This window comes from Rhinopithecus roxellana, chromosome 6, assembly GCF_007565055.1.
Source record: "Rhinopithecus roxellana isolate Shanxi Qingling chromosome 6, ASM756505v1, whole genome shotgun sequence".
In the NCBI taxonomy this organism is placed as follows: Eukaryota; Metazoa; Chordata; class Mammalia; order Primates; family Cercopithecidae; genus Rhinopithecus; species Rhinopithecus roxellana.
The window spans coordinates 54,102,233-54,325,521 of record NC_044554.1 but is presented as its reverse complement, the minus strand read 5'-3'; the positions used below and the strand labels follow the sequence as shown (position 1 = coordinate 54,325,521).

The following is a 223,289-nucleotide window of genomic DNA, read 5'->3' as shown; positions in this document are numbered from 1 at the left end:
CAAACTCCTGACCTCAGGGGGTCCAACCACCGCAGCCTCTAGAAGTGCTGGGATTAACGTCCTGCACTAATGTTTTCTTTGAAACAATCTTGGAATTTTAAAATGCTTAATGAAAGAAACCACTGATCTGGGGTATATTCTAATACTATATCCCAGAATGAAAATCCAATACAGACATGCCTCGTTTGATTGTGCTTCACTTCATTGTGATTTACAGATAATGTGTTTTTTACAAATCAAAGATTTGTGGCAACTCTAAGCAAGTTTATTGGTGCTATTTTTCTTTCTCTCTTTTTTTTTTTTTTTTTGAGATAGAGTCTCACTCTGTCACCCAGGCTGGAGTGCAGTGGTGCAATCTTAACTCACTGCAGCCTTGATCTCCTGGGCTCAAGTAATCCCTCCTGCCTCAGCCGCCCCGAGTAGCTGGGACTACAGGCATGTGTCGCCACAACTGGCTAATTTTTTAATATTTTTAGAGACAGGTCCCACTATGTTGCCCAGGCTGGTCTCAAACTTCTGGGCTCAAGTGATCCTCCTGCCTCAGCCTCCCAAAGTGTTGGGATTATAGGCGTAAGCCACCATGACCAGCTCGGTGCTATGTTTCCAACAACATGTGCTCACTTCAGGTCTCTGAGTCACATTTTGGTTCTTCTTGCAATATTTCAAACTCTTTAATCATCTGTTATGGTGACCCGTGATCTTTGATCTTTGATGTTACTACTGTTTGGGGGCACCATGAACCATGCCCATAGAACACCACGAACTTAAAAACAATGTTGTGTGTGTTCTGACTGCTCCACTAACCACCTGTTCCCTCATTGCTCTGCCTCTCCCCAGGCCTCCCTATTCCCTGAGACACAACGGTATTGAAATTAGGCCAATTACTAACCCTGCAATGTCCTCTAAAGTGTTCAAGTGAAAGAAAGAGGTGTACATCACTCACTTTAAATAAACTAGACATGATGAAGCCTGGTGAGGAAGCCGTGTTGAAAGCTGACATGGACTAAACCTCTTGTGCCAAACAGCCAAGTTGTGAAAGCAAAGGAAAAGTTCTTTAAAAAAATGAAAAGTGCTACCGTAGTGAACACACAAAGGATAAGAAAGTGAAACAGCATTATTGCTCATGTGGAGAAAGTTTGAGTGGTCTGGATAGAAGATCGATCTGGCCACAACATTCCCTTCAGCCAAAGTCTAAGACAGAGCAAGGTGCTCTCTAATTTTATGAAGGCTGAGAGAGGTGAGGAAGCTGAAGAAGAAACGTTTGAAGCTAGCAGAGGATTGGTTCATGCATTTTAAAATTCCAAGATTGTTTCAAAGAAAATGCTAGTGCAAGAAGTTAGGAGAAAAACAGGGCTGGTTAATCCCAGCACTTTGAGAGGCTGCGGCGGTTGGATCCCCTGAAGTCAGGAGTTTGAGAGCAGCCTGGCCAACATGGTGAAACCCCGTCTCTACTAAAAATACAAAAATTAGCTGGGCATGGTGGCAGGTGCCTGTAATCCCAGTTTTGTGGGAGGCTGAGGCAGGAGAATTGCTTGAACCCAGGAGGCAGAGGTTACAGTGAACTGAGATTGTGCCACTGCACTCCAGCCTGGGCAACAAGAGTGAAACTCTGTCTCAAAAAAAAAAAAAAAAAAGAGGCTGGTCCACGAGGTTTCAGGAAAGAAGCTGTCTCTGTAACATAGAAAAGTAAAGCAGCAAGTGCTGATTTAGAAGCTGCAGCAAGTTAACCATAAGATCTAACTAAGATCACTGATGAAGGTGGCTACAGTAGAGAACAGATTTTCAGACTGGGCATGGTGCCTCACGCCTCTAATCTCTGCACTTTGGGAGGCTGAGGCGGGTGGATCAGGAGTTCGAGACCAGCCTGGCCAACATGATGAAACCCCGTAAAAAAAAAAAAAAAAAAAAAAGACTAGCCAGGCATGGTGGCACATGCCTGTAATCCCAGCTACTCAGGAGGCTGAGGCAGGAGAGTCACTTGAACCTGGGAGGCAGAGGTTGCAGTGAGCCAAGACTGCCGTTGCATTCCAGCCTGAGTGACACAGCGAGACTCCATCTCAAAACAAACAAACAAACAAACAAAAAAAAAAACCACACACACAGATTTTCAGTGTAGATAAATAGCCTTCTGTTGAAGAAGATGCCATCTAGGACTTTCATAGCAAGAGAGGAAAAGGAGAAGTCAATGCCTGGCTTCAAAGCTTCAAAGGACAGGCTCACTCTTGTTAGGGGCGAATGCAGCTGGTGAGTTAAAGTTGAAGCCAGTGATCATTGAGCATTCTGAAAAACCTATGGCTCGTAAGAATTATGCTAAATCTACTCTGCCTGTGCTCTATAAATGGAACAACAAAACCTGGATGACAGCACATCTGTGATTGCATGGTTTAAAGAATATTTTAAGCACACTGTTGAGACCTGCTGCTCAAGAAAAAAAGATACCTTTCAAACTATTTACTGCTCATTGACACTGCAACTAGTCACCCAAGAACTCTGATGGAGATGTACAAAGAGATTAATGTTGTTTTCCTATGTAACACATATCCATTCTGCAGCCCATCAATCAAGGAGTAATTTCGACTTTCAAGTCTTACTAAGAAATTCATTTCAGGCCAGGCACAGTGGCTCACACCTGTAATCCAAACACTTTGGGAAGCTGAGGCAGTCAGATTGCTTGAGCTCAGGAGTTCCAGACCAGCCTGGGCAACATGGCAAAACCCTGTCTCTACAAAAATACAAAACAAATTAGCTGGGTGTGGTTGCATGCTCCTGTAGTCCCAGCTACTGGGAAGGCTGAGGTGGGAGGATCACTTGAGCCTGGGAGGTGGAGATTGCAGTAAGCAGCAATCATACCACTGCACTCCAGCCTGGGTGACAGAATGAGACCCTGTCTTAAAAAAAAAAAAATTCATAAGGCTATAGGCTATAGCTGCCATAGATAGTGATTCCACTGATGCATCTGGGCAAAGTCAATTGAAACCCTTCTGGAAATGATTCCTCACTCTAGATACCATTAAGAACATTCATCATTAGCCAGGTGCCATGGCTCATGCCTGTAATCCCAGCACGTTGGGAGGACGAGGCATGCGAATCACCTGAGGCCAGGAGTTCGAGACCAGCCTGGCCAACACGGAGAAACCCCGTCTCTACTAAAAATACAAAATTAGCCAGGCAGGCATGGTGGCTTATGCCTGTAATCCCAGTTACTCAGGAGGCTGAGGCAGGAGAATCGCTTGAACCCGGGAGGTGGAGGTTGTAGTGAGCCAAGATCACACCATCGCACTCCAGCCTGGGCAACAAGAGCGAAACTCTGTCTCAAAAAAAAAAAAAAGAACATTCATAATTCATGGCAGGAGGTTAAAATATCAACATTTATAGGGGTTTGGAAGAATTGCTTCCAATCTTCATGGATGAGGAGTTCAATACTTCGGTGGAGGAAGTCACAGCAGATGGGGAGGAAATAGCAAGGGCACTAGCAGTGGAGCCTACAGATGTGACTGAACTGCTGCGATCTCATGGTCAAACCTCAACAGTTGAGGAGTTGTTTCTTCTGGATGAATAAAGACAGTGGTTTTCTGAGATGGAATCTAGTCCTGATGAAGATGCTGTGAACATCATTGAAATGACAACAAAGGATGTAGACTATCCCACAAGCCTAGCTGACAAAGCAGTGGCAGAATTTGGGAGGACGGACTCCAATTTTGGAGGAAGTTCTACTGTGGGTCAAATGCTATCAAGCAGCATTACATGCTACAGAGACATCTACCATGAAAGAAAGAGTCCACTGAAGTGGCAAACTTCATTGTTATTCTATTTTTTTTTTTTTGTTTTGAGACGAGTCTGGCTTATCTCCAGGCTGGAGTGCAGTGGGCCGACATCTCAGCTCACTGCAAAGTCCGCCTCCCGGGTTTACACCATTCTCCTGCCTCAGCCTCTGGAGTTAGCTTGGACTACAGGCGCCGCCACCTCGCCCGGCCTAGTTTTTTTTTGTATTTTTAGTAGAGACGGGTTCACGTGTTAGCCAGGATGGTCCTCGATCTCTGACCTCGTGATCCACCAGTCTCGGCATCCCAAGTGCTGGGATTACAGCTTAGCCACCGCGGCCCGGCCTGTTTTTCTATTTTAAGAAATTGTCACAGCCACCCTGATCAGTCAACAGCCATCAACATGAGACAAGACCCTCCACCAGCAAAAGGATTAGGACTCACTGAAGGCTCAAATAATTGCTAGCATTTTTAACAACAAAGTATTTTTAAATTAGGGCATGTATGCTTTTTTAAAAAGAAAAACCAGAATGCTGTTGCATACCTAATAGGCTACAGTATAGCGTACACACAGCTTCTGTACACAGTGGGAAATCACAAAGTTCATGACTTGCTTTACTGCAGTGTTCTGGAACCGAATTTCCATGATCTCCGGGGTATACCTGTCCTTACACTAATGCATAGTTTCAAGATAATGATGGAACCAGCTACACCCAGGCACTCAGAAACAGCTTTACGAGTTTTCCAGATAGGTTCTGTGTCTTGCACTTCTGTAATGCTATACTTTGGCACAAGTACAATAATAGTTCAGCAACACAAATGTGGTTTACCTAGATTTGTGGCCATCATTTTCAAGTCTTCAAAAGTAGAGAAATCAAACTCACCCGCCCCTGTTTATTCCAGGATGGGCAGAAGGGTGTGGCGAGGAAAGTGCCGAGTTCTGTAGAGGGAGAAAGTTACTTAATAGGGAACCATCCAACAAGAACTTTTCATTAATAATCTAACTCAGAAACTGAACAAAAGGATCTCTGTTCTTGTTATTCTTTTCTTTTTACCTTAAGCTCTGTTTGGCAGGTGCAAAGAGGAAGAGGAGAGAGGGCCAAGAAATGCCAATTATGGCCCAAATCCATATTCATTTATTTATTTATTTATTTTTGAGACGGAGTTTCATTCTTGTTGCCCAGGCTGAAGTGCAATGGCATGATCTCAACTCACTGAAACCTCTTGCCTCCTGGGTTCAAGCGATTCTCCTGCCTCAGCCTCCCGACTGGGATGACAGGCGCACACCACCAAACCCAGCTAATCTTGTATTTTTAGTAGAGACAGGTTTCTCCATGTTGGTCAGGCTGGTCTCGAACACCTGTCCTCATGTGATCCGCCCACCTTGTCCTCCCAAAGTGCTGAGATTACAGGTGTGAGCCACCGCACCTGGCTATATTCATTTAAACTGGGGGTTCAGGCTCTGAGCATGGGACCAGCCTGCCCTTTCTTGTAAGTCTTAGCTGTTTCTAGTAACTCCCTGCTCTTCTGTCATTTCAAACCTATTTACATTCCGAGCATATAACATCTTGTAGGGTAATGAATTCTACCAGTTAGTTTCCACTATTTTTGTTTTCCATCTAAAGTTAGATTAAAACATAACATAAAATTATTAAAACTGCTATAGTTATTTCTTCAGCTATGTGTAAAATGTTAAACTATCTGACCATTGTGTGTATATTGTCTTTTTATCTCAATCTCCTGACCTTGTGATCCACCCGTCTCGGCCTCCCAAAGTGCTGGGATTACAGGCTTGAGCCACCGCGCCCAGCCTGGTCTTTTTAAAAGATTTCTTTTCTGGCCGGGTGTAGTGTGGATCGCACCTGCAATCCCAACACTTTGGGAGGCCAACGCCGGTGGATCATTTGAGGCCAGGAGTTCGAGACCAGCCCGCCAACATGGTGAAACACCATCTCTACTAAACATACAAAAATTAGCCAGGCGTGGTGGCGTGTGCCTACAGTCCCATCTACTTGGGAGGCTGAGGCAGAAGAATCGCTTGAACCTGGGAGGCAAAGGTTACAGTGAGCTGAGATCATGTCACTGCACTCCAACCTGGGGACAGAGCAAGACTCTGTCTCAACAACAACAACAACAACAACAACAAAATCCCTTTTGATAACTTATTTTTGGTTTTGGCAAATTTGCTTAGACTTTTATATAATATCCTGTTCTTAGTTCTTTTTAACCTCTTTTAACATCTAACGTATTATTTATCTCTTTCATACTGGCCTATTTTCTTGGATTTTTAGGTTTAAATTCTCCTTTTGGTTGATCCCACCAGCCCTCCTTCCTGAAGGTTTATTTTCTGCCAAGACTTGCAATTGTTAACTGTATTTCAAAGTTAGCAGCTTGCCCTGAGAAGTACTGGGGCCCCTGGGTTGTGGATGCACAGGACAGGATTACATGAGCCTCTGCAAAATGTCTGTGGGCTTTACCTGTGCCAGATTCGTGTTTATATTTTTAAATACTTTTAGATTTAGAAAAAAGATGCAAAAATGATTTAGAGGGTTTCAGGATACCTTTTACATAGCTTCCTCTAATATTAAAATCTCAATCACCATAATACAGTTAGCAAAACCAATAAATTAATCTTTCTACAATACTGTTAACTATAGACTTTGTTTGGATTTCACATTTTCCCACTATATTCTCTTTTGTTGTTGCTGTCATTCCAAGATCCTATCCAGGATTTTGTGTCATTTAGTTGTCATATTCCACTGTGTTTTGAGTTCTTTCTCCAAGTTTTGTTTTTTGTTTTTTTGAGACAGAGTTGTACTTTGTTGCCCAGGCTGGAGTGCAGTGGCACGGTCTCAGCTCACTGCAACCTCTGCCTCCCGGGTTCAAGCAATTCTCCTGCCTCAGCCTCCCAAGTAGCTGGGATTACAGGCGCCTGCCACCATGCCCGGCTGATTTTTTTGTATTTTTATATAAATGGGATGGGGTTTTGCCATGTTGGCCAGGCTGGTCTCGAACTCCTGGCCTCAAGTGATCCACCACCTGCTCCCAAGTGCTGGAATAAACGTGAACCACAGCGCGCCATCTCCTTTCTAAGTTCAGGGTTTTGTTTTTTGGGTTTGTAACAACTCCAGGGTTCTCCTATACTTCAAGACTGGTGGACTTGGCCTCTCTCATCTTCTAATTGCTGGAATTTATATACAATGGAATGGGTTTGCATTTGGCCAAACTCTGGCGTGATCCACCCCCTTGCTCACCAGCTGGAATTAAAGCCCAAGCGCCCTCTCCTTTTCTAAGTTTCAAGGGGTTCTTGTTTTCTTGGGTTTTGTAAACAACTCCAGGGTTATCCTATTACCTTTCAAGACTGTGTGGACTTTGGTCTTCTCATCTTTCTAAATTGTAAGGTACTAATCTTTTAATTCCAAACTGAATTTGCTCTTAGTGGATTCATCCATTTGCTAAGTGGGTAGCAGTCAAACTACACTGAGTAGAAAGGATTAGCACAGGCAAAAAGGAGTGAAAACAAGTCTGCAAATTCCACACACTGAATAGAATACCTTCAGCTTAATTACTTGGACAATGAAAGTGAGGCAGGGAAAATGGGGTGTGGAGTAGGGGACATAAGGCCGAGTCACAGTTCAGCTATGACAGGAAACATCCTCTCCATAGGGTGTACGCCGAGTAAATGACTGTGTGACTTTACTTAATCCTCTTCATTTACATAGGGTGTACACCAAGTAACCAACGGAAACCCCTAGAGGGTATTTAAACCCCCACAAATTCTGTAACTGGGCACTTGAGTCCGTATGCTCACGCTCGCTCCCACACTGTGGAGTGTATTTTCATTTTCAGTAAATTTCTTCATTTTTTCCTTGCTTTGCAGTGTTTTGTCCAACTCTTTGTTCAAGACGCCAAGAACCTGGACACCCTCCACCAGTAACAAAAGTACTAGGTGTTCTCACCAGAGGCATGAAATTAGAGAACAGAAAGATCATCTCATCCAACATTTCATGTTTTACAAACGAGAAAACTATCGTGTTGCAAAGGAAATCAACAGAAAATACCACTTTGACACCAATTCATAGCATTTATTGACATTTCCATTTAAAACGCTAGGAAAGCTGTATAAATTGTAAACATGGAAATCAAATACTTGCATAAATTATTTCAAAAACTACAGCACATTAGAAAACAGTGCAGCTACTGAAGGAAACACAAAACCGACAAAGAGAAGGGAGGGGCCGATTATTAAATCATATACCCATACTGAGATTTCAGGGCCTGTTTGAGACCAGCAAACCATGATTGTCAAGTTTAAGTTGCAGTATTGATGCCACAGGTGGCCTCAATTTGCTCTGCACATTTCGTACATTAACGCTCATAATATAGGGGTGAGTGTGCAGGAAGAGCCAGAAAAACATGGACCTTGACAAAGGACGGGGATACAAGTCAGCACCCCAGGGCAGCTCTGCCGAGCAACCTTTCCTGTTAACGCTAGCTCGGGCTCCCTGCGTCCCACAGATGCTCCGGAGGAGGGCAAAGTCGAGGGCGTTCCTACTCCCCTTTTCTGAAACAAGTCCTCTGGTGCTTAGGGCAACTGAATGAATGAGTGGAGCCTCAATTCCTCTAGTATCTCCCTCTTCTTTCCCCACATTTGCAGGAGGAACAGTACAGGGTATGTGACTTGAACTAGGCCCTGTGCTATTCCCAACCTGTACACTTAGGGACTCAAGTTATGAATACTTGAAATCTGGTAAGTACAACAAAGACTATTCGTGATGCTCCAAGTAGCTCAGAAAGGTTCTGTGTAATCACAGGCTGCAAGAGACTCAAGTCACTCAAAATTTCACCTGTCCTTTTTACCTATTCACTTTTTTTTTTTTTTTTTTTTTTTTTTTTTTTTTCAGAGACGGGACCTCACCCTGTAGCCCGGGCTGAGTGCAGTGGTGTGATCACAGCTCACTGCAGCCTCCAACTCATTGGCTCAAGTGATCCTCCAGTCTTAGCCTTTCGAGTAGCTGGGACTACTGGCACATGCCACCACGCCCAGCTAATTTTTAAACTTTTTTTTGTAGAGACGGGGTCTCGTTATGTTGCCCAAGCTAGTCTCAAACTTCTGGCCTCAAGCAATCCTCCTACCACAGCCTCTCAAAGCGTTGAGATTAGAGGCTTGAGCCACCATGCCCAGCCTATTCACTCTTTCTTTATAAATGTGAAGTGACCCCTGAAAAACCTGGAGGAAGAAGGAAAAGTAAGGATCCTGGATAATGATCTACCCTGTGGGAAGCCATTTTAACTATACTGCATTAAGACATTCATTGCTTCTGTCACTTTCTTACTGGCTCCTAACTTCGTTTCATGTTTCCAAAGGCATTTAATATTCTTTTCCTAAATTTCAATGCTGCTGTGTTTTAAGATAAATTATCAAGTCTACTGTCACACACACAAGCCATGGACTTAGCAATGTACCATGATGTTGCAATTTTCAAGTCATCTTCAGAGTGGAGAAAGTAGTCCTATTTAAACACTGACAATCACCTCCAAGAATATCAAAAGAAACCTGAAATGCACACACTCCTTGTTCATTAGGTAACAAGTCTATCATATTTTATGTTACAGCAGCTGCTCATAGAAACCCTGTTAGAACGTGTTAACATGTTAGATTAAATGTAAAAATGAAGTTCAGTTGACTATGCCATAGAAATGTGTTTTGTGTTCACATGCTCTGTCTGCTGGTACAGAAGTGGACTTCCTCCTGCTCCTGTCCAGGGCAAATGTGGATAGCAGGCTCTAGTACTGGTGTTGGAACCTTGCTCCGGAGGTAGAAATGACCACGGCGAAAACTCCACTTGAGCTAAAGTTAGCGTGGGAGTCAAAACTGGAGTCCTCCTATCCTACTCCTGTGCCCAAAACCTTAACCAGCTTTCCTTCCAAACGACAAATTCATTCATGTCTGAGAATCTCGTGTGAAAGGGGTGAGAGAGACTTATATAATGACTAATTTGTGAATTACTGCCAATGCACTGCAAATCAGTGTCCGAATAACTGGTTTGGTCACTGGAGCACTTACAAAGAGGTTGTGCAAATGAAGGAACGCTGACCCTGTCCACGGGAAGTGAGAGACTCCTATAGCACAGAACTGCTTGCTGGTTTTAGCCCAAAGCCTTTAGCACCTACCTTCACCTGTGCTTTGCCTCACAGTCCGCATGCCAGGAAAGATCTGGCCGGCAAACACCCACTGCTTAAAAGTCATCTGCCACCCAAATCAAAATACTATGAAATTAATAAAATTTGGAGAAAAATGTGTAGGTAGCAGTAAAGAAGCTGAATATATATATATAGATAACCCACTATGCTCCACAAAGGATTTGGCATGGCCAAATGGCTGCTGAGATCTGCTCTAAACAATGACCTCAGTGTCATTCTCATCATTTCCGTCCTCTTCCCTTGCCTCCCCCACACTGGAGCAGCACTTCCTCTGTAGATCTTCAGAGCCCTGGTCATTTCCTTGCTGTATGACTGCAGAAGCATCCTCCCAGCACCTCTTCCTTCTCTTCTAAAACTCCCTCAATAGTGCAGACGGGGATTCTGTCCCCATACTAAAGTCGATCAAGTTCATTTCCAGTGACAGCTTCACTCCATGCCTGCAGCCTTTCCCAGGCCCACTCTCAGCTCTTCCTTCCACGCCATTTGCCTGGGTAGCTGCCCTGCCTTCAAAGTCACTTCAGAAGTTGACGTCTCCCCAAGATACTGCATTTCCAAACATGCAACCTCCACAGCTTCTTCTGGGTGCCTAATGCATTTATGTCTTTTGAATGAATTTTTTTCTTTTTGAGACACAGTCTTGGCTCTGTCGCCCAGGTTGGAGTACAGTGGTGCAATCTCAGCTCACTGCAACCTCTGTCCCCCGGGTTCAGGCAATTCTCATGCCTCAGCTGGGACTACAGGCATGCGCCACCACACCCGGCTAATTTTTGTATTTTTTTGTAGAGACGGGGTTTTGCCATGTTGTCCAGGCTGGTTTTAAACTCCTGATCTCAACTGATCCACCTGCCTCGGCCTCCCAAAGTGCTGGGATTACAGGCACAAGCCACCACACCTGACCTCTTTGAATGAATTTTATTGATGCTTAAACCATGTTATTTATCTGTATCTTCCATCTTCTATACCCATTCGTACTATCTTAGATTCTAAAATCTCAGAAGGCAAGGCTCATGTCGGCTGGCTTATTTGGTGCCAGAGACACCAGAAAGTCGGGAGCAGAAAGATGCTTAATAAATGCAATTTGAAAATTGGTGAAGGAAGTGAATTTAAAGCCAAATGGGAGTGAGGAAAATGAGTGACACCGAGCTTTCAGTTTTGCTCGTTACCCATGTGTGAACCCATGCACTGCAGGAGCACAGCGCTTCACATCGCTCATCCCAGGGCGTCCATACAGACTGCATGTTACATTTTCACAGTGCTTTATGCGCTCTCCTCACGGGACATCTGTACACATGATTACATTTGATTCTCACAACTAGGGAGCCTGGGACGAGGCGGGGGAGGTCTGTTCTTGTTTGGCTGATGGGAAGAATGAAGTTCACAGAAGGAACCAGACACAGTCAGTGAGTGACAAAGTAGACTCTGGAAAAAAAGAAAATCATTTCTCCAAACATTCTGACTCAAATTTACAGTTTGTGTTACCACTAGAACTTTTAAAATAGGAAAAAATAGACATAAAATTCAACTGTTCATTGTAGAGTGCTTCCATAAGGGGACTCCAAAGCCACACACTGTCAACACGAGGACCCTTCTTTTCAGTGGATGACATGAACTGAATGTCTGAAGACCGCTAGGGTATTGTGCTGCCCACACAGCTAGTTTGTTCTGAGTTTGGTGACTGGTAAAACTGTTGTGGCAGGCGTCCAGAGGAAGCAAATACAAACTGCGTGTGCTTTATGACCACCAACAGAGTGCTGGTGATCGGGGGTCTGCTCACACCACACCACAACCACCGGCTGTTTATTATACATCATCTTTGGTCTTGACATCTGTTTAAAAGTGTATTGTTTCTAAGAATAAAAATACAGTTAAAATCCCTTTATGGTAGTTTGAAAGACATCAAAATTGCTTTTATAGTCAGCCCAACTTGAAACAGAGCCCTCTTTCTGCAACGCTTAAAGGAGGTCACCATTTTTAGTACACTCTATGTGCAAGCCCATATGGCTCCGAGCAGAACTGGGAAAGAAGGGGCCATCTATCCCATTTGCTGTCATACGATTTGAATTCATTACAAGGTGTCCATAATAAAATTCTGCTTGGATCTCTGAAATTCTTAATAAGATATTCAGGAAACCTGGTATTTTTGAGTGACATACAAAGAAAATCGTTCAGTTTGGGGAGAGTTGGGTATTAAATCAAGACCAAGAGAAATTTCATATTAAACCAAAACCAAGTCATCAAGCCCAGAAGGGGGCATTCTCTCCAATCCTCCTTGGAACCTCCGAGGATCGCCTGATAAGATGCTGCTGGTCCTTTATTTAACGTCCTTGAGAGATTTACTCTCCTGCACTCCTTCGCTTTCCGAGGTGTCCAGATGAAAACTGGCTACATCTTAACTTCCCAGAACCCACTTTCCTCATACTATAAGACTCTCAATCTGTACAACAGGCTTCATTAATGAAGGGCTGAAACATGGTTTTGAAATCCAGTGATTACACTCTGGAAACCTGTTTTAGCTGTTTCAGGGGTCTTAAAACTTGACACAGATACACAGGTTTTGATAAGTCAGAGCCCCAAATTCTAGCCCCTTATCTGTTATTTAATGAAAAGTACAGTCATGCACACATCAGGATGTTTTGGTCAATGACGGTCTACATATTGATGGCAGTCCCATAAGATTATAAAATTGTATTTTTACCATACCTTTTCTATGTTTAGATATGTTGAGATACACAAATACTTACCATTGTGCTCAGTACAGTAACAGGCTGTACAGGCTTATAGCCTAAGAGCAATGGGCCATGCCACACAGCCTAGGTGTGCAGTAGGCTATACCATGTAGGTTGTGAAGTACATTCTAGGATGTTGGCACGGCAACAAAACAGCCTAATGACACATTTCTCAGAACGCATCCCCATCATTAAGCAATGCATGACCGTCTTCATTGATCTAACAAAAACAGGTTCATAGTGAAAATCTCTTAGCTAAGCCTGCTTTTCTTCTGAGTTTCACCCAGGTACCAGAAAACAGAATGGGGCTTGCCACTGTTTTCTTTGCCATTATTTGGAAAGTGGGGGAAATGTTTACATCAGGAGTAAATCTTAAGCGAGATGACCCCTCTTAGGCCCAAAGAGCATAAGACAATTTTAAGAGCCACTCGACAGAATAAGAGCACAATAAAATCAGAAATGAGAAGCAACTGTCTCCTTTCCCTTGTGGTCTCAAAGCTCTTTTACATTTCTTGATTCATTACACAGAGGCTGAACTGAACTCAATTTCATTTCCAGGCTCTGAACACAGGGAATGTGACTGGTAGGGATGTATGTGTAACAATGTGGTGGTGCTGGGAATTCTTAAATAACTTTTGCTTACGGAAGATTTCTCATTCAAACATAATTTGTGAACAAATCAACAGCAAAGTGAAGAAAGGATCAGTGAGGATCTCTTGAAAGCCTCATTCTACAGGATTGGCCTGAGCGATCGGTGCTGACCTGGGACATGATCAGGAGTTGTATATGCCCAATTAAGAAACAGCAAATACAATGAAGAATGTAGATCTCAACTTTGATCTGTATTTTGGATAACCAAATAAATATAAAGCTTTTTGCCCTGCTTTGGGAGGGATTTTTTTTTTTTTTTTTTTCTAGAACAAAATGAAACCTTCAACATATTCTTCCACTGAAAAAGCCAAAGTTGCATTTCAGACATGAAGGTGAAGGGCCCTTGGAGCTTAGCACCAGAAGAAGGAGGAAGAATGCGGGTGATGGCTTCGTTTGGAGTCATCAGGCTCTACAACCTATCATTTGGTTTCTCACTAGTAGCTTTTTAAAATTCCCAAACAGTCTTAGTATTCTCGTTGTTAATGTTACTATTAAAATAAGTTCCTATGGAGTAAAAGAGAAAAATCAAGCTGTTAATAAAATGTCTTCAAACCTCTTTTCAGAAAACAAAGCAGCAGGTCCATTGTACACATACCAGTCTCAATGCCACAGGAATGCTTGGTTCCTTTCATCCCTATGCTGTCTATACGTTCAATCTCTGCCTTTAAAAAAGAGACGAATGCAGTCGTTTTGTTAGCTTAGGTTTGTGTTTTGTTTTTGTGAAGTGCTGCTGGCTTTTGGCCAAAATACGTACATTTCAACCTGAACCCAAGTGGTCAACTGCCAGCCCAGTGAAAGGCTTGTGAGCTGTCACGTGACATATGGCGTCTTCTAAATTGCAACTTGCTCCCTCCCTTAGGCAGGAGTTGCTCCTTCCTCTTCCAAACACCCACTCAGTTGATTTCCTTTTGGTCTTGCTTCCACGGGAAGCGGATACTTGGCAAATCTGCGAGGCGAGGCCGATCAGCTATGGAAGTTCTGCACGGTGCTCTGTTTCTGGGAGAGCCGGAGGAGCTCCTCGCGGATCGCTTTGATGAGAGAGGCTGAGGAGTGGCCGGGCTGGAGGTCTTCCGTGGAGCTGGTGGGGTAACCCAGCCCAGGGCCCTGCAGCCCCCGGTGGGGGAGGTTCCCGGGAGGAGCTGAGGGCTCCCTGCTTGAAGTCCTTGGCACCTGAAATAGTGGTGAAGAAGAATACTCTTGATGTCCGAGCATGTGTGTCTGAAAAACATGGCAAACGTCACTGTACTTCCTACGGAAGAATAAGCCGAGACGTCAAGTGCAAACTGGCTTTAGGAAGGTCCCCAGGACCACCCACGTCCATCCACCAACTCAGCCCTCCAACAGGGCCCCGCTGCCTATGCCGCAGGTGAGGGGTGAAGACACCAGGGGCTGGGGAGAACAGGAAGGGAGGGAGGCTGCAGTGTCCCATGAGGTGAAAGGTCAGGTGATATGTGAGAGCTGAAGGAGGTAAGCGGATCCACGCAAGGCTGACAAGGGGAGCAGCTGCCTCTGCCCTGGACTGGAGCCCACACAACCATCTTCCCCTTTATCTAGCTGCTGTCTCCTGTCTCTGTGTGTGTGTGCCTACTGAGGGCTCTGTAGAGCCTTGTCTTTAAAAACTTATCTGCACTAAAGCATAAAATAGTTTTGCTAATATTTGCAGCATAAAGATTTGGTATTAGTTTCACAAGAATTATTACACTTCTCAGATTTTTTTCATGTTTTTTTCCCCCTCAGTGGAAAAAAACGTCTCTTTGCATTTATATGTAAGAGTATTTAAATCTGCATACTAAAAAACACGTAGGGCCAAGTTATTTGTGAGCTAAACGTGGCATTCCAGCTCTAGGTTCTTTCTGCGTTTCACTTCTCCAAATAGTGACCGAGCAGTGCTCCAAAGTGGATGTGACGGGAAAACCTTAACACCCCATGCCAGGCACGGTGGCTCATACCTGTAACCTCAATCCTTTGAGAGACCAAGGAGAGAGGATTGCTTGAGGCCAGCAGTTCAAGATCAGCCTGGCCAACATAGTGAGACCTTGTCTCCATTTTTTTAAAAAAACAAAACACCAAAACCAACCCCAAACACCTCATGAAGCTAAGCTGGGCAAAACGAAGGCAAAAAGAGAAATGGCAGCAAACTTAAAGCAGAGAGCTGAGACTCTAAGTCTAACAATGGCTCCTTTCGGGAAACGCCCCATTCTAAAGTTAATGTCCTTTCGCTGAGTAAGGGCGTCCAGCCATGAAAGGAATTGAGTGTGTGTGTGGGAAGGCACAGAAATGCAGCAGACGCTGTAGCATAACGATCAAGAGAAAACAAAAAGTAATATTCTGGGTGGTATTTTCAAACTTCATTAATTTATCCCCCCAGGATATACAGTTCTTGAGAAAAGCAAATGAAAGCACTTGTAGGAATTACTGATGCTCATATTGAGTGAGTGAGTGAACAGAAGTCTCAGAAAGAAAACCTGTGCCTTAAAATATCCCCAATTGTGTGCTTATTACAAAATTACCTACGCATGGTCATAATACAAATGACGTTAATAAACCCACAGTGAAACACAAATGCTGCGGAAGAGCATGAATATTTATACAGCAATCTCAGCAAACATCAACTCCAGAGTTGTCACCCATAGATTCAAATTTACTACTAAGCTTGAACTCTGCGTCGAGAAAAATTATATACTTCCTAAAAGCTAGATGCTAAAAACTATAAGCCAAAACACAAGCAAGGCGGGAAAACGTGAGAGAGGTTAAAACTTTTTTAAATGTAGGTTTTAAAAAGGGACCCCAAAGCAGAAGCTGCTAAATTGAGGGATTATGTCTTTTTTTTTTTTGAGACAGAGTCTCACTCTGTCATCCAGGCTAGAGTGCAGTGGCGCGATCCCGGCTCACTGCAACCTCCACCTCCCGGGTTCAAGTGATTCTCTTGCCTCAGCCTCCCAAGTAGCTGGGACTACAGAGCCCACACCACCACACCCGGCTAATTTTTTTGTGTGTATTTTTAGTAGCAACGGGGTTTCACTATGTTGGCCAGGCTGGTCTCAAACTCCTGATCTGCCTTGGCCTCCCAAAGTGCTGGGATTACAGGCATGAGACACCGCGCCTGGCCTATGTGTAAATTTTAAATGATGACCTGAACAGGAGATACTCACGGCCTCTCTTCGCCCTGCTTCGTCCTCCCCGTACGAAGGCCAGCCTGGCCCCCCGTACTGGCTGCCTCTGCTTGGGGGGATTTCCACTGGCTGAGCTCCGATTCTGCTGGCAAGCCCCACCTGTGTCAGGTGCTGGATCTGGGAGCCTGGAAGGAACACGGTGGAGTGGCCTGGTCAACATTTATAGGAGAGTATGGCTGCCGAGGAAGACACTGTCAGCTCTGACCACTACACTCCTTAAGGACAAGGGATCAGGACTTCGTACCAGTTCTATCTCCAGAAATCTCACCTCAACTGCCATACTGTCAGCATTTCCTGAGGGTCCCATAGGTAGGAAAATGTACCACGAAGCACCATGGACCAAGCAATAAAAATAAACAAATAAAAGAAGAAAATCCCATTGCAAAAAAGTCTGAAACAGAATTCTTGACTCCCTGACATTCATCCCTAAGCCTAAGCCTGTCCCCCATTTCGCCCTCCCCATTTCCACCCAGGGCCGTGCAGCCCTACTTGTTCAGATCTAAAAACCTATACTCTATGCCCAACTCCTCTTTCCTGCGCACTTCCTACCAGCCCATCAGAAAGCCCGCGGGCTCCTCTCCTGAAGCACTGCATGAGGATGACCCTTCCTCCCTGTGATGGAACCACCATCCTGCCCCTGATGCAACTGTTTCCCCACGGGTTCCCCACGTCTAGTCATGGTGTATTCCCTCCAAAACACCGTGTCAGAAGACACTGTCAGCTCTGACCACTGCACTCCTTAAGGACAAGGGATCATGACTTGGTATCAGTTCTAGCTCCAGAAATGGCATTTCCTAAGAGCAACAGACCATGAGCTTCTTGGTTCCTGGACTCTGATTTTCTTTTCATTCAGAGGCTGACAGAAATGCCCTTATTTTCGTGACTAGACATTAGCACTGGGGATAAACGGTACCAAGAAGGTACTTCCATCCATCTCTGCGGCAGTTACCAACGAGGAACAGCTCACTTACTAAGAAAGGCGTGAAAGGTTTGGGAGCCACCATGAAGCTGAAGCCTGGCTCTTTCTTGCTTGTGGCTTCGAGATTCACAAGGAGCTGGATATACAATACGCTTATTTTTTTTCCTTAAAAGGCAGGATATGTATCTATTTAAATCCAGCATATTAAAGTATATATTCATTATAACCCATATTGTGTCTGTAATGTAGCCGCAGTACAATTAAAACCACTCCCCCAGCCTCACTGGTGAGGTGAGCTGATGGCAGAGCCAGAGAACTCTCTAGAGCTAATTACCCTCCTACACCCAGACATCTGCAGCCTCCTGTGGCTATGGAAGCCAGGTAATACACAATATTTTTCTCCCGCATCAACTTCTGTCATATGGAAATACACCTATACTGCAAATTAAGGGAGAAAAGTGATCCTTAAGCACTGTGAAATAGAATACTTATTTCCAAATTTGGAAATTTCTTCAAATTCACCAGTGATGCTCAGACTGGAACCACAAAGGCTCCAAGCGTCCACAGCTAAAGGAGGCACCTCCTCCATCTTTAAGTCTATTCCTACTCTAGTTCTTTAATTAACAACCTCAATTCTCTCAATTCTTTCTTTTAAGAGATGGGGTCTCACTATGTTGGCCAGGCTGGTCTTGAACTCTTCCTAGCCTCAAGTGATCCTCCCACTTTGGCCTCCCAACATGATGGGATTATAGCTCTGAGCTATAATTGTTGGTACCTGACCAACAACCTCAATTAATTAACCACATTGAAAAAAAAAAAAGAACTCCTCAATGGTTTTATTTGGATATTTAATGATAACTAAAAGTCAGCAAAAGCTGTCCTGGCTCTGGGTAGAGCAATGCACTCTACTGGAGCACCGGGTCAGTTACTGAAAAATTCTAACGGTATTAAAATGATCAGGACTGCCAGCACTCCTTGCCCAACAGACGTTGTTTGAGCAAATCTTGCAAAATGCTGTAAGAGCAGTGCAAGTGTTCCCCATTTCCAAAGGCTCAACCAACTGCACAGGGAGAAAAGCACACCTTCTGTGTAAAGCCACTCCAGTAGCTGAAACCATCATTCGGTAGGATTTTGTATCCTGTGTTGTTCACTTAACAATACAGCACAGGCTTCCTCCATGAGTCAGCATTGAGCCCAGCAAGCCGGGGTTTGCATTCCAGCTCAGCCACCGACAAGCCATGTGACCCTGAGCAATGGGCTATGGCTACTGCTGAGCCTTGATTCCTCAATTCTCCAGCAGGGATAAAAAATCTACCTCAGCCGGGTGCAGTGGCTCACACCTGTAATCCCAGCACTTTGGGAGGCTGAGGCAGGCGGATCACCTGAGGTCAGGAGTTCACGACCAGCCTAGCCAACATGGTGAAACCCCATCTCTACCAAAAATACAAAAATTAGCCAGGCACAGTGGTGCATGCCTGTAATCCTAATCCCAGCTACTCGGGAGGCTGAGGCAGGAGAATTGCTTGAATGCAGGAGGCAGAGGTCACAGTGAGCCGAGATCGTGCCACTGCACTCCAGCCTGGGCGACAGAGTAAAAACTCCGTCTCAAAAAGAAAAGAAAAAAAAATCTACCTCAGAGGGTTATTTCAAGGATTAAAGACATAAAACAAATCAAGCATCAAACACATAGGAGGCAACTGGTAAATCTCAAATTCCCCTTTTCTGGCTTTTCATGACTTCTTCATCTTAAGTAGCTACAGGACTTACTCAGGGATGCCCTCACTCCTGAGTATCTGAGGAAACTAACAAGTCTTTGCTATTATGCAAACAATGCTGTGACAAATATCTTGGCACACGTCGTTTTTCAATATTTTGGATTTTAGGAGAGTGAGCCTGGATTTCCAGAACTGGAATTAACAAATCAAAGGCTCTGTAAGTCCTACTGCCAAACTGCCTTCCAAAAATTTATAATTTATGCCACCACTGAAAATAATAGTGACAACAGTCATGGCAGCTAATATTTACTGAAAGTTTACTGCCATGCTAGGCACTATTTTGGGCACTTCTGTCCTCTTCTTTTATCAGCTCAACAACCAAGGAGGTAAGCACAGATATTCCTAGTACACACAGATGGAGAAACTGGATGCATTATTATAAAAAGAATTTCATGACTGAAATGGTGCATTATGGTGTTAATCTGCAATTTTAAAATAATTTAAAAACTGGACCTTTTTCCTCTTACTGACCTTTTCAGCTTGGCCCACTTAATTTATCTGAGGTATCTTCTACAATAAAAATCCTTCTTGATCGTGAGGTGCTGTACATTTCTCCTAGGTACTCTGTTTTCTTTTTTTGAAAATAACTGGCAATTTTCAGACAAATACATGTTTCATAATTTTCTATAGTTAAAAACGTAATCCTTCTAATAGATCTTAACATTTTCTATTATACGTTTTTACATAATTTCATCTAATAGAAATTTTAAAATAATTTCCTTTTGAATGTTTGATATGTATAATTTCTATATTCGTTCAGATTTTAAACTAAAAATGAATACATCTGAATTTTGCTTAGTATACACGCCAGGTAGGGAAGTTCAAATACCTAACAATTAGCAGGAGAATCAAGACTCACTGTAAAGCAATGCACCTGTAAAGTTCAGGAAAACCTATAGGATTCCAGGATATATTATTTGTTTTGCTGAGTAACAGACAATGCAAAATAAAAGAATTTCCTAGAAAAGTCATAATGAAAAAATATCCACCAATTATTGCAAATTTGGAATTGGCTTAAACTACTTGCTTTTGTTTTGTTTTGAGATAGTTTTGCTCTGTCACCCAGACTTTGAGAGTTGTTCATTTCAAGCTGAAAAAAGCACCTTTTTGAAAACGAAATCTTGTTTTCATGCCATCCGAAGTGCTCAGACCTAGATCTTTCCATTTACAGTAAGGATTTGGAAACGTTTTTCCTGGAGGAAGTGTGCCGTGAATTTCACATGAAGGGCCTGGTGCCAGAGCCAATCAGCAGACAGCAGCTTTAGGAGCTCGGCCTCTCTGTCTCCTCTCTCTCCACCTCCATCTCGGTCAGGATCTGAGGGGAAACAGCCCTGAAGAGCGACAGAGACCACTGCAAACTGATACTCTGAGACACCTAAAATAAAGTTTCTTTCAATTTAGCCAAAAAGTAAATGTCCCATAGCTCAGAAATGGAAGCTAAACAGCCACATATACCTGTGGTACCCCCGACAGGCCGAGGCCGGGCCACCGACGGCATCTCCTCTGAGTAGATCCCTCTGGCAGCAAATGGGGCTTCAGCGGAGGCCTGTGGCTGCTGGGGGTCAGGGGGCACCAGCTCTGAAGACTGCAGCAAACCGGGGCCAAAACCTGGTCTGAAGGCAAAGCAAACCAGCACATCAGGACTCCACTGCACCTTGGCCTTGGTATTTCATGAGGTCCACCTCCAACCTTACAGAAGGTAACAGTTACTCGTCTACCTGCTTAGCCATTTCCTCTCCTAGAAAGGGAAGAGATGTTTCTCCTTCTCCCCGAGGGAAGGGACTTTTCTATTTCTTCACTGCCCTACCTCCGGCGCTAAGAACAGTGCCTGCAATACAGTTGATGCTGACAAGGCCAGGGCCTGCTCATCTCCAGCATCTGCCTAGTGCTGTGCTTCCTACCCCCGGCTACCCGTTGGCATCACCTGGGGGGCCTGAAAAAATCACCACGCTCACACTGCACCCCAGGCGAATTCAAACAGAAGCACTAGGGGTGAGACCAACACCACGGTAACTTTTAAAGCTACAGATGATCCTGCTGTCCGTCAGGGCTGAAAAGCAGTGTTCTAAAGCAGCGGATCACAAACTTTTTTTTATCTCCAGACCTCTTTTGACTCATAAAAATTACTGCGGACTCCCAAGAGCTTTAGTTTATGTGGATGGTATCGATATTTACCAGATTAGAAATTAAAATGGAAAAAAATGTAAATACTTATTTAAAAAACGTATTTACAAATAACAATTAAACATATATTAACAATATTTTTTGTGAAATTAACTATTCATCAATCCTCCCTCAAAAAAAAGTAGTGAGTAGTGCTATATTGTTCAAATTTCCTTAATAGAAGGATTCTCATAGAGTTTGCGTCCTGTCAGTTGCTCAATGTTAGGAAGAAAATCTGGCTTCACAGAATACATAGTTGGAAAAGGAAGAAGTATTTTAAGAGCCTTTTCAGATAATATTTTTAAAATATTGCAGGCATTCTTCTTGATACCACACAAAAATTCAACAAGTGTTAGTTCCTCAGGGGTCAGTTGCAATATGGAATCTGAAATGATATTGGTGAACTTTTCATACTCTGTTACGCTAAAACCCACAGCTCCAACTTGCACTTTGAAAGGATCTCTAACCCATGCTTGATTTTATGACATCTGTCATTTGGAACATAGTTCACTGAGTTATGCAAACCTTCTCTATATTGTTACCTCTCATTTTGCAGTATCAAAAAATCTCTTCCATTAATCTCATTACCAAACTCATCCAGAAAAGTCTTTAGGTGCTAGGAAGTTGTCAAGTTCACAGTGGCAGGCAGACAAGTTCCCAAAATTCAAATTTTCACTTGAAAGCTCATTTTATCATTAGCAACAAATACTGGCAGTTGTTTTTCTTGAAGTGACAGGCTCACTTCATTCATTTTCAAGACAATGTCTGCTAAACACCCGAGTCTGAATAACCACGTCTGCCAGCTGTTTGTTCAAGTAAAAAGCACAAAAGCAGTTGGTTCAGTTCAGTCTCCACTCAAACAATGGGAACAAGGGCTTTCCTTCAAAATTCCAAATTCCACAGAAATGCTTTCTATGTATTTCCCCTTTTGTCACACAGACTACTAAAGACTTAAGGGTCTAGGTTTAATAAGGGTCTAAGTTTATGATTTTGACTACCTCACCAAGGATATGCTAACATAAATTTTTCACTAATAAATCACATTGTTAAAACTGTGATTACAGAGCAGTGAAGAATATGATGACTACTCATAGAATTTGGTGGTACTGCATGGATCCATGCTAAAAACTAGCAGTATTGGCCAGGCGTTGGGGCTCATGCCTGTAATCCCAGCACTTTGGGAGGCCAAGGTGGACAGATCACGTGAGGTCAGGAGGTCAAGACCAGCCTGGCCAACATGGTGAAACTGTATCTCTACTAAAAATACAAAAATTAGCCTGGCATGGTGGTGTGCACAAGTAATCCAGATACTAAGGAGGCTGAGGCATGAGAATCACTTGAACCTAGGAGGTGGAGGTTGTGGTGAGCCGAGATTGTGCCAATGCATTACAGCCTGGGCGACGGAGCAAGACTCCATCTCAAAAAAAAAAAAAGAAGAAGAAAGAAGAAGAAGAAAAGAAGAAGAAGAAGAAGAAGGAGGAGGAGGAGGAGGAGGAGGAGGAGGAGGAGGAGAAGAAGAAGAAGAAGAAGAAGAAGAAGAAGAAGAAGAAGAAGAAGAAGAGAAGAAGAAGAAGAAGAAGAAGAAGAAGAAGAGCAGTTTCACCCACCATTGCTTTTGCACTTCTGTACAAATATCAATGCAATGGAAAAAAGGAAAATAACATCTTAGTAATACTATGAAAGCTGTTTTGATCTCACAGAGCCCCCTGCCACGAAAGGGTCTCAAGCACTCTCCAGGAGTCTGAGAACCTCACCTTGAGAAACACTCTTCTGAAGAAATTCAAGAAAAAAAGATAATAGTCTGCTATAGTTCTTTGCAAACGACACTGAACCTGTAATTCACAGATGTAACCAGTTTGGTGAGAATATAGGTTGACTTGCACTTATTCTCCAGTGTTGTTTCCAGAGTATATCTCATAAACTGAAACCCAGGCTACCTAGGTTACTCTCTTTAAATAACTGCTGTTGTTTTAGATTGGCCTCAGAGAGGGACGTGTGACACCCCTGACTTTATAGATCTAAGAGCTTTCCATGAGGCATGCTTCTCCTTCAAGACCTGTAAACTGGAGCCCACACCTCACCGAACCACAATCTCTGGACCATCCACCCACGAACTAGCTCTTGTCATTCACTTAATTCTCCCTACTTTCCCCCAACTCTCCCCAACATTTCCATCCCTTTATTCTTAACATGGTTTGCAATCCAACACTCTAAAATCCTTTAAAGTGGGTGATTATACAATTTATCATCCACACCACAACACTTTTGAGGGTGAAAGCTATTAAAAATGGGACTAACCTGGGTAACTGGACCGGTCATGGTCCCCCATCTCTAACTTCTGCCCTGCATCACCTGAGCTTACCTCGCCATTTCTACCTTTGCTGCTTTTGGACCACAGAACTGTGTGGTAGGGGAGGAAGGCTGGAGAAAAGCAAAGCAAACCCCTCTGAAAATGATGATGGTTTTAAAAAAAAAAAAACAGAAAAAAAATAAGTAGGAAGCAGATAACATTCTTACTTCGGTGTGACTTCTGGTCACTGAAGGGATGGTTGGCTTTGGTTTCTGAGAGTCGGTCTGTTTTACTGCAATGACAGCTTTGTAATAAACCAATGTCCACACACACAGCTGGTCGACTGGTCTGTTTCTCTAGACTCACAGCAATGCTGCACCATCTCAATCACTTGACAGCAATGTACAATATTTAGAATGGTTCTAACACCTCCTTCTTCTCTCTCAAAGTGTCTGGGCTATTCTTGGCCCTTTGCATTTCCAGATAAATTTTAGAATCCATCTGTCAGTTTCCACATATTAAAAAGAAATTACTGGGACTGGGAATGGGATTGCACTGAATCTACAAATCACATGGGGAGAAATGACATTTTTAAAATATTGAGTTGTCAAATCTGTGAACATCTTTCTTTTTTTTTTTTTTTTTGAGACAGAGTCTCGCTCTGTCACCCAGGCTGGAGTGCAGTGGCCGGATCTCAGCTCACTGCAAGCTCCGCCTCCCGGGTTTACACCATTCTCCTGCCTCAGCCTCCTGAGTAGCTGAGACTACAGGAGCCCACCACCTCGCCCGGCTAGTTTTTTGTATTTTTAGTAGAGACGGGGTTTCACCTGTGTTAGCCAGGATGGTCTCGAACTCCTGACCTCGTGATCCACCCGTCTCGGCCTCCCAAAGTGCTGGGATTACAGGCTTAAGCCACCGCGCCCGGACCAATCTGTGAACATCTTTCTTTAGAGGTCTTAAAAGTCTTTGGTTAGATTTATTCTGAGGTGTTTTATATTTCTAAGTGTTATTTTAAATGACATCTTTGAAAATTTTTTCTTTCCTGTTTGTTGCTTATATGCAGAAATAAAACAGATTTTCGTATACTGATTTTATATCCAGTTATTTTGAAATTTAGTTGGCTTGCTATTTAGCAATTTTGCTAAATTACCTAAATTCTGACAGTTTGTGTGTTGACATTTTAGGATTTGCTACTACAGAATTACATCATCTGTGAATAATACAGTATTACTCCTTTCTTTGAATTCTTTACTCTTTTTGTGTTTTTCTTACCTTGTTACAGGGCAATTTTGAATAGAAGTCATGTAAGCAGATATCTCTGTCTTGTTCCCGCTCCGAGAGGGAAGACTTTTTTTAACATTTCACCATTGAGTAATATTTGCCAAGATACCTTTTATCAGAATCGAGAAGTTCACTTCCACTCTTTGTTTGCTAAGATTTTTACCATGACGGGATGTTGAATCTTACCACCTGCTGTGTCTACTAAAATGACAAGATTTTCCTCCTTTATTCTCCTTAAAGTGGTAACTTACACTGCTTGGTTTTTAAATGCTAAATCATCCTTACACTGCTGGAAAGAAATCCAATGTGGTTGTAATATGAGATGCTTTTGTGTCTACTGCTGGTTATGCTCACTGATATTTAGTTTCAATTTTTTAATATCTATGTTCATGAGAAACTGGCCCTCAATTTCTTTTCCTGCAGTGTCCCTGTCCTTCTTGCCCTTGTCCCTGGTGTCAAGGTGATGCTGGCTTCATAAAATGAACTGAGAAGTGTTCTTTTTCTATTTTTTAGAAGAGTTTGTATAATACTGATTACCTTTCCCTCCTTCAGTGTTTGGCAGAATTCACTGCTGAAGCCCCTGGGCCTGGAGCTTTGTTTGTGGGAAGTACTGTAATTATGATTTCCACTTTAAACATAGTTATATGACTATTCAAGTTTTCTCTTTCTAGGAATTTTTCCATTCCAGAAAAAAAAATTTTTTTTGAGACAGGGTCTCACTATGTTGCCTGAGGTAGTTTCAAATGCCTGACCTTAAGCAATCCTTCCATCTCAGCCTCCAGAGTAGCTGGGATTACAACCACGCACCACTGCATCCAGACCCAAATTTAGTAACAAAAATGGGTTCATAAAATCTCCTTGTTAATGTAAGATCTGGATTAATGCACCCTTTCCATTCTTCTTATTGATAATTTGTTGCACAAATTATTTGATCAAGCTTGTGAGAGTCTATTAATTTTATTAGTTTTCAAAGAACTAACTTTTGGTTTTACTGATCCTCTCTTAATGTGGTATTTATTTTCTATTTCATTAATTTATATTATTATATTTAGTATTTCCTTCTGTCTACTTCCTTTACGTTTAATTGGATCATCTTTTTTTACATCTTGAGGTCGATGGTTAGATCCACTGATTTTTCAGCCACTTTTCTTTCCAATATATGCATTTAAGGCAACACATTCCGCCCCCCCCCCCGAACGCTGCTATAGCTGCACCTCACAACATCTGACCTGTTATATTTTCATTATTATTCATTTTAGGATGTTTTGATTTCCATTTTGATTTCTTCAGTGTACTGCAGTTTACTTACAAGAGTACTACTTAATTTGCAAACAAAGATTTTCTTTTTTTTTTAACTTTTATTTTAGGTTCAGGGGCACATGTACAGGTTTGTTATATAGGGAAACTCAAGTCACAGGGGTTTGTTGTACAGATTATCTCATCACCTAGGTACTAAGCCTAGTACCCAATAGTTATTTTTTCTCATCCTCTCCCTCTACCCTCAAGTGGGCCCCAATGTCTGTTGTTCCTCTCTTTGTGTCCATGAGTTCTCATGATTTAGCTCCCACTTGTAAGTGAGAACATGCAGTATTCAGTTTTCTGTTCCTGCATTAGTTTGCTAAGGATAATGGCCTCTGGCTGCATCCATGTTCCTGCAAAAGACATGATTTTGCTCTTTTTATGACTGCATAGTATTCCATTGTGTATGCATACCACTTTTTTTTTATCTGATCTGTCACTGATGGGCATTTAGGTTGATTCCATGATTCTCTGCTTTAGAGAATAGTGCTTCAACGAGCATTTGCATGCATGTTTCTTCACAGCTGAACAATTTATATTCCTTTGTACATATACCCATTAATGGAATTGCTGAGTCAAATGGTAGTTCTGTTTTTTTAACATCAATTAAATTATATTTATTTAAATATACTAAGCAAAACACATTTTACGAAGCATTTTTTCTGTGACAATTTGGTCTGTGCTGGATCCACTCTGTGCTGCTGTTTTCTGATGCCAGTTGGTAGTTCTGTTTTTATGCCTTTGAGGAATCACCACACTGCCTTCCACAATGGTTGAACTAATTCACACTCTCACCAACAGTATATAAGCATTCCCTTTGCTCCACAACCTCACCCGCATCTGTCATTTTTTTGACTTTCTAATAATAGCCATTCTGACTGGTATGAGATGGTATATCTCATTGTAATTTTGATTTGCACTTCTCTAATAATCAGTGATACTGAGCTTTTTTTCATACGCTCGTTGACCACATGTATGTCTCCTTTTGAAAAGCATCTGTTTGTGTCCTTTGCCCACTTTTTAATGGGGTTGTTTGTTCTTTTTCTTGTTAAGTTCCTTATAGATGCTGGATATTAGACCTTGGTCAGATGCATAATTTGCAAATATTTTCTCCCATTCTATAGGACAGACAGCCTACAGAATGGGAGAAAATATTTGCAAACTACAGCTTCTGCTGTGCAGAAGCTCTTAAGTTTAATTAGATCCCATATGTCAACTTTTGCTTCTGTTGTGATTGCTTTTGGCGTCTTCATCATGAAATCTTTGCTCATTCCTATGTCCAGAATGCTATTGCCTAGGATGTCTTCCAAGGTTTTTATAGTTTTGGGTTTTATCTTTTATTATTGGTTTCTAACTTAGTTCTACTAGGATTAGCAAATATACCCTGAGCAATTTCACTTCTTGAAATTTGTTAAGATTTGTTATGGTCCAGCATATGGTAAATTTTTTAAATGTGTTTTAAAGGAAGATATATTTTACAGTTGAGTCCGGGGTTCTATTTATGTCAATTAGGTCAAACTGATTAATCATGTTGTTCCAATCTTCTATATCCTTTCTATATCTTTATATTTTTTGATGTGTCGCTCACAAGCCAAATATATTTTTAAATCAAATCTAATAACCTTTGTCTTTTAATTGAAATATCTAGTTAACAGTGTAATTAATTCTAGATCTGAATTTAGATATCTACCATCTTAAGTTATCTTTCTGCATGTCCTGCAAATTCTAAGTTCTTTTCTCTCCTATTTCCTACCTTCTTTTGTATTATTTTATTCTTCCTTACTATTTTATATTTAAGCATTCTCCTAGTGAGCCTAGAACTACACTAAAATCCTTCACTTATAACAGTTTAACATAAAGTAGCCCTTTTACATCTTCCTGGACAATGGACCTTAGTTCCATATTAGCCAAAAGTGTAATTATTTTAGAATCTGTGTCTGATAACTCCAATATCTGTAGTCCTGCTTCTATTGTCTATTTCTTTCTTTTTTTAAAAAAATGTATTTGTTTTCCTTATATGCCTGGGGGTGGGTGTGGGGGTATGTGGAAGGGGGGCTACTGTAGCAATAATGTAAGGCCTAGAGTGATGTAATCTTCTTCTAAAAGGGATGTTCATTTGTTTCTGCCAGAGAGCAACCCCAATCAACTTTCAAAGCTGAGCTTCACTTCCTGCAGGGACTGATCTGCTTATGATTCACCCTTACTCCTACAGCTAACCCCTAAGGGTCCAAACTCAAAAGCTTCGGATGTTTACCAGGGTCTCCCCTTGTGCTTCCAACCCCATGAGTCTGACAAAGGCTCTGCCTGGCTTCCCAGGTGCTTCTTCTGGAATCCACAGATGTCCCTGGGGAAAAATTGGCCCAAGAAGCAGGGCTCATGCCTCTGAATTTCCTGGATCTTGGTCCCACACCACTTCACTGTTAGCTCTCTGGGGTTTTTAATGTTAATATCTTGTTCAGCTTTTCCAGTCATCCTCAGCAGGAGAGTTGGTCCAAATTACCTAGCCTGTCATTACTGGAACAGAACTTAAATTCCAACTTTTTTCCCCTCCTCTTCTAGTTAGATCAAGAGAATATACAACTCAGAGTTTTACATCTGCTTATACTAGCTAAAATTAGTGAGCTTATAAAGTTTTTAAAAACAGCCTACGTGAGAAAGTGATAATACATTTTGTTTTGAAAACCTTACCTTGGCACTGGACCTGTTGGGGGAGTCATTCCATAATCTTCATATCTCTGGAAGACATACAAAAGAAATTGAAGATTAATACTCAATACTTATTATAAAGTGACAACAGCAAACTTATAAATTCAGCTTTACAGGATCAACTTTCAAGAGAATTATTTTCTCATTAAAACTTAGCATGTTACAGGCACTCAAGTTTCGGTTCGAGGACCTGTACTACCAGACTTTAGAAAACACATAACTCATTTCTAGATCTTTCCTTCTTTTGTATATTACAACTACAAACATGAATAGCTGACAGGCTTTCTGTGCCTGCTCTTCCCTACAGATCCATCTGTATCTTCTGCTGCAAACCTGTATCTTCTGCTAAAGGGCCTCATATCTTTTGCTAAAAGGCAGGCCTGAGTGCCCACAATTAGCACAGTGACTCCAACCACATGAGCCACAAAGGTCAGTGAGACTCAGTGGTGCCCAGTACCTAGTCAAATACCTCATGCAACTCAAGTATCAAATCTTGTCTCATGTTGTAGAATGCTGCAAAAAAAACTAGAAATGAGAGAGACTCTGCAAGACGAAGGCAGCACCTTCTGTTTCTGACCATTTACTGGTCCCCAGGAGACCCAGCTATACTTTCTGCCCTTAAGTTCCATAACGTGCCCCGTATCCTTCAATCAACTCTTTTTACTTGACCTAATCTGAACTAGCCAAGTGTTCTTTTGACTAAAACAATATGCCACATGATTTAAAGAAATATACATCTAAGAAATCTGTTGTATTCCTGGTGAAACCAATATATCCTAACCCTAATATACGTGGGACTCTTATTTCAACATTTCTTTTCAATAACTGTGAATTGTTCTTTTTGGAATTAGATATTTCAGAACAGTAACTATGGGCAGAGTCTGTCCACCTGCAGTCAGTTGGAACCAATGGTTTGTCTAAGTTAGGTCTAAGTCAGCCTTGCTTCTGAAGTTGCTCTAACATGACATCTTTCTTTTCACAAGCTGTCATTTACCAAATTAGTATTTTGAGTTAAGCATTGTATGAGCATTAACCCAGCCCCACAACATCACTAAAAAGTACTCGCTGCCTCTGTTTTATGAATGAAACCAACTCACAAAGAAATTAGGTGACTTCCTCCTAATGTCTTTTGAACTCCAAAGGCCATGCTTCTCACCAATCACCCCTGCACTGCCCATGGTTTCCAAAACCAGACACTCTCCTGCGAACAAATATCTATTTTGTGAGGGAAAAAGTAGAGGCTTTGGAGTCAGACAGACTGGCTTAACATCCCTGGGCCTATTCCTTTATGCCAAGAGAATATAATGATCTCCACATTCATAGAGTTCTAAGGGGATTGTTAAATATGAAACTGTGGTCAGATTACTTCACCTTCTGACTCTCTCTGCTTCCATCCCCTTGGCTGTCATGTGGAACCTTGTGGAGTTCCCCAACTGAGGCAAAACAAGGGAAAAGGGGTTATGGACGAAGGGAGGAAGAGAAGGAAAAGAAGCTTCCATTCCTTTTCCAAAAAATTAAAGGGAAATCTGAGACTACATAGAGATTATTCACAGTGCTGGTGCTTTCAGCAGAGTGTGGGCTTTTAAAGCATATTCATAGGCAAAATCTTAAAAAAAGTCAATGCTTACCAGTTTACCTACCAAAGTCTCAGGAGGTTTTAGTGGCATATTAAGAGAAAAACAATGAAAAATAGCTGTCCACTTACTATCTGTTGTATTTCTGTAGTGTGAGGATTTCAACTCTATCCTCATCAGAAAAAGAATGTCATATTTCTAAGGACTGCATGCCCTGATGAAAAGGTTTTTAAAAAAAAATCACAGAATTTCTCTGATTCTGTTGCAGGATGGATCACACCTATATAAAAGTTTGGGGGACAAAATTGCATTTGAAGGTTTCAATCAGCTATGTATATAAAAATCCCACTTTAATGCATCCCTTTTTTCTATTCAGTATAAAACACAGGCCAACAGAGTGAGAAACGTAAGTGAGATGGTTGGTAGAGTTTGGGATAGGCCTGAGGTAAAGCAACCAGACAGTGAGGCCTGCTTGTGAAGTGTCTCAGCCAAGAGGCAACACTAACTTTATGATCCATTTATAAACACGTTGAAATTCTATTAGATATGCACGGATAAAGCCAATGATTCTGGTTTTCTACTAGATTAAACTGCTAGCATTCTCATCCAACTACATCAGGGTAACATCGAAAATCCACAATAAGAAAACCACTGAATAATGGTGTTTATTTAAAAATCTTACTGTGGGCTTGAATTTATAAGGCATTATCAGGGAATCTTGAATCTGCAACACCTATAAACAATGAACAAATAAGAGAAATAACAACACAAATCTGCCAAACTACACCACTGGCTTCTGTGGGTTTCCAGTTTGCAGAATGCAGATCATGGGATTCTCAGCCTCCATAATTACATGAGCCGACACCTCATAATAAGTAAATTTCTCTCTCCCCCTCACTCTCTCCATACAAACACATATGCATACACACACCACACACACACAAACACTACTAGTTCTGTTTCTCTGGAGAACACTATTTTAAATAATAGACCATGTGAATGGATCAAGAAATGTGGTATATTTGTAAATGGAGTACTATTATGTGCTGCTGTTTTCTTTGGGTCTATTATAAATAAATCTGCCATGATGTACAAGTCTTTGTATGAAAATATGTTTTTGTTTCTCCTGGATAAATACTTAGGAAGAGAATGCTGGTTCATATGGTAGGATATATGTTTAACTTTTTAAAGAGACTGTCAAACTGTTTTTCAAAGTGGTTGTGCTATTTTACACTCCCACCAGCAGTTCATGAGACTTCTAGTTGTTTACATTCTCAGCAACATAATTGTAGATTTATTTCTACCTGCAGTTTCATCAGTTTTTGCTTAATGTGTTTTGCAGCTCTAATACTAAGCATATAAACATGTAAGACTTTGTGTCTTCCAGATAAACTGACCGCTTTATTATGAAATGATCCTCTTAATCTTTAATAATATTCTTTACTATGAGCTCTATTTTGGCTAATATTAACATAGCCATTCCAGCTTTCTAGGATTAGTGTTAGTATGGCATATCTTTCTCCAAACTTTTCTCCATACTTTTCCTTTTTACCTATTGGTATTTTTCTATTTAATGAAGGTTTCTCGTAGGCAGCATACACTTGGATCTTGCTTTTAATCCAAACTGACAAGCTCTGCCCTTTAATAGGGGTGTTTAGGCCATTCACATTTAATGTGATTATTGATGGGCTGGATTTAAATCAACCATCTTGATATCTGTTTTTAATTTTCCCCATCTGTGCTTTATCACTTTTCACTTCCTTTTCTGTTTTTTTTTTTTTTTTTTTTTTTTTTTGAGACAGAGTCTCGCTTTTTCCCCCAGGCTGGAGTGCAGTGGCATGATCTCGGCTCACTGAAACTCTGCTTCCTGGGTTCAAGTGATTCTTGTGCCTCAGCCTCCTGAGTAGCTGGGATTACAGGCACATGCCACCACACCCAGCTAATTTTTGTATTTTTAGTAGAGACAGGGTTTCACCATGTTGGGCCAGGATGGTCTCGATCTCCTGACCTCAGGTGATCCGCCCACCTCAGTCTCCCAAAGTGCTAGGATTACAGGTGTGAGCCACCATGCCTGGACCCTTTTCTGCCTTCTTTTGTGCTGTTTTTTATGATTTCATTTTTATTCCTTTGTTGGCTTATTAGCTAATAATAGGTTGCTTTATGGTTTATATTATGCATTTTTCATTTATTACAGTCTACCATTAAGCGCTATCATTCTACTTCATGTATGGTATAAGAACATTAAAATAGAAAACTTCAATTTCTCCTTTCTTGGCATTTTGTGCTGCTGTTCTCATATATTTTACTTCTATATATGTTATAACTCCCCACCATATACACTTATTACTTTCATTTTAAATAGTCAATTGTCTTTTTTAAAGTTTTAAATAATGAAGAGAGGGTTTTAAAAAATAATTCCCCACATACATACTTACATTTCCAGTGTTTTTCATATATGTATGTAGATCCAGGTCTTCATATGGTATCATTGTACTTCTGCCTTAAAGACTTCCTGTAACATTTCTTATAATGCAGGTCAGCTGGTGATGAATTATTTCACCTTTTATATGTCTGAAAATGTTTTTATTTCACCTTAGTTTTTGAAAGATGTTTTTGCTAGATATAGATTCTAGGTTGATCATTTGGTCCTTTCAGTTCTTCGAAGATTTGCTCCACTACCTTCTGGGCAATGAGATTTCTTCTGCCATCCTTATCTTTGTTCCACTGTATATAATGTGTTCTTGTTCTCTGGCTACTTTTAAGATCTTTTTCACTTGTTTTAAGCAATTTAGACTATGGCATTTTTGAAATAGTTTTCTTCATATTTCTTGCACATAGAGTTCACCAACCAATGGATCTGTGGATCTGTAGTTTCCACCAAACTTGGAAAAATGTTGGTCCATTCTATCTTTTTAAAAACAATTCTATTGGGTATGTTTGAGGTTTACAACATGTTACTGGCTACATACAGGTAGTAAAATGGTTACTTACAGTGAAGTAAATTAACATATTTATCATCTCACATACTTTTTTGTGACAAAAGTAGCTAAAATTACTTATATAACAAAATCCCCAATATAATAAAATTTTATTAACTATTGTCCTCATTTGGTACTTTAGATCCCTAGACTTGTTCATCCTATACATCCCCTACTTTGTATCCTTTGATCTCCATCTCCCAATTTCCTTTCCCCTCCCATCTGTGGTATTTTTTTTTTTTTTTTAATTCCACATGTAAGTGAGATCATGCAAAATTTTTCTTTCTGTTTCTGGCTTATTTCACTTAGCATAATGTCTTCCAGGTCCACCCATGTTGTAGCAAATAGGAGGATCTCCTTTTAAAGGATAAATAATATTCCATTTTGTATATACACCACAACACTTTCTTTATCCATTCATCCACTGATGGACGCTTAGGCTATTTTCATATCTTGGTTATTGTGAATAGTGCTGCAATGAACATGGGAATGCAGATACCTTTACAAAGTGGTAATTTTACCTTCTTTGGGTATATACTCAGCAGAGGGATTGCTGGGTCATACGGCAGTTCTATTTTTTTTTTTTTTTTCGAAACGGAGTCTCGCTCTGTCACCTAGGCTGGAGTGCAGTGGTGCGATCTCAGCTCACTGCAACCTCTGCCTCCCGGGTTCACACCATCCTCCTGCCTCAGCCTCCCAAGTAGCTGGGACTACAGGCACCCGCCACCACACCCAACTAATTTTTTTGTATTTTTAGTAGAGACGGGGTTTCACTGTGTTAGCCAGGATGGTCTTGATCTCCTGACCTCGTGATCCACCCGCCTCAGTCTCCCAAAGTGCTGGGATTACAGGCGTGAGCCACCGCACCCAGCCTGGTAGTTCTATTTTTAATTTCTTTAGGAACCACTACACTATTTTCCGTAATGGCTGTACCAATCTACACTGCCATTAACAGTGTACAAGAGTTTCCTTTTGTCTACATCCTTGTCAACATTTGTTATTTATCTTTTTGATAACAGCCATTCTAACAAGTGTGAGGCAGTATCTCATAGAGGGTTTTGTATTGTTTGTTTTGTTTTGAGACAGAGTCCTTGCTCTGTCACCCAGGCTGGAGTGCAATGACATGATCTCGGCTCACTACAACCTCTGCCTCCCGGGTTCAAGTGATTCTTGTGCCTCAACCCCCTGAGTAGCTGGTTACGAGCATGTGCCACCATGTCCAGCTAATTTTTGTATTTTTAGTAGACATAGGTGTCACCATGTTAGCCAGACTGGTCTTGAACCCCTGAGCTCAAGCAATCTGCCTATCTCTGCCTCCCAAAGTGCTGGGACTATAGGCATGAGCCACTGCACCCAACCTCATTGAGGTTTTAATTTGTATTTCCCTGATGATTAGTGATGTTGAACATTGTTTCATATACCTGTTGGCCATTTTTATGTCTTCTTTTTTTTGAGACGGAGTCTCGCTCTGTTGCCCGGGCTGGAGTGCAGTGGCCAGATCGCAGCTCACTGCAAGCTCCGCCTCCTGGGTTCACGCCATTCTCCTGCCTCAGCAGGTGCCCGCCACCTTGCCCGGCTAGTTTTTTTGTATTTTTTAGTAGAGACGGGGTTTCACCGTGTTAGCCAGGATGGTCTCGATCTCCTGACCTCGTGATCCACCCGTCTCGGCCTCTCAAAGTGCTGGGATTACAGGCTTGAGCCACCTGCGCCCGGCCCCTTTATATCTTCTTTGGAAAAATATCTGTTTAAATCCTTTGCCCATTTTTAAATTGGATTATTTATTTTTCTTCTATTGAGTTGTAAGAGTTTTTAAAAATAAATTTTTGATACTAAGTCCTTATGAGATATGTGGTATATGAATACTTTTTCTAGTCTGTAGGTGGCCTTTTTCCCTGAAACATTTTCAATGTTTTCCTTTGCTGTACAGAGCTTTTTAGGTTGATGCAGTACCATTTACTTATTTTTGCTTGTATAGCCTGAGCTTTTGGTGTGATAGGTGTGATATCCAAAAATCATTGCCAAGGTCAATATCAAGGAGTTTCCCCTATGTTCTCTTCTAGGAGTTTTATCATCTCAGGTCTTAGACTTAGGTCCTTTATTCATTTTGAGTTGATTTTTGTGTCTAAGAGCCCAATTTCATTCTTCTGCATGTGGAAATCTAGTTTTCCCCTCACCATTTACTGAAAAGACTATCCTCTCCCCATTATGTCCTCTTGGTGCCCTTGTCAAAAATTAGTTGACCATATACGTGTGGATTTATTTCTGGGCTCTCTATTCTTCCATTGGTCTAGGATTCTGTTTTTATGCCAGTACATACTGTTTTTATTACCACAGCCCACTAATTTTTCTTCCCCAATATGTAATCTGACTTCAATCCCATCCAGTATATTTTTCATCTCAGAGACTGTAGTTTTCATCTCTAAGTTTGACTTTTATCGTTTAACATCTTCAATGCTTCTAGTTAATGTGTACAATCTTTCCTCTAGCTTCTTGAATCTATGGAGCTCCATTATAAGAATTCTTTTGATATCCTGTCTACTAGTTCTTTCTTTCTCTCTGTCTTTTTTTTTTTTTTGAGACAGAGTCTTGCTCTGTCACCCAGGCTGCAGTGCAGTGGTACAATCATGCAATCATGGCTCACTGTAGCCTCAGCCTCCCAGGGTCACGTGATCCTCCCACCTTAGCCTCCTAAGTAGTGCCCAGCTAATTTTTATATTTTTTGTAGAAAGAGTCTCACTGTGTTGCTGAGGTTTGTCTCAAACTCTTGGACTCAAGCAATCCTCCTGCCTCAGCCTCCCAAGGTATTGAGATTACAGGTGTGAACACCACATACAGCTTGTCTACTAATTTTATCATCTGTATCATTTTCCTGCTTCTTTGCTTGTCTGTTTAGTTTGATTTGATGCAGACATTAATTTTACCTTATTGAATGCTGCTTATTTTTGTGTTTCTATATTCTTGAGCTTTGCTTGGGTTTAGATGTTATGATTTTGTGGTTTTTTAGGTGGAACCAGAGCAGCTTTAAGTTGGGACTAATTCTGCCTCATTACTGAAGCAAAACTCTTCCAAGTACTTTAACTGATATTGCATGAATTATGCAGTTTCCACCAACTGTTGGAAAACGAACCGTATTCATCTGCTCAGGCTGCCATGACAAAATACCTTAGAAATGGTGGCCTAAAACAACAGAAACTCCAGCACTTTGGGAGGCCGAGGCGGGCAGATCACGAGGTCAGGAGATTGAGACCATTCTGGCTAACACGGTGAAACCCCATCTCTACTAAAAATACAAAAAATTGGGAGGCCGAGAACGGTGGATCACAAGGTCAGGAGATCGAGACCATCCTGGCTAACACGGTGAAACCCCGTCTCTACTAAAAAATACAAAAAACTAGCCGGGCATAGTGGCGGGCACCTGTAGTCCCGACTACTCGGGAAGCCGAGGCAGGAGAATGGTGTGAACCCGGGAGGCGGAGCTTGCAGTGAGCCCAGATCGAGCCACTGCACTCCAGCCTGGGCGACAGAGCGAGACTCTATCTCAAAAGCGACAACAACAACAACAGAAACTGATTTTCTCGTAGTTGTGGAGGCTGGAAAGTCTTACATCGACGTCTGTCAGTGTTCAGTTTCAGGTGGGGCTTTCTTCCTGGCTTGCAGACAGTTGCCTGCTCTCTGTGTCCTAACCTGGCTGGAGAGAGAGCTCTGGAGTTTCTTCCTCATCTTCTACAGGCAGCAGTTCTATTGAATCAGGACTCTACCCTTCCAGCCTCATTTACTCTTAATTACCTCCCTAAAGGCCCTTATCTCTAACGCAGTCATGTCGGGGGTTACGGCTTCAACATGTGATTTTGGGGGAAACACAGTTCAATCCATAGCAAGAGCTTATTCCCAGGCCTGTGTGAATTTTGAGGGTTGTTACCACTCATCATTTTGGGGGGCTCTTTTGGGTAGTTTCTGTGTACCCATAAACTGATCAGTACTCAAACAAAGATTCTCTGCAGATGCCTAGCACCCTGCTCAGGGCATCTCTCTGCTCTCCTGCACTCTCCCTTGTGAACTCCAGCTGCCTTTTCCTCCCCAGACTTCCAAACTCCATTTCTTCAACTCAGAGAGACCATGGAGCTCTGCCTGGGGTCCTACCTGCTGTGCCATGACTAGAAACTCCAGACGTAAGCTGGGGCAACTGGAGGGCTCAGTTCACTTCTCATTGATGCCGGTCCTTTCTTGCCTAAAGTTTAATGTCAAGTCACCCAGATACTCCTTTCAGTGTTTTCAGTTGTTTCAGGAAGGAAGGTAAACCCAGGCTCTGTTCCTCCATCTTGTCCAAAAGAAGCCTGTCCCATACACTTCAATTTCTATGCCTCTGCTGTACTTCCCGCCACCTGGAACATCTTTCTTCAACTGACAACCACTAATTATCCTTTAGACTTCCACAGAGATGCTATTTTGTCCACAAAAATCCTTCCTGAAAGACTTCAAGGCTCTGCTAGATGCCCCTCCCACATCACCTCCTCCCGCCATAGCACCTTCCATGCTGTACTGGAATTAGTTTTGATTGTCCAGAGAGCCTCCACTGGAATGTAAGAACTGGGGGGCAGGGACCTACACTGTGCACTACTCTATCTCCAGCACCTAAGCAGAGTACCTGTGACACAGCAGGTGCTTTGTAAATATATTTGAATGAATAAGCAAATGAGAAAACTTTAAAGTGACCCGATGGCAGCTGTATCCACATTTATTTTACCACCGAGGTTTGTCCTGTACCATGCATTTCCTGAAATATTATAAACCATCAGTTGTAATTTTGAAGATATTTGTTGGAACAAGCTATATTTTAAAATTAAAAACAGTAATGATTAGATCAAACGGTATTCCCACCCCACCCCACATGATAGCAGTTCCCCATACTATAGGCTCTCAGCCTCCCATACCCTGAAGGAGACAATCTCTTGCTGAAGGCTTTTACTTTTAAAATTCAAACCCATTTCAGAGATAAAAAAGTATTTTATCATATGTTTATTGCCACCCAATTCCATGTAACAAGGTGGACCCAGTATAAACACTCCCTAAGAAATTCATATTGTGACCAACTAGCTTCTCTCCAGAGTCAAATTTTTGTCCAATCATTTCATCTGAAATTAGCAGAAAATAACGTTAGCTTTACTTCCTTGAGTTTTACTTCTTCTCCATCTCTCAGGAAGGTAAATTTGAAAGGACTCAGAAAAACATAAGTGATAACAAAGGCAGATGAAATGCTGAAATGTCAACCTCCAAGATGGAAAGCGACATTTGAAAGTGGTTGTCACTGCCTAGATGGGGACTGGCTGACTACAATCTCAGAACCTCAGGGGTCTCTCCAGTACCAGGTGGCCATACAGGAAACTGAACAATCTGGATACATTCTAAACTGCAACTTTTCTGGAGACATCAACAAGAATACATTTGACAGTTACCCCACCTCCATTCCGTGACACTGTTTTGAACCCAGGAAGATGCTTCCATAAAATCCCCCTCCATTCCTCCACAAAGCAAAAGCCCTCCTGCCTTGGCCTCCTAAATTGCTGAGATTACAGGCATGAGCCTGTAAACCTGCATAAATGGAGACTTCCAACATTAAGAATTAATTTAGTAGAAGATAAAAACTAAGACCCATCATCCGAGTTTTAATTCTTATCAAATGCAACCGCAGTTTTGTGTGGAGCCTGAAAGTGAGGCAGTCAGACAACAAAGCTTCAACATCTTGCCCACCAGAGAATTCTAGAAGGCCAGTACTTACACTGCAGGGGTTGTTGGCTGTCTGGGCTGGGCTGTAGAAGGACCCCCACTGCGTGGTTCGCCTCTCTTCCCGGGAAGGGGTGCTGTTTGCGGGCAGGCCAGGTGGAACTCCGGGGCCCACGCCTGCGGCACTGGCAGGCTGGCTGCTGGGGGCCACGAGGGCAAAAGCGTCATCCAGGAGGGAGTGCATGGTCTGGCGTGCCTCCTCGATGGACGGCTGGGGTGGGATATACTGGGAGGCCGGGAAAGGAAGGGCTGGATACCTCCCCAGTTCCACTGAGGATGGTGTCTGCACGTCGGCTGGGAGGTCAGGATCCGACTACAGTGGGAAATGGCAAAGGAAAAATCACACATGAGTTTTTGTGGCAACCCTAAATGGTTTTCCTGACACTAGGGAAAAGTTCTACCGTAAGAATTAAAAAATGACAGTTGAGGCTGTGCACAGTGGCTCACACCTTTAATCCCAGGACTTTGGGAGGCCGAGGTGGAGGAGCACTTGAGGCCAGGAGTTCAAGACCAGCCTGGGCAACACAGTGAGACCCCATCTCTAAAATAAAATTAAAAAAAAAGAAATTAGCCAGGTGTGGTGGTGTTTACCTGTAGTCCCAGTTACTTGGGAGGTTGAGGTGGAAGCATAACTTGAGACTAAGAATTTGAGGTTGCAGTAAGCTATAATCACATCATTATACTCCAGCCTGGATGACAGAGTGACAGAGTGAGACCTTGTCTCACAAAAATTAAAAAATGACAGCTGAGGAATGTGAGTTACATTTCATGGGAAGGAGAGGGGAGGCTTGAATCAGAAAAAAAATTGCCAAAATTCAACAATCATTTTTTCAACAACACTCAACTATTTACAAGGCATTTCAGTACCTTTTACTGAACACTTTTACTGTAAAAGTGAACACTTTTACTGAAAGCCCCTAAACAGCCAAAAAACTTATTTCAAAGTTTATGTATTAAAAAAAACTAGTAAAATTTCCATAGCTAGCAGTCAAAAAGTAGTCTATTGACTATCAGAAAATAGCCTTAAAAGATCAAAACTTTTAAAACTATGCATCTTAAAACTATGTATGCGGGCTGGGTGCAGCGGCTCACGCCTGTAATCCCAGCAACCTGGGAGACCAAGGCATGAAGATAATTTCCAGGGAGGCCAGGAATTTGAGACTAACCTAGGCAACATAGCAAGAGCCCCATCATTACAAAAAATTGCTGAAAAGTTAGCTGAGGGTGGTGGTGAGTACCTGCAGTCCCAGCTACTCACGAGGCTGAAGCAGGAGGATCTCCTAAGCCCAGGAGGTCGAGGTTGCAGTGAGCTATGATTGCCCCACTGCACCCTAGCCTGGGTGACAGAGATCTAGACTCTTAAAAAAAAAAAAAAAAAAAAAAAAAAAAAAAAAAAAAAGCCTATGTATGTGTGTGTAAGCAATTATAGTATCTATTTTGTGAAAACTATTCAGAACCATTTGTCTTTAAAATGAAGGTATCTCTGGATCACAAGAGTCATTAAGAAAGGTTTAAATTGGCCAGGCACAGTGACTCATGCCTGTAATCCCAGCACTTTGGAAGACCAAGACGGGTGGATTATCTGAGGTCAGGAGTTTGGGACCAGCCCAGCCAACATGGTGAAACCTTGTCTCTACTAAAAATACAAAAATTAGCTGGGTGTGGTGGTTCATGCCTGTAATCCCAGCCACTCGGGAGGCTGAGGCAGGAGAATTGCTTGAACCCAAGAGGTGGATGTTGCAGTGAACCGAGATGGCTCTCTTGCACTCCAGCCTGGGTGACAAGAGCGAAACTCTATCTTGGAAAAAAAAAAAAAAAAAACAAAGAAAGGTTTAAATTGTGCTCTATACCTATTGTTTAAGAGGTAGAAACATAAGTAACAATAAAGATTTTTTAAATCTCATTTCCCAATACTGTTATAAGCAAAACACAGTCATAATATATGCAGGGTAAACTGTGAGAGACAAAACCAGGAACCAACAAAGAAGAGTCATCCTTTCTAGTCTTATAGGCTCCATGAGCCCAGACAGCATGGTGACTGCAGCACACACAGTGAAGAGAGAAAAGGTTCTGCCCGAGGGGCTGGGGACCCCATCCCTCTGTGAGGAAGGTGGGCAGCTTCTATCTAGAATGCTTCACTTGCCACGTGCCTGCAGTTTAGCCCAGCTAGTTGGATCACCGGACTTAAGGGGCCAAGGAAGACATTCCCTTGCCCGTCTGGATCCGTGAGTCTATTACAAAGATAAACTACTCTATAGACACATCCTTAACCTTAGCCCCCTATCTGGAAAATGCTTCTATGGGTGATCAGTTATTATTCCTGCCAGCGTGAAGGGCAGTAGGTTCTTAACTCCAAACAGAGAGAACCATACAAAACTAGTAAACCCAGTCAGCCCACAGACAGGTTTTGCTTGGCCTGCACACTCTTTTAATTGACAGCCATTATTTTAAACATCTGAAAATTTTACAGTAACACTCAGATTTCTGGGTTCTCTTGACTAAGTCTGAAGCTCTGGCATGACAGGGCCCTGACTCCACACAGAAACCACCAACTGCTGGAAGCAGCGACTGCCCTCGTGAGATGGGGTAGGCGCTCTTCTCTCCACGGCAATCCCCACTGGTGACCTCCCTCTCTTGCATGTGACACGCTTGGGCTTATGAGTCCATTTCTCCCAAACTGCAACATCCCAGTGGAGGTTCCACTAAATGAGATTTGTCATTGAGAAATTCTAAATGAGAATCCGGGGCTCCAAGGTGACCTCTAGTTGACGATGTCACCTTGGAGGGAACCTGTGCTCCTTTCCTTGTGAGGTGGAAAAAGGTCCACAGTCACACCCTTCTCCAATTCTTGATTTTTTTGAGGAGCAGATGAGGAAGACTGGTCAGCAGTATACCACCAACCTACGGCTCATGTGTGGAAGGAAGGGAGGGTGTGTCTGGAAGAACTGCCTACTAGTAAGTAAGAGGGTTTCTACAGAAACAGAAGTGATGTTCCTGGCGGTGATTCCGGTGGCTGCCTATGAGGCTCTACTGCAAGGAAGCAAGCAGTGTGGTGACACAAAAAACTGCAGGCACAAACTGAGATTCCACTGTGGGAAAGGATCTCAGACACTTGAGTAGAGTCTCCAGCGGCTATAACCACTGCCAATCTCATTCTCCGTGGCCAGAATTTCAGAGAAGACTAAACTTCTATACCCAGAGAGATGATCTGCCTATGGGAAGGACAGTCCCCTTAGATTCCCACTGGCCCCCATGAATTCTGCCAGAAGGCCAGGAGCTCCTGGGCCAGGACGCTTCCATTTCCTGTCCTTCACCTTCTTGTTTTCTCCTCATTTTGCAGGCAAGACTACAGAACTTGCAGGCCAAGAAGGGGATTTACTCAACTTCCTATATTCTAACATCTATATTTAGACTATAGATGTTTCACATGTAGATGTGTTCAGATACAGTTTATCTATCAGTCTTCGGAAATAAATGTACATCTTTTTACTGTTAGTCATCAAAGTTACGGATTTTGGTGCCTATTTTGCAGTCTGTTGGGGGTGTTGTAAGAGGGTGTCCAGACAGCCTGGTTGTCCAGGACAACCTCAGTTTATGCCTGTTGTCCCACGGTAATGATTAATAGTATACCCCCTTACACTTTCAAGTGTCTGCATTGGATGACAAATTACATCAAACTTTTTCCAGACAGTAAATACTTTAGGTTTTATGAGTCATATAATCTGTCACAACTACTCACTCTGCCTTGCAGCAAAAACAGTCATTGGTAAAGCCAACAAACGGGTGCGGTTGTGTTGCAATAAAACTTTATTTAGGTCAGGTTTGGTGGCTCATGTCTACAATCCCAGAAATTTGGGAGGCCAAGGCAGGAGGATAACTGAGCCCAGGAGTTTTGAGACCAGCCTGGGCACCAAGGAGAAACCCATCTCTACTAAAAATACAAACATTAGCCAGGCAAGGTGGCATGCGCCTGTAATCCCAGCTACTTGGGAGGCTTAGGATCACCAGAGCTTAGGGAGGTCAAGGCTGCAGTGAGCCGTGATTGCACCACTGCACTCCAGCCTGGGCAACAGAGCTGGAGCGTCTTAAAAAAAAAAAAAAAAAAATTACTTACAAAAACATGCAGCTGGCTGGATTTCTACCGAGGCCTGAATTATAATGGTAACCCCCATTACAAGGAACCAAGGAATATTTCTCTTGGCCTTAGGAGAACACACCCCTCAAGGAAAAGATATTTTTGAGGGGAAAGTGGAAAATTGAAGGTAATTCAAAAACGCATAGTACTTGCCCAGTACAGGCTTGAAGATGAAAAAACAAAAACAAAAACAAAAAACCCTGTACATGTACCACTGACGCTAAAATAAAAGTTGAGGGGAAAAAAGATAAACTACCGAAGAAAAAATGAGCTCTGAGACAGGCATGATCTTTTAAAGTATGTGTTTCAGAATTCAAAATCTGAGGAAGATTTTTATTTTGGGGAAATCTTTGAAACAAGGAGCCACTGAAGGCAAGCACCCTCTGGGGCGGTGTCTTCCAAGAAGAGGCTGCTCTGCACCCGCAGAAGGAGGAATCTCTGCACTCCCTGCTAAGGAAAAAAGAAAACGATGCAGCAAGCCACCGCGAAAGAAGGCTAACCTAGGGCCACTGAGGCAGGCGAATGAAGACAGCCAGGAGAAGACAGGTTCCTCCCCATACAAAACTCAATCATTTAAAAAAATCAAAGGGAGGGGACTGAGAGGACTCACCACAGATTCCTTTGAGAGAGGAGCCCAGGTTGGCCTGGAGAAGTGAAGGGGAAAAAGGGATGCTGCCCCTTCTATCTGTTAGTTCTACACCATGGCAAGTCTCCATTTGGCACAGACAAAAGCTCCGGGTGACAACCCTGGGGAGCCCTCCCCAGATCAAGCCAAACCCCACAGATGCCCAAACACCCCCAGAACCCAACACAGCACAAGAGCGCCACCTACTGTAAGAGCAGCCATGCACCGCATTTAGAAAGTAACAGGAACTACTCAATTCCTCGTACTGAGGAAGAGTAGTTTCATTTACAGACAGCCCAACTCTCTGAAATCGCACCGATCCTCATGAGGAGATCAAGAAGGTCGGTCTTTAGGACCCTAGAAATACCATACATTCCTAAGGAAAAGTCTGGTTCTTTCAGATGATAATTCAGTTGTATTTAGGCCCCATCCCAGAATAATGTTTGGCACATTTGTGTAATTATATTTAGCGTCTTTAAGTGCTTGTTATTTATATAATTTAGGAGAAAAATACAAAACTCAACTAAGAAATGACTGCTCACCATTTCTATGAGCTCAATCTAAAGCGATCACGTTCATTATAAATCCCTTCTCGAAGGGTGTGCTTTTTGCTAACGTGTCTCTTAAACAAGGCTGGCTCTGTGAGTGCCTCCAGGAGGAGAAAGGGGCCTGCTGCAGCAAGGCAGGGCTCTCCTGGCACGGAGTTTAGGACGCCCTGTGTTTCCCAGTGCTGCCGGAGTTAGCTGCACCTGGCTCGCCCTCTCTGTCTTGGGGTGTCTTTGTGTCTGTATTTCTCATGGGTGGTTAAGTGAGGCTGGTTCTCTCTCCCCCACTCAGTGCAGTCTGTGTGTATGCACCTTACCCTATCAATATCTGCCTTTAACACTTCAAGCAAATCTGTCTGGACCTCTTTTACTTTGGAAAAATATAATCCCCTATTTATTTATTTAGAGACAGGGTTTTGCTCTGTCACCCAGGCTGGAGTGCAGTGGTGCAATCAAAGCTCACTGCAGCCTCAACCTCCTGGGCTGAAGCGATTCTCCCACCTCAGCCTCCCAAGTAGCTAGGATTACAGGCATGCACCACCACACCTGGCTAATTTCTGTATTTTTTGGAGAGACGGGGTTTTGCTATATTGCCCAGGCTGGTCTCCAACTCCTGGGCTCAAGCGATCTGCCCACCTCAGCCTCCCAAAGTGCTGGCATTACAGGCCTGAGCTACCATTCATTATTTCTTAATTTCTATTAACCCCTTTCTCCCATAAAAGCAAAATATATATAAGCAAATACGCTATCTTCTTAGCATTCCAAGGACAGTACAGGGAAATAAAACCCTAAATATCCCTTCTCTCACTAGGAAATCCAGCCGGGCTAGCTCTCAGTAGAGCATAAGACTCCTGATCTCAGGGTCATGCCCTCACACCTGTAATCCTAGCACTGTGGGAGGCCAAGGCGGGTGGATCACTTGAGGCCAGGAGTTTGAGACCAGCCTGGGCAACATGCTGAGACCCCATTTCTACAAAAATTTTTAAAATTAGCTGGGCATGGTGGCACATGGCTGTGGTCCTAGCTACTCAGGAGACTGAGGTGGGAGAATTACTTGAGCCCAGGAGGCTGAGGCTGCAGTGAGCCTGGATCACATCACTGCACTCCAGCCTGGGCAACAGAGTAAGACCCTGTCCCAAAAAAATAAAAATAAACAACAAAACCAAATAACCCTCTGACTAGGGAGAAGGAAAAAAACCTTGAGGATATTTCTCTCTCTCTGTTTTCCAGTTAACCTCAAAAAAGTCCCACTGTGAAGTCTGAGAGAACGGGGCTTACATATAGAGAGGAAAAACACGGAGTGTGTTTCCAGAGGTGGCACTCGGCAGCACCCTGGTTGACAGGACTCAACACTCCCCTCAGAAGGGATGGCACCCCGCCCCACCCACTTCATGACCTAGAGGGCCCGGGCGCATCAGCCATCAGGCATCAGGCACCGACACCACACAGGGCGGCAGCCAGTGCTGCTGCTTCTCCTCCCCCTTCCGCACATCTTTCTAGGAGCCTCCCTGCCCTGGTTCCAGAAGCCGGAGTCGGCAGCACGCACTGGGCATCCGATGTAGGCCGAGTTGTGGACGCCGGGGGGCCTCCTGTAGGTGCCATCGCTGTCTGTGGTGATGAGCCGGTCCTTCTCAGCGTCGGCAGGACAGCCGTTGACCTGGTGTTTCCGGCGAGGCTTGGGAGAACGTTTTATCCGTGAGCTGCCAGGAAAAAGAGAAATTAGCTTCGTAGGAAATCACTCTTTTTGCCACTGGCTTATCAACTAAACACTAAGTACCCCGAGTACCTAGGATGTGCTGGCCCCTGGAAACACCCCGTAGGATATAAATGCCACGTAGGACACAGTCTCTGCCCTAAGGAAGCTCAGAGCCTACCTAAACAGACCTATTAACCCACGTGGAGCAACACAGAATGATACAAAGCCATTCGTAATCATGATATTATTTAACTGTATAGATGTTCAGAAAAGGAGAAGTCAGTGGGAGCTATTAGTCCCATGGGGCTAGAACTAGGACTTTTTTATTTTATTATTCTTTTTCTGAGATATAGTCTCATACTGTCGCCCAGGCTGGAGTGCAATGGCACAATCTCAGCTCACTGCAACCTCCACCTCCCAGGTTCAAATAATTCTCCTGCCACAGCCTCCTGAGCAGCTGGGACTACAGGTGCCCGCCACCATGCCCAGCTAATTTTCATATTTTTTGTAGAGACGGGGTTTCACCATGTTGGCCAGGCTGGTGTTGAACTCCTGACCTCGTGATCCGCCTGCCTTGGCCTCCCAAAGTGCTGGAATTATAGGTGTGAGCCACCACACCTGGCCCACAACTAGGTCTTGAAGAGTGAATGAGACCTGAAGCCAGGCAGGATGTGGGAAGCGGGTGCCGGGGCAGAAATGGCAGGCAGACAAATGTTCAGGGGCTACCAGGCCGTCTCCTGGGTGGCAGTTCTGTCCGTGTGGCTGACCTGTGGAAAAGAGCTGGAGGGAGGGGCTGGGCTGGCCTGCGACGGAAGCACAGGTCCCACCTGGCAGGCAACAAGAGCCGCCTCTCTTGCTTTGAGCCTCCTCTCTGCTTTGAGCAGAGAAAGACATACATGAGAGCCATGATTAAGGAAAACGCATCTATGTCGGGGACGGGAGTCTGGAAGACCAGGGGAAGGTAAGACCCCAGACCCTGCAGGCAGCTGTGAGAAAACCAATGAAGATCTGCTGGGCCCCGGCCTGGGTGGCTCTGGGAGATGAAACTATTGGAGGTGACAGAGTGCGAGGTGAGGAAGAACCAAGGACACCACAGAAGGAGCCGGTGTGGGAAGGAAAGGGTGAGTGCAGTTTTAGACAGGCTGAATTGGAAGAGACGGATTAAATCCCCAGGAAATGCCTCGACGCAGGCAGAGGGGCAGAGGTGAGAGAACAAAGCCTCCGCCTCCCACACCAAGGTGACCCTCAGCCAGGGGAAGCCTTCCCAGTGGCCTCCACATCCTTCTGGGCATGAACCCCTTCAACTGTTTTCAGAGACCTCCACGTGAACACGGATGGGGTCCTTCTGTCACAGGTCCTGCAGTAGCAGAGGGGCTCCTGTCCTGCTCCTGTGCCCCACAGCACCTCTGCGCACCCGCCCCAGCCGCCTAGCCGCAAGACCCCAGCCCACCTCTTCCTGGGCTCTATGAACACGGAGGGCACGCTGGCCGTGGGGTCCAGGATCTTGTCGATCTGCATCTGCGCCCTGCGGTACACCCGGTGTCGCTCCTTGGTGTCACCCGAGGACAGTTCGTCCACCACCGGGAACTCGTAGTGCCCGCGGCGCTTGGCGCGCAGGCGGATCTTGTTGCGATGGTGCTCGATCTCAGACTTGTGCCGCAGCGCGGTCTGAATCTGAAGAAGGGTGAGGGAGAGAAAGACAGCCATGGAGGTACCGGGAGGCTTCTGGGACACACACTTTGCAAAGTCTTTATTTATTTTTATTTGTATTTATTTATTTGAGACAGAGTCTCACTCCTGCCCAGGCTGGAGTGCAATGGCATGATCTCAGCTCACTGCAACCTCCACTTCAAGAGTTCAAGTGATTCTCCTGCCTCAGCCTCCCGAGTAGCTGGCACACACCATCATGCCCAGTTCATTTTTTGTACTTTTAGTAGAGATGGGGTTTCTCTATGGTGGCCAGGCTGGTCTCGAACTCCTGACCTGAAATGATACAATGATACACCTGCCTCAACCTCCCAAAGTGCTGGGATTACAGGTGTGAGCCACCATGCCTGACCAGCAAAACCTTTTAGGAGCGCCTTCCTGCTGTGCTCCTCTCACCCACCCTTCCTGCTGTCTGTAAGCTCCAAAGTCACCGAGAGGGCAACAGGCACAGCCCAGGGAGGAGCAGACACCCTGCCATCCCACAAGCTTTACCCTCAAGCACTGCGTGGTGCACTGGAGTCTTGTCACCATCCCCCAGAGCAGGGAAAAAAAGTCACTCGAACCTTGGAAATCGGCCAGTGACAACTTTGAAGAGACATTTGATAACTAGAAAAGAATAAATAAATATCTTCCTCCTTTAGAGATCTTTAAATAGGACAGATACAAAGAAGGTAATTACCTAGTGTCACCGAAACAAGTTCCCTGGCATGAGACCCCCTGCCCCCAGAGTGGCATCCCCAAAGACGGAGATCTGAACTGGGTCATAGTGTGAGGAGGATCAGAAGCTGAAGTGGCTCTTTCTGAAGAGGACAGCTCCTGGTCGGCCACGCTAACACTTTTCTGCATGTCTGCCAATGCGCCCCACAGTGTCCATGCACAGTATCTGATCTCCAACAAGCGTGATGTTTTACATTAAGAATCCTTGTCAGCAGCTTACGCCTTTAGTAACCAGTTGACACTGTACCTTGCACTCATTTTCAAACACTGACCAAATCAGAGTGTGAGGCTTTTTGTTCTTTTTTTTCTTTTGAGACAGAGTCTCACTCTGTCACCCAGGCTGGAGTGGCAGTGGCGAGATCCCAGCTCACTGCAACCTCCCCTTCCCGGGTTCAAGTGATTCTCCTGCCTCAGCCTCCTGAGTAGCTGGGATTACAGGCACCCCCCACCAAACCCAGCTAATTTTGTATTTTTAGTAGAGATGGAGTTTCACCATGTTGGCCAGGCTGGTCTCAAACTCCCAACCTCAGGTGATCTGCCTGCCTTGGCCTCCCCAAGTGCTGGGATTACAGGCGTGAGCCACTACGCCTAGCTTGAGTTTTTAAATTAACAGACTTTTAAATAAAAGCAAATACCTCTTTGTTGATTTTATTGGTTTCTGCCACTCGGTCAGCTGGAGAGGGGCGCTGGATGGGAGGGGCCGGGATCGGCTGCATGGCAATGAGCTGGATCTTACTGGGGACCCGCCGGCTAGCCTCCGGGGGGCGGGAGATCCTGTCCACGTGCTCGAAGATGGAGGCTGATGAGTGCTGCTCATTTCCCGAACTGGGCAGTGGTGGCCCTGGAACAGAAGGAAAAGCAAAACATATACACAGAGTCATCTAAAGAAACAGCAAATAATCAAAATTGTGAATTATTCTTTAAATAATCAAAATTGTGAATTATTCACAATCCTTGGATGGGCCTCTGACCAAAAATTCATCCCCACTGCAGTAGCAGAGTGCTTGCAATTTCGCTCTCTGAGCTTAAATAGTCTGGGCTGTATACTGTATCCTCTCCCTTCATTAAAAATTATGAGTACCCTGAGAAGAGATGGGAGGAAATCATTATGATACTGTGTCAAAAACTGCAGTGTTTTGTCTAACTGTGGTTCAAAATCTTCAGTCAGAAAGAATGTAGGACAGAAGGAGCCTGAAGTTGCTCAGCAGTCAATAAGCCATTCACAGAACTCTTAGAAAACACATTTATAGCAGCTCTAAACTATTGCTACCATCTGGGAGGGAGCTTGCCGGAGTGATACAAATTCAGTTGCCAAGGCAATGTCGTACTACAGAGAAAACAGAAGACCGGTACATGCAGGCAGGTATCAGTTAACAACGGCCAATTCTGGTTTTTCAGTTCTGATGTGAAAAGAAAACGAAGTTGAAGACACATGAGAAGAAAAACCCTGTTGCTTGCAGGGAATTAGTTCCTACTTTATTTTTTTAATTTATTTTTTATTTTTTTGAGACAGAGTCTCACTCTGTCAGCTAGGCTGGAGAGCAACGGCGTGATCTCGGCTCACTGCAACCTGCACCTCCCAGGTTCGAGTGATTCTCCTGCCTCAGCCTCCCAAGTAGCTGGAATTACAGGTGCGTGCCACCACGCCTAGCTAACTTTTGTATTAATACTTTTAGTAGAGACAGGGTTTCACCATATTGGCCAGGCTGGTCTTGAACTCCTGACCTCAAGTGATCCACCTGCCTCGGCCTCCCGAAGTGCTGGGATTACAGGTGTGAGCCACCGTGCCTGGTGCTAGTTCCTACTTTAAAAACAGGTGAAGAGTACATGTATAAATGGTTACATGGCAAATTTTAGGCCATGTATATTTAACCACAATAATTTTCTTAAAAACTAATCAGAACTGTGAAAAAAAAAAAAGAAATTCAAATGCACCAAAAAAGACAGAAAAGAAACACTTAAAAATGTTAACAAAGACTGAATCTTCACATGATGGGTGATTTTTCCCAATGTCTTTTATTTTTGATAATGAGGATTTTCTGTAATAAGTATTATTTTTATAGTAGAGATAATCCTAACACACTTTAATTTTGAAAAGAGAAAGAGAAAAATGAAGACAGGTTGAGTAGAAAGAGCTAGTTACTCACACTTAAGAAAGTCAACTGGCCAGGCACAGTGGCTCAGGACTGTAATCCCAGCACTTTAAGAGGCTGAGGCAAGAGGATTGCTTAAGCCCAGAAGTTTGAGACCAGCCTGGGCAACACAGTAAGACCTTGTCTCTACAAATTTTTTTTAAATTAGTTGGGCGTGATGGCACACAACTGTAATCCTAGTCACTCAGAAGGCTGAGGTGGGAGGATCCCTTAAGCCCAGGAGGTAGAGGTTGCAGTGAGTCGAGATCACGTCTCTGCACTCCAACCTGGGTGACAGGGTGAGACCCTGTCCTCCCCCTGCCCTCTAAAAGAAAAAGATCAATTGATGCCTTTCTTCTAATTAGCCGCAGTCACTTCTGGATGCTGCTTTCAAACAAATGGCCAGCAGGCTGACAGAGGGAATAAGTGCATGCAGAAACTGCTTCTAAACAAAAGCCTAACATTTGAAACTTCAAAGCATAAGTGAAAAACACAAAGGTCTCTCCTCAGTGTAAAAAACATAGATGAGCAAAGCAGGAAGAAGCAGTAGCTGATGTTTCATATAAGGAAAGCACAGCATCGCTATGTAAGTCTGTACTTTCTCTCAATTTGAATTACCTTCATTATCCCAAGCAATGAAAAGTTATTTGTCTGATTCTGAATGAATGATGTCTGTCTTAGCCAGGGGGCACCATTGTCTGGATTCCAGCTATGCTCAAGCTTTCTTTCCTGGCCCCAGACCCAGAAGGAACCTGACTATTTGTGCATTTGTGCAATGGAAGCACAGCCAGGCACCACCATTCATCGGTGGCAGCTACTCAAGTTGCAGGCATAATGCCTAAAAGGAGATCATGAGCTTCACCAGATAGGCTAGCCCTGCTAACCCAGACTTATAGAGTAACAGCAAATGTCACAGAGGGTAGCCCATTAAGCTACTGATATCTAGAAGTGGGATCACTTTCCTCCAGGGTGGCAGAGACCCCTGGGTTGCTGGGAGACAAAGGTGACAGGCATTTAAAAAAAAAAAAAAAAAAAGGCCCCTCCTCACTAGGCTGTCAGCCCTGCCTGGGTACCACTGGAGTGGCAGCCTGCGACTGGGCTCCTGTCCAGAGCCTGACTCACTCCCTCCCACTGTAGTCACGGCCCTTGCTTCATCCTCACTGAACTGTTCATAGACTGCAACCAGAGAAGGAGGGGATGCATAGACCCTGGGCCACTCTACACAGCTGAGGGACCAAGCAGAGGAGAAGAAATAAGAGGTGCAGAAAGTCTTCCAGCTTCCATACTGCCCAGAACCCAGTCCTTCGACATGGCTGAAAAGAGGGGCTTTTAATTTTTTTTACATATACATATAATATATATCACACATATATATTATATAATTATATCACACATATTATAATTATATATTTTTATTTATAGACCTGTATATTATATGTAATATATTATATAATTAGTAATATATTACTATTATATTAATAATTAGATATTACATATTATATACTTATATATCATATATTAATATATATGTTATATATTATTGCTTGCTATGCATTGCACAGTTTTTCTCAAAAAAGCTCCCTGGACACTAATGATTAGTACAAAGTACAATGGACACACAGAGATTAATGCTGTGTGAATCCTGCCTTAAGGCAAGTAGGAACTTGGATTAAAACCCCTTTCTCTTCAATTATTTTTTAGAAGTAATGATATAAATTTTACTATATAGTCAAGATACCCATTCTACCTCATGGTAACTATAATTAATAACAATATATTGTATACTTGAAAACAGCTAAGAGAGTAGATTTTAAGTGTTATCACAAAAAATAAGTACATGAGGTAATGTATATGTTAAATAGCTTGATTTAGCCAGTCCACAATGCATACACATATCAAAACATCACAATTTAGCCATAAGAAAGAATGAAATCCTGTCATCTGCAGCAATACGGACGAGCCTGGATGACATTAAGTAAATAGGCCAGGCACAGAAGGATAAACACTGCACTGTTCTCGCTCATATGTGGAAGCTGGAAAGTTGATCTAGAAGTGGAGAGTAGACTAGTAAGGTAACTTGAGGCTGGGAAGGGAAGAGGAGGGACAGAGACAAAGGTTGGTTAACAGATACAAAAGCACAACCAGAGGCTGGACATGGTGACTCTCGCCTGGAATCCCAGCACTTTGATAGGCTGAGGCGGGAGGGTAACTTGAGCCCAGGAGTTCTAGACCAGCCTGGGCAACATGGCGTGGGGGTGTGCATCTGCAGGCCCAGCTATCAAGAGGCTGAGAAGGGATGATCACCTGAGCCTGGGAGGTCAAGGCTGCAGTGAGCCCTGACTGCACCACTGCACCCCAGCCTGGGCAACAGAATGAGACTGCATCTCAAAAAAATAAAAATAACAGTGCACAGCTAGAGAGGAGGAATGGGTTGAGCACCTATAGGCACTGTAGGGTGACTCTAATAATTTATTGTATATTTTCAATTAGCTTGAAGAGCAGATTTTGAATGTTCCCAAGGCAAAGTAATGATAACTTTGCCTGTGGTGACAGATACGCTAATTACCCTGATTTGATCATCACATAGTATATTCATACATGGAAATAACACAATGTCCTCCATAAATATTGGCAAGTATTATGTGTCAACTAAAAATAATAAAAGCAAAAAACACATCATGTTGTACACCATAAATGTATGTTTTCTTACCATCAGTTAAAATATAAATAAAAATCTTAAACAGAAAGAAAAAGGCTGGGCATGGTGGCTCATGCCTATAATCCCAGCACTTTGAGAGGCTAACGCAGGAGGATTGCTTGAGCCCAGGAGTTCAAAACCAGCCTGGGCAACATGGCAAGACCTCGTCTCTACAAAAAGTAAATAAAAAATTAGCTGGGGGTGGTATGCTCCTGTAGTCCCAGCTACTCAGGAGGCTGAGGTGAGAGAACTGCTTGAGCCCAAGGCTGCAGTGAGCTGTGATTGTGCCACTGCACTCCAGACTGGGTAAGCAAAATAAATAAATAATTACAGTATATAGGATTGTACGGAATAGGATAATGTCAACAAAGCAAAATGAAAGAGAAAAGTTCAGTCTGAATTACTAAAATGTCAAAGCAAGAGAGCATTTTTAAAGAGATTATTTCATTATCTACAAGTAAATATAATCAAACCATTTTTTTGTTTTCCCCCCTCGAGACAGGGTCTCACTCTGTCACCCAGATTGGAGTGTGGTGATGCAATCACAGAGCACTGCAGCCTCGACCTCCCAGGCTCAAGTGATCCTCCCACCTCAGCCTCTTCAGTAGGTGGGACCACAGGCACACACCACCAGGCCTGGCTAATTTTTTCTATTTTTTGTAGAGGCAGAGTCTCGCTATGTTGCCCAGGCTAGAAAACTGCATCTTTACTAATGTGTCCAACCCATGTTAATATCCTGTGAGACAGCAATCACGTTTATCTCATCGTCACTGCATCACCAGCACCTGACACACCACAGGCACTTAGCAAGCATTTGCTAAATGGATGACTCAATGACTGTAGTCATCTCCACTATGTTTATAAAATTTTACCTTGAAAAGATCTCTGAGAATCTGCCTTCATGAAAAGATAAGAATTATACTTTATGATCTCAATCATTTTATAAATGGTATGGTATTCCAAAATTACTTGAAAAACTTCATTGTTATATGTACTCAATCTCATTTAAACTATTTTGAAAACTCTTTTAATTTTTTTAAAATATGGAATGCTTCCCAAATATGCATGTCATCCTTGCACAGGGGCCACGCTCATCTTTGTTGCATTTCAATTTTAGTCTATATGCTGCTGAAGCGAGCACTGCAAGCTCCTTAGCACATGCAAAAGTCAGTGCCAGCTTGGTCTGCATGTGCAATTCTAGAATTTGGAATTTGTGGGATTCAAATGAACAAAGTTTTAACTACTTAAAAATCACACACTTGCACACATGCAATCTAAGGAGAGCATAAAAGAATGCTGAGTATTTTGCAATGCTTACCTACTTGGTATATTCCTGATGATAAAAGGGAGAGAGAGAAAAACTACAATTATGCACAGACGCAGCAATGGCAGCCCATCTCCTACCTCATCTCTCCCTTCACATCTTCACTAAGGGGAACCAGTGGTTATGATGTAAGTTATTTTATTTTATTTTATGTTTTTGAGACGGAGTCTGGCTCTGTCTCCCAGGCTGGAGTGCAGTGGCTGGATCTCAGCTCACTGCAAGCTCCGCCTCCCGGGTTTACACCATTCTCCTGCCTCAGCCTCCCGAGTAGCTGGGACTACAGGCGTCCACCACCTTGCCTGGCTAGTTTTTTGTATTTTTAGTAGAGACGGGGTTTCACCGTGTTAGCCAGGATGGTCTCGATCTCCTGACCTCGTGATCCGCCCGTCTTGGCCTCCCAAAGTGCTGGGATTACAGGCTTGAGCCACCGCGCCCGGCTGATGTAAGTTATTTTAAAGCTGCAATGGGCCGGGCGCGGTGGCTCAAGCCTGTAATCCCAGCACTTTGGGAGGCCGAGACAGGCGGATCACGAGGTCAAGAGATCGAGACCATCCTGGCTAACACAGTGAAACCCCGTCTCTACTAAAAAATACAAAAAACTAGCCAGGCGAGGTGGCGGGCGCCTGTAGTCCCAGCTACTTGGGAGGCTGAGGCAGGAGAATGGCGTAAACCCAGGAGGCGGAGCTTGCAGTGAGCTGAGATCCAGCCACTGCACTCCAGCCTGGGTGACAGAGCGAAACTCCGTCTCAAAAAAAAAAAAAAAAAAAAGCTGCAATGGCTGTGAACAGTGACATTTGAGTAAATAATCTTTTAAGGGTTCATGGATGGCCATGAGGGTATGTGTCAGGGCCTAGTCACCTTCCAAAAACAGTCAGCTGGAAAAGGAATAAAGCACAACCTCCAATTTACCAAAACTGAAACAACAGTCTTCTCTCAGCTTCCATTGCAAGGTGGGTCCTTAATATGCCACATGACCTGGGACAGTCCATCAACAGCCTTGCCAAGAAGCCTAAAGAGAGCCGGTGGCTGTGCCACCCACAGAAGTGAAAGGGAATGCTGGTCCCACGGCAACATGGAAGAGGGCTCCAGAATGGATCTCAAGTAGTCTCCCTCCCCACTCCCATCTCCATTAATTTGTACTTCATTGTGACTTTCAACAAAAGCAAGATTTTTTATGTGAATTATAAAATAGGCCGGAGAGGTGGCTCATGCCTGTAATCCCAGCACTTTGGGAGGCCAAGGCAGGCAGACCACATGAGGCTGGGAGTTCAAAACCAGCCTGGCCAACATGGGGACACCCTGTCTCTACTAAAAATACAAAAATTGGCCAGATGTGGTGGTGTACGTCTATAATCCCAGCTACTCAGGAGGCTGAGTCACGAGAATCATTTGAGCCTGGGAGGCAGAGGTTGCAGTGAGCCAAGATCACGCCACTGCCCTACAGCCTAGGCAACAGGAAGAGACTCTGTCTCAAAAAGCAAAAAGTTTTAAAAAATAAAATAACAGAAAGCTAGGAGAAAAACTCAGAATATTTTAAAATAGGATATTTAAGTTTCTATGCAAGCAATAAAATACCTACATGGCAGCATTAAAGCTATCTTATAGCACCTTTCAAGAAGTAAACAAAGTTCTAAAAGTAAACTGATATTTATAGTGAGAAAACTATCTTTCTACAACATGAAAATAATGTACAGATTCTGGTATCTCTTCAAATTATAACAGCAGCATCTGAGCTTCTAATATTCACAAAATCATCTAATTCGCTTCTCTCCTTCACATTCAACTCTCGGTCTCAGAGCTGTGATGCTTACTACCTGGCTTCTGAGCCTATGTTGATAGTGGTGTTTGATTTTTGCTATTCTTATATAATATACTGGTTGTAATGCCATCAGACAGCATAAAACGCAGGCACTGAAAGTAAGGTTTTCTCAGATAAGCAATGAACAGAACTTGATAAAATCCAGAGCTCTTTCCACTCCCCACCAAATATTTCTTTCCAAGGATCAAAACGAGATTCTAATCCTGTCTATCAGAAACAGCATCTGTTACCATGGTGCTAAATAATTTTTAAGATTTTGAAAAACTACATCCAAAGAAAAAACTCTTCCCTTTTTCTAAGGGGATGTCCTTAACATTACAAAAGAACTAAGTGGAAGGAGCTGGAAGGAACTGCAAGGACCGGCTAGTGCAGCCCCACAGGAGCCTTGAACACCTGTGAGGCCACAAGTGTGTCAGTGAGAGGAGAGGCCCCCGGGCTTCTGTCTAGAGTCTGTTCATTTCTACAATACAGTTCACTCTGCACTGCATTTCCATACAGAGAAATGTATGACTAAACACTGTAAATATAAAAATTACTATTAAAAATAATATCCTGGCCAGGCGTGGTGGCTCATGCCTATAATCCCAGCACTTTGGGAAGGCGAGGCGGATGGATCGCTTGAGTCCAGGAGTTCAAGACCAGTCTGAGCAACATGGTGAAACCCCATCTCTACAAAAAGATACAAAAATTAGCCAGGTGTGATGGCATAGGCCTGTAATCCCAGCTACTAGGAAGACTGAGGTGGGAGGATAGCCAGAGCCTGGGAGGTTGAGGCTGCAGTGAGCCGGGACTGTGCCACTGCACGCCAGCCTCTGTGACAGAGCAAGACCCTGTCTCAAAAAAAAATAGTAATAATAATATCCTGAGGCCTCCCAATTATCTCTGCATTACTGAAATGCAATCCTTAAATAAAAATAAACCTCCATCAAATACAATAGCTGTAGCAGCACATCTATTTAATACAACCTATTACACTAAAAACAAGCTACCTTGCTATCACTCCAAAAAAATGCTCCCAAGTCTAAAGACTTGTGGGTCTCACTTTATAACAGGGCATCAGTCTCAACAGTCATACCCTTTAGAACAGGAGTGAAGTTCATCTTATACCTGGCCTATGAAGCTGTATGTGACTCCCAAAGCAAACATGCTAAACCGTCTGATCACACTAAACCACCTGCTGGAAGAAAGCTCTAGGAACAGAACTAAACAGAATGGACTTGGGCCTATGATAAACAAACAACTTTCTGACAGTGACAGCTGTGAATCCTTGAATTGCTTCCTAAGAAAGCTACGAATCCTGGGGGCAGTTTTTGAGACTCCGGTTTCAGTGTGCTTCCTCCTTGACCTCTAGGGTGAGGACTCTAGAGTGAAATGAGGCTATTAACCTTAAGACATATCCCAGTGAATCCCTGGCCCCAAAGCAGACACCAATACCACGTTAGATGGTGACAACTGGTGCTAAGAAACCACAGGAACGATGAATTTTCCATTGCCCAGATTTTTTTTTAAGGGTTTAGCATTTGAAGGAATGTCAGGCCCTAGCCTTCAGACTCTCATAGGGACTACTTTTAATGGGAAGAACCAGAAGAGTCACAGACCGCTCTGCGGGGCTCTGTGGGACCTGCCATCGTTGACGGCTCCCGGTGTCTTATCTCCTGCGTCCCTCTCGCTGGACTCTTCGCTGACCGTAGAGTCAGCATCTGAGGGAGAAACTCTGCAGACACAAAATGAATTGCAAACGTTAGAATCAAGAAAGAATGAAAAGGAAAAAGTCACATTAATTTATGTGTGGAAGTCAGGCTTCCAGGCAAAACCAGCAGAAATGAAACAGTCCAAAAAATTACTCCATAGCACAGCGTCTTCAAGGATCACATTAACACCACAGTCACCTCCTGAAGACAGATTAATGCGGCTTACTAAATGGCTCAGCAGGCTGCATTTCAACAAATGCTAGACAAGTAAGTGCCAGATAGGAGGAAGGTCCCACAGCTACCAGGGCTCAAGGTTCAGCCCCTGGCCCCCAGTCATTTCTGGACCAGCAGTCTGGGTTCAGCATGAGTTGGATCAAAGAGGACTGGGGTTCAGGATTAACTAGGTCTGCAGAATCCTCAGGATGCCAGGGTAGCTCTGCAGTCACCCCAAATAACTCCAGATCTTTGGAAGGTGCTTACACTGAGATTTGATTCTATATATAAAAAGCAAAGGTATCATGGCACCCAGCTTGCACCAGGGAAAATTCCTTCATCAGTTGGCTCCGATTCCTTAGGCTCCCTGGCTTCAATGACAATGTGGAACGCCAAGACATTCTGGTGCCCAGAAAGATGCTAAAACATTGTATTAACCATGCAGACCACTGAGCTGTCATGACTAAATGTCAATGACAAGGCTACCAGGCAAGAAAAAAAAAAAAAAAAACACTTCGCAAAATTTTACTTGCATATGAAATAATCTTCAATGATTCCATTTATTCTTAGCCTGCAAAATTATCAAATAGCATCTCTCTATATAACTCATTTTCTTTTGTAAAGATCATGTTCTGACATCTATTACATTGTTAAAACTAGGCCAGAACCCCTGGGGTAGGTTTTCCGATAAGACAGAAATCATGACATCGTTTCAAATGTTGGTATGATCACACACTTTTTTTTTGCTCTTAGCAGGAAATCGGGATTTAGCGTTCCAAAGCTCAAAGAAAGGCTGACAACAGGAGGCTTCAGTAGCCAAAGGCTGATGGTGCTAGGATGGAAAGTCAACTTAACGAACACGACTCTGAACTCTGTCTTCTTTCGCAGAGCTAGAGCCCTTCTCATGGGGTCAGAGGGTGAGGAGCGGCTTCCAGGTAGCTTGGAAAACTAATAAACAATTCTCCGTGTGCTATACTTTGAGAGGAGTAATAGAAATAAATTGGGAAACGGGAGCGAGGCAGGGAGGAGGCAGTGAAGAGTCTTGTGTGATATCCTGACAAAGGTGACATACATGAGCAGCCAGAGAAAAACAAAGCAAACACAGGAAGACGCGATGAAGGCCACCTGTAGACAAAGCAATGAAGTCGCAGAAGCTGCTGGCATCCCAGGCATGGACACAGTGGCCGTAGGCTGAGCACCTACCATGTGCCATGCACTCTTCTATGTTATTTCTGATATTATCTCCATGGGGCCTAGCATGCTCCCCTTGGGATAGATACACACGAGCTGCTCAATCCCTGATCAAGTCTGATGGGGACCCTCAAACCATCACAGACAGTGATTCACGATCTTCAACTGTGTAGGGAAAGAAATCACACAGCCTTCTTTGACAGCCCGTGAGAGTGGCTCAGAAACACTATTGGGCTCGTGTGTGACTTTGGTCAAGTCATCAGTCTCCTGGGCTGCAGACAGATGCAGGGCTGCACTCACCATTAGCCCTTGTGGCATCAGAAACCCACAGCCTGATAACAGAAGCATGCTCTGCAACAAAGAATAATACAGAAAGCCCAATAATAACCTTCCTCTGTGACGGACGTTCTTGGAAGGGATCTTTGACTTGGGGCTTGGCACATCCCCATTTTCCGAGGGCGTGGTGTGGTCCTTCAGAGGTCCTGGCAGTGGCGCTGGCTCATGAATAATCAATATGTCGTCTTTATTGTGCTGACCCAGATGCTGCTTAGCAAAATCGAAGCCCTTCACACTCGGGATCTGCAGCTGAAACACACACAAACAAGATTGTTAAACCGGAATCCAAGGCGGACGAGAGGAGCACAACTTCTGACCGAAGACTGTGCTGGCAATTCCACCACTCCAATCCAACAAGCATTGCTAGAACATGGACTGCCTGCCAGGTTCTGTTTATACCCAGAGTTCCAGGAGAAGACAGACACTTGTGAAAGATTAAACAAGAGTACAAGGATTAAATAGCTAGACCCCAGGGCAACACCTGACCTGCTGTCACAGCAGCATACCACGTGCCATGTGGCAGGAGCAAGATATTCTTTATAGGGTAGTGGGGACCAAAGCCAGGTCTTGAGAACAGACAGGACTTGGAAACAGAAAGAGGAGGCTACAAAGAGAATGTTCTAGATGATATCAGAAAGCAGAGAACACTGAGGCCTGAGAAGAAATCACATTGGCTATGCTGGGTGGATCAGAGCGTAGGAGCATGAGAGAGAAGTCCAGTCTGTATATGGATAACTCCAAAAACGCCAGCTTCTGGAGCTGGCCCTCTAGGAAATCAGAAAACCACAGGCTGATTTCTAAAATCCAAGCACATAGGACACCAAGGAAACAGGAAGAGAGCCTGGCCATGCCATGCGCATAAAATCACAAAGACATGAGCCCCAAATCTTAGCAGTGAACATGGGAAGGAATGAACAGCTCTAGGGATCAGGCAGAAAGACCCAGAAACCAAATAGACACGAGAGGCAAAGGAAGAGAAAGAAGCCAATGAGGACGTGAATTTTGGGGCAGGGCATCGTGAAGCCTGAAAGTGACATTAAGGGAAAGAGGCAAGTCATACAGGAATGATGGCTCAAGACAAAATGACAGGTTTCATTTCAAACACACTTAATTTGAGGCCCCAAAGGATGTCAGCTTAGTGTAGCTGGAGGTGGGGAAGCATAGCCTGGGGGAATGTGCAGGCTCAGAGTGACTTTAAGAGCCACCCACATAAAGGTGACAGGTAGGGGAGTTGAGTTTTTCAACATAAATACAGATTCTGTGGAGAAGGTGTTGGAGAACATCTAATAGTTTGGGGCTAAGAAGAGAAAAAGGAAGCAAGGAAGAAAATAGAATGTGATTTCAGAGAAATAGAAGAATTTGGAAAGTTCCATGTAATAGAAGCAAAGGGAACAAAGAATTTCTAGAAAGAAGTGGTCAAAAGAAGGAATGGGGCACAAAACTGAAGGAGAAAGGGCTCTTCAAAAACATCCCCCACTCAAACCAGTGGATGCAGGATTCCTCTCCAGGGATCCGCGGCATCACCCCACACCAAACCCATGACAGACCCCTGAGGCTGCAACTAGGGATGCCAGCTCTTAGCTTCTAGTGCTGTGGTAAGATATTATGTCATCAAACATGTTATTTGTTGGCCAGGCGCAGTGGCTCACATCTGTAATCCCAGCACTTAGGGAGGCCGAGTTGGGCCGATCATCTGAGGTCAGGAGTTCGAGACCAGCCTGGCCAACATGATGAAACCCCGTCTCTACTAAAAAAAAACACAAAAATTAGCCAGGCATGGTGGTGCACACCTGTAATCCCAGCTACTCAGGAGGGTGAAGGAGGAGAATCACTTGAACCTGAGAGTCAGAAGTTGCAGTAAACTGAGATCATGCCAGTGCACTACAGCCTGGGTGAAAGAGTGAGACTCCATCTCAAAAAAAAAAACAAAAAAAAAAGCTATTTGTTATTGTTCAAATTTCTTTTTTTTTTTTTTTTTTTTTTAAGACAGAGTCTGGCTCCATCACCCAGGCTAAAGTACAGTGGTACAATCTCGGCTCACTGCAACCTCTGCCTCCCGGGTTCAAGCAATTCTCCTACCTCAGCCTCCCAAGCAGCTGGGATTATGGGTGCACGCCAGCACGCTGGGGTAATTTTTTGGTATTTTTAGTAGAGATGGGGTCTCACTATGTTGCCCAGGCTGGTCTCAAACTCCTGGTCTCCAGCGATCCACCCACCTTGGATGTCCGAAGTGCCAGGATTACAGGCATGAACCACAGTGCCCTTGGAAAGACTCTCCAAAGTATGCAGAAATGTGGACAATAACAGTATTTCTGATGACATGAAAAGTGCCACACAGTTTCCTTAATTCAAGCTTGCAAAGCACAGGGAAATAAACTGCATAGCAATGGTTGTCCCAAGGGGTCTCCTCCATGGAATGCCAAAAGCAAACCGAAGCCCTCCCTCCTGGCCAGGAATATTCTACATCCACACGGTGACACTCTAAACACTTATCTGGTCTTCATCCCGTTTCCTGGCGTACACCTCCTAAAATACGTGGAGTCCCCAGAGGATGTCTTTTTGCAGGCTAGTGAGTTGACTGACGGTCAGCAGCCCCAAGGTAGCTGCAGGATTGACGGCTGCTCACTACAGAGCCCCAGGCATGATGCAAGGGTCAGGGCATTCAGTCCCACCCCCCAACCTTCAGGGAGGGGAGAGGGGCTGAAGGTTAAGTTGATCACCAATAGCCAATGGTTTAACCAAACAGGCCTATGTAAAGCAGCCTCCAGAAAAACCCAAAAGGGCAGGGTCCAGGGAGCTTCTGGAAAGCTGAACGCTGTGGAGGTTCCTGGAGGGTAGCACCCCCACGGAGGGCAGAGAACCTCTGCACCCCCCAGTCCCCCCATACCTCACCCTATGCACCTCTTCATATGTGTGCTTGCGCTTTGTAATATCTGTAAACCAAGAATAAAATCCTAAGCCCCAAACCTACTGAACAGGCCCCCTCTTGGCCAAAGGGACTTCAGAGAAACCTGAAAAACTGAATTATTGGCCGTAGCAGGAAGGGAGGTGGGACATGCGTCATGACAGCCCCTCCCTTTTAGAGTTTAGGCAAAACTGAACAGCATTAATATTAAAACAGAGAGTATAAGCCTGACAGAACAGATTCTTTGGGTAATAAGATACCAAATTATAAACAAGACTTAAAGCCATGCAAAGGAGTGTTAAGTCACACCCTACAAACAATAAAATTTGGTTTTTTTTTTTTTTTTTTTTAATTAACCCGCTATAATGTGGCTTACTTTCTAACCTGACTCTGGTATAGCATCACATGGCAGACAGCAGACCCCTTATCTTAAGCATTCCTTTGAAGTGACTTTCAGTCTTTAGACAAAACTTAACTCTCTCAACCAATTGCCAACTAAAGAATCCTAAAACACACCTATGACTTGTAAGCCCCTCACTTCAAGATATTCCGCCTTTTCAGGCCGAGCTTCTATGTACTGGGTTATTTCTTTTCCTGTAACTCCTGTCTCTTTATAATGTTTATGTGGAAGGCTGGGCACGGTGGCTCACGCCTGTAATCCCAACACTTTGGGAGGCCGAAACGGGTGGATCCTCTAAGGTCAGAAGTTCGAGACCAGCCTGACCAACGTGGAGAAACCCCATCTCTACTAAAAATACAAAATTAGCCGGGCATGGTGACACATGCCTGTAATCCCAGCTACTAGGGAGGCAGAGGCAGGAGAATCACTTGAACCCAGGAGGTGGAGGTTGTGGTGAGCCGATATCGCACCATTGCACTCCAGCCTGGGGGACAAGAGCGAAACTCTGTTTCAAAAAAAAAAAAAAACAAAAATAAACGTATATATGTGGAGTCCTGATAAGTAACAATGAGAAAGGGGTCCCAGGTAGGGGAGAACAATTGTTCTGAGAAACAGCTCATCACAGACAACCTACTGGCACGACATCCTGTTTCCAAACACCTCATTCTGCTCATAGTCCCAGCAGCATGACCCGTAAAACTTCTTTCCTGCCCTGTCTCTTGCCCGACAGCCCCTTCTCTGCTGTACTGGCCACTGCACCCTTGCAACATTATCTTCATACTTTCTCTAATAAGTCTGCCTTATTAGAGAAATAATAGCCTGCGGCTGTCTTGGTAAATTCCTTTACCACCCACAATGACGGCCCCAGCCAGACGCAATGGCAACAGTATCCATCCAAATTGTAATCTGACCACCTCGGGCCATTTACTCACAACTTCTTGGGTTTGTGCTTTCTCAGGCTATGGTCACTCATTCTGGCTCAGAATAAACCTCTTTAAGGTATTTTACGGAGTTTGGTTTTTCTGTTAACATATCCTTTGTGATAAACTGGTAAACATAAGTGTTTCTCCAAGTCCTGTGAACTGCTCTAGCAAATTAATCAAACCCAAAAAGTGATGGTGGGAACCCCAACTTCATTGAAGCCAGTTGGTCAGAAGTTCCAGAGACCTACACTTGTGACTGGTGCAGGTGGAGGAGGACAGTCTTGGGGACTGAGCCCTCCACCTGTAGGATCTGAGGCTACCTCCCAGTGGACAGTGTCAGAAATGAATTCAAGGACACCCAGCTGATAACTGCTGCTTGGTGTGTGAGGGAAGCCTCCACAAATTTAGTCACAGAAGTCTCCTGTGTTGACTGTTGTTGTGTGGTATGAGCGCAGAGAAGAAACATAGTTTGAGTTTTTCCACTCACATGCACACACCCCTACAGAGTCCTGTCAGTCAAAAGACAAAGGCCAAACAGATCTAAGGGGTGATTTTAGACAATATATTTAGCATAGACACAAAAGGCTTTGTCGTCTTTATGCTAACTTTATGCACAAATGAGTAACAACATCAGTGGCTTAGGTTTGTGACGTAAGGTGTTTTTTTTTTTTCATTTCATGTGGTCTCACTCTGTCACCCAGGTTGGAGTGCAATAGCACAGTCTCAGCTCACTGCAGCCTCAATTTCCCAAGCCCAAGCGATCCTCCCACCTGAGCCTCCCAAGGAGCTGGGACCACAGATGTGTGCCACCATGTCTGGTTAATTTTTTTAAAAATTTTTTGTAGAGACAGGATCTTGCTACATTGCCCAGCTGGTCTTGAACTCCAGGGCTCAAGCAATCCTCCTGCCTTGGCCTCCCAAAGTGCTGGGATTATAGACGTGAGCCACTGAGACCAGCCTTAAGGTCTTTTTTAAGCTAAAATTATTGGATCAATAGGTAGAAGGAATGTCATCTGCAACAATGATTTATGCCAGCAGAGGGGGACAAAACTTACAGTAAATACAGTTTACAAAAATGAAACAAAAGGCAAAAGCTACTTCCTCTGTTTTCCAATTAATAAGCTCCTGTTACAGGAGTACACCACTCCCCTACTTCAGCAGTTCATGAGCCCAAGAACACTGTTTTGCAAATGACAGATCCAAACCTGCTGCTCCATTGCATGCCCCATTTATCATTTATTTAAATAAATTTATTTATTACGATTTTTTTTTGAGATGGAGTCTCACTCTGTCGCCCAGGCTGGAATGCAATGGTACGATGTCGGCTTACTGCAATCTCCATCTCCTGGGTTCAAGCGATTCTCCTGCCTCAGCCTCCCAATTAGCTGGGACTGCAGGCGTGCACCACTATGTCTGGCTTTTATGTTTGTTTTTTTTTTAATTAAGATAGGGTTTCACCATGTTGGCCAGGCTGGTCTCGAACACCTGATCTTAGGTGATCCGCCTGCTTCAGCCTCCCAAAGTGCTGGCATTACAGGCATGAGCCACCGTGCCCGGCCTATTTATTACTAAATACTTATTTAAATTAAATTTATTAAGCACTTGTGTAACTTAGTTAAATTAAATATTTATTTACATAAAATAAATTCATCATTAGATATTTCTTTAAATACATATATTAAAAACGTATTTAAATAAAATACATTTATTTTCTCATCTGTGACCCATGAACTAGCACCCTGAGTTTCAACTGCTCTACCCAACCCCCGGGGGCAGACACACAGTTTCCTAGGAGTAGGCAGCCCTTTTACAGGGATCACTGCAGATGCACACCTCTGTACAAGCCCTCCCCACACGAGTGATTTTCCTGAGAGCTGTCCAGTATGTGCCTGTGGTCCGGGCAGCATGTTGGCTCCCCCTCACACCTTCCCTTTCCCAAGTCCTCCTACTTTACAGGAGAGAGGCCTGCCTGTCATCCATGCAGCAGCTTCCTGTGGTGCTCTGCCCAGAGATGTAGAAACCTCGGGAACATCAGATAACATCACAATTCAAAATGCCAGTCTTGGTCAATCAAGGCACAATGAATTTGCAGTATGGCTTGCTTTCTCTCTTAAAGAAATGAGAGAGAAGGCCGGGCGCGGTGGCTCAAGCCTGTAATCCCAGCACTCTGGGAGGCCGAGGCGGGTGGATCACGAGGTCAGGAGATCGAGACCCTCCTGGCTAACATGGTGAAACCCCGTCTCTACTAAAAATACAAAAAAAAAAAAAAAAACTAGCCAGGCGTGGTGGCGGGCACCTGTAGTCCCAGCTACTCGGAGGCTGAGGCGGGAGAATGGCGGGAACCCGGGAGGCGGAGCTTGCAGTGAGCCGAGATCGCTCCAGCCTGGGCGACACAGCAAGACTCCGTCTCAAAAAAAAAAAAAAAAAAGAAATGAGAGAGAAATATAGCCAAGAAATAGGACAATTGGTTCCATGGTGGGAAAATGTGAACTTAGATATTCTGTAGAGGAGGTGGCAGCAGCAGCAGCAGCAGTGAGGGTTTTATTTCATAGCTTCCCCTCTGCCATCTCCCAGCCATTGAAGAACAGTTCACTCCCGCAGAAGAATCCAAGAACAGGGAAGAGGACGGCAGTGAGAAACGCCAAGGGCACTGTCTGATTTCATCTGGGGGACAAACTCATGACAGGGCTCTGTGCTTTATCTCTGTGACAACTGCAATGTTCAAGATCCGTTCAGCAGTGTGTGGGAAACCCAAGGGGCCACAAAGCACACGCTGTCCGCGAGCTCACCATCCTCAGGAACGAAAGCCTGGCAAGTACCCTTGTCCACGGGGACTCAGCTGGGGTCTTAACAACAGATTTTGGATTAAAAGGAAAAAGGGGTGAAAAGGTCCATGTTTACTTCTGAAAGATCAAAATTACAACTTCAAAAGAACAAATAAGGGAGAGCTGAGTTAATACTGTATACTGTCCTGTACACTTACTCACACTTGCAGGATATTTTCATTAACTTCTTTCAAATGATTGATTACTGGATACTGCACATCTGTGTCCAGATTGCTTGAATGCAAGTCACTTGTTCACTGGTCCATGACCCCCTTCTCTGCTGGTTTATCTGTTGTCCCTGTGTACTTAATGGATTTAGAATAACTACACAGCAACATGTTTAGATTCTACCATAATGCACTTAACAGCAATCATCTATATGTCTTTTCTAAACCCCATACTTACTAGTCGAATATTTTTTTCTTTTGTTGTAAATTTCCACAAAGATTCAACTGCTCTCTTAAAAGCAAATCACTGATGTATGTATGGGTAGATGAAAAATTAGGCAGGCTAAGAGGTAACCCTCCTGCACATTAAAAAACCCGTTTCGTGTGATTAAGATGATTCCTTTCTCAGACTTTGACATGAGGTCCTAATTTATGAAATACGTAATTATAAATATTATTTTCATCTTGAAATGAAATATTAATCCATCTATGTAATTCTCAAATGTCCATCTGTCAAGCCTTTTTCAGATGTCTAAGAAAATTGAAATTTGATGCCACTTATTCACAGCTGATGACAAAAATCCTAACAGGAGCAATTTCCAATTTTATGGGGTTGCTTTTACCCCAGCAGCACCTCATTAACATACAAGGTGCCTCTAAGTGAAAGAAAACAGATATAGTAAGAGTCATTTAATCATCACCTCCATCATTTAATAAACCTTGCTGAAATCCTTTTTGGTATACTTCCCAGTAAGAAAGTGAATGCCTCTAATGACTGGGCAACTGTTTTCTTTTGTTTTTAACAGGTTAGGTGGTTTACTTTACCAAAACTGGAAAAGGAGCTACAGATGGCCTCCCCTAAGCAGAGGTCTCCAAAGTGAATAACGTAAAAATACAAACAGTATTGCCTCTATAGGGCAGTGTACGTGGCCCAAGCCTAGGCACCTAAATGTCTTCCCTCACGTACTCTCAGGGCCCATATAGGAAACACATATGATAGTATTAATGAAAATGCTTCACAAATGCCAATGTACCCTACAAATGATGCTGACAGCATTATTATTTCTGTTGATTGATGAAACATCGAGCAGCTAATATACAGCTAAGAATTCTAAGGCATCAATAGAGTTGTAAATAAGAATTTGGATACAATATTTTGTTAAGTTAACAACAAGATGTGACACAGGGTCCCTCAAGAAATGTCTGATGGCCAAATGAATTTCAGAACGGTCAAGTGAAGTACCAAACTTACTGGTTTTTATGGGTAACCAAGAAAAAGGCACCTGTCATAAATGAAATATACAAGTCCTGTTGGCTTACTGTTGATTCTGACCAACATCTTTAAATACATCCATCCATCAGATCCTTGCACTTCTCACAAGCTGAGTGAGTCATCACCTTCTATACCAATAGAAATTTGGCAACCAATCTGTGCGTATTATGCACAAAACAAAAGCCATCTGCACACAGAAGGAAAACCTAGAGGGAACACTGCCCCTCCTCCCTTAGATAATTGCCTTCTTTTGTCTCATCCCTACTTGCCAGATCACTTTTTCTAGTTTTTCCACTTCTTTTAAAATAGAATCTACAGTTCAGTCTGGCTGGTATACAATGTCTCCAGTTCCCTCCCGCATGCAGCATAGGTTTAATCAGTATTTTATAAAAGAAGAGTCAAGATTAATTAGAGTGTTCAATATTCATATTAGGACCGAGTTATTTCTGAAGAAGGATGGCTCTTTTGTTCTTCCTCTCTTTAATATATCACAGAGGGAACAGGCCAGAGTGTCTGTGCCCCACCGGAATACGTCACCAATAAGCCAAGGAGACTGAGCAGTGGGCAGGTCAGCCAAGGAACGAGAGAGACGCCTGACGAATGTGAACGCATGGGCCATAAATACAATACAGCCCAGGTGGCACAGGACGCAGTGAAGCCCGCAGTATTGGGGTTAGCCTGAGCCCCTGGGAAGGAGCAGTTGAGATGACAATAGAAACACACAGCAAATCCCAAAAGTGCCTGAATAAAAATTTGCCATCATATAGAGAGTGCCTTTGTAAGCATTTATTACCTGATTGATGTCATTTGTGAAAAGTCACCACAACCGCCATGCTGTTTCCATTTAGGAGGTGAAGACAAGGCAAAGTTATTCCCATCTGTTTGTCTTCAGTATAGCCCCACACAGGGGCTCCCGTAACCCTGTGGTCCCGGAGTTTGAGAGAGCAGGGCTCCCAGATTCTCCCACCCACAGGCGACACCCAGCACGGTCGGCCAGCTGTGGGTGAACTGAGACCACCTACACGTTAGGTGTGACAGGGGACCTTTGCAGAGAATCAAACAGCAACCGTAGGGAATGAGCTGACCTTGGCTGAGATGGAACGAAATGCTCACAGAGCCTCTTTTCAATCCACTGTCCACACTGCCTCCCAGAGGGATCATTCCAAAAGCAAATGTGTTCAAGCTGCTCTCCCTGCTGCAAACCTTTTAATGGTTGCCCACTGCTCACAGCGCAATTTGCAATCCCTTCTATGTCCTGAAACCCTCCCCAGGGCCTGGCTCTCTGCCACCTGGGTTTCGGCTGTGCCCTTTTTTACGACCTTTGCTCCAGCTTCCTGAGCGGCCTGCCGCTCCCCTACTGGGCCCGCCTTCATCTCCTCCACCGTAAAGCTTCAGCCCTGGTGTCACCTCCTCAAGGAAGGTGGAGGTACCCCACCACTGCGAGTGGGGTGCCCCCCTCCTCTGTGTTCTCCAGACATCCTTATACTCCTGGATGACTGCTTTTGGATGGCTCGTCCTTCTCCCTTGCTAAAGCCCTGGAATGCAGAGATTGCGTGCTATTTGTATTGGTAACTGAGCTGGATCTAGTGTGGCTCAGAGCAAATGCTCAATATTTGGTGAGTGACACCCGGTGCCTGAGGCAGCTCCAGCTGGTTGCCCAAAGTGCTGCCCTTTAGAAGCAACAAAGGGTAGTCAGGAGCTCTGGTCTGACACCAATAACGAGGTGTGGACTATCCCCCATCAGAAGGAATAAGTTTCCATGAGGCCAGTGGCATCCAGCCAATGCCATTCATGATGAAGAGGATTCAGGCTGGAGTTTCTTAGGCAATAGTAACAAATGATGACTTTAGTCTATAGATAGAGAATACAGATAAAAGAAAGCTACATAGGATTTTTTTCTTTATTACTGAAAAGAAGCAAAGGCCGTGCCTCCAAACAAGACAGAATGGCCTCTCCCTCCTATCATATTTCAAAATTAATCTACTCCCAGACAATCTGAAGAGGTTTCCTTCTCATTACAAGGGGAAGGGGGGGTGTGGATTTTAGGTCAGCAGATTTATTGTTTCCAGATGTTTGCAGCGCTGGGATTTGCTGAAGGATTTCAGAGAGTAGTGTTGAGGCACATCAGGAGGTGGGGAGAGCAGAACGGAGAGAGAGGCAACAGCCACATGAGCAGGAGACAGAGCTCTTGAAGCCACAGGGGAGGGGGGCATCTCTGCAGATTACCCTGAGGACGAGGTGAGAGGCCCTTTGCTATGGCCACATGACCTTAAAAGAAACATATATGAAGTAAAGACATTTGCTTTTAAACTAAATGAAGAGCATCCTTTTCCCATTTTAAACACATGACAAAATCCATAGGGGGGGTTCTTATGCCAGCAAAACAAGACTGAACTTCTGCAACACTGGCAAGGCTTTGCCCTCCTAACAGTGTCAGAAGACAGTCATTCTTTCGGAGAATCCTCCCTGCAGGACCTTTTCTGTAAATCTGTTGTCAAAACGTATGGGCAGATCTTTGCAGCCCTGGAGGAAAAAGAGCAGCTCTAAGGGCTGGAAGTTCCATCTGAAACTCTGTCTACTTGATTTACAGCCACATCTGGGACATGAAAATATTTAGGAAGTAAAAGCGAGAGAAGGAGAAAGCTTGGGGAATATTCCGTTTTGACCCCAAGAGATGCTGTCCTCTGACAGTTTACTGAAGTAATAGGTAATAGATGGACTTCCCTGGCAGTGTATACATAGGAAATATGGCCCATAAAAGACCCTAAACACATAACCATCTACACTAGTTAACTCCCTCTGTAACAGCACTCTTCACCAGAACAAAAACATTTCCAAACCTATTGTTGATCTTATTACAATGAAATTCACACTATGAATCATTTAGTATACCCAGAACGTTTTTTCCCAGGTTTCCCCATGCTATTCACCAGTATAACAAGAACAACAAAAGAACCTTAGCAGACTATGTAAATAATAAACAAAGATAGGTAACAAACATAATATTAATGTACAAGATGCTTTTAATGTACTTGATAGCCATAAGCTTGCAATTTAATAAAGATTTTGCATTTTTTGGTTAATTCATATGAAACAAGAAATTTTCTTTACTTTTACAAAAGTAAAATAAATTTTAAAGTAATGCATTTTTTTTTTTCCATTCAACAGGTCTAGGTTTGTAATATGCAGAATTTTTCATACCAAGACAACCAAAACAAAGTTTAAAAATAGATAGGGCAATCTTTTATTCTTTGTTTTTTGACTTTTGCTTGTTTTTATCAAGCTTTTAAAGCAGAATGAGTCCTCCAAATCCGGGAGACCCACGCAGAGTGCGTGTTAACCCAGTAGACCGTTAATAACAGTGGACTGACTACCACTCCCTTGGTAAACACGCTGACTGGTACTTATGCTGTGCTAGTGAGCTCTCCTCTAGGCCTGGCATGTTTTTGCTCACACCAGGTAAGCTCAATGTTGACCAAAAGTCAATTTCTTTGGCTCTGAAACCTGACGGGACTCTTGAATACTATGGAAACTGTTGAAACATAGGTGGGAAAAGAAAATTGCTATTTCTATAAAAACTTACGCTGAATGCTTTGGAAAGACATAGGAAAGACAGGTTACTTAAAAAATCTGCTGTCAAATTAGGTGTAGGTGAATTAAGTCAAAAGTCTGCAAAGTTAGGGGATAGGGAGTGGAGGGAGGTATTAAAAAAATCGAGAGAACTTTGCATTCAAATAGCATTGCTCTTCTCTAAAGAAACCCAAACTGGAACCTGAAACTGACACATTATGGGTGTTGTTTATTTTAAGAAAGACCATATGCGATTCCTCTCAGTAGACCAACACTCAAAACAAAACAAGACTTGGGATATGTTGAAGGATTGGCAAATAAATGTCCATTCATATATTTTAAGTTAAAATGTTCAAGGTACGTATTGTTCATTTTTAATGATCAAGGTAGATAAGTGGGCTTCCAAATATGGCGAACAGAAAATAAAGCAGCTGACCAATGGAGTTATACACGAAACAGATCAACAGATCTGAGAAAGTCTGCCTTGGCTCCTATCCTCTGAAAATGTCCAGGGGTAAAATAAATCAGAATTTGGCCTGGTGCAGTGGCTCATGCCTGTAATATCAGCACTTTGGGAGGCAAAGACAGGCAAATCTCTTGAGGCCAGGAGTTCAAGACCAGCCTGGCCGATATGGCAAAATCCTGTCTCTACTAAAAATACAAAAATTAGCCAGGTATGGTGGCACGTGCCTGTAATCTCAGCTATTCGGAGACTGAGGCAGGAGAATCGCTTGAACCCAGGAGGTGGAGGCTGCAGTGAGCCGAGCTTGCACCACTGCACTCTAGCCTGGGTGACAGAGCCAGACTCTGTCTCAAGAAATACAAAATAAAATCACAGGCCGGGCACAGTGGCTCAAGCCTGTAATCCCAGCACTTTGGGAGGCCAAGACGGGTGGATCACGAGGTCAGGAGATCGAGACCATCCTGGCTAACACGGTGAAACCCCATCTCTACTAAAAAATACAAAAAAACTAGCCGGGCGAGGTGGCGGGCGCCTGTAGTCCCAGCTACTCGGGAGGCTGAGGCAGGAGAATGGCGTGAACCCGGGAGGCGGAGCTTGCAGTGAGCCGAGATCCGGCCACCGCACTCCAGCCTGGGCGAGAGAGCGAGACTCCGTCTCAAAAAATAAATAAATAAATGAAATAAAATAAAATAAAATAAAATAAAATAAAATAAAATAAAATAAAATCACAGTAGAACCCAGAGCACATGTCGTGGCTAAGCTTTCATACAGCTTCACATTCTTGGACTATATTTACTACCACAGAAGGAGGGTTTCAGGAAGTAGAAACAAAGGCAAAGGGATGCCACTATTAAAGCCAGAAGATTTCCATAAGAGCCCTCCCTCTTCCCCATCTTTCAGTATCAAGAGCCCAAACTCATTCTATCCCTGCCCCGCAAAACTGCTTATGGGAACACTGGGGGAAGAGGCTGCCCCTTACCTTCTGACGCTGCTGAATGTTGGCCACAGCGTCAGGCTGAAAGTCCAGCTTGTCCGTGCGGCAGAGTTTCCAGTAGAGGATGACAACAATCACCATCACCACCAGCACCGGGATGACCACACCAACAATGACCCACAAGTTGTTGCTCTGGGATTCCGGAGACGGCCTCTTCACCCTGTCCACAGCTGCAGACAAGGAAGAAAGGTCTTTCGATAACTCCCTCTTCACTCATTTACTAGATTGCACGTGTCTTCTACAAGAAACTCAGAAGTCTGTGACATTTCGGCTCAAGATAGCTGGCTCCAGGTTATAATCTCCAGATGACAGGAAATGTGACCAGCAGAGAAACACAACATACAATGTTACATCTAGAATACATCAGGGATCACAACGACATATGGATATATCCAAAGGTACATGGCTGAATTAATGGCAAAGCTCAGTGAATTCCAGGTCTCCTGATTTCCAGTTTATTCTACTAGCTCACCCCTAACTTTTCACTGCAGGATCTTTCCGTAGCAAAACTGGTTCTGTACAACTTCGCACAAAGGCAGTTCTCTTCAAAGGCGGAGAGAAAAAACAGCTGTGTCTCCAGAACACAGTCCTGCCCGCTGCATCAAGTACCACAGGACTCACACCCTCCCAGATCACATAAAGCACATGCATCTCAACTAGGAGTTTATGGAAGAAAACCCTTCACCTCTTTCTCCCTTCCTCACTACTCCAAGTTTCTTGTGTTCACAAATGTTTATTAAGTGTGCTGGACACAGTTTGAAAGTTGGGACTCAACAGTGAACAAGTGAAGTCCCTTGAGGTGCTTAGGTCCTAGTGGGGGAAAGGAAAAACGATCAAGTAAATGAATCACTGAATAATTTCATATCGCACTAGTGCCATACACAAAGCAAAACAGAGTAAGGAGATAGGACATGCGCACCAATGCAACTGGTCGCTTCCCCTTCAGCAATGAAAAATGACAGAGATGCTGATGTTCATAGCAGTGCTATTCACGATAGCCTAAAAGATGAAAAGAACCCAAATGCCCATCCACAGATGAATGAATGAACAAAATGTGGTATAGCCATACAATGGTGTATCATTCAGCTTTAAAAGGGAAGGAAATTCTATACATGCTGCTACACAGACGAACCTTGAAAACATAATGGAACAAGGAACAAGCCCGTCACGAAAGGACAAACAATGTATGATTCTACCTATACGAAGTATCTAGAAAAAACTCATAGAAAGTTTCTGCTTGGAATGATGAAGAGATTCCGGAAATGGATAGTGGTGACGGTTACACAGCCTTGTGGATGTACTCAATGCCACTGAAGTATACACTTAAAAGGGTTAAATTGGTACATTTCTTGATGTATATTTTACCACAATAAAAAAAGAAGGAAGATGATCCTTATATTTGCCGAAATGAAGCTTCACTGTGTTAATTTGGAAACTGAAGTCCTAATAAGTGTCCCATAGTCACTGCCTTCATTGCCCCACCTGTGTCTCTCCCTAAACCTTTGAAACATGACTCATTGAAACGGCGTTATTTAGGCTACCAGTTGTCAACTTTTACACGAAGCAAATCTTACTCATTTTGGATCCGCCACTCCCCAGCCTGCTGCCACACCCACCCCACCCGCCTCCACTCCTCTTTCACGGCCTAGGACAGTTGCACTTCAACTCCTCGGCCACTTAATGTCCATCACTAGCTCTTTGTTTTGCACATGGTGCCTTATTGCTCATTTAAAATGCTTCCTGCTACATAAATGGATCATCCGTGAAATGCTACACTTCTGCACTCATTCATCCGGTCTTGACGCCAAATCTTGTCTTTTCAAAAACGTCTTAGTTGTCATGGGCAGGGACTAAGTCTTATGCTCCTTTCATATCCTGTGATGGTTAACACCTGCTATGGGATCAAAAGGTATCTGCTCAAAGACGTAATAACAAAAAGGGTTCTTGGTGCTGGTTTAACTTTGGGTTTAGACACCTGAGGGAGTGACAAGGGAGGGAGCAAGCATTCTAAATCAAATGCACCAGGGAGAAAAGCACAGATTAGAGCAGAGGCTGCATGGGATGTGGTAAAAAGCAACAAAGTGTGAAAACCTTGTGTTTTTTAATTTGGGCTGAATATAGTGAATATATGTAGCTCATTTTGCATAAAAGCAACGGACAATATAGAAGTAGGGACAGAATCAAACTGAGAAGCTGAGACAACTGGACACTCTTCTTAGTTCTTTTGTGGGTGTGGTTGTTGGTTTGCTTTTCTTTTTGAGATAGGGTCTCACTCTATCCCTCAGGCTAGAATGTGGTGGCACAATCAAGCTCACGTGCAGCCTCCTGGGCTCAGGTGATCCTCCTGCCTCTATCTCCCAAAGTGCTGAGATTATAGGCATGAGCCACCCCACTTGCCCTCTTCTGACGCTAACCTAGGAAAACCCTGATGAGGCAGAGGTTGATCAAACTGGGCCCTGACACCAGTGTCCTGGGGCTGCCTTTGGGCTATCCCTGGTGTTGACTGAGAATTCCTTCAATCACCAGCCTGGAGATCCCAGGATCTTTACCCATGTGGTTTTCGGTACAAAACTGAGGAAAAGAGGTGCAAGATCAGATGTGAAAGGTGCCCATATCCTATTGCAATTAACTGTTTAAAATGTCAAGCGCTTGGCTGGAGTAGGGCACATCTCCTACAATCAGGAATAGCATATATGAAGAAATGTAACGAAGCGCTTTTGTTAGTTTTTGCTCATAGTTTGTACTCACTGCTTTGGAGGAGAACACATCAATACATGATCATATCTCACATTCACAAACACAAACTGCCAATGAGTATTTGCTTAAACTCTCCCATCATCTTCCACAAAACAGAGAAATTACGCCCATCAGCTTTCATCTCGGTTGGTCTCCAGGGACAAGTACAGATTTCACAAGAACCTTCTACTACCAAGGATAATTTTAAAGCTATCATTTTTTTAAAAATTGTCTTTATCTCCTACATGTTCTCTGTATAGATTTTTCTGTATTCTCTGATGCTGAATTCCCTCTAAATGTTTACCTTTCCTCTTATTGCCGGAAGCAAGTTTTACCATTGTCTTACCAAGACTGCTTGCAGGATCATAAAGGAAAAACATCGACATTAAAAGAGGAGTCTGGGCCAGGTGGGGTGGCTCATGGCTGTAATCCCAACACCTTGGGAGGTCAAGGTGGGAGGATCGCTTGAGCCAGGGGTTCAAGACCAGCCTGGGCAACATGACAAGACCCTGTCTTCACAGATAATAAGAAAAAAATAGCCGGGCGTAGTGGTGGTGACTGTGGTCCTAGCTACTCAGGTGGCTGAGGCAGGAGGATCACCTGAGTCCAGGAGTTTGAGGCTGCAGTGAGCCATGATCAAGCCACTGCACTCCAGCCTGGGTGACAGAGCAAGACCCTTTCTCCAAAAAAGAAGAATCTGATTCATATCCTAAAGGACTATTTAGAAAAACACACTCTTCCATGTGCCTCCTTTTTTTTCATTTCTAAATACTCAAAATCTGTGAAGTGGGGCTGGGTGTGGTGGCTCATGCCTGTAGTAATCCCAGAACTTTGGGAGGCCAAGGCAGGCGGATCACAAGGTCAAGAGATCGAGACCATCCTGACCAACATGCTGAAACCCCATCTCTACTACTAACACAAAAATAAGCTGGGCGTGGTGGTGCGGTCCTGTAGTCCCAGCTACTTGGGAGGCTGAGGCAGGAGAATCACTTGAATCTGGGAGGCAGAGGTTGCAGTGAGCCAAGATCACACCACTGCACTCCAGCCTGGCGACAGAGTGAGACTCCATCTCAAAAAAAAGAAAAAAAGAAAAAAAAAAAAAAGTGAGGTGGAAAGGAAATTACTGACAGCAGCCAGGGCGAGGCAGGCAGGAGTGAGATCTTCCAACAATAATAAAGAAACATCAGAATACCTCTGTCTACACTGTAGAGTGGTGTGAGGATAGGTGAGAGAGAAACAGGACTGAAAAGGGGAAGGATCAAGGACTTCTTTGTGTTAAAAGACCCTGAAGGAAGCCAATAAATTCAGGGTGCACCTCCCAGCTTCCTGAATGACTCACTGTCCCCGCCAATGTTCAAAATATGACATAGAAGATTTTGGAATAAATACAGAGCAAACACATTATTTTGCCTCAGACAAAATTTATAAAAAAAAAGCAGCAGTAAAGGAATGAGGGACAGATATTAAAGTTGATGTACTATAAATCACTATAACACCCCACCTACAAAATGCTAGGTAGAAAAAACAGCAGTGGAGGCTAAACCTACAAGCAATTGAAATCCAAATAAAGAAGGTCTTGGTGAATGAATTTTAACAACTGGCACTTCACCATCAGGGTTATACACACATCGGAATGCTTTTACATTCAGAGCTCACTGTCAGAACGAGCCTGGCTTTGGAGCCCAGCACAGCCCAGATGACACCACCTCAGGCACTTACGCTGGGCAATGGCACCCTGAATTCGGTAACCCAAGATAATGGCTGCTCTCTGGAGGTCCATCTTGTTAATCAGGTCCGAAGACTTGACTGCACTGAGTCTTTCTCCATCTTGATCCTCCACAAAGTAGATGAGCTGTACAGGATTGTCATCTCCCTCCAGCCTCGACACATTTACCACCTGAAAGAGCAGAAACCATTCACATTGCAGAAGTTTGTGTTTCTGGATGCCCTCTCTCAGGCTGCTGAATCCTGATTATATCACTCAGGATTTATTCCAATCCTCATAATAAGCTCCGTAAGCCATTCGGGGGCCCAGAATCACCATGGTGCTCTCTGTTGATGAGAAGAGGGACAATGGAGAGTTCCTTTGTGTGGAGTAACAGGTTGCTTCATCTCGCTCTACATCTTTTCTGGGGCAAAGGGGCAGGGAGGATGCGCAGAACCAGGGCTGGTGAGTCCAGGTGGTCTAGAATCATCCCCACAATCTCTTGAAGTGCTGACCACGTCATAAGAGAGCATCATCCTCTCAACATTAACTATAGGATTAGGTACATCCCTGGTTCTCTGAAACTATTAATGATTCTACCCAATCCTTTCTTCAGCCCATTGGTATTTCCTCCTCATTCTTCTAGGGCAGGGCTTCTTAACCTCAGCTCTACTGACAATCCCTTGACATGGGGTGCATTGTAGATGGTTAGCAGTATCCCTGCCCTCTACCCACTAGGTTTCCCCACCCTGCACCACCCAAGGTACAACCAAAAACATCTCCAGACACTGCCAGATCCACCCTGGAGGACAAAATCACCCCCACCCACCACTGCTCTATGGACAATAAACCTCATAAATTCATAATCTTGTGGGTCAAATAATACTTTGATTCATCCCAAAACTTCTCTCTCTGGTGTTAAAAGACAGTCTTTTTATACCCTTATTTCAAAATCTAGCACACTTGACATACCATACCTTTTCATTTCACTCTATTTCTCTTAATAATATGCAACAATTTTATTGCCTCTTTAGACTCCAGCAAAACTCTGAACTTCCATCCTGAGAAAAGGATCAGCGATGGCTCCGAGCTCCTTATTTTATACATGCCATTTAAATTGCTGGTCTCTACATCTGCCATTGGCAACATGCAGCTGCTACTTCTCTGTCCACACGTGTGGATGTGTAACACCACCCTGTGCTCTGGACACAGCTGCTGAACTCCTCCTTCACCAAGGGAAACTTCCGGCAGATCAGCAATTTCATGGTTTCACTGTGAACTCCTTCTTCCAGATCGTGTCTAAAGATCTTTAACAACACACGTCCAAACCCTCTTCCCTCAACAATCTGTTCTTTATGCTTCATCCTGAGAAGGACTCATTGTCCTGCCCTCTGACTGCTGTTTCAAAGCCAGTCTCCTGACCACTTCTGTTCCCCAGCCACCTCCTCCCTCCCTGACAACGGTGCTGCGATGATTAATTTTTCATTAGCTTATAGAATGGAATGCTATCCAAGGACTACTGAAAAGGAAGTAGATTATATCCACCTGACTTTCTACCCATGTACCTCCTTACTCCCTTTTAAAAGTTCTAATAAATTTAAAGAATATAGTTTCTTCTTCTAGAAATCACAGTCCCCAAAATCCAGTGATATCCACCTTGATTAAAGATTCTACAAGTCTATCTAGTGCTCCGGTTTGGATGTTGGAGCCCCTCCAACTCTCATGTTGAATTGTGATCCCCGATGTTGGTGATGGGGCCTAATGGGAGGTATCTGAGTCATGGAGGCAGATCCCTCATGAATGGCTTGGTGCTGTCCTCGAGGTAATGAGTTCTTGCTCTACTAGTTCCTGAGAGAGCTGGTGTTAGAAAGGGCCTGGCACCTCCCTCCCCTCTCTCTCGCTTCCTCTCTCACCATGTGATTTCGACACTGGCTTCCCTTCGCCCTCCAGCAAGAGGGGAAGCAGCCTGAGGCCCTCACCATGACACCAGTACCATGCTTTTTGTACAGCCTGAAGAACCATGAGCCAAATAAACCTCTTTTCTTTACAAACCCAGCCTCAGGTATTCCTTTATGGCAACATCTATGGACTAAGACATCCAGGTGAAAAGTAAGCCAGGAAAATCTAATCCCAGCATCCTTTCTAGACTACTGCCTATCAGATTCCTATCTGGAACCCTTATAACCATGGTATTAAGGAGTCATCATCACTTTGGTTAACATTTTCAATTTCAAAATTTATTTTCTGAGTAAAATCACCTCTCTCTAGAAATTACATAGCCAACTAATGTTGAAAAACACATGCAAAAAAATGCATAAAGAATAAAATGAAAATCAACCAAAATTCAACCAACCAAAGAAAATCACTGTAAACATTTCAGCATTTTCGTTCTCCTCTTTCTCCATGAATTCTATATTAACATTTGGATTACATGGAATACATACTTTGGGGCATCTCTTCACTTGAGTTTTGTTTTTGGTTTTGTTTTTGGAGACAGTCTCACTCTGTCACCGAGGCTGGAGTGCACTGGTGTGATCTTAGCTCACTGCAACCTCCGCCTCCCAGGTTCAAGTGATTCTCATGCCTCAGCCTCCCGAACAGCTGGGATTACAGGCACATGCCATCATGTTCAGAAAACTTTTGTATTTCAGTAGAAATGAGGTTTCACTATGTTGGCCAGGCTGGTCTCGATCTCCTGGCCTCAAGTGATCCACCCGCCTTAGCATCCCAAAGTGCTGGGATTACTGTGAGCCACTGCACCCAGCCCACTTGAGCATTTTTCTATATCACTCACTAATTTTTCTTTTAATGACTGCATAAAATTCCAACACATAAAGATTTACTATAATTTTATTCACCCATTCCCCAATTGCTGGACATCTAGGTTGTTTCAACATTTTCAATTTACGACTTAAGTTTTGATGAACAGCTGTGTAACATGGTACACAAATCCTTATCTACATCTTCATGTTTGGTCACTCTGAGGGGCAAGAGAAGCAGAGCATGGCTTATCAGCAATCTATCAGATGGCACATTGGCCTGTATGTGCCACTTTCACAAACCTGCATGCCTGCTAAGGGAGCTTGCACGTCAAATTCAGCCCCATATTATACACTTTTATGGTGTCCTGTAACTGTTTCACGGGCAGAAGTTAACTCACACTTAGACCTTGGGCTCTATGAAGCCAGGGATTGTTGAATAAGGCAAAGCTTTTATAATGTATTCTAATTTTTATTCTTTGTTGATACTTACTTAATGATTACTCTCAATTGTGATTACTTTTTAAATTTCTCTGCAACTTACTGCATCTGGCAAAGGAACTATTTTAGTAACCTAAGGACTGCATTTCTGGGAGGGGGATAAAGAGTAATGATGAGAGGGACACATTGGTAAGAGGGCTAGAGGATGATGATGCAGTTCTAGGCAACACTTCCCTGCCCCCGCCCCCCCCACCCACAGCCAATGTCATTTGCATCTTTTCCTCTAATGCCTCTAACCCACCCACCTCCCTACCCTGCCTGCCAGCCCACACCCCCTGCTTCAGAGTTCTACCCTGGTTTCCTGTTTCTGAAATGCCACAGCTCTAAATATACCATTTTCGTAGTTCAGCAAGTCAGCAGTTGTTAAGAAAAAAATCCACATAATTCATATGGAGATGGAAATTAATGACAGCCTCCACCTCCAACTTTCTGTGAGTACGGGCATTTTTAAATGGGTCACGTTTCAATTCAAACAAATCTGTCTTTTGTAACCTGTTTGCCAGTTTACCAAGTAAAGAAGATTTAGGGTAATATGAGACCACCAGGTGTCTCCGGTGGCAGGTACCTATAGTACCAGCTACTCAGGAGGCTGGGGCGAAAGAATCACTTGAACCCAGGACGCGGAGGTTGTAGTGAGTTGAGATCATGCCACTGCACTCCAGCCTGGGCGACAGAGCGAGACTCTGTCTCAAGAAAAAAAAGAAAGAAAGAAAGAAAAAAGCTCAAGTGAAGAGAGGCTACAAAGGATGTAGGCAGTGTCATCCAAATGTTACCAGAGAATTCATGGGGAAAAAAGAATGGAAGGAAATATGCTGAAATGTTTAGGGATTTTCTTTGGTTGGTTGAATTTTTGGTGATTTTCACTTTATTCTTTACACGTTTTTTTTACACGTGTTTTTCAAAACTTCTCTAATTGGCTATGTAGTTTCTGGAGAGATGTGATTTTGCTCAGAAAATAAATTTAAAACTGAAATTGAAAATGTTAACCAGAGTGATGACTCCATAATACCATGGAAGCAGAGAAGATGAAATGCTCAAGCAGAGGGCAGCACAGCTCCCTCTATCTGATCTCCTATGGCCTCTTCCAGTTGAATGATTTATCATACAATGCTATCAATAATACCGACCATGCCATCAAACAGGCTACACTTTTGTTAATTAAAAACTACTATTTGATAAACGAGGTCCTGTGATGATATGGCAACCCAGTAAGACAATTCTGCTCTGCTCCGCAAGGTCTATTGTTATACTACTACTTACTAAGGCCTTGGTAAATATTTGTCTAGACTCCAGTTGAACTGAAACGCTGCCAGATTCAGTGTCTACCCAATAGAGCAATCAGTGGAAATCAGAATTTTCTCATGGCACTTCCCATTTGCATAAAAATACAGGGTTTTAGATGGAGTGTGCACTCACACACAAGCGCTGTCTCTCTCCCTCTCTCTCCCTCCCCTCCTCCTTTGATGTGGAGTACCTGCACCACGCTGTTCCCTGCAGCTACAGTGGCCCTTCTCCACATCCGCCTTCTGGTGGAAACCTCACTGAGCAGCTGGGCCAGCTTGCGTTCCATCTCGGCTTGAAACACTTCATTCTGGAGTTGCTTCTCCACGACGCCCAAGAGAACTACATTTAAATGAAAACATACATGGCACCCAAGACAAGTCAGCAGTAAAAAAAAAACGGGGTGTGTGTGTGTATGTGTGCATATGTATTTGAAATTAACGCAAGATTGCCATAAAATGCCAATCCCTAGACAGGAGACATCAAAAGGAGAAAAAGTGATCATGAATGGGGAAAGTCCAGGAAATGCAGCCCATGAGTCTTATCTAAGCTCCAAACTCTCAGTGTTACCCAGACTGGTGGCCAGAAGTCCCAGGAACTCGGCACGGTAGGAGCTTTGGCCTGAACGGCGCCTACACAAGACCAAACATTTTGTCTGCACTTATCTCAACACTGCTGGAATTGGTGTGAGTTCATTGTCTTGCCTTGAGACTTGGACTCACAAACTAACTTGAAAAAAGGAAGCCTGCCCATCTTTAGTTATCTACTTCAGACAAGATGATCTCAACAGACAATCGCTTGCCAGCATGGTCTGGGAGGAAGGAGCATGTGCTTTTCAACCAGAACTGGTTTAAGTTTTCTTTGAGATACAACCATGGGCAAGTTACTTAATTGCTCTAGAAATTATCTGGAAAAGACCGCAGATGGCAGCATGCAAAGCGGTGGGGCCTTGACGTGGGATGCTGTGCATTCAGCAAGGAGAACTTGCAAGGTGCAGGAACCCCGTGAATGGCAGCTATCACTACTCCACATGCTCTCTCGTGCCCAGCTAGTTCCTGTGCTGCATGCATGCTGGATAGCTGGTGAGTACGTAACTACTGGTCAGACTTTTGTGCACTAGGTTAGAAAGCCTTTAACTGCAATGCCATACCTCTAAATATCTGACCCAGTCCCCTAACACACACACACACACAAAAAAAAGCTTCCTAGGTGCCAAGCCACCCTGCTTGTCCTTATTAAACTAAACAAATAACACTTTTAGAAAAAAAATAAAAAGAGAGAGAGAGATCCTTGCTTCTGAACCTCACCCTGTTCTGGGTCAGAAGATTGTCAGTTCCTGTTAGACTCTGCCCTGAACTCAATGTATGAATTTTAAAGAAAGTCAGTCCTTTTTGTTCTATAACTCAGTGGGATACATTCCCACAGCCAAATTTGAATCCCTTTCTCATTCATTCTTTGCCAAGAATGTAAGGTACATTTTGCCCTAAATTTAGGAAACAGGAAAAGCAGCATCCTTCTCAATACGCCTGCATAAACTTCTTATCCTTACAGTTCCCAAAATATAACATAAGTTAAACATACCTGTTCGGACCCAGGAGGACTTCAGCAACTGAGATAAGTTGAGCTGTGGATACTGGAAGGCTACAAAAGGGAAAGAATTAGGGAAGGAGAAAAAAACTCTGTAAAAAAAAAAATGCCATGTTTACAACAAAGTCCCAACACACTGTCTTTACTATTTAGCTGTAAATACGAAAGAACAAAATGTCAGATTCGCGTGAGGACATGGACAGTAGCAATTTCTGAACACATGAGTCTCAAGGAAAAAGAGAGAGACAAAAAGAAAGAAAAGAAGGGCTGGCTCCAGCCATGTCATAGGACACTGCTTCATAGAGAGGCCACCAGCAAGTTCTCCTTTGAATGTCACTGTTCCACAGCAATGCATGTTCACGCTGTGCACCTCAGAGCCCTGGCTTTCCCAGCAATATCTCAGGGTAAAATGACCACGTGTTGACTTGTCCAGGGCCAGCCAGTGTGCCCCACCATCCAGCATCCTCATTTTAGCCATACACACACTGAGCACAACTGAAAGCGACTCTTTGTAAATAACAGCTTTATCTCTGTCATCTTGCATATAGAATAACTTCTATAAAGTTATTCTTTTTAATTTAATTAACAATACACTAAAATAACATTACGAATCATTAGGCCATTTGGTTGTTTCATTTTGAAAAAGAATTTGAATTTTTCTGGCCTGACTTCAACTCTGGAATCTACTATTTTTTTTAAATAAATGTCTCCCCTTTCCCCCACTGCCTCCATTTGCATTATGAACCTAGTTGCTTCAGTCAGGAATAAAGGTTTTGTGTTTTCGCTTATTGTTGTTATTTTAAAATTTACACAGTAAACGTTACTCTTTTCAGCATACAGTTTTATGGGTTTTGATAAATACGTATATATTCACATAATCATCACCACAATGAAGATACAGAACAGTTTCATCACCCCCAAAACACTGCCTTCTGCAGAACAGTTTCTTCACCCCCAAAATACTGCCTTCTGCTACCCTTTTGAAGTCAAACTTTCCTGCAGCCCTTAAGCTCTAACAACCACAGATTCATGCTCCCTCCGTAAGTTATGCGTTTTCCAGAACTCATGTACTTTTTAATAGCACCCCTCTACTCTCCGAATAATAAAGCCAGGCACAGTGGGTGAGCAGGGCTCTGCAGACCCATCTGGCCTGAATCCAATTTTATCAGATTTATATTCTGGCACTCAGTCAGATATTTCATTTGAAAAAAGTGGTCCAGGTGAAATATACTCTGCGTGATACTAAAACGGAGAAGCCATGCCATTTGCATGTCATTACACATTTGTTCAAACCCACAGAACGCACGACACCCAGGGTGAACCTTAATGTAAACTATGGGCTATGGATGATGACGATGCGTCAATGCAGGTTGATCACTGTAGCAAATGGACTACTGTCCTGGGGGATGCTGACAATGGGGGAGGTTATGAATGTGCGGAAGCAGGAGGCATATGGGAAATCTCTGAACCTTCCAATCATATCTGCTGTGAATCCAAAAACTTCACTAAAAAAATCAAGTCTTTAACTATTATTCTAAGTGAAGTAACTCAGGAATGGAAAACCAAACATCATACGTTCTCACTGGTATGTGGGAGCTAAGCTATGAGAACACAAAGGCACGAGAATGATACAACGGACTTTGGAGACTTGGGAGAAAGAGTGGGGGTGGGAGGGATAAAAGACTACAAATCTGGAGGAGCGTCTACTGCTCGGGTGATGGGTGCACCAGGATCTCAAAAACCACCACTAAAGAACTTACTCATGCAACCAAATACCACCTGTACCCCAACACCTTATGGAAAAATATTTTTTTAAAAAATCAAGTCTTTTAAAAAACTAAAAAAATTTTAAGAAGAGGTCTTCCACCAAAATGCCCGCCATCACCTCCCCAGCACGTCCGAGAGGGCCGTACTCACGCTCTGCGATCTGCAGTACTGGGTATCCCAGATAGAAACTGAACTCCACCACACTCAAGTTCCTGAGCAGCTCGCTCACTTCTGATCCATTCAAAAATCCCTGTGTGCTTTTAACCGCAAAGATGATATTCACCGGGCCCCGCCGAGGAGTCACCCTGGAGGAACTGACGGTGATATTCAAGATCTGAAAGAATGAAGTCAGAATAAGCTTCGAAAATAAAACATCCTGCTGAAAGCTTAACCGTGATTTCTCTCTCACAGGTTCTCTCACCGATTTTTTTAAAGGAGGTAAAGTTTTTAAGGGAAACATAACTGGCTTTCTAACCTGGTTCCCTTTTGTAAGAGTTTAACTGCTCAGTTTATTGAAAATGTTTCTTACATTAAGTGAAGAACTGAGCACATGTATAGCTCCTCCCACCCCAAATCCCACTGAAATAACAATAAGCTGAACAAAGGGGAAGAAATCCACAACAGCACTGAGAATGGAAGAAAACCAGAGATTCCGTCAAACCTCTGGGGGATGGAGAAAGGATGGGATCAGATTGATATAAACCAGAACAGAGAAAGCCAGGATCCAAAACATACACAAGCACGAGCTGCAGCAGAGCCGAGGGCCGCGCTCCCCAAGAGGACCAGGAGGGGCTCTGTGGCAGAGATTAGCAGTAATGGGACCAAGAACAGGCTATGCAGCGGCAATCAGTATAATTAATTACATGCTGTGCCAAATTGCTGAGGCCATTGCCTTCCTCCTCTGTCCTTCCTAACTGCCACACCCAGGCCAACAGAGGTCCTAGCAGCAGCCAGGCCCTCACCCAGAACAAGCCAAAGAACTGCTCCCTGGGGAAAACAAACCCCTGCCTAAGAGGACTATGCAGGTCTGGGCCCTAACCAAGAAGGTGGGCAGAGGCTAAGATAACTCCCGTGCACACCAGAGACAAAGAAGGAAAGAAAATGAATGAAAACACAGCTAGCTCTGCCCTAAGACACACACTAAAGTGCCCCATCCCCCAGGAAGAGCCTTTTTATCTAGACGCTGGAACGAAGGGGTTCCCTGTCTGCTTGTCTCTGACCACACACGGCACCCAGAGAGAGGCCCACGCTGACATATTCCGCCCCAGACCCAGCACTCCAATGAATTTTCTCCCCAGGAGATGGAGCTGACGTAGAAAGAGATCCCCACAGCTCAAGGGGAAAGCTGTGCCAGCTACTAAAATGAACAACTTGGTTCTTCATTCCTAACAACAAACCAACAGTCTCCAGATTTCCAGAAACTAACAGCACAAAAGCAAAGCACTGAGATCAACACGCAGAGCAAGGACTGCAGAGAAAACAGGAATGACTTAGGAAACAGAAGACACATTTTAACAATTCTAATCAACATCCTCAGAGACTTTTAAGGCGACACTGCATCATTGCAGGAAAGCCTACAATGAAAATGGAGCAAAGAACAATGAACAAAAAGCTAAAAAATTCAATAGAGGGATTGCATAACATAATGGACACAGCTAAGGACTAAATTCATGACTTGGAGGACAACATTTTGTAAATCTGTAAAAACAGAGAATAAAGAGATGGAAAATACGAGGAAAAAATAAGAAACATGGAAAGTGGATCCAGGAGCACCAAAATCTATTTTAACACCCATTTTGGAAAGAGAGAGGAAAGAATGTACAGGGAAAAAAATTAAAGAAATATAAAAACATCAGCAGTTTCCATACAATATGTACAATGCCTGTTCTTAGTAGCTATATGGAAACAACAGTATGGGTAGCCATTTCCCCATTGGATATTGAGGTCGATACCATTCCTTTCTAGGTAATTCTTGAATTTCCTGAATATGGTCATGTTTCTTCAGCTCACCATATCTGAGCTCCCTGGGCATCAGCTACTCTGCAACCCTCAAAGAGGCTCAGCCCATGCACACCATGCCGACCCTACGCCACAGGAACAGATCAATCCCGACCCACATAAACTGGGTTTCCGCCACTGGAGGGAATAAGAGTTAAGCACATCTTAAACAATGTGCAACAATTCCCCCTTTAAGGGCTAAAGCCTTCTGCTCTGCATTCAGTGATATTCTCACCTGCACAGTGAGGTTATACGTTCCCTGGTGGTGTTTTCTCACTTCAAAGAGAGCTGTCATTAGGCCTTTCTCGATGCGCTGGGTGAAGTTGCAGAAGCCAGTATCCACACTCGGAGGCACAAACTGAAGTACTGCAAAGAAAAGCAATCAAAGTCCCACGAATGAGGTGTCTGGGTTTCTGAAGTATTAAGGAATCAAGAGAGAGAAACATAGTATCTAAATCAACTAATTCCTTCATAGCATGGGATTAAGTACTGTGATGTACCATTTCTACATATTATCTCATGGAAATGTAAAAAGCAACTTTGCAGTAAATGAAGACAAGCAATGTGAAGGTGACTGGTATCATTTTTAAATGAAAAATATCTAAGATAAGAATTTGAGTATCAAAAGACACGACAGATGGAAACACTTCAAATATATATAAATTCATAGCAGATGAATTCTCGAATATTTATGGGTGAAATGACATGACAGCTGGCTTTGCTTTAAAACACTCTAGTGTCCACAAAAACGTTCATGGTGGATTGATGAAACGAAATTGGTGATGTTGATAATTTTTTTTAAGTTTAACCATGGGTATATGTAGACTTAGTATGTTATTCTCTCTACTTTTGTAAATGTTTGAACATGTCCACAATGAAAAGTTAAATATGATATTTAGAAATTACTGTTAACAGCTGGGTGCAGTGGCTCACGCCTGTAATCCCAGCACTTTGGGAGGCTGAGACGGCCAGATCATTTGAGACCAGGAGTTCAAAACCAGCCTGGCCAACGTGGTGAAATCCCATCTCTACTAAAAATACAAAAATTAGCCAGGCGCGGTGGTGGGTGCCTGTAATCCCAGCCACTTGGGAGGCTCAGGCAGCAGAATTGCTTGAGCCCAGGAGGCAAAGGTTGCAGTGAGCAGACACTGCACCACTGTACTCCAGCCTAAGCAACAGAGCAAGACTCCATCTTCAAAACAAAAAGAAATCGCTGTTAACTTCATACACATGTTTAAAGTCTTTATCTTTTAGAGGCTATATAGGCTGAAATATGTGTGGGTGAGATGATACGATGCCTGAGATTTACTTTAAAATAGTGCAAGAGGAGGGAAGGTAGACGGTAGATGGGGGTGTGGCTATAACAAGACTGGCTAGGAATGGAAAAATGGTTGAAGATACAACAAGTACATGGTTGTCTGTTAAACTATTCTATATACTTTTGTATGTGCTTGAAATTTCCCATAATTATAAACACTTTTAAAAATTAAATAATAAGGTCGGGTGTGGTAGCTCATACCCACAATCCCAGTACTTTGGGAGGCCAAGGCAGGAAGATTGCTTGAGCCAGGAGTTCAAGACCAGTCTGGGCAACTTAGGAAGACCCCATCTCTACAAAACATAATTTTTCTTAAATTCTTTTTTTTTTTCTTTTTGGGATAGGGTCTCACTCTGTTGCCCAAGCTGGAGTGCAGTGGCACGATCTCGTCTCACTGCAGTCTCCACCTCCTGGGTTCAAGTGATTCTCCTGCCCCAGCCACCCAAGTTGCTGGGATTACAGACATATGCCACCATGCCTGGCTAATTTTTGTATTTTTAGTAGAGATGAGGTTTTGCCATGTTGCCCAGGCTCGTCTCAAACTCCAGAGCTCAAGTGATCCACTCGCCTCAGCCTCCCAAAGTGCTGGGGTTACAGGCGTAAGCCATCACACCTGGTCTAAATATTTTTATTTTTTATAGAGACAGGGTTTCAACATGCTGCCTTGGCTGGTCTCAAACTCATGAACTCAAGCGATCCATCTGCCTCAGCCTCCCAAAGTGGTGGGACTACAGATGTGAGCCACCACACCTGGCCTAGAAAAAATTTTTTTAAAAATTAGCCAGGCATAGTGGTGTACACTTTTAGTCCTAACTATCAGGAGGCTGAAGCAGGAGGATTGTTCGAGCTGAGGGGTTCAAGGATACAGTGAGCTATAATCACACCACTGCATTCCAGCCTGGGTGACAGAGTGAGATCCTGTCTCTAAAAACCATCATCATAACAATAAATTCTAACAATGATTTCCAATATTTTAGAAATATAAAAAAATAAAATGAAATTCTTTTTACAAATAAAAACAACTATGCTGAGTTGTCTCACCTGTTTGAACTTGGAACCTGGACTCTGGCACAAGGAAAGAAGGTTTCACAGACAGGATTAAAGGAGTCTGGTCACGCACAAGCTTACTGTTTATAAGCACATTTATGACTGATATTGCCGTGTAAACAAAAGGACCGGATGTTACCAGAAAAGTGAAGTCAGTAAAGAGTTCGTAAACCTATGGAAATAAGAAATACAAAGACAATTCAAACTTAAAGGAGGTTGTGTTAGGTAGAAAAATAAAAAATTATAAATAAACTAAAAAAACTGGTAGTTTCAAATGAAGGAGTAGTGCATCACGGATAATTAAAATTTTATTTTAGTTACTGCTTTTACTCTCTGCCAACCTTTGCACAAAAAGCACAAAATTATGAGAGTAGCAAGAAAGAACAGTCAGAAATATGAACTGAATAATGAGTTATAGGGCATTCAAGGTGTTTGTTGTATTTAAAACACATAGAAAGGGGTACTTACCCTATTGAGCAGCACTGTCCAAAATAAATATGCAATTAAAACATTTCTAGTGGCACATTAAAAAACATAAGAACAAGTGAAATTAATTTTAAATACATTTTACTTAATATATCTAAAATATGCCGGGCGTGGTGGCTCAAGCCTGTAATCCCAGCACTTTGGGAGGCCGAGACGGGCGGATCACGAGGTCAGGAGATCGAGACCATCCTGGCTAACACGGTGAAACCCCGTCTCTACGAAAAAATACAAAAAACTAGCCAGGCGAGGTGGCGGGCGCCTGTAGTCCCAGCTATTCGGGAGGCTGAGGCAGGAGAATAGCATAAACCCGGGAGGTGGAGCTTGCAGTGAGCTGAGATCCGGCCACTGCACTCCAGCCTGGGTGACAGAGCCAGACTCCATCTCAAAAATAAATAAATAAATAAATAAATATCATTTCAACATGAAGTCAACACAAAACACTATTAATGAGACATTCTACACTCCTTTTTCACTGCATTTTTGAAGTCTGGGATGTATTTTCCACCCACAGCCCATCTCGGTTTGGATGAGCCCCATTTCACTGCTGCATTGCCACATGTGGGGCGCGGTTCTGGTTCTGGATGGCTCTGCTCTAGATGGACTGTGGCTTTCTGGGATCATTGAGAAGTGGGACCAGCATGGGATCCAGTCTAAAAGATTTGGATCTCCATCTCTATCCCACCAAATGTCCAGAAAGATGCACCTGTACTCACTCTAACATCTAATTTAAACACGAATCCAAGTCCTTTTGCGTGAATCAAGGGAAGTAAAATCATGAAGGCTCTCACCCCAGACTGCTGCCTCTGGTCTGAGAGCCCTTTGTTCCAACTCTGCCAACACATCCCCTAAAGGACTAACCCTGACCTCATGTGGGATCAGGAAAGACCTCCCCAGTGCAGTGACAGTGGAGTGGAGATCCAGAGGATGAGCAGGAGTTAACCAGGAATAGATGGGGGGAAGAGAGGAAAGAGAAAGAGTCCATGGCCATAATCACCTGCCTCTAACCTGGGGCTCTCACATCAGCCCCAGGCCCACCAGACATCACATTCCTGAGCTGCCGGGACTCACCTTCAGTTCCACTGCACGGTTGAAGTGAATCCTCAGTACTTCTTTGATTGCTGTAATGATGTACTCCTGCACAGCTCTTCTGGCCAGCACTACAAATGAAAGCAAACCACCAAATGCATTTTCATATCATTAGGAGTAACAAACACATCAGACTTCTGGACCCTAGCACTGTGCCAAAACGTATTAGCTGCTCTAAAAAATTTTCTTGTAAAATAAAGGCCAGACCAAGACAGAATAGGGGTTAAGGATCTAGTTGCTGCTAACTACAGCAGTGGGGACCTAGAAGACACCAGGTCAACTCTGCATAGCATCAGCTCAACACACTAAGAAAACCCTCTCTGCCCCAGATAGGTTAGATCAGGAATCAGCAGTGATGACCCAGCCAGGGGACAAGGAGCTTCCAGTACTCATTTTCACCTGGACAAATTCCAGGCTGTCTCTCAGCTATGTCCCCGACAACAAAACATGAGGCTTTAAAAGCTCTCAGAAGTAACGTTTTTAAAGGCCTTAAGATGTTACTCAACAAAACCAGACGACATCTTCCTCTGTAAAATGAGGTCTCCTATCCCAATGATTCAAGGCAAAAGTGAAGAGTTTTTACCACTAATAATGGGGAAAAATGAGTTCCACAATTCCCACATATTAAAACTTTATGTAGGAAATAAAGTAATTCTCATAACCAAAGTCCAGTTCTGTTTAATTGTTCTTATATTTTAAAAGTTCCATTTAAAAATCTATACTAGTTAAGCCTGTCTCTCACTGTTTAGTAAGCTAGTTCTTCTTTTTCCTATTTTTTCTCTCCTCTTCCATCAACTTCCCATAATGCAGAATTAGAATACATTTGATATTATAATTGTTTTACATTTCCTGATTTTAATTTTTTAAACTGGAGATAGAGAATCACTCTGTATTCTTCATTCTTTAAAAAACAAATGTTTAAGTTATATTTGATTGTTTTTTCCTAGGAATCAGTGATCTGAATTTTTTTTAAAGGTGGGCGGAGGCTTCTTTATTAGTTCATGAGACCACTGGAACAAATCCACAGCCCCCAACCACCTTGCTGAGTCACACCAGCAGCCAACTCCGCATGGCCCACATAGGCTCCAAGTGGGTTGGACTATGCCATAGATCTGAAAGGGAAAGATAAGATGAGTAGGAAGAGAGGGGGAAGAATGGAAAGAAGGAAAGATACCTTATTTGAGAAAGGAAATGAAGAGGGAGGGAGAAATGAGGGAGAAGGGAGACAGGAAGGAAGAGGGGACAGAGAAGGAGGAGAGAGGGAGAGGATGGGGAAGGAAAGAAGGAAGGAAGGGAAGGAGGGAGAGACGGAGGGAGGGAAGCAAGAGCTAAACTTGGGGGAAATAAGAGGCAGAATGGGAAGTCAGAAACAGAAAACCCCTGAAGAGAAAAGCAGAAAGAACACGTTGTAAACAGCCCCACATCACTGGCCCAAATGCCACTCTGCAAAGTCCCCACAGCCACCACCATGACCTCCACTTTCTCTAGGGAATCTGAGAAAGCTATAAAACTGCAACATTAGGATATGAGGACACCACTCTTTGGGAAAAGGGATCATCAGCAAACAATGTCTTACAGCTTTTTTCCTAAATGAATGTTTCCCAGAGCTAAGAGAAGACAGGTGACAGAGACTTCCAAGGCAGCACATGATCAGAAAGGCCCTGGGTGGAAGCGCGGCTCACGCCTCCCAGGGCGCGTGCAGGCAAGTGCTTCCTCCACCATCACAGACCCCCAGCACCCAGAGTGGCTCATCACACAGCACATATGAAGAATCCTTTCAGGGGTACGCGGAGTCACCTCAACCCCCTCGCCGCACTCTCTCACTAACAAATAACTGAAAAGGACAGCAAGTTCCAATCTAAGCGGAAATGAGAAATGAGCCGATACCTCCTCTGGGTCAAAGGTATCACCGGGAGCAAAAGATGGCACTTACCTCTGCTAAAAGACACAATTTAACAGCATGGACACTTACACACAACTCTAGACATTTACAAAAACTGTTCAAGTGTACTTACAACGGCTGAATTTTACTCCAAAAAGCTGTTAAAAATACATGGATACCTAATACAGGCAGCAAATGTCATTAAGTGTACACCACATATGAAAGTTAAATCCAGCTATGAGGACTCCTAAAGAAGCTTTCAGTAACTCTTTCAATAAGTGGTCACACTTTGTAACAATTTTGTATCTACTTTGTAATAATTTTGTAAGAAGGAAGAAAAGTATCCTGAGCACCAGAAACTTCCCTCCTCCCTGGACTACTCTAATCTTGAGATTCAAGTTCATGATTTTGTTCCAACCACATTTCTAAGCATAATTACCTGCTCCTCCCATCACTACGCCTAATCTCCAGCCATGATGACTGTCTCCTCCCCCAGAAGACACTTCCTCTTCATCCCCAAATGATGACATTCTACTCTTCCTTTTGTGAGAATCTCCAATTTCACATTCTTCCAAACCAGCTCTGGTTATCCCAAATAGCCACTCTTGGAGAACTCCACAGAAACCGCTGTTACTCTATGGCTCAGTACCATCCTTCTAGTCCCTGAGCTGCTCATGGGAGGGCCATGTCTTACCCATCTGTATATCCCTAGAAGCTTCCAGAAGCACCTCACACATACTAGGTGCTCAATCATTACTTGTCACGCAGAATAACGAATGCTTCCCTTTGGCGTGTAGGGAGCAAAGGCTGTCCTGACCTCATTCTCCAAAGCCATTCCCACTGGTACAACGCTGCTCACTGACGCGTACCTGCCATCAGGATCCTCACTCCCACCTGCTCAGAGGGATGGGGCACTGTCACAGTGAGCAGAGGCTCCCAGCCCCACCCCACCCCCCGCCCCGACCCGACCATAGGGAGGAAAAGACCCAGCGTGTTCTCCTCCTCCTCTCCCTTCCACATTCTCTGCTCCTCTCCTTTCTGGTCCACTCCACCCCACTCCTCCTCTACCTCTTCTGCCGTTTTCATCCCCTTTGTCATTTCTGTCCTCCACTACTACCAAAATCAAAACAGAGGACAGGCTGCTCGTCAACACCAGGCTGTGGTTCAGCACACAGTCATGGCCCTTGAGACTACACACACTTGTCATCTCTCATGAGGAAAAATGCAGAGACCCTGACCAAGCGGGCCACCATCACAGGACGTTACCCTTGAAATGAGTCTACCTGTCAGGCATGCCCTCGGGTGGGCGCCAGCTTCACGTGGCCACAGCAGCCATGCAACTGCAAGGGAAGCTGCTGGCCGGTCTGCTAGCAACCCAGGCTGTGGTGGGGAGGAGACCAAAGGCTGAGACTGGATTCAGAGGATATTTAGTCACTCCACTTTTCTTTTCTCGGGACCCAAGGAGCATTTACAGGGAGCTATGAGGGTAAAGTGCAGTCTCCTTTCGAGGAAAAGCAAGAATAGTAAATGAGTAAGAAAGTGCAAGGGTTGCTCTTACATAGTTGCCCACCTCATTGCTTGAATTAAACAAAAAATATTTTGTTTAAACTATGTCATCCATGCACCTACTGGGTTATGGTAAGACAAAGATCCTTCCAAGGCTTGTTTAGTTCTTGTACTTGTTCTAATATTTGTTCTCCTTGCGGCTGCTGACTAATACACATCATCCCGTGCGTGCCTCTGACGTCCTAGGCAGGGGCTGGGTGTTCTGCAGGGACTAACGCATTTACATCGGAACAACAGCCCAATGAAACAGGTTTAACTAAGCTCCTTGTTTAGTGGGTGAGGTAGCAGACGATTAGAGAGGATAAATAACTGTCCTGAGAACGCGCAGGAGGTAAGCATAGGAGTGCTACCTGGGAGTTAACTGAGCCCAGCGCCTCTACTCTTAACCATGAAACTCCAAACCTCCCAAACAGTGCACACAAGCTCCTCAGAAAGACAGCCCACCCCAGACAGGCGGCAGGAAGCTGGGCCTTACCAGCTGTGATCAGATAGGCATCGGGGACTGTGATATCACAAACATATGGCGGCTTGGAGGTGGCCAGTGTTGGTATGTCGACTGTTGCTTCGAGAGTGAAGGCGGTCACAGGATGCAGGGACGGTAGGGGAGGAGCAGCACTACTCGCTGGGGAGCTCTGACTTGCGGTGTCGCTCATCAGGGTGGAGTCGAGGGGACCACCAGTGGCAGCACCGGAGCTGGCTGTGCTCACTTCCGTGGAGGTGTTCAGTGGCACCTCTGTGGGTGTGAGTGATGGGCCCACGACGGTCAGCTCTGTGGGCAGAGGGAAGGGGGTTGCTTCAGAAACAAATGAGGATCCTGATGGCAGGTACGTGTCAGTGATCAACACTGTACCAGTGGGAATGGCTTTGGAGAAAGAGGCCAGGACAGACACATGACCGTCGAGATCACTGATTTGGTCGTCAGGAGGTGTCAGAGTTGAGAACAAAGAAGACTCAGTTAAAATGGGCGTTGTGTGCACAGTGGTCAATGGTGATGTTGCTCGAATCCCAGCCGTCAAAATGTCAAAAGACTCGGGGCTGGGGGGCACCAGTGCGGTGACTGCGGATTCGCGGGAAATGAGTGAAGACTCAAGATAGGAGGTAGTTTCAGTGAAAGCTGAGGTAAAATGAGCTTCTGAATCCCTCAGTGAAACCACAGACGCTTCAACAAACTCGAGAGAATCAGAAGGGAAGCTTGACCATGGTGACGCCCCAGAACGGCTAGGTAGGAAAGTGACGGTGTTTAAAGGCAGCTCGGAACTTGGCTGGAGCTGCGAAAACTCAAGATTTGAGGAACTGGGAAGAGACAGCTGAGACGACTGCAGATCACTAGAGTTGAACAATGTAAATGTCTCAACCAAGGTAGAAAAAGACTGAGACGTGAAGCGAGACAAGTCACTTGGCATCGGAGACAGAGACGCAGGTGCTTCCGAAGGTGAAGGGATGGAGCCGCTGAGTTCCAGCGGGGGTGTTGAGAAAAAGCTGGATGCAAAATCCAAAGCACCTCCGGGTTTATGCTCAGAAAAACTGGAAAGTTCTTGGTCAGAGAAACGTGAAGACTCCACTGAAGGAACCAGACTGAAAGGCATAAAAACACTCGGGTCTCTGACGGCAAGCGACGGTGTGTTTTTGTTTGCTATGACAGAGAAAGATGAGTCAAGGAGAATGCTGGTGATGACGGAGAAAAATGCAGTGGTCACACGGGATGGCATCACTTGGGTTTCAGCAACAGACGAGGAGCCAGCAGTAGGATCCAGTGATGCTGGCACAGAGAGGCGGCCATGGGCAGGGGGAGCCTGTGTGGTTGTAATGCTACTCATATCCACCTCGGCAGAAATGCCAACACTCGTCTCTGAGATTTCCATGAATCTAGAAGAAAGTGGGACCATAGGTCTGGAGGGGAAAAGCGTATTAAATACTTGAGGATCTTCCTCAAATTCAGAGAAGTCTGCTACGACACTACTCATTAGAGAGATGCTGCTTTCTTCCAGCACGGTCATGGACAGAGTCTCGGCACCATCCCCTGATCCCACGTCTTTCTCCATGAGGCTCGTGGCCAGAACTTGCTGAGGTGAAGGCACAGTGCAGGCTGCGCACCAAGTGTATGGTCTGAATGAGGACACTGGGCTCAGGATATGAGTGTTGTCCACAGGACCGGGGAGGGCTGAATTGCTAAGCAATTCTGAGGTTTTGCTGGAGTCGCTAGGAAGAAAGGGGTTAGACGAAACATCAGTTGGTGGAGCAGAGAAGGATGCAAATACAACAGGAGTTGACAGCAATGCAGAATGTGTCCTGATGAATTCAAAGGCTGCGTGCGATGCAGTCACAGTAGGGTATGTTCTTGGAGAGATGGTTTCTTCTAGGCTTTGACTCAACATGGTGGTCACATCAGGGTATCTGTCTGCACTTGTGGCCCAAACCTCCTCTGGAGGTTGTGAGACCTCCCCCAAGGAGGGAAAAGGTATAGTAATGCCATCACCTAAAGGCTGCGGCATTAAAGACCAGGAGCTAAAAAAAAGGGTGGTTTGCACACCCTCTGTTAGGGAAGCCACAATCTCTGGCAGAGTCCTGCTTGATAAATGACTGTAAGCATCAGTAGGATAAAGCACCAAATTCCTGCCAGGAGTTGGAACGATGCCCTCAGAGGTGTGAAAAGCTGACCGAAAGGTGTGGAAAAGACTGGCGGACTCAGCATATGCCGCTGCTTGTTGCGTTGTGTTCTGCCAGCCCAATGTCACTTCTTCATCTTGTAAAGAAACCATGGGTAATGATGGAGTCAGCATAGGTTCTAACGCTTCCCCGGGCAACCCCGGTGGGCTGACTGTGATATACTGTATTGGAGAAACCATCCGTGGAGTGGTCCAGTGAGTATCTGGCAGAAAGTTGTCCATCTCATCGTCATCAACAGCCACCTCATTACTCGTCACTGACACGTAAGTTGCCACAAAGATGCTGTGATCTGCTGTACTTTCAGTCTGTTTTCCTTGGCTAAAAAAGACTGTATCAAAAGCAGCGGCAGATGGCAGGGCTGTGACATGGAGAGGACTGCTGTACTGGGACCCGGGAGCAGTTTCTGTTAAGGCCACTTGTGCAGCGCTGTGCCCAGTGCTTTTCTTCAGCACAAGCTCCATGGAGTATAAAGAAAGGTTGTGCTGTTCCGGAGAGAGCTCATCTATCAAGAAAATCAGAGCTGGGTTAGTGCAATGCATTGGAAGTCATACAGCTAACGTTTTGTTTCAGGCATGAGAATTTACTCATTCAACAAACATCCATTCACCATAAATATCCATGAATCACCGTCAGAAGTTAAACAGCTAGTTGGAAACCAGAAATTGACAGAATTACCATCAGGACAATATCTGCAAATATTCCCAAACTTGGGCACTGTTTTTACCTAAGCTGTGTGTGTGGGGTGGGGGGCACATTTACATAGTTTTTCCCACAGAACCATAGGATACTGGAAACAGAGGAGGCTGTTTAGTCCATTTTCTCTCACTTATGACATGAGGAAAGAGAGGTTTCCAGAAGGTAAATAATCAATTGTAAGACCACCCAGAGTGAAGCTGGAATCTGAATATAAGACTTCCTTGACTCCAAAGCCTGTGTGTTTTCTCTTCAGTGATAGGAGCAGGCTGCTATGAGAAATGAACACAACAACTCATTGCATCTCTCACTACCAAAGTAAGAGAGTTCCCCAGTTCCTCAGCTGTGCTCCCCAACACAGTTGCTGAGGCTTCCACATGAAGGCCCCAGGCTTCCTGCAGGCTCAGCTTTTGCCATTTCCTGTCCCACTCTCTGGCCTTCCCAGCTATGCTCTGGCACCTGCAGTGCCCCAAACGCAAACACTCCCTGGCCTCCACGGCTGTGTACATTCTCACCCCCGCCTGGAATGTCCTTCCCCGGCTCTCTATATGGATGGATCCTTCTGGCCCTTCAGACGCAGCACAGATATGAGTTTCATCCTCGATGCTCTGAAGCTAGACTGGCACCTCTCCCTAGGCTTCTCCCTGCCCTTATCATGCCCACTGAAATGAACTATCTGCTCACTAGATTCTGGGCTTCCTAAGGACAGGCATTGTTTACCTGTCTCCCCAGTGCCTAGCACAGTAAGTGATCTACAGCAGGAGCTCGATTGACATCAGATGGATGGATGGATGGATGGATGGATGGATGGATGGATGGATGGATGGATGGATGGATGGAATCCAAGGATACCAAGTTCTGACAAGTGCCAACATTATCCCATCATCCATTCAAACTTTTGTATTCCTTAACTTGTGACTGCTGTCATATCATTTAGTAAGTTGAGGCCTCTTCACCGGTAATTCAGGTATGACGTAGCCTAGAGAAACAGGACAAGTGACAGCCCAGCCACTAATGAAAGCCCAGGGCCCAGGGACTGTCCTCTGCAGCCCAGGCTGGGGACTGAGCAACTATCAAAATCCGTAACAACACCTCATTTCTCTAATCCCAACAGTTTATCAGAACATACCTTTGTGAAATGGCATAAGGATAGTCTTGAATTCACTCTATTTTTTTTAAGTAAGTCATTTCTATTCTATTTATAGCAACATGGCAGACTACACATCTTGAAACTCTCTACTTCAGAACATTTAAGATTGCTTAATAAATGTTTAAAAACCATCTTCTAAGTGACTGGATGGCCTGCAAGACAGTAAGGGGAATGTGCTGAATGCAGGAATAAAACAGGAGCTGCACGAGGGCAGTGACTGAGGACCCAAGGCAGGTACTGGACCAGCTGGCTGGCTGTTCAGGCCACAAGGGGACTGAGAAACAAGTGTCACCCTAGACAAGGAAAGAACCCAATGGAAGACCATTTTCCAAAACTGGTGACCCAGGAAGTATCATAATCTCGGAGAAAGAGTGAGTTAGGAAGAAAAATATCTACTTTTCAGAAGACAGCAAAAATAGTATCAGCTTCCAATAGTGTCTGACTTGAGAACACCTTGGACTGACTTTCCCTTTTCCCTGTTGAACTCTCCTCAGTCTCTCACTTCTGTTCCTCAGGATCATGTCCTAGAATAAAATATGCACACAAACCCACGTCTCAGACTTTGCTTTCTGGGGGAAAACCCAGGTTAAGACATTGCTATGACTTATGTATTATGTGCTCCCAATATTCCTATGTTGAAACCCCAGGATCTCACAATATGACTATATTGGGAAACAGGGTCAGTGGAGATGTAATTGGCTGAGATGCGGTCATACTGAAGTAGGGTGGGTCCCTCATCTAATATACTGGTGACTGTATAAAAGGCAGAAATGTGGGCCAGGCACAGTGGCTCATGCCTGTAATCCCAGCACTTTCGGAGGCCGAGGAGGACAGATCATGAGGTCAGGAGTTTGAGTCCAGCCTGACCAACATGGCAAAACTCCATCTCAACTAAAAATACAAAAATTAGCCAGGTGTGGTGGCACACATCTGTCATCCCAGCTACTCAGGAGGCTGAGGCAGGAGAATCGCTTGAACCCAAGAGGCAGAGGGTTCAGGGAGCCGAGATCACACCACTGCACTCAAGCCTGGGAGACAGAGTGAGACTCCATCTTAAAAAAAAAAAAAAGAGCAGGAACTGGACACAGACATACACAGAAGGAGAACACCATGTGACGATGAAGGCAGAGATCACGACGATGCACCTACAAGTCAAAGAACATTAAAGATTGACAGCAAATCACCAGCAGCTAGGGGAGAGCCCTGCAGCAGATTCTCCCTCACAGGCTTCAGAAGGAAGCCACACCTTGAACTTGGACTTCTAGCCTCCAGAACGGTGAGAAAATACATTTTTGCTGCTTAAGCCAAACAAGGGAAAAGTATATGTCTCAACTCTGACTTTGTATAGCTATTGTATGAAACATCGTCCCGAGTGTGGAACCTACACTACTTGTATGGTCCTAACAACTGTATGCTTAGAGTCATAACTTAAAGTGGAGCAGGTCTCTAGCACCTGTCAGAAACTAACATAAATCACACCCAGAAGAACACACTCACAGCCTGAAATCAAAGTCTTCCTGCAGCTAGAGTTGCAGAGCACAGAATTAAAAATTATAAAATACATAGGAAAGCAAAGTACCATGAACAAAAGTCAAAAGAAATCCCATGAAAAAAAGTATTTTTTAAAAAGGCCAACTAAATTGAATCAGATCTATAAAGACTTTGGATATCAGAATTATGAGACCCATTTTTTAAAGTTATATTTAATTCATTTAAAATAATAAAGACTGAAAACATGAGTAATGAGCAAGACACTATATCAGTTGGCCAGAAATACTTTCAAAACATTTATAAATAAAAATTTTATAATAAAAAAATTTTAAACTCAATATACATGTAAAACAGCAATTTAGACAGAGCTGAAGCAAAATTTAGTGAACTGGGGGATAGGTCTGAAGAAATTACTCAGAAAAGGGCACAGGGAAATAAAGAAATGTGAAATACTAATAAAAGAAGTTAAGAGACATAGAAGACAGAATAAGACAGTCCAGCATACATTTGATCAAAGTTTTTGGAAAAAAATAAAAGGGAATAGGGTAGATACAATATTCAAAAACATAGTGCTAAGAATTTGCCAAAATTGGTAAGAGAAATGAACCATTCAATTCACAAAGACCAAAAAATCCCAAGGAGGGTGAATTAAAAAAAAAAAAAAAAATCCAAACCTATACACGTGATGATACCACAGACCACAGACAAATTGTAAAAGCAGTCAGAGAAAAAGGAAACAGCAACCAAACAAGCAAAAAATAACTGCCTGACAGAATTAGAAGCCAGATGACAATGAAACAAAATCCTCGAGTGCTGAGAGAAACTCTCTGACATCTCAGAGGTGAATAACCAGGAAAACTCTCTAACAAGACATTTTCAGCTTAACAGTGGTTATACTAACAGAAGACCCTCAGTAAAGGAGCTGCTGGATAAGGATATCCTTCAAAAAGAAGGGTTATTATCTCAGCAGGAAGATCTGAGAATACAGAATAAATGATAAAACATATGCCCAGACGTGGTGGCTCACACCTGTAATCCCAGCACTTTGGAAGGCCAAGGCAGGCGGATCACCTAAGGTCAGGAGTTCGAGACCAGCCTGGCCAACATGGTGAAACCCCATCTCTACTAAAAATGAAAAATTAGCTGGGTGTGGTGACACACACCTGTAGTCCCAGCTACTCGAGAGGCTGAGGCAGGAGAATAGCATGAACTTGGGAGGTGGAGACTGCAGTGAGCTGAGATCGTGCCATTGCACTCCAGCCTGGGCAACAGAGCAAGACTCCATCTCAAAAAGAAAAAAAGATAAATATATGGTTAAATCTAAACAAATACTGATGGTATAAATGAACAGCAATACTCCTATGTAATTTGTGAGTTTAGCAAAGACATATTATATGGCATTAAAAGTTATGCATAGAAGCTATAAGAGGGACAGCCAGAGGTATTGTTGACTCACTAGCAGAGATGGAGATCAAAAGTTAAGACAAAATTCTGTGAATAGATTTTTGTTTCTATATACCAAAATTTGTTAATAATATTTAGTGCCATAGATAAAGTATTTCTAGCTGGTTCTCCTAGCATCTGAAAGTCACCAACTTAAACCATATATAAAATGCTTAAAGGTCATATTCCTTTCTACATCATATGCATTTTTTAAATGAATAAATAATACAAGAAGGATTTTTTTAATCGGTATTTTAAGTTGTTTCATAGCAATATTATACAGCATTTGTTGTCTTCCATACAACCTGGCTGTAAGATTCCTTGCCTAAGTGATTGTGTTACTTACCTGTCACATCCCAAGCACAGGTAAAAGAAAACACGATACTTATTATGACCACAGTAAAATAGCAGCTGTTCTTTTTTTTTCTTTTCTTTTTTTTTTTTTTTGATGTTATTTTCTATAATAAAGGCTTACAAGTTATAAATATAAGAAGAAATAAAATCACAGTTCTGTCAAATTGTGTATTATATAAATCTGAACATTTTCCTAAGGATAAATCATTTTATGTGTCTGTTTTAAAACTGCTATGATATAATTCGGTTTGAAATATTAGATCTGAACAAGGAGCAAGTTCCCGTTTAAAACAAATCACAAATGCATTTGGAAGTGAACCGGAAGACTGCAAGAGATAAAATAACCAGGAAGAGCAACGTTTAGTGGCTAATTTATGAACCCGGGTATCTGATGCAAGCTAGAATTAAATCAACGCTGCCTTCTAAGGACGGGAAATGGGGAGGGCAAAGTGGCCAAAGGGACAAAAAAATTCTCCTGACTAGAACATGACGGCAAGAAAAACTTCGTATTAAGAAATGGAAGGCGTGCCAAGTTGGGATGCTTTTTTTTTTTTCTTTCTTTCTCTCTGCCAAGCCCCAGGAGGGACAAAGCAGCTGCAATGCCAAAGGGAATCACTTCTGCAGTTAACTCAGGAGGAGGCTAGGAAACCCAGGCGAGTCCTCTCACAGCATAAAAGGCCTCAGGGACTCTAATTTCAAGCCCTGGAGATCAATTTTCAAGCTCTAAACAGTAGGCTCACAAAAGAGGGAAAGGTTCTCTCTTGGATGACAGAGAAAGGAAAGGGGTTGGGATGAGACGGGTGCTTCTCAGACTGTGACACCCTCCTGAATGATGCCGGACCCCGGACTCCCGCACTGCTCCCAGCTGACCCGGGTCTGCCACCCACTCCAAGTAGCCAGTACTGAGGCTTTTTCTCCATCTAGGCAGCAAACGCTTGTTCACAGGGAGCCTACCAGGCACCTGCACCTCGCCCTAGCCAGGTTCTGGCCATGCTGGACGTCACAGCAGGAAACTGTCCTGTGCTCTCACCGCCAGGCCACACCGACTCCATGATTACACAGTAGTGAGGAAGAGGCCCAGCTGTCTCCAAAACTTGTCTGTCTCAGACGCTCACAAGCAAGACGAAGTGGTACCCTGACTTTTTTTTTTAAGTCATGTTTTTCTATCTGGAAATCTTCCTGAACCATAGTAGACAATCATGGAATCATGTACTTTTCAAGCTTAATAGATCCTTTAGGACCTAGGCCAATCCCTCATGGTGCAAATAAGGTTCAAAATAGCACCCCGCAGGGTCAGCACAGAAAGAGGCAGGTTCCTGCCCTCGCAGGGGCTGAAGGCTCTTCATACCACACTGTGTTTTGTCAAATCAAGCCACTGAATTAAAGTTGTTGGTGAGGAAATTTAGTTAAAAAAACATGCTAAATGGCCAGGTACTAGTGGCTCACCCCTATAATCCAAGCACTTTGGTAGGCCAAGGCAGGAGGCGAGTGAATGGCTTGAGCCCTGAAGTTCACCAGCCTGGGCAACATAGCGAAACCCCGACTCTACAAAAAAATCAAAAATTAGCCGAGCATGGTGGCAACCACCTGTGATTCCAGCTACTTGAGAGGCTGAGGTGGGAGGATCACTTGAGCCCAGGAGGTGGAGGTTGTAGTGAGCTGAGACTGTGCCACTGTCTCCAGCCTGGGCAACAGAGCCAGACCCTGTCAAAAAAAAAAAAAAAAAGACTAAACTATCTTAAGAGTACAATTGAGTTGAAAGCACTTGATAAATTCTGTTACTAAAACTTATGGGCAGGCACATGTTGTGGACTCTGAGGCCCCACAGTCCACCTGGGGACAGCTCACAGCTACAGGCACAGACGCTGGGAAAACACCTCCTCCTCCTGAGAACTGGCCTGGGAGGCCCAAGGGACAGCAGTGTCAAGCGTCGCTAAAAAGCTTTCATCCAGACAGAAACATTATTTTTGCTTCCTTGCTAAATTGTGGAGTTTCTAAAACATGATGAGTCATCTCAACTCTCTGTGGATATGAAATCTGCTACAAAACAAGGGCTCCTGGCCCCAGGATCTCCAAGAGTTTACAAACAAAAGCAGTTGATTATTTAACCACTCCCCAACTTCACAAATCTCCAGCAACTTTTTTCTTTTTTCTTTTTTGTTGAGACAGGTTTTGTTGTGTCACCCAAGCTGGAGTGTAGTGGTGCAATCTCGGCTCACTGCAACCTATGCCTCTTGGGTTCAAGCGATTTGCGCCTCAGCCTCCAGAGTAGCTGCGATTCCAGGCACCCACCAACATGCCCAGCTACTTTTTGTATTTTTAGTAGAGATGGAGTTTCACCATGTTGGCCAGACTGGCCTGAAACTCCCGACCTCAAGTGATCCTTCTGTCTCCGTCTCCCAAAGTGCTGGGATTACAGGCATGAGCCACCGCACCTGGCCAACTTCTTATTCTTCTTCTAGTTCTCAGGTTGTCCTAGGCAGATTTTTAGTGCTGTTACAAAAACCATCCTTTCCCCTTCCCCACATTCCATTTATCTTCCTGGTTTAGAAAAAAGTGTCTTCCCCTTGTTTCTCCAACACAAAATGTATACCAATATCTTCTATCAAGTTACTTCTCTAACTGGTACTGGTTTTATCATCAAATATTAAGTAGATAATACTGTTTATAAATATATATACATATATAAGTTATGTAAATAATACAGATAACACCTGAGTACCCATCACCCAGTTTAAGAAAGTACTACCCTTACCAGCTGGAGTACAGTGGTACAATCATAGCTCACTGCATTCTTGAACTCCTGGGCTCAGGCAATCCCCCACAGCTCAGCCTCCCAAACAGCTGGGACCATAGGCTTGTGCCACTATGCCCAGCTAATTAATTTTATCTTTCTTTTGTAGAGATAAGGTCTCACTATATTGCCCAGGCTAGTCTCAAACTCCTGGCCTCAAGCAATCCTCCTGCCTCAGCCTCCCAAAGTGAGCCACCGCACCCAGCTATGAAATGTATTTCTTACATAGTAAGACTTGAAAGTCAAAATTACTCTTGATCCATGGGTTGCAGAATGGAGGTGTGTTAACAGGCATGAAAGCAACTTTAATCTCCTCGTCCATCTCGTAAGAGTTCTTGGGTGACTAGGTCCACTGTCAATGAGCAGTAATAGTTTGAAAGGAATCTTTTGTTCTGAGTGGTAGGTCTCAACAGTGGCCTTAAGTTAGTCAGTAAATCATGCTTTACACAGATGTGCTGTCATCTAGGCTGTGTTGCTTCACTTATAGAGTGCCAGCAGAGCCGACTCAGGACCCCATGTTTTTCAGAAAGGTCAGTGAGCACCTGGCTTCAGCTTCATTGGCCCCTAACAAGACAGTCAGCTGTCCTTTGGAGCTCTGAAGCCAAGCACTGACTTCTCTAGCTGTCCTAGATGTCCTAGATGGCATCTTCTCAAGCTAGAAGGCTGCTTCATCTACACTGAAAATCTGTTGTTTAGTCTAACTGCCTTCACCATGATCTCACCTAAATCCTCTGGATAATTTGCTGTTATACCTTGTACTTCTATATATGGAGACAGCTTCTTTCCTTAAATCTCATGAACCAACCTCTGCTAGCTTCAAACTTTTCTTCTGCAGCTTCCTTACCTTTCTCAGCCTTTAGAGGATCAGAGTTAACACCTTGCTCTGGATTAGGCTTTGGTTTACAGGAGTGTTGCAGCTGATTTAATCTATCCAGACCATTCAAGCTCTCTCCATATCAGCAACAAGGCTGTTTTGCTTTCTTATTATTCATGTGTTCGTTGTGGTACTACTTTTAATTTCCTTCAAGAACTTTTCCTTCGCTTTCACAACTTGGCAATCTATTTGTTGCAAGAGGTCAGCTTTCAGGCTCCCTTGGCTTTTGACGTGTCTTCCTCACTTTATCATTTCTAGCTTTTCACTGAAAGTGAGAGACAAGTAACTCTTCCTTTCACTTGAGCACCTAGAGACCATTGCAGGGTTATAAACGACTAATTTCAAAATTCTGTGTCTCAGGAGACAGCGAGCTCTCAGGAGAGGGAGAGAGACATGAGAACGACTAGTGAGTGGAGCAGTTAGGACACACACATTTATTAAGTTTGCCTTCGTATATGGGCAGAGTTTGCGGCACCCCAGGACAAATCACAATAGTGACATCAAAGATGACTGATCACAGATCACCATAACAGATATAATAATAATGAAAACGTCAGAAATGTGAGAATTACCAAATTGTGACAGAGACATAAAGTGTCGATAGACTTACCTGAAGAGGGCTGCCATGAGCCTGCCATCTGTAAAAAGCGCAGTATCTGCAAAGTGCAATAAAATGGGGCAGGGGTACACCTGTGTTTCGGATCCTCGTATCTTAGGTCAGTTATAACTTCTCCAGTTCATGATTTGTTGTTTAGTTTTTTTTAATGGCATCTTTGATGAACAAAAGGTCTCAATTTTGGCCGGGCGCGGTGGCTCACGCCTGTAATCCCAGCACTTTGGGAGGCTGAGGTGGGTGGATCACCTGGGGTCAGGAGTTCAAGACCAGCCTGGCCAACATGGCAAAAACACATCTCTATTAAAAATACAAAAACTAGCCAGGCATGGTGGCGGGTGCCCGTAATCCAGCTACTCGGGAGGCTGAGGCAGGAGAATCTCTTGAACCCAGGAGGCAGAGGTTACAGTGAGCCAAGACTGCACCACTGCACTCCAGAATGGGTGACAGAGCAAAAGTCCTGTCTCAAAAAAAAAAAAAAAAAGAAGGTCTCAATTTTAATATGGTCAAATTTATCAGTCTTTTGGTATTGTTTGAGATTCACCTGTATATACTTTAAGATGGAAGGTTTAAGAAATCATTCCCGTCACTAAAAGGCATTATGTTACTCTTCTATGTTGTCTTCTAATAGTTTTAAGGTTTTGTTTTTCACATTTAAGACCACATGTTCCTGCAGGTGTGTGGGTGGGGGAGGCGTGAGGGGTGCGTGTGTGTGCAGGAGACGTGAAGGCAGACAAGAGTGTCCTCACCCACTGTTACTCACGGTGTGGTCCCCAAGCTTTTTGTTATCGGTCTGCAATGCGACAAGGTTCTTGAACCAGTATGGAAACCAACATACTGCCTCTTCAGAGACTAGGCCACGCTCAAATTAAAAATTAAAATTATAAAAACTAGACAGCATGCTATATGAACAGTCAATTCACACTCTCATGTAAGTTCTTTATGTTGTCTTAACTGGAAAACAAGAGTTTGCAGAGTGGCACATTCTGAGGTACTATGTGAGCAAAGGATGTGGGATCTGCCCACGGTCCCGGAGTGGGAGGCAGAGGGGCAGAACTAGGAACGCAGCCGACTGGAGAACACAGAGAAGACCAGCATGTCTGGAGAGGAACAGAAAAAAAAAGTTATTAAACTCCAAGGTAGAGTCAGAGAAAGGCAGGAGACCATACCATGCAAAGCTTGGAAGGCACAATGCTGAGGACACCCAGCAAATGCAGTGGGAAGCCAGTGAAGAAGCTATGTAAAAAAGCATGGGAATGACACGATCTGAAAAATGGTTTTCAAAAATCCCTCTTGCTGCTGTGTGCAGAACAGGCTAATGGGGGCAAGAGGAGATGAAGAGAGATGAGTTATGTGGTCACTAGAGTTGAACTTCAGATGACAGCGGCTCAGAGTGGTATATTTAGCACTTTGCTTCTCAGACTGTGGAAGGCGGACCTTCAGCATCACCCGGGAGTGTTTTGGAAATGCAGCATCTCAAGCCCACTCAAGACCCTACGGAATCAGAAACTGCTTTTACCATGACCCCCAGGTAATTCATGCACCCATTCAAGTTTGAGAAGCACTAGCCTGGGATTTATTTTAGGGAAATTCACATGGTTATATCAAGCATGCAGATGAATATCCAAGCCTGAGATAAACCTGCAAACGTGAAGAGGAGAAGCCAGTGAGACAGAGGAAAACCAGGAACGGGAGGTGACAAGAAAACAGAAAATCGGTTGGTACAGGGAAGGGTCGCTGTGCTGAATGACCCCGAGAGATCAAGCACGTGCAGGCTGGAGAGGCCCTCCTGGTGTGCACGTTTCTCGTGGTGGCAGAAGCCAGGCTGACTAGAGAAGGGCAGATGAGGAAACGGGAGCTCCACGCAGTCAACTTCACCAGCAGCTTCACTGCGTGAGATAGGGAAGGGAGGAGGGACCTGGAGGGTCTGGGGAAGTTGTTTGGTTCTGAGATGAGAGAGAAGAATCACCGAAGAGCTGGTTAAAGATGCAAGTTTCTAAAAAGGCGAAGCAGCTAATGCAAAATGTTTCCTCTAATCATGAGGAAGCATCAGATAAACCCAGGACCAGGGATGTTCTATAAAAGACCTGACTTTCAAAAATGCCAAGGTCATAAAAGGCAAGAAAAGACTGAGGAACTCAGCAGACTGAGGAGCTGTGACAACTAAATGTGATGTGCAAGTCTGGACTGGACTCCAGAACAGAAGTGGAAGAACTGGTGAAGCCCTATAAAGTCTGTAGTTTCATTTGTGGCATTGAACAAATGCAAACTTCCTAACTGTGGTAACTCCACTACCATCATGTAAGATGTTATTACTAGGGGAAGCTGAATGAAGGGTATATGGGAATCCTGTGCATTCATTTTCCAACTTTATGTCTAAAATTCTTGCAAAATAGGCCAGGCATGGTGGCTCACACCTGTAATCCCAGCACTTTGGGAGGCCAGGGCAGGCGGATCACCTGAGGTCAGGAGTTCAAGACCAGCCTGGCCAACATGGGGAAATCCCATCTCTAATGAAAATACAAAAATTAGCCAAGAATGGTGGCACGTGCCTGTAATCCCAGCTACTCGGGAGGCTGAGGCAGGAGAATCACTTGAACCTAGGAAGGGGAGGTTGCAGTGAGCTGAGATTTTGCCACTGTACTCTAGCTTGGGCGACAGAGTAAGACTCTGTCTCAAAAACAATAATAGTAAAATAAATAAAATACAATTCTTGCAAAATAAAAATGAAAGTAACGCAGGTTGTCATCAGGAAGTAGTGTATGGGTTTTTGTTGTTGTCATTCTTACTGTTGTTTTGGGACCTATAATTGGAACCAAAGGGTGACTCAAATGGTATCAAAAGCGTGACAGCACTGCTGATGGAGTAATGCAAAAGAGATGACGATACCAAAGACGAAAGGACCAGTGAGGAGCCCACGGGGCTTGAGAAGGAAGGAAGGAATGGAACCCGGAGAGGAAGTGGCCTTTGATCCTCCACAAGACACAGGGTCCCTGAAAATTACTACCACGGAGGGCAGACTGAGAGTGAGTTCACGGACCAGGAAACTTCACAGATTTATTTGTGAGGATCTGTGGGAATTCTGGTTAGAGGGCTTCTCTGGATATAGTATTTCCTATTAAAAACAAACAAACAAACAAACAAAAAACAAGTCCAGGACATCCACTGAAAATAGGGAGTGGTTGAGGGATGGGGCGGAGCCCACCAGGAGAGCGGAGAATTTGTGAAAGACTTGGAGGGGCAGGGGAGAGGGAGTTGTCCACAGAAATGAGATAGGATGGCGGTGCTCTGCCCAAAACTAGAAGACAGGTTTCCCATGTCCATGGGAGGAAAAACTGCTATTCCCAAATCAGTGTTTTAGGCTGTAGTTGGATACGTTTTAGTTTTAGTTCTGTGTCTCGCAACACAGAAAATATCAGCCTGGGAGTGAATGGAAAGGAACTGACTGCGCTTATCCCCACTGTTCTAAGTTCACAAATATTCTTAAACTTCATTTTGAAGTCTTCCTTTGACATCCTTTGTTTCTTGACTTTTATTAGGTCACAGACAACATTAAAATGTTTGAATTACCATAGGTCACATCTTTGATTCCTGACTCAAATGAGAGGCACGATGGTGTAATAATAGAGAGTGCCAGAGATGAGAGCTTGCAGGCCTCAGGCCGCATCCTGGCCCACCTGGAGGAGCCATTTCACATTCCTGGGTCTCAGTTCCTTCATCCTCTAACAAGATACATTGTCCCTGAAAATTACTACTTGAAAAATGGGTGTTGACATCTGACTTCCCAAGTGGAAGGAAAATAAGACCCTATGTATATGCTATGAGGTTTTCTCTAACCCTCAAACCATAAGGGGTTCCCCCAGAAAGGGGAGCCCCAAATGATAAACGGCCATGACACCGGCAGTTGGGCAGCTTCAGTTTTAGCTGGAAAAACACCAGCTCATAAAAAGCACAGCTCTTCAGCACTGGCAAAATACAATCCCATCCAGAGAGGGATAATGGGGCCAAAGTCTCCAGAACATTCCACAGAGAACAGAATTGGGTGCTGTTCTATCTCCAACTTGCTCAGTTCCCCTGGAGAAATCCCTTGTAATTCGTCACCCCTTCCATTTCCTCCTCTAAAAATGGAACACGGATAACAATTAGTGACCTCACCCAAACATAAAGAGAACTCATGTGGAACTTCAGAAAACAATGACTGCAACCAAACAATACTGAAATACTAATACTGCAAGGCTTTTAAAAAATTCAACTATTCGGCCGGGCGCGGTGGCTCAAGCCTGTAATCCCAGCACTCTGGGAGGCCGAGACGGGCAGATCACAAGGTCAGGAGATCGAGACCACCCTGGCTAATACGGTGAAACCCCGTCTCTACTAAAGAATACAAAAAACTAGCCAGGCGACAAGGCGGGCGCCTGTAGTCCCAGCTACTTGGGAGGCGGAGGCAGGAGAATGGCGTAAACCCGGGAGGCGGAGCTTGCAGTGAGCTGAGATCCGGCCACCGCACTCCAGCCTGGGCGACAGAGCCAGACTCCGTCTCAAAAAAAAAAAAAAAAAATTCAACTATTCTAGCTAAAACATCAGTTTAGGCTTCATGTTGGGGTTTAGGGACTCTACCTCTGTGCATGATTTTCTCATGTGAGGAGCTAAGGATATTAAAATGTTGGTTTAATTGAAGGCAAGGTCCAGAGGATTTATTAGAAGATGTTCTGTTTTGCTTTGTTTTGCTTTATTCTTTCCTAAATAAAATGCAATCCTCTTTCACCAACTTAGAAAGCAAGATTGTCAGCACTTTGAGTAACCAAAACAAACTAAACTAAATAACTCAATTCACTAAGAACAAAGGCAAAAAAATTTCTCTGTCAGCCATCTGTTTCTAAAATAACTTAATTTAAAACACAGTCTTGTAACAACAGGGAAAAGGACACCATCAGCTTCCAGATTCTTCTGTCTCCTACTACACTCAGAGCAGGAGTGGCACACGACATCCCATGACTAAGCATGAGCAGGCACCTTCCCTCCCAACAGCAGGAGCCAGCAGCAACGAACATCCACACCGATGCCCAAGCAGCCAGGAGACACCACTGAATCCCTGGGGGGTATTAATTCCAACAAACAGTAAACAGCTTATGTGGCAGGCTCAATGCCTTAATTCGGCTCTAAATTAAGCTTTTATTTTATATCAAGGGATCAGGAGGCTTAAGAGAGAGAGGGGTCACGCCGGCTGGAGGCAGCAGCAAGGACAAAGGCACTATGTCTGGACAACGTGGGATGTGTCTGCAGTGGCTGGATTTGGTTGGAGAGAATAATACTAGAAAAGTTGGCCAAGAGTGTGAGAATGTTGGCAGACAATAGGAAGGAACAAGATTATTTTGAGCAGAGCAGCTTTTTGACCAAAGTTATCCTGCAGAAAAATCAATCTGGCAGAGCAGAAAGAAGCATAAAATAGTGCTCCATGATACACACAGATATGCACGGTCGATGGGGCAAGGAGTGCGATCAGGACAGTGAAGGGAACAGAAAAGAAGTTCCAAGTCAGAGAGACTGCACTAAGGTAAAAAAGATGATAAAATTCAGCAGCCAATGGAATGCACAGGGAAGACAGAACAAAAAGTCAAAGGTGATTCTAAATCACAGTTGCAACTGTCCACTAGGCAATTCCACTTGAGTATCCAACAGGCTCCTATAAAAACCCTGACCCTCCCCCATATGCCACTTAATAGCTCATGCCTATAGCCAGGTCCTGCCAGCGCTGTGGACCCTCACACCCCTTCCTCCCCACCACCACCAATTAATTTAGGCCTTACAATGACCCGCTCAGAGCCCTGCCTTGCACAACTTCTGTGAGAGACAGGCTTTCCAGGACATGGAAGCACTGGAGGCAGAGGTGTCCTGAGACCATGGATGTTGCCTGCTTCCTCGCTCACTCTAGGTTTGGTTCGGGAACCAGGAGAGGCCACAGCATCTACAAACATCCTTTCAAACGGCTTCTATAGTGTTTCTTAGGTGGTGTCTTAAGCCCCATATGCAAAGGGTGGCAGCACTTCCAGTATGACAGTTCCCACCTTGTCCAAACAGTGTCACTAGAGATGTGTGACCACCCCCCCCCCACCACACACACCCCCCCCCCAAACCCTGGCGCTGTGGGCCAAGGGAAGGTGTGCTGAGAAACCCTGTAAATGCCCCGGCCCTGATCAGAGGTGTGTGTTCCTGGTCACGGTAATCAGTCAGGGCTGTGGTCTCTCTCTCTATGAGCCATAACCCACCCTAAGTTCTGCAGCCTTCCCTAGCCCCTCCAATCCATCTGGAGTTTTCTAACATGCAGAGCTGATCAATCCATTCTGTATATATGAAGTTCATCTAAAAGAAAAGAAACAATCAAACTATGTCACCCCATTCTCAAAATCCTCCAGTGGCTCTTAAAAGCCTTCAGAAATCCAAAGTCCCTCAGCTGAGATACAAGATTCTTCAGCTCCCTGTTCCCGCTTGTGCCATTAGTATTACTCTCCCCTACAACCAGCCCATGCCCCAGCTATTCGACGTGCTCTCTGACCACCATGCTTTTGCAAAGATTGCTACCTTTACTGATACTGGCCCCTCCTCCTTCCAGTAACTCCTGTCACACCTCAGAACCCCCTTTTCTATCTTCCCCAGAACCCTTCATGTGCTTCTCTCATGACACTTAGGTTGTATTCTTGGCTTACTCATTACTCACTTGCCCCCCCACCCCACCCCAGATCATGAGCTACTTGAAGGAAGAGGCTGTGTCTCATCAGTGTGCCTCCCATGTCCACCCCAAAGACTAACACGTCCATTCATTCATTCATAAGTCCAACAGACACCTACCGGTCATGTGAGCTAAGTGCAGGGTATGAGGTGTTAGCCAAGAGGGAAAAGTCCCCTGTTCACAACTTTACGGCTGAGAAGAGGAGACAGACAAACAATAACGATGAACAGAGAAGACTGGTAAGGAAATAAGCAAGATGCTGTGATGGACAGCAAGGAAGGTCAGGAAAGGATGAGGAACGAAGAGAGAGAGACAGACAGGAAGGCTGCTCCAGGCAGAGGGGGTGGCGAGTGCAGTGGCCTGAAGCAGGAAGGAGATTAACAGATGTGGAAATGGCTCCTACGAATGGTGCAGGGTCACCAAGGGCAGCCTGTCGTTTGAGGCTCACATGGAAGGTGAGGAGCCAACTTGGGGTGGATGGAAATGTGACTCTAGGGTTTGAGAGAGAAATCTGGGCCAACGAGCGAGATTGGTGATTATCTGCAGAAAGATGATCATTGGGGTCAAATGATACCATCAAGGAAGGTGGGGGGGAGTTTGACTTCCAAGCCCTCCAGGGACACGTTCATTTAAGGGTGTTCTGCTGCAGTCAGGAGGGGCCACCTTTAGCAATCATACTGCTATAGTCTGAATATTTGTGTCCCCCTAAAATTCGTACGTTGAAACCTAACCCGAAGGTGATGGTATTAAGAGGTAGGGCCTTTGGGAGGTGACTAGGTCATGAGGGCCCCACCCTCATGAACAGGATTAGTGTCCTTCTAAAAAAGGCCCGAGAGAGCTTGTCTGCCCCTTCTGCCATGTGAGGACACACAGAAGGCACTGGCTATGAAGAACAAGCCCTCACCAGAAACCGAGCCTGCTATGATCTTGATTTTGGACTTTTCAGCCTCCAGAACTGTGAGTGATAAATTTCTATTGTCTATAAGTGACCCAGTCCAAGGTATTTTGTTACAGCAGCCCAAACGAACTAAGACACGTACCAAATTGAGTTCTGGTTACATATACTTCTGTAATCTAATTCAGTCAAGCACACACATTATTCAGTATCATTCTTACCTTATTTCCACTCATTGGCAATCTTTCTCAAACCCCCTGTTCTGCCTGCTTATTGGTAGGAAGGGCCTACTGATTAGCAATTATCCATAGCATTAACTCTGTAAGTGTCTATAATTATGACTTATCTTTGGTTTATTTGAGGGCTCTCTGGGACTCCATGACAGGGAATGACAGGAAGTTAATGTAAATACTAATTTGACAAGAAACTAACCAGATCAAATCTATAGATAAGCCGGAAGGCAATTTTCTAAAACTGCAGTCCCTTCCACGTAGAGTTCTATGCCTGTTTTTGCTATTACAATAAATTGTTTAAATGCTGCCAAACAACCCAATTTTGGCATTTTAAACTTTTTATTACAGGCCAGGCACAGTGGCTCACGCCTGTAATCCCAGCACTTTGGGAAGCTGAGGTGGGTGGATCACCTGAGGACAGGAGCTCGAGACCAGTCTAGCCAACACGGCAAAACCCTGTGTCTACTAAAAACGCAAAAATTAGGCTGGGCGCGGTGGCTCAAGCCTGTAATCCCAGCACTCTGGGAGGCCGAGACGGGCGGATCACAAGGTCAGCAGATCGAGACCATCCTGGCTAACCTGGTGAAACCCCGTCTCTACTAAAAAATACAAAAAACTAGCCGGGCGAGTTGGCGGGCGCCTGCAGTCCCAGCTACTCGGGAGGCTGAGGCAGGAGAATAGCATAAACCCGGGAGGTGGAGCTTGCAGTGAACCGAGATCTGGCCACTGCGCTCCAGCCTGAGCGACAGAGCGAGACTCCGTCTCAAAAAAAAAAAAAAAAAAAAAAAAATTAAACTTTTTATTATAAAATTTTCAGACATACACAAAAGTTGAAAGACTGAAACCCATTACTCAGCTTCAACTCCATAAACTTTTTTTTAAAACACAAATACAGCAAATCCCAGACATCATTCATTTCTACAAATACTTCAGCATCTCTGACAAGGACTTTAAAAAATCATAACCACAATATAATTATCACACCCAACAAAATTAAAAATAATTCCTAATATCATCTAATTATGCATTTCAAACTTGGTTTTCCTTGGTGGCCTCAAAATATTTTTGTATGACAGTACAATCGCTTTTTTCAAACCAGGATCCAAACAAGGTACATACAATGTTTTTGGTTCATGTGTCTCTTAGGTCTCTTTTACTTTATAACAGCTTTTCTCCTCTTTTTTCCCCCTTTTTAAAGCTCTCACTGTTTACTTGTTAAAGAAAGGTCATTTGTCCCTGTAGACAGTCCATGTTCTATATTTGGCTGACTATATTCTCATGGTGTCATTTAACATGTTCTTCCCTCAAATTTCTTACAAACTGGTAGTTAGATCAAGAGGCTTCATTAGATTCAGAACCAATGTTTTTGGCAAGAATACTCCCTAGGTGGTCCTCTGTATTTCCACTGTATCACAGCAGGAAGTGCCTGGTTTCTGGCTGTTCTATTCTGAGTGATACTGAAATTTATCAAGGGCTTAAGAGTTGACAGCCCTTTTCATCCATTACAAGGCTCCTTATCATCCTCTTTACGTAATGACTAAGCAGTCACTGATGATCCATCCATTATTTCATTAGGGAGGCTGGGTTTTTTAAGCCTGCATTAATTAAAGATATTCCAGCCGGGCGTGGTGGCTCACGCCTATAATCTCATCACTCTAGCAGGCCCAAGCAGGAGGATTCCCTGAAGCTTGTGGTTTGAGACCAGCCTGGGCAACATAGCAAGACCCCATTTCTAAAAATATATATATATATTAAAAAAAATTTTTTAATAATAATTTTAAAAGATGTTCCAACACTCAAATTATAGAAAGAATAGTAATTTGGGGTCTGGAACAATAATGTTATTTGTGTTTTGTAAGAACATTTAATAAGTCACCAGATTAGGAGTTCAATACAAAGATGCTGATTTCTGTACTGTTCTTTAAAAAGACTGCACACAAATCACTGACCCTGTGAATGTATTAAAGTCCCCCTCCCCCGCCAAAGTTCACCGTCCCATAAAGATAGTAAAGAATAAGGCAGATCTTGGAAATTATGACACTTAAGAAGGAGGGAAGGAGGAAATAGAAATGTCAGAATACCTCAAAGCAGTGCATTTATTACAGCACCTTTCCAAAGAACAGATTAAGAAGCACTAAAATAACTTTAAGACACGATAGTTAAACAGTTTCAAATTCCTCTTCTCCCTATACTAGAGATTCTACAAAACAGCAAAAAATAATCTGAATCCTTTTCTCCCTATCCCTTACTCAGGGACGTGTTAATAAACAGTAAAATACCTGTGCGAACAGAAGAATCCTCCTCCCTTCAAAAACAGAGGCTAGTTAATGCCTTCCGCATAATCACTTAATGACCCTGAGAAACCCTCTATTAATAGCGAAGCCTCACAGGTACCTACACTTCCCCCTGGGTGAGAGCACTTCCACTCAGGAAAGCAGTTAGCGCTCTGCTGAACTGAACTGCCCAGCCTGCTGCAAGAAGGTAGGGAAGGGAAGCAGGAGACATCAGGGATAATCTTCAGGGACCAGTAAGATGAGGGGGCCTAAACTCTTCCAAAGAGGAAATAAGGAAATGTTTTAAAATGTTGCAATGAATGCCACTGAATTGTATGCTTAAAAGTGATTCAAATGACAAATTGTATGTTATGTATATTTTACCAAATTAAAAGTCACGATGTTCAATTTTTATAAGCTCATGTGGCCAACAGCCACCCTCTCCCAGGTGCTATGATCCATTATTCATCTCACGTCATTAGTGAAAAACCCGAGGCTCCAAAAGATGAAGTAACTTGTTCAAGTCCCACAACTAGCAAGTGCTGGACCCAGTATTTGAACCTGGATCCATCTGCTGCCAAAACCACTTGCTCTGGGCACAGCACCACACTGCCTCTCTGAACAGGTGCACTGAGAGCTTGCAAAAGAAACTTCCAGATTATCATTCTTGAGCAGCTCTGTACAAACATTTTCATAATTGAAGGCAAACAAGAATTCTAAGTATTAAAAACCGCTTCCCAATTTGAAAACTCTGCTCACTGCATCTCAACACAGGCCCATCAACCTCAGGAGGTTTAAACAGCATGTAAAAGAGCTATACGGTGAAAATAATATCTCGGATGCTAAAGCCAGAGAGGCATGAGGCTAGCTCCTGCAATCAGCTCTGCACCATGACCGCATGGGGATGCTGCCACAGAAAGACCTGGAACCTGGTTCCAGTGGCTGAGGCCCACAGGGAGACCCAAAGAGGAGTGGTATGAAAAGATGGGAACTGTCCCAGGCACCAGCCTTCTCAGGCACTGCACTGGTGATATATGTGCTCCCTTACCTGCAAAAGTAAGTGCAAGGCTGGGCGCTGTGGCTCATGCCTATAATCCCAGCACTTTGGGAGGTCGAGGCGGGCGGATCACAAGGTCAAGAGATCGAGACCATCCTAGCTAACACAGTAAAGTCTCTACTGAAAATATAAAAAATTAGCTGGGCATGGTGGCGGACGCCTGTAGTCCCAGCTACTCGGGAGGCTGAGGCAGGAGAATTGCTTGAACCCAGGAGGCGGAGGTTGCAGTGAGCCAAGATCGTGCCACTGCACTCCAGCCTGGCGACAGAGCGAGACTCCATCTCAAAAAAAAAAAAAAAAAAGAAAGAAGTAAGTTGGAGGTTGGATCAGAGGCAAGAAAATTCAAGCAACAAACACAATCGACCAAAGACCTGCCTGCTGCCCCCAGCAACCTACTAAGGGCTGCCTGGGCCTCGAACAACCGATGAGCAACCAATGTGTGTCCCTGCAGGCAGTCCGCCCTCCACCGCAGAGGAAGCTGAGGCAGCTTGCTAGACCCACATGAGAGAAGGAGGGAAATAATCGCAGATCTCCTTGTTTGTGACAACAGTGGCAACAATGACTCCAGAGTGCTTGCTCTGTGCCCAGAAGTGTCACGAGTCCCCCTCGAGTTCCACAAAGCCCGATGGTGAAGGCACTGTTCTCCTCTCCATTTTACAGCAGTGCAGGCAGCACGGAGAGGTCCAGTTTGCCCAAATCCCTGCCAGAGAATCTGGACTACAGCTCTGGGCTGTCTGCCCCCAGCGCCCGCAGTCTCAGTCACAGCACATGAAACTCATGCCTGTGGAGGAAAATACCACCCAAATGAAGAACTTTTCAAAAATTATTTATTTCCCTTATTCTTTTTATAATTGACAAAATAAGCTGTATGTGTTTATTGTGTACAACATAATGTTTTGAAATATATATACATTGTGGCATGGTTAAATCAAGCTAATTAATAAATGCATTACCTCACATAGCTTAGTTTTTGTGGTAAGAACATTTAAATCTACTCCTTAGCAATTTTTTTTTTTTTTAATAGAGACAGGGTCTCATTATGTTGCCCAGGCTGGTCTTGAACTCCTGGGCTCAAGTGATTCTCCCACCTTGCCCTCCCAAAGTGCTGGGATTACAGGCGTGAGCCACCTAGCAGGCCTCTCTTAGCTTTTTTTTTTTTTTTTTTTTTTGGTCTATGGTCCCATTTTTTAAGATTACCATATATTGTTATTAACTGGTAACTATCATCACTACATTGTACAATAGATCTCTTGAACTTACTGCTCTTAAGTGAAATTTTATATCCTTTGACCAACATCTCTCCAGCCACCCCAGCCCCCACACCACCCCAGCATCTGAATAACTTTTCACTCAAAAGCCATATACTTGCCAAGAAGTACATGTAAGGATGCTTAATATCATTTGTCATCAAGGAAATGCAAATCAAAAGCACAATAAAATACCAATTCATACCCATAGGATGGCCATATTTTTTAAAGTGAAAAATAAGTGTTGGTGAAAATATGAAGAAATTGGAACACTTAGACACAGCTGGTGCTTCCACTGTGGAAAAGAGTTTGGCGGGGATCTGGTCTCTCAACAACTTAAACATAGAATTATCACACAACCCACTAATTCCACTCCTAGCTACATCCCCAAAAAAACACTGGAAGCAGGCGTTCAAACCAAAACTTCTGCTTGAATGCAGCATTATTCACAAAAGCCAACAGATGATATCAACCCAAATGTCTACCAACTAATGAATGGAAAAACAAAAGGGGATATATCCATAAAATGCAATACTATTCAACCACAGAAAGGAATGGAAGACCAATGCACAGTTCAACACAGATGAACTTTGAAAACATTATGCTAACTGAAAGCAGCCAGCCACACACACAAACACATACTGTATGATTCCATTTACATGAAATATCCAGAAAAGGCAAACCCACAGAGACAGAAAGCAGGTTAGTGGCTGCCAGGGGCAAGGAGGGTGCAATGGACACCTGTCCACTGCACTCTGTCCAGCCAGTCCTGTGGCTGCACACTACTGTGGATGTACTTACTGTCACTGAATTGAACAATTTGAAATGGTTAAAATGGTAAATTTTACGTTATGCATATTTTACCAAAAAACAATTTAAGAGAGTCAATTGAAGGGATCAAATACAAAAACCTCCTAGGTCCAGTTAAATCCCCTTATCCCAGTTTCACTTGAGAAGCTATTATTTTTCTAACGTTCACTTATTTTCTACCGGTATAGTGTCTCTCAAAGAGGAGTCCTGCTCTCAGAATCACCTGGGGATCTTTTTAAAAAATGGATCTCCAGGCCTTTCCTCAGACTCTCTGAGGGTGTGGGGCCCATGAATGCACATTTTAACACTCACCCCAGGTGCCTTAGCGCCAGCCACTGTCTAAGACATCTCATCCCCGTCCTTCCAGGCAGTTCTCAGAGCTTCTTGAAAGGAGGGTGTTAATCACCTCCTTATTAATGCTCCAATCCAGGCATGCTGACAGCTGTTGTCTAAGTACTACCTCTGGGCTGTTAGCATCTGCTGTGTTCAGCTCTCAGCTGCACTTTGCAAACCAAGCCCCTCACCTGGCAGAAGCTGACCTTGACCCCACTAAGTACTTTGCAGCTCTATACCCACACAGGTGATTATTTGCTTTTGCGTTGAGACTTTTTGGCTCTCTGTGCTCATATTTCATCTATCAATTTTATGTATTTAAAGCTTGAAGTCACTTGTGCCATCCTGCCCAAGACTGTAACTTCTGACCACCTCTACTTTAAAACCAGAATGCTAACATGTTTTTTATAGGCATATTAAAATCATCCTTTAACACAGACCACTTTAAAATTAGATGATAAAAGATTGATTTTTTTCATATGATGTAGTGATTTAAAAAATATATCCACAATGGCTGGGCATAGTGGCTCTCACCTGTAATCCCAGTGGTTTGGAGGCTGAGGCAGGAGGATGGCTTGAGCCCAGGAGTTCAAGGCTGCAATGTGCCATGATTCTGCCACTGCACTCCAGCCTGAGTGAAAGGATGAGAACCCATATCAAAAAAATAGAATGTCCACAATCGAGATTAACAGGAAGCTTGAAAAACAATATGTTCAAGAGGGTTCTCTCAACTGAACTTACAAGTTCCCCTTCCCCCTTTTCTCCTCCCCGACCTCTTTCTCCACCTCTAAGCTATCTCCACCCTTTGCCTGCCTCTCTCCAGTCCCATGTTCTTACTGCCTCTCATCTGCTCCCTTTTCTCCTTAACTGGTTTAACATATCATAATAATATGAAGTCACATAATATACTACGTTCATTGTTACATTTACTGAGTGAGGCTTTTTATTCTCTGCTTTTAAACACTGGTTATAGTTTTCTCTTTAAAACATTGTTTTCTGCTTGTATGTAAGCCTTAGTTGATTTCTGCAGAGTAATCAGAGGCCTTTAAGAGAAAAAGACTCTTGATTACTGACCCTATTTAGATAAGAAACACAAGGCATCTTCAGTGAAAATTTAAACCACTCTACTATCATGGTACAATTACTCTTTCTTTTGCTTGGCTATAGGGAGAGGAGGAAAAGTCTCACAGACTAAAGATATTCTAAAACAGAATTTTTTTTTTTTTTAAAGGTCTGGCCGAGCACAGTGGCTCACGCCTGTAATCCCAACACTTTGGGAGGCTGAGGCGGGCAGATCACTTGAGTCCAGGAGTTCGAGACCAGCCTGAGCAACATGGCGAAACCCCATCTCTACCAAGAATACAAAAATTAGCCTGGTGAGGTGGCACACGTCTGTAGTCTCAGCTACTCAAGAGGCTGAGGTGCGAGGATCGCTCGAACTCAGGGGGCAGAGGTTGCGGTGAGCCGAGATCACCCCACTGGATTCCAGCCTGGGTGATGGAGGCATCTAGAGACCCCCAGTTCTTTGGAATCCCTGACCCCACCCCCTGTCTGTAATGCCTGTCCCCAAACTATGATGACAACAACAAATGCTCACAGGCATTGCCCAGTGCCTCTGCAGGTGAGACTGCCCAACTGAGAACCTCCGAGACTCACTGCAGCTTTACTGCATGGCCTGCGAAGAGAGGCTGACGGCAGCAGGTAAACAAGCCCTGGTCTCCCAGTAGCCCCCACTGCCAACAGGTGCAGAAAAACCACAGTAGAGCATTCACTGGGATTTTATCTACCTCCATGTTCTCACCAAGCAAGATAATAAGTAAACTCTAGCTCCCTTCCATTGTAAGTCCATTAGTGTAGAACCACTGTCCATCCAGTTGAGCAGCTGAGTTTCTTGGGTAATTTGCAGCCCCATGTTGACCAGCTGACCCAAGATGAAATGTTAATAAAATAAGCTACCATGGAAAAAAACTTAACTTACTAGCATCCATGATGGCTTCTATGTACTGAATGCCTACTATATGCCAAATTCTGAGCGAAGCACCTTCCGTCAGTACATCACTTAACTTCCCCAACCACCCACTTTACAGATGAGAAAACTGAAGCTACAGAGGTTGAAAAACCCGAAAAGGCTGAATGTTAGTAAGATGTGGAGCTGGGGTTTGCATGTACCTGAGCCCCACCAAGCAGCCAGCCCAGGGGGTGGTCTCACACTGCCTGGGTCCATACTCCATTAATAAAAAAATTCCCAAGCACACCTCCACACATACACTTTGCTTTAAAATTATACAGACAGACTCCTGTTTTCATATGAAGAATCTTACAAAACATACACAATACCAAGTTTTAAAAGAATGACGAGGCCGGGCGCGGTGGCTCAAGCCTGTAACCCCAGCACTTTGGGAGGCCGAGACGGGTGGATCACGAGGTCAGGAGATCGAGACCATCCTGGCTAACTACGGTGAAACCCCGTCTCTACTAAAAACTACAAAAAACTAGCCGGGCGAGGTAGCGGCGCCTGTAGTCCCAGCTACCCGGGAGGCTGAGGCAGGAGAATGGCGTGAACCCGGGAGGCGGGGCTTGCAGTGAGCTGAGATCCAGACACAGCACTCCAGCCCGGGTGACAGAGCGAGACTCCGTCTCAAAAAAAAAAAAAAAAAAAAAGAATGACGAAAACATGCAATAAATGACCTCATAATTATACTTGCTAACATCTGAAGGCGAAACAAAACTTTTCTGACATTCCTTGTTAATAACTGTAGATGTAAACTATACTTCCAGTCATTTTGATGCATCTGAATCTCAATATTCCGGGGCCACATTTTTTTTTTTTTTTTTTTTTTTTTTTTTTTTTTTTTTTTTTGAGACAGGGTTTCACTCTGTTGCCCAGGCTGCAGCGTAGCTCACTGCAAACTCTGCTTCCTGGGCTCAAGCAATCCTCCCACCTCATCCTCCCAGGTATCTGCGACTACAGGCACGCACCACGACACCAAGCTAATTTTTGTATTTTTTGTAGAGATGGGGTTTCGCCATGTTGCCCAGGCTGGCCTCAAACTCCTGGACTCAAGCGATCCACCTGCCTCAGACTCCCAAAGTACTGGGATTACAGATGTGAGCCACTGCACCCGGCCTCAGGGACCAGCTTCTTATCACATCTGATTAATCTCATGGGAGGAATTGTGCCCCCCAAAAAAGGTATTTTGAAGTCCTAACCCCCACTATCTCAGAATGCTACCTTACTTGGAAATAGGGCCTTACTAGAGGCAATCAAGGTAAAGTGAAGTCATTGGTGTGGGCCATAATCCAGCATGACTGGTGTCCTCAAGAAAAGGGGGGAATTCAGACACAGAGACAGGCTTGCATGGAGGGAAGACGGTGTGAACACACAGGTTGAAGATAGCCATGCGGCTGGGGTGATGCAGCTACAGGCCAAGGAGTGCCCAGGCCTGCCAGCAAATGCCCAGGCCAGCCAGGCAAACGGAAGAAGCAGGAAAGAATCCTCCCTGGAGACATCAGAGGGAGCATGGCCCCTCTGACACCTTGATTTTGGACTTCTGGGCTCCAAAACCGTGAGAGTAAACTTCTGTCATTTAAGCCACCCCGTCTGGGGTACCTTGTCACACGGCCCGTGCAAACCAATAGATACTGTCACCGTTTTTATGGGGTAATGAGGTTGACCTCTCCCTATAGCCAAGCAAAAGAAAGGGTCATTGTACCATGACAGTGCAGTGGTTTATGGGGTCTATACTGTTTTTATGGGGTCATGAGGTTGACAAAGAGCTCATACTAGGAGTAAGAGCTGTCATTTCTTATCTGTTTGTGTTTGCACTATTAAAACTATCTCTAATCTACAAGTCTCCACCCTCTCAAAAAAATCGTTTTGAGCCATTTGTCTACTAAGGGAAAATTTATTTATATAAAACCTGGAAATATTTCTATAATTTGAAAATTCACTTAACAGAGCAGTCATTACCTTCATCTACCCCAAGTCACTGAAAGATAAAAAAGTGACAAACTCACCATCAACCCCTCCATGTCATGGGATTTGTCTGCCCTCAGGACACTTTACTCTTCAATGTGACACAAAATGTTCTGTCATATAGACCAAGTGATAATGTCAGGATCGACCCACATATTAGGTATTAGTAAAATTTAATTTTTATTTTTAAATACAAAATCAGTACTTTTTAAAGTAAATGGAAGTTCTAATATTTTCTTCCCATGCCCCACAGTGGAGAAAAAAAGCCTATTCTGTTGTCTCTCGGCAAACAGCTAGTGAAGAGACAGGGTTCCGGTGCCAGCCTGCAGGACTCCACAAACACCTAAACCAGTATTCAAGCGCCAACCACCTGAGTGAACAAAGACCCAATCTGGCTCAAGCTTAACAGGAGAGTACCAGGAAATGTTTGCCTCAAGGTTAAAAAATTCCTAAAGTCACCAAACAGTATTGTGGCTTCGCATGAGTGCAGACCCCAGGAGCACTAAGGACCTACAACAGAACCCAGGACTGCCTATGACACGCCAGGCTCTCGGAGACCCACAGGTGGGTCACACACTCTAATACATCTGAAGCAACCCCAGCAGGGGCCAGGCGCAGTTCACGCAATGTCATGAGAGCAGTGAATACACCTGACTTCAAGTCAGTGCCAAGCCCCACAACCTTCCTAGTCAGTGCCAAATTTTCAAGAAGATGGCTGAGGCCACCTTATTTCAGATCTGCACAGGAGCAAGTTACCCCCTGGCACCACAAGCTAACACTTGGTAGACTCCATTGTGTTAAAATGTGTGTACGGCAGGATTGCATGTGCTGATTTAATATTTCAGCTGCGGAATGGCAGTAACTGGAAGGGGACATGAGAGCTTCTGAGGGGCAGGTCATGTTCTGTTTCTTGATATTGGTGTTGTTATACAGCCATTCAGTTTGTGAAAATCCGTTGTATACTTATGAATACTCATGTATTAATACATTCGATCTTTTACTATAATTGTAAAAAATTTCAGAATATATATAAAATTTCAAAAACTAAGTATCTATCAAATTTGCAAGCACACATCTAACAGATCTGCCTAACAAAGTTTGAAAGCCACTCAACTAAGCTGGTCAGAAAAGGAAAGCCTGCCTCTAATTTCCCTTCCAGGCCTTCCTTGTCTTTCAAGAAAGGAGAAGGAGTTGAGAGCCTTCATTTAAGTGTACAGTGAGATGAATTCCGGAAGAGCTGTGTGGAAACCCACCTCTGGAATACAAATTCTATTAAGATGGCCTAGGGGACTCTTGTCATTGAAAGACTATTTGGTACAAGAATAAGCACTTCAAGTTTATCATCCACGCTCAGGGCAACCCTCACATAAATTCGGTTTGCTGGAAAAGGGACGCATCTTCCATGCTGCTCCCAGGCACCACTGACAGCAAAGGCGGCCGAGGCCCACCAGCGCTGGCCCAGTCCTGCACCTATGTCTTGGTAGGAGGGTTCCCACCTCATTGTGGCTCCAGGGCTCTGGACCTCCCCGGGGGCTGAAACCTTTCATCAGACGCTCTCTCTGCCCTGCTGAGGTTATCAGCATCATGTCACGAGGTCCCTGACCACCTCGCCACACTTTCATCAGACGCTCTCTCTGCCCTGCTGAGGTTATCAGCATCATGTCACATGAGGTCCCCGACTACCTCGCCCTCATCTCAGCCCAGCTGTCACCAGTTACCTCCCTACCTACTCCTTCATACGTAAGGCCAGGCCCGCCCTTCCCCTCCCCATCCTATGCACCCTCTCTTCTGGTTTTTTTGTTTGTTTTGTTTTGAGACAGAGTCTTACTCTGTCGCCCAGGCTGGAATGCAGTGGTGCGATCTCGGCTCACTGTAACCTCCGCCTCCTGGGGTCAAGCAACTCTCCTGCCTCGGCCTCCCAAAGTGCTGGGACTACAGACGTGAGCCACCATGCCCAGTCGCACCCTCCCTTTGGAGGAACCTGAATCCTGGACAGGGCATCACAGGATTCAGGGTTCACAGACACTTCCCTCCACCCACGTCTTTGCCTCTCCCACTTCTTTAGATCTTCTCTCTCACCTTCAAACATCAGTGGTCCTTTCTCCCTAGCACAGTTTCTCCTCGACCCTGCTCCCGCCTGCCACTTTTTCCCTTCCCTTTCTTGGGCGTTTCCTTGAGTGCACAGTTGCCATCCCTTCCCCACATGTTCTCTCTGAATGGTCTGCACACACAGGCTGGCCCTGGCACTGCCTATGTCTGTCTCTGCAGTTCAGCGAGCTGATCCCCAATCATGCTGGCTTAAGCTATAAACCCACTTGTCAGATGATGACACCTGCTTTCCCCACAAAACCAGTGATTTTAAATGAGCACAGATTCTTATAAAGTACCCAAAACTTAACCAGTCACTCCTCTAAGATCATTCAGGGACAATCTGAGTTCATAAAAATGCTAATGGGGCAAATACTCCTGAACCAACAGAAATTCTATACATCATGATGAGAAAACTATACAAGAAAAGAACGTAATACAGATATCTAAGCATCAGCCAGGGGTTTAAAAGCACTTCATAAATGACCATTAAAGAGTTACCTTTATAAATACTATGGAATGCAACTGCTTGGTTTTAACCAAATAGTCTGGCTCCAGTGCGTTAACTAAAGAAATACTAAAATAATCGCCTCTGGAATCGAACAATCTGGATTGGAATCTCCATGAATGCTGGGTTAACCAACCCTGTCCTCAGTGATTCTGTCTATAAAATGAGGAAAAGAACACACAGGGTGGTTATGTGAACTGCACAGGTGAATGCACGGAAGGCACTAACTCTAGCCGCAGGTCAGAGCCCCTGGCACTTTACCCATGCCTGGATCCACCCCCAGAGGTTCTGACTCAGTGTGGCTGAGTATGGTCTGGGATTTTAGAACTTCCCAGGTGATTATAATCTGCACAAGGTCAAGAGCCACTGGACTGACATGTGGCAAAGCTTTCAAAAACAATGCCAGCTGTTCGTGTAATTATTAATAACATGGCCTGGAAAAATAAGAATCTGGGATTCTGGATCTAAACAAGATGAGGCACATCAAAGAAATCAGGCTAAGGCAAGACAGCAGTATACTAATAATCAGGAACCCTAAGGGGAAATGGGTTTGAGAGCACAAACAAACATGTTTTCTTGTTCCTGTTCTTCTCAGCCAGTAAAAATCAGGAAAAATGTAGTTCCCAGAAATAAAGTGAGGACTCTGCATATCAAATGGTGCTCATAAAGGTCACTCATCTCTATGCAGTAGGAGCTGTGAAGGGCTGATGTGAATTCTCAGGGCCTGAAGTTCTAACCAGCTGCTAATACAACAATCGCCTAACGAGGCCTCTTTAACAAAATATGCATACTCAAGTCTAAAAATGTATTTTTCATGCACTGAAATTTGTACTTGGCATTGGAGACACTAGCTCTGGCTCTGATCACCTGTTACTTTGTGATCATCTTGAGATTTTCAGATCCTGAGGAGGTGTTCTATCTAGAAGGTTCTAGAAGACCTTTAAAATAAATATCACCACCCCTAATGAATGGAAACCCTTGGTAAGTAACATCCAATAAGGAGAAAGCCTGGCAAGGAGAGGCCTGGAGGCAAATAAGGAGCAAGTGAGTCTAGACTGAATAGTCAGAATATTCTCCTACCACCAAGTGATGGAGTCATCCATAAGGACAGATGAGTCAGCTCTCTTTTAAGATGAGAAGTGATCACATTTTGTTGTTTCAAAAGCCTGTTCCAAATCACTCGTTTTAAAAGAGGCTGTAGCCAGGCACGGTGGCTCATGCCTGCAATCCCAGCACTTTCAGAGGCAGAGGCAGATGGATCACCTGAGGCCAGAAGTTCGAGACCAGCCTGGCCAACATGGTAAAACCTCGTCTCTACTAAAAATACAAAAATTAGCCAGGCATGATGGTGCACACCTGTAGTCCGAGCTACTCAGGAGGCTGAGGCACAAGAATCACTTGAACCCGGGAGGTGGAGGCTGCAGTGAACTGAAATCACACCACTGCACTTTGGCCTAGACGACAGAGCAATACTCTGTCTCAAAAACAAACAAACAAAAAAGATAAATAATAAGTAAGTGCAGCTTCATCTCTTCTTTTCAAGCACAATAATAATAGGAACAAGCAATGATAAAAATATGCAATTATAAAAAGATACATTTTTTAAGAAGTGTCATCCCTCCTATATAAAACACTGCCAAAAAAAAAAAAAGGACACAAAAAAGCTTTAAAATCTACAGCAAAAAAACAAAATATGAAAGAAAACAGGTGAAATAAAACGAGGGAAGCTTCCTAAAGAAAGAACATATATTACAAGTAAATGTGCCGAATTCAAAAAGGAAAGCTATGCGATCCACATTCCCAAGCAGAGACTCAACAAGAATTTAATTGGAAATGTTTAAGTAATAAAATGGTAAGGTCTTTTCTTGCCATGCTTATAAATGTTCTCATCTATCTTCCATACAATACAAATATATAAATAATAAAATAAACTAAACAAGCACTTACTTCATATCTATTGTGATTCATCCATTCTAAGACCTTTTCTTTCACATTTTAAGATACCTGATATCAGGGTGAATCTACAGTCATCGGTGCATATGGTTTAAATGGCAGTATTTTTTCTTCACGATCTTTCACAGAAGTATAGAAAATAAATGGTGCATCACACTACTGATGGCATCTTAGTTTCAACGAAATATTATGTTTAGTAATCAACAGTAATATTTCTAGGTGCAAAATGCTAGCAAGGGGCTAGGAAGCTATTTAAGGAGAAAGGATATATGCACCAAAAGTTAGAATAATAATAAAAATTGACTTCTAACAACAGCAAATAAATATACAGTGGTAGACAGAAATTGCTGAAAGAATATGAAGCAGAGTGCATTCCTGCAATTTAATTCTCTTGGTAAAAATAAGAGCTAAACTTTGCTCCGAACATGGCCAGAATTTAGAAAATTGAGGAACCTGGGCAGGCACTTCCTTTGGGGAAAAGAGCATAAGTAAGATATTAAAGAAAGAACAGAAGGCCTCACGGGGCATGGCTAAATCGCAGTGTAGGCCATTCCTGGAGGGACACGATGGAGATTGGGTGGGTACTGGGGTTGGACTACAGAAGACCTGAACTGCCAAACTAAGTAGTGTGGATTTTATGGAACAAGCTGGCATCCTTAACAGCCACCCCCTGCCAAAGGGCAGGCTCTCTACAATAGCCTGGGAGAACTCCTCAGGCTCCTGTTCTCTGGCCAAAAAAGGTCTGGTTCCTCCTCCTTGTCTGTCAGATAATTCCTCCGCCTCCATGGCACCCCCGTCCCAACAATGCCACAGGCAGTTTTCCACTTGGGTCACCCCTCTGGATGTTGTCTCAGGCCACCCTCCAGGCTCATGGAAGCCTCTGCCGCTCCTGGAGACGCACCTGGCCCACTCAGAGCAACTGAAGCTTCAAGGGAAGGTGCTTGTGCAAGAACTGCAGGAAGATTCCCGCACTGCAGAAAAACTAAATGATCTCAGATGAGGTGGGGAGGACCAAAGAGAAGGCAGGGAAAGAAAAGCAGCAGATGTGAGGGGCATCTGGAAGGGGGACCCAGGGGCTGAGGATAAGGGGGACAGGGAGACAGTAACGTCCTGGGGCATGCAAGCCACACTGCTCAAGAGGCTGCTGGCACCACAGAGAGCAGCAGGCCTCGGATTAAGTCCCCCCACACACAGCCCTCCTCTGAAGCACCCTCTACGGACTCTGCCATGTCTTCATTCAAACACTGATCGGTGTCCTGCTATGTGCCAGAGACACCATCAGATTTCGAGGAAACAGAGGTAAGTCAAACACTGTCCCTGACCCCCACTGTCCACAGTCTGGTATTAAAAACAGAAGTGAAAAATAAATCACTGTAATTCACAATAGCCAAAAGGCAGAAGCAACTCACCAACTGTCCACTGGCTGATGAATGAATAAACAACCGGTGGCACATACCCACAGTGGAATATCACTCAGCCTCAAAAAGGAAGGAAATTCTGACACTGCGCTACATGAGTGAAGCTCGAGGTTGTTATGCGAAGGCACAAAAAGAAATACTAGATGATTCCATTCATAGAAGGTACCTAGAGGAGTCAAATTCATAGAGACAGAAAGTAGACGGGTGGTTGCCAGGGGATGGGGGAGAGGGGAAATGAGGAGCTGCTTGTGGGTGCAGAGGTTCTATTTTGCAGGATGAAGAGTGTCGTGGAGATGGATGGTGGTGATGACGGCACAGCAGGCTGAAAGTATATCACTGGCATGAAAATGTTTACAATACAACGAAAACTGCAAGATGTAAATTGTATACATAGCATGATCCCATTTTATGAAAACAGTGAAGTCTTGTATACATATTTTGAAACACTAGGAAGATGCATATCTAACTGTTTATGTAATAGTTATTATTATTGGCAGAAATAAAGATGATTATTTTCTACTAAATATACTTCTGTACTTTCCAAAGTACCTACAAATGAGGATCATTTATACTCAGAGACAAACTCTTTTTATCCCAACAGAGAGGGAATCAACATGCAGGGAACTCAGGCACTGACAGCACTGAGGGGAGGCAGTTTGAGACGGAGTCTGGCTCTGTTGCCCAGGCTGCAGTGGAGTGGTGCGATCTCGGCTCACTGCAACCTCCACCTCCCAGGTTGAGGCAATTCTCCTGCCTCGGCCTCCCAAATAGATGGGACTACAGGTGTGCACCACTATACTGAGCTAATTTTTGTATTTTTAGTAGAGACAGGTTTTCACTATGTTGACCAGGCTGGTCTTGAACTCCCGACCTCAAGTGATCCACTTGCCTTGGCCTCCCAAAGTCAGCACTGGGTTGAAAATGACAGCTCATCACCCACAGGGATTTAGTTCATGGAACAGATCTGGGATGAAGATGTAGTTCCAGGTTCAACCACATGGAGGTGACTCCTGAAGCCAAGAGAGTGGTTATGGTCTTCAAGAAACGAGAGAAGGTGTGAAAAGGCATTCTGAGTTAGGATTCAGGAGAAAGCAGCTGAGGGGCAGAGAAAGATAAAAAGAAACCCAGCTTTATGAAGCAGCTTACAAGTCCAGGGAGAAGCCACAGTACTGAATTCACCAAGTGATACGGTTTGATTGTGTCCCCACCCAAATCTCATCTTGAATTGTAGCTCCCACAATTCCCATGTGTTGTGGGAGGAACCCAGTGGAGATCACTGAATCGTGGGGGTGGTTTCCTCCATACTGTTCTCGTGGGAGTGAATAAGTCTTGCAAGACCTGATGGTTTTATAGGGGAAACCCATTTTGATTGGCTCTCATTCTCTTTTGTCTGCCACCATGTAAGACATGCCTCTCACCTTCCACCATGATTGTGAGGCCTCCCCAGCCACACGGAACTGTGAGTCCATTATACCTCTTTTTCTTTATAAATTACCCAGTCTCAGGTATGTCTTTATCAGCAGTGTGAAAACGGACTAATACACCAAGTTGCTATTAATTCTAGTCTATTCGATCATTCATATAATCATTTACCTATTAAATTGTTAACTCATAAAAGCATTCCTCTCTACACCCACCCACTTAATGATTCAACCAACATTTATTGAGGGCCTACTCTCTGCCAGGCCCAGTGCTAGGTGGGAGGGCTTTAAGAGTGAATAAGGCACAATCTCTGTCTTCAAAAAGCTAGTTAGGAACAATCATAACACAGTGGTAGGAGTTACAATAGGGACGCACAGGGACAGTGAGCATCCAAACTATTCTGGGATTTCTAGAAGTCTTCCTGAGGGAGGTACAGAATCAAGCAAGTGAGGAAGAGAAGTGCATTCCACGCAGAAAGAACAGCATGTACAAAGACACAGGGGCATAAAACAGTTCAACGCAGTTCCCCATATAGGGAATGACCATACTGCCAGAGCAATATGGTAACAGAAGAGACAGGCAATGAGCAGGAGAGGCGAGAGGAGGCTGCTGCAGATCAAGAAAAACAAGGACTGAACAAACCAGAGACACTGCCAACTGAGGCACCACACGGTCCTAATCAAGTGAACTTAGTGAACACACTGGCAAGGAACTGAGCCGAGGGCACAGCAACAAGGGAACAAACAGAAACCCAAAGTCAAATCCTAAAACTTGGGCTACTACTTTCTTCTTCTTCTTCTTTCTTCTTCTTCTTCTTCTTCTTCTTCTTCTCCTTCTTCTCCTTCTTCTTCTTTTTTCGGGGGGGGGATGAAGTCTCGCTCTTTGGCCCAGGCTGGAGTGCAGTGGCATGGTCTCTCATGGTCTCGGCTCACTGCAACCTCTGCCTCCTGGGTTCAAGCAATTCTCCTGCCTCAGCCTCCCAAGTAGCTGGGACTACAGGTTCATGCCAGGATACCCAGCTAATTTTTGTATTTTTAGTAGAGACAGGGTTTCGCCACATTGACCAGGCTTGTCTCAAACTCCTGACCTCAGGTGATCTGCCCACCTCAGACTCCCAAAGTGCTGAAATTACAGGCGTGAGCCACTGCACCCAGCCAACTTTCCTAAAAACATGTACCTGTGGACCCAACTGGTGTTCCAGGGTCATTTGCTGCCACCTCCTTATCTCTGCTATCCCTTATTCTCTCTTTGTCCACTTCTTCTACTCAGCCTTCCTTCCTCTCCAAGCAACCTTGCATTTCGCTATGGGTGCAGACTCATGATCACTGTGTCTGTATTCATGCACTCATTTCCTTGTATGTGCATCTCTGCATATATTGCTGTTAACCTATACGCTTGTACTCATGCATCTATGTTTTGTATTTTCCTGTGACATCTGTGAATACATATTTGTCTTTCCTTGTCTTTGCACGACTGTCATCCTCTGGATACATGCACGTTAATGATTATGCATTGTGCCTGTGTGTGTATGCTGAGCATAACTGGGCATGTGACTCACAGGCGTGGGCCACAAGAGGGGACATCTGCAGGTTCAGCCTGCCTGGCGCCCACCCCCACCCCAGTCTTGCCTTGGGTACACTCCTTCCACCATGGCACCGGATCCACATGATCCGTCACTCAGGATGCTCATTCTCTCCTGACCAAGGGATGGGCCACTATCCCAAGCCCCAGGCTCTCTCCCAAAAATTTGAATCTCAAACAGAATGATTAAAAGGCTGAAATTCATCCTGTTGGCTATACCCTAAAGGAACAGTCTTCAACTCCTACAGCCTGGATCCCCAAACTGCAGGCCCTGAGGCATCTTGTCAGGGCCACAGAAGTGGAAACTGACATATATATGAATATTTATATAACTTCCCAGCTGAAAAGTTCTATGACTCAGGAGCTTAACAGTCTCACATACATCCCGTGATGACAGCCTTGCCTGGGACTGTCATTTAAATCTCTTTCTCTCCCCCGGTTTAGCTTATTACTATCCCACTGTCTTCACGCAGGCTGGAGTGCAGTGGCACAATCTCGGCTCACTGCAACATCCACCTCCCAGATTCAAGTGATTCTCCTGCCTCAGCCCCCCCGAGTAGCTGGGATTGCAGGCACCCGCCACCACATCTGGCTAATTTTTATATTTTTAGTAGAGATGGGGATTCACCATGTTGGCCAAGCTGGTCTCAAACTCCTGACTTCAAATGATCTGCCTGCCTCTGCCTCCCAAAGTGCTGAAACAAAAGTTCTCACACATCCTTTTTTAACCAAATGACCTTAATATAATTCTAAAAATCTGCTGTATATTAATTCATTCCCTCTTGACAATCAACTAAACATCAAGACTTAAATAATACCACAAATCATGACCATACACAACTAGGGAAAGCACCATTTGTCTACACATACATGCATTCATCTCTCACGCAGTACACTGTGTCGGACATTGTGGAATAAAAAGATGACGCTAACGGGGCTCCCACCATTAGAAAAAGGGAGTGGGGGTTTATGGCACAGAGGCCCAACCTGCATAGGACAAAGGGTCTTTATGTTTATTTCCCAGAAAAAGCCTGCAAATAACCTAACCCACATTTTACGAATGGAGAAAAATGTCAACTTTGTTATGATAATTTTTAACTCCGACTGTTGGTTATCAATTATTTCGGCACGAAATATGTCTGGAAAGTTTGGTCATAATTAGAATTTATTTAAATTTACATTAAGTTAGAAACATTACTTTTTTCTGGATTAGAAGATCCATTCACAAATCTCTTTATAAATGTAAGCAGATTTAACTGTCAAAGAGGTGTAACTTGATACATTCCTAAGAGCTGAACTGCTGGGGCAAAAGGTGTAAACCTAACTTCATTTGTGAGGATCAGAAAGCAACTATGCCTCTTAATCCGACCCGACCCCTCTTTCAACAGTTCTCTCAAGGACTAACAATTTTCAATTCCAAATGTCACACCTGTGTGGGATCAGGTCAGTTCCCAGGACTGGAGCGCAAAAGACAGACTACTGGTCCCTTAACACGAACAAGCTCTGAAATGTGTCAAAAAATTACTCCAACACAGGGTAAATCAAACAGGAATTAGAGTGTCAGCCCAACTCCAACTGGTCAAAGGCTGACTGGGCCACTGAGGTCCAGGAGAAACAGAATTTGTGCCCTGGAGCAGAGGAGAAACAGAATTTGTGCCCTGGAGCAGAGGAGATAGTGTAAATACTGTGTCAAAAAATATACACTAGGCTGGGCACAGTGGCTTACACCTATCATCCTAGCACTCTGGGAGGCTGAGGCAGGAGTATCACTTGAGGCCAGGAGTTCGAGACCAGCCTGGACAACATAGTGAGACCTCATCTCTACAAAAATAAATTTTATTTTATGTATTTATGTATTTATTTATTTTGAGATGGTGTCTCACTCTATCATCCTGGCTGGAGTGCAGTGGCACTATCTCAGCTCACTGAAACCTCTGCCTCCCAGGTTCAAGCGAAACTCCTGCCTCAGCCTCCCAAGTAGCTGGGATTACAGGCACTCGCCACTATGCCTGGCTAATGTTTTGTATTTTTAGTAGAGACGGGGTTTCACCATGTTGGCCAGGCTGGTCTCAAACTCCTAATCTCAGGTGATCCACCTGCCTCAGCCTCCCAAAGTGCTGGGATTACAGGCATGAGCCACTGTGCCCAGCCACAAAAATAAAAAATTTTTAAATACATGCTAAAATGTTTCCAACACCAGCAAAGGGTTGAACCTCCCAGACACCCCAGGCTGGAGCCCAGGCTGCAGCCCAGGCTGCCACGGCAGGCACCTCACAGAAGTGTATCTGCAGCCACTGGGAGTAAAGCTGCTCTTTCCATATTGCATGTGCTTTTCTCAAGAAACACTTTCTAAGGCTCTGTAGGACTAGAAACACATGTGGTAGTGTCGTCCGGATTTTCCAAAGAGATCAAACTATTATGAAGCAAAGTCTCCAGGAACATAAATGATGAGAATGCTCAGAAATTCTAAAAGCACTGCAAACTCCACACAATATGGGCCATGAAAAGAGATGAATGGGACACTAAATGTGTCTTTCCCCCTTGGCCTCATAGCCTCTCCCTGTTCAGTTCTGACAGAAGGGCCCCTTGCAGGCCATCGGACAGTACAGCCCAAGAAGCAGGAGCCATCTGTCCCTCACTTGGATCTGGGTGACGGTCAATGCCCACATCCTCTTGCCCACCAGAGTGGGGTCTCCTCTAGGCACACACTGGGTGGTTAAAATCTCATTCTAAGTTGCTCCTGTTGTCCTCGGCACAGTCTCAAGACTTGAAGTTTGGCACTTGGAAGGCACCCAATTAAAGGTCAAAGAACATAGGAAGGCTCCACGCCAGGAGATCTCGGCGTTCTTCTTTTGAAGTCTATGACGGAAATGCTGCATTTTGAAAGCTACTGGGGGAAGTGTTGTGAGACCTGAGGCAAACACAGCAGCTGGGCAGAAAATAGATCTATTAGACTCCTACTGTGGGCTGAGAGAGCCACTTTGGGATCGGCCCCATGATGCGCTTTCCCTACCCCGACACGAGGCTATCACCCCCCAACAGGGAGGCTGCTGCTGTACACAAAAGGTCCTCACCTCCCCCAGGCCTGGCCCACTCAACAGTCCTTTCACAGCCTCCTGCTCTGTTCCTTCTTCTGTGATTCACAGATACTATAATTATAAACTACTTTTTTCATGGTAACTGACCTGCTCCTGCCCCATCTCACTTAAGTGATGACCATGCCACCATCAAAAAGAAAAATGTGGCCAGGCACAGTGGCTCATGCCTGTGGTCCCAGCACTTTGGGAAGCTGAGGCAGGAGAACTGCTTGATCTCAGGGGTTCAAGGCTGCAGCGGGAGATGATCATGCCACTGCACTCCAGCCTAGGTGACAGATAGAGGCCCTGTCTCTTAAAAAAAGAAAAGAAAAGAAAAGAAAAAAAGAAAAAAGCTACCAGACATCAACTTCCTCAATAGCATCGTTCTCCCGCCCCCTTACCTGCACGCACCCAAACCTGTAGCCATCACTCCCCGTTCCCACCCGTCTCAGTGGAAGCGACGCCATTCTCCCTGCGCAAGGATGCACTGGAGTGTGAATCTCTCCTCTCTCAGTTATCAGCTGTGTGACCTAAGGTGAGTTACTTCATCGCCTTATAATTGTACTGGATAGGGTTATCAGGATTAAATGGCTTGATACAATTAATACATATCAACTCCCTAGAAGAACGCCTGACATAAGCGCACATTAAATTTTCGTTACCTATTATGTCTATTATGATTATCATTTATCCTAGTCTTCTCTGAGAGTTTTCTCAAGTAATTCTATCTTTTCTCTCCATTACCTTCAAACATTTTGTGCTTATTAGCTCCTAATCTCCAAAGACAACCACCATCAATGTCAATGCCTCTGCTATTTCACCACCCATCAATGGGTAGCCCTATTTCCTCCTGCCCCTTGTAGACTAGCCTTGTGATTTTCTCTGACCAGCAGAATGCAGCAGAGACAACTTTTGAGCCCCGGATCTTATGAGGGCTGCTAGCTCCTGTTTCATTCCCCTCAGAAGCCAGCAGCCCCACATGAAGTCCTACTATAAGGAAATCCAAGCTGGCCACCTGGGAAGAGGGAGGGAGGGCATGCGGTGCAACACCAAGATAGGAGGGGATGTGAAACAGCCTCAGCCTTCCAGCCCAGTCCTGGAGCCAGCTGAACGCAGCCAAGTCAGTGACCCCAGCTGAGTTTCATGGAGCAGGAGAATTACCCATCCGAGACCTGTCCAAATTCCTGACCCGCAGAATCATGAGAAATGATAAACCATTACTGTTTTAAACCATTCCGTTTCGGGGTGATTTGTTATGTGCAATAGATAACTGAAATGAGGCTCCCCTTTAGCATCAAAAGAATGTTCCATCTCATATCCATCTTCAAACATCCCCCACAGTTCTGCGGTCCTACATCCACCAACAGTTACTGTCCTCTTTGTATCATCGCTGCAGTCCTCTACAGTAGCCCTTCACATGCCACTGGATAGTCATTTATGTACAAAACTACTTCCCCTTGTAGACGGAGTTGCTAGAGGGCCATGACTGACTGCCGTATTTCTCTTAATATCCCAACATCCAGCACGGTGCTCAGCACATGGCAGTGAGTGCTCCATCAGCGTTGGCTGAGTCATGCAGACATGTGGGCATGGAACCACCACACAACTGGTCTGCCTGCAGGCATGCCTTCTGGCACTGGCAAACCCAAAACAATGATGGAAGAACGAAAAGCAGGATCCAGGCAAGCACACATCCCAGAGCCAGACGAGATGCAAAAGGTACAGGAGAGAGACGAAGGGTAAGATCTGCCGGTGAGAGTCAGAAGTCACATGCAGAAAGCCATTGAGTTTTGGAGACTGTTTCCACAGCACTGCTGGTTTATCCGGACTGATAGGGTACACATTCTACAGGTATATCTTGTTTTCCTCTTGGGGGGACTGAATACAATTGGAAGACAGAGTAGAGGAACCTAAAGGCTGTCAATAAGTAAAGTCAATCTAAACTACAACGAACAAAATAGAACAGTTGCAGGTTCAGGATTTCTGGGAAGTATTCAGAAGGTTAAACTTTATACCAGATCTAGGCAAGAACTCAAGGCATTAACACACTGTGTTTTATGAAGAACCAAAAAGGCTCAGGAGGCGCATAAAACAAACGAAGTAGGACAGCCGGCTGTTATAACGGTCAGTTTTTGAACAAGGTACTTATTTTAAGGCATCGACTTCCTCCCACCAAAATTGCAAAGTAAATAAGAAATCGATTTTAAACCAGTGGTATACACTAACTTAATTAACAGAGAAGATGTATGACAACCACACACTTGGCTGTCAGAAACAAACAACAGAAAAACAGCATAGTCAACACAAAGCAAAAATGGTATCAAAACCACAAGGAAATGATCCAGGACGTGATAAAAGAGGAAATGCGGTAAGAAAATGTCACTCAGTATTAAGAAAAATATTATCCTCGCTGGTGGAGAAAATGGAATATGGCTCATCATGGAATTTTAACTTTTTGAGTTTTTTTATTATTAAAATGTTAAAATAGCATGTACTGTGGGCTAAGCCAAGGTGACTAGGTGACTAGGCCAGGGTGTGACTTCGCAGTCGGGGCTTCTAACAGCGACAGGGAGCTGGCCAGGGGTCACAGGTGGCTCTGACTGTGGCTCTGTCCACAGAGCTCACTCTGCCCTGCAAGCAAAGCCTGTGAATGGGCACTTCAATGGGAGAGACCACAGAGTCATTCTCTAACCCAGACCCAGAACAGAGGAGACCGTGGCTGGGGGTGCACATGCCCACCCCCAGGGTGGGAAAAACTCTTGCTAGCTGTGTGACCTTGAGCAAGTCAATGAACTTCTCTAAGCTTTATTTTCCTCATCTGTAAAATGGGGATCCTTACAGTACCCACCTCATACAACTGCTGCAGAGATTAAACAAGAGACACTGTGTCGTCTCCTCACACAATGTTCGGCACACAGCACGCACTCTATAATTGTGGGGTATTATTACTATTCTCAGCTCAGCCCTGAGACTGCTGCAGGAGAGGACCAGAGAAAGACGTGCAAAGAGAACCTCATTTAAAGGCCCAAATGCCAATGAACAACCAGAGAAATGCACCTTTAATGGAGATACTCTTTACCTATCAGTTGGGCAAAGACAATAAAGACTGGTAAGAGCCTGTATTATGGAGGAGAGAAGGAAGCTGGCACGCTGATGCATTGCTAGAGAGAATGTGGACTGCTTCAGCCTTTCTAGAGAGCGATTTGGCAATATGCATCAAAATTTAATATGTGCATACTGCCTAGTCCAGCAAGTCTATTTCTGAGAATTTATCTTAAGAACTAATTGGAAAAGTATGTAAAGATGTATACATGATGATGCTCACAGCAGTGGTTTTTTTTTTCCTTTTTTCCTTTTTTTTTTTTTTTTTTTTTTTTTTGAGACAGGGTCTTGCTCTGTTGCCCAGGCTGGAGTGCAGTGGTGCGATCTTGGCTCACTGCAGCCTTAACCTTCTGGGCTCAAGAGATCTTCCCTCTTTAGCCTCCTTCAGCAGGCAGGAGCAGAGGAATTACGGAGGCAGTTGCTAATTTTTTACAATCAGGGTTAGGGAAGGCCTCCCTGATAACAGGAGATTTGAGCAGAGACCTGAAGGAAGGGGAGTCAACTGTGTCGATTGTATCTGAGATGAGAAAGTTCTAGGCAGAGGGAACAGCAAGTACAAATGATTGCAATGAATGCATATCGTTTTTATAATCAGGAAAAAGCCAATAAAGATATTGTATCCTCAAACTACGGGTGCGTACCACCATGCCTGACTACTTTTTGTATTTTTTGTAGAGATGAGGTTTTGCCATGTTGCCCAGGCTGGTCTTGAACTCCTGGGCTCAAGCAATCTGCCCACCTCAGCCTCCCACAGTGCTGGGATTACAGGCGTGAGTCACCATGCCCGGCAATGTTTTCTTATAATATTGAAAGCTGAAGACAATATAATTACCCATCAACAGAGAACCAGATAAATGAAGTGTGGAACATCCACAGCGTCGAATAAAATCATGGTGTGGATCTGTATTTCCTGACAACTAAAGATTCCGTGATAAAGTGTGAAGCGAAAAAAAGCAAGCTGCCAAACAACATGTAGAATATGATACCATTGCTTTCTGTGTATGCGCCTGTACATGTGAAAACAGTCTGAAAGGAGAGACACTAAAATGTCACAGCAGTTGTCTGACTGGTAGGATTTGGGGTGATCCTTGCTTTCTAATTTACACCTTCTTTGTACCACCTGACTTTACTGAATGTGCAAGAAATTTTACATTGTAAGTCTCATCACATCACCCTCTGATCAAAACCCTCTATGATCCTCCACCGTAGCACCCACTTCCCTTCACACCTGAGTGCCTGCTGCCTCTGGCCTCCACCCTCTGTTCTGGGTGCACAGGCCTTCTCTGCCTCTCCCAACACCAGGCACACTCCTGCCTCAAGGCCTCGGCACTGGCCACATCGTTTGCTGGGAACACCGTTCCCCACCAATACCTGCTTGTCTTGCCCCCTTGCCTCCTTCAAATGTTAGTTTAAATATCACTGTTATGGACTGAATTGTGTGCCCCCAAAATTCCCATGTTGAAGTCCTAACCCTAGAACCTCAGGATGTGACCTTATGTGGAAACAGGGTCATCAAAGATGTAGTTAAAATAAAGTCATACTGAAGTAGGGATGGGCCCCTATCCAATACGACGGTCCTTATAAAAAGAGGAAACTTGCACGCACACGCACAGAGAAAACACCGTGTAAAGACGGAAGTCATACTGCCATGAGCCAGGAAGCACCTGTATTAGTCAGGGTTCTCTAGAGGGACAGAACTAATAGGATAGCCATATATACATACACAGAAGAGTTTATTAAGGAGTATTAAACTCACATGATCACAAGGTCCCACAATAGGCCAACTGCAAGCTGAGGGGTAAGGAAGCCAGTCCAAGTCCCAAATCTGAAGAACTTGAAGTGCGATGTTCAAGGGCAGGAAGCATCCAGCATGGGAGAAAGATTTAGGCTGAGAGGCTAAGCCAGTCTGGTATTTCCACGTTCTTCTGCTTGCTTTTATCCTAGTCATGCTGGCAACTGATTAGATTGTGCTCACCCAGATTAAGGGTGGGATCTGCCTTTCCCAGTCCACTGACTCAAATGTTATTCTCCTTTGGCAACACCCTCACAGACACACCCAGGATCAATACTTTGCATCCTTCAATCCAATCGAATTGACACTCAGTATTAACCACTGCACCACCAGAAGCTGGGAGACAGGCCTGGAATAGATCCTTCTCTAGCACCTTCGGAGGAAGCACAGTGCTGCTGACACCTTGATCTTGGACTCCAGAACTATGAGACAATAACCTTCTGTTGCATAAGCCACTCAGAGTGTGGTACATTGTTATGGCAGCCCGAGCAAATGAATCCAGCCCCATTTTCAACGAGGCTCCCTAAACACCCAGATCAAAGCTGCAACTCATCAGTCCAAGCTGTTTATCTGCTGCATTTACACATGACACCTACCACAGAGTAACACACGATGTCATTAACTTTGTCCACAGATGCATCCCAAGGGCCCAGCACAGTGCCTGCACAGAGCAGGCACTCAAAGATTTGTGGAATACATGGACAAACGACACCGAACTACACAGCCCTGGTGGGGCCTACAGTCCAGTGGAGGAAGGCAGAATGCACAGACAAATATGCAAATGACAATGGTAAGTGTCATGGAGAAAAAAAGCAAGCAGGAGCAGAGGAATTACAGAGGCGGTTGCTAATTTTTTACATTGGGGTTACGGAAGGCCTCCCTGATAACAGGAGATTTGAGCAGAGACCTGAAGGAAGGGGAGTCAACTGTGTCGATCGTATCTGAGATGAGAAAGTTCTAGGCAGAGGGAACAGCAAGTACAAATGATTGCAATGAATGCATATCGTTTTTATAATCAGGAAAAAGCCAGTAAAGATATTGTATTCTCAAAAGGCATTAAGATATTTAAAAGCCTAATTCCAGGGTCTAGGAAAACCATCTAAGTTTTCAAATTCCTAAGACTCTATTCAGGCCCAGGCTGAAAACTCCAACCCATTCCTGGAGCTACCTTCCCCAGCCCAGTCTCCCGGCCCGTCCTCCATCAAACAGCTGTCCAGGAGAAAAAACACTCAACACTGCAAGGATGGTGAGGTGAGGTGAGGTGAGGTGAGGTGAGGTGAGGTGAGGTGAAGCAGCCCAAGGGTGGAGAGGCCCCGAGATCTTTGCTGGTGCTGCAAAGCCAAGGACAACAATCCTGACCACTATCCTGGCCACCAGTGGCTGACCTGCCCCCCAACCTCCATTCAGATCTGGCCTGTGCTGGCCTGCAAAGATGCCCCTCCATCCCAGCCTGTCACCTGCCTCCACTGCCAGTTCCCAAAACAAGCACCTGTCATGTGCTCCTGCTCTGCACCAACACCACTGAGGCTCCCAGCTCTGAGCAATGTCCACTCCTGCCTCCCTACCAGCTAGTTCCCACTCCACTGGGCATGGATGAAGCTGGAAGTCATTATTCTCAGCAAACTAATGCAAGAATAGAAAACCAAACACCGCATGTTCTCACTTATAAATGGGAGCTAAACAATGAGATCACATGGACACAGGAAAGGAACAACACACACTGGGCCCTCTCGGTGGGTGGGGTGGGAGGAGGGAGAGTATTAGGAAAAAGAGCTAATGCATGCTGGGCTTAATACCTAGATGACGGTTGACAGGTGTAGCAAACCACTATGGCACACGTCTACCTATGTAACAAACCTGCACATCCTGCACACGTATTCCAGAACTAAAAATAAAAACTAAAAACATAATTGTGGTTAAAAACATAACATAAATTTACCATCTTGTATTAATGTTAAACAGAAATTTTTATTCAAAGGCAATTCATTGCAGCAGCAACATATATTTCTAAAACGAAACAAACTAGAGGTCAGATAGTCAACAGAACTTTATTTTTCAACCTATCTAGTACAGCCAAAGTATCAAAAGCTGAAAACCTTGTGCTCCAAAGCCAGACGCGGTGGTTCACGCCTGTAATCCCAGCACTTTGGGAGGCCGAGGCGGGCGGATCACGAGGTCAGGAGATCGAGACCATTCTGGCTAACACAGTGAAACCCCGTCTCTACTAAAAAAATACAAAAAAGGCCAGGGCGCGGTGGCTCAAGCCTGTAATCCCAGCACTTTGGGAGGCCGAGACGGGTGGATCACGAGGTCAGGAGATCGAGACCATCCTTGCAAACACGGTGAAACCCCGTCTCTACTAAAAAATACAAAAAACTAGCCGGGCGAGGTGGCGGGCGCCTGTAGTCCCAGCTACCGGGAGGCTGAGGCAGGAGAATGGCGAGAACCCGGGAGGCGGAGCTTGCAGTGAGCCGAGATCCGGCCACTGCACTCCAGCCCGGGCGACAGAGCGAGACTCCGTCTCAAAAAAAAAAAAAAAATAGCCAGGCGTGGTGGCGGGCGCCTTTAGTACCAGCTACTCGGGAGGCTGAGGCAGGAGAATGGCATGAACCCAGGAGGCGGAGCTTGCAGTGAGCCGAGATCACGTCACTGCACTCCAGCCTGGGCAACACAGCGAGACTCCATCTCAAAAAAAAAAAAAATCCTTGTGCTCCAATAATATTTTCTTCTGATTTTCTTTAGCATCCCTTTTTTAACTTTATTTCAGGTTTGGGGTATAAATGAAGGTTTGTTACACAGGTAAACAGGTGCCACAGGAGTTTGTTGTTCATATTATTTCATCACCCAGGTTTTAAGCCCAATACCCAATAGTTATCTTTTCTGCTCCTCTCCCTCCTCCCACCATCCAACTCAAGGAGGCTCCAGTGTCTGTTGACTCTTTCTGTGTTCATAAGTTACCATTTAGCTCCCCCAAATTGACCATCGTAACCACTTCTAAGTGTACAGTTCCACAGTGTCGAGTATATTCACATTGTTGTGCAACTGATAGCCTCAACTCTTTTATCTTGCAAAGCTGAAACTCTGTCCCCATTAAACAAAAACTTTCCATTCCCCCCTCCTCCCAGACCCTTGCCATCCTTCTGCTTCCTGTCTCCATGGCGTTGACTACTCTAGGGACCTCACATAAGTGGAATCCTACAGTATTTGTCTTTTCATGACTGGCTCATCTCACTTAGGCATGAACGTCTTTGAGGTTCATCCATGTTGCAGCATGTGTCAGAATTTCCTTCCTTTTTAAGGCTGAATAATATTCCACTGAATGGCTAGACCACATTTTTAAAAAATTATTTATTTTCAATTTTGTGGGTACATAGTTGGTATATATATTTATGGGTTATATGAGTTTTGTTTCTGTGTTTTTGTTTTGAGATGGAGTCGCGCACTGTCTCCCAGTCTGGAGTGCAGTGATGCGATCTCAGCTCACTGCAATCTCTGCCTCTCGGGATCAAGCAATTCTCCTGCCTCAGCCTCCCGACTAGCTGGGATTACAGGCCTGCACCACCATGGCTGACTAATTTCTGTATTTTTTAGTAGAGATGAGGTTTCACTGTGTTAGCCAGGCTTGTCTCAAACTCCTAACCTCAGGTGATCTGACCACCTCAGTCTCCCAAAGGGCTGGGATTACAGGTGTGAGCTACCGCGCCCAGCCTGAGATGCTTTTATACAGGTATGCAATGCGTAATAATCACATCAAGGTAAATGGCGCGTCCACCCCCTCAAGCATTTGTCCTTTGTGTTACAAACAATCCAATTATACTAGCTGTTTCTAAATGTGCAACTAAATTATTTTTGACTACAGTTACCCTGTTGTGCTAGCAAATACTAGGTCTTATTCATTCTTAACTTTCTTTTCCTTTTTTAAAAATTTTCCTTTCCTATATAAAAGCAACTTATTCATTCTATTTTTTGTACCTATTAACCATCCCCACTTCCTCCCAGACCACAGTTTGTTTATTCATTCATCTGTCCACAGACACGTGGGTTGCTTTCGCCTCCGCCTGAGCTTTGACACCCTTTTGCTGCAACTATCTCCAAGCACTTTTGTAATTCTTGGTAGTCAACCACCCCAACACCAGCTAACGTCAGCTCAGGGAACTCAGGACTGGACTTAAAGGCTTGTGACCATGCTCAGGGCAGGGGCAGTTCTCTGAGCAGCACATCCAACCAGGCACCAGCTCAGCTCTGAACCCGCTACCGCTCCTATCCTCAGTTTTGCCCAATGACTTGAGATCCGGGCTGCATTTTTACGAGCTATGGACTCTCCACTAATTAGAGAACCAAAAATCTTTGAAATACACCCAACTTCAATGAGGAACTGCACAGTTCTGAGCCTCTCAAGCTTTGGTGTGCATACAAGTCACCTGGAGATGCTTTCAAAAAGTCAATGCAGTAGGTCCAGGGTGGGGTCCAACACTCTGCATTTCTGACAAGCTCTCAGGCTATGCTGATGCTGCTGATCTGGGGACCACACTTGGAGCAGCAAGGACCTGGCAACCTCCCACCTGCTCAGACCTGTCTCCAGGACTTTGCCCAAGTTCCCCTGGAAGCTGGTTCCATAAGATCATCTGTTTTGCATGTTTGGGGCTTCCCCCTTTGAAAGCTCCCCAATAGTATTTACCCAGTGTTTTAAAGCAGCTCTTCAGACTGTCTGGCTCCACAATTAATCCAAGCACCCAAAACAGTAAGTGAGGAAGGGTTCCTTCCTCAGCCCAAACAAGGGAACAAAGAAGAAAGAAGAACAAGGAGAGTTTCCAAGTGACTCCAAAGGACTGGAAACCACCAGGAGCGAGGAGCCTTCCCAGCTGCCCTGCCCTCGACACAACACCCTGGGACTGCTGTGGCCTATCTTCCGCCAAGGCTCTGGGCCACCCAGGCTGCTGGAGGGACAAACAGAGCGTTGACCTGGACTGCGACCAAGACTGGCCTTCCAACTTCACCTGGGCCCTTGCCACTGCCTGGCAATTCTTTCACTCACCCCTTCTCACTCTCCTCTGGAAGCCAGTGTGCTTGCTCAAGCTCCCACTCCCCCCACGCTGCTGTCCTCTCTCCAGATCTGCTCGCCTCCCACCCTCCACGAATAGACCCGCACTCCCCCATACATCTCTGTCCCCAGACAAGCCACCTGTTTCTCCTTCTGTTTTCCTCCTCTCTCAAATGAACCCCTCCACTCTTGCCCTAGATCCCATCCCTTCCAAGCCCCCAGGAGCCTTCGCTCTTGCCCTCTCTGTCTCCCTTTCCAACCCCACCTCAGATCGGCTTCTTCCTAGTCCTCACCTGCACAGATGGCCTCTACCTTACCACTCCCTCTTCCTATGTTATTTCACTCCTTGCGCACACACAGCACCCTTCATTACGCAGAGGCTGGCCCTCTAAGAGACTGAGTCCTACCCAGTCAGCGGCTATCTGTCACAACAAAACCCACCGCCTAGGGTTGAGAAACCATCTTGCAGCTGGACCTCAACCTCGAGAGGACAAAACTCAGCCTCCAAATCACATTACTTCCCTTCTCTTCCTTGAAAGATCTTCTTGGCCCCTTTCAGTACCAATATGTGGAATATTCTGCACCTTCCGTGCCCATTTGCCCACATCCTAGACCCCCAACTCTTGCCCTGTACATGTGCTATCTGAGCGCACGGGCTTTGACTAAGACTTGGAGCATAATGAAAACCATGGGGGCCACTGCAGACAGTCAAGCCAGGAGGAAAAGACGTGACCTGTTCCTAGCAGGCCCTTCCCGCTGAAGGTGGAGGATGAACTCGGGGAAGCGAGAGTAGAAGTGGAGGCCGCGATAGTCACCTGGAGAAAAGAGGATAGGAGCTTGAATGAGGGCGGCGGTGGCAGCGATGGTACAGGGGATAGATTCAAGAGGGACTTCCTCCCCTCCCATGCACAGTCCTCTGGGAACTTTCCTTCCCTCACTGAGGGGCTGGTGCCTGGCTCACAGCCCTTTCTTCCTCTCTCCAGGCAAGTTCAGCATCCACAGAAGTTATTCACCCCAAAGCCTTCCTCCATGTTCCACTTCAACAACTCATTCCCACCGCTACACCCTACCCTGCTTATTACCCAAGACCAAAACTAGAGATGATCCACTTCTGAACCGCGGCACAAGGACACCCAATCCCTCCCGACCTCTCCCACCTCTCTCCCACCCTCTCCCACCTTTCTCCCACCTTCTCCCACCTCTCTCCTGCCCTCTCCCACCTCTCTCCCAACACCTGCCTTGGGATCTCAGCTGCACCCCTCCTCCCAGTCCCTTTCCCACTGCTCCATCCACGGTTCACCTCCTTCCTCACCCAGCCTAGACCCCATGCTACCTCATCCAGACCACCTCTTGCCAGCTCCTTCAATCCCCTTTGGCTCTTCACACCTGCCCTGTGATTCCCCACCCCTGACTCAGGCCAACGGCTCACCTTTCCCAGACACACTGGAACGTCAAGTGCTAGAGGACAAAAATCACATGGCGGGTTCCCTAACATCACCACAGATACCCCCATTACCTGGGACTTCACTCCCAACCTTCCACCAGTCCCTCTGATTCCTTCTCCCAATATGACTTATTCCTAACTCTTCTTAGGGTGGTCCTGCCTGCCCACATGAACTTCCTCACTTTCGGCAAATTAGCCATCAGGTCCTTCCTTCTACTTTCTTAAATTTTCAACCACTGTTTTTGTTTTGTTTTGTTTTGCTTTGCTTTTTGAGGTGGAGTCGTGCTCCGTCACCCAGGCTGGAGTGCAGTGGCACAATCTCAGTTCACTGCAACCTCCGCCTCCCAGATTCAAGCGATTCTTGTGCCTCAGCCTCCAGAGTAGCTGAGATTACAGGTGTGTGCCACCACACCTGGCTAATTTTTGTAATTTTAGTAGTGGCAGGGTTTCATCATGTTGGCCAAGCTGGTCTTAAACTCCTGACCTCAAGTGATCCACCTGCCTGGGCCTCCCAAAGTGCTGGGATTACAGATATGAGCCACCGTGGCTGGCCCAGTCACTGTATTTTTACTGACTCTTGAAACCTACAAACACAATCAAGTCTAAAACATGATTGTTTTAGACTTCCACCAACTCTCCTGCCACCATTAAGTTATAGGGAGTAACTCAAACCTCACCAGGCCTAAGAATAACATAAAGAGCTTGTGGAACGTTTCAAAAATAGAAATCCTCGGGCATCACCTGCTTTAGTAGATCTACCTTGACCATGAGTTGGGTTTTTAACAGGTGATTCTGATCAGTTGGCCCTCATCCCATCCTTCAAGAAACAGTTTGGTATAGTAGCATTTGATATGATGGATCACTCACTAGATGAAAACCCTCTCCCCCTCTCCTGGCTCTCACAGCACTATTTTGTCATGATGGTCAATTTCCTTTGTGTGCTCCTCTTTGTCTTCCCTTCTCCTTCATGCTAGTTTCAGGGTTTCTGTCCTTGGCCGCCTTGCCTCCTAACTCTCCATGCTCCCCCCTCATTAGTGTCTTCCATACCTATGACTTCAACTACCATCAAGTGCAACATTTAACAAGCTTTTTTTTTCTTTTAAGTTCTTGCTCTGTCGTCCAGGCTGGAGTGTAATGGTACAATCCCAGTTCACTGCAGCCTCAACCTGCTGGGCTCAAGCAATCCTCCTGCCTCAGCCTCCCGAGTAGCTGAGACTACAGGTGCATGCCATCATGCCCAGCTAATTTTTGTATTTTTTTTGTAGAGACAAGGTCTCACTATGTTGCCCAGGCTGGTCTTAAACTCCTAAGCTCAAGCAATCCTCCTGCCTTGGGCTTCCAAAGTGCTAGGAATACAGCCATGAGCCACTGCACCCAGCCTAACTTTTTTTCTAAGTACTGGATCTGGGATAGATTAAAAAAAAAAAAAGAATGAATGTACAGGTGATAGTCAACACAGTTAACAGCAGTGGAGCATGAGCACTGACAGTTGGAAAGGGAGCTATTCTAATTTTATGGGCAAAGGATCCGGACAGACATTTCTCAAAAGAGACACACAAATGGTCAACAGGTAAAGAAAAATTGCTCAGCATCCCTAATCCTTAGGGAAATGCAAATTAAAACCACAATGAGATAGCACCTCACACCTGCCAGAATGGTCCTCGCCAAAAAACTAAAGCACAGTCCTTGAGGCGCCTGCAGTGCTGAGCATTAACCCTTCAGTCGCTGGATCTCAGTGAGGTGGAAGGTGGCCGTGGCCCTTGGGAGAAGAGTCCTGAAAGATGGCAGGGAGGCTTAGGGTACTTGGGGGTGGGGAGCAAGGAATATTCAGTACAGCAGCTATTTACCAACTGCTATGGTAGTATCTCAGTGGTTTGGTTTTGTTTTTTGAGACAGAGTCTCATTTTGTTGCCCAGGCTGGAGTGCAGTGGTGTGATCTCGGTTCACTGCAACCTCTGCCTCCCAGGTTCAAGCCTCAGCCTCCTGAGTAGATGGGATTACAGGCACCCACCACCATGCCCGGCTATTTTTTTGTGTTTTTAGTAGAGACGAGGTTTCACCATGTTAGCCAGGCTGGTCTCCAACTCCTGGCCTCAAGTGACCTGCCTGCCTCAGCCTCCCAAAGTGCTGGGATTATAGGCATGAGTCACCGCATCCAGCCTGTATCTCAGTGTTTTAACAACCAAATACTTGCAATGAATGAAAACAGCAGGTCTAGAGGACCATTCTAATCTAGTTGCCTGGTCAAATAAAATATGGTTCTTGCAGCCAGGCGCGGTGGCTCAAGCCTGTAATCCCAGCACTTTGGGAGGCCGAGACGGGCGGATCACGAGGTCAGGAGATCGAGACCATCCTGGCTAACACGGTGAAATCCCGTCTCTACTAAAAAATACAAAAAATGAGCCGGGCGAGGTGGCAGGCGCCTGTAGTCCCAGCTACTTGGGAGGCTGAGGCCGGAGAATGGCATAAACCAGGGGGGCGGAGCTTGCAGTGAGCTGAGATCTGGCCATTGCACTCCAGCCCAGGCGACAGAGCGAGACTCCATCTCAAAAAAAAAAAATACATATATATATATATATGGCTCTTGCGTACTATTCACACAGACTCAGTCCCAAAAGCAAGTGTCTCTCAACGTCTCTGGAGATTTGTATAGCTCCAGAGTTAGTCCAGGCTGACTTAGCCTTCAATGTTCCAACAAACCTATTCCCAGAAGGCTGGAACAGGAGGCACTTTACCTCTTAGCCCAGTGCTTCCCAAACTTCAACTGTGTGTGCAAAATCACCAGGGGGATCTTGTTCAATGCAGATTCTGATTCAGAAGGTCGGGGGTGGGCCCTGAGATTCTGCATTTTCTAACAAGCTACCAGGCAGTGATGATGCTGAGAGGGTGGGGACCACAAGATTAGATGTTCACTAATGAGAAGTAATTGCCTGAAGCTAACAAAGGAGATGAAAAAAAGAGAGACAAAGAGAAAGAATAAGAGAAAGCAAAGTATGTGTCCTGAGTGTATGGGTGCAAGAGGGAAGAACAAAGGGAGTTTTTAAAGAGAAGAGCCATCTGCAATGGTAAGAATGAGCTGCCTTCAGCAGGTCACTGGCCTAGAACATCCGAGGAGAAATGACACTCACAACAACCCAATAGAAAAAGGACAGATGCTGCTTATAAGTGGATTCCAAGACATCCAAGATATGTTGGTATATCAAGATACTTGGTATCTTGATATATCAAGATATGTTGGTATATCAAGATATGTTGGTATATCAAGATACTTGATATGTAGAAGCTACAGGGAGAAATGAGTTACAAGGAGCCAGAGGGTTAATGAGATTAGCACTAATCTTACACTGAGAAGGAAACCCAGGACAAGCTAATTTGTCCACAGTCACAAAGTTATGGGCAGAAATGCACACACCCAGGTTTTCTAACTCACCTTTTAACAAATCCAGCTGCCTAACAACAAGAAAAAGAAATCACATTGTGAGCTCCAGATGAAAGGTGGGTGGTCACAACTTGAAAACAAATTAGATCAGTTAGAACAGTGTCTTCCTATCTGGGAAAATCAACCTAGTGTAATTATAAAGACAATAATTAGCTGCCTCTATCATTCAGGGCACTGATAGAAAACCTGTGGCTCCCAGGTCCCTAGTGACTTTTAACAACTCCCTGGCTGGGTTCTGTTTTCAGAATTAAGTGAGGCACTTCCTGACAAGGGCTGCAGCAGCTGTTCCCAAATGGGCAGAAGTGAACATTGAAAATGCATTCCTCTGCACCCTTTCACTCCCAACCCAAACAAACACATGTAACAAAAAAATGGTTATTTTATTTTGAGATGGAGTCTTGCTCTGTCACCCAGGCTGGAGTGCAGTGGCGTGATTTCAGCTCACTGCAACCTCTGCCTCCCAGGTTCAAGAGATTCTCCTGCCTCACCATCCCAAGTAGCTGGGATTATAGGCACCTGCCACCACACCCAGCTAATTTCTATATTTTCAGTACAGACAGGGTTTCACCATGCTGGCCAGGCTGGTCTTGAACTCCTGACCTCAGGTGATCCATCTGTCTTGGCCTCCCCAAGTGCTGGGATTACAGGCATGAGCCTCCTCGCCTGACCTCAACATAACGATTTTAAACTATTCTAACAGTGAAAAGACAATTCCAAGATATTAAATGGTAGTCCCCCTCCTCCAAGGTTTTGTATACCAGAGGACAACTGTGGTTTGAAGATATTTTGAGGTATTCTGAGATACAGCATACTCATGTTTTATTACAGTAGACTTAGAACTGTTTTGTTTTGTTATTACTGTTAATCTCTTACTGTGCCTCATTTTTAAATTAAACTTTATTGCAGGTATGTAGATATAGGAAAAAACCATGTTTCAGGCATCCGCTGGGGGTCTTGGACCACATCCCTTGCAGATAAGGAAGGACTTCTATATCTTCAAAATACTGTTAATTTTCAGTTACTGGGTTTACAGTATCTGGATCAGTGGTTCCAATGCTCAGTGGCTAAAAATGAGCCGTGAACTTACTAAAATGAAGATTCCCAGGCACTGCCACCAAAGAGTCTAATTTAGAGGTTAAGGGTGAGTCTTAGATATCTAAATTCTTAACAAGCACCCCCACATCCCTAAATGATGTTGATGCAGGAGGCCTAGGGGCCACACATTTGAAACATTTAAGTATTTGTTTATAATATACTAAACTACTCACAAAGCATAAATATTCACCTAGAAATGACCAATGATAGCACATTAAGATGAAAATTTAACACACCATAAGCATAAATGCAATAAAAAATTATTAAAAGAACAAATGGCAGATCTTGCTAATCAAAATAATCAAAAACTTCTACATTTCAACATTACATAAAATTTAAAAGAAATTCCTTTGGAAGGGGGAAAACGCAACAAACAGAAGGAAAAACGGTTGCTATCCTTCTAATACATAAAGATTTAAATACATATCTATGCCACAACAGGTAAATAAATAAAAATACAGAGAAAATTCAGACTACATATACAAAATAAAAAATAGCCAACTCTAAAGCAGTAAAACCCTGCAAGTTAAAACAATGTATTACAAATTTATTTAACAAGGCTTTTAAAGTAACATTCAATGCCAGTGATAAAGTGAAATACTAATGCAAGTGATAATGGAAGGCCACTGCGTAAGCTTCAAGGGCTTATGTCAGCGTTATAACTTTCAAAAATTGCTTCATTCAACAATCACATACTGAGTAACCACTAAGTGCCCAGCATTTTGAACAAAACATGCAGAAATCCAGCCTGGTGGGCCTTACATTTTAATCACATTCTTAATACCCCTTCCACAAATGTATACTCAACAAAATACAAACACACAGAAAGAAACATACACAAAGCCTTTTTTTTTTGAGACAGAGTCTTGCCCGTTGCCGAGGCTGGAGTGCAGTGGCACCATCTCGACTCACTGCAACCTCTGCCTCCCGTGTTCAAGCAATTCTCCTGCCTCAGCCTCTCGAGTAGCTAGGATTACAGGCATGTGCCACCACGCCTGGCTCATTTTTGTATTTTTATTAGAAGCGGGGTTTCATCATGTTAGCAAGGCTGGTCTCGAGCTTCTGACCTCAGGTGATCTGCCCACCTCAGCTTCCCAAAGTGCTAGGATTACAGGCATGAGCCAGCACGCCCATCAGCATTACTTACAGCAACCCAAAAAATGGAAATAAAAGAACAAATCATTTGGATAGAAAACTGTTTCCAAATAAGATTTAATGAATGGAAAAATGCTTAAGTTAAATGTAGAGTGGAAATGGTAGTAAATACAATTGTGCATATAATTCTTTTTTTAATGTTAACAACAAAAAAAAGGACAAAATTACTTAGTGTTACCTATAGGCTGTGAGATTATGGGTGACTGGTTTCTGTACCCTTCAGTAATTTCCAAATTCCCTACAAAGCAATCTATTTCATAGTAACTATTACTTTTAAAAAACTTATCTCTGAATAAGGTGAAGAAATGGGGCATGATTCTTTGTTTTTATATTGTGGATGGCTAATCACTTAAGAGAAATGCGTTCAAAAGTAAGTCCAAAGTATTACAAGTTGTTTCCACAACAGTCAATGGTTAAGACCAAACTAGTAAATTTTTTTAAGACCAACCCAGATGTCCATCAATGATAGACTGGATTAAGAAAATGTGGCACATATACACCATGGAATACTATGCAGCCATAAAAAAGGATGAGTTCATGTCCTTTGTAGGGACATGGATGAAGCTGGAAACCATCATTCTGAGCAAACTATCGCAAGGACAGAAAACCAAACACTGCATGTTCTCACTCATAGGTGGGAACTGAACAATGAGAACACTTGGACACAGGGTGGGGAACATCACACACCAGGGCCTGTCGTGGGGTCGGGGGAGCGGGGAGGGATAGCATTAGGAGATATACCTAATGTAAATGACGAGTTAATGGGTGCAGCACACCAACATGGCACATGTATACATATGTAACAAACCTGCATGCTGTGCACATGTACCCTAGAACTTAAAGTATAATAATAATAAATAAAAATAAAATAAAAAATAAAAATAAAAAAACAAAAACACAATCAAAATGCTGAATGAAATAGAAATAGACAAGAAATCGATACAACATAGAGATTTAACCAAAGACTGTAATAAGGGGGCCACCTGGAAGGTGGACTCTACTGAACAAAAGTTAATAAGAGAAGCTGGCTGAAGGAGGAGATAGCTTTCAGCCAGCCACGGAAGGGAATGCTGCCTCACACAGGAAATCCAAAACAGGGCTAAGCCATGCCATTTTCTGACTAGCACTACTTATTCCTTAGAAAGAGAACCAACCACCATGGCAGAGTTCAGCAAAGCTTTCTTATCTTCCAAATCTCCTGGTGAAAATACCATACTCAGGACTGGAAGGGCGGCCCAAGCAACTGCAATGCACCCTCTTCCCAGGATCAACAGCACCACCTAGGCACCCTACACACACCCTAGCTACATCAGGAAGCCACCCTCCACCAAGATGGTTCCTCACAGTCTTCAAGAAGTAGATGGGGTCACCCCTAGCAGGTCATCCACGAAGAATCCTGCCTTTCCTGTCCGGGAATGGTCTGGGCAAGGGTTTATACTTCCTTCACTGCTCTGTGTTTCCAGCTGGATCCTGGAGCACAGGAGCCGTGCCCTCCACTTCTTAGTTCCTAGTCTATGAGCCTGGCAGCGGCTGAAGCCAATATACCAACTAGTGAAAGGATGAAGTCTCTGTTTCCATGATGTCAGCTCTAGAATGGAAATATAATTAATTTCATGTCTCCAGGTTGAATATTTGTATTGGGGTAGAGCGGTAGCAGGAAAGGACTTCTAAAGAAGAGAAAGGGGGTGGGCAGTACAAACAGCTCCACTATTTATTTTAAAGTTACCAGAAGAAGCACTTATATTCTCCACAACCTCTGCAGTATACCCAGACGGCCACATTCATATGGGGAAGCCATCAGGCACAGAAGGGAAGCATGTCATAGATTCTGAAACCAAACCAACCTAAACTCAAAGCCTTAGTTTCCTCATCTGTAAAATGGGGATAACTATGCCTAACTCACAACGTGATTGGATCATGTATATAAAATTCAACACCTGGCACACAAAAAGCACTCAGGAGATAGAAACCATTTATCTGCTGTGTCCTATGACAGATGAATCCACAAGTATCAGATGGGCTCTCTTTGTTGACTAAAGCCAAGAGACCCTTCACAATCATCTCCTCTCCTCTGGACACACAGGCCTGGAACTCACAGGAGCAGGACTGAGACGGTAGGTACTAGGTTACAGTAAGGTGTTTGCACTAGCTGTATACTGCCTAAAAGAGACTCATTCTGTCACCCCAACCCTGGTTCCACCCAGCTATGGGAAATCTCTGCAGAGGCTTCAGGTGTGGATATGTCTATGGGCCAAGAGCGGGGGTCGGGGGCGGGGAAAGTGATGACTGTGACCTTGAGCAAGGCGCTTCCCTGCCTTAGTTTCCTCTCTGGTAAGCAGAGTGGCACCGTTCCATGATCCCTGAAGTCCTCCCTGTGCTTCTATTGTACCATCCCCTTTAGGGCCTGGTTATAATTCTCACAGGTCCAAGAGACACCTTCAAATGTGTTCCCATTCCTCCCCAGCCACCGAGCAGCCCTTTGGCCCTGCTCCCACGAGAAGGGAGGATTCGGAGCAGCGTTCACGGCTTTCTGTTTTTTGTTCTGTGTGCAGCAGCTCTCTACCCCGAGCTGCTCCTTCCACCTTTCCTTTTCCGCCTCGAAGTGGTCAAGTGCCTGTGCTGGGGCAATCGCTGGCCTGCAGTGTCAGCTCAGAGACGGTTTCCAGACCATCCTGTGTACAGGCTCAGGGTGGACAAATAAACATTTTGGAGAAGCAATAGGAATTAAATCATTTATTCCACAACAAAACCCTCATGCTTCTTCATAAATCATGCCTCTTCATTCCATACTGATGAACAGTCACTAAATTGCATCTGTTATAAAAACAGCCCTTACTCCTTTCAAGCCCTGACACTTAAGAATCAAAATATTTTCACACTCCATTGTACTAATAATGCCTTGCAGAAGTAATACCAATAGCTATTTCCCTGGAAAGATCCGTGGCCAGGGCGCCTTCCAAGAGGTTTTCTTTGAATGTTCTTTGTGTCCTGCTGCACGGGGGGACACGGCCGGCCTGCCCGCATCTGGGGGACGCTGGGCTTGTCCCGGTAATGCAATACTCTTCTAAAGCACACCCGAATGCACCCCTTCGCCCCGACAATAAAGTATCTCAAAACATTCGATATGCCACATCATATAGCCTTGACAAAAAAGCACTCCGGTGCCTGCATTCTGCAGGAAAAACCAGGCACATTCTGAGATGAAGCCACCAGACCCGCTTCGGGCTCCATGGACAAGAGAATAGCTTTGCAGACCCCTTAGCAAGACCGGCCAGAAGCCGCTCGCTTGTTGGTTTTAATTATTTATTTCCCCCGTGCCTTTATTTGCTGGGCCCAGAAGAATGGCAAAGCATCTTCCAGAAAGGACGGCGAGGGAGCTGGAGAATAAAAGAGGATGGGCGGGGAAAGTCGGGGTTTTGAAAACAGCAGCGATAAAGGCAGGCGGGGTCGCGGCCGCGTCCCGAGGGTCTCGGCGGGGCTTACCTGGGGCGCACGAGGCCGGCCGGGCCAGCAGCAGCAGCCAGAGGCCGGGGAGCAGCAGCCCCGGGCGGCGGCGGCGGGCGCGGCGGGCGCGGCGGGCGGAAGGCCCTCGGCCGCTCGGCCCCGGGGCCAGCGCGACCCCGGCGCGGGGCTTCCCCTCCATGGCCGCGCCTCGGCGTCGGCGCCGCGCCCCCGGCATTCCCGGCCGGCGCCCCGGCCCGGCCTCGCGGCTCAGCGGCTCTCAGGTCCGGGAGGGGCGGCCGCTGCGGCTGCGGCTGGGACGGGGCGCCGCGCACCGGCGCGGAGAGAGGCCCGCGAGGCGGGGGCGGGCCGGGCCGGAACCGCGGACAGGGGCGCCAGCCGCACGCCCGCCTCGCCGCTCCGCCCCCTTCGGAGCCTCGGAGCTGCTGCCCGGCAACGCGCGGGCCCGGGCGCGGGGCGGCGAGCACCCCCTCCCGGCCGACTGGGCGCCTGCCTGCCTGCCTGCCTGCCTGCCTGCCGGCGGGGCGACCGGGGCAGCGTGCGCGGGGCTCGGTGCGGCAGGGGCGGTGAGGCAGCGCGGCCCAGCCCTCTCCCAGGACCCGCCTCCCGGTGGGAGCACTAGGGGCTCTGGGGGCCTGGGCCGGGAGGTGCCACCCTGACCCGCACCTAACCCCGGGTCCCGCCGCGCGTTCCCCGGGGCGCCCGGAGCCGGGTAGGCCGGCAAGCCCGGGGAGGGGGCCTCTCGCCGCCCTCGCTCCTCCTCTCCCGCCGACTCCGTGCGGGCAGCAGGTGTGTGGGGCGCCGCGCTCTCAGGACAGCCTCGGGGCCAAGGAGGGGACAAAGCCAGGCAAAGTCGGGCTCCTGCGTGCAAGGCAGGGGCGAGCAGAGCGCACGCAGCTCTCCCCCGCCTTCCTGCCTTAAGAAGGTGCGGCCACCGCTGCGGGTCTTCGGGAAGCGACCCTGCGCTCAGGGCCTGGGAGGCCCTCGGGACCCTGCACTTAGCAGGCCTTGAGCAGGCGGCTGCTGAAGCGAATGGGCGTGGAGCTGCGGAAACCCGCGTGGCCAGGCCGTTTTAGGGAAAGTAGCGCTCCTGAAAGGTGGAGAGAATGGCCAGAGAGCGTTTAAGGGTTGGATTCCCCGGGGGCAATGAGGAACGGGAAGAAGGGAGTTGACATCTGTCAGGTACCTACTGTGTGCCAGGCACGTCACTCTGAAGATGCCCCGTGGCTTCAGGGTCTAGGGAGGAGGAATTGGGAGTTTTGAATCATTGCATCCCCCTGGCATTCTTGCACCAAGCAGATATTAACGGTGTGTATGTAGGACACTATCTTATTGTCCAAAAAAACGATGGCAGACAGCGGAAAATGTGAATCATTACACTGACCGAGGGATCTTGGTGGCTATTCAGTCGCGTTCCCCTGCCAGGCCCAGCCCTTGAAGGAGCAGCCCAGCCTTGCAGCTCCAACTCATCTGGACTCCTTGCCCTTGGCGAATAGTTCTTCCTAAGAATAGGACAGGGGCACTCTTCTGTAAGTACCCACCTGGTCCTTACAGGTGGGTACTTGAAACCTGGTAGTTTTCAAGGAAAATGAGAATAAAGGTTAAAAATAGCTTTTGTTCATGTTCCTGGTATTTTTACACGTTATTATGACCCCCCCCCCCCCCATCACACAGCCCCAATGTTTATTACAGTAACTGCTCCTGTCTCCCAAAGAGAGTTCTACCTGCGCACCCAGGTGAGTACCTAAGAGAGACTGCCCAGATATGTCTGGTCCCAGGACACCATGGCCATAGATCGGGGACCTCTTATTCACACACTTCTCTTTGTTCCCTGAACTCTGTATAACAGCACATTTGACCGCAAACCACTGCCTTTGTGCAACTCTTGAATGGTCTTGTCCTGTTGTGTTGTTTTATCTTTTATGAATTTATGCTTTGCACACACATCCCCCACCCCACCTCCAATAAATTAATATGAAGTTCGAATATGGTGCTATCCTGCTTAGGATTTCTCATAGCCCCAGTAAGCCCTCAGCAGACACTCGTTGGTTTGAGCCAGAGCATGCATTCCCCCAGTGAAGAGGTTCCATCTTCCGATTTGGCCGCAGCCTCCTGCAAGCTGCCATCTGCACTAGACCCATTGGTATCAGAGAAAAAAGGCTCCCTCGGCCATGCGCAATGGCTCACACCTGTAATCCCAGCACTTTGGGAGGCCAAGGCAGGCAGATCACCTGAGGTCAGAAGTTCAACACCAGCCTGGCCAACATGGCGAACCCCGTCTCTACTAAAAATACAAAAAAAATTTACCCGGGCATGGTGGCACGTGCCTGTAATCCCAGCTACTCAGGAGGCTGAGGCAGGAGGATCACTTGAACCCCGGAGGTGGAGGTTACAGTAAGCCGAGATCACGCCACTGCACTCCAGCCTGGTGCCAGAGCAAGACTCCATCTCAAAAAAAAAAAAAAAGAAGAAGAAGAAGAAGAAAAGAAAGGAGGCTCCCTCTCCATTCTCTGCCAACTCAGAGACAATAAAGTGTTTGCCCTGCCATTAAGAGATTGACATCAGTTGGAAGTAAAAATAAAAATTGGAACTTTGAGATAATAGAAATGACTCAGTGGACACCACCTCTCTAAGGAAAGTGAGGTCCCTAGGGTCCCTTAGTCTCCCAGCTCTGAAGGCATAAAACAAAATCTCACCTCTGTTGGGATTTAAGACATTCTGCCTCCGTGTCTGGGGAAATGTCTCTAAGGCTCTGACAGTCCAGCTGGTAGGTGGTGTGACTCTGCAGACCCAGAGGGGATGAGTGGTCCTTGGAGGTAGGGGAGTGTGTGCATATGTGTGTGTGTGCAAGATTTTAAAGTCGATTTTAGAGATTATCTCATCCAATTCTCATAGATAAAGAAACAAGCCAGAGAAATAAGTTTATTTCCATAAGACTCAACTCCAACTGGAATTGTCATCTCCAGTTAAACCACACACCCTCCAGGGGAGGGGGAAAATTAGTCTGGGTCCTCAGTAGACTTACAGTCTGGTTTGTGGACAGGGAGAGGTAGGCTCAGTACTATCCTTAGACCTAGGCAAAGCGGGCCCTACTCTGGCCTTTTCCAACTGCACCTCTCTCCTCAGGACAGAGCCTGTGAAGCCCAGGAAGCACTGTCACCAGCAGCCCATCTTCCCATGCTCAGGTGCCCAGGACTCCAGAATCCTGTCCATTTCACCCCAGGCTCATCTTCAGGCCTATGTGGCCTCTTCCTCAAGTCTGTTCTCCCAAGGCTGCACCAAGGGTGTGTCTGGTCCCAAGGGGTAGTTGTTTGCTGGGGAGTGGCAGAACTTATGTAGGAGGGGTCTCTAAAGATGTGCACATGAAGCGTATAGGAATGAAGCAAAGACTAAGGGTGGGAAGAGAAGATCGGGCACACGCCATATTCACATGGCAACCTGGCTGCGATGTTCTGCTCACAACTGCAGGAAATCTGCGAATCCTGCCTGTGAACCGGCCTAACCATTCTGAAGCCATATACTTGTTAAGGTAGAACAGACATATTTAATAGTTCGCTTGCTTGGCATGTAACTTGCTGATGAAAATATGGTAATCAAGTGAAAATGGCCAAAATGGCCAAATGTGAAATGGGCTGCGTGAGCCCCTATTTGCACTCTTGACCTGGGCCCCTCAATTATTAGGGGTGGGTCTGGATAAGGATGGGACAGAGGGACTGAAGTTAGAGGATGGCTGGAAGTCAGTAGAGGGTAGCGTGAGAGTCCTGGAATAGGAATCAGGACAGCTGAGTTCTGTGCTCTGCTCTGTCACAGAAGAGTTTATGAACTTGAACAAAATGCTTTACTCTCAAACCTCAAATGTTCTTATCTGATGACGGGCTTCACGTGCCTACCTTGCTTAGCTGAGGGTTCTTAAGAGAATTATACAAAATAAGCTGAATGTTCACAAAGATCATTCATTAAATTCAATGATTATTTTTTGAGCATGTACCATATGCCAGGCACTGCAGTGGGCACTGGAGGTATAACAGTGAACAAAACACAGGCCCTTCCTCATGGAACTTATGTTCTAGTGAGAGGAGACAGGCAACCAGTAAGTGAGCATTCAGCTGATGACAGCAATTTGCAGAATAACACGAGGGAAAAGGAGTGAGGGAAGGGTCAGTGTTACCGTGTTAAATAGAATTGTCAGGGATGATCACTCTACTTAGGTGACATTGGGCCATGGGGATAGCTGGGGAAGAGCGTGTCAGGCAGAGGGAACAACTGTGCAAAGTGGCGAAGTAGCCAGAATAAACATTCAAAAAAGATTTACTGAGTCCCTACTTAGTAAGTGCCCCATAGAGTCATGTGCTAAGTGATCAGTAAGATTAATTAGGCCGGGCACAGTGGCTCACGTCTGTAATTCCAGCACTTTGGGAGGCTGAGGCAGGTGGATTGCTTGAGCCCAGGAATTTGAGACCAGCCTGGGCAACATGGTGAGACTCCCATCTCTATGAAGAAATCCAAAACATTAGCTGGGCATGGTGGTGTACACCTGTAGTCCCAGCCACTCAAGAGGCTGCGGTGGGAGGATCACCTGAGTCTGAGGAGGTCGAGGCTGCAGAGAGCCGTGTTCATGCCAGTGCACTTCAGCCTGGGCGACAGAGCTAGAACCTGCCTCAAAAAAAAAAAAAAAAAAATTAAGTATCTACAGTTTTTTCAAGGAGCTTACAGTCTTATGGGAAAAAAAATTTTTTTAAACCTATATATTACAAAGCAGAACATGACAAATGTCCGAAGGAAGTTATAAAAAAAAATTCAAAGAAGGAGAAATCATATTTCGCACAAGAGATCAAGCAAAGCTTCAGTGTAGTGTTGCATCGAAGCTGGGTGTTAAGGGGCCCCTAAAAAATGAAGAGGACATGGACAGCTAAAGAGAACAGGACAGGTGTTCCAGGTGGAGGGAACAAACAGTACGAAAATATAAAGGCAGGAATGCATGAAATGTATCTAGCTGATAGCCAGATCAGCTACAGCAGTGGTTCACAATGCTGACTGCAAATTAAAATCACCTGGACACCACAAACAAACCAAAACAGAACACCCCCAGGCCACACTTCAGACCAATAAAATCCAAATCTCTACAGACAAGGCTTGGACAGCCCAGTCTTTTAGAAGCTTCCCAGAATTCCGATGTGTAAGAACCACTGAGCTAGAGAAGTCTAAGAGTCAGGCTTTATAATCACTTACTAAAAGTAGTAAGACATACTGGACCTAGAGAGGCGCAGCAGAGAAGAGAGAAAAAGGGAAGCTGACACAGAACAAGGAGAGCTTAAAGCTCTGGCTGAAGGGATTGGACTTAATTTTGTAGGTGATGGTAGATCACATTAAAGATATGTTGAGATATTATTAGAACTAAGCACAAGAAGGATTACTCTATTAACATTATATAAGATGATTTGGAAAGAGAAAAGACTAAAAATGAGGAGATCAATTAGAACAATTTTTTTTTTAGATGGAGTCGAGCTCTGTCACCAGGATGGAGTGCAGTGGCGCAATCTCCACTCGCTGCAACCTCCACCTCCTGGGTTCAAGCAATTCTCCTGCCTCAGCCTCCCGAGTAGCTGGGACTACACGCGCACACCACCATGCCCAGCTAATTTTTTTGCATTTTTAGTAGAGGCGGGGTTTCACCATGTTGGACAGGCTAGCCTCCATCTCTTGACCTCGTGATCCACCCGACTCAGCCTCCTAAAGTGCAGGGATTACAGGCGTGAGCCACGGCCCCTGGCCAGAACAAGATCTTAATGCTACATGCATGAAGTATCAAGGATCAAAACATTTTTCACCATCAAATAGACAACACTTTTAAAATTTTGATTATATTCATTTGTGCAAGAGTATAGTGAAATAGGTACTCTCAAATTCTACTGGTATAGCCATTTTGGAGGATAATTTGACCTTATCTATTAAAATGTAAAATCAGCTTACTTCCTTTTCCTTTTTTATTTTTTCAAGTCAAGTTTAATTCAGCCAGGCAAATTTCATCAGGTAATTTAATCAGATAAAATACACCTTTTTTGGCTAGGAACGGTGACTCACGCCTGTAATCCCAGCACTTTGGGAGGCCAAGGTGGGTGGATGACGAGGGCAGGAGTTTGAGACCAGCCTGACCAACATGGCAAAACCCTGTCTCTACTAAAAATACAAATATTAGCCGGGTGTGGTGGTGCACGCATGCCTATAATCCCAACTACTCAGGAGGCTGAGGCAGGAAAATAGCCTGAACCCAGGAGGCGGAGGTTGCAGTGAGCAGAGATTGCATCATTGCACTCCAGCCTGGTGACAGAGCAAGAGTTTGTCTCAAAAAAAAAAAAAAAAAGTTCACCTTTTTTTCAGGTTTTTAAAATAATCTTTATTTTTTAAAAGTTAATATGCACAATTTAGGAAACTGAAAAACACAAGAAGCAAAGAACAAAGCCATCCACAATCATAAGCAGTTTACAGTTTGATGAAAATTCACCTTTTAAAAGTGTTCAGTGAGTTTCAACAATTCTATGAAATCGTATAACCACCACCACATTCAAGGTACAGAACATTTACATTGCCCTTAAAGTTCCCTTGTGCCAGCTTGCAGTCTATCCCCTACCCTCCCCATGACAGCCACTGATCTGATTTCTGTTTCTACAGCTTTGCCTTTTCCAGTATTTGATATAAATGGAATTATATAGTATGTAGCATTTTGTGTCTGGTTTCTTTCACTTAGCATAATGTCTGAGATTCATCCAAGTTGTTGCATGCGTCAGTAACTTGTTCCTTTCTATTGCTTAGTAGTATTCCATGGAATGGATATACCACAATTTGTCCAGTCACCAACTGATGAACATTTGAATTGTTTCCAGGTTTTTGGTCATTATGAATAATGCTGCTAAAAATATTTGTTTTCAGGTATTTTGTGTGAACATATGTTTTCATTTCTCTTGGGTAAATACCTAGGAGTAGATCTGCTAAGTCGTGTGATAAATGTAAATTTAACTGGGTGGCATGATAAATGTAAATTTAAACTGCCCAACTGTCTTCCAAGGTGGGATATATTTTAGATCCCCACCAGCGATGTATGAAAGTTCTAGTTGTTCCACACCTTTGTTAGCACTTGGTTTTGTCAGCCTTTTTAGTTTGAACCATTCTAGCAAGTTTCTAATGATATCTCATTGTGCACTTAATCTGCTTTGTCCTCATGACTAATGATATTGAACACTCTCCATGTGTTTATTTGCCATCAATTTGTCTTCTTTGGTGACACGTCTGTTGAAATATTTTATTCTTTTTACAATTGGATTGTCTTCATGTTACCAAATTGTATATTTACATATTCTAAATACAAATCTTTTATCTGATGTGTGTTTTGCAAATGTTTTCTCCTAGTCCATAACTTTTCTTTTCATTCTCTTAATGATATATTTCAAAGAGCAGAGGTTTTTAACTTTGGTGAAATACACTTTTTTATTATTTTTTTTCTTTTTTGGTTCATCTTTTGTGTCCTAAAAAATATTTGCCTAGTTCAAAGTCACAAATATTTTCTCCCATGTTTCTATCTGGAAACTTAATGTTTTACCTCTTATGTTTCGGTCTATGATCCATTTGAGTCAACTTTTATATATTTTGTGAGATTAAAGGGTTGAAGTTAATTTTGTGTGTGTGATGTCTAGTTGTTATAGCACCATTTGTTGCAGATTATCCTTTTGCCATTGAATTGACTTTATACTTTCTCAAAATTAATTGACTATGCGTGAATTTATTTCTAGACTTTGTATTCTCTCCACGGAAGCTTCACGTATTACATGGGGATGGGGGAGTAAGATACCGTATAATATAATCCCACTAATGCAAAAAAAAGTGTGATTGTGATTGTAAATCCACTTTTTAAAAAAGTATGAGTGTAAACAGTCATTGCTACTGGGAAAGGAAATCAAGTTTGGAGAGGAGTTGGGAAGTGAATGTATGAAGAGGAAAATTCACTTTTTACTGCATATAATCGTACACCTGATCACAATATTACATGTGATTAATACACATCATATCATCTGAACTTTTTCTTTCTTTATTTTTCATTTATTTAACTCCACTCCTGTGACAGATAAGATATCATTTGAATTTTTGACACCAGCATATACTGCTTTGGTATTTCAAAATTTTTCTAAATAAAAACTTTGTGGGTTTGAATGGAAATTAGAAAATGATGAGACACATTCTGAATGCTGAATCAGCTGGCGAGATACGAGGAGAGGAAAGAATGAAAGATGATTCAGAGGTTTTGGACCATCTGTGGAAGGATAGGAGAAAAAGGAATTCAGCTGGAAAGCCTGGGTTAGAAGCAAAGACGGAGGGTTGGGTCCTGGGTGTGTTGGCTGTGAGGTGCTGGACCAGTACCAGGGAGCTGTGCTGACGCCAGCGATGGTGAAGGTGAGCTGAGGACTTGGGAGATGTGACTGCAGATATGGAATCATTCGCACGGCATCATTAGCTAAAGATGAGCGTGTAAATGACTGCCTAGATAGAGAGGGGAGAAGGCAAGAAAAGAGGGCCAAGGAGAGCCCTGGAGAAAGACCTTCGTTTTGGAAAGGCTAAAGAGGAGTCTGTGAAAAAGGCAGAGAAAGATCTAGAAAGAAAGCAGAGCCGTACAATGGAAATGTGGTGTCACCAACAGCCTGGGAAAGAAGTTTTAAAATAAAGAGGACAGTCAACGTCGAGGACAACAAGACTGAGAAGACCTCTTTGGACTTGCAGATGCAGTTGTTAAAAAGAGACTTTCCTTCTGTGCCTGGTTCATTTTGTCCTCCAGGTTCATCCATGCGGTCTCAAATGACAAGATTTCCTTCTTTTTTAAGGCTGAATAGTATTCCATTGTGTCTATATACACCACATTCTCTTTATCCATTCATCCCACGATGGACATATAAATTGATTCCATATCTTGGCTTTTGTGAATAAGCTGCAATGAACATAGGGGTACAAATACCTCTTCAACTCATTTCATTTCCTCTGAACATATACCGAGTAGTGGGGTTGCTGGATCATAGGATAGTTTTACTTCGAATTTTTTGAGGACCCTCCATACTGTGTTGAAGTGAAGGGGTGGCAGAGGAGGAGACGCAAACAAAAAGGGGTAAAAGAATGAGTGGGTTAGGAAGTAGTGGAGGCCACAGAGGATGGCAGGTAACAGGGTTGAGATATTTTTTAGGATAGGTAAGACTGAACATCCTTGTAGATTTAAGAGGTGTCCAAAGACAATGAGAGAATAAGATGCAAGAGAGGGATCATCGATAGAGCAAATTCTCAGAGCTAAGAGCAGATGGAATCAACAGCAACAGGTCATTCTTTTGAAATGGCAGCTTCGGCCAGGCGCTGTGACTCACACCTGTAATCCCAGTACTTTGGGAGGCCGAGGTGGGCGGATCACTGAAGTCAGGAGATCGAGACCATCCTGGCCAACATGGTGAAACCCTGTCTCTACTAAAAATACAAAAATTAGCCGGGTGTGGTGGCGGGCGCCTGTAGTCCCAGCTATACTCGGGAGGCTGAGGCAGGAGAATCGCTTGAACCTGGGAGGCAGAGCTTGCAGTGACCCGGGACCATACCACTGAGCTCCAGCCTGGCGACAGAGCGAGACTCCATCTCAAAAAAAAAAGATATGGCAGCTTGAGCAGCCCAATGTCCAGTATCAGGAGAGTGGCTTGATGGCTTGATAAAATCACAGTGCAGTAACAAGTGGGAATGTTATACTTCTGTGACAAAACATAGGAAGTGTTTGGGTTATAATGTTAACTGGAGAAAACAAAACAAATATAAAATGGTTTATGAGCTCATAGAAAACAATATGTATGACTGAGAAATAACTGTGCAGTACTTAAAATTGTGGTATTAAGATAATGGGATTGTGGGCATTCATTCTCTCCTTTGAGGATGATGTCATATTTGTCTTTTCAATAGAAAATGTTTAGAAGAACAAACAATCTTCTTCCAAAAGAAGAGAGAAAGGACAGATTAATCAAGGTAAAGTCCTTAAGTGGTCTCTAAAGTGATTTCTTCCTTTTCAACATCAATGTCTCAATGTCAGATGGCAGAATTTGGACTAAAACACAAAAATCCTAAAGAGGAAAAGATAGCATGAGCTAGGGTACGTATGGAAGGTTTCACAGAGTACATGCGGCTTAACCTGGGTCTTGAACAATGAGAACAATGGGTAGCATTTGTTAAAGGAAGGAAAAAGAAAAGGGAGAGGAGGGGGTATCATAGAGGAAAGCAAAGGCAAGAAGGTAGAAATGGACAGAATGTGACCTCAGACAGGGCTGCTTAACTAAAGGAAAAGTTATTTGGAGGAATTTGAAGACAAAAGAGCAAATAAATAGGATAAGGTCAGATTTAGACCTGCCATGAGTTAGACCATGCCAATGCCTGCCATGATCTAAACTAAATAACTACCTCAGTCTACCTAAATCACTAGGGAAGACTTTCTGCCTATCGGAAGGGAAGCCCATGGAGAGAGACACATCCTGAGTGCCCACGACCATGGGTAAAACATTTAAACCAGGATCCTGGGTTGGATGAATTGGGCTGGAGACGTCTACTCCTCCTGCACAGTCTGATAGCAATAATGGCAAATAAGAGTGTTCTTGAGGCAGATCCCACGCCTTGCCTCCCTGTCTACTGCAGTTTTTCTCACCTCCTTTGTCTCTAAGCCCCCGCCCCGTAAGACACAAGCTGCCGCAGATCAACTGGCTCAATCCTCTGCCCACATTCTCCATGGTCATTTCCTGCTATAGCCCCAAACCCACGGGCAGCTCTCCCGAGGCATGCCAAAAATCCACATTAGAATCACGGCAACAGTTGGTGAAGGTTATTTTTAGAGTCACCCTCATTCTCTGGCATTATACTAACTCCAACTCGCATATGACTGTGTTCTAAAACTCATCGACTCTGGCTCAAACTTAGAATGAGAAGAATGATAATAATCTAGGTCTTCTTGCTCTTCCATCTTGTCATGAGTTTCCATCAATTACATGAACAAAGCCAAACCCACATGAACTATACATCTGTCACAACTTCTCTGCTTCTCTAGAACACCCTTCTCGCCCAAATCCCGAGACAGAATCTTCCTAGAATGGAGACGGCTGCTCTGGGGACTCCTATAGTTGTGGGCATCACTTCTGCAGGAAGCCATACCTGATCTCCTCATAGTGCCCATGATACCTGTCACTGCATTTACTGCGTGGAGTTAAAATTGGCCACGTGGAATTAAATCTTCATTGTCTGCTTGCCAGTAGATTATAAGTTCCTCAAGGGCAGGGACCTTGTCAGTTTCATCTCTTCGTTCCCCAGTGCCTACTGCAATGCTTGGTGGTCATAGGGTTCCATTAATACTTGTTGAATGAATAAATGAAAGTACGTACAAGAACTAAGCTCCAAGCTGGTCTCTTACCCCTCATCCTACCAATCCCTGCCCCCTAAGGTGGTGAATTAGCCTAAGTGGGGAGCCTGAGCTTGCCCATAGTTCTTTGCTACCAAGGCCAGGAGAGAAGTACTGTAGCATCTGCACATCCATCCTGGCATGGACACAGTATAACGTCTCAAACTTCCAAGAATGCTAAGAAATGTGGGATTCCTCTGCTACATGCTATGAAACCAACCAGAGATTGCTTGAGAAATATTAAGGCCGCCTCAGACGTGACATTGGCTTGGCCTTGTGCGGAGTTCAGTACACTATAGTAATTGGCACCAGCAAACACTCACTAAATGTAGTGAACTAAGGCTCTCCACAGAAATAGAGGAAGAACATCTCTGCCCTTTAGGAAATGACAATCTCCAAACCATAAAGTGCGTTTACCAAAATTGAATTTTATAGACTCTTGGATAAAAATTGTGAGAAGCTGAATGATAAAATTATCTGCCCACAAACAACTCTGTGTGGAAGTCATCCACCATTTTAAAGAGAAAATTAAGAAACTTCTAGACTGGCACTGCCCAGAATAACTTTCTGAGATGATGGAACTGCTCTATAACCCCGTGCTCTCCAATGAAGCAGCCACTAGCCACAAATGGCTATTGACCACTTGCAGTATGGCTGGTGCAACTGAGGAACCGAATTTTTAATGTCATTTAATTTTAATTAATTTTAATTTAAATATCCACATGTGGGTAGTGGCTACCATATTGGACAGTGTAACTCTAGACCATGAACAAAAGTATGACGGCTGCCATGTGGAAAACTAAATACAGAAACTGCCAACATATGACACATGATTCAGATCCGATCACAATTGCTGGACTTGTTTCATGATAGGCACTGATGTCTATGGCAAACACAACTCTCTAGACCGGACCTGTGAAATGAGAATAATACAAATAATAGTAACTACCTCATACCTGCCTCAGCTTAACCAGCACTGTTTCCTTGTAACCTTCTGAGAATCAACTTGAAATTCACAGTTTGGGTTTGCTGGGCAGTCTCTGCCTGACACGTGGGCCAAAATCGAACTCAGCCACCATCACGTGTGGCCACAGCAGATGTCTGAGAAAGTCCGCAAAATAAAAGACATCAGCAAATAAAACATCCGCAGTGAAAACTAACACTTCATAAATATAAAAGCAAACTTCCAAAACTCCCCACTCACCCATCAAATAAAATGCATTGCTGAGCGTGCCGGTCAAAGGTTCGCAGACTCCTGCAGGGAAGGCCAGCCGGTGGGACTGTCCTTCCAGGCACTGCCCTGGGTGTCTCCGTGTCCCTCCCACTTCACCCACCCTACAGACCCCATGTCCTCCCTTTACCCACCCTGCACCCGAAGTGCTCCTTCACCGCAGCCTGCCATGTCTGTCCCACTCCATCCAAATAAGTAATTTGTGTTGGCCTCTTCTTTCTTAGAGCTTACTAGAATTTAATTTTTTGAACCCAAGAAGCAGAGGTTGCAGTGAGCCAAGATCACTCTACAGCATTCTGGCCTGGATAACAGAGTGAGACCCCGTCTCAAAAAAAAAAAAAAAAAAAAAGTACACCATGCCTTAGCAGTGTCTATAAAGTATTCTTCTGATGTTCACTATTCACTCTGTTGACATGATATAATACATCCAAAGTTTTCTTTTTGATTGGTTGGTCTTGTATTTGGAGATAAGTTCTTCCAAGTCACGGTATGGTATCCAATGTAGGGGTTGAAAATACTGGGTTTAGAAGAGGACAGAGCTGACTTTGAATATAATTTTACTATTGATTAACCATGTATCTTTAGGCATAGTTTTTTTTTCTAAGCTTTGATTTCCTCATCTTAAAATGGAAAATGTTAATGCCTTCTTCATAGTGTTGTATGAAAATAAGTTAGATAATCAGTTAAGTTTCCCAATACAGTAATTGGCATCTAGTTAAATATACAATGATGGTTATTATTGCTCAAGTCTTTGCTGAAATTTTATTTAAGAATTTTGCAACTGTGTGTGTAAATGAAATTGGCTTCTAATAGAAGTTTTAAGGAATCTTCCTTCTCAGTGTTAATAATAGCACCTATTTAACTCACAGAATTAATTTGGGATCATGCCATCTCTCCTGTTTTTCTAAAAAGAACTTTAATTTTTTATTACACATTGTAGACAAAGCTGAATATACAGAGAAGCAAAATTATGAATATTAAAATGAGCGATAATCTCACTACCTCCAAATAAGCATTGTTAACATTAGATTCGTCCAGATATTTTTTTTTCTTTTTCTTTTTTTTTTTTTTTTGAGATGCAGCCTTGCTCTGTCGCCCAGGCTGGAGTGCAGTGGTGTGATCTCGGCTCACTGCAAGCTCCACCTCCCAGGTCCACGCCATTCTCCTGACTCAGCCTCCCAAGTAGCTGGGACTACAGGTGCCCGCCACCACGCCCGGCTAATATTTTATATTTTTAGTAGAGATGGGGTTTCACCGTGTCAGCCAGGATGGTCTCGATCTCCTGACCTCATGATCCGCCTGCCTCAGCCTCCCAAAGTGCTGGGATTACAGGCGTGAGCCACCACGCCCGGACTCATCCAGATATTTTTAATGTATAAATTCACACACACACACACACACACACACAAAATGCTGATAAAAAACTGTGATCAGACTGTACATAAAGTTTTGTTTCATTCAACAATAGATTATGAACATCTTTTCATCTTAATAAATAATACTTCCAAAACTTAAATTTTAATGGTGGCATGTATTCCAAGATATGAACCTAATGTAAGTTGTTTTGCAAATTCCCAAGTGTTAGACATTGAGGTGGTTTCCAATATTTTACCATTATAAGTAATGCTGTGGCAAACATTGTGCTGGATCTTTTGAATAGCTTTCTGTCCATCCTCTACCCTTCTCTACCATGTTGTTTGGTTGGGGAGGCTGATCTTTACATCACTGGGCTTCCTTGCCCTCTGGCTTCTAGTAGGTTTGGCCAATGGGAGGCACCAGCAAGAAATCCGAGGGTAGGAAAAAACGGAGATCAGGATATTTCTGCCCCAAGCTTGCTCCCCAAAGGGCTACTGATTGGCTGTGTCCTTGAACTAGATGATACCGCACCTGTTTGGAGGTTCTCTCTTACTGTTACCCTCCCTGGGTTCCTGTAACAGCTCCCTACCCCTGCACCTTCATGCTTAGGGTGGTAAGGTATCCCTCCTGTTCCTAGCCCCAGAGTACTCCACCATCCTTTCTTGATTTCCCTTAACCCTGCCCACACCTTTATAAATAGTCCTTCATTAAACTCACTTCACTTTTCCAGTTTAAGTGTGCCATCTGTTTCTTGCCAGAAAATATAAACAACTTTGTAAGTAAATTTCTCTACCTTTTTTTGCTATTAGCATAGAATACATTTCTGCAACTGGAATTATTTGATCCCACAGCATGTGTATTTTTAAAAACTTTTCTAATATAGCCAACTTGTTTTCCAGTATACCGTCCTTCACCAGCCGTCAGGCCCCTTGTCCAAAGTAGGTATTAATAATTTTATTTTCATCTTTCTCTGTGTTCATAAACATTTCTATAATACAGGGATCATCCCATCTCTGAAAGTGTGTGTAGGAGGGAAGATTACCTATTAATTATCACAGTCTTTTTTTTGGTGTTTCTTGCATAACTTTCTCAGTATTTTCCTCTGCTATGAGCTATTACAAATTGACATGCTAGCCCATACTTGGCCTCTAAGAATTCATTAAAATTGGCCAGCCATGGTGGCTCTTGCCTGTAATCTCAGTACTTTGGGAAGCTGAGGTGGGAGGATGACTTGATCTGAAGAGTTTGAGGCCAGCCTGAGCAACACAGCAAGACCTCGACTCTACTAAGAATCATAAAAAGATTATTAGCTGGGGCTGGGCGCGGTGGCTCACGCCTGTTATCCCAGCACTTTGGGAGCCAAGGCGGGTGGATCACCTGAGGTTAGGAGTTCGAGACCAGCCTGACCAACATGGTGAAACGCCGTCTCTACTAAAAATACAAAAAATTAACCAGGCATGGTGGCACATGCCTGTAATCCCAGCTACTCGGGAGGCTGAGGCAGGAGAATCACTTGAACCCGGGAGGTGGAGGTTGCAGTGAGCCAAGATCGCACCATTGCACTCCAGCCTGGGCAACAAGAGTGAAACTCCATCTCAAAAAAAAAAAAAAAGATTAGCTGGGTATATTGGTGCATACATGTAGTACTAGCTACTCCAGAGGCTAAGGCAGGGGGATTGCTTGAGCCCAGGAAATAGAAGCTGCAGTGAGCCATGATCACGCCACTGCACTCCAGCCTGGGTGGCAGAGTGAGACTCTGTCTCAAAAATAGTAATAATAATTCATTAAAATGTTAGCTGATTTTATCTTACCTATTTGTACTTGGGCCTTCTCTTTCCCCTCCCTCTGCCTAAGGTGAAGACGTTTATGTGTCACATTTCTCCTTGCAGGGCTTTGTCACTCTTTGGATTTCAGTGAACTTGGTTGCCTTATAACCACAGCTCACTGATGGATGCAAGAAAAGTTGTGATTTTGTAGGTTATCTGGCTTTTTCTTGTGACTTCCTACATTTGGAGCTGAAGTAAAACTTCCCGTTTAATTTTTTGAACATGTAATTAAATGTGAACATTTTAATAAAAATAAAACACAGAACTATATTTGATTCCACATTCAATATGCATGCAGTTGCTAATGGAAGAAATTAATATCTTACCTCTCACATGTGACATGGAAAACTACTTACATAAATATTGAAGAGTCATATGAATTGTTTCTTAGTGAAAAATGTTCCCCAGACACCGTGTGCACTTGCAGTGAATACTGTTCAATTTGTGATTACCTCTGGAACTACTGATTCAAACACAGAAACAAGAAAGGAAATGGACGCTGGAAACTACTGAAGAAAGATACTCCATTCGGCAAGAATCTATTGTGTCTATGCTATCTGAAAGGCATGACTTGATGAGTTAATTTGCCTTTGCCAACCTACATGTTTCCCCCACTGAGATCCTCTGCAAAGTTCAAAACCATGTCTGTTTCCAATGCTGGCAGTGGTATAGCCCACAGAGCTACAGAGTATTCAGAAGCAGTCACGTTTGGTTTTGAGGACACAGGATAAGCAGAGTGGAGAAGCATTTCCCTGAGGCTTGAATGGTATAAATCCTGACAGCGAAGGCCCTCCAAAGCAGAGACACAGGGCAGGGGCCCCTCTTACCCGGGTCTAAGGGCAGTATTGATCTAACTCATATCTGTTCTGATGATTAAATGAGGTAGTATATCTAAAGGACTTCACATAGTACTTGTCTCCCAGTAAAGCTGCAACACATGAAAGCTATTATAAACATGTCATTATTTCTTATCATTGATGACTATTAGCTTGAAGTATCGTAAAGATACTGATTTCAGTCCCTCTGGCTTTTATTTGGATTCCAAGGTCCAAAATAATTATATTTGGTATTTCTTTAAATGTTACCAACCCCTTCTTAGTTGTATAAAGTATTCCTTATTATTGTCAAAGTTCAAAAATTAAAAATATGTATTCAGGTTCCTTTTTTTAATGTTTTGTTTGTTTGTTTATTTGTTTTTCTCCCTGAGACTAGCTCTGTCACCCAGGCTTGGAGTGCAGTGGCATGATCTCGGCTCACTGCAACCTCCGCCTCCAGGGTTCAAGTTATTCTCGTGCTTCAGCCTCCTGAGTAGCTGGGATTACATGTGCATACCACCACACCCAACTAATTTTTGTATTTTTAGTTGAGACGGGTTTTCACCATGTTGGCCAGGCCAGTCTCGAACTACTGACCTCAAGTGATCCACCCACCTTGGCCTCCCAAAGTGCTAGGATTACAAGTGTGAGGCACAGCACCCAGCCAGGTTCCTTTTTTTTAAATGATAAGATTTGATATGATCCTGGGTACACCTTTGAATTTCAGGCTCAGCTGATTTTTTTGTTTCCAATTCTAGGAAATGGTCTTCTATTACAATCCTGAGTAAACTTCTAGTCTATTACTTGCTCGGAAACTCCTTATAATGTACATTTGTATGCATTTCTGTGCCCTGTTGCCTAGGTGAATAATTTTGCTGGTAATATCATCATCATTTTACTCAATCCTTCTGCATCTTGGATTTGTTTTTTTCAATTAAATCTTTGGCATTGCTGCCTGGCTATACTGTAGATTTGATACATGGTTTTAGACTTTCATTAAGCATTAAACAAGTATTATCTTAATGCTGATAGCACTTACAGATACATCGAAATAGTTTTCTTCCTAAACTGTTTTTTCTCTAACATCTTCATGAGATCCCAAGCAGTCCTAAAATTCTGCTTGGAATGTGTATTTCTACAACTGGTTTGCTTTGTCTTTTCATATTATAACTTTTCAAATTGTCTTAGGATATTTTTCCACTTTCCTTGTTATTCTGTGAGTGTTTTTTCCTCCTGATTTTTGATGTTGAATTTTTTTGTTTCATTGACATTTTAGATGATTTTGTCAGTTCCAGCACATATCACATACATAATAAAATGTGTGTACAGGGCCGGGCACAGTAGCACACACCTGTAATCCTAGCACTTTGGGAGGCCGAAGTGGGTGGATCACGAGGTCAGGAGATCGAGACCATCCTGGCTAACACAGTGAAACCCCATCTCTACTGAAAATACAAAAAACTAGCCAGGCACGGTGGCATGCACCTTTAGTCCTAGCTACTCGGGAGGCTGAGGCAGGAGAATCACTTGAACCTGGGAGGCGGAGGTTGCAGTGAGCCAAGATCGTGCCACTGTACTCCAGCCTGGTGACAGAGCAAGCCTCTGGCTCAAAAAAAAAAAAAAAAAAAAAAGTGTTTACATTCATTGATTAAACCTTACAGATAAGCTGAGAAAATGTACATTTACATTTAGGGTATCAACCGTGTTAGAAACCCTCAATGCACACACATAACCTTGAGATTTAAAAAATAATGAAAGCAGGCGAGGCACAGTGGCTCACGCCTGTAATCCCAGCACTTTGGGGGGCTGAGGTCGGTGGATCGCTTGAGGTCAGGAGTTTGAGACTAGCCTGACCAATATGGTGAAAACCCTGTCTCTACTAAAAATACAAAAATGAGCCAGGTATGGTGGCGGGTGCCTGTAGTCCCAGCTACTCAGGAGGCTGAGACAGGAGAATTGCTTGAACCTGGGAGGCGGAGGTTGCAGTGAACCGAGATCGTGCCACTGCACTCCAGCCTGGGCGATAGAATGAGACCATCTCAAAAAATAAAAATAAAAATAACAAAAGCAGAGTCATTAATTTATTGGTCTTCCCAATGATATCCTAATTAGTTGTATCAATATCTTTATAAAACACTTGAAAATTAAATAAAATGTGAGCCAAGAAGCAAAGTTTAGCAGTTAGCTTCATTTTGGTGAGGCTAATGTTAAGTAAAATGTTGTCAGTTTTTTTCAAGAAAAGCCTTGGTTTCCTAAGATGGCAAATGAGAACTGGCTTCTTGTGCCACCTCCTCATACAGAATTTTTTTCCTACTGAGAACTTCCACCAGCAATTGGTCAGCTATTGGGTTGATCTGGGTCCTATTCGTGAATATCCAGATCATTATGCTCAGTAGGCAGAGACTGCCAGCATAACCAGAATTTTATTTTTTTATGTCATTTAAAAAATTATTTTGTGGCCGGGCACGGTGGCTCAAGCCTGTAATCCCAGCACTTTGGGAGGCCGAGACGGGCGGATCACGAGGTCAGGAGATCGAGACCATCCTGGCTAACACCGTGAAACCCCGTCTCTACTAAAAAATACAAAAAACTAGCTGGGCGAGGTGGAGGGCACCTGTAGTCCCAGCTACTCGGGACGCTGAGGCAGGAGAATGGCGTGAACCCGGGAGGCGGAGCTTGCCGTGAGCTGAGATCTGGCCACTGCACTCCAGCCCCGGCGACAGAGTGAGACTCCGTCTCAAAAAAAAAAAAAGAAAAAAAATTATTTTGTATGTGTTGATCAAAGCAATACATGTTAGTACTTAAAAAAAAAAATAGACCCACAAGCCTTTAGCAAACACCATCTATTAATACTCTATGTTTCTTTTTGTTTTGAGAGAGTCTCACTCTGTTGCCCAGGCTGGAATGCAGTGTCACGACCTCAGCTCACTGCAACCTCCACCTCCCGGGTTCAAGCGATTCTCCTGCCTCAGGCTCCCGAGTAGCTGGGATTACAGACACACTCTACCATGCCTGGCTAGTTTTTTGTATTTTTAGTAGAGACAGGGTTTCACCATGTTGGCCAGGCTGGTCTTGAACTCCTGACCTCAAGTGATCCACCCACCTCAGCCTCCCAAAGTGTTGGGATTACAGGCGTGAGCCACCGTGCCCGGCCTCTTTAATTGTTTCTTGCTTAAGGCCGTTGACATTGTCAGGACAGGGAGGAGCAGCCTTTAGATCCACCGTTGATTTTCATCAGCTACATTGCTGAAACATTCTGGTCACAGCTTTTCTGATTGCGCTCTGACCCATTTCTGTATTCCAATATCAACTATTAGCATTGTCAGTCCAAAGTTATTTGAGCAACCTCCATCCCTGTCACTATTTCATTTGGTTTGCATGGGTTTTCTAAATATATTTCTATTCTATGTGATTTTACATGCTTAAAGATTCCCTAACCATGTAAACACATTTTTATAACTGTACACCATCAATTTCTTATTAGGGTATACTCAAACTTGTTGTTTTCCCTTAATCTTTTCTCCCTCCTCTTTTACATAATGAGTTTATCTTGCCAATACTCCTGATTCTAATATTTCGTTAATATTTCTAGTCCAGAGCCTCCTCCCCACATCCCTCATGCTAGCTCTAAAATCTGTTTATTCAGATAGTCGATACTGCATTGTCTCTCTACCTCACATGATATTCTTGGGCAAAAACTTACCTTCTTTTATATGAACTACAACACATGACATCTCTGCGTTGTCTTGGACCACTTATTTCCTATGCAATATTAAAATAGTTTAGTCTTCTGAGAACAGGTGGCATTTATCCAGTTTTATGGATGACAAAATGCCTCACAGAGAATTTTTCTTTTTTTTTTAGACAGTCTTGCTCTGTCGCCCAGGTTGGAGTGCAGTGGTGCTATCTTGGCTCACTGCAACCTCCACCTCCTGGGTTCAAGCGACCTCAGCCTCCCGAGTAGCTGGAACTATAGGCGTGGGCCACCTTGCCTGGCTAATTTTTGTACTTTTAGTAGAGACAGGGTTTCACTGTGTTGGCCAGGCTGGTTTCGAACTCCAGACCTCAAGTGATCTGCCCACCTTGGCCTCCCAAAGTGCTGGGATTATAGGTATGGGTCACCATGCCCAGCTGACTTCTTGATCCATCAAAAGTTACAGAATAAATTGAAGGCAGAACCAGAACCTAAACTCAGATTTCCAGTCCAATGGTCATTACATAAAACTATACTGCCTTCTACCCCCTAGGTTTCTTGGTAGGTGAAAGTATCAAACTTTCCCTGTGCCAGAGAAGTTAGCTTTGTTTAGTCTTTACTAAGTTTGTCCTAACCAGAGGGAGAGGGAAAATATACACAAACCACAGAAAGGCTTTTCAAAGGACCTCACAGTTGATTCCTTGAATTCTAAAGATCTTCAACCCACATCTATCTGAAAAGGAAGAATTTGGTAATTTACTTCTACAAGCACTGTACAAAAGTAGTCATTTCCCTAAGTTTTCACCTACTGAGAATTATTACTATTATTATTATTTAGAGATGGTGCCTTGCTCTGTCACCCAGGCTGAAGTGCAGTGGCTGCTCACAGGCACGATCACAGCTCACTGCAGCCTTGAACTCCTGTGTCCAGTTGGTCCTCCCACCTTGGCCTCCTAAGTAGCTGGGACTACAGGTGCTTGCCATCACGCCCAGCTAATCAAAAAAAAAAAAATTATTTTTTTAGATGGGGGTCTCATTAGGTTGCCCAAGCTAGTCTTAAACTTCTGGCCTCAAGCAATGCTCCCACATCAGCCTCCCAAGTAGCTGAGATTACAGACATGAAACACGACATCTGGCTCTAATATTTATTCTTTGTTCTAGTTACTTTATGAATTCATGTGGAATGGTTTGCAGGATAAATTGTTAAGTGACAAAAAGTATGGTCAGACATGCTGGCCCATGCCTTTACATAATCTCAATGCTTTGGGAGGCCAAGGCAGGAGGATCACTTGAGCGCAGGAGTTTGAAACCAGCCTGGGCACCGTGGTGAAACTCCATCTCTATTTTGAAAAATAAAAATAAATGAAAAGGAAAAAGAAAGAAAAAAGGAAACAAGTAAATCCCAGCACTTTGGGTGGTCAAGGCAGGCAGATTGTTCGAGTTCAGGAGTTCAAGACTAGCCTGAGGAACATGATGAAACTCCATCTCTACAAAAAATACAAAAATTAGCCAGGTGTGGTGGCATGCACCTGTGGTTCCAGCTACTTGGGAGGCTGAGGTGGGAGGATCACTTGACCCCAGGAGGTCAAGGCTGCAATGAGCCATAATTGCACCACTGTACTCCAGCCTGGGTGACAGAAGGAGACCCTGTCTCAAAAAAAAAAAAAAAAAAAAAAAATTATCATTCTCTACAAAAAGAAAACAAGGTGGTTTCGGGGTGAGTTAGGGGCAGTAGTGTTTTGTTATTTTTAAGAAAAAAATCCATTCCAGGGCTGGTACAGGGAAAGCATCTCACGTCAAAAAGTAAAGATATGCTCGAAAGAATGATGGTGACCTGTCAAAAGGACACAGGAGCTAGCTTGGAGAGACTCCCAGTGGACGAATGTAAGATAATCTGTGCATCAAAAAAATAACGATAGTGTCAGAGGCGTGTGAACCAGAGCAACTCCATCTTGAATAGGAGCTAGGTAAAATGAGGGTGAGACCTACTGGGCTGCATTCCCAGACCATTAAGGCATTCTAAGTCACAGGATGACATAGGAGGTTGGCACAAAATACAGGTCATAAAGACCTTACTGATAAAACAGGTTGTAGTAAAGAAGCCAGTCAAAATCCACCAAAACCAAGATGGCCACAAGAGTGACCTCTGGTTGTCCTCATTGCTACACTCCCACCAGGGCCATGATAGTGTACAAATGCCATGGCAACGTCAGGAAGTTACCCTATATGGTCTAAAAAGGGGAGGCATGAATAATCCACCCCTTGTTTAGCATGTAATCAAGAAATAACCATAAAACTGGGCTACCAGCAGCCCTCGGGGCTGCTCTGTCTATGGAGTAACCATTCTTTTGTTCCTTTGCTTTCTTAATAAACTCGTTTTCACTTTACAGACTCACCCTGAATTCTTTCTCGCATGAGATCCAAGAACCCTCTCCAGGGGTCTGGATCAGGACCTCTTTCCTGTAACATCTTTCTGGTGACCACGGAAGCAGCTATATTACAGAAACCCCCAACCCAATGGCTTACTTTGGGTAAGTGGTGGGGTCTGGTAACACCTTTCTGGTGAACCCTGAAGGGATGATACTGAGGAGAACCCCCTGACTCAAAGGAAATAGACTGCAGCACTGACTGGACAACTTTGGGTGAGTGGTGGGGTACCCGGATAAAGGATAGGATTGGGTTAGAGGCCCAACTTAGGGGAGTTACAGTGTCTCCTAAGACAGAGAGGGTTAAAGGCTCCTCTCAATAAAAGGCAAGGATGCTTGACTGACCTTAGGTTATCAGAGGCCCAACTTAGAAGGGTGAGAGTCCCTTCTAAGATTTGGGGGATTAGAGGCCCCTCTCAGTAAAGTCCCTCTCGGTAGGTAAAGTCCCTTTTGGCTAAGAATGGGTTTGGCACCATGGGATGTTAACTGCTATTCTCCTTGGATTAATCTGCCTTGTACTCTTTGCAAATGGCTGTGGGTGACAGGATTAGGCATGTACAGGATCATAGGACATGGGGAGCTTTTTCCTCCCTGAAAGGGGAAACTTGAGAGCTGGTGGGACTGCTGGAAAAGATCCCTTCACTGCCGACAAGCAGCAGCCTGAACTTTTCAGTGTCACTGCAATGGGTGGGTCTTTCTCCGGCGTCTTTGAGCGCCTTGCCTTTCCCACCTTGCTTCGGGCAATGCTTTCCTCTCTCTCTCTCTCTGTGTGCACACTGGTTGAATAACTGGTAAAAATAATAATAATAATAATAAATAATAATAATAAATAAAATCACCATTTATTTCCTCTGCTGTGAAGTTTTCATTAATGGGTAAAAAAAAAAAAAAAAAAAAAAAAAAAAAAAAAAAAAAAAAAGGATGTATGAGGCTAGTCTTAAGCCATAGCAAATCTGTTGTGTGTTTTTTCTGTATTGTTCTGTCATAAAGAGGGGTAACTTAGGATAGAACACTGACTTAGGACACCTGTAAGCCCACTTTTCAAATAGCCCAGCAAACTGTCAGTTACAAACTTTGCTACAGTCCCTGAAAAAAACTAGATGAGGTTTCCTTCCTGTCTTGTATGTCCTTGGGAGCTTGATCTTGTAACCATGCGGCCATGTTTTCTCTTTTCACAATGGTGGCCCGGGTTTAGGGTTCAATTCCCAGCTTAGGGAATGATCCTTTACCTTTTGTCTGTCTGTGTATTTATATGTGTTGTGTGTATAATATAAAAGAGCTTGGCCAGGCACGGTGGCTCAAGCCTGTAATCCCAGCACTTTGGGAGGCCGAGACGGGCAGATCACGAGGTCAGGAGATCGAGACCATCCTGGCGAACACGGTGAAACCCCGTCTCTACTAAAAACTACAAAAAACTAGCCAGGCGAGGTGGCAGGCGCCTGTAGTCCCAGCTACTTGGGAGGCTGAGGCAGGAGAATGGCGTAAACCCGGGAGGCGGAGCTTGCAGTGAGCTGAGATCCGGCCACTGCACTCCAGCCCGGGCGACAGAGTGAGACTCCGTCTCAAAAAAAAAAAAAAAAAAAAAAAGAGCTTTAATTAATTGGTTTAATAATAATAAGAGCTTAAATCAAATATTTTGTCAGAAAAGTAAAAAGTGTAATGCCTTTTAGTTAATGTGACTTAAGTAATCTTTGGGAAATAAATACAATTTTAAGATTATTGGTAAAATTAAAGTATCTTCCAAATGTAAACATTTAGTCTAAACTGTGCAGGTCTGATATTAAGTTTGCTAAATGCATTAACGCTATAAACTGCTTCTTTAACTTTTGAGCATTAGATTCTAAATAAGGCCTAGGATATGCGGAGTTAGCCATGACCCCTACCTATGCTGGAGTCAGCCCTTATCTGCACTTCTGCCTCGTGTGTCCTAGGTTAGGCTCCACACCTGGTACACAATTAAAATTGCTACTTACCAAGGTTTGTTACCAACAGTAAAAGTCATTAAGGGTTAACATTATAACATGTAATTGAGACAACTGAAGAAACAGTTTTACATGCAAGGTGTGTAAAGAAAGTGAAATGTGTTTTTGGTAAAAGATTGTAAGAGGTCATGGGAATGTGGATTTTTTTCTTGCCTAGATTAAAAGGGTTAAAGGATTGTTTTAAGTTAGATAGAAAAAATCTAAAGGTTTAGGCAAGTTAATGTTTATGAAAAATTAATCTTGTGAAAGAAATTCTGTGTGTGAACATATTGGTTAAAGTTAAAGGGGTATTATTTGGTTTTTCATAAATTGAATATTGGAATAAAAGCACAACAGGTTTTTCTTAGTGCAAAAACCTGCTTACGATCTGCTCTTTAACAAAAATGTGTAAAGGATTATAAAAGATTTATGAAAATCTTACCTTATCATCAAACTGATTAAGATTGAATACATTTGTCTTTAAGGTTTCATTAAGAATTGTTTGACATCAACAGTGCACTAATGCAACAGTGACATTTGGCTTATATGGTATAAAAATTATACAGGGAGCATTATCAAATATGAAATAGTGTTTGGCTTTCTTTGGGCTATATTTGTATAAACGTGTTATTGATATATGTTCCCAAATTATAGGAAACTCCTAATTCTGATATGACTTAGTGTATGTTGTTAATAATTATAATTGTTACATAAAATCATTGTATGCTACAGAGGTAACAAAATTTCTTTGTCAATCATGTTTTTGACTATGGCTGTCCTAAAACATTTTGTCATCCACAAACAATTGTCTTGTTTTAATCCTCTTTAGAAGGTGGTTTATAATTGGCTGTTGGACTCTAACAGGTGTTCTTGAATGCAGGTTTCTAATAACTTTGGAAATTGTGACATTAGAATAGAGGAAACAACTTTCAGAACTCTCATAGAGAGCTAAAATGTTCGTGAATATCAAGCAAGACAGGAGTTAACTAAATTAACTGAACCAACTAAAAAAAATTAAGTAATCTTTTTAACTTTGCTTAAAGCATTGCTGATCTTTGCTTTCTTTTTCAGAGTCAAGTAAACTTTTCTTTTGAGCTATTTACAGCTTTTAGCAATTGAGTAAAGCATACTTCTATGAACAAAATTTGGAGCACATTTGTTTCTCTCTCCCTAATTTCTCCAGAATTTAGAAACTATTTATGAGTATTCTTAATTTATGGCAATAGTTATTTGCATAAGTGCAGTAAGAATCTGCTTTCTTTTGTAACAGGACACAATTGGAAAAATTGGTTATTTTACCAAGGTTTTGACTGGAATGGTGTGCTTTCGTTTAAGGAATGAAACTTGACTTACAGAGCCAATAAAAACCCCGTGGGAAACTGGCTCATACCTTGCCTACACATTCCCTGTACAGGGTTTCTGGCCTGTAGTAAGTAAAGAATGTCACTTTCTCACAGGTCCAGGAGGCCCAGGTTATCTTGGGACCTCAAAAGGAGAGGCATTTACTCAACTCATAGGTATTTGAGAGTACACACCCATGGCTGAGCTTGGCTTTAAAAAAGTCTTATCTGAGATTCCTTCTATGTAACAGAGTTCCATCAAAGCCAATTTAAAAAGAGCTTATGTGAAAAATACTCTTGCTGGACTTTATACACATAATCAGGCCAAGAATAATAAAACAAATCAGTCTTGCCATAATTTGTCTTTAGTAAAAATGGGAAACTGGAGAGAGAAAAGTTATGTTTCAAAAACTATGGTATACTTGTTATTAAATTCTAGTCTCAATAGTTGTTTTTAAGTTTGTTTCTGCAATTTAGGCTAACCTTGCTTATTCCTGTGAACCAACTAGTGATCTCTGACTGCTGCTCATAAGAAACAAGAGGGATGGGTAATGTAAAACTCTGAATCAACATTTCAATTCTGGGCATACATTGGAATTAGCTAGCAACCCCCATCAACTTGGTTCCAATAGTTGCCCAGCTCGTGGAAAGCCTTCTAATTTAATTTACTTGGGATTATTTTACTTAACTTTTGTGGGATACGTTGCTGTCGTACTGTTTGTGTAGGAATGCAGGACAAGCTTACCGAACGTTTTCTTTTCTTTTCTTTTCTTTTTTTTGAGACAGAGTCTCGCTCTGTTGCCCAGGCTGGAGTGCAGTGGTGCATCTCGGCTCACTGCAAGCTCCGCCTCCTGGGTTCATGCCATTCTCCTGCTTCGGCCTCCCGAGTAGCTGGGACTACAGGTGCCCGCCACCACGCCCAGCTAATTTTTTGTATTTTTTTAGTAGAGATGGGGTTTCACCGTGTTAGCCAGGATGGTCTCGATCTCCTGACCTCGTGATCCACCCACCTCAGCCTCCCAAAGTGCTGGGATTACAAGCGTGAGCCACTGCACCCAGCCTGAATGTTTTCTTAAACTGAACACTTATTAATCTTCCAGATATCAACCCTTGTCAGAACTCAAGAGTTATGAATGCCCCTCACCGTACTGATGCTTTCTGACGAGCTCCTCTCTACCCTGAATACAAGAGACCATAATAATTAGGCACGTATGTCATTGCCCCTATTCAGTCTCAAGAAGTTACAGAAGATGGATCTCCATCCCTCTGCAACCCTTGGGATTAAGGGTTCTCTTATAAAATAGAGGGGAGAAATGTCAGAGGTGTGTGAACCAGAGCAATTCCATCTTGAATAGAAGCTGGGTAAAATGGGACTGAGACCTACTGGACTGCATTCCCAGACGGTTAAGGCATTCTAAGAAATAGGATGAAATAGGAGGTCAGCACAAGGTACAGGTCAAAAAGACGTTGCTAATAAAACAGGTTGCAGTAAAGAAGTCAGCTAAAACCCACCAAAACCAAGATGATGACAAAAGTGACCACTGATCGTTCTCACTGCTACACTCCCCTCAGTGCCATGACAGTTTACTAATGCCATGAAAACGTCAGAAAGTTATCCTATATGGTCTAAAAAGGGGGAAGCATGAATAATCCACCCCTTGGTTACCATATAATTAAGAAATAACCTTAAAAATGGGAAACCAGCAGCCCTCAGGGGGATGCTCTGTCTATGGAATAGCCATTCTTTTATTCCTCTACTTTCTTAATAAACTTGCCTTCACTTTACTCTATGAACTCACCCTGATTTCTTTCTTGTGCAAGATCCAAGAATCCTAACTTGGGATCTGGATTGGGACCCAATGGATCTCCACCCCTCTGCAACCCTTAGGATTAAGGGTTCTCTTACAAAAGGGAGGGGAAAATGTCAGAGGTGTGTGAACCAGAGCAACTCCATCTTGAATAGGAGCTGGGTAAAATGAGGGTGAGACCTACTGGGCTGCATTCCCAGACCATTAAGGCATTCTGAGTCACAGGATGAGATTGGAGGTCGGCACAAAATACAGGTCATAAAGACCTTACTGATAAAACAGGCTGTAGTAAAGAAGCCAGCCAAAATCCACCAAAACCAAGATGGCGACAAAAGTGACCTCTGGTCGTCTTCACTGCTACACTCCCACCAGGCCCATGACAGTGTACAAACGCCATGGCAATGGCAGGAAGTTACCCTATATGGTCTAAAAAGAGGAGGCTACCCCTTGTTTAGCATGTAATCAAGAAATAACTACAAAAATGGGCAACCAGCAGCCCTCAGGGCTGCTCTGTCTATGGAGTAACCATTCTTTCATTCCTTTACTTTCTTAATAAACTTGCTTTCACTTTTACTCTATGGACTCACCCTGAATTCTTTCTTGCATGAGATCCAAGAACCCTCTCTAGGGGTCTGGATCAGGACCCCTTTCCTGTACAATAGTAAAGGATTATAACCACTGAATAAGGAATCCATGAGTCCACACTGATATTTTTAAAAAATAAAAAGGGAAAATTATTCTCTTATAGTAGAAAGCCAATAAAAGTAGAATAAAGTATGGAATTGGAAAATTACCACTTGGTAGCCATCATCATAACTGATTCTGGCAGGAATCATCAATAGATGCTGAAACTAATGGGTGACACTTCGAAGAGTAACAGAATTTTTACAATGTCTTACTTTAAGACTTAAAGTATTGCACCAGAAGAGACTGTTTAATGTATACTTGAACTATCTGATTCTCTGAAAAAGCAATATGGAAATCTCTAGAAGGCACTATGGACTGGGTCAGATGGGTAATGATACTAACAGAATCTTATCTTGGGACTAGGTACTTGGCATAGGGTAGACAGGCAAAGAAATAGGATTAGAGCCTGTTGAGAGTAACTGAACCTTAGGCCTCACTGGCAATAGGGGAATGGCAGAAAAAGATAGTAGTGAAGAAAGCAGGCACTGAAGTTAGATTTCTGTGTTCAAAGCCCATCTCTATCGCACATGAGGTATGTGACCTTATATGTACTATAAACATTAAAAAAAATTTTAAGCACCCCCTCCTACAACCGACTGAATGAACCCCTTCTATCAGCCAAGGGGATTCCAAAGTAAACCTGAAAAACTAGTTCATGCCATGATGGTAAGTAAGGTGAGTGGGGGGTCAGACATGCCTCAGTATACCCTCCTCCCTTTGGAACTCAGGCACAACTGACCAGTATTAACATGAAAACAGAGATCTTAAGTCTGACAAAACAGACTCCCTGTAGCAGTAAGATACCAAATTCCAACCTGACTCTACTATAATCATGACAAACAGACAGCAGGCCCTGAAAAGATTTTACCTCAAAACATTATATATATTATATACATATTCTATACATGCATTATATATTATATGATATATATTATATAATACACGATGTTATATTAATTATATATCATATATTATATATACATAATATATTATATATATAATATATATTATATAAAATATATATTATATATAATATTATAATATATTATATAAAATATATTATATAATATTATAATATATATTATATAAAATATATTATATAATATTATAATATATATTATATAAATATATATTATATATAGGCCGGGCGCGGTGGCTCAAGCCTGTAATCCCAGCACTTTGGGAGGCCGAGACGGGTGGATCACGAGGTCAGGAGATCGAGACCATCCTGGCTAACACGGTGAAACCCTGTCTCTACTAAAAAATACAAAAAACTAGCCGGGCGAGGTGGCAGGCGCCTGTAGTCCCAGCTACTGGGGAGGCTGAGGCAGGAGAATGGCGTGAACCCGGGAGGCGGAGCTTGCAGTGAGCTGAGATCTGGCCACTGCACTCCAGCCTGGGCAAAAGAGCGAGACTCCGTCTCAAAAAAAAAAAAAAAAAAAAAAAAAAAAAAAAAAAAAAATATATATATATTATATATAATACATATTTTGTTTTTTTGTTTTTTGAGATGGAGTCTCGCTCTGTTGCCCAGTGTGGAGTATAGTGACATGATCTCAGCTCACTGCAACCTCCATCTCCCAGGTTCAGGCAATTCTCATGCAGCCTCCCCAGTAGCTAGGATTACAGGTGTGCAACACCACACCAGGCTAATTTTTGTATTTTTAGTAGAGTGGGGTTTCACCATGTTGGCCAGGCTGGTCTTTAACTCCTGACCTCAAGTGATCCACCCACCTCAGCCTCCCAAGGTGCTGGGATTACAGGCGTGAGCCACTGTGCCCGGCCTCCAAAATATATTTCTTTGACTTATTTTGAAATGGCTTTGCAAAGCTGTCTCTTGTAGGGGAAATTTACATTCTGTAGAGAATCCCCTTCCCTCTCCAGGCGTCTTCTGACACTGAAGAGATGAGCTGACAGTCTAGCACTTTTTAAAGATCTGAATAGGAAACATTTGCTATCTATTTATTGCCTGTAAGAGTGGACACCTATGAGACCTTATCTACATAATAAGACCTTTGTCTCCACAGCCCCTTATCTTAACCTAGACATTCTTTTCTACTGATTCCAATATTTTAGATAATACCTCTTTCAACCAATTGCCAATCAGGGCCAGGTATGGTGGCTCACATCTGTAATCTCAGCACTTTGGGAGGCCAAGGCAGGAGGATCACTTGAGCCCAGGAGTTTGAGACAACCCCAGGCAACCTAATGAGATCCCATCTCTACCTAGAAAAGAAAAAGGCAAAGAAAAAAGAAAAATCAGCCAGGCATAGTGGTACACACCTGTAGTCCCAGCTACTCCAGTGGAGGAAGTGGGAGGATTGCTTGAGCCCAGCAGTTAGAGGCTACAGTGAGCTATGACTGAACCACTGCACTCCAGCCTAGTCAACAGAGCAAGACCTATCCCCCCCCACCAAAAAACGTTGCCAATCTGAAAATCTTTAGACCTATGACCCAGAAGCCCCTCCCCACTGCTTTTGAGTTGTCCCACCTTTCCAGAACAAACCAATGTACACCTTAGGTGTACTGGTTGATATCTGTCTGTAACTTTTGTCCTCCTAAAATGTGTAAAATTAAACTGAGACACAACCACCTGGGGCACATGTTCCCAGGACCTCCTGAAGCTGTGTCACAAGTCATGATCCTCACATTTGGCTCAGAATAAATCTCTTTGAGTATTTTTCAGAGTTTGGCTTTTTGTCAACAGTACCCTGTGCCTCAGTGTCCTTATTTGTAAAATGGGGATAATGCTAATAGTACCTGTTATACCAGGTGGGTTCTCATATTTAAATGAGATACATACAGTCTCAGTTAGCTTTTGCTGTGTAACAAACCACCCCAAAATTCAGTGGCTTAAATCAGTTAGCATTTATCATTGCTCACAAAGCTACAGGTCAACCAGGCAGTTCTTTTGATCTTGGATGGGCTTGCTCATGCACAAAATGGTCAACTGCAGGCTGAGTAGGCAACTCTGGTAATTTCGGCTGCTCTCTCTCATGTTTGGGGGACAACAGGCAAGAGGCTGGTATAGGATGGCCTCCACTGGGACAACTGGCCTCTCCTCCATGGGATTGTTACTGGAGAGGGGTCCCAATCCAGACCCCAAGAGAGGGTTCTTGGATCTTGTGCAAGAAAGAATTCAAAGCAAGTCCATAAAGTGAAAGCAAGTTTATTAAGAAAGTAGAGGAATAAAAGAATGGCTACTCCATAGACAGAGCGACCCCGAGGGCTGTTGGTTGCCCATTTTTATGGCCTCCCCTTTTTAGACCATATAGGGTAACTTCCTGAAGTTGCCATGGCATTTGTGAATTGTCATGATGCTGGTGGGAGTGTAGCAGTGAGGACAACCAGAGGTCACTCTGGTCGCCATCTTGGCTTTGGTGGGTTTTAGCTGGCTTCTTAACTGCAAGCTGTTTTATCAGCAAGGTCTTTATGACCTGTATCTTGTGCCGACCTCCTATCTCATCCTGTGACTTAGAATGCCTTAACTGTCTGGGAACGCAGCCCCATACTTCTCAACCTCATTTTACCCAGCCCCTATTCAAGATGGGGTTGTTCTGGCTCAAACGCTTCTGACAGGATCTCATGTCCCACAACAGGCTAGTCTGGGTTTCTTCATATGGGGTTCAAGAGAATGACTGGAAGTGTGCAAAGATTTTCAAAGGGGCTGAGAACTGGTATACCTTCACTTCCCCTGCATTTTAGTTGTCAAAAGAACTCACGTGGCCAGCCCAGATTCAACGAGTGAGGAGAGAGACTCTACCTTTTGATGGGAGGAGCTGCAAAGTCACATTGCAAAGGATGTGGATATAGGGAGAGGAATTGAGCCATTTTTACAACCAATCTGCTATTATTACAGGTGTCTCATACAAAAGGATGGCCAGGCAGCAAATCCACAGCCAAGTGACCACCAGCATATCACCTGGTACTGCATTTGAGCAGATAGCTAATGCTAAGCCCTGCCCAGGAAGGACTGAGGTATTTAAAATATTATATTAACTAAAGTGTTTTATTAGTTTCTGTGGCCAGGCACAGTGGCTCACGCCTGTAATCTCAACACTTTGGGAGGCCAAGGCAGGTGGATCACCTGAGGTCAGGAGTTCAAGATCACCCTGGCCCACATGGTGAAACCCCGTCTCTGCTAAAAATACAAAAAATTAGTTGGGCATGGTGGTGGGCACCTGTGATCCCAGCTACTCAGGAGGCTAGGGCACAAGAATCACTTGAATCTGAGAGGTGGAGGTTGCAGTGAGCCAAGATCACACTATTGCACTCCAGCCTGGGCAACTAGAGCGAAACTCCATCTACAAAAAAAAAAAAAAAAAAAAAAAAAAAAAAAAAATTCTGTACCTGAAATTTTATCATTGAGGCCTTGTTGACTGGAAAAGGACTGCCCCCTCAGGGTTATTGGATTCCCAGCGATAGAAAATAACTCCTTCAGGCCGGGCGCGGTGGCTCAAGCCTGTAATCCCAGCACTTTGGGAGGCCGAGACGGGCGGATCACGAGGTCAGGAGATCGAGACCATCCTGACTAACACAGTGAAACCCCGTCTCTACTAAAAATACAAAAAAAAACTAGCCGGGCGAGGTGGCGGGCGCCTGTAGTCCCAGCTACTCGGGAGGCTGAGGCGGGAGAATGGCGCAAACCCGGGAGGCGGAGCTTGCAGTGAGCTGAGATCCGGCCACTGCACTCCAGTCCGGGCGACAGAGCGAGACTTCGCCTCAAAAAAAAAAAAAAAAAAAAAAAAAAAAAAAAAGAAAATAACTCCTTCAAAGGCACCTTTCATTGGAGTAACCAATCCTTCCAGCCCCCAGCTCCTTCCAGCCGCATTATTGGGTTCTTATACTGCAGGACACTATTCCCCTGCCCTAATCATCCCAAAGCAAGCAGCAGACAGCCTGAGGCAGATGCTGTACCACAGAGTCCACAGTTATTATTCAAACTAGTGAGGACTAAGCTTTGATTGTTTTATCTAGTCCAAATGCCTATATAAGCGGTCTGGGGAGTCACGCTCTACAAACCATAAGTTCTCATCAAATGGGTTTTTTAATCTGTATTAGTCTGTTTTCACACGGCTGATAAAGACATACCTGAGACTGAGAAGAAAAAGAGGCTCAATTGGACTTACAGTTCCACATGTCTGGGGAGGCCTCAGAATCATGGCAGGAGGTGAAAGGCATTTCTTACATGGTGGTGGCAAGAGAAAAATGAGGAGGAAGCAAAAGTGGAAACTCCTGATAAACCCATCAGATCTCATGAGACTTATACACTATCATGAGAATAGCACGGGAAATACCGCCCCCATAATCCAATTACCTCCCCTTGGGTCCCTCCCACAACACGTGGGAATTCTGGGAGACACAATTCAAGTTGAGATTTGGGTGGGGACACAGCCAAACCATATCAGATGGGTTTTTTTTAACCCTATATATATATCGTGACTTACTTTCCAATCTGACTCTGGCATAACATTACAAGACAAGGAAGAAAATCAAAATATTTTACCCCAAAACATGTTTCTTTGCCATATCTTGAAATGGCCCTGCAAAGCTGTTCTTTGTGGGGGGAAATCTGCATCTATAAACAATCTTTATTAACATAGCTAGATCTTTTTCTTCCAGGCCCTCCCAATTCTAAAGAGATTAACTAAAGTCTAGCACCTTTTAAGGGTCTGAATAGGAAACACTTGTCATCTATTGTCTCTAAGGGCAGCCACTATAAGACTTCAAAGGGACCAGGCTCGGTGGCTCATGCTTGTAATCCCAGCACTTTGGGAGGCTGAGGCACGCAGATCACCTGAGGTCAGGAGTTCAAGACCAGCCTGGCCAACATGGCAAAACCCCATCTCTACTAAAAAAATACAAAAGTTAGCTAGGCGAGGTGGCAGGCGCCTGTAATCCCAACTACTCCAGAGCCTGAGGCAGGAGAATCACTTGAACCTGGGAGGTGGAGGTTGCAGTGACCCAAGATTGTGCCATTGCACTTCAGCCTGGGTGACAAGAGTGAAACTCTGTCTCGAAACAACAACTTCAAAGGACCTTTGGTCTCCACAGTCTTTTATCTTAACCTGAACATTTCCTTTCTATCAATCCCAGGTCTTTAGACAAACTCACACCAATTGTCAACCTGAACATATTAAAATTTACTTATAGCCTGGAAGCTGGAAGCCCACTGCCTGCCCCCGCTCTTTGAACTGTCCCTCCTTTCTGGACCAAACCAATGTATTTCTTAAATGTATTTGATTGATGTTTCATGCCTCCCTAAAATGTACAAAACCAAGCTGCACCCTGACCACCTTGGGCACATGTTCTCAGGACCTCCTGAGGGCTGTGTCACTGGCCATGGTCATTCATACTTGGCTCAGAATAAATCTCTTTAAATATTATACAGAGTTTGACTCTTTTCGCTAAAACTAGCCAATCCTAAACCTGCCTAGCCTGCTTATCCTGACTCACCCATTTCTTCTCTCTCTGTGTATCTCTCTCGTGCCTGTGACCTTGGTGTTCTCTTGTGTGGCCTTGTACAGCATGGCATGCTCCCCTCCTCTTGGGAGCTATAATAAACTATCTTTTCCGTGGCAATCATCTCCCAATCTTTTGGCCTCACCAACTCTGAATAAAAAAAAAACCGACATCTACATGTTAAAACAGATAGTTTGCCTTGTACGCAGGAACAGTTATAGGGCTGGTTAGGTCTTCACTTGGGCAGACCAATGAGTAGACTTCAGTTGTGGGTAACAGAAAGAGATGATCACTTCTGATAGAATAAGGGCTGAGCACAGAAGGCAAACAGGGTCAAGTCTGATCCACCGGCAGACTCAAGACTGACACAAGAAACTATGGGCAGGATGAAACCGGTAGTCACTTGTTTGAATAAAAGTCATCCAAAGAAAAAAGTCAGGAAAGAAGCTCAGGCTGCAGAGGCAGAGTACTGTACAGCATCAGGGGGCAGTGACGTGGATTTCGCTGTGGAGTAATTTCACTTATTTTGGTGAGTTGCTTCCTTCTCCCTGGAGACTTAAAATTGGGTATGGCTATCAGCAACTTGTACTGTGAGACCAAAGCTGTCAGAATTAGAGCAGAATGGCCAACATGGACTGAAGCAAAAAATATGAGGGAGTTGGCAGGTAAGCAAAACTGGGGGCAGATATGTTTAGCACATTAGTGGAATCAAGATAATCCAGAGGGGAGAGAGGGAGGAAGATGAGCAGCATATATGGGCATCTATAGTTCCAACTCCCAAAATAGGTAACTCAGGTTATGACTGCTCCCATTACAGAAATGTTCATAACATTGTTCCACCAATGATGAGTACCTTCAAGGCACTTATGTATTTATAGATCACTAGCTGCTTGACAGGGAGGCCATGGGACACAGAAAATTAAAATGAATATGTTCAATACACGCTAATCCCAAAGATCAGGTAAAAATAAAAATAGAACATTTCTGAATAGGGGGAAAAATGGAGTTTGATTGTCTTAACACCCAGCGTATACAAAGTGTATACAGTTATTTTGTAATGTAGCTATCATGAGGAAGGTGCAGAGGAGGTTCTGAACAATCTGATTGCTACATGGGTAAAATACTCAGATGTTTATAAAACATCTAACCTCTCTGTTTTGCTTTTTTCACCAGTTGTAGTAGAAGTTTTGGTAGCAAATATAAGCCTTTCATCTGTCAAATATACAGATTTCTTAGGGGAAACATAAACTTCTGCCTCTTTCCAGAGGCAAAAAAAAAAAAAAAAAAAAAAGAACAGTGCCTACAGCTAAATTGATGATTCAGCTCCAACCCCTCCCAGCCACACATATGGGATGCTCCTGGGGTATCAGCCACCGTGGTTGGAATCCACCCCTCAGGGAGGCTGACCTTGCTTGGTGTAACTCACAGGGCTGGAACAACTGTCTTCATCCACATTGACAGGAGAGGCAGCAGCAAACATGTTCTCAATAGAGGAAGTGCCAGATTTTGTTATTTACAAACTCCAATGTGGAGCAGTGGGAGATGGACAAAGCAACTCTCTTATGTGGAGATCATGTAACAGCAGCAGTTCACCTCTAAAATTCAGCTAATATTGTCTTTCTTGCTACAGAACAGTGGGCAGGGCCAGGTAAACCAGCACCATAGGCAGTGACGCAGTGGTTAGGAAGTCCTTGGAAGTGCAAACCTTCTCAAAAAAGTAGATGGCAGTGGCTGGCACACATGGAGGTTCAGGACGGGACAGAAGAGAATGCTTATCACAAAGCTGGTGACTGAGGAGGGGCTGAGGCTGGGCTGCTATGCAGGCCCATGATGAAGTCCTTTTGATGTCGAACCACTGGCATTCAGCAGTAATGAAGATGGTGTCTCAAGAAGCTCTGGATCTTGACTCGCCATCTGCCAGCTGTCCCTGCCTTACTTTCTTATTCAGAAATAGAAACATAAGCCCTATAGTGAGCCATAATATGGGCAATGGTCAATGCCACTTCTTCCATGTGGGGTGGCATTGACCATCCCTCATATTATGGTTCCTTATAGGACTCTGCTCTTTATAGGACATCCTGTAGTGATTTAAAGGTGGCTCATGCTGGTAATTCCAGCACTTTGGGAGGCTGAGACGGGCAGATCACGAGGTCAGGAGATCTAGACCATCCTGGCTAACACAGTGAAACCTTGTCTCTACTAAAAACACAAAAAATTAGCCGTGTGTGGTGGCACGTGCCTGTAATCCTCCCTGCTTGGGAGGCTGAGGCAGGAGAATCACTTGAAGCCACCACTGCGCTCCAGCCTGGGCGACAGAGTAAGACTCTGTCTCAAAAAAAAAAAAAAAAAAAGAAAAAGAAAAAGAAAGAAAGAAAAGAAAAGAAAAGAAAAAAGAAAAAAAATTAGCATCTATTTCTTTATTATCCTCATAAAATGAATGAGTAATATCCATTCCCACAGGAGGTGGATGGCATCTTCCCTGAGAAGAGGGCACTAGAAAAGAGATCAGCCATGCAATGGACTCTTAGGATGGGATCATCCCCAGCAGGGCACTGGAGGCATTGATTTCAACAAGGTAAGGCCAAGTTGGATTGACGAATACCGGGAATAGGGCATGATTTGTCTGTTTATGTTTTGAGCATCTTCTGTTTTGAGGGTTTTTCCTGCTAAAAATAATGCATGCTCATTGCAGAAAATCTAGAAGGTTCAGAAGGGTGTGAAAAAACACCCCATCCAGAAATAAACAGTTAATATTTTTCCTATTCAATTATTATTTGAAGTCAGATTGAAGATACGATTTATTTTGGTTTTCTTTGTCCCATTAAAAAATACCGTAAAAGGCTGGGCATGGTGGCTCAAGCCTGTAACGCCAGCTCTTTGGGAGGCTGAGGCAGGTAGATCACCTGAGGTCAGGAGTTCAAGACCAGCCTGGCCAACATGGTGAAACCCCATCTCTACTAAAATACAAAAATTAGCCAGGCCTGGTGGCACACACCTGTAGTCCTAGCTACTCAGCAGGCTGAGGCGGGAGAATCGCTTGAACCAGAGAGGTGGAGGTTGCGGTGAGCCAAGATCCCACCACTGCACTCTAGCCTGGATAACAAGAGCAAAACTCCACCTCAAAAACAAAAAAAATTCTTTTTTTTTTTTTTTTTTTTAGACAGATCTTGCGCTGTCGCCAGGCTGGAGTGCAGTGGCGTGATCTCAGCTCATTGCAACATCTGCCTCCCAGGTTCAAGCAATTCCCCTGCCTCAGTCTCCTGAGTAGCTAGGACTACAGGTGTGTGCCACCATGCTTGGCTAATTTTTTGTATTTTAGTAGAGATGAGGTTTCCATGTTGACCATGTTGGCCAGGATGGTCTTGATCTCTTGACCTTGTGATCTGTCCACCTCGGCCTCCGAAAGTGCTGGGATTACAGGCGTGAGCCACCGTGCCCGGCCAAAAACAAAAAAAAATATTCTAAGAGTGTTTAGAAAATCCCTACTTCTTTTTGAAAGTAAGAATGGGAAACGTGTCTGTGATGATGTTGGCGTGCCAAAGCAATGAAATGGCATAGGCATTTGTCACTGTAAATCCTCATGTGTTGAATTAAGTTCACCTCCTCTGAAGTGGAGCCCATCTCCCACTACAGAAGCTGGAAATTCCAGAGACTTTCTCATCTTTCCTCAGTACTGGGGCAGAGTGACATGATATAGATTCTACCCCTCAATGCTGTACCCAACAATGCTGTACCCCAAACAGTCTCACTTTCAATCAGAAGCTGGTAATCCAGAGAAACAAAGACTGTACAGAATTGTTTGGACACTGGGTGGCAGCAGTTCAGCTTTCAGGATGCAACATCCCTGCTGCTGGCAATGCCGCCTGCAGCATCCCGTTGGATGTCTTAATGGACCGGTTCTTAAGCACAACTTTATTCCAAGAGCACAGTCTCTGAGCTTTCCTCTACAGCTCTGCAGAGTCTGTGAGCTACCCAATATTCTTTTAACAAATTCCTTCACTTGCTTAAACCAGAATTGCTTTCTACAGGCTGCAACTACAACCATTGACTGAGAAAGTATATGATCGGCATGTTTGGCCTTATTTCTGTTACTTTGTTTTGGATGCTCTACTTTGTTGTCGTTGTTGTTGTTGTTTGCTTATTCTTTTTGTCTTTTAGACAAATTGTATTTGATTTTATTTGATTTTCTATAATCATTTAGGCAGTGGCACCCTGTTTTTAATTATCCTTAAGGTCATCAAGTATATTCTGAAACACATGTATTTCTAGTTATCAGAGCTAAATGAACACTTAAAAAATTCTTCTCTGGCTGGGCATGGTAGCTCACACCTGTAATCCCAGCACTTTGGGAGGCTGAGGCAGACGGATTGCTTGAGGTCAGGAGTTCAAGGTCAGCCTGGCCAACATGGACAAACCCCATCTCTAATAAAAATACAAAAATTAGCCGTGTGTGGTGGCGCATGCCTGTAATCCCAGCTACCAGGGAAAGTGGAGCACAATAATCTCTTGAACCCAGGAGGTGAAGGTTGCAATGAGCCAACACCGTACCACTGCACTCCAGCCTGGGTGACAGAACGAGACTCTGTCTTGAAAAAAATAATTAAAAATCAAAAAAATTAAGCATCAAATCAAATAAAAATTCTTCCCTAAATACAATGAAAAAATGAAAATGAAAAATGAACTTCTCCCCGGGGAGGCAGAGGTTGCAGTAAGCCAAGATCGTGCCACTGCACTCCAGCCTGGGTGACAAGAGCGAGACTCCATCTCAAAAAAAAAAAACAACAAAAGAGCTTTTCCTTTTCCAACACACAACACACAACACACACACACACACACACACACACACACACACACACACACCCCTCCCACTTCCCAGGCTTTGCCTAATTCAATCAGGGATTATAAATGTTTGCCACAATGCGTCAGCTCACCTCCTCAACTCTGCTTCAAAGGAAGTCTGCATTACTGCAGAAATGAGGCAGCACAAAGAATGTCTCAGCTGTGCCCCATACTGTCCCAGGAACCCCCCTCTGTCCTGGGCATATGGGCATAGTTGGTCACCCTGGCCTAAGCCATACCCCAGTCTGAAGGATTGTTAGCTTTGCCCCTCACCCAAGCTGTACCTAAATTAGGAGCTTAGTGCTGGTCTGGGTTCCTCTGGCCAGAAACCAGAACCCTGTGGTGTCTTGATTGACCTCTGTTGTCAACACATTGGCAATGTTTGCCGCTTTTTGGCTGAGACAATAAAAGTCCACCATCAGAAATTCTACAGCATCCTTAAAGGGAACTCTGCCTCTCCAAGGCAGCACAAGAAAGGCCACCTGCCTGAGCTTCCTCCTTGGTGACTGCATTATGTTGAAAACATTCACTGCCCCTTCCTGACGGTGTATTATTGTCCTTGTCCATTGACATTAAACTTAGTCATGTAACCTGCAGTGCCCCTCCATGTAGGATTATACATCCCCACCCTGTCAAACACAGGGTAGCCATACGACTTTCTTTGGCCAATGCAATGAAAACAGAAGCTTGAAGAGCCAGCTTGTGGTCTTCCCCGCCAGGACACCAGCACTGGTCCCGGTAGCGGATGCTCAGTCAACCTGCGTCTTAAGTGAAAATGACATGGAACAAAGCTGAAATTGACTATAATGTTGTTATTAAGCCATGAGATTTGGGAGTTGCTCACTGCTGCAAATAACCTATCTTCATCTTTTTTTTTTTTTTTTTTTTTTTTTTTTTTTGAGACGGAGTCTCGCTCTGTCCCGCTGGGTGGAGTTCAGTGGCGCGATCTCGGCTCACTGCAAGCTCCGCCTCCCGGGATCATGCCATTCTCCTGCCTCAGCCTCCTGAGTAGCTGGGACTACAGGCGCCCGCCACCTCGCCCGGCTAATTTTTTGTATTTTTAGTAGAGATGGGGTTTCACCGTGGTCTCAATCTCCTGACCTTGTGATCCGCCCACCTCGGCCTCCCAAAGTGCTGGGATTACAGGCGTGAGCCACGGCGCCCGGCCCTATCTTCATCTTTACAGTCTGTGTGAGCCCTTATTGTCCCTGTATCTTTGACTTAGAAATGCAGGGGACTCTCTTCTGAGTCTTTTTTTTTTTTTTTTTTTTTTTTTTTTTTTTGAGACGGAGTCTCGCTCTGTCGCCCAGGCTGGAGTGCAGTGGCCGGATCTCAGCTCACTGCAAGCTCCGCCTCCCGGGTTCACGCCATTCTCCTGCCTCAGCCTCCCGAGTAGCTGGGACTATAGGCGTCCGCCACCTCGCCCAGCTAGTTTTTTTTTTTTTTTTTTTGTATTTTAGTAGAGACGGGGTTTCACCGTGTTAGCCAGGATGGTCTCGATCTCCTGACCTCGTGATCCGCCCGTCTCGGCCTCCCAAAGTGCTGGGATTACAGGCTTGAGCCACCGCGCCCGGCTTTTTTTTTTTTTTTTTTTTTTGAAACTGTTTCACTCTTGTTGCACAGGCTGGAGTGCAATGGCACAATCTCCACTCACCGCAACCTCCACTCCCGGGTTCAAGCAGTTCTTCTGCCTCAGCCTCCCGAGTAGCTGGAAGTACAGGCGTGCGCCACCACACCCAGCCAATTTTGTATTTTTAGTAGACACGGGGGTTTCTCCATGTTGGTCAGGCTGGTCTCGAACTCCCAACCTCAGGTGATCCGCCCGCCTTGGCCTCCCAAAGTGCTGAGATTACAGGCGTGAGCCACTGCGCCCAGCCTCTCTTCTGAGTCTTACGTGGAGAAGACGGAGAGAATGCCAGGCTAGACTGTCAGAGGAGCTGTGATGGGGACTCTCCTCTAGTCTCCATTACCCAAACAAGTAACAGAACAATCCGCTCACGTTTTCTGGTTTGATTTTATGAACCTGTAGAAAAGTTTGAGCCAAAAGAAGGTTTTATCTGAGGCTTTCCCAAGTTTATCTTGTAAGCAGGTAGAGTCAACTCAAGTTAACAGACATTCCTTCATTAAACTGAGAGCTTGCTAGATATGCCAGACGAGGCAGCATCTCTTCTGAGTAAACTGAAAATGTATCTAGGAGATAAATATCTGAGAGTGAGCACCTATGAGGCACCATGAGAATAAAATATTACTTTTAGAAGGCTAATGTGTGATCAGTTGACCAAAAAAAGTGACAATGCAAACATAAATCCAAAAGGAAATCTCATTAAAGACAAAACATCAGAAAATGTACATAATTTAATCATGTTATTGTATAATAAACATTAAAATGTAGCTCTGGTTGTGTAAGTCAGTCAAAATCAATACAAATGTATTTTTCTAAATATCTGTCCAGAAGAACCCCTTAGGAAACAAAATATATTCTGTGCCTTTCCTGGGAATATGCTTTCTAACACAGGCTATCGAGTGTACTGAGATAGGCAATTCCTATGCTGACAATGAGTGTAATAAGGTACAGCTATTCTGGAAGATAGTTTTGAAATTCTTTTTGAGTCTTTACGCTATTCATATCTTCTGGCACAGCATAATTGCATCTAAAAAATTGTTCTAAAAAATAATCAGAAATTGGCCGGTGGTGCACGCCTGTAATCCCAGCGCTTTGGGAGGCCAAGGCAGGCGGATCACCTGAGGTCACGAGTTCGAGACCATCTTAACATGGTGAAACCATCTCTACTAAATACAAAAAATTAGCTGGGCGTGGTGGTGCATGCCTGTAATCCCAGCTACTCGGGAGGCTGAGGCAGGAGAATCACTTGAACCCAGGACGCAGAGGTTGCAGTGAGCCAAGATTGTAGCACTGCACTCCATCCTGGGCGACAAGAGCAAAACTCCATATCAAAAAAAAAAAAAAAAAAAATCAGGCCAGGCACGGTGGTTCACACCTGCAATCCCAGCACTTTGGGAGGCTAAGACGGGCGGATCATGAGGTCAGGAGATCGAGACCATCCTGGCTAACATGGTGAAACCCTGTCTCTACTAAAAATACAAAAAATTAGCCGGGCGTGGTGGTGGGCGCCTGTAGTCCCAGCTATCGGGAGGCTGAGGCAGGAGAATGGCGTGAACCCAGGAGGCGGAGCTTGCAGTGAGCCAAGATCGCACCACTGCACTCTAGCCTGGGCGGCAGAGCGAGATTCCATCTCAAAAAAAAAAAAAAAAAAAAAAAAATCAGAAATTCAGATAAAGATTTACGTACCATTAATAAGATGTTACAAATAATAAATATCCAACAATAGAACTATTATTAAATAATGCTCTAAAAATATAATGAAACCATCACATGTGATTGTAAATGCTTTCAATTACATAGGGAAATGCTTACAAAATAATATCAATCCCAAATGGCATAAAATTGTATATATAGCATACCTTCAATATTTAAGGATATATGCATAAAAAAGACTAAAAATAGGCTGGGCCTGGTGGCTCACACCTGCAGCCCCAGCACTTTGGGAAGCCGGGACTCCACCTGGGAGGCAGGTGGATCGCTTGAGTCCAGGAGTTCAAGACCAGCCTGGGTAACATGACAAAACCGTGTCTCCATAAAAAAAATACAAAAAAATTAGCTAGGTGTGGTGTCACATGCATGTAGTCTCAGCTACTCAGGAGGCTGAGGTGAGAGGCTGAAGTGAGAGGATCACTTGAGCCCGGGAGGCAGAGGCTGCAGTGAGCTGTGACTATACCACTGCACTCCAGCCTGGGTGACACAGAGAAACCCAAAAGGAAAGGAGAGGGGAGGTGAAGGGAGGGGAAAGGAAAGGAAGGGGAAAGGGAAGGAAGGGGAAAGGGAAGGAAGGGGAAAGGGAAGGAAGGGGAAAGGGAAGGAAGGGGAAAGGGAAGGAAGGGGAAAGGGAAGGAAGGGGAAAGGGAAGGAAGGGGAAAGGGAAGGAAGGGGGAAGGGAAGGGAAGGGAGAGACAGAGAGAGAGGGAGAGAGGGAGGGAGGGAGGGAGGGAGGGAAAGAAAGAAAAGAAAAGACAGTATTAAGAGTGATTATACAGTGGTATTATGAGGGGATTATTACGTCCTCCTTCATACATTCCTGTACTCTCCAAAATTTCCACAATGACATAGTCTTATATTTTCAAAAAATAATTTTGGAAAAATATTCCTAATAAGAGAGAGAGAAATTCAAAAATACAATAATACATTATTTTTAAATAAAAATGGCATTACAAATCAATTTACAAACACTCCAGACAGTACCTAGAATAAGATTTATACTTTGATCATATGCTGGTAAAAATAAAAAGGAAATTACTACATATACACATAAAATATAAATGAATTTTATTTATGAAAGTATAGACGTACAGCAAATAGGAAAGATAATACATTAAAAGCACATATACTATAACCAGGCAGAGTTTTATCTCAGGAATTTAAGGATGTTTTAATATTACAAAAACCCTTATTTTAATCATATTAAGCAATTTAAGTGATAAAAATATGATTGTATCAAAAGACACCAATTCCTTTTATCAAGCTTTTAGGTTCCAACAAACAAGAATAGAAGATGTTATTTCTGCTATCCTAACAAAGAACATTTGTTTAAAACCAACAATTAACTTCATATGTAATGAAGAAATATCAAAAAAATCATTATAATTTTATGAAACACAAAAATAAAATAGAAATACCTATGATTTTATATTTAGAAAAAGCAAACAGACCATCTAAAACTGTTAGAACAAAGACAATCACCAAAAGATACATATTTTAAAAGTTAATAGCTTTCTAATAATAGAGATTCCCATGCTGACAGCAACATACACACAAAACAGCCAACAAAGAATTAAGGTATATATAAAACCTAGACAAAAAGAAGAACCAAGTAGAATGAAAAAAAAAATCAAGAAACGTGATAATAATGGAGACTAAATCCCTCAATGGAAAGAATTACTATCATATTTGTAAGTCTTAAAGAGTTAACTTTAGATGTAGACAAGTCAAATTGAAGCACTAAAAAGATGTTGACCTTATAGAACACATTCCTTAGGGGGAAAAAGATTTTTTAATGTTGGAAAAATATGGCTAGGCATAGTGGCTCATGCCTGTAATCCTAGCACATTAAGAGGCCAAGGCGGGAGGACTGCTTGAGCTTAGGAGTTCAAGACCAGCCTGGGCAACATAGTGAGACCTTGTCTCTACTAAAAACCTAAAAAAATTAGCTGAGTATGGTGGCATGCACCTATAGTCCCAGGTACTAGGGAAGCTGAGGCAAGAGGATGGCTTGAGCCAGAGATATCAAGGTTGCAGAGAGCGATAATTGTGCCCTGCACTCCAGCCTGGGCAATAGAGCAAGACCCTGTCTCAAAAAACGTAGGAGAAGGAGGAAAAACAATGAAGACCAATATGCTACTGATTCACATGGATTCAAATACAAAGTATAATCCATTATATGGCAAAAAAAAAATATGTCTTCACTACTAAGTTTTACAATTACCAAGAATAAATAATGTTTTGCTCACAGCTAGGGAGTAAAAACACACAGCATTGCAACATAAAGTAAGTGCTATGCTAGGCCTGTAAGAATGCTACAAGAGCCACCTCTTTTGGAGTCAAGAAAGGCCAACCTGGCATTTTGAAGAATCTAATTTTGCCAGGTTGTGAGGTAGGAAGTAGGAAGAAGGAATGACACTTATAAAAGAGGGAACATCAGGCTGGGTGCAGTGGCTCACGCCTATAACCCCAGCACTCTGGGAGGCCAAGGTGGGCGGATTACCTGAGGTCAGGAGTTCAAGACCAGCCTGACCAACATGGTGAAACCCCATCTCTACTAAAAATACAAAAATTAGCCAGACATGGTGGTGCACAGCTATAATCCCAGCTACTCGGGAGGCTGAGGCAGGAGAATCGCTTGAACCTGGGAGACACAGGTTGCAGTGAGCCGAGATCATGCTACTGCACTCCAGCCTGGGCGACAGAGTGAGACTTCATCTCAAAAGGGGAAAAAAAAAACAACAGGGAACATCATTTACAGAGAATCACAAGACGAAATAGCACATTCCAGAAATTCCAAGTGGGTCAAGTATATACAATGTTGGTCTGAATTTTAAAAACTCGACTAAAGTCAACATTCAATCAGAAAATGTCTCATAACAATCTGAATTTCTGGCTTCTTTTTTAAAAACTGGGCAATATGACAAAGTGGGCACACATTCCCATATGGATACAAGAGGCAGGCATCCCTTTTAGATGGGACCGTTTGCCACAGCGCTTCGCCCTTCTCCCACTTCTCTTGCATCCAGTTCACGTCATCCATTTAACTCACCTTTCTAGTCCCTGCAGGCGTCTGAATTTACAAATACTACCCTACATGATGAGGACCAAGGAAGGTTTCAGCAGGAAAAAAATGGTATGATTGGGTTTGCTTTCAAAACATCAGGCAGCCAGATGGAAGGCGGGAGAAGTGAAGAGTGGCAAGGAGAACAGTGAAATCCGCAAAAGCCTATTCTATTCAAGATTGAAACGGGGCTACCATCACTGCAGTGGGAACAGGGCACCTTTGACCAAAAACTCCCGTAACACATGTCTTGAAAATGTGGGATATATGCAGGAAGGTGATGAGGGTTTGAAACAAGGCAGTAAGTACGGGGTGGAAAGCAAGGGGCAGAGAAGGATAAATATCTGAAAGGCTTTTGAGGGGAAGAAACTCTCCAACACTGGGTGACCAATTTGACAAAGGGAACAAGGAGAAAGAAAAGTATAGGACAATTTACAGCTTTTTGCCTATGCCATTAGGTAGATAGTGGTAACATTCAACAGTAAGGAAATAAAAGGAGGAACAAGAGTAGAGGGAAATTCATAATTCAACTTAGAATATGTTGAATTTGTAGAGTCTACAGACATGCGACTTGACGTCAAAAACCCCGATAAATTACCAAAGAAAACTCTTCTCCAACTATAATGCAATAACTTTCTAACAGCCGAATCATGAGTGAAAATCAGAGAAAGACAGGCATGGTTATATAAAATATTTTACAGAATGAATACCAACGGAACTAAGATTAAAGTAGACTATTATAGAACTGAAGAAAATACTACAACAAAGATAACAGAGGACCAATAACTTCACATATAAAAGCATAATGATAAGATATAAAAACAGAACATAAACAAGTAAAGGTCCACCAAGTCTCTCAATGTAAAGGAAATGCATTTATACCCTACACTGTTTCCATTAAAGATTTAAGATAGCTCACTACAAAAATACACATAGTAAAATAATAAGTGTAAATAATAGTAATAATTAAATGTAAAAATATTTTTTTACTTATCACCAGAAGAAATCTAGACTAGAAAAAAAGAAACAAAATATGCAGAGCATAAGGGCTTTCAGAAATATTGTTGATAATGAAAGTAAAAAGGTCAACACAAGTGGCATGACTCTTACTATCCATTAGGAGAAAACATGGCCATTTCTCACTTTAAAAAGGACACTTTTGCTTTTCCCCCAATTGAAAAGATAGCATTTCATGATAAAAATTTCTCTACATTAATTCAGCTTTATGAAAACTTATTACATTGTCTCTGTTTCTCAAATGTTATGTTACTGCAGGACAGTTGAATTTAAAAAAAACAACAACAATTTACACAGTAACATTTGGGGATAACTACAATAAACAGAACAAAAAATTTAATTTCATAAAGCTGCTTCTTGTGGTACCCCTTGATGAAGATAAACCACAAAATATTGAAATGTAACTCAATGAACATAGCTAGGTAGGTGGAGAGTAGGAAGGAAAGGAGAAAGGGGAAAGGGAACATGAAATGGGTGAGGTATACAGACTTCTGATGGTCCATCCTGAGCCACAGGAAGAATGGATACAAGTTTAAGGAATGGATAAACTGCCCATCCTTCAAACTATAGCAACTGGGCTTTGGTAAAAGTTCAGTAAGAGACGAAGAGTAGAAAGAGTCTCATGCCTGTAATCCCAGCACTTTGGGAGGCCAAGGCAGGCGGATCACCTGAGGTCAGGAGTTCGAGACCAGCCTGACCAACAAGGTAAAACCTCGTCTCTAATAAAAACACATAATTAACTGGGCGTGGTGGCACATGCCTGTAATCCCAGCTACTTGGGAAGCTGAGGCAGGAGAATTGCTTGAACCCAGGAGGTGGAAGTTATGGTGAGCTGAGATTGCACCATTGCACTCCAGCCTGGGCAACAAGAGTGAAACCGTCTCAAAAAAAAAAAAAGAGTAGACAGAGTGTGGTAGAAGTCTCTGGAGAGAACCCAAAGGTTATATACTCTGTACTACTGGCTGAGGATGGACCTACAAAAATTGAGTATCATCCAAACACAGTATTGCTGAGATCCTTTCATGAAAATTGCGAAGCCTCATTAAAGGCTGTCCACATCAGCATAGATGAGGACCCCGTTAATAAAATGCCAAATGTAAAATGAAAAAATAAGGACAATCAGAAAGCAGACACCAGAAAACTATTCACTCATACATATATTTTTAAAAATGCAAATGACAGTATCCTTTAGCATCTATAAGCTAAGCAAAAGTAAAAAATAGCTGGAAAAATTCAATATTCTGCAGATTTTAAGACAGGAGTTATATTCAAAATTTGTTAGAGGCTGGGTGCAGTGGCTCACGCCTGTAATCCTAGCACCCTGGGAGGCTGAGGCAGGCAGAGTGCTTGAGCCCAGGAGTTCAATAATAGCCTGGACAATATGGCAAAATACCCTCTCTACAAAAAAAAATACAAAACATTAGCCAGTAGTGGTGCATACCTGTAGTCTCAGCTACTCAGGAGGCTGAGGTGGGAGGATCACCTGAGCTCAGGAAGTCAAGGCTGCAGTGAGCCGAGATCACGTCACTGCACTCCAGCCTGGACAACAGAGCAAGATCATCTCAAAAAAAAATTGTTAGAAAAAGGCAAGTAGTTAAATAAACTATGAGATATTAATGTATCTGTGCAAAAACATGATTATGTATGATGTGAACAAATATAGAAAGATGCTTATGAAACAATATTAAGTAAAAAAAAAAAAAAAGTGTGCAAAGTACTCTATGATTGCCACAATATACACTGACAGAAAAACTATGGTGGACCACAAAAGTCAGCAGAACTCCATCCACCCAGCCTGAGGAAAGCACCGAGGAGCTGCAGGTAGAAGCTGCCATCTTCAGCACTTGCCCTGGACTGCCCCCATCTGCACTCAATTTTAGCCTCTCTTTGCCTGCTCAACGTCCAACCCCATCCCCAACCACCCATGCCCAACTGTATTCTTCCAAAAGGACATTTTCTCCTTTTCCATCTTCTTTACTTCTCACAACACACTGTGAGGTAGATGTTATTATGACCATTACAAATCTATCATTAAATGAATGAATGGTTACAAATTAAAGCTAAACAGAAGGCTTGTTTTCAGATCTTCCAAGCTGGACAAGCTTCTTCTTAGTTCACTGACCCCCTTTAAGGTTTACCTGGGCAGGGCTTCTTAGCCGACTGAGCGGGGACAGAAGCCAGAGGACCAGCTTCTGCGGCTCCAGCTGCGTGCACTCCTTGCTTCTGAAGGCCTTGTGAATGCTCAGTAGAAGGCGATGAATTCTCTACAAAGAGGAAAGGGATAAGTTTTCCTACGATACCCCAAGTTTCATTTTATGTTGGGAGCAACGGCCCAGCTAACCAGACATCAGACAAGACTCCCAAAACCTGGATTTGGAGAGTTCATGTCTTCTGGATTTTAAAAAATTATGTGTGTGTGTGTGTGTGTGTGTGTGTGTGTGTGTGTATAAAAAATAGAGAGAGAGAGAGAGAGAGAGCAAGCAGCAAGTCATTGTGTCACAGGAGAGACTCACCAAGCAAAACCAGATGAAGACAGTGACAAGCCCTAGACACAGCATAGGGTAGAAGGTACCTGCCAACCTGCCACCACTCACGGTTCCCTAAACAGCCCCGACACTGGTATATGCAGAGCCCTCCCTGCCCGCATTCACTACGTCTGACACTAACATCCCAACACATGAAAAGCTTAGCATGGTGAAAGTTTAGCAACTCCACCTTCGGTGATTTACTTTTCCCAACAGCAATTCTCCTAAGACTACCACCCACTGATTTTCCGGTACCAGCAAATGTAACGGAATAAGTAACCGAATGCATTATAATTAAAATAACACCAAACCACACTTTGTAGACTTTAAAAAACTACTAAAGGCCAGGTGCAGTGGCTCACGCCTGTAATCCCAACACTTTGGGAGGCCAGGGCTGGAGGACTGCTTGAGCCCAGGAGTTCAAAACCAGCCTGGTCAACAGCAAAACCTTGTACCTACAAAAGAAAACTTTAAAACAAAACAGCTGGACATGGTGGCATGTGCCTATAGTTCCAGCTACTAGGGAGGCTGAGCAGAAAGATCACTTGAGCCCAGGAGTTCCAGGCTGCAGTGAGTCATGATTGCGCCACTGTACTCCAGCCTAGGCAACAGAGCAAGATCCTGTCTCTAAAAACAACAAAAATTACTGAAAGACTATGGGAATATATTTATAATGGGAATATGCAATATTCCTAGCAAGATGAGAAAATATGTTGTATAGAGTAGAAATTTAAGATATTAAATTAACATGTACTTTGAGCACAACTGGATTCGTGTTTGTATATAACAGAACTAAAGGGCCTATAATAAAATTGTAACAAGTATAGTAGATTAGAGTGAGCAAAATCATATACAATTTGCATTTCCAGTTGCTATTTTCCAAATTGTTCTATAATGTCATTAAAATTACTTAAAAATTAACAAAGCCAAAATTCTATTTATGAAAAGAAAGCCATCCCTACATTAATCTTTTTTTTTTTTTTTTTTTTTTTTGGAGACGGAGTCTCGCTCTGTCGTCCGGGCTGGAGTGCAGTGGCCGGTTCTCAGCTCACTGCAACCTCCGCCTCCCAGGTTCACGCCATTCTCCTGCCTCAGCCTCCCGAGTAGCTGGGACTACAGGCGCCCGCCATCTCGCCCGGCTAGTTTTTTTTGTATTTTTAGTAGAGACGGGGTTTCACCGGGTTAGCCAGGATGGTCTCGATCTCCTGACCTCGTGATCCGCCCATCTCGGCCTCCCAAAGTGCTGGGATTACAGGCTTCAGCCACCGCACCCGGCCCCACATTAATCTTACTTTTCCAGTCACTGGCCCATCTCCTTCCTCTTTTTCCTAACCACGCCATTAAAACTGTTCTACTGGGCCGGGCGCGTGGCTCACGCCTATAATCCCAGCACTTTGGGAGGCCGAGGCAGGTGGATCATGAGGTCAAGAGATTGAAACCATCCTGGCCAACATGGTGAAACCCTGTCTCTACTAAAAACACAAAAATTAGCTGGGCATGGTGGCACATGCCTGTAGTCCCAGCTACTCGGGAGGCTGAGGCAGGAGAATCGCTTGAACCCGGGAGGCAGAGGTTGCAGTGAGCCACAATCGTGCCACTGCACTCCAGTCTGGGTGACAGACCAAGACTCCCTCTCAATAAAAAACCTGACATCCAATTTACCAACAAGCTACTGTTCAATCACTTGGGTACATTCTAGTAGCTGGCAGTGACAGTGCTAAAGATAAGCTCCATCCCTTCCCTCCTTTGGTTAGGATCACCATTCTATACAATAAAATGTTGCCTGTTCTAAATTTTCCCAAGAACAAAGCTGAAATTAACATAGGAACTGCTTTGCCCCCGGACTCACTTTCATGTCACTGTTCTTACTTCTTTACAGTGAAGCAGCCCAAAACTATATCTCTGATACTTCTGTCCTCCTTGAATTTTCCTACCTGTATTTTCAAGCATCTTGTGCAGCTTCATATGCTTGTAGGTGGAGATTATCTGAAAATTAACAACACTTGGAATATTCAGTCCTTGGTCCTGCAGCAGCTTCAAGGATGCAGCATGGATAAGCTGATGGGACCGTTTGCAGGTCTGGAGTTTGCACTCTCCCTTGACAAAGGATTTGCACACGTGAAACTTGTTGCATTTATCCTTCAGGTTGCAGTAGCCATAGAGGGCTTCCCCTTTGTTGTAGAGCAAACAGACCTGGTACAGAAATGAGGCAACACCTGAAATACCAGTTTTCATTTATTTATTTATTTATTTTGGGAGATGGAGTCTCGCTCTGTCACCCAGGCTGGAGTGCAGTGGCACCATCTTGGCTCACTGCAACCTCCATCTCCTGGGTTCAAGCGATTCTCCTGCCTCAGCCTCCTGAGTAGCTGAGACCACAGGCGTTCACCACCACAGCCAGGTATTTTTGTATTTTTAGTAGAGACAGGGTTTCACCATGTTGGCCAGGATGGTCTCCATCTCCTCACCTCAGGCGATCTGCCCGCCTCGGCCTCCCACAGTGCTGGGATTACAGGTGTGAGCCACCACACTCGGCCAATATTAGTTTTCACGCCATCTTTCAAGCCAATAAACTATAGCTTCTGTAGCTAAACTAAGACTAAATGACTCCTTCTGATCACCAGTGGCTGTTAAAGTCTTGGGGTGAAAGCCTGATGATAGCATAGTGGTGCTAACCATACTCCAGCTGCTGTGGGTACTGGCTGCTGGTGACTCACAGTTGCCCCTCTCTTACTTTACACTCTCAGCTGACCTGCCCTCTGCCCCCAAGGCCTGTAGCCAATGAATGACTTAGACAAAGCTAAAAAAATGCTGAAGTGCCTCAAAACTAGACTCAGTGTGATCTTTGTTCCACAGCTCCCCATGAATCAAGTCAAGGCCAGACCTAATGTGATTGTAGCTTTTCCTTCCTTAGACCCTGCTTCCCTCTCTCCCATACTGGGTTTTCCTGAAAAGCCCACCCTCAAAAAAAATCACATGCACCTCGGTCTCTATCTCAGGCTCTGCTTCCAGGGAAACCAATTTCAACGGGTGGCACAAAGATATAATTTATGATCCAGACAACGGCATTTTTAGGGTGCAAGGGAGCACTATTAATAATCATCCTAGGACAACTCAAACAAACTGGGTCTATCCCAGACACACCAAGACCACACTGATGGGGAATTTTATAATGATGGGATCGGGCTGTTGACCCTGAAACCACACATCAGTCTTAGCCTCTCACACAAGGATGACATTATATGCCTCCCGATGTGATGCAACAGGAAATAGAACTGTTCAGGTTTTACTATGAACATCCGACATCCCCAGAAACCCCTCAGTCCCAGGCAAATGGGATGGTGAGTCATCCTAACAATGTTCCACATGTAAAAAAATTCCTGCTATAAAATAAACCCTGGTCGGGCGTGGCGGATGACGCCTGTAATCCCAGCACTTTGGGAGGCCAAGGCAGAAGGATCACCTGAGGTCAGGAATTCAAGACCAGCCTGGCCAACACGGTGAAACCCCAACTCTACTAAAAATACAAAAATTAGCCGGGCATGGTGGCACACACCTGTAATTCCAGCTACTGAGGAGGCTGAGGCAGGAGAATCACATGAACTGGGGAGGTGGAGGTTGCACTGAGCCAAGACTGTGCCACTGCACTCCAGCCTGGGCAACAGAGCGAGACTCCATTTCAAAAATAAATAAATTAATTAAATAAAGTAAAATAAATCCTAAATCTGACCAAAATTTGACCGATACAGGAACATGTTAAATAGTACTACAGGAATGTAATCAGTCAAATCTAAAATAGGGGAAATCCTACAAGACACAGATGGCCTGGTTTAAAACAAAATAGCATCCTATTTATAATTGTGATGCCAATTTTCTAAAATAAATCCATAACTTTAATGGAACTCCTACCCTTCTGAAAGAATTCCTTTAAAATAGTTTTAGGAATTTAAGTGATTCTAGCCGGGCGCGGTGGCTCAAGCCTGTAATCCCAGCACTTTGGGAGGCCGAGACGGGCGGATCACGAGGTCAGGAGATCGAGACCATCCTGGCTAACACTGTGAAACCTCGTCTCTACTAAAAAATACAAAAAACTAGCCGGGCGAGGTGGCAGGCGCCTGTAGTCCCAGCTACGGGAGGCTGAGGCAGGAGAATGGCGTAAACCCGGGAGGCGGAGCTTGCAGTGAGCTGAGATCCGGCCACTGCACTCCAGCCCCGGCGACGGAGCGAGACTCCGTCTCAAAAAAAAAAAAAAAAAAAAAAAAAAGGAATTTAAGTGATTCTAAAGCTTATCTGGAAAAGGAAACATGAATTGATTAAAAAAGCAAACAAAATCAGCCAGGCACAGTGGCTCATGGCTGTACTCCTAGCAGTTTGGGAGACCAAGGATGGCAAACCGCTTCAGCCAAGGAGTTCGAGACCAGCCTAAGCAACGCAGCAAGACCCCTGTCTCTACAAAAAAAATTAAAAAGTAGGCGGGGCACACCGGCTCACACCTATAATCCTAACACTTTGGAAGGCCGAGGCAGGCAGATTGCCTGAGCTCAGGAGTTTCAGACCAGTCTGGGCAACATGGCGAAACCCTGTCTCTACTAAAAACACAACACATTAGCTAGGCATGGTGGCACATGTTTGTAGTCCCAGCTACTCAGGAGGCTGAGGCACGAGAATTGCTTGAACCTGGGAGGCGGAGGTTGCAGTGAGCTAAGATCACGCCACTGCACTCCAGTATGGGTGACAGAGTGAGACTCTATCTACAAAACAAACAAAAACAAAACAAAACAAAACAAGTATCTGGAGGCTGGGCACTGTGGCTCACAACTGTTATCCCAGCACTTTGGGAGGCCGAGGTGGGCGGATCATTTGAGGTCAGGAGTTCAAGACCAGCCTGGCCAAAACGACAAACCCCATCTCTACTCAAAACACAAAAAATTAGCTGGGTTTGGTGGCGAGTGCCTGCAATCCCAGCTACTCAGGGGGCTGTGGCAGGAGAATCGCTTGAACCAGGGAGTTGGAGATTGCAGTGAACCAAGATCACACCACGCACTCCAGCCTAGATGACAAAGCAGGAGTCAGTCTCAAAAAACAAAACAAAAAAAAAGTAGCCGGGTGTGGTGATGAACATCTGTAGTCCCAGCTACTAGAGAGGCTGAAATGTGAGGATTGCTTGAGTCCAGGGGGTCGAGGTTGCAGTGAGCTATGACCAGCCTGGGCAACATGGCAAAACCCTGTCTCTGCACTCCAGCTGGGACAACACAGCGAGACCATGTCTCAAAAAGAGTAAATAAATAAACTTTAAAAATGAAAGATAAACTAATTAGTATGATAGTGGTTCAAGAATTGGAGATCATGAAAAATAGATCCTAGACCTACTTCAAATATTGGAACAGCCTGTTCCTTATAGATTTGTTAGAATTAAGGAGAATAGGGATATGTAAGTCAAAGGGAGCAAAGTTTCAATTAGACAGGATGAATTTCCAGAAATCTACTGTACAGCACGGTGACTGTAGTTAATAATAACGTAATGACCAGGCACAGTGGCTCACACCTGTAATCCCAGCACTCTGGGAGGCCGAGGCAGGCAGATCACGAGGTCAGGACATCGAGACCATCCTGGCTAACATGGTGAAACCTCATCTCTACTAAAAAAAATACAAAAAATTAGCTGGGCATGGTGACGGGCACCTGTAGTCCCGCTACTCAGGAGGTTGAGGCAGGAGAACAGCGTGAACCTGGGAGGCGGAGCTTGCAGTGAGTCGAGATCGCGCCACTGCACTCCAGCCTGGATGACAAAGTGAGACTCCATCTCAAAAAAAAAAAAGAAAAGAAATTAAAAAAAAAATAACATACTGTATACCTGAAAATTGCTGTCCTTACCACACCCAAAAAATAATAGCCATGTGAAATAATGGTATGCTAATGAGCTTAATCATTGCAATCAATTCACAATGTAAATATATTAAAACATCACATTATACACTGTAAATATAAAATTTTTGTCAACTATACTTCAATACAGACAAAAATTTGATAGAATTCAACTGTAAAACTACATAAGCCTGGCCAGGCACAGTGGCTCACACCTGTAATCCCAGTACTTTGGGAGGCTGAGGGGATCACTTGACATCAGGCATTTAAGACCAGCCTGGCCAACACGGTGAAATGCTGTCTCCACCAAAAAGTACAAAAATTAGCTGGGCATGGTGGCACATGCCTATAGTCCCAACTATTCAGGAGGCTGAGGTAGGAGGATCACTTGAACTCAGGAGGCAGAGGCAACAGTGAGTCGAGGTACTTCTGGCCTGTGTGACAGAGAAAGACCCTGTCTCCAAAAAAAAAAAAACTATGTAAGTCTGATGTTTTCTTGTACAAGCCCTCTAATGCTTTGATGTGTGTTTAATGCTTTTATTTTAAAAATTTTTATGAGACTATTTTGGCTTTCCATTTCTTCTTGAACCCATTTTGACGAGCTATATTTTTCTGGAAATTTGTCCATTAATGCACCAGCATGAACCTTATTTGTCTACTGTCTTTTTTATTGAGAGAGTGGTAAAAGCAATCATCAGGCATTTCATACAAGAGATGTGAGGCACCATTCATGCCTCATGCACTGTGTTTTTCCATGGTCCCTGCTGTCCACATGGTCACGTTTTGTGCCATATGTCACCTACTTCCAGTCCCAGGTGATGGGAACCAGTGGAGGCAGCGGGGAGGCTCCTGTTTTAAGTGCAACCAACCCCTCAGCTGCTCACAAAACACTTAGTCTAATATGACAAGGTGAGGCTGGGCCCAGGCCCAGGATACACCCCAAAAAAGAGCACACCAAAAAAAAAATCCATAGATTTGACAAAATAAAAATACTAAACTTCTGGCCAGGCGCGGTGGCTCACGCCTGTAATCCCAGCACTTTGGGAGGCCGAGACAGGCGGATCACGAGGTCAGGAGATCGAGACCATCCTGGCTAACACGGTGAAACCCTGTCTCTACTAAAAATACAAAAAAATTAGCCGGGCGTGGTGGCGGGCGCCTGTAGTCCCAGCTACACGGGAGGCTGAGGCAGGAGAATGGCGTGAACCCGGGAGGCGGAGCTTGCAGTGAGTGGAGATCGCCACTGCACTCCAGTCTGCATGACAGGGAGAGACTCCATCTCAAAAAAAAAAAAAAAAAAAAAAATACTAAACTTCTATAAATCAAAAAGTACTATAAAATTAAAAGGCAAATAGCAGCAGCACCACACCTCCTCTCTGAGAGAGGAAGGACTGGACCCAGCCTCATAGCTGCAGCCACCCTCCTCACCCTTCCTGCCAATAACCTGCTTCAGCTACTGCTTGGATCTACTTCAGGCAACATGGTTGGTTGGAATGCATCTGGCTCAAAACCATGACGTACCAGACTTGGCTTCAGTGCTCGAAGAAATGAAACAGGTTACGCATGTCAGGAAGAAACCTCCTTGTTCCTGAGATCAACTCTAGGACTGCCTTCGGGGTACAGATTCTCCTGCCTTGAGAGCGGCCTCTGCCACCTGCACCAAAGGCTCCAGCTCCTACCTCTAGTCTTGTGGCTATCTTCCATTCTAGACTCTGAAATGCCTTAGAGTTAAAATCGGGCCACAATGATGAACTATCCTCTGTTTTCTCAACATCTTCCCTTCTTTCCATCCCTCTTCTGGCCAAGTGGAGGTGTCTGTGACAGCATCACTGTGCTAGACTAGAAAATCTTGCTTTTAATTGGTGGTCTTAATTGATGTTCCAATTTTCTCTTGGAATTTGTACTATTTTGTTTTTAAAACTACTTTGTATATGGCTAAACCCAAACAAACATACTATTTTGCCATGAGAGCAATTATAAAGGGTACCTTTAAAGCATGTGAAACTGAATCATGTTGCTTCAAAGCAATTAAAATATCTAAAGCCAAAAGAAAAGTAAATGGGGAAAGTACTTGTAACAAATGTGACATGAGGGTGACTCCTTGGTGACTCACCTCTGGTAAAAGACAAGGGTCATTCTGCAAAAGCAGGATCCGAAGCTGGGCTTCATTGAGACCAAAAAGTCCATGATTTTTCAGCACCTGCATGTTGACAGGTGTGTGGATATCATGGGAAAGGGTACAGGTAGACCTAAAAGAACAAAGCCCTCGGTCAGATGCCCAGGTGAAGAAGGACCAGTCTGTCCACTTCCTTGCCTTGAACAGCTTTCAATTTATTTAATACATGTGAAGTTGAATAATTTTCATGAAACTGGCCTAATAAGCACTGATTTTCATGAAACATGGCCTAATAAGCACTGATGGAAAATAAGAAAGCACTGATAAGAAAATAAGAAAGTTGGGTTGAAGCAACACCTCTCCCAGGGTCATTTGAATTTTCAGTAGGAATGCTTTGAAGCCAAGGGTCGCCCACCTCCTACCTCGCCTGAGGATGTGCATCTGTTCTGTAGGCGACTGCACCTGGCCTTCCCCCTGGCAACAGCTGCCCACCCCCACAGCCCACCAAAAAGAAAGCGCCCCTATCCCCAGCACTGCTTTGGCGATGTGTGTGGCTAGAGACAACCAAGGAAAATTCGGGGATGTGAAGCACAGCCTGGGGGCAGGAGGCAGCCCCGAACCCCAGCTCTGGCAGTCAGGAACCACAGGGCCTCACCCAAGCCCTCCAGCCCTGTTTCCTGGGGTGAGACTGGCTCAGCGCTGTTAAACCTAGAGGGCGCAGACCCGCTTCTGCAAAAGTGTGTGGATATGGGGGAACGGGCGATTTCCGAATAAAGGGTCCAGGTATCTCATGGGATCCTCAGACGCCCCTTGCCCCCCACCTCCCGCCAAAGATCACCGGAGTAAGTGAACTCTAAAGTCCCACTCCGGATTTAACCCGGCCGCGTCGGCGCAGGATTGGGGGGGGGGGGGGGCGGGGGCAGCAACTTTTCTAGCGGGGGCGGTAGAGACGTCTCCATGGAGACCTTCGCGCCTTTCCGCCCAGCTGCTGGGAGCGCGGGGGAGGCCGCCCCGGGAAGGGCCTGCGGGAGGGGGTTGTCCAGCCCCGCGTCCCCAGCCCCGGCCCGGCCGGGACGAAGCCCCCTTCCCGTCGCTCCCGCTTCCAGCCGGACGGCCAGGCCCGTGGCCAGCGCCCACAGTCCCCGCCCGCCGTCGCCTTCTCACCAGCAGTCCCGGTTGGGGCACTTGCCCAGCATGTGCCGGCGGCAGAAGTGCAGCTGGTCGCAGGCCTGGCACTCGCCGCGCTGGTAGCGGGCGCAGAGGCGCACAGAGGACACGGCCACAACCCTCCAGGCGGAGGTGCCGCCACCGCCCACCGCGCCGGCCGCCGCCTCGGCCTCCGCGTCTCCGAGGCCCTCCTGGGTCTCCACCTCCTGCAGCAGGAAACGCTCGGGCCCGGCGCGCTGCAGCACGTCCCGGAGCCTGGCCTCGGACAGCTCCACGTGGCTGCGCAGGTCCCGCAGGAACATGCGGCCGCCGTGGGCGCACAGCACCTTGGTGAGGAAGGAGCACACCGTGGGCTCCGCCATGGTCGCTGGCGCGGACCCTGTGCGCGCGCGGCGCCGAGAGAGAGCCGGGGCGGGCAGGCTCCTCCCAGTCACGTCCACGATTTCCAGCGAACATTCCGGGGATGGGCCTGGGCCTGGCGAGGGGTGGGCCTGCGGGAGGCCGGGCGAGGGGCGGCCCCGGCGCGTGGAAACAGAGTACGGTGCCTGCGGATCCCCTGGACACGGACTCAGGCGGGGACAGCGTTGATGGAGCGTCTGCTCTGCCCGGGCACCGTTCAGGGCGAGGCCTGGCCTTGAGGGACTTGTATAGTGGGAGTCACAAAGGACTCGCCAAGAAGTAAGACAACTGGTAGTGCTAGGGAGGCCTGCGGAGAAGGCGAAATAGGTAAAAAGTGGTAGGTGGTGGGTGGCCGGGCTGCTTCTGGGGAGGTGGCCACTAGCCACATGTGGCTGCTGAGCACTTGTGGGATTTGTTGTTGTTGTTGTATTTTTATTTTTATTTTTATTTTTGGAGACAAGGTCTCACTTTATCGCCCATGCTGGAGTGCAGTGGCACTATCATAGTTTGTTGCAACCTGGAACTCCTGGGCTCAAGCGATCCTCTCACCTCAGCCTCCTGAGTAGCTGGGACCAAAGGTTCACACCACTAATTTTTTTGGTTTTTGTTTTGTTTTGTGGAAACGGGGGGTCTCCCCATGTTGCCCAGGCTGGTCTCGAACTCCTGAAGCGCTCCACCTGCCTCCGCCTCCCAGAGCGGAGGAATTACAGGCGTGAGCCACCCCGCGTGACTGCTGAGCTTTATTGGAAAGTGGCTAGTCCGAATTGAGATGCGATGTAAGTGTGAAATACACACATTAGATTTTGAGGACTGAGAATGAAAAAAAGAATGTAAAATATCTCGTTAACTTTATATGAATCACATGTTAAACTGATAATATTTTGGATATATTTGGATAAATAAAATATTATGACAACTTCATGTGTTGCTTCTACTTTCCTAATGTAGCTACGAGGAAAATTTTAAATTGCAAATGTGAATTACCTTATTTTTGTTGAGCGCCAGTCTAGACCTGCCTTAAGCATCCATGCTTTTTGTCCAACACCTTGCTTGTTTAATGAACATTTGTTGAGCCAACTACTAACGCAGTGACAGTACAAAGATGAATCAGACCATCAGAGAACTCAGCCAGCTTAGCTGCTATTTTACAAGGTGCTTGTGAGGATTAAATGCATTAATGTCGTGTGATGTAAAGAAGCTGGAGAGGAAGACAATTGGCCAGATGCCAGAAGACCTTCTCTGCCATGCTGTGAAATATGGACTTATATCCCGAGAACTTTGGGAAGTCACTAAAGGATTTTCATCCGGGAAGTGTGGATGTCTCCTGAATGCCACTCAAGGTGTGTCATTCAGCTCTGAGCTTTAATGTCTTCTCTTCAGCAAAACCTTTCCTGACCTCTCAAATCAAAAGTAGTTCCCCAGTCTGCGTGGAACTTACCACTGATATTTTTCTTCTCTATTGTTTTATATATTTGACTATAGAATTCAGGCTCATGAAAGCAGGAACCTTGTTTTGTTCATTGGTGTATCCCTACCACCTAAAATAGTACCTGGCCATATTGTAGGATAGGTGTTTTAGAAAAAATCCTGGCAGCAATGAGAAGACTGGATTTCTAGAAAAGCAAGACAAGGTGGGGAATGACAGAAAATAAACAGGATTTGAGGAACTACAACCCCAATATTATTTATGTTGAGTTTGCAATGGACATCCCAAGATAAGATGCTCAACAGGCAGGTGTATTCAGTATACAGGTCTAGACCTTGAGGGACATGAGAAGGGAAGGGATGTGGATTTGTGTTACATCAGAGTGTTAGGTAACTGAGAGTTGATAAGATCACCTGACAAAAATGAAGAGTGTGAAAAAGCGGAGGTGGGGGGAAAGAACAATAAGCAAGTGGGGGGAGAGAAAAATAGGCAGTAGCCTACGTCCCCTTGGCACTCAGCGTTTGTTCCTGAACTCACTCCCTAAGCTTTTTCCAACAGAAGGAGCAAGCAGCCAGCAGGAAAGGCAGGCTACAATTACCAAGGAGCCAACACCTCCAGGAAGAGCCCTCATCCAGGGATGCTGGGGAATTGTTGGTTTGACGATGCACTCTCAACCCCAAAGTTGGCATGAGGATTATTTTAAACTAAAGACATTTAAGATTCAATAGAGGCAAAAAGAAGCCTTCTCGAAGCTTCCTTTATTTCAGTAAAAGCAGAACCTTTTGGGAATGAGGCTGCCATTCATCCCCTCTCCAGGGGTATATGGACATAAAATAGAAGACCATGTGCACCTGCATAAACAAACATGATCACAAACTTCCTTATCTCCTGTTTGTTCCCTAGAAACCCCTTCGTTCTTCCCTCAGGAGTCTTTTTGCCCCCTCTCTCCCCTATTAAGTTAGGTAAATAAATAATCATCATTTCTTTTGTGCACTGCCATATGCATAGATATTATTTCTCTTGTCAGTTAAATTTGCAGCCCCTCAGAACTGAACCTAAGAGGGTTCAGGAAAAGTTTTTCCTCCCCAACAATGGATCAAACAGCCCAACTCATTACTCCTCATGTGGAACCACTTGGAGATGTACATTCCATGGTGTCCCAGTGTTTCCTCAGTGGAACTGAACCCTGGTTGCCCACAGCCACCCCTGCTCATTAGCACTCCCCATACAGTCCTCCTTCCTTTCCCTGCCCCACCTCGCCATTCCCCTGCCAGTGTTTCTTAGGATCTCCTCCCAAGTAAACTGCGTGCATTCAATCCTTATCTGATTGCTCCTGAGGGAACATAGCCTAACATATAAACTGATAAGGAGAGGTTAGAGAAAAATGAGAGTCATTCATGGACACGCGGAGGAGAGAGTTTCAAGGAGGAAGTGATCAGCATGGTAAGATACTATGGGGAGGAACTTTCCTACAAGGGAAAGCTTGTAGGCAGTGAAAACCTAGGCAAGTTTATTTCAGAGGAGTAACGAGGAAAGGTAGATTTCTGTAGGTTAAAAAAAGAAGAAAGGAAAAATTCGGGACTTTAGACTACTTCTAAAAGTAAGTAAGGTAATGATAATAAGAGGAAGACACGAGACTGAGAAAGGTATTTTATTATAGGAGAGACAAGCATAGTTACATGCTGAGTAGAAAGAGCCAGCAAGGCCGGGCGCGGTGGCTCACGCCTGTAATCCCAGCACTTTGGGAGGCCAAGGCGAGCGGATCACGAGGTCAGGAGATCGAGACCATCCTGGCTAACACGGTGAAACACGCGTCTCTACTAAAAATGCAAAAAATTAACCAGGTGTGGTGGCCGGCGCCTGTAGTCCCAGCTACTCGGGAGGCTGAGGTAGGAGAATGGCGTACACCCAGGAGGTGGAGCTTGCAATGAGCCGAGATTGCGCCACTGTACTCCAGCCTGCGGGACAGAGAGAAATTCCATCTCAAAAACAAAACAAAAAGAAAAGAAAGAGCCAGTAAGAAGGGAAAGTTGAAAATAAAGGAGGCCAGGCGTGGTGACTCATGCCTGCAGTCCCAGCACTTTGGGAGGCTGAGGCAGGAGAATCACTTGAGCCCAGGAGTTTGAGATCCGCCTAGGCAACATAGTAGAACCCCATCTCTACTAAAAATGCAAAAATTAGCTAGGCATGGTGGCATGTGCCTGTAGTCCCACCTCAGGAGGCTGAGGTGGGAGGATTGCTTGAGTCTAGGAGGTCAGAGGCTGCAGTGAGCCAAGATCGTGCTACTGCACTCCAGCCTGGGCAACAGAAAAAGGTAGGAAGGAAGGGAAAGGAAAGAAAAGGAAGAAGAAAAAGAAAGACTATAAAGGAAAGGGGAATGGTAATCAGTGGGGGATGTCCATAGGCAGTGAGAGAGAATGGGAGACGTCAGAGGAACTAACCTCCTCCAGGAGGGGAGATGCTTCTTCTGTTCACACAGCAGGAAAGGAGACAAGGATTAGAGCATCTGAAGACAAGTCTGTAGGCTTTGTTTTGTTTTGTCTTTTTAAGTTTAAGGCAAGACCAAGAATGGGTGGTGGAGAGTCACTTGAGGAGACCATAAAGGCTTGACAAAGCTGACTTGTGGAATGGGGAGAAGGCTGACAGGTAGGACCGGTGGGTATGGGGAGGGCCTTGTCAAGGCCACAAATTGGTAGTGGCATGGATCCAAACAGTGCTGCAATTCTCCTAAAAGCTCTCAAGGTGTAAGAACAGAATTTGATTGATTCAAATTGATTTTGAATTTGATTGAAGAACAGAATTTGATTGATGATTGTTAGGTTTTGCCAGTGGATGAGACTTAAGGTCCAAGGTTCTGGATGATTGAAAGTATGAATTCAAAGAGTGATCAGGGGCTGGGTGCAGTGACTCATGCCTGTAATCCCACCACTTTGGGAGGCCAAAGCAGGTGGATCACCTGAGGTCGGGGATTCAAAACCAGCCTTAGCAACGTGGTGAAACCCTGTCTCTACCCAAAATTACAAAAATTAGCCAGGTGTGGTGGCACATGCCTGTAGTCCTAGCACTTTGGAAGGCCAAGGCAGGAGGATCACCTGAGGTCAGGAGTTCGAGACCAGCTTGGTCAACATGTTGAAACCTCATCTCTGCTAAAAATTAGCCAGGCATGGCAGTGAGTACCTGTAATCTCAGCTACTCGGGAGGCTGAGGTGGGAGAATCACTTGAACCTGGGAAGCGGAGGCTGCAGTGAGCTGAGATCGCACCACTGCACTCCAGCCTGGGAGACAGAGTGAGGCCCTGTCTCAAAAAAAAAAAAAAAGAGAGAGAGAGAGAAGAAAAGAAATAGTGGCCAGAGGCTGAACAATGGGCTGGAGACTAGATAAGGGAGGAGTGAAGACAGCAAGGTGCTGTATGTGAGCAGAGAAACACAATGTATGAAATGTAGGAAGGCAAGAGAGCTAAAAAGCAGGCTGGGGTCAGAGGTAGAATATAGAGGTTTGGGATTTCAGAAAGAACAGTTCTAGACCAGATGTGGTGGTTCATGCCTGTAATCCCAGCGCTTTGGGAGGCCAAGGCAGGAGGATCAACTGAGGTCAGGAATTCAAGACCAGCCTGGAGAACATGTCGAAACCCCCTCTCTACTAAAAATTAGCCGGGCATGGTGGCCCCTATAATCTCAGCTACTTGGGAAGCTGAGGCAGGAGAATCGCTCGAACCCCAGAGGCAGAGGTTACAGTGAGCTGAGATCACACCATCTCCAGCCTGGGAGACAGAGCAAGGCTCTGTCTCAAAAAAAAGAAAGCAGTTCTAGAGTAATTCTGACTGATGACAGTGGGGTGATCGATGTTGATTCCCCGAATAGTGAGGACAGTGAAGACAAGTGTTAATGACATCTAAGGCTGGGGTGTTGCATGAGTTGACCACAGTGAATACTGAAGGAAAAGGGGGGATTTTGAGTGGAGAGGAAGACTATGAGGCAGAGTGTGGAGAAGACTCCAAGAGTAAATGCACGAGTTAATGGGGGAAGGGTGGGAAGGTGAGAGAGAAGAGGTCAAGACTCTTCCTACAGATACACACTTAACCTGCAGACACTGCAGCTGAACTTCTGGGTTTAGAATCTTGGTTCTGTTACTCAGTAGCCGTGACACCATGCACAGGTTATCTGACTCCTCAGCAGAGGTTTAGAACCTGGAGTCAGAGTGTGTGACATTTGAATCTGGGAATAAATAAGACCATTCATGGGGAAGTGCATAGAGGGGTAAAAAGGAAAGATCCCAGAGCAGACTGTTGAAGCGTGTGGATTTTTCAGGAAGAAGAGGGTGACATTAAACGCCAGGCAGGTTCACAAGGGAATGGAAAAGAGAAAACAGGAGGTTGAGATCGGGGGTGGTATTTTAGAACTGGAGCTTTTTTTTTTTTTGAGACGGAGTCTCGCTCTGTCGCTCAGGCTGGAGTGCAGTGGCCGGATCTCAGCTCACTGCAAGCTCCGCGTCCCAGGTTTACGCCATTCTCCTGCCTCAGCCTGGCGCCCGCCACCTCACCCGGCTAGTTTTTTGTATTTTTTAGTAGAGACGGGGTTTCACCGTGTTAGCCAGGATGGTCTCCGATCTGCTGACCTCGTGATCTGCCCGTCTCGGCCTCCCAAAGTGCTGGGATTACAGGCTTGAGCCACCGCGCCCGGCCAGAACTGGAGCTTTTAAGACTTAAGCACTTCCTGGAACGTTCTGATGTCTCCTCCCACTCTGATTCTGAAGCTCATTCTCAAGCTTATGGTCACTCAGGCATGCATGTGTAGCATGAGCTTTGCAGCAAGTCACTCTGGGGACATACACTGATATCACTGTTATAAATTCATCCACTCTGGTCTTAACCTTGTAAATGAAACCTGTCTGTTATCCCCTGAACTCTTCCCAAGACATGTCCCAGAACAT

At 44.2% G+C, this 223,289-nt stretch overlaps 2 protein-coding genes and 1 non-coding gene across 4 annotated transcripts; all 3 read right to left on the bottom strand.

Annotated features, from left to right (window-relative positions):
* Nucleotides 1-13,169: 13,169 nt before the first annotated feature.
* Nucleotides 13,170-157,822, bottom strand: KIAA1549 (KIAA1549 ortholog). 2 transcript variants are annotated; one of them, XM_030933292.1, is made up of 20 exons: nucleotides 157,578-157,822; nucleotides 95,825-98,518; nucleotides 91,884-91,972; nucleotides 90,324-90,501; nucleotides 88,200-88,330; nucleotides 86,117-86,300; nucleotides 84,194-84,253; nucleotides 82,806-82,954; nucleotides 78,086-78,263; nucleotides 73,616-73,800; nucleotides 60,163-60,359; nucleotides 58,278-58,393; nucleotides 49,342-49,547; nucleotides 47,733-47,956; nucleotides 46,133-46,286; nucleotides 39,277-39,594; nucleotides 28,931-28,977; nucleotides 20,665-20,822; nucleotides 16,495-16,640; nucleotides 13,170-14,560 (listed from the first exon to the last, which is right to left on the bottom strand). In XM_030933292.1, exons 1-20 carry the CDS (start codon nucleotides 157,771-157,773, stop codon nucleotides 14,306-14,308), a joined length of 5,865 nt encoding a protein of 1,954 aa, XP_030789152.1. In that variant the 5' UTR covers nucleotides 157,774-157,822; the 3' UTR covers nucleotides 13,170-14,305. The 2 variants fall into 2 exon arrangements, with proteins under 2 accessions (XP_030789152.1, XP_030789153.1); XM_030933293.1 differs by having other exon boundaries at nucleotides 13,170-14,512.
* LOC115898422 lies at nucleotides 54,574-54,677 on the bottom strand. Its single transcript, XR_004058159.1, has one exon. It is a non-coding gene; the product is annotated as a U6 spliceosomal RNA (small nuclear RNA).
* Nucleotides 157,823-206,001: 48,179 nt separating the features above from the next.
* ZC3HAV1L (zinc finger CCCH-type containing, antiviral 1 like) lies at nucleotides 206,002-216,916 on the bottom strand. Its single transcript, XM_010356302.2, has 5 exons — nucleotides 216,533-216,916; nucleotides 215,366-215,501; nucleotides 209,322-209,580; nucleotides 207,001-207,126; nucleotides 206,002-206,853 (listed from the first exon to the last, which is right to left on the bottom strand). Exons 1-5 carry the CDS (start codon nucleotides 216,895-216,897, stop codon nucleotides 206,837-206,839), a joined length of 903 nt encoding a protein of 300 aa, XP_010354604.1. The 5' UTR covers nucleotides 216,898-216,916; the 3' UTR covers nucleotides 206,002-206,836.
* Between the last annotated feature and the right edge of the window lie 6,373 nt (nucleotides 216,917-223,289).

Coding starts and splice junctions, on each gene's coding strand:
- KIAA1549 (XM_030933292.1), bottom strand. CDS start 157,773: ATGCCGGGGGCGCGGCGCCGACGCCGAGGCGCGGCCATGGAGGGGAAG. Junction 90,502..91,883: donor ACCGTGCAGTGGAACTGAAG/GTGAGTCCCGGC, acceptor TTATTTCCATAG/GTTTACGAACTCTTTACTGA. Junction 86,301..88,199: donor CGTATAACCTCACTGTGCAG/GTGAGAATATCA, acceptor TCATTCTTTCAG/ATCTTGAATATCACCGTCAG.
- ZC3HAV1L (XM_010356302.2), bottom strand. CDS start 216,897: ATGGCGGAGCCCACGGTGTGCTCCTTCCTCACCAAGGTGCTGTGCGCC. Junction 209,581..215,365: donor ACCCTTGTCTTTTACCAGAG/GTGAGTCACCAA, acceptor TTTCTGTACCAG/GTCTGTTTGCTCTACAACAA. Junction 207,127..209,321: donor CAAGATGCTTGAAAATACAG/GTAGGAAAATTC, acceptor TCCTCTTTGTAG/AGAATTCATCGCCTTCTACT.